The sequence below is a fragment of the Salmo trutta genome, chromosome 23 (assembly GCF_901001165.1).
Source record: "Salmo trutta chromosome 23, fSalTru1.1, whole genome shotgun sequence".
NCBI lineage: Eukaryota > Metazoa > Chordata > Actinopteri > Salmoniformes > Salmonidae > Salmo > Salmo trutta.
In genome coordinates this window covers 4,274,039-4,546,829 of record NC_042979.1, presented here as the reverse complement: position 1 = coordinate 4,546,829, position 272,791 = coordinate 4,274,039, and the positions used below count along the sequence as shown (strand labels likewise).

At 43.0% G+C, this 272,791-nt stretch overlaps 6 protein-coding genes and 3 long non-coding RNA genes across 21 annotated transcripts; 4 read left to right on the top strand and 5 right to left on the bottom strand.

The window, feature by feature from the left end:
- Positions 1-5,749: 5,749 nt before the first annotated feature.
- On the bottom strand, positions 5,750-7,781 carry LOC115160205 (protein ALP1-like). Its single transcript, XM_029710601.1, has 2 exons — positions 7,582-7,781; positions 5,750-6,801 (listed from the first exon to the last, which is right to left on the bottom strand). The coding sequence occupies exon 2, from the start codon at positions 6,688-6,690 to the stop codon at positions 5,914-5,916; it is 777 nt and encodes a 258-aa protein (XP_029566461.1). The 5' UTR covers positions 6,691-6,801; positions 7,582-7,781; the 3' UTR covers positions 5,750-5,913.
- Positions 7,782-46,334: 38,553 nt separating this feature from the next.
- Positions 46,335-133,409, top strand: LOC115159121 (tyrosine-protein kinase JAK2). Of its 3 annotated transcripts, none has more exons than XM_029708558.1 (24): positions 46,335-46,727; positions 62,021-62,261; positions 87,864-87,987; positions 93,808-93,925; positions 105,255-105,400; positions 108,717-109,008; positions 109,282-109,401; positions 116,394-116,551; positions 116,644-116,755; positions 116,989-117,175; positions 118,133-118,254; positions 118,535-118,669; positions 121,038-121,125; positions 124,051-124,178; positions 124,719-124,857; positions 125,351-125,502; positions 125,972-126,122; positions 126,390-126,523; positions 130,503-130,692; positions 130,931-131,055; positions 131,369-131,541; positions 131,858-131,975; positions 132,068-132,181; positions 133,043-133,409. In XM_029708558.1, exons 2-24 carry the CDS (start codon positions 62,045-62,047, stop codon positions 133,193-133,195), a joined length of 3,396 nt encoding a protein of 1,131 aa, XP_029564418.1. In that variant the 5' UTR covers positions 46,335-46,727; positions 62,021-62,044; the 3' UTR covers positions 133,196-133,409. The 3 variants fall into 3 exon arrangements, with proteins under 3 accessions (XP_029564418.1, XP_029564416.1, XP_029564417.1); XM_029708556.1 differs by having other exon boundaries at positions 116,986-117,175; XM_029708557.1 differs by lacking the exon at positions 46,335-46,727 and having other exon boundaries at positions 61,946-62,261; positions 116,986-117,175.
- On the top strand, positions 63,131-67,512 carry LOC115159124 (uncharacterized). Its single transcript, XR_003868848.1, has 2 exons — positions 63,131-63,578; positions 66,020-67,512. It is a non-coding gene; the product is annotated as an uncharacterized LOC115159124 (long non-coding RNA).
- Positions 68,646-69,220, bottom strand: LOC115159125 (uncharacterized). Its single transcript, XR_003868849.1, has 2 exons — positions 69,176-69,220; positions 68,646-68,887 (listed from the first exon to the last, which is right to left on the bottom strand). It is a non-coding gene; the product is annotated as an uncharacterized LOC115159125 (long non-coding RNA).
- LOC115159123 (uncharacterized) lies at positions 69,737-80,558 on the bottom strand. Of its 3 annotated transcripts, none has more exons than XR_003868847.1 (4): positions 80,417-80,558; positions 70,275-70,332; positions 70,023-70,112; positions 69,737-69,900 (listed from the first exon to the last, which is right to left on the bottom strand). It is a non-coding gene; the product is annotated as an uncharacterized LOC115159123 (long non-coding RNA). The 3 variants fall into 3 exon arrangements; XR_003868845.1 differs by having other exon boundaries at positions 69,805-69,897; XR_003868846.1 differs by having other exon boundaries at positions 69,805-69,897; positions 80,422-80,558.
- Positions 133,410-137,374: 3,965 nt separating the features above from the next.
- On the bottom strand, positions 137,375-142,951 carry LOC115159119 (relaxin-3). Its single transcript, XM_029708554.1, has 2 exons — positions 142,599-142,951; positions 137,375-138,197 (listed from the first exon to the last, which is right to left on the bottom strand). Exons 1-2 carry the CDS (start codon positions 142,774-142,776, stop codon positions 137,815-137,817), a joined length of 561 nt encoding a protein of 186 aa, XP_029564414.1. The 5' UTR covers positions 142,777-142,951; the 3' UTR covers positions 137,375-137,814.
- A 606-nt stretch (positions 142,952-143,557) lies between these two features.
- Positions 143,558-171,946, bottom strand: plgrkt (plasminogen receptor, C-terminal lysine transmembrane protein). Its single transcript, XM_029708555.1, has 5 exons — positions 171,855-171,946; positions 171,350-171,434; positions 156,934-157,064; positions 145,018-145,127; positions 143,558-144,242 (listed from the first exon to the last, which is right to left on the bottom strand). The coding sequence occupies exons 2-5, from the start codon at positions 171,428-171,430 to the stop codon at positions 144,115-144,117; spliced, it is 450 nt and encodes a 149-aa protein (XP_029564415.1). The 5' UTR covers positions 171,431-171,434; positions 171,855-171,946; the 3' UTR covers positions 143,558-144,114.
- A 131-nt stretch (positions 171,947-172,077) lies between these two features.
- Positions 172,078-184,833, top strand: LOC115159118 (programmed cell death 1 ligand 1). 9 transcript variants are annotated; one of them, XR_003868841.1, is made up of 7 exons: positions 172,078-172,189; positions 179,234-179,293; positions 179,416-179,766; positions 179,973-180,251; positions 181,035-181,154; positions 181,740-181,840; positions 184,042-184,833. XR_003868841.1 is itself a non-coding variant. In XM_029708549.1 (6 exons), the coding sequence occupies exons 1-6, from the start codon at positions 172,144-172,146 to the stop codon at positions 184,086-184,088; spliced, it is 903 nt and encodes a 300-aa protein (XP_029564409.1). In that variant the 5' UTR covers positions 172,078-172,143; the 3' UTR covers positions 184,089-184,833. The 9 variants fall into 9 exon arrangements, 7 of the variants coding, with proteins under 7 accessions (XP_029564409.1, XP_029564407.1, XP_029564410.1 ...); XR_003868844.1 differs by lacking the exon at positions 184,042-184,833 and having other exon boundaries at positions 179,973-180,557; positions 181,740-181,758; XM_029708549.1 differs by lacking the exon at positions 181,740-181,840.
- A 12,428-nt stretch (positions 184,834-197,261) lies between these two features.
- LOC115159117 (RAB6A-GEF complex partner protein 1) lies at positions 197,262-265,505 on the top strand. The gene is made up of 27 exons (XM_029708546.1): positions 197,262-197,890; positions 223,361-223,468; positions 238,867-238,946; positions 248,578-248,685; positions 250,221-250,363; positions 250,818-250,954; positions 251,259-251,350; positions 252,107-252,195; positions 252,755-252,899; positions 253,170-253,380; positions 253,494-253,715; positions 253,889-253,927; positions 254,156-254,356; positions 254,589-254,749; positions 255,045-255,183; positions 255,697-255,804; positions 257,673-257,801; positions 258,014-258,178; positions 258,436-258,726; positions 258,916-259,059; positions 259,485-259,643; positions 260,307-260,443; positions 260,837-261,132; positions 261,306-261,521; positions 261,710-261,887; positions 262,223-262,411; positions 262,648-265,505. Exons 1-27 carry the CDS (start codon positions 197,750-197,752, stop codon positions 262,943-262,945), a joined length of 4,326 nt encoding a protein of 1,441 aa, XP_029564406.1. The 5' UTR covers positions 197,262-197,749; the 3' UTR covers positions 262,946-265,505.
- The last annotated feature ends 7,286 nt before the right edge of the window (positions 265,506-272,791 follow it).

The following is a 272,791-nucleotide window of genomic DNA, read 5'->3' as shown; positions in this document are numbered from 1 at the left end:
CCCATTTTCCCTCCAAACAGCCTCAATTTGTCGAGACACAGACTCTATAAGGTGTCAAGCGTTCCACAGGGATGCTGGCCCATGTTGACTCCAATGCTTCCCACAGTTGTGTCAAGTAGGCTGGATGTCCTTTGGGTGGTAGACCATTCTTGATACACACAAGAAACTGTTGAGTGTGGAAAAACCCAGCAGCGTTGCAGTTCTTGACACAAACCAGTGCGCCTTCACCCTCGGGATGGCATACATACACAATGTCTCAATTGTCTCAAGGCTTAAAAATCCTTCTAACCAGTCTCCTCCCATTCATCTACATTGATTTATGTTCCAGTTCCCGCCAATATCCATACATTTTTGCACAGCCATTGAAGAGGAGTAGGACAACATTCCACAGGCCACAATCAACAGCCTGATCAACTCTGCAAATTAGATGTGTCTCGCTGCATGAGGCAAATCATGGTCACAGCAGATACTGTCTGCTTTTCTGATCCACGCCCCTACCTTTTTTTAAGGTATCGGTGACCAACAGATGCATATCTCTATTCCCAGTCATGGGAAATCCATAGTTTAGGGCCTAATTAATTACATTTATTTCAATTGACTGATTTCTTTATGTGAACTGTAACTCAGCCAAATCTTTGACATTGTTACATTTATATTTTTGTTCACTGTAGCTTCTTCTTCGACATCTAGGCTATCCGTATCCTTATTCCTGTCCTAGCTAGTGACATCTACTGTAGGCTATCCGTATCCTTATTCCTGTCCTAGCTAGTGACATCTACTGTAGGCTATCCGCATCCTTATTCCTGTCCTAGCTAGTGACATCTACTGTAGGCTATCCGTATCCTTATTCCTGTCCAAGCTAGTGACATCTACTGTAGGCTATCCGTATCCTTATTCCTGTCCTAGCTAGTGACATCTACTGTAGGCTATCCGTATCCTTATTCCTGTCCTAGCTAGTGACATCTACTGTAGACTATCCGTATCCTTATCCCTGTCCTACCTAGTGACATCTACTGTAGGCTATCCGTATCCTTATTCCTGTCCTACCTAGTGACATCTACTGTAGGCTATCCGTATCCTTATTCCTGTCCTAGCTAGTGACATCTACTGTAGGCTATCCGTATCCTTATTCCTGTCCTAGTTAGTGACGTCTACTGTAGGCTATCCGTATCCTTATTCCTGTCCTAGCTAGTGACATCTACTGTAGGCTATCCGTATCCTTATTCCTGTCCTAGCTAGTGACATCTACTGTAGGCTATCCGTATCCTTATTCCTGTCCTAGCTAGTGACATCTACTGTAGGCTATCCGTATCCTTATTCCTGTCCTAGCTAGTGACATCTACTGTAGGCTATCCGTATCCTTATTCCTGTCCTAGCTAGTGACATCTACTGTAGGCTATCCGTATCCTTATTCCTGTCCTAGCTAGTGACATCTACTGTAGGCTATCCGTATCCTTATTCCTGTCCTAGCTAGTGACATCTACTGTAGGCTATCCGTATCCTTATTCCTGTCCTAGCTAGTGACATCTACTGTAGGCTATCCGTATCCTTATTCCTGTCCTAGCTAGTGACATCTACTGTAGGCTATCCGTATCCTTATTCCTGTCCTAGCTAGTGACATCTACTGTAGGCTATCCGTATCCTTATTCCTGTCCTAGCTAGTGACATCTACTGTAGGCTATCCGTATCCTTATCCCTGTCCTAGCTAGTGACATCTACTGTAGGCTATCCGTATCCTTATTCCTGTCCTAGCTAGTGACATCTACTGTAGGCTATCCGTATCCTTATTCCTGTCCTACCTAGTGACATCTACTGTAGGCTATCCGTATCCTTATTCCTGTCCTAGCTAGTGACATCTACTGTAGGCTATCCGTATCCTTATCCCTGTCCTAGCTAGTGACATCTACTGTAGGCTATCCGTATCCTTATTCCTGTCCTACCTAGTGACATCTACTGTAGGCTATCCGTATCCTTATTCCTGTCCTACCTAGTGACATCTACTGTAGGCTATCCGTATCCTTATTCCTGTCCTAGCTAGTGACATCTACTGTAGGCTATCCGTATCCTTATTCCTGTCCTAGCTAGTGACATCTACTGTAGGCTATCCGTATCCTTATTCCTGTCCTAGCTAGTGACATCTACTGTAGGCTATCCGTATCCTTATCCCTGTCCTAGCTAGTGACATCTACTGTAGGCTATCCGTATCCTTATTCCTGTCCTAGCTAGTGACATCTACTGTAGGCTATCCGTATCCTTATTCCTGTCCTACCTAGTGACATCTACTGTAGGCTATCCGTATCCTTATTCCTGTCCTAGCTAGTGACATCTACTGTAGGCTATCCGTATCCTTATCCCTGTCCTAGCTAGTGACATCTACTGTAGGCTATCCGTATCCTTATTCCTGTCCTACCTAGTGACATCTACTGTAGGCTATCCGTATCCTTATTCCTGTCCTACCTAGTGACATCTACTGTAGGCTATCCGTATCCTTATTCCTGTCCTAGCTAGTGACATCTACTGCAGGCTATCCGTATCCTTATTCCTGTCCTAGCTAGTGACATCTACTGTAGGCTATCCGTATCCTTATTCCTGTCCTAGCTAGTGACATCTACTGAAGGCTATCCGTATCCTTATTCCTGTCCTAGCTAGTGACATCTACTGTAGGCTATCCGTATCCTTATCCCTGTCCTAGCTAGTGACATATACTGTAGGCTATCCGTATCCTTATTCCTGTCCTAGCTACTGACATCTACTGTAGACTATCCGTATCCTTATCCCTGTCCTAGCTAGTGACATCTACTGTAGGCTATCCGTATCCTTATTCCTGTCCTACCTAGTGACATCTACTGTAGGCTATCCGTATCCTTATTCCTTATTCCTTTTTGACACAACTGCTGACAGCTACAGGGACATAAACACAAAAAAATGCTGCTTGGAGACAAGTGTCCACGATAGTAGGATTGCCAGGTCAGTTTAGTAGTGAGCTTATGCTAGATGTGGCTAGTTAACGTTAGCTAACCTAGCCAATGAGGTGTGTGTGTGTGAAAGAAATAGTCATATAAATTATGCTAGTTACTACTCCTGATAATCATGTTTGAAAGAGTGTGATTGTGTATGTCAAATAAATAGTAATAGAAATGGTAGATACTACTGTACCCCTGATAATTTGGTCAGATAACCGTGTGTGTGTGAACAGTAGGTGACATGTCCATGATAGCTATCTAATAAGTATAGTTATGCTAGGTAATGGTTTGGCTTATCATGTTCATGTCTGTGTAAAAGAAGACTGTAGGAGGAAGTGGAGAGGACTCAGAGACAGGTATCAAAGAGAGAGAAGGGCAGAGAAAGAGAAGAAGAGGTCTGGGTCAGCAGCTTCAGGCCAGCAGCCTTGGCGCTTCTGCTACAGTCTTTTCTGGATCCATTTATTGTGCCTATGGCAACGAGTGGCAATTTTACAGCCAGATCCTCTACTACGTCATCCACAAGTGTGGGTGCCACCGGTGCATCAAGACCCTCAACGTCATCTACAAGTGCGACCATCGCCTCCACCGGTGCAGCGAGACCCTCTACAACGTCTACATCATCCACAAGTATGACCACCACCGGTGCAGCCATGGAAGAGGATGAAATGGAGGAAGCACCTCTGGATCTAGGACCACCTGAGATTATTATGAACCTCACGGAAGTGACCACTGAGGACCTTGTTGAACAGGATGTGGCCGTGGAGACAAACGAGGAGAGAAACAGAGAGAGAAACGAAGAGGAACAACGTCACACCAGGCGTCATCGGAGGTACCAGCCCCCAGATCCACTCAACTCATTTCAGTAGAGGCTCCTCCAAGCCGTCGAGAGGGATGCAGCCCAAGCTGATGCTCACAGGAAGGAGGATGAAGAGACCCTCTTTGCCATGAGCCTGGTGCCAACACTGAAGAAGCTGCCTCAGCAAAGAAAAGCAGCAGTCAAGGTTAAATTGTATCAGCTGCTTTTCGAAGCCGAGTTCAATGGTACATTTTTTTCTCTTCTCTACATCACAGGTAGTGTCATAAGTATTGCAACAGTGAAGTAGGTAATTCTTTACAGTATACTCATGTAGGCTAATTGGTATTTCAGATCAAAGTATTAATATGAGGCAAATATACAGCTGTTGTTTCTAGGTTAGAAAATATCCCAAAACAACAGTTTACTGTCTAAATATTTGCCTGTCATATTCATCTTTATCTCTGAAATACAAATTCCATGAGTAAACAGCGAGTAATACCAACTTTACCGCACTGTTAGGCTTTATGAGTAGTCCCTGTATCTGTCTGCAGTTCCCCTACTACGTCTAGGCTTTATGAGTAGTCCCTGTATCTGTCTGCAGTTCCTCTACTACGTCTAGGCTTTATGAGTAGTCCCTGTATCTGTCTGCAGTTCCCCTACTACGTCTAGACTTTATGAGTAGTCCCTGTATCTGTCTGCAGTTCCCCTACTACGTCTAGGCTTTATGAGTAGTCCCTGTATCTGTCTGCAGTTCCTCTACTACGTCTAGGCTTTATGAGTAGTCCCTGTATCTGTCTGCAGTTCCCCTACTACGTCTAGGCTTTATGAGTAGTCCCTGTATCTGTCTGCAGTTCCCCTACTACGTCTAGGCTTTATGAGTAGTCCCTGTATCTGTCTGCAGTTCCCCTACTACGTCTAGGCTTTATGAGTAGTCCCTGTATCTGTCTGAAGTTCCCCTACTACGTCTAGGCTTTATGAGTAGTCCCTGTATCTGTCTGCAGTTCCCCTACTACGTCTAGGCTTTATGAGTAGTCCCTGTATCTGTCTGCAGTTCCTCTACTACGTCTAGGCTTTATGAGTAGTCCCTGTATCTGTCTGCAGTTCCCCTACTACGTCTAGGCTTTATGAGTAGTCCCTGTATCTGTCTGAATTTCCCCTACTACGTCTAGGCTTTATGAGTAGTCCCTGTATCTGTCTGCAGTTCCCCTACTACGTCTAGGCTTTATGAGTAGTCCCTGTATCTGTCTGAAGTTCCTCTACTATGTCTAGGCTTTATGAGTAGTCCCTGTATCTGTCTGCAGTTCCCCTACTACGTCTAGGCTTTATGAGTAGTCCCTGTATCTGTCTGCAGTTCCCCTACTACGTCTAGGCTTTATGAGTAGTCCCTGTATCTGTCTGCAGTTCCCCTACTACGTCCAGGCTTTATGAGTAGTCCCTGTATCTGTCTGCAGTTCCTCTACTACGTCTAGGCTTTATGAGTAGTCCATGTATCTGTCTGCAGTTGTGCCAAAAAATACATGCTCTTGTTGTTCTCTTACAGATTACAGGCTAGATATACATTTAAAAAAAAATGTTTACACGCACACACACCTCTTTCAATAGTTGTATTCTTTTAAAAAAATGTACAACACACATACCTGTCATGTTCTTTCCTGTACTTGAATACTTATTAAATTATGTTTTCATTTTCAGTTGTTTATTAATATCTCATTTAGACTTAATCTGCTTATCTCTTCCCTACACCTTTGCAGATCTAAGACAAGATGAAAGTAAAAACACATTCTCTTCCTAATTTGTTTTTTTTCCCACCTGTATTTTGTCAGGCCAGTGAACATGGTGGTAAACTGTACTATTTGTATGGACCCTAGGTTACCCTTTCCCTTAGTTATCATACTAACTGTATGTCGTATAACCTTAATTAGTGCTCCTGCTCACCTGATGTACCATGCCGGGTGTGTATAATACTGACGTTAATGAGAGAGGGAAGGGGTTTTAAGGTGTGGTCTTTACTCCCAAATGTCACTTAAATATAGCTTCCAAATGAAGAGAGACAATGATACATAAAGTAATCTGGGGAAAAAATTCTATTTTATGGACAATGTTGGATGGTTCTTAAAATAACCTTTGCGTTAGGGGGCTCTTAAAAGAGCTGTTTCACTCCACGGCATACTGCCATTGGACTTCACCTGCTGGCGATGAGAAGTAGGTGGTCAGCTTCTCCCTCACCTGGAGTGCCTGTCTGGGGGCGTTGTTGGCACCTGCCCTGGTGACATCAGGTAGGTGACCATTTGGCGTGCCCATCTCCATCCGGAGCGGCTCCTGGAATGACCTCCGCAGGTAGTTGTGGAGAACACATGTGGCCTTCACGCAGGCATCGACATTTGAGGTGCTGAGACCAAGCACTCTCCGATACATTCTCCACCGGGCTGCCAGAATCCCAAAGGCGCATTCAACAACTAACCTTGCCCTGGACAGTCGTTTGTTAAAGATCCTTACAGGCTTTGGCAATGGCAGCTGGCGTCCAGCGTAGGGCCTCAGGAGGTTGGGTCTTAAAGGGAAGGCCTCGTCGCCGACGAAGACGTGGGGAACAGGTCCCAGGTCTTCAGCCCCAGGGAGCGATGCAGGTTGTGGAATCTCCAGGGTGCCATCCTGAAGTGCCTGGCTGAAGGCAGAGTCCCGGAGGGTCCCGCCATCACTTCCCTTGCCGTAAGCACCAACATCGACAACACGGAAACAGTAGAAGGCATCTACAACAGCCAGGAGTACAACTGAATATGTACCCTTGTAGTTGTAGAATTGCGAACCTGAGCACGGTGGAGCCTGGTTAACTACATGTTTCCCGTCAATGGAGCCAAGACAGTTGGGGAAATTCCACCTCTCCAGGAACTCGGCAGCGACGGCCCTCCAGCCTTCCTCCTTGGGGACAGGCATGTATTCACCAACCAGACAGTCCCAAATGGCTTGTGCCACAGAGGGGACAATGCCTGCCACCGTGGACCGTCCAACCGTACGGTCCTGTAGGAGTCCCCTGTCGCCAAGAATCTGTAATATAATTCAAAATAATGGTCAATATTGTGTGTAACTTGAATTCCACCCACATATTCTACCTCATTACAGTTTATTATGCTCTACTAATTATATTGTAATACTCATCAACCATCATTAACAATGCCTTGAAACAGTCCAATTCAGTCTATGGCTATATCATTAAACTGTAGCCCAGGCCAACTCTACTCTTAGAAAGAATGGTACTATCTACTTAAAAGGGTTCTCCGGCTGTCCCCATAGGAGATCTCTTTTGGTTCCAAGTAGAACCCTATTGGGTTCCATGTATAACATTTTCCCCAAAGGGTTATTATACCTGGAACCAAAAATGGTTATCCTATGGGGAAAGCAGAAGGACACTTGGAACCTTTTTCTCTAAGAGTGTATGTGAGTCCAATAAGAATGTAATGAATGAATGAATGACTGACTGTAACTGTCTTGATCAACAATGGGTCCTGGAGAAGACTAGCCTACCTTCATTACATTTACATTTAAGTAATTTAGCAGACGCTCTTATCCAGAGCGACTTATCAGGGCAGAAGGCACCTCATCTTTCTTTTCATTTGGTAACATTGCGTTATTAAAAAAAAGATTATAAACCAACTTTGGGAAAAGTTATAGTCCTAATGAACATTCTGTAAAAGTACATCTGATATCAAATAGGGAATATTAACTAGAGAGCCCTTTAGCTAGCTAGGTTGAACATAAAAACAATGTATCAAATATAAATAAATTATGGTATCAAAGGCTTTAAAAATGTACTAGAATGTAGCTTACCGGAGACACATCGCCAGGCGTTCAACTGGGCTGATGGACTCCCGGTAGTTGGTATCCATCCGAGCGATCCTGGCTTCAGCCATCTGGAGCAGGTGATCGAACTGGCTTCGGCCCAGATGAAAGTAACTTCGGAATTTCTCTCCAAACAGTCGAAGCTCTTGAATGAGACGGTGGAACTCCCCTGCCTGCTTTAACCATCTCTGGATCCACACAGTTATGCGCTTTCAGTGGGGCTGGTCCCCGCCCAACAGCGCGATCAAGACCACCTTCCTCAACGTTGGTCTCATTGTTGAAAGAGCCTACTCTGCTATCTTGACTATTTATTATTGCATTTTGCTCCAAAACTGCATTTTGGAGGTAAATTATATTATAGGCTGTCACAATTAATTTGTGGATGTCATCGAATAAATAATATACTTGGCAAATAAATGAATACAAAATGTAAAGAAATGATACAATTAAACTGTTTTTATTATGTAATCCCACATTGTTATACTGGATATGTGTGCAACAAAAATTCAACATTCACATTCTGCTACTTTCTGTCAAGTCTACGCATACAATTTGATGCATACGTTCAACTGCTCCAATTGGAGCCAGGTCTGCTTATCTGTGCTGCCCCACACGTTGTTGGCTCAGTAACCCATATCTTAAGTCGATAGCAGCAGGGGCGGAAATCCCGGGGGGGATGGGGGGGACACGACCCCCCCATCCTGGGAAAAAATATGATTTGTCCCCCCCAATATATCACTGAAACATAACTATGTAATTTAAATAATATTAATAATACGCAATGAAAGCAATTGTGCTGATTATAGACACTTAATAGTGCGTTTTTAAGTTTCAAAAGATTGCGACCCCCCCCACCCTTTGCCTCACAATGGATGGATCCACTGCCAATTCCTTAGCTTGCTAGGTAACAGAGAGGTCATATCTACTGTCTGAAAGGCACTCAATGCACGTAACTGACGTGAGGTTAATCCAGTCAATCGCGCACACACACTAGCTGAATATGCAGAGCTAGCGCGCAAATATTAACTATTAAGCTAGCTAGTACCTATTCCATTTATGTGGCATCGTCAAAGATGGAATCTTTGCTATCGTCAATTTATTCCAAGATCAGCATGCAGATGATGTAAGTTAGTGCTTCAAAGTCCCTGTGATAAGGTTAGCGATAAACTGAAATCCAAACTGAACAGAACTACACTCTCTTCTACCATTGTCTTAAATATATTTAATGGTCTCGTTGCAAAAGCTAAATTGTCGCAAGGGAACTTTTATTTATTTATTTATTTCACCTTTATTTAACCCGGGTAGCAAAGATTATAGCAAACACCACTGAAACGGAATTGGTGCTCGCTAGCTTTGCAAATTCAGCTATTGTTGGAAGCCAGCCAATATGAAACAAACTATTAAAATTACAAAAGGTTGCAGCATATGTTGTGTAAATGGTGAACTCATACAGCTGTCAACTCTTGTCATTTTAATCCGTTTCACATTTGCTAGCTACCTTTTAGATCGAAGCCCAAATAGAATGATAAAAGATAAGATGATAGAAGCCCATCTCCTACTGTAAATAACCTACACACGGTGTGTGTGTGTAGCCAGCCAGCCAGCCAGGTAGAAAAATGGCAGAAAAATAAAAGACGGACATCAGAGTATTTTTCAATACACCAAAACGCATAGTAAGAACCCTAGTAGCCTAATATCTCAAAGACTAGTTGATAAAATGTTCATAAGAAAGAAATTAAATTCTAATGGAAATGTTTCACAATGATGTCATTAGGCAGAGCAGGCAACAGATGGCACACAGACAGCAGAGTTGGGGACAGATATGCAGGGACAGACTGGCAGAGACAGGGAGTCTCAGGTAAGTTTGTTGAGTCTTTGAGTCTTTGTTTGTTTTTTTGACTTGTAAAATAGGAACATAATTGGAAAATGCCATGGATACCCCCACTCTCAACTTAAACTGGTGACTGAACTAAGATTTGTTAAAGGCAATGGTATTGCTGTTGTGATTAGTTGTGTAGTTTTGGGTACCAGTAGTTAGGAGTACGGCAAACACCTTATTTCTTTGGTTCCTCAATATACATTTACCATATTACAATGTAGGCTATATGTTACAGCACTACTTTTGGTGTCCCCCTCAGGAATTGCTCTTGAGAAAATTTCATGTAATTGTCCCCTCCAAAGTTGATATCAGATTTTCGCCCCTGGATAGCAGTTTATGTGCTGCCACTCCATAAGGGCGGGTAGTAGTGATCTTGACCATTTTCGTCTCATCTACAGGCTTCCATGTCTAGCCAAGATTCTCAAATATTTGGTAAATAAGCAACTTTGCTCTTTTTATCTGAGCATGGTATCTTTAATATAAATCAATCTGGGTTTAGGCCAGGGCAAAGCACTATCACAGCAACCACATTAGTTGTTAATGATATTGTCAATTCTTTGAAGCTAAAATTGACTGTGCTGCCTTGTTTGTGGATGAGTCAAAAGCGTTTGATACTGTTACTCATGCTATTTTATTGAATAAGTTATCCTCGATTGGCCTGGACTCTGACACCTGCTCTTGGTTTCATGATTATCTTAGTTGTCACTGATCTGTTTCACCCGTCTTGTGCTTGTCTCTACCCTCCTCCAGGTGTCACCCATTTTCCCCATTGTCCCCTGTGCATTTATACCTGTGTTTTCTGTTTGTCGTTTGCCAGTTCACCTTGTCTCGTCAAGCTTACTAGTGTTTTTCCCGTACTAGTGTTTTTCTCTCTAGTCCCTGTTTTCTAGTTTTCTTGGTTTTTACCATTCTGCCTGCCCTGACCCTGCCTGGCGTTATGTACATTTCGGACTCTGCTCTGGATTACTGACCTCGGCCTGCCCTTGACCTGTCGTTTTCCTGCCCCCTGTTTTTGTAATAAACTTTTGTTACTTCGAACTGTCTGCATCTGGGTCTTATCCTGAGGTCTGATATTAGTGACAGAACTCAAGCCAAGTCAGAATTTCTTGAACTACAGTACCAGTCAAAAGTTTGGACACACCTTCAAGGGTTTTTCTTTATTTTTTACAATTTTCTACATTGTAGAATAATAGTGAAGACATCAAAACTATTAAATAAATGGTATGGAATTATGTAGTAACCAAAAAAGTGTATTTTATATTTGAGATTCGTCAAAGTAGCCACCCTTAGCCTTGATGACAGCTTTGCACACTCTGCATTCTCTCAACCAGCTTCATGGGGTAGTCACCTGGCAGGTGTGCCTTATTAAAAGTAAATTTGTGGAATTTCTTTCCTTAATTTCTTTGAGCCAATCATTTGTGTTGTGACAAGGTAGGGTGGTATACAGAAGATAGTCCTATTTGGTAAAAGACCAAGTCCATATTATGGCAAGAATAGCTGAAATAAGCAAAGAGAAACCACAGTCCATCATTACTTTAAGACATGAAGGTCAGTCAATATGGAACATTTTAAAGAATTTGAAAGTTTCTTCAACTGCAGTCGCAAAAATCATCAAGCACTATGATGAAACTGGCTCTCACAAGGACCGACACAGGAAAGGAAGACCCAGAGTTACTTCTGCTGCAGAGGATAAGTTCATTAGAGTTACCAGCCGCAGATTGCAGCTCAAGTAACAGACACATCTCAATATCAACTGTTCAGAGGAGTCTGTGTGAATCAGGCATTCATGGTCGAATTGCTGCAAAGAAACCACTACTAAAGGACACCAATAAGAAGAAGAGACTTGCTTGGGCCAAGAAACACTAGCAATGGACATTAGACCGGTGGAAATCTGTCCTTTGGTCTGATGAGTCCAAATTTGAGACACCTCCAACCTCTGTGTCTTTATGAGCTAGGCATGTGTGGTTCCCACCGTGAAGCTTGGAGGAAGATATGTGGGGGTGCTTTGCTGGTGACACTGTCTGTGATTTATTTAGAACTCAAGGCACACTTAACCAGCATGGCTACCACAGCATTGTGCAGCGATACGCAGTCCCACTAAGCGCAAACCAGATGGGATGATCATTTGTTTTTCAACAGGACAATGACTCAAAATACACCTCCAGGCTGTTTAAGGGCTATTTGACCAAGGAAAGTGATGCTGTATCAGATGGCCTGTCCTCCACAATCACCCGACCTCAACCCAATTGAGATGGTTTAGGATGGGTTGAACCGCAGAGTGAAGGAAAAGCAGCCAACAAGTGCTCAGCATATGTGGGAACTCCTTCAAGACTGTTGGAAAAGCATTCCTCATGAAGCTGGTTGAGAGAATGCCAAGAGTGTGCAAAGGGTGGCTACTTTGAATAATCTATAAAATATATTTTGATGTACCACTTTTTTAGTTACTACACAAATCCATATGTGCTAGTTCATAGTTTTGATTTCTTCACTATTATTCTACAATATAGAAAATGGTAAAAAATTAAACTTTCGACTGGTACTGTACATAAAGGTGTTCCTTAAGGGTCGATACTAGGACCTGTTCTTTTTACTATTTATAAACTTAGCAAAAAAAGAAATATTCCTCTTACTGTCAACTGCATTTATTTTCAGCAAACTTAAATAAATATCTGTATGAACAAAACAAGATTCAACAACTGAGACATGAACTGAATAAGTTCCACAAACAAGTAATAAATACAATTGAATAATGTGTCCCTGAACAAAAGGGGGTGGGGGGTCAAAATCAAAAGTAACAGGCAGTATCTGGTGTGGCCACCAGCTGCATTATGTACTGCAGTGCATCTCCTCCTCATGGACTGCATCAGATTTGCCAGTTCTTGCTGTGAGATATTACCCCACTCTTCCACCAAGGCACCTGCAAGTTCCCGGACATTTCTGGGGGGAATGGCCTTAGCCCTCACCCTCCGATCCAACAGGTCCCAGACGCGCTCAATGGGATTGAGATTCGGGCTCTTTGCTGGCCATGGCAGAAGACTGCGATTCCTGTCTTGCAGGAAATCACGCACAGAATGAGCAGTATGGCTGATGACATTGTCATGCTGGAGAGTCATGTCAGGATGAGCCTGCAAGAAGGGTACCACGTAAGGGAGGAGGATGTCTTCCCTGTAATGCACAGCGTTGAGATTGCCTGCAATGACGACAAGCACAGTCCGATGTTGCTGTGACACACCACCCCAGACCAGCGGACGGACCCTCCACCTCCAAATCGATCCCACTCAAGAGTACAGGCCTCGGTGTAATGCTCATTCCTTCGACGATAAACGCGAATCCGACCATCACCCCTGGTGAGAGCCCTTTTTGCCAGTCCTGTCTGTCCAGCGACGGTGGGTTTGTGCCTATAGGTGACGTTGATGCCGGTGATGTCTGGTTAGGACCTGCCTTACAACAGGCCTACAAGCCCTCAGTCCAGCCTCTCTCAGCCTATTGCGGACAGTCTGAGCACTGATGGAGGGATTGTGCGTTCCTGGTGTAACTCGGGCAGTTGTTGTTGCCATCCTGTACCGGTCCTGCAGGTGTGATGTTCGGATGTACCGATCCTATGCAGGTGTTGTTACTCGTGGTCTGCCACTGCGAGGACGATCAGCTGTCCGTCCTGTCTCCCTGTAGCGCTGTCTTAGGCGCCTCACAGTACAGACATTGCAATTTGTTGCCCTGGCCACATCTGCAGTCCTCATGCCTCCTTGCAGCATGCCTAAGGCACGTTCACGCAGATGAGCATGGACCCTGGGCATCTTTCTTTTGGTGTTTTTCAGAGTCCGTAGAAAGGCCTCTTTAGTGTCCTAAGTTTTCATATCTGTGACCTTAATTGCCTACCGTCTGTAAGCTGTTAGTGTCTTAACGACCGTTCCACAGGTTCATTAATTATGGTTCATTGAACAAGCATGGGAGACAGTGTTTAAACCCTTTACAATGAAGATCTGTGAAGTTATTTGGATTTTTACGAATTATCTTTGAAAGACAAGGTCCTGAAAAGGGGATGTTTCTTTTTTTGCTGAGTTTATAAATGCTATTGGTCAATCTGTTAAAAAAAAGTACATTTCGTGATACTATTGTGTACGCAATTGCCCCGACTGTTGACCTTGTTCTGACAAGGCTACAGTCCAATTTAGCAGTTTACTGATTTAAAACTTGTGCTTAATATGAGCAAAACTAAATGCATGTTGTTTTGAAGTTCTCATAAGAATGTCTCATGAATTTACATCACTCATCGGATTATAATCGAACAAGTCCCTGCATACAAGTACCTTGGTATTTGGATTGACAGTGATTGATTGTTTTTACAGAAACAGATCTGGTCTCTCTCTAGTCAGCAGGACGCAGATTGTGCAGTCATCATTTCTACCTGTTTTTGAATATGGTGATACTATTCATCAAAGTGCAGCTGCCTCTCCTCTTAAACACCTGGATGCTGTTTTTCATAGCGCCCTTTGTTTTATTACTCATCACTGTATTCGTTACAAAAGGTTGGCTGGACCTCTTTGAAGTCACGTAGATCAAATCAAATCAAATGTATTTATATAGCCCTTCGTACATCAGCTGAAATCTCAAAGTGCTGTACAGAAACCCAGCCTAAAACCCCAAACAGCAAGCAATGCATGTGAAAGAAGCACGGTGGCTGGGAAAAACTCCCTAGGAAAAACTCCTGAGAAAGGCCAAAAACCTAGGAAGAAACCTAGAGAGGAACCAGGCTATGAGGGGTGGCCAGTCCTCTTCTGGCTGTGCCGGGTGGATATTATAACAGAACATGGTCAAGATGTTAAAATGTTCGTAAATGACCAGCATGGTCAAATAATAATAATCATAGTAATTGTCGAGGGTGCAACAAGCACGTCCGGTGAAACAGGTCAGGGTTCCGTAGCCGCAGGCAGAACAGTTGAAACTGGAGCAGCAGCATGGCCAGGTGGACTGGGGACAGCAAGGAGTCATCATGCCAGGTAGTCCTGAGGCATGGTCCTAGGGCTCAGGTCCTCCGAGAGAAAGAAAGAAAGAGAGAAGAGAGAATTAGAGAGAGCATATTTACATTCACACAGGACACTGGATAAGACAAGAGAATACTCCAGATGTAACAGACTGACCCTAGCCCCCCGACACATAAACTACTGCAGCATAAATACTGGAGGCTGAGACAGGAGGGATCAGAAGACACTGTGGCCCCATCCGATGATACCCCCGGACAGGGCCAAACAGGCAGGATATAACCCCACCCACTTTGCCAAAGCACAGCCCCCACACCACTAGAGGGATATCTACAACCACCAACTTACCGTCCGAAGACAAGGCCGAGTATAGCCCACAAAGATCTCCGCCACGGCACAACCCAAGGGGGGGGCGCCAACCCAGACAGGAAGACCACGTCAGTGGCTCAACCTACTCAAGTGACGCACCCCTCCCATGGACGGCATGGAAGAACACCAGTAAGTCAGTGACTCAGCCCCTGTAAAAGGGTTAGAGGCAGAGAATCCCAGTGGGAAGAGGGGAACCGACAAGGCAGAGACAGCAAGGGCGGTTCGTTGCTCCAGCCTTTCCGTTCACCTTCACACTCCTGGGCCAGACTATACTTAATCATAGGACCTACTGAAGAGATAAGTCTTCAGTAAAGACTTAAAGGTTGAGACTGAGTCTGCGTCTCTCACATGGGTAGGCAGACCATTCCATAAAAATGGAGCTCTATAGGAGAAAGCCCTACCTCCAGCCGTTTGCTTAGAAATTCTAGGGACAATTAGGAGGCCTGCGTCTTGTGACCGTAGCGTACGTGTAGGTATGTACGGCAGGACCAAATCGGAAAGATAGGTAGGAGCAAGCCCATGTAATGCTTTGTAGGTTAGCAGTAAAACCTTGAAATCAGCCCTTGCCTTAACAGGAAGCCAGTGTAGGGAGGCTAGCACTGGAGTAATATGATCAAATTTTTGGGTTCTAGTCAGGATTCTAGCAGCCGTATTTAGCACTAACTGAAGTTTGTTTAGTGCTTTATCCGGGTAGCCGGAAAGTAGAGCATTGCAGTAGTCGAGCCTAGAAGTAACAAAAGCATGGATTAATTTTTCTGCGTCATTTTTGGACAGAAAGTTTCTGATTTTTGCAATGTTACGTAGATGGAAAAAAGCTGTCCTTGAAGCAGTCTTGATATGTTCTTCAAAAGAGAGATCAGGGTCCAGAGTAACGCCGAGGTCCTTCACAGTTTTATTTGAGACGACTGTACAACCATCCAGATTAATTGTCAGATTCAACAGAAGATCTCTTTGTTTCTTGGGACCTAGGACAAGCATCTCTGTTTTGTCCGAGTTTAAAAGTAGAAAATTTGCAGCCATCCACTTCCTTATGTCTGAAACACAGGCTTCTAGCGAGGGCAATTTTGGGGCTTCACCATGTTTCATTGAAATGTACAGCTGTGTGTCGTCCGCATAGCAGTGAAATTTAACATTATGTTTTCGAATAACATCCCCAAGAGGTAAAATATATAGTGAAAACAATAGTGGTCCTAGAACGGAACCTTGAGGAACACCGAAATTTACAATTGATTTGTCAGAGGACGAACCATTCACAGAGACAAACTGATATCTTTCCGACAGATAAGATCTAAACCAAGCCAGAACTTGTCCATGTAGACCAATTTGGGTTTCCAATCTCTCCAAAAGAATGTGGTGATCGATGGTATCAAAAGCGGCACTAAGATCTAGGAGCATGAGGACAGATGCAGAGCCTCGGTCTGACGTCATTAAAAGGTCATTTACCACCTTCACAAGTGCAGTCTCAGTGCTATGATGGGGTCTAAAACCAGACTGAAGCGTTTCGTATACATTGTTTGTCTTCAGGAAGGCAGTGAGTTGCTGCGCAACAACTTTTTCTAAAATTTTTGAGAGGAATGGAAGATTCGATATAGGCCGATAGTTTTTTATAATTTCTGGGTCAAGATTCGGCTTTTTCAAGAGAGGCTTTATTACTGCCACTTTTAGTGAGCTTGGTACACATCCGGTGGATAGAGAGCCGTTTATTATGTTCAACATAGGAGGGCCAAGCACAGGAAGCAGCTCTTTCAGTAGTTTAGTTGGAATAGGGTCCAGTATGCAGCTTGAGGGTTTGGAGGCCATGATTATTTTCATCATTATGTCAAGAGATATAGTACTAAAACACTTTAGTATCTCCCTTGATCCTAGGTCCTGGCAGAGTTGTGCAGACTCAGGACAATGGAGCCCTGGAGGAATACCCAGATTTAAAGAGGAGTCCGTAATTTGCTTTCTAATGATCATGATCTTTTCCTCAAAGAAGTTCATAAATTTATTACTGCTGAAGTGAAAGCCATCCTCCATTTGCGAATGCTGCTTTTTAGTTAGCTTTGCGACAGTGTCAAAAAGAAATTTCGGATTGTTCTTATTTTCCTCAATTAAGTTGGAAAAATAGGATGATCGTGCAGCAGTGAGGGCTCTTCGATACTGCACGGTACTGTCTTTCCAAGCTAGTCGGAAGACTTCCAGTTTAGTGTGGCGCCATTTCCGTTCCAATTTTCTGGAAGCTTGCTTCAGAGCTCGTGTATTTTCTGTATACCAGGGAGCTAGTTTCTTATGACAGATGTTTTTAATTTTTAGGGGTGCAACTGCATCTAGGGTATTGCGCAAGGTTAAATTGAGTTCCTCGGTTAGGTGGTTAACTGATTCTTGTCCTCTGACGTCCTTGGGTAGGCAGAGGGAGTCTGGAAGGGCATCAAGGAATCTTTGGGTTGTCTGAGAATTTATAGCACGACTTTTAATCTTCCTTGGTTGGGGTCTGAGCAGATTATTTGTTGCAATTGTAAACGCAATAAAATGGTGGTCCGATAATCCAGGATTATGAGGAAAAACATTAAGATCCACAACATTTATTCCATGGGACAAAACTAGGTCCAGAGTATGACTGTGGCAGTGAGTAGGTCCAGAGACATGTTGGACAAAACCCACTGAGTCGATGATGGCTCCGAAAGCCTTTTGGAGTGGGTCTGTGGACTTTTCCATGTGAATGTTAAAGTCACCAAAAATTAGAATATTATCTGCTATGACTACAAGATCCGATAGGAATTCAGGGAACTCAGTAAGGAACACTGCATATGGCCCAGGAGGCCTGTAAACAGTAGCTATAAAAAGTGATTGAGTAGGCTGCATAGATTTCATGACTAGAAGCTCAAAAGACGAAAACGTCATTGTTTTTTTTTTTGTAAATTGAAATTTGCTATCGTAAATGTTAGCAACACCTCCGCCTTTGCCGGATGCACGGGGGGTATGGTCACTAGTGTAACCAGGGGGTGAGGCCTCATTTAACACAGTAAATTCATCAGGCTTAAGCCATGTTTCAGTCAGGCCAATCACATCAAGATTATGATCAGTGATTAGTTCATTGACTATAACTGCCTTGGAAGTGAGGGATCTAACATTAAGTAACCCAATTTTGAGATGTGAAGTATCACAATCTCTTTCAATAATGCCAGGAATGGAGGAGGTCTTTATACTAGTAAGATTACTGAAGCGAACACCGCCATTTTTAATTTTGCCCAACCTAGATCGAGGCACAGACACGGTCTCAATGGGGAAAGCTGAGCTGACTACGCTAACTGTGCTAGTGGCAGACTCCACTAAGCTGGCAGGCTGGCTAATACTCCAGATGTAACAGACTGACCCTAGCCCCCCGACACATAAACTACTGCAGCATAAATACTGGAGGCTGAGACAGGAGGGATCAGAAGACACTGTGGCCCCATCCGATGATACCCCCGGACAGGGCCAAACAGGCAGGATATAACCCCACCCACTTTGCCAAAGCACAGCCCCCACACCACTAGAGGGATATCTACAACCACCAACTTACCGTCCGAAGACAAGGCCGAGTATAGCCCACAAAGATCTCCGCCACGGCACAACCCAAGGGGGGGGCGCCAACCCAGACAGGAAGACCACGTCAGTGGCTCAACCTACTCAAGTGACGCACCCCTCCCATGGACGGCATGGAAGAACACCAGTAAGTCAGTGACTCAGCCCCTGTAAAAGGGTTAGAGGCAGAGAATCCCAGTGGGAAGAGGGGAACCGACAAGGCAGAGACAGCAAGGGCGGTTCGTTGCTCCAGCCTTTCCGTTCACCTTCACACTCCTGGGCCAGACTATACTTAATCATAGGACCTACTGAAGAGATAAGTCTTCAGTAAAGACTTAAAGGTTGAGACTGAGTCTGCGTCTCTCACATGGGTAGGCAGACTATTCCATAAAAATGGAGCTCTATAGGAGAAAGCCCTACCTCCAGCCGTTTGCTTAGAAATTCTAGGGACAATTAGGAGGCCTGCGTCTTGTGACCGTAGCGTACGTGTAGGTATGTACGGCAGGACCAAATCGGAAAGATAGGTAGGAGCAAGCCCATGTAATGCTTTGTAGGTTAGCAGTAAAACCTTGAAATCAGCCCTTGCCTTAACAGGAAGCCAGTGTAGGGAGGCTAGCACTGGAGTAATATGATCAAATTTTTGGGTTCTAGTCAGGATTCTAGCAGCCGTATTTAGCACTAACTGAAGTTTGTTTAGTGCTTTATCCGGGTAGCCGGAAAGTAGAGCATTGCAGTAGTCGAGCCTAGAAGTAACAAAAGCATGGATTAATTTTTCTGCGTCATTTTTGGACAGAAAGTTTCTGATTTTTGCAATGTTACGTAGATGGAAAAAAGCTGTCCTTGAAGCAGTCTTGATATGTTCTTCAAAAGAGAGATCAGGGTCCAGAGTAACGCCGAGGTCCTTCACAGTTTTATTTGAGACGACTGTACAACCATCCAGATTAATTGTCAGATTCAACAGAAGATCTCTTTGTTTCTTGGGACCTAGGACAAGCATCTCTGTTTTGTCCGAGTTTAAAAGTAGAAAATTTGCAGCCATCCACTTCCTTATGTCTGAAACACAGGCTTCTAGCGAGGGCAATTTTGGGGCTTCACCATGTTTCATTGAAATGTACAGCTGTGTGTCGTCCGCATAGCAGTGAAATTTAACATTATGTTTTCGAATAACATCCCCAAGAGGTAAAATATATAGTGAAAACAATAGTGGTCCTAGAACGGAACCTTGAGGAACACCGAAATTTACAATTGATTTGTCAGAGGACGAACCATTCACAGAGACAAACTGATATCTTTCCGACAGATAAGATCTAAACCAGGCCAGAACTTGTCCATGTAGACCAATTTGGGTTTCCAATCTCTCCAAAAGAATGTGGTGATCGATGGTATCAAAAGCGGCACTAAGATCTAGGAGCATGAGGACAGATGCAGAGCCTCGGTCTGACGTCATTAAAAGGTCATTTACCACCTTCACAAGTGCAGTCTCAGTGCTATGATGGGGTCTAAAACCAGACTGAAGCGTTTCGTATACATTGTTTGTCTTCAGGAAGGCAGTGAGTTGCTGCGCAACAACTTTTTCTAAAATTTTTGAGAGGAATGGAAGATTCGATATAGGCCGATAGTTTTTTATAATTTCTGGGTCAAGATTCGGCTTTTTCAAGAGAGGCTTTATTACTGCCACTTTTAGTGAGCTTGGTACACATCCGGTGGATAGAGAGCCGTTTATTATGTTCAACATAGGAGGGCCAAGCACAGGAAGCAGCTCTTTCAGTAGTTTAGTTGGAATAGGGTCCAGTATGCAGCTTGAGGGTTTGGAGGCCATGATTATTTTCATCATTATGTCAAGAGATATAGTACTAAAACACTTTAGTATCTCCCTTGATCCTAGGTCCTGGCAGAGTTGTGCAGACTCAGGACAATGGAGCCCTGGAGGAATACCCAGATTTAAAGAGGAGTCCGTAATTTGCTTTCTAATGATCATGATCTTTTCCTCAAAGAAGTTCATAAATTTATTACTGCTGAAGTGAAAGCCATCCTCCATTTGCGAATGCTGCTTTTTAGTTAGCTTTGCGACAGTGTCAAAAAGAAATTTCGGATTGTTCTTATTTTCCTCAATTAAGTTGGAAAAATAGGATGATCGTGCAGCAGTGAGGGCTCTTCGATACTGCACGGTACTGTCTTTCCAAGCTAGTCGGAAGACTTCCAGTTTAGTGTGGCGCCATTTCCGTTCCAATTTTCTGGAAGCTTGCTTCAGAGCTCGTGTATTTTCTGTATACCAGGGAGCTAGTTTCTTATGACAGATGTTTTTAATTTTTAGGGGTGCAACTGCATCTAGGGTATTGCGCAAGGTTAAATTGAGTTCCTCGGTTAGGTGGTTAACTGATTCTTGTCCTCTGACGTCCTTGGGTAGGCAGAGGGAGTCTGGAAGGGCATCAAGGAATCTTTGGGTTGTCTGAGAATTTATAGCACGACTTTTAATCTTCCTTGGTTGGGGTCTGAGCAGATTATTTGTTGCAATTGTAAACGCAATAAAATGGTGGTCCGATAATCCAGGATTATGAGGAAAAACATTAAGATCCACAACATTTATTCCATGGGACAAAACTAGGTCCAGAGTATGACTGTGGCAGTGAGTAGGTCCAGAGACATGTTGGACAAAACCCACTGAGTCGATGATGGCTCCGAAAGCCTTTTGGAGTGGGTCTGTGGACTTTTCCATGTGAATGTTAAAGTCACCAAAAATTAGAATATTATCTGCTATGACTACAAGATCCGATAGGAATTCAGGGAACTCAGTAAGGAACACTGCATATGGCCCAGGAGGCCTGTAAACAGTAGCTATAAAAAGTGATTGAGTAGGCTGCATAGATTTCATGACTAGAAGCTCAAAAGACGAAAACGTCATTGTTTTTTTTTTTGTAAATTGAAATTTGCTATCGTAAATGTTAGCAACACCTCCGCCTTTGCCGGATGCACGGGGGGTATGGTCACTAGTGTAACCAGGGGGTGAGGCCTCATTTAACACAGTAAATTCATCAGGCTTAAGCCATGTTTCAGTCAGGCCAATCACATCAAGATTATGATCAGTGATTAGTTCATTGACTATAACTGCCTTGGAAGTGAGGGATCTAACATTAAGTAACCCAATTTTGAGATGTGAAGTATCACAATCTCTTTCAATAATGCCAGGAATGGAGGAGGTCTTTATACTAGTAAGATTACTGAAGCGAACACCGCCATTTTTAATTTTTCCCAACCTAGATCGAGGCACAGACACGGTCTCAATGGGGAAAGCTGAGCTGACTACGCTAACTGTGCTAGTGGCAGACTCCACTAAGCTGGCAGGCTGGCTAACAGCCTGCTGCCTGGCCAGCACCTTATTTCATTGTGGAGCTAGAGGAGTTAGAGCCCTGTCTATGTTCGTAGATAAGATGAGAGCACCCCTCCAGCTAGGATGGAGTCCGTCACTCCTCAGCAGGCCAGGCTTGGTCCTGTTTGTGGGTGAATCCCAGAAAGAGGGCCAGTTATCTACAAATTCTATCTTTTGGGAGGGGCAGAAAACAGTTTTCATCCAGCGATTGAGTTGTGAGACTCTGCTGTAGAGCTCATCACTCCCCCTAACTGGGAGGGGGCCAGAGACAATTAATCGATGCCGACACATCTTTCTAGCTGATTTACATGCTGAAGCTATGTTGCGCTTGGTGACCTCTGACTGTTTCATCCTAACATCGTTGGTGCCGACGTGGATAACAATATCTCTATACTCTCTACACTCGCCAGTTTTAGCTTTAGCCAGCACCGTCTTTAGATTAGCCTTAACGTCGGTAGCCCTGCCCCCTGGTAAACAGTGTATGATCGCTGGATGATTAGTTTTAAGTCTAATACTGCGGGTAATGGAGTCGCCAATGACTAGGGTTTTCAATTTGTCAGAGCTAATGGTGGGAGCCGTCGGCGTCTCAGACCCCACAACGGGAGGAGCAGAGACCAGAGAAGTCTCGGCCTCCGACTCCGACTCGCTTAACGGGGAGAACCGGTTGAAAGTTTCTGTCGGCTGAATAAGTGACACCGGTTGAGCATTCCTACAGCGTTTCCCTCCAGACGCCATGAGAAAGATGTCCGGCTGCGGGGACCGTGCGAGGGGGTTTATACTAACGTTACTATCTGTACTTGCTGGTGGCACAGACGCTGTTTCATCCTTTCCTACACTGAAATTACCCTTGCCTAACGATTGCGTCTGAAGCTGGGCTTGCAGCACAGCTATCCTTGCCGTAAGGCGATCGTTCTCCTGTATATTATGAGTACAACGACTGCAATTAGAAGGCATCATGTTAATGTTACTTAGCTTCGGCTGTTTGAAGTCCTGACGAACCATGTCCAGATAAAACCTCCGGGGTAGGAAAGTTGAATGAAAAAAAAGTTGAGTGAGGGAAAAAGTAAAAATATACGGTAATGAAAAAGTAAAAACCGTCAGGTAGCAAAGTAAAAAAATAGATCACATCTTTATGCTATTTTTGTTTACAAAGCCTTGGTCCACAAGATTCCAACTTACATAACTTCACTGTTAAGATTTAAAATGATAAAGTTATCGAATGCGTTCACAGGGTTGGTTAACTCTGGAGAATCCCTTGGTGTCTACAGAGTTAGGTAAGTCAGCCTTTAGTTTTCTTGCTTCACATTAGAGGTCGACCGATTATGATTTTTCAACGCCGATACCAATTTATTAGAGGAGCAAAAAAAGCTGATACCGATTAATCGGCCGATTTTTATATATGTGTGTGTGTGTATGTATGTGTATATATATGTGTGTGTGTGTGTGTGTGTGTGTGTGTGTGTGTGTGTGTGTGTGTGTGTGTGTGTGTGTGTGTGTGTGTAATAATGACAATTACAACAATACTGAATGAACAATGAACACATATTTTAACTTAATAAAATACATCAATAAATCTATTTAGTCTCAAATAAATAATGAAGTGTTCATTTTGGTTTAAATAATGCAAAAACAGTGTTGGAGAACAAAGTAAAAGTGCAATATGTGCCATTGTCACGCCCTGACCAGGTGAACTTTTCTATTTTGGGTCAGGGTGTGGCATTTCTATAGTTTATTTTCTATGTTTTTGGTATAGCCTTGCTTTGGGTCGTATTTCTATGTTGGGTTCTGTCGATTCCCAATCAGAGACAGCTGTCGCTAGTTGCCTCTGATTGGGGAATCATATTTAAGTTCCTTTTCCCCCCACGATGTTGGTGGGTTGTTGTCTCTTTTTGTTGGAGCAGTAACGATACGTTTATTCTCTGTTTTGACCGTGTTATTTCAGTCTGTAATAAATAACATGTGTTCGCTCCCAGCTGCGCCTTGGTCCACTTCTTCCTTCCTGCACGACGATCGTTACAGAACAACCCACCAAACCAGGACCAAGCAGCAGAGGAACGAGGAGTTGAGGAAACTCGAGAGGCCTCCCCAAGAATTTTTTTGGGGGGGGCACAAGGGGAGTTTTGCGGGGCAAGTTCGGAGCCCCAGGCCAAATCCCCGGACTGTTTCTCGGAGGCCAGTTAATGGACAGGGCTTATGCTTCGGGGTAATGGGTGTTATGGCGAGGCCAAGTGTTTTTAGGCCAGTACGCGCTATACCAGCGCCCCGCAGTTACCAGGGGGTAGTAGGCATTCAGCCAGAAAGGGCGATGCCAGGGTTAAGCTCGAGACCGCCAGTAAGCCTCCATGGTCCTATATATCCGGTACCAGCACCACGCACCAGGCTTCAAGTGCGTGAACCCAGCCTCGCCAGTCAACAGTCGTCAGAGCTGCCCGCCAGTCAACAGTCGTCGGAGCTGCCCGCCAGTCAACAGTCGCCGGAGTGGCCAGACTGCGCTGAACTGCCGGAGTGGCCAGACTGCGCTGAACTGCCGGAGTGGCCAGACTGCGCTGAACTGCCGGAGTGGCCAGACTGCGCTGAACTGCCGGAGTGGCCAGACTGCGCTGAACTGCCGGAGTGGCCAGACTGCGCTGAACGGCCGGAGGGGCCAGACTGCGCTGAACTGCCGGAGTGGCCAGACTGCCCAGACTGTCCCGAGCTGCCAGACGTCCCCAGTCCAGTCCGGCCCGTCCCTGCTCCCCGCACCAGGTTAGTGGTGTGTGTCCACAGTCCTGTCCGGCCCATCCCTGCTCCCCGCACCAAGCCAGGGGTGCGTGTCCCCAGTCCAGTCCGGCCCGTCCCTGCTCCCCGCACCAAGCCAGTGGTGCGTGTCTCCAGTCCAGTCCGGCCCGTCCCTGCTCCCCGCACCAGGTTAGTGGTGCGTGTCCCCAGTCCTGTCCGGCCCATTCCTGCTCCCCGCACCAAGCCAGTGGTGCGTGTCCCCAGTCCAGTCCGGCCCGTCCCTGCTCCCCGCACCAAGCCAGTGGTGCGTGTCCCCAGTCCAGTCCGGCCCGTCCCTGCTCCCCGCACCAGGTTAGTGGTGCGTGTCCCCAGTCCGGCCCGTCCCTGCTCCCCGCACCAGGTTAGTGGTGCGTGTCCCCAGTCCTGTCCGGCCCATTCCTGCTCCCCGCACCAGGTTAGTGGTGCGTGTCCACAGTCCTGTCCGGCCCATCCCGGCTCCCCGCACCAAGCCGGTGGTGCGTGTCCCCAGTCCGGCCCGTCCCTGCTCCCCGCACCAGGTTAGTGGTGCGTGTCCCCAGTCCTGTCCGGCCCATTCCTGCTCCCCGCACCAGGTTGGTGGTGCGTGTCCCCAGGCCAGTCCGGCCCGTCCCTGCTCCCCGCACCAGGTTGGTGGTGCGTGTCCCCGGTCCTGTCCGGCCCGTCCCTGTTCCCCGCACCAGGCCCACGGCGCGTGTCCACAGTCCGGCACGGCCTGTGTCCGGTTCACCGGTGACCAGTCCTGTTCCGGTCGGCGGCTCCGCTCCGGAGCCTGAGCATGCCGCTCCACCGTGGTCCAGTCCGGGCCAGAGGGGTAAGGCTAGGGTGGAGGCAGGGGGAGAAACACGCCCGGGGCCAGAGCCTCCACCGAGGGTGAGGCGCCCACCCGGGTCCCCCCCCTAATAGACTTTAGGTTGGTGCGCCGGGAGTACGCACCGTTGGAGGGGGGGTACTGTCACGCCCTGACCAGGTGAACTCTTCTATTTTGGGTCAGGGTGTGGCATTTCTATAGTTTATTTTCTATGTTTTTGGTATAGCCTTGCTTTGGGGCGTATTTCTATGTTGGGTTCTGTCGATTCCCAATCAGAGACAGCTGTCGCTAGTTGCCTCTGATTGGGGAATCATATTTAAGTTCCTTTTCCCCCCACGATGTTTGTGGGTTGTTGTCTCTTTTTGTTGGAGCAGTAACGATACGTTTATTCGCTGTTTTGACTGTGTTATTTCAGTCTGTAATAAATAACATGTGTTCGCTCCCAGCTGCGCCTTGGTCCACTTCTTCCTTCATGCACGACGATCGTTACAGCCATGTAAAAAAGCTAACGTTTAAGTGCTCAGAACATGAGAACATATGAAAGCTGGTGGTTCAATATTCCCAGTTAAGAAGTTTTATGTTGTAGTTATTATAGAAATTATGACGCGTCAACTATTTCGCTATACCATTTGTATTTCATATTCCTTTGACTATTGGATGTTCTTATAGGCACTTTAGTGTTGCCAGCCTAATCTCAGGAGTTGATAGGCTTGAAGTCATAAACAGCGCTGTGCATCCAAGCATTGCTAAGAGCTGCTCGCAGACGCGGTCAAGTGCTGTTTCAATGAATGCTTACGAGCCTGCTGCTGCCTACTACCGCTCAGTCAGACTGCTCTATCAAATATCAAATCATAGACTTCATTAAAATAAACACACAGAAATACGAGCCTTTGGTCATTAATATGGTCAAATCCGGAAACGATCATTTCGAAAACAAAACATTTATTCTTTCAGTGAAATACAGAACCATTCTGAATTTTGTCAAACAGGTGGCAACCTTAAGTCTAAATATTGCTGTTACGCTGCACAACCTTCAATGTTATGTCATAATTATGTAAAATTCTGGCAAATTAATTTACTGTCTTTGTTACGAAGAAACACAGTTCGCAACGAGCCATGCAGTCCAAACTGTTGCATATACCCTGACTCTGCTTGCACTGAACGCTTTAAAAGTGACACAATTTCCCTAGTTAATATTGCCTGCTAAGATGCATTTATTTTAACTAAATATGCAGGTTTAAAAAAATATACTTCTGTGTATTGATTTTAAGAAAGGCATTGATGTTTATGGTTAGTTACATTTTGTGCAACGAATGTGCTTTTTTTCCGCGAATGCCCTTTTAAGTCATCACCCGTTTGGTGAAGTTGAATTAGGCTGTGATTCGATGATAAAATAACATGCACCGCATTGATTATTTGCAACGCAGGACAAGATAGTTAACCTAGTAATATCATCAACCATGTGTAGTTAACTAGTGATTATGTGAAGATTGATTGTTTTTTATAAGATAAGTTTAATGCTAGCTAGCAACTTACCTTGGCTCATTGCAGCCACAAGGTCCTTTTGACACTGCACTCGCGTAACAGGTGGTCAGCCTGCCATGCAGTTTCCTCATGGATTGCAATGTAATCGGCCATAATCGGCGTCCAAAAAGGCCGATTACCGATTGTTATGAAAACTTGATATCGGCCCTAATTGATCGGCAATGCCGATTAATCGGTCGACCTCTACTTCACATGTTTGGAATGATCTCCAAAATACATTTTGAATAGATGCGTTAGTGTCCCTTGGGCAGTTCAGGAAGTGGTTATAGGATTTTTATAATGAAGAATGTGTTTGTTTTATTTGACTGTGTGTTGTGGATATTTGTGTCTGTGCAATATTTGTTGTGCTGTATTTGTTTTGATATTTTATTTTTGATGAATTTTATGAAATTATATATGCAGCAGGGCTCCCTTGTAAAATGGCAGCTTTATTAAATAGTACCCGCAAAACACCAGTCTCAACGTCAACAGTGATGGGGCGACTCTGGGGTGCTGGCCTCCTAGGCAGAGTTCCTCTGTCCAGTGTATGTGTTATTTTGCCCATCTTAATCTTCTTTTTATTGGCCAGTTTGAGATATAGCTTTTTCTTTGCAACTTTGCGTAGAAGGCCAGCATCCCATAGTCGCCTCTTCACTGTTGACGTTGAGACTGGTGTTTTGCGGGTACTATTTAATGAAGCTGCCGGTTGAGGACTTGTGAGGCGTCTTTTTCTCGAACTAGACACTAATGTACTTGTCCTCTTGCTCAGTTGTGCACCGGGGCCTCCCACTCCTCTTTCTATTCTGGTTCGAGCCAGCTTGCGCTGTTCTGTGAAGGGAGTAGTACACAGCGCTGTATGAGATCTTCAGTTTCTTGGCAATTTCTTGCATGGAATAGCCTTCATTTCTCAGAACAAGAATAGACTGACGAGTTTCAGAAGAAAGTCTTTGTTTCTGGCCGTTTTGAGCCTGTAATCGAACCCACAAATGCTGATGCTCCAGATTCTCAACGAGTCTAAAGAAGGCCAGTTTTATTGCTTCTTTAAATCAGAACAGTTTTCAGCTGTGCTAACATAATTGCAAAAGGGTTTTCTAATGATCAATTAGCCTTTTAAAATGATAAACTTGGATTAGCGAACACAACGTGCCATTGGAACACAGGAGTGATGGTTGCTGATAATGGGCCTCTGTACACCTATGTTGATATTCCATAAAAAATCTGTCGTTTCCAGCTAACAATAGTCATTTACAACATTAACATTGTCTACACTTTATTTCTAATCAATTTTATATTATTTTAATGGACAATTTTTTTGTGCTTTTTTTTCAAAAACAAGGACATTTCGAAGTGATCCCAAACTTTTTAACAGTAACACTAACAATGGGATTCGTTGTCCACAGAGCAGAATGGCGTGCTGTCAAGCTCCCTTTGGATTGGTGGAAACATCTAGTTATTTTAATACGTTTTTGAATACTCAATGAGGGAGAAAGATGTTATGTTACTAGCCTCATGTCATGAATATGCATAGCCATCTCAAGACAACTCCGATATATAAAGCGTTTTTTTCTCAAAGTTGCCGGGATGTCACATGTCCTACTTAAATTAGTACACTCGTAAAAACCTAAGCATTACAAAAATTATATTAAATCAAATAAACCTCATGTAGCAAATAAGGCATAAAAAATGTTGTTGACCAAAATCGACTCTCTCATTGACCTCTACAAAACCTCCTCGCTTGGTGAGCGAAAGAAACAAAACATCGCAAACTGCTGGAGAATAAACATTTTTGGCCTAGTCTCTGGTAGTACTATCCATGGTACTATCTCTGCTGATCACGTATGCCAATCACGTTATCCGTATCTAAGGTAGTAGACAGCTGGTGACATCTCGAGAGAGATCTCTGTCTGACAAACTGCTTTCAGGTAAAGTCTTTTTTTATTCGTAACTATTTAGTTATAGAAACATGATACCATCAATGCAAGCTGTAAAATGACTCCCAACTTAGAACACAGCAACCTTAGTAATGTAGCTAGCTTGCTAGTTAGCTAGCTAGTTACAACTTTTAGATATGTTGTTAGCTAGCAGCAGCAGATGTCATTGTGGGAAAAATAGCATTTTAGCTATCAGTTTATTCCAAGTAATAATTGAAGACTACAAAAATCAATTGGACAGTGTAAATCCAATAGTCATCAAGGCAGGATTCACTGATTTTATTCAAACACCCACCCGTAGCGTGTTCCAGCAGGTATATTTCACTGGTCATCCCCAAAGCCAACACCTCCTTTGTCCGCATTTCCTTCCAGTTCTCTGCTGCCAATGGCTGGAACGAATTGCAAAAATCACTGAAGCTGGAGACTCATATCTCCCTCACTAACTTTAAGCATCAGCTGTCAGAGCAGCTCACAGATCACAGCACCTGTACACAGCCCATCTGTAAATAGGCCATCCAACTACCTCATCCCCATACTGTTATTTATCTTTTTGCTCTTTTGCACCCCAGTATCTCTACTTGCACATCATCATCTGCACATCCATCACTCCAGTGTTAATGCTAAATTGTAATTATTTCGCCACTATGGCCTATTTATTGCTTTACCTCCCTAACCTTACTACATTTGCACACACTGTACATAGATTTTTCTATTGTGTTTTTGACTGTACGTTTGACTGTAACTGTTGTTTTTGTCGCACTGCTTTGCTTTATCTTGGCCAGGTCGCAGTTGTAAATGAGAACTTGTTCTCAACTGGTCTACCTGGTTAAATAAAAGTGTAATAAATAATAAATAAATAAATAAAATAAAATGCTGACAAATAAGAAATGCCACATTATCCCGGTCAATGGTAGGATGATTGCAGAGTAGCCTGCCTCAGACTGTCAGAATGTTCATTTTCTAGTTCACAAACTACATTCCTTTTTTGTGACGAATAATTTTATTCATTCTTGTCACTCACTTTTGTCTCACAGCTCTCCTGTGTTCTGTATTCACCAAGCATGGGCTGATTCACTCACCTGTGAGGAGAACCATCCTACTGCTCTTTCAACCTGCCCTGCCATTACTATTTAGACCACATATTCATTTGCCTGTTGTCTTTTCTTTGTGGGTTTTGCATTTCAGAGTCAAAGAACACCAACTACAGATACAAGTGCTTGTTTGAGCATCTCAAAGACGAAATTCAATGTAGAATTTGCTTAACAGGTGACAGATTAGTTTGCTTTTCTAACATAGTGGAAAGAATTATATTGTCCCCGTCAGGAGCCAAGGCTTTTGCCATAGATGGTAAAGTTCTCATCTCTGGACCACACAAGCTTTAGATTGCATTCTGCTGAGGCCCTTGTCTCTCTCTACATCAGTCAGCTACATTGGTGACCAGGGTGGGATCCTTTCGATACGCCTGTGGGGCCTGGGCACACACATGCTCCTAGAGAGGAGGGGAAATTCTGAAGCATTTGTTGTTGACAGTTCTACAGTCTCCATCAGAGGCCCAGACTTTTGGCATAGATGGTAAAGCTCTCATTTCTGTACTGTAAGATTGTGCCCTCCACAGCACAAGGTTTTTAGAAATTTTAGCAAATGTATCACATATAAAAAATGGAAATATAACATTTACATATGTATAATGTAAATTACAGCCTCGAGTCTTCTTGGGTATGACGCTACAATATTGGCACACCTGTATTTGGGGAGTTTCTCCCATTTCTTCTCTGCAGATCCTCTCAAGCTCTGTCAGGTTGGATGGGTAGCGTCGCTGCGCTGCACAGGTCTCTCCAAAGATGTTCGATCAGGTTGAAGTCCGGGCTCTGGCTGGGCCACTCATGGACATTCATAGACATGTCCCGAAGCCACTCCTGCGTTATCTTGGCTGTGTGCTTAGGGTCGTTGTCCTTTTGGAAGGTGAACCTTCGCCCCAGTCTGAAGTCCTGAGCACTCTGTACTTTGCTCCGGTCATCTTTCCCTCGATCCTGACTAGTCTCCCAGTTCCTGCCGCTGAAAAATATTCCCACAGCATGATGCTGCCACCACCGCGCTACACCGTAGAGATGGTGCCAAGTTTCCTCCAGACGTGACGCTTGGCATTCAAGCCAAAGAGTTCAAACTTGGTTTCATCAGACCAGAGAATCTTGTTTCTCATGATCTGAGAGTCCTTTAGGTGCCTTTTGGCAAACTCCAAGCGGGCTGTCATGTGCCTTTTACTGAGGAGTGGCTTCTGTCTGGCCACTCTACCATAAAGGCCCTATTGGTGGAGAGATGGTCCTTCTGGAAGGTTCTCCCATCTCCACAGAGGAACTCTGGAGCTCTGTCAGAGTGACCATTGGGTTCTTGGTCACCTCCCTGACCAAGGCCCTACTCCCCCGATTGCTCAGTTTGTCCAGGCAGCCAGGTCTAGAAAGAGACTTGGTGGTTCCAAACTTCTTCCATTTAAGAATGATTGAGGTCACTGTGTTCTTTGGGACCTTCAATTCTGCAGACAGTTTTTGATACCCTTCCCCCTGCCTCGACACAATCCTGTCTCGGAGCTCTACAGACAGTTCCTTTGACTTCATAGCTTGGTTTTTGCTATGACATGCACTGTCAACTGTGGGACCTTATATAGACAGGTGTGTGCCTTTCCAAATCATGTCCAATCAATTGAATTTACCACATGTGTACTCCAATCATGTTGTAGAAATGTCTCAAGGATGATCAATGGAAACAAGTTGCACATGAGCTCAATTTCGAGTCTGATAGCTAAGGGTCTAAAATGCTTATGTAAAATGTAGATAAAGTATCTGTTTTTTAAAATTTTTAATACATTTGCAAAAATGTCAAATGTTTTTCACTTTGTCATTGTGGAGTATTATGTGTAGATTGAGGGAACAATGTATTTAATCCATTTTAAAATAAGGCTGTAACATGAAAGTCAAGGGATCTGAACACTTTCCGAATGCACTGTATAGTCGCATATTAAAACACACTGTTTTGCAATAAAGTTCTACAGTAGCCTTTACAGCACTCTGTAGGGTAGCATCATGGTGTAGCTGGAGGACCGCTAGTTTCCGTCCTGCTCTGGGTATATAAGACTTCAATATAGAAAACCTGGTTCTGTTACGTTCCCCAGTATTAAAAATGTCGCTCAAACAGAAGGGGGAACTAAGCAAAGAAAAACTGACAAACAACTAAAACTAAACAGGTGGGGTTTTAGGAGGGGTTCTGAAAGACTCATGGGGGTGTCCACTGAAAGTTGACTAGCAACAACAACCTTAAGCTAAAAGACACCCACCCTATGTGCCCACAAAATGTTCCCAAGCAGAGGCAAAATAAATATATAAAAAATAAGACAGGAAGCAAACCAGAAAGTGGATCAAAATGGACACAGATTTTAGGGGGTAGATCAGCTTTAATATTGTAGAAAGATTGATTCTTCCATTAATGTAATTGTCTGCATCATTTCCAATACCCCATATATATTTTGGGGTATATATAGTAGCAGTCAAAGTTTGGACACACCTGCTCATTCAAGGGTTTTTCTTTTGTTTTTACTATTTTCTACATTGTAGAGTAATAGCGAAGACATCAAAACCATGAAATAACACATAGCCACCCTTTGCCTTGACGACAGCTTTGCACACTCTTGGTATTCTCTCAACCAGCTTCATGAGGTATTCACCTGGAATGCATTTCAAATAACAGGTGTGTCTTGTTAAAAGTTAATTTGTGGAATTAAAAACGCATAGGCCTACTTTAGGACATAGAGACATGGCCTTATTTATTGGCAATAACGATCTTCAAATTGGACAGAGAAAACAAATGGCCACTTCAATAAAGCAAATGAGACCGGAGCACAAGTCTCTAACCTCCCTCCATAAAATTAAGCCAAGAGATGTGTTTATGAGCCGTCTAAATAGCAACGTGGATATTCCAGTTGTTTTAAAGTGACAAGAAGCAATGGAACTTAACAAATAACAAAAGCCAGTGCGACTTCCTTTTGCTGCAGTTCCGCAGCAGCATAGGTACCGTGGGAACCGAACGGATGCAATTCTGTGTGGTGTTCTTGCTCTTCTCACACGACTCTGGCGTGGAAACCACACCAGTATTGCTTCACTAACCGATCTGTCAGTGATACTCGAACCACCCTGTCTTTTCAAAGTTAAGCAGTTTCGGTTTGTCCACAGGTTCCCACGAACTGTACATTTTGTGCACTTACCCACTGTGATGACTCATTATGTTGTGTTGTGTAAAAGGGGCCTATATCTGATACACAGGCTGGTTTCTCACTACCAGACTCACTCAATGAACATGCACATAGCTTACAAACAATAAACAACTCATAACTTTATTTGCTATGTTAGTAAATATACTGCTCAAAAAAATAAAGGGAACACTTAAACAACACATCCTAGATCTGAATGAAAGAAATAATCTTATTAAATACTTTTTTCTTTACATAGTTGAATGTGCTGACAACAGAATCACACAAAAATAATCAATGGAAATCCAATTTATCAACCCATGGAGGTCTGGATTTGGAGTCACACTCAAAATTAAAGTGGAAAACCACACTACAGGCTGATCCAACTTTGATGTAATGTCCTTAAAACAAGTCAAAATGAGGCTCAGTAGTGTGTGTGGCCTCCACGTGCCTGTATGACCTCCCTACAACGCCTGGGCATGCTCCTGATGAGGTGGCGGATGGTCTCCTGAGGGATCTCCTCCCAGACCTGGACTAAAGCATCCGCCAACTCCTGGACAGTCTGTGGGTGCAACGTGGCGTTGGTGGATGGAGCGAGACATGATGTCCCAGATGTGCTCAATTGGATTCAGGTCTGGGGAACGGGCGGGCCAGTCCATAGCATCAATGCCTTCTTCTTGCAGGAACTGCTGACACACTCCAGCCACATGAGGTCTAGCATTGTCTTGCATTAGGAGGAACCCAGGGCCAACCGCACCAGCATATGGTCTCACAAGGGGTCTGAGGATCTCATCTCGGTACCTAATGGCAGTCAGGCTACCTCTGCCGAGCACATGGAGGGCTGTGCGGCCCCCCAAAGAAATGCCACCCCACACCATGACTGACCCACCGCCAAACCGGTCATGCTGGAGGATGTTGCAGGCAGCAGAATGTTCTCCACGGCGTCTCCAGACTCTGTCACGTCTGTCACGTGCTCAGTGTGAACCTGCTTTCATCTGTGAAGAGCACAGGGCGCCAGTGGCGAATTTGCCAATCTTGGTGTTCTCTGGCAAATACCAAACGTCCTGCGCGGTGTTGGGCTGTAAGCACAACCCCCACCTGTGGACGTCGGGCCCTCATACCACCCTCATGGAGTCTGTTTCTGACCGTTTGAGCAGACACATGCACATTTGTGGCCTGCTGGAGGTCATTTTGCAGGGCTCTGGCAGTGCTTCGCCTGCTCCTCCTTGCACAAAGGCGGAGGTAGCAGTCCTTCTGCTGGGTTGTTGCCCTCCTACGGCCTCCTCCACATCTCCTGATGTACTGGCCTGTCTCCTGGTAGCGCCTCCATGCTCTGGACACTACGCTGACAGACACAGCAGACCTTCTTGCCACAGCTCGCATTGATGTGCCATCCTGGATGAGCTGCACTACCTGAGCCACTTGTGTGGGTTGTAGACTCCGTCTCATGCTACCACTAGAGTGAAAGCACCGCCAGCATTCAAAAGTGACCAAAACATCAGCCAGGAAGCATAGGAACTGAGAAGTGGTCTGTGGTCCCCACCTGCAGAACCACTCCTTTATTGGGGGTGTCTTGCTAATTGCCTATAATTTCCACCTGTTGTCTATTCCATTTGCACAACAGCATGTGAAATGTATTGTCAATCAGTGTTGCTTCCTAAATGGACAGTTTGATTTCACAGAAGTGTGATTGACTTGGAGTTGCATTGTGTTGTTTAAGTGTTCCCTTTATTTTTTTGAGCAGTGTATATGATGTTCTCAGTGGCGACCCGTCATTCGGGGCAGGTGGGCAGAGCGTTATAGCTTTGATTGGACCGTAGCTTTGATTGGACTGATCATGTCAACATCATACTTTCAAAATGTTTGCTAGCAAGCTAGACAAGCAGCCATCATTCTGAATCATGTCGACAATCTACTGGCAAATCCTTTTCAATCCTTGTCATATGAAGAGAAATTATAGATAAAACGTATCGGTGCTCATCGGCCATTGGACATAAACATTCCACAAAAAGTTGGAAATCGCAAATTCAACAATGAGCGGTTTAGAAGGAATCAGTGGCTAACTGCAAGTGCTGCAAAGCAATCACTATTCTGCTTGCCCTGCCTGTTATTCGGTGCAGAGGGTGTGTGGTCCAAGTCTGATTTTAAGGGTCTCTTCTTCAAGCTTAGAAGGATAAACATTCACATGCAAAACCATGTGCCAGAAAAGGTTGAATACATTGGCCATGCTGTCAATCCAGCATGACTTCTGCGGCATTCAAAACAACAGACTTCTAGTGAGTTCAAGACAACTGGCAACTCTGTAAAAAAAATTGCTCAGACTGGGAAAATACGTTTTTGAACGGTCATCCTACTCGGAATTCCAATTCGGGGACTCAGGCTTCTTTCTAGAGCTCTGACCTGAAGATCACTGATGTCATGATTCGACCAGTTGTGCTGTGACAAGGTAGGGGTGGTATACAGAAGATTGCCCTATTTGGTATAAGACCAAGTCCATATTATGGCAAGAACAAGTCAAATAAGCAAAGCGAAACGACAGTCCATCATTGCTGTAAGACATGAAGGTCAGTCAATCCGAAAATCCATACCATTAAAATTATAGACTGATCATTTCTTTGTAAGTGGGCAAACGTACAAAATCAGCAGGGGATAAAATACTTTTTTCCCCCACTGTATGTGGGAACTCCTTCAAGACTGTTGGAAAAGCATTCCAGGTGAAGCTGGTTGAGAGAATTCCATGAGTGTGCAAATATGTCATCAAGGCAAAGGGTGGCTACTTCGAAGAATCTAAAATATATTTAGATTTGTTTCACACTTTTTTGGTTACTACATGATTCCATATGTGTTATTTCATAGTTTTGATGTCTTCACTTTTATTCTACAATGTAGAAAATAGTAAAAATAAAGAAAAACCATTGAATGAGTTAGTGTGTCCAAACTTTTGACCGTGTAGTTTTTTCTTAATTTTCTTCAGTTTAGTCACGTGATTTCTCAATTTTCCGTACATTTGCCAATCAGTTGTGCAGCCAGACTTATTTGCCATTCCTTTTGCCTCATCCCCCTCAACCATACAATGTTTCAATCCCTCATCAATCCATGAGGATTTAAAAGTTTTTACAGTCATGTTCTTAATAGCTGCAAGCCTATTGGTAATTGGGATAAGCAATTTCATAAATGTGTGCAACGTCTGTTTTTTCCTCATAACATACCACAAACCAACAAATTATTCTTTACATCAACAACTTAGGAATCACTACAAAAAGTATTGTATGACACTATATTAGGCCCAGCTTTTGGAACTTTGGTTTTCCTAGATATGGCTACTATATTGTGATCGCTACATCCAATGGATCTGGATACTGCTTTCAAGCTGTTTTCTACAGTATTAGGAAAGATGTGATCAATACATGTTGATTTCACTCCTGTGCTGTCTGTGACTACACTGGTAGGTTGTCTGATAACCCGAACCAGGTTGCAGGCACTAGTTACAGTTTGAAGCTTTTTCTTGAGTGGGCAGCCTGATGAAAGCAAGTCAATATTTAAATTACCCAGAAAATATAACTCTGTTGACTGTAAGCATTTGGTGGTCTATAGCAGCTTCCCACAAGAATGGGCTTTAGGTGAGGCAGATGAACCTGTAGCCATGTTACTTCAACAGTATTTAACATGAGATGCTGTAATCTTTACAGGAATGTGGTTCTGAATATAAACAGCAACACATCCACCACTGGCATTTTTGTATTTTTATCAAATCAAATTTTATTGGTCACATACACATGGTAAGCAGATTTTATTGCAAGTGTAGCGAAATGCTTGTGCTTCTAGTTCCGACAGTGGAGCAATATCTAACAAGTAATCTAACAATTTCAGAACTACCTAATACACATAAATCTAAGTAAAGGGATGGAATAATAATATATACATATAAATATATGGATGAGTAATAACCGTGCGGCATAGGCAAGATGCAATAGATGGAATAAAATACAGTATATACAGTTGAAGTCAGAAGTTTACATACACCTTAGCCAAATACATTTAAACTCAGTTTTTCACAATTTCTGACATTTAATCCTAGTAAAAAATCCCTATTTTAGGTCAGTTAGGATCACCGCTTCATTTTAAGAATGTGAAATGTCAGAATAATAGTAGAGAGAATGATTTATTTCAGCTGTTATTTCTTTCATCACATTCCCAGTGGGTCAGAAGTTTACATACTCTCAATTAGTAATTGGTAGCATTGCCTTTAAATTGTTTAACTTGGGTCAAGCATGATGCTGCCACCCCCCGTGCTTCACGGTTGGGATGGTGTTCTTCGGCTTGCAAGCATACCCCATTTTCCTCCAAACATAACGATGGTCATTATGTAAAACTTATTGGGGACATTGGTGACATTATTGGTGACATCTTCCTGTGACATCGGTTGCTGTAGATGTCCTGGAGGGCAGGTAGTTTGCCCTCCAAGACAGCTAATTTTGTTTCATCAGACCAGAGGACATTTCTCCAAAAAGTACGATCTTTGTCCCCATGTGCAGTTGCAAACCGTAGTCTGGCTTTTTTATGGCGGTTTTGAAGCAGTGGCTTCTTCCTTGACGAGCGGCCTTTCAGGTTATGTCGATATAGGACTCGTTTTACTGTCGGTATAGATACTTTTGTACCCGTTTCCTCCAGCATCTTCACAAGGTCCTTTGCTGTTTTTCTGGGATTGATTTGCACTTTTTCAAAAAAGTACATTCATCTCTAGGAGACAGAACGCGTCTCCTTCCTGAGCGGTATGACAGCTGCGTGGTCCCATGGTGTTTATACTTGCGTACAATTGTTTGTACAGATGAACGTGGAACCTTCAGGCGTTTGGAAATTGCTCCCAAGGATGAACCAGACTTGTGGAGGTCTACAATTTTTTTTCTGAGGTCTTGGCTGATTTCTATTGATTTTCCCATGATGTCAAGCAAAGAGGCACTGAGTTTGAAGGTAGGCCTTGAAATGCATCCACAGGCACACCTCCACAGGCACACTTGGCCACACTCAGAGAAGCACTCTGACTTCTGGTTGCTCCATTCTCCTTCTCTGCTCGTCAGGTCTCTGTCCATCCTCCACCAGTTGGATGACCCTTCTCAAGGTCATGCCCTCCTGCTGAAGACGGCTCCAATCTTCCAGCGTAAGTCCTGGTAAGGCTGGCTGCCCTGCAAGGCTCCGGCATCTCGAATCTATCTGGGATGGCACTTTCTCTGCAGAGTAATCTATAAATGGCACCATACGGCTCTTCATCTTCCACGCCGTCTTCCTCTATTCCCGAGACACGGAGTGTGTTGATCTTTACGTGATCCCTTCGATGGGCTGCTTCCCAAACTTCAGGTGTTACCGCATCCCAATCAGGAGCCTCCTTTGTCCTGGACATCAGTCTTTCCACTCTCTCGTCACACTTCTGAAAATATTCATCATCCGTGGCCGGACATGGAAAGGCCACCAATGTTTGTTTTCCCTGACCTGTATGTTGATGTTGAAGTCATAGATGAAGAGTGCAGACAACCACCTATGCCCTGCAGCATCTAGCTTAGCGGACCTCTTCTACCCGATGCTGCCCCTCATCCCTGATTCTCTAATGGGCACGCAATATCAAGTGCGCCTAGTGTGATCTCAATCAAATGATCCATAGCCTGTACAATAGGCTATAGGCCTAGGCTATACGAAGAGCACGTTCGGAGAAGCTCATGGCAAAGTTATATTTCTAAGATAATATACTTCCTTCCCGAGTTTTTGTGCTGCTGGGATGGTGTATATAAAACTAGGCTACACTGCATTACACACTGCAATGGACAGGCTATCCCAATCATAAGCCCTGGCCTGCCCTGCTCTTGCTGACGTAAACCCTTCTGTGCTGCCTAAGGAGGCGAGTCAAATGCTTCTTCCGAATGTATTTATTTTTTTGTTAAAAGAAAATGCTATATCTGTTCGCAAAGACTATGTCCTGTCCAGTTTTAGAGGGAGAGTGTGAAGATGAGGAGGACCCGGAGGTAAGCTTGCTATTGCTACAATAAAAACAATATGTTTCGTTGCTCATAATTAAGCTATTTATCAGAGTTATTAACCTCACAATAAACCATATTCAAGTGATTGACATAACTTACATTACTAGCAAGCGGCAGCTGCAGAGATGGACAGTAAGCTAATTTTAAAAGGCCTAATTCATATACTACACTATACTTCGCCTGGCATAGAACATTTGCTCTCCCCCCAGTCCACTGTTCAGAAGAGATGGCTAACTACACAACTAACACATTCACTTAAAACTGAAGCTGGAATGACAGCAAACTAGCTGCATTTCCTGATTTTCTATTGACATTTCTTTGTATATACTGTATCCATAAAAATGATACTTTCATGATTTCGACTGGATGACAAAAGCTGCCAGCTTATCTGTCCCGTCCCGACTCTCGAAATGTTCATTACCACAGGACACATGGAGATTGAAATTCAATATTGAAACAATGTTACAAATATCAGCGTGTTTTGAAAACCAAATGCCAAACCAAATCTAAAAGAAATGGGTGATAATGTCTAGATGCTTTTTACAGTGTAGATCTAGTATATAAATTGCTTGACTGAGCTGACGAGATAGTGGATTGAGCAGTCAGATGGAACAGAGTAAATAGCAGTGGCGACTGCTGAGGGGAGGACAGCTCATAATAATGACTGGAACGGAGGAAAATGGAATGGCATCAAACCATGTGTTTGATGTATTTGATACCATTCCATTTATTCCCCTCTAGCCATTACCACGAGTCTGTCTTCCCCAATTAAGGTGCCACCAATCTCCTGTGGTAAATAGGCATTTCAGCGTCATAGATTTAGCCGGCAGTAACTTGTAGACTACACAGGCTGGAATGCGGTTTTAACCAATCAGCATCAAGGATTAGACCCACCCGTTGAATAAAACCTTCCATAGTCTGCATTTTAATATTATATGCCCACGGGGAGCAATTATGGTGCCTGTAAGTGTATTTAGACATAGCCTATTAAAACAAGTTTTTGGCTACGTCCCTTCCGTCTTCAAGAGAGCGAGAGTTGCACCCCTTCTGAAAAAACCTACACTCGATCCCTCCCATGTCAACAACTACAGACCAGTATCCCTTCTTTCTTTTCTCTCCAAAACTCTTGAACGTGCCGTCCTTGGCCAGCTCTCCTGCTATCTCTCTCAGAATTACCTTCTTGATCCTAATCAGTCAGGTTTCAGGACTGGGCATTCAACTGAGACTGCTCTTCTCTGTGTCACGGAGGCTCTCCGCACTGCTAAAGCTAACTCTCTCTCCTCTGCTCTCATCCTTCTAGACCTATCTGCTGCCTTTGATACTGTGAACCATCAGATCCTCCTCTCCACCCTCTCCGAGTTGGGCATCTCCGGCGCGGCCCACGCTTGGATTGCGTCCTACCTGACAGGTCGCTCCTACCAGGTGGCGTGGCGAGAATCTGTCTCCGCACCACGCGCATCCCCCAGGGCTCTGTTCTAGGCCCTCTCCTATTCTCGCTATACACCAAGTCACTTGGCTCTGTCATATCCTCACATGGTCTCTCCTATCATTGCTATGCAGACGACACACAATTAATCTTCTCCTTTCCCCCTTCTGATAACCAGGCGGCGAATCGCATCTCTGCATGTCTGGCAGACATATCAGTGTGGATGACGGATCACCACCTCAAGCTGAACCTCGGCAAGACGGAGCTGCTCTTCCTCCCGGGGAAGGACTGCCCGTTCCATGATCTCGCCATCACGGTTGACAACTCCCTTGTGTCCTCCTCCCAGAGTGCTAAGAACCTTGGCGTGATCCTGGACAACACCCTGTCGTTCTCCACTAACATCAAGGCGGTGACCCGATCCTGTAGGTTCATGCTCTACAACATTCGCAGAGTACGACCCTGCCTCACACAGGAAGCGACGCAGGTCCAAATCCAGGCACTTGTCATCTCCCGTCTGGATTACTGCAACTCGCTGTTGGCTGGGCTCCCTGCCTGTGCCATCAAACCCCTACAACTCATCCAGAACGCCGCAGCCCGTCTGGTGTTCAACCTTCCCAAGTTCTCTCACGTCACCCCGCTCCTCCGCTCTCTCCACTGGCTTCCAGTTGAAGCTCGCATCCGCTACAAGACCATGGTGCTTGCCTACGGAGCTGTGAGGGGAACGGCACCTCCATATCTTCAGGCTCTGATCAGGCCCTACACCCAAACAAGGGCACTGCGTTCATCCACCTCTGGCCTGCTGGCCCCCCTACCTCTGAGGAAGCACGGTTCCCGCTCAGCCCAGTCCAAACTTTTCGCTGCTCTGGCACCCCAATGGTGGAACAAGCTCCCTCACGACGCCAGGACAGCGGAGTCAATCACCACCTTCCGGAGACACCTGAAACCCCACCTCTTTAAGGAATACCTGGGATAGGATAAAGTAATCCTTCTAACCCCCCCCCTTAAAAGATTTAGATGCACTATTGTAAAGTGGTTGTTCCACTGGATATCATAAGGTGAATGCACCAATTTGTAAGTCGCTCTGGATAAGAGCGTCTGCTAAATGAATTACATGTCAAATGTAATGTAAAATGTTTTGTTTAGAATTTGATTTGAATAATTTACTCTCTTTTTAGGCCTTATCAATAATGCATTTAATATTGCTTATTGGCTATGTTTGGCATGTCCATGCTCAGCCATAATGCAATTTACAGTAGGCCTAGCCCCTATATCAGTGTGAATGCTATGTATATATTTCGACATTGAAGCCATGCAATTACTTACAGTACCAGTCAAAAGTTTGGACACACCTACTCATTCCAGGGGTTTTCTTTATTTTTGACTATTTTCTACATTGTAGAATAATAGTGAAGACATCAAAACTATGAAATAACACATATGGAATCATGTAGTAAGCAAACAAGTGTTAAACAAATCAAAATATATTTTATATTTGAGATTCTTCAAAGTAGCCACCCTTTGCCTTGATGACAGCTTTGCACACTCTTGGCATTATCTCAACCAGCTTCATGATGTAGTCACCTGGAATGCATTTCAATTAAAAGGTGGAATTTATTTTCTTCTTAATGCGTTTCAGCCAATCAGTTGTGTTGTGGCAAGGTATGGTTGGTATACAGAAGCCCTATTAAGTAAAAGACCAAGTCCATATTATGGCAAGAATAGCTGAAATAAGCAAAGAGAAACAACAGTCCATCATTACATTAAGACATGAAGGTCAGTCAATTCTGAACATTTCTAGAGCTTTGAATGTTTTTCAAGCGCAGTCACAAAAACCATCAAGTGCTATGATGAAACTGGCTCTCAGGACCGCCACAAGAAAGGAAGACCCAGAGGTACCTCTGCTGCAGAGGATAAGTTCATTAGAGTTACCAGCCTCGGATTGCAGCCCAAATAAATGCTTCACAGAGTTCAAGTAACAGACACATCTCAACAAATCAAATTAAATCACATCAAATTTTATTGGTCACATACACATGGTTAGCAGATGTTAATGCGAGTGTAGCGAAATGCTTTTACTTCTAGTTCCGACCATGCAGTAATATCTAACAAGTGATCTAACAATTTCACAACAACTACTTTATACACACAAGTGTAAAGGAATGAATAAGAATATGTACATATAAATATATGGATGAGAGATGGCCGAACGGCATAGGCAAGATGCAGTAGATGGTATAGAGTACAGTATATACATATGAGTAGTGTAGGGTATGTAAACATTATAGAAAGTGGCATTGTTTAAAGTGACTAGTGATACATTTATTACATCCAATTTTTAATTATTAAAGTGGCTAGAGATTTGAGTCAGTATGTTGGCAGCAGCCACTCAATGTTAGTGATGGCTGTTTAACAGTCTGATGGCCTTGACATAGAAGCTGTTTTTCAGTCTCTCGGTCCCAGCTTTGATGCACTTGTACTGACCTCGCCTTCTGGATGATAGCGGGGTGAACAGGCAGTGGCTCGGGTGGTTGTTATCCTTGATGATCTTTTTGGCCTTCCTGTGACATCGGGTGGTGTAGGTGTCTTGGAGGGCAGGTAGTTTGCCCCCGGTGATGTGTTGTGCAGACCTCACTACCCTCTGGAGAGCCTTGCGGTTGTGGGCGGAGCAGTTGCCGTACCAGGCGGTGATACAACCTGACAGAATGCTCTCGATTGTGCATCTGTAAAAGTTTGTGAGTGTTTTTGGTGACAAGCCAAATTTCTTCAGCCTCCTAAGGTTGAAGAGGCGCTGTTGCGCCTTCTTCACCATGCTGTCTGTGTGGGTGGACCATTTCAGTTTGTCCGTGATGTGCACGCCGAGGAACTTAACTTTCCACCTTCTCCACTACTGTCCCATCGATGTGGATAGGGGGCTGCTCCCTCTGCTGTTTCCTGAAGACCACGATCATCTCCTTTGTTTTGTTGATGTTGAGTGTGAGGTTGTTTTCCTGACACCACACTCCGAGGGCCCTCACCTCCTCCCTGTAGGCCGTCTCGTCATTGTTGGTAATTAAGCCTACCACTGTAGTGTCGTCTGCAAACTTGATGATTGAGTTGGAGGTGAGGGCCCAATGACATGGCCACGCAGTCATGGGTGAACAGGGAGTACAGGAGAGGGCTGAGAACGCACCTTTGTGGGGCCCCAGTGTTGAGGATCAGCGGGGTGGAGATGTTGTTTCCTACCCTCACAACCTGGAGGCGGCCCGACAGAAAGTCCAGAACCCAGTTGCACAGGGCGGGGTCGAGACCCAGGGTCTCGAGCTTAATGATGAGTTTGGAGGGTACTATGGTGTTAAATGCTGAGCTGTAGTCGATGAACAGCATTCTTACATAGGTATTCCTCTTGTCCAGATGGGTTAGGGCAGTGTGATTGCGATTGCGTTGTCTGTGGACCTATTGGGGCGGTAAGCAATTTGGAGTGGGTCTAGGGTGTCAGGTAGGGTGGAGGTGATATGATCCTTGACTAGTCTCTCAAAGCACTTCATGATGACGGAAGTGAGTGCTAGTCGTTTAGCTCAGTTACCTTCGCTTTCTTGGGAACTGGAACAACGGTGGCCCTTTTGAAGCATGTGGGAACAGCAGACTGGATAGGGATTGATTGAATATGTCCGTAAACACACCAGCCAGCTGGTCTGCGCATGCTCTGAGGACGCGGCTAGGGATGCCGTCTGGGCCGGCAGCCTTGCAAGGGTTAACACATTTAAATGTTTTACATTTAGGAGAGTCCGCAGGTTTTGGTAGCGGGCCGTGTTGGTGGCACTGTATTGTCCTCAAAGCGAGTGAAGAAGTTGTTTAGTTTGTCTGGGAGCAAGACATCGGGGTCCGCGACGTGCCTGGATTTCTTTTTGTAGTCCGTGATTGACTGTAGACCCTGCCGCATTCCTCTCGTGTCTGGGCCGTTGAATTGCGACTCTACTTTGTCTCTATACTGACGCTTAGCTTGTTTGATTGCCTTGCAGAGGGAATAGCTACACTGTTTGTATTCGGTCATGGTTCCAGTCGCCTTGCCCTGATTAAAAGCAGTTCAGTTTTGCGCGAATGCTGCCATCAATCCACGGTTTCTGGTTGGGGAAGGTTTTAATAGTCGCTGTTGGTACAACATCACCGATGCACTTGCTAATAAACTCCCTCACCGAATCAGCATATACATCAACATCAACAGTTCAGAGGAGACTGCATGAATCAGGCCTTCGTGGTTGAATTGCTGCAAAGAAACCACTACTAAAGGACACCAATAATAAGAAAACTTGCTTTGGCCAACAAACATGAGCAATGGACATTAGACCTGTTGTGAGATTAGTCCAAATGTGAGGTTTTTGGCTCCAACCGCCGTGTCTTTGTGAGACGCAGAGTAGGTGAATGGATGATCAGACAATATTCTCTGGTCTGATGAAACCAAGATTGAACTCTGGCCTGAATGCCAAGCGTCACGTCTGGAGGAAACCTGGCACCATCCCTATGGTGAAGCATAGCATGGTGGTGGCAGCATCTTGCTGTGGGGATGTTTTTCAGCGGTAGGGACTGGGAGACTAGTCAGGATCGAGGGAAAGATGAACGGCGCAAAGTACAGAAACATCCTTGATGAAAACCTGCTCCAGAGCGCTCAGGACCTTAGACTGGGGTCACTTTCACCCTCCAATAGTACAACAACCCTATGCACACAACCAAGACAACGCAGGAGTGGCTTCGGGACAAGTCTCTGAATGTCCTTGAGTGGCCCAGACAGAGCCCGGACTTGAACCCGATCTAACATCTCTTGAGAGACCTGAAAATAGCTGTGCAGCGATGCTCCCCATCCAATCTGAAAGAGCCTAGGAGTACTGTATCTGCAGAGAAGAATGGGAGAAACTCCCCAAATATAGGGGTGCCAAGCTTGTAGCGTACCCAAAAAGACTTGAGGCTCTAATTTCTGCCTAAGGTGCCTCAACAATGTACTGAGTAAAGGGTCTGAATAATTATGTAAATGTGATTTCGTTTTTTAAAATGTTTATACATTTGGTAAAATGTAAAAAAAAATGTTTTTGCTTTGTCATTATGGGGTATTGTGTGTAGATTGATGAGAAAGAAAAACTATTTAATACATTTTAGAATTAGGCTGTAATGTAACAAAATGTGGAAAAAGTCAAGGTGTCTGAATACTTTCAGAATTATTATTTATAAAGTTACATATAACTAACTTTAGGTTAGTGGCGATTTTAGCATGTAAATCTTAGTGGGGCAAACTCAACAATTGCACTATAACGGTGCCAAACGGTGCCCACAAACTGTTATGGCCTACATAAAGCTGTCCTGACAGATGAGCTTTGCTTTCAGCACCATGGAGTGAATCCTTACCACCGCTACACCTGGCTATCAGTGGAGCCTCGTCTGGCAGCGAAACAGTTCATTCAGCCTCATTTACTGACTTTTTAAAACCTTAGCTGATACGGCTGACTTGCTTAAACAAATGTGGTGTCTACTCACTCCTTGTGGATTTGTGTAAGTCGATAAGAACCTCATTGTCCTTCAATAATAAAGAACACCAACATGAGGTTTGACTTTTGAACCATACACAAACATTATTACATTTATGTTCAGTAAATTCATAATGTTTGTTCTCATATCATTATCTAAGTATAAGCAAGTGCAAGCAAACGAGCTGCAACGAGGTAGGCCTATTCGTTCAGCACTTTCAAAGTGGATACAGACAGAAATTAAGATCGACTGTTTTTAACATTTTCTCTGAAGGGGCATTTAAAAATGTGGAGCTAATGTTGTAAACCGCGATTGACCACACACTCCAGTACAGTAGGTGGCGGCATGCACCTTTAACGTTTGTTTGAGGACTGCCATTACATAATAATAGAAGAAGTCCCCCCAACGACACACACTCCAGCGCTTGTAAAGGAATGGAATCTTTGGAATTTGTACTTTGCTTGGTTTTGTCACGGTCCAGCCATGAGTAATATACTAAAATATATATGTCAACGTTCGCGTACTAATTTATCAGCTATAGAGTGAAAACCTCGTGCAAGATAAAAAGTTTGTTAGAAATATATTTAGATTGCTGTCAAATGTCAAACTAGCGTTCTACAAGAAGTTACCTCGCACCCAGAATGAATTGGAACAAGAACCTTTCACGAAGGAGACGAAATTAATGGGGAAGCACGCGGTTAATGGTTTTGACTTCTGCAACAGTCATAACTGTCATTCGGAAAAATTTACTTCCCGGTAGCTACAACATTCAGAACGGACAACGTCCAGGTAAGTTACTTTATGCTGTCAAAATAGCCATCTTGCTATTTTCCGTTAGACTAAAACCACACTAACTTCAAAATAGTTCAAATTCAAGATGCAGACAACCAAAATATATGTGCACGCCTCGCGCTCTGTCTCTGCCTGTGGGTGTAGAATATGCTGGCACAGATGTGTATTTGTATTTTTATTAGTCAGTTAAGAACAAATTCTTATTTACAATGACGGCCTAGTGGGTCCCAGTGGGTTAACCTGGGTTACCTGCCTTGTTCAGGAGCTCGGGGATTCGACCCAGAAACCTTGCGGTTACTGGCCCAACGCTCTAACCACTAGGCTACCTGCCGCCCCGTTTTACTAACACGGGGTAACGTTAGTCTTTTTTTGCCTAATGAAATTACAGTAGGCTACCGGTAGCCTGTATCGATTACGTTTTTCAGATGGCATGGAATGTTGTCCCGGCTACGGAATGTTTGTTTGCCTGTTAGGGTAGGCTACACTACGGTTTTTAAATCGCTGACTCGAAACCTCCGGTGATATGAACGGACATTTTACTTGTCTGGAAAGGATTGCCGTTTCTGAAACTGGACTAAAATCCATCACAAGGCTATCAAATAATGTCGAGCTGCTGCGGGCAGCCTGCTTGACTGCTGCCTGCTCGCAGACCACTCTCTCCTAAAACGTTACTTTAACGTTTGTTAAATACCGTGATTTCCCAGGACATTTAGTAGAAATAAAACGCATCTAGCTACCATATCATAAAAAACAACACAGCAGGACATCAATCAGCGACGTTTATTGTTGTTAGGGGAAATATATATATATATTTAAAGGCTGAGCATAATATCCAGAGTATTGTTTACCTAACTTTTTAGAGAGTCGACAGGTACAACGGTAAAGTTAGTGTCATATTGGATGTGGATTGTTCTCCATCCTCATTTGATTCAGAATATAACATTTTCATTGTCATGGCATGCTTGGTTCAATAGATAATGACGAGAAAAAAATATCAAATATAAAACTAACATTACCTTGGTGCCTGAATGGAACCATATACCTACCGGCTCTCTTAAAAAGTTGGGTAAACAATATTTAGAACAAATGTGTACCGTTACATCCCTACTATTCAGTAGCCTATATCCCATGTATAGCCCCCGTCTCCCCTAATCTGCATAGCATGTGCTCCTAATCGCCTCTATACTCACAGAAAGGTCAAACAATAATACTGCGCGTACCACACCGCAGGACGAATTCAATCGGGCCGAGACCATCCTTGTTTGAGCTAACCAAGGTGCGTTGTTCAGTGCCCTCCCGAGTGTGGATTGTGTTCACACCATTCCAAATGAACCAAACTAAGGGGGTAAACGCACCAGAGTTTGGAAAAAACGCTCCAAAAAATAATTTGGTGTGAAAGCCCCGAAGGGTGTTTTCAGATAGTCTTCTTTAAAAATAATTCTGTGGTAAAAATAAGCAGTATAACTCTTCTCTTTGTATTCACAATGCCCTTGACTCAAATCTTTAAAACATGTTTTTTTTTTTTGACAGGACAAGGCAACCATAAGTACTGAGGAAAATATACGTAACAATACTCAGACAGACAGATGAACAACACATTTGGACAAGACAGTTGTCAGCAATGCCATAGCCTAATACAAAAATAAGGACAAAACATTGTTAGCTTACATTCCATGGCATTTGGAACATTTATCTGCTTTAATTGATATTGTTCAATAGAACTCTAGACGACTTAGTCAAAAAAATATGCCGAAGGAGTTTCCCAACACCCCCCTTGCTTATATTCTCCCACTTTCTTTGATGCTGTTGAATTTGTATTGCCCTTAAAAAAGGGAACCGGACCACAGACTTCAAGCGAATCGAACTCGCACCACCTCACGAGGGTTCCCTTGGGGGGGCTCTTTTGAGGGGTCTGAGTTCCTTTGGAATGTTCACACTGCACAAAAATGTAAGCGAACTGCACTGAGTTCACAAAAAATGTAATGTTGGGTAAGCAGCATCCTCACAGTAGCTTTACGCAAGGTTTTGCGACTTAGACATCCTCCTCATGAATTCCACTGACCATTGGTAGAACTGTTGTAGAACTCTAGTGTGAATATGCCTCATGCTAGCTGCATGATGTCCCTTTTGACATTGTCAGTGAGAGGTCAGGAGTGTTTTTAGGAGTTGCAGACCCAGTAGAGTAGATGGAGCAAGCCTTGTGACATTAAGGCAGAGTGGACAGTACACAGTCTGCAGGATACAGTCTGGCTGCAGTGATAGTGGTTCGCCCCAGCTTCTCCCAAAGCCCTGATAAGACGGTAACACCATGGACAAACCAGGGGTATGTATGTAGTTGTGTGTGGTTGCGCCAGTGAGGGTGTCTGTGTAATCTAGAGAGTTAGAGGGGTGGCTGAGCAGGGTTTAGGGGATTGTTAGGGAGTGCCCCAGCCCTGCGTGTTTTTAGAGTTTCACCAAAAACAGAGAGCGCTGAAAGAATACTGAGCTCTGCTTATTGATATCAGCATGGAACGAGTCTGGCTGTGTCCCAAATGGCACCCTATCAACAAGCTCTGTCTCATTGCAGAACGAAATGATTATCCACTTTTCTACAAACCAGAGTATGTGAGTGGATTTGAGCTGTTGGTAATCTTGCTCATCGCTCATGGAGCAGTGCTTATGCACCACTCCAGAGCTCCACTTCCTTTCCAACCACTTTGCGCTCACGGGGGGGGGGGGACTTCAGCTCCAAATTTGCTCCGTTCATTAAAATCACAATTTAACCAACATCTATTTTTTTGACAACCGGGACCTACCATTTGGTTTTGAAGTATTGAAACCAAACCATATGATTTGAATGAAAAGTATTTTAATAAACATGAGGCTACATGTCATATTAAACAGCATATACGGTGCATTCAGAAAGTATTCAGACTCCTTGACATTTAACACATTTTGTTTCGTTACAGCCTTATTCTAAAATGTATTCAAATATTTTTACCCCTCAATCTACACACTACCCCATAATGACAAAGCAAAATGTAGCTAATTTATTAGAAATAAAAAAACAAAAATAGTATTCAGACCCTTTGCTATGGCACTTGAAATTGAGCTCAGGTGCATCCTGTTTCCATTTATCATCCTTGAAATGTTTCTACAACTTGATTGGAGTCCACCTGAGGTAAATTCAATTGATTGGACATGATTTGGGAAGGTGCACACCTGTCTATATAAGGTCCCACAGTGCATGTCAGAGAAAAAAACAAGCCATGTGGTCGAAGGAATTGTCCGTAGAGCTCCAAGACAGGATTGTTTTCGAGGCACAGATCTGGGGAAGGGTACCAAACAAATCCTGCAGGGTTGAAGGTCCCAAGAACCCGGTGTCCTCCATCATTCTTAAATGTAAGAAATTTAGAACCACCAAGACTCTAACTAGAGCTGGCCGCTCGGCCAAACTGAGCGATCGGGGGAGAAGGGCTTTGGTCAGGGAGTTGATAAAGAACCCTACGGTCACTCTGACAGAGCTCCAGAGTTCCTCACGGAGATGGGAGAATCTTCCAGAAGGACAATCATCTCTGCAGCACTCCACCAATCAGACCTTTATGGTAGAGTGGCCAGACGGGAGCCACTCTTATGTAAAAACAGCATGCTTGGAGTTTGCCAAAAGGTACCTAAAGGACTCTCAGACCATGAGAAACAAGATTCTCTGGTCTGATGAAACCAAGATTGAACTCTTTGGCCTGAATGCCAAGTGTCACATCTGGAGGAAACCTGGCAACATCCCTACGGTGAAGCATGGTGGTGGTAGCATCATGCTGTGGGGATATTTTTCAGTGGCAGGGATGGGAGACTAGTTAGGATCGAGGGAATGATGAACGGAGCAAAGTACAGAGAAATCCTTGATGAAAACCTGCTCAGGACCTCAAACTGGGGCCAAGGTTTACCTTCCAACAGGATAATGACCCTAAGCACACAACCAAGACAATGCAGGAGTGGCTTCGGGACAAGTCTCTGAATGTCCTTGAGTGGCCCAGCCAGAGCTCCCCATCCAACCTGAAAGAGCTTGGGAGAATCTGCAGAGAAGAATGGTAGAAACTCCCCAAATACAGGTGTGCCAAGCTTGTAGCGTCACCAAGAAGACTCAAGGCTGTAATTGCTGCCAAAGGTTCTTCAACAAAGTACTGAGTAAAGAGCCTGAGTACTTACAGTACCAGTCAAAAGTTTGGACACACTTACTCATTCAAGGGTGTTACTTTATTTTTTTTTTAAATTTACATTGTAGAATAATAGTGAGACATCAAAACTATGAAATAACACACATGGAATCATGTAGTAACCAAAAAAAGTGTTAAATTAAAATGCATTTTAGATTTCTTCAAAGTAGCCACCCGTTTCCTTGATGACAGCTTTGTACACTCTTGGCATTCTCTCAACCAGCTTCGCCTGGAATGCTTTTCCAACAGTCTTGAAGGAGTTTCCACATGCTGAGCACTTGTTGGCTGCTTTTCCTTCATTCTGCGGTCCAACTCAATTGGGTTGAGGTCGGGTCATTGTGGAGGCCAGGTCATCTGATGCAGCACTCCATCACTTTCCTTCTTACACACCCTGGAGGTGCTTTGGGTCATTGTCCTGTTGAAAAACAATTGATAATCTTTCATGGAAATTCAGTACTGAGAGAGACTTGGTCAGTTCTTCAAACAATCATCTTTATTTAATATCGATTAATTATTGCAATAATGAGACCGTCAGCCCAACAGTCTTGTTCTGACTGTTAGGCTGAGAGCCTAGCCTTTACAGACAATGCACAGTTTTTATATTGCTCATACCAAGATTGCTTAGTCATTTCTAACCTTCCCATAAGCCACCTTGGTTATCTACGTAGGATGGTGTTTTACTTAGTTCCCCAGATGCCAGGAATATGAGACAATGAAGTTCTACTCCTCTGTATCCCAGTTACAATCACCCCACATTCTGTCACTGGAATGCCATCTGTAGGTTTTATCACCAGGTCAATCAATTGTCAGCTCCAGCTATCTCTAGTAAAACCTGTCCACGACACCCAGACTAGCTGCAGGAAGCTAGAGTGGACACCATAAAACTCAGCATTAGCAGGACCGAAATATCTTACTCTTTGTTAAGTAAATAATTGTTACATATCCAGCAAATAAGGTGAATACATAATTTTCCCCTCAAGTCCCACTAAGCGCAAACCAGATGGGAGGGTGTATCACTGCAAGATGCTGTGGTAGCCATGCTGGTTAAGTGTGCCTTTAATTCTAAATAAATCAGTGTCACCAGCAAAACACTACCACCTCCATGCTTCACGGTGGGAACCACACATGCGGAGTAAATCTGTTCACTTACTCTGTGTCTCACTAAGACACGGCGGTTGGAACCAAAAATCTCAAATTTGGACTCATCAGACCAAAGGTCAGATTTCCACCGACCTAATGTCCATTGCTCGTGTTTCTTGGCCCAAGCAAGTCTCTAATTTATTATTGATGTCCTTTAATAGTGGTTTCTTTGCAACAATTCGGCCATGAATGCCTGATTCACGCAGTCTCCTCCGAACAATTGATTTTACGATGTCTGTTACTTGAACTCTGAAGAATTTATTTGGGCTGCAATTTCTAAGGCTGGTAATTCTAATGAACTTATCCTCAGCAGCAGAGGTAACTCTGGGTCTTCTTTTCCTGTGGTGCTCCTCATGAGAGTCAGTTTCATCATAGTGCTTGATGATTTTTGCAATTGCACTTGAAGAAACTTTCAAAGTTCTTGAAATTTTCCATATTGATTGACCTTCATGTCTTACATCAATGATGGACTGTTGTTTCTCTTTGTTTATTTGAGCTATTCTTGCCATAATATGGACTTGTTCTTTTACCAAATAGGGCTATCTTCTGTATACCACCCCTACCTTGTCACAACACAACTGATTGATTGATGGGTTCAAATGCATTAAGGAAAGAAATTCCACAAATGAACTTTTAACAAGTCACACCTGTTAATTGAAATGCATTCCAGATGACAAACTCATGAAGCTGGTTGAGAGAATGCCAAGAGGGTGCAAAGCTGTCAAGGCAAAGGGAGGCTACTTTGAAGAATCTAAAATATATTTGTACTTTTTTTTGTTTACTACATGATTCCTTATGTTATTTTATAGTTTTGATGGCTTCACTGTTATTCTACAATGTAGAAAATAGTAAAAATAAAGAAAAAAACCTTAAGAGTAGGTGTGTCCTAACTTTTGACTGGTACTGTATGTAAATGTCATATAATTTAAAAAAAAGTTATTTAATGTTTTTGCTTCATCATTATGGGGTATTGTGTGTAGATTGAGGGGAAAATAAACATTTGAATACATTTTAGAGTAAGGCTATAATGTCACAAGTTTGAAAAAGTCAAGGGGTCTGAATACTTTCCGAATGCACTGTAAACATTCTAAATATTTCTGTAGCTAGACAGGAAGCCTAAGAAGGAACCAAAATGAATTATTTAGGCAATATTATTTCAAGGCTATAGCCTACAAAGAAATACATTGTGAAGCATTTGCGGGTGTGACGGACTAGGCTGGTAAGGAGTCAGGTACATTAGGCGCTCAGCATTTATTATACAACATTTTGTTGTATTGAATCATTATGGTCTATAAATTGCACATATAGGCTGTGGCTTACTTTAAAAAAAATACTTTTTTTATTTGGGTCAGTCTACAGTGCCTTTCAAATAATTTTTAGAGACACAAGTTTGGCCAGAATCTGCTCATGCTATTGTCCCTGGAGAGCAGGCCAGCAGTGGAGAATATCCTCTCTCTGCTTATTGTTTTTGTATTTATTTAACTGACTTGCCTACTTAAATTATGAACAAATTCTTATTTACATTGACGGCCTACCAAAAGGCCTCCTGTGGGGACGGGCTGGGATTAAAAATCTAATCAAAAATATTGGACACATCACGACAAGAGACAACACTACATAAAGAGAGACCTAAGACGACAACATAGCAAGTCAGCAACACATGACAACACAGCATGGTAGCAACACAACATAACAACATGGTGGCACCACAACATTGTAGCAGCACAAAACAGGTACAAACATTATTGGGCACAGACAACAGCACAAAGGGCAAGAAGGTAGGAACAATACATCACGCAAAGCAGCCACAACTGTCAGTAAGAGTGTCCATGATTGAGTCTTTGAATGAAGAGATTGAGATAAAACTGTCCAGTTTGACTGTTGCAGCTCATTCCAGTCGCTAGCTGCAACAAACTGAAAATATGAACGACCCAAAGATGTGTGCACTTTGGGGACCTTTAACAGCATGTGACTGGCAGAACGGGTGTTGTATGTGGAGGATGAGGGCTGCAGTAGATATCTCAGATGGGGGAAGTGAGTCCTAAGAGGGTTATTTTGGTAGGCTTAAAGGTTTTTAGGCAAAATAACCCAATTTTAAAACTGAAAGCTCCTCGAAAGTTGGAATATGCCAGATCTATTTGTCCAAAATCAATTATGGCCTATTGTATAGATAATTTAACAAAAATGAAGGAAACTTCTGTAAGATCAGAATTTTGGTTTATTAATACTTTGCTACAATGACACTTAATTAGCTACCCACCTGTTGCTTTCTTTTAGCTTGTAGTAAGTATCCTACACCATCATGCTTTTGGGATATGTGTCTTTTCAGATTCCAAAATGATTCTTTAGTTGTGGACACTACATCCAGGCATTCCCTCTTGCTCTTGGTCCTCATCTTTGTAAGTCACCTTGATTTTGAAACCGTGTTATCAGTTTCTTTATTAAAATATTTGGCGAACTCCATGGCAGTAGCTAAAGCAAGGGGCTAAAGCAGTACACAAGTCGACCACAAATTCATGCTGGGCCGAGCATGCCCTGAGCTCGTGAAGTGAGCGCTACTGGAGCGTTATTGGAGTGGGCGAGAAGGCCAAAGCTCCAGCCTTTGGGAATCTCGCTCCCCACTCCAGTCAAATCGCTCCGCTCACATACTCTGCTCCAAACTTCAAATTTCAAAGTGTTTTTGATACCCTGGGTTGCTCCTGCTTCTCTGTATCGTTCCATTTCTCAAAATTTCGAAGTTTAGTTCAAGCCCTCATGGGATGCTTTTTTATTTTTGTAATTTCATAAAATGTCCATAATATATCTGCATTAATAGTGGAATGATAGTGTTTCACAGGGAGATATGTTTTGAGTTTAGCCTAATGCATTCAAAACAAATCTTCCCCGCATCCCATTTCCTCTTAACATGGCAGATTCGCGCTTGAGCCTTTTACTTCCAGGTTTGGTCCACCAGCTTCAAACGGCTGTAAATAACATTTATTTTATTTAAAATATTTTGCAGAGATTTAGATGGTGTACACTATTCATTGCTTGTTTTCTCAAACTTAAATTGAGCGAACAGTGTCGAATTTTAGCAACCAGGAAATAACAGAGCAATTTCCACAAGATATCACAGCCACAAAGTCAGAACCGCTTTGACTACGGATGCCACTCCGGCGGGAGAAATCAATAGGCGAGTCACAGCCAGTCACAACACTGGTGGGCAAGTAATACTGTGAAACACTATCATTCCACTATTAATGCATATATATTATGGACATCATCCCTGTCCACAACATCCTAGCAAACCCAATAGTACTAGATGGTAATAACGCTCACTTTTGCACCTAGTGGCCGGTTTTGAAGGCATTTCCCGTGGTCCTCAGGACATCCAATTTTGAAGTCAATCTCCCTGACCCTAGTCTCCTTAGTGCTCTGGTCAAAAAGTAGTGCACTATAAAGGGAATGGGGTGTCATTTGGGATGCACATGTGGCTAACTTCTCCCATCTGTAGGAGTTCAAACAGCTGTAGAAATGAATTTAGCCCATGACAATTGTTAATGTGTGAGACCGAGCAAGTTGACCACAGCTACTTTTGCTTCCCTTGTCATTTTCAGCTCCGCCTGGGCTCCTGTCTACGTGATGGGAGCTGTGAGTGCTGAAAATTCTAGAGAAACGCAAGAATTCTAATAGAGGAAGTGTTGCACATCTAGCAATCTATGTAAATAGTCACAGTTAGGCCGAAGCTATACGTTACGTGTCGACCTACTTTTATGTTCACTTCCTTTTTCCTGCTATCGGTCTGCAGGGACTCCCCTAATGACACATTGAAGAACTGAGGCACAGTAGTAATCCATTGTGTGATGCAATGATGGCTTGAATCATGTTTTGTTTTAACTGCTGGTTAATATGGACCTTGTTTAGCCTACGTTTTGGTTTGCACTACTTTTCATCATTTATTACTGATGAAACGTGATGTACTAGCATAATGGCAGTACCCTAGTGCTTTTCAGCAGTCCGCTACAGTGTAGACTATTCTCACGTCACTAATTCTAGTGCTTCCCATAGGATTTTTGTTCAACAGCGGCGGCAAAGTTAGCTTGGGGTAGTGCGCGTGGCTAATGGCCCCATATTTTCGGCCAACATTTTTAGAGGCTTTCCTTTTGGCCGCAGAGATAATGTTGCTGTATTCCCAGTCATGTGAAATCCATAGATTACGGCGTAAGGCTTCCTCGGGCGGAGATGTCAATAAGGAAAACATTATGAGAGAGATCTGAATATCTGACCAAGGCCAGGGAATGTTTTAGCTACTAAAAATGTAGCCTAATTATGGTGTACTTGTTTTTTTTAACCTCTTGTTTTATATTCTTTATTGATTTCATACATAATGGTATCTGATCAGAAATAGCTCATTATCATCATCTTGATGCCATGTACTGTAGAATGCAAACAATTATCTGCAGGTAGGTAGATACTGCTTAGCTTTGCAGAGTCGGTGACATCTACAGCCACCTACCTCAGGTTCAACCCTGATTCGTAGGGAAGCTGTAGGGCAGGCACAGTAATTGTATAATCGTGTAACCGCCTATTACGTGTGAAGACCGTCATGAAAATAAAATGACAGCTGATGGTCATTTGACTGACATAAGTCACCCAAAAATCCATTACAGTCACAGCCCCAGGAAGCAGTTGTCGGCCCAAAGCTGAGGGTTGGGAAATGACTACCGGATTTCCATCTAGGATGAGTAACAGAACCAGTGGGACAGTCTAATCATGTCAAACGGTAGACTTGTATCTTTTATTCTGATACAGTTGGTGGATCAATAACTCTCTGCCTCATCTCCGCACTCATAAACTGTTATTATGGTTATAGTAAATTATGGTTCTCGTAATTGTTGAGGTGTGTCTGAAATTATGTTTTTGTAACTTTGTTTCATCATGTGAAATATCTCAATGGTCACTGCAACCGTAAAAAGATTTGGAACTTTTTACTCACCTGTTACCTCCTTTTTCACAACAGATACTGTATTGTCACAGGTCTACTCGTTATGACATGGGAATAGAGCTGAGTATACAGTAGGTAATACATTGTAGTTATATACCGTAATAACACATGACCCTTTTCATACGTAAAACACCATTATAGTAATGTTTTGCTACCGACAATTGATAACCATAAGCGATGATAAGTCATACAATGCATTTGGAAAGTATTCAGACCCCTTGACTTTTTCCAAATGTTTTACTTTACAGCCTTATTCTAAAATTGATTCAATTCTTTTTTCCCTCATCAATCTACACACAATACCCCATAATGACAAAACAAAAACAGGTTTTTAGATATTTTAGTAAAGGTAGAAAAAAATGAAATCACATTTACATAAGTATTCAGATCCTTTACTCAGTACTTTGTTGAAGCACTTTTGGCAGCTATAACAGCCTCGAGTCTTCTTGGGTATGACGCTGCAAGCTTGGCACACCTGTATTTGGGGAGTTTCTCCCATTCTTTTCTGCAGATCCTCTCAAGCTCTGTCAGGTTGGATGGGGAGCATTGCTGCACAGCTATTTTCAGGTCTCTCCAGAGTTGTTCAATCGCGTTCAAGTCCGGGCTTTGGCTGGGACAAGTCTCTGAATGTCCTTGAGTGGCCCAGCCAAAGCCACTCCTGTGTTGTCTTAGCTGTGTGCTTAGGGTCGTTGTCCTGTTGGAAGGTGAACCTTCGCCCCAGTCAGAACCTGCTCCAGAGCGGTCAGGACTTCATCAAGGATTTCTCTGTACTTTGCTCCGTTCATCTTTCCCTCGATCGTAACTAGTCTCCCAGTCCCTGCCACTGAAAAAATCCCCACAGGATGATGCTGCCACCACCATGCTTCACCGTAGAGATGGTGCCAGGTTTCGGCCAGACGTGAAGCTTGGCATTCAGGCCAAAGAGTTCAAACTTGGTTTCATCAGACCAGAGAATCTTCTTTCTCATGGTCTGAGAGTCTTTAGGTTACTTTTGGCAAACTCCAAGCGGGCTGTCATGTGCCTTTTACTGATTGGCTACCATCTGGCCCCTCTACCATAAAGGCCAGATTGGTGGAGTGCTGCAGAGATGGTTGTCCTTCTGGAAGGTTCTCCCATCTCCACAGAGGTACTCTGGAAATCTGTCAGAGTGACCATTGGGTTCTTGGTCACTCCCTGACTAAGGCCCTTCTCCCGAGTACTCAGTTTGGCTGGGCGGCCAGCTCTAGAAAGGGTCTTGCTGGTTCTAAATTTCTTCCATTTAAGAATGATGGAGGCCACTGTGTTCTTGGGGACCTTCATTGCCGCAGAAATGTTTTGGTACCCTTCCCCAGATCTTTGCCTCAACAGAATCCTGTCTTGGAGCTCTACGGACAATTCCTTTGACCTCATGGCTTGGTTTTTGCTCTGACATGCACTGTCTACTGTGGGACCTTATATAGACAGGTGTGAGTGTCTTTCCAAATCATATCCAATCAATTGAATTGACAACAGGTGGACTTCAATCAAGTTGTAGAAACATCTCAAGGATGATCAATGGAAACAGGATGCACCTGAGCTCAAGTTTGAGTCTCATAGCAAAGGGTCTAGATACTTCTGTAGATAAGGTATTTATTTTTTATTTATAATAAATTACTAAACCTGTTTTCGCTTTGTCGTTATAGGGTGTTGTGTGTAGATTGAGGCAATTTAAAAAAATCCATTTTAGAATAAGGCTGTAACGTAACAAAATGTGTAAAAAGGGAAGGGGTCTGAATACTTTCCAAATGCACTGTATTCTATAGATTTCTCAAAAGCTCCATGAAACCGAAACAGGGTAATGAATTTCATATGTGAAAACGCCCTTAATTAAATATGGTACATAAACACACTGTACGTGGTTAACCCGTTTCCTTTCCCCCAAGGGAATCCATCTGTCAGCGTCTAGTCTCTTGTGGATACAACGGGATGCGGGAGGTAACGAGCAGCATTAGTTCTGGAGCTTTGTACAAATCACGATTTCGCAGGTGTTCGCATCTCTCGAATTTCGTGAGGGGACATTTGGCACGTTGACTTGCCCGTAACTTGCGAAAAGAGAGGTGGAACTCTTCGTTACTGTTCCGATCCTTGTTCTATCACTTCTCTTAACACATACGGACCCTGAACCTACCGTAAACGAGCAGCTGACCAATTACGCAAGATTTTAGTTCTGGGTTAACTGAGATTAGATTGCGTCTCCACACAGTATGCACATACCACGTTTATTACAAATTAATCCATATCACAGTAAATCAAATACAGGAAAAGTTACTCAAATGATCATTACACAGGTTAACAAAGCAAGTTTCAAATGGCCTTCATTTGAACAAGTGAGGGTTTACTGTCACTTAAAATAAACCGACTTGATTGTGCAATTCAAAGCATCCATTCATTTTAGTTGGGGGATTTTGGTTATACAGCAACAGTATGGTATTCATCTACTGGCCTAGGATTTATATCTAGTGTGCATCCCCTGTTCCCTATATAATGCTCTACTTTTGACCAGAACCCTATACAATGAAAAGGGTGCTTGATTAGGATATACAGTCAGTCAAAGGTCTATATAATAACACTGACATCAACATACCATGGCACATTTTTCCGGGAACGTTGGTGTGATGACTTGTTCCTCATACAGGCTAGTATTTCACTTTCCTGGTCAGTGTGCCTTGTGACATAGTAATCTGATGCTTGCAGACAGTTTCAGAAGTGATATAATAGTACAGCTGAAGTAAGCACAACTCTCACCCTGGACATGAGTCTCAACTTTGACCTTTTTGATCTCTAGCCTCTGACCATTATCGATTCACATGTCAAAAGTATGCAGGCCTAGCACTTGTTTAGACAGTGATTTGCAGCCCTGAGCGTTGGGCTGGGTGGTATACTGTATTTTACGATATACCGGTATTGGTGCGTGGACTGGTGTGGGTTTTTACGTTACCTTTTATAACGGTATTTTAATTATCTTTCTCTCCAACCCATGCCGCTTTCCACAAAGACCTATCCCCGCCCCCTGTCACCGAAGGAGTGCATTTGTTGTTCCTTGACCACAACACACTTTCGTTCAGTCTGCATGGTCAATGCAACGATGCTGTTTTCACTTTGCTTCTTAATATAAAGTACCAGTCAAAAGTGTGCAAAGCTGTCATCAAGTCAAGGGTGGCTACTTTGAAGAATCTCAAATATAAAATAGATTTTCATTTGTTTAACTTTTTTTTGGTTACTACATGATTCCATGTGTTATTTCATAGTTTTGATGTCTTCACTATTATTCTACAATGTAGAAAATACTCCCAAAAAAATAAACCCTGGAATGAGTAGGTGTGTCCAAACTTTTGACTGATACTGTCAATCCACTAGCGTTCTATAATTACACTTAGTTTGTTTTTCTTTCATCTGCAATCGGCTTGTTTGTCTTTTCTTAAGGAGTTGGGCCTAAATCGTGTTAGCCGCTAATGCTATTGTTTAGCTAGCTAGCTAGCTAGCTAATACATGTACTGAATCAGAGCAAACGTAACTAGCAATACAGCCTGATAATACCATTGATAGTGTAGACCTAAATCAGTATGGTGTTTGTGCATCAGTATCTTCTAAATCACAGAGGAATATGCTCGCTACATGAAGTGGCTAAGAGAATATTCAATGTGGCCAAAGATAGTAGGGCCCCCTAGGAAACACTTATATACACTTTGGTCACAATAACTCCTGGAATGTTCAGTTGTTGTCATGTCAAACAACACTATATTTGAAGTGCACACTATCATATTTTAACTATAGAATTAGAAGAATTATCAAATCGCAATTGCAATATTTGGTAAAAAATAAGGCCTTGATTGTTTGCCCTTATCGTGCAGCCCTACTTAGAAGTGTGGAAATGACCTCAAATTATTGCAGGAAATGCAGAATTTGATACATTTTATTTTTGGTTGTAGTTGAATTGAACAGTATAAAACTATCAGAATGGAGAAAAAGTCATTGAAATCACTTGGCATGTATGTGTTGCCACCCTAGGGTCACGCCTACTCATAAATTACATTTAGAACTTTTATTATTCAAAAACATAAAGTAGTGTCTTACTGTAATTTTAGTTTTTTTTTAAATAATGTGATATATTTTGGACATATCGCCCAGCCCTACCTGACAGGCATTCACACTTGGAAGTGTATGGTTAGCTTGGTTAGTTATTCTAATCTCAGAAAAGGCTATTTATTTTAAATGTTTTATTTTACCTTTATTTAACTATGCAGATCAGTTAAGAACAAATTCGTATTTACAATGACAGCCTAGGAACAGTGGGTTAACTGCTTTGTTCAGGAGCAGAACAACAGATTTTTACCTAGTCAGCTCAGGAATTCGATCTTGCAACCTTTCGGTTACTAATATCACTCCAGTGTTAATCTGCTAAATTGTAATTACTTTGCTACTATGGCCTATTTATTGCCTTACCACCTCATGCCATTTGCACACACTGTATATAGACTTTCTTTTTTTTCTATTGTGTGACTGTACGCTTGTTTATTCCATGTGTAACTCTGTGTTGTTTCTGTCGCACTGCTTTGCTTTATCTTGGCCAGGTCGCAGTTGTAAATGAGAACTTGTTCTCAACTAGCTTACCTGGTTAAATAAAGGTGAAAAAAAAAAAAATTCATCTAGTCCAACGCTCTAACCACTAGGCTACCTGCCGCCCCCCTGCTATAGCATAACTGTAAACTAAGCAGAGCAGTTAAAGTTCTGTGTTTCTATCTCACGACATGAGTCAACTGTGCTAACTGACTCCCCTCTGCCCCCTTTCATCTTCCCCTTTCTTACTTTCTTTTGCTCTTTCCCCCCTATTTCTCTCTGCTCTTGCTGTCTCCTCCCCTCTCCCCTCTTCTCTAACTCTCCTCACGCTCTTCTTTCCATCTCCTACACTCTGTCTCCTCTCCCTCTCTTCTTTCTCCTCCAATCTCCCCCTTTAGGTGGATGTATCCGCTGAGCCACACATGGACATGGAGTGTCCAGTATGTCCCTCGTCCAATCAGAACGGCTGTGTCCTAGACCCACTTCATGTCTCCGAGCCCAAACAGGTAGTAGCCCCTCCCTGTCTGAGGGTGCACCTGTACCACCTGGGCAGGGGCAGGGCCAATAGCCCAGACCTCACCTATCCTTCAGGGAACTATGTGGCTGAGGAGCTGTGCATCGATGCGGCCATGGCATGCGGTGAGTGAGACAATGCATAGGAAAAAGGGAATGTCTGCTCAATGTTTTTCTGTTCCCAAAGACGATTATTTGATAAAGCTTAAAGGGAAACTTTGGGATTTTCCCAATGCTTTCCTTTCATCTACTTCCCCACAGTCTGATGAACTCGTGGATACCATTTTTATGTCTCTGTGTCCAGTATGAAGGAAGTTGGGAGTTAGTTTTGCGAGCCGATGCGAACTAGAGATGCCGATATCACAGACTGCCCCCAGCCTCCATCAGAACCTACATGAGCTCCAAACACGGGTCTAGTGTCTGACCCACGGACAGTCGCCTGCCCTACAGGACCTACAGTACATGATGTTTGCTCTTATTGCCCCTAAAACAAGCATTAAAGAGCTACTTTGGGATTTTTGACAATTATGCTCTTTATCTACTTCCCCAGAGGCAGATGTACTCGTCTCTGTGTCCAGTATGAAGGAAGTTGGAGGGAGTTTTGTGAGCCAATGCTAACTAGCGTTAGCGCAATGACCGGCAAGGCCATTAAGATTAAGGGCATCATTACGTGTTCCACAAAAAATGTGATATACCTGATCAAGTGTATTTGTGGTTTATGCTATGTAGGTAACGAAACATGCTCTGGAAACAAGGATAACAGAACACCGGAGTAATATAAGGATATTTGAGAGAAATCCTGTGGCTGCGCATTTCATGGCGGCTCGTCACAACATTAGCTCTCCTGGGATACATTGATATAGAACATGTTACGACTCCTAGGAGGGGGGAGATCTATTATTGACAAGGGAATTGTATTGAATTCACCGTTTGTGTACCATGTCTCCTAAAGGTCTGAACCAAGAGTTTGATATCAGACCATTTCTTGCACAAATATGTCACGTTCATTTGTCCTCCCTTCCAGGTCTCCTACTTGGTCATTTTGTACATATATTAGATTCTGTAACTGGAATTATATCTACAGCCACCGTGCCTAGTGCGCGTAATGGTCATGTAGGCAGGTATTCCAACCACCATGCCTAGTGCGCGTAATGGTCATGTAGGCAGGTATTCCAACCACCATGCCTAGTGCGCGTAATGGTCATGTAGGCAGGTATTCCAACCACCATGCCTAGTGCGCGTAATGGTCATGTAGGCAGGTATTCCAACCACCATGCCTAGTGCGCGTAATGGTCATGTTGGCAGGTATTCCAACCACTATGCCTAGTGCGCGTAATGGTCATGTTGGCAGGTATTCCAACCACCATGCCTAGTGCGTGTAATGGTCATGTAGGCAGGTATTCCAACCACTATGCCTAGTGCGCGTAATGGTCATGTTGGCAGGTATTCCAACCACCATGCCTAGTGCGCATAATGGTCATGTAGGCAGGTATTCCAACCAAATCAAATCAAATCAAATTTATTTATATAGCCCTTCGTACATCAGCTGAAATCTCAAAGTGCTGTACAGAAACCCAGCCTAAAACCCCAAACGGCAAGCAATGCATGTGAAAGAAGCACGGTGGCTGGGAAAAACTCCCTAGGAAAAACTCCTGAGAAAGGCCAAAAACCTAGGAAGAAACCTAGAGAGGAACCAGGCTATGAGGGGTGGCCAGTCCTCTTCTGGCTGTGCCGGGTGGATATTATAACAGAACATGGTCAAGATGTTAAAATGTTCGTAAATGACCAGCATGGTCAAATAATAATAATCATAGTAATTGTCGAGGGTGCAACAAGCACGTCCGGTGAACAGGTCAGGGTTCCGTAGCCGCAGGCAGAACAGTTGAAACTGGAGCAGCAGCATGGCCAGGTGGACTGGGGACAGCAAGGAGTCATCATGCCAGGTAGTCCTGAGGCATGGTCCTAGGGCTCAGGTCCTCCGAGAGAAAGAAAGAAAGAGAGAATTAGAGAGAGCATATTTACATTCACACAGGACACCGGATAAGACAAGAGAATACTCCAGATGTAACAGACTGACCCTAGCCCCCCGACACATAAACTACTGCAGCATAAATACTGGAGGCTGAGACAGGAGGGATCAGAAGACACTGTGGCCCCATCCGATGATACCCCCGGACAGGGCCAAACAGGCAGGATATAACCCCACCCACTTTGCCAAAGCACAGCCCCCACACCACTAGAGGGATATCTACAACCACCAACTTACCGTCCGAAGACAAGGCCGAGTATAGCCCACAAAGATGTCCGCCACGGCACAACCCAAGGGGGGGGCGCCAACCCAGACAGGAAGACCACGTCAGTGGCTCAACCTACTCAAGTGACGCACCCCTCCCATGGACGGCATGGAAGAACACCAGTAAGTCAGTGACTCAGCCCCTGTAAAAGGGTTAGAGGCAGAGAATCCCAGTGGGAAGAGGGGAACCGACAAGGCAGAGACAGCAAGGGCGGTTCGTTGCTCCAGCCTTTCCGTTCACCTTCACACTCCTGGGCCAGACTATACTTAATCATAGGACCTACTGAAGAGATAAGTCTTCAGTAAAGACTTAAAGGTTGAGACTGAGTCTGCGTCTCTCACATGGGTAGGCAGACCATTCCATAAAAATGGAGCTCTATAGGAGAAAGCCCTACCTCCAGCCGTTTGCTTAGAAATTCTAGGGACAATTAGGAGGCCTGCGTCTTGTGACCGTAGCGTACGTGTAGGTATGTACGGCAGGACCAAATCAGAAAGATAGGTAGGAGCAAGCCCATGTAATGCTTTGTAGGTTAGCAGTAAAACCTTGAAATCAGCCCTTGCCTTAACAGGAAGCCAGTGTAGGGAGGCTAGCACTGGAGTAATATGATCACATTTTTTGGTTCTAGTCAGGATTCTAGCAGCCGTATTTAGCACTAACTGAAGTTTGTTTAGTGCTTTATCCGGGTAGCCGGAAAGTAGAGCATTGCAGTAGTCGAGCCTAGAAGTAACAAAAGCATGGATTAATTTTTCTGCGTCATTTTTGGACAGGAAGTTTCTGATTTTTGCAATGTTACGTAAATGGAAAAAAGCTGTCCTTGAAGCAGTCTTGATATGTTCTTCAAAAGAGAGATCAGGGTCCAGAGTAACGCCGTGGTCCTTCACAGTTTTATTTGAGACGACTGTACAACCATCCAGATTAATTGTCAGATTCAACAGAAGATCTCTTTGTTTCTTGGGACCTAGGACAAGCATCTCTGTTTTGTCCGAGTTTAAAAGTAGAACATTTGCAGCCATCCACTTCCTTATGTCTGAAACACAGGCTTCTAGCGAGGGCAATTTTGGGGCTTCACCATGTTTCATTGAAATGTACAGCTGTGTGTCGTCCGCATAGCAGTGAAATTTAACAGTATGTTTTCGAATGACATCCCCAAGAGGTAAAATATATAGTGAAAACAATAGTGGTCCTAGAACGGAACCTTGAGGAACACCGAAATTTACAATTGATTTGTCAGAGGACGAACCATTCACAGAGACAAACTGATATCTTTCCGACAGATAAGATCTAAACCAGGCCAGAACTTGTCCATGTAGACCAATTTGGGTTTCCAATCTCTCCAAAAGAATGTGGTGATCGATGGTATCAAAAGCGGCACTAAGATCTAGGAGCATGAGGACAGATGCAGAGCCTCGGTCTGACGTCATTAAAAGGTCATTTACCACCTTCACAAGTGCAGTCTCAGTGCTATGATGGGGTCTAAAACCAGACTGAAGCGTTTCGTATACATTGTTTGTCTTCAGGAAGGCAGTGAGTTGCTGCGCAACAACTTTTTACGCGCACCATGCCTAGTGCGCGTAATGGTCATGTAGGCAGGTATTCCAACCACCATGCCTAGTGCGCGTAATGGTCATGTAGGCAGGTATTCCAACCACTATGCCTAGTGCGCGTAATGGTCATGTTGGCAGGTATTCCAACCACTATGCCTAGTGCGCGTAATGGTCATGTAGGCAGGTATTCCAACCACTATGCCTAGTGCGCGTAATGGTCATGTAGGCAGGTATTCCAACCACTATGCCTAGTGCGCGTAATGGTCATGTTGGCAGGTATTCCAACCACCATGCCTAGTGCGCGTAATGGTCATGTTGGCAGGTATTCCAACCACTATGCCTAGTGCGCGTAATGGTCATGTTGGCAGGTATTCCAACCACCATGCCTAGTGCGCGTAATGGTCATGTTGGCAGGTATTCCAACCACTATGCCTAGTGCGCGTAATGGTCATGTTGGCAGGTATTCCAACCACCATGCCTAGTGCGCGTAATGGTCATGTTGGCAGGTATTCCAACCACTATGCCTAGTGCGCGTAATGGTCATGTTGGCAGGTATTCCAACCACCATGCCTAGTGCGCGTAATGGTCATGTAGGTAGGTATTCCAACAATCTTTTTTTTTATGGTTGCCTAGGTTTTAACTTGAACCCATTTGTATGTATATAATTCTTTCTGACCATATGTATTTCTGTGATTTAATTATGATTTATGCACAAAAGGGAATTGAATTGTTTCCAACCCCACCATGTGTCATGTGCGTAATGGTCATGCGAGGTGAAATGTGTATATTTTGGGAAGTGAGCACTCAGTTTGTTTGTTTGACCTGACGAAGATCCGTTTCGGATTGAATCGTAGTCAATAAAGGGATGAATTGGGAGATTCGAGTGTGCGGCCCTTATTCTTTATTAGCCCAGCACCTATGTTTTTAAGGATGTACGTATGACCACAAACTTTTCTATGGAAGACTTCCAGTCATTATGCTACCGCTAGTTAGCAATTACTCTAGCGCCAGTTAGCAACTTCCTTCAAACTGCATAGAGAGACATACAAATGGTATCCATGAGTTCATCTGACTGGCGAAGTAGATAATGGGCCTCATTGGCAAAACCCCGAAGTTTCCCTTAATGCTTGTTTTAGGGGCAATAAGAGCAAAGGAGATGTACTGTAGGCCCTGTAGGGCAAGCCCATACCCCTAACAGTTGATGATTAACCTTTGAGCGCAGACAGCAGCAGACAGAACCAGACATCCTCACTGTGAGGAGGGAGTGTAATAAAATGTATATCTATCCACACAAAGCTCTCTGCCATATTTTTCACGAGCACTGAGTCTGACTCCGGTTTACTTTTTCTAAGGGCTTTGTCTAACTATAACTAGTCATTAACTGCAGTTTACCAAGTTCTCATTTGATGTAGGAAGTTATTTTTTTGTATATTGGCCTTTATTTAAACTAACCCCCAGGGTGAACCCAATTCGGACACAAGAACAAAGCGTTGTCTGAAACGTCTGTGTGAAATTTCCCCTGCTGCTGCAAGACAAAAAGATTGAAACATCACTAAAGGAAGACCGTCTGTCTTAACTTCGTGTGGGAACCCACTTCATTAAACCATAAGGACGATGATAATGTATTCGTTATGGTGGTTAAGGTCAGTTAGTTTAAGTATAATGGCACTAACAGCACTGAGGTTGTGTGTTTGATTCTGATATGGGACCATTCCACACCTCCATTTAGTATAAGAATCTGTCAAATCCAGTAGTCGACACGTAGGATTCTGACAATGGGCAAGCTAAGGGTTGATTTGGGATGGGATTAAATCATTAAAACCTTAATCTCCTCCTTGGTATAGACCTGTATTGTGACAGAGGTCATATCTGTGCCTGAATGTAAACACAGATGAATTAATGAAGGAATTATTTCATTAGGCAATTTGATTAGGCGAATGCTGACGCAGCAGTGTTGTGCTTCTTTCCAGTCGTGGTGTGCAATGTGCTTGACTGGCAGTGACAAGTTGTATACATGAGAGTTGGGAAGTGTGGTCTGTTCTTAAAATATAGAGCAGTGTACTTAGACCTAGTGTATCTCTCCTCCTATCACGCTTTATTCTTGGCAGTCTTACAATTACTGTTATTTTAAGCAGCTGTTGTTAAGTGCCGCAGCTGGTGTATTTTTAAAGGGGTACTGGACTTCCTCATTTGGCCTCCTTTTGAACTTTGCTCATTAACCGTTTAGAACCCGAAGTGGCATCTCTTTAAATTACTATAGTGGCAACGAACGGCCTTGTTTTTCTATCAATATTATGTGTCAATTTCACAAAAGTAATTTGCTAACAACCTGTTGTTGTATTTGCGTGGCTGTTGTCATCAACCAGAAACCGGAAACGCGGTATGCTGTTATTTGACTTTTTAAAGTACAAAAATCACTAAGTTACAGAAAATTATTCTTCTGCAGGAAATCCCACAGGATTTTTGTGAATATTTTCCTGTGGGACAACCATCCGGATTCCCGCAGGAATGGGTTTGCTGGACCAATCCTGCAGGATTTTTATAATTCCTGCAGGAAGTACCTCAGAATTTAATTTAGACATTTCCTGCAGGAACGGTCTTGCAGGACCAGTTCTGCAGGGATCTTACTGTTCCAAACAGAAATCCTACTCATACTACCTGCAGTATGATCATTTTTCTTGTAGGACTAACCTACAGGAGCAATACTGCACAATTTTATTTATGCAGGATTCAAACTCAAATGTATCCAGCGTGACTCCTACTTGTAATTCCTGCAGTAGGCCTATATACTTTTATATAGATGGGGGGGAAAAGACAACACTGCATCAAGACTCAACTTTATTAATTCAGCTAATTCAACATGTGTGTATGAGTGCTTGTCCACCAACCATCCAGTAATGTAACGCAGGAATTCCTAGGAGACAAAAAAATAAACTGCATCAGTAAAATGGGATATTGGTTTTGGGTCTTGATCAAATTTAAGTTTTCAAAAATCATCAATTCCTGATTAATCATCCCTTATCTATACTGAACGAAAATATAAATGCAACCTGCAACAATTTTCAAATATTTTACTGAGTTACAGTTCATATAAGGAAACAAGTCAATTGAGAGAAATTCATTAGACCCTAATCTATGGATTTCACATGACTGGGCAGGGGCACAGTCATTGGTGGGCCTGGGAGAGCATAGGCACACCTACTTGGGAGCCAGGCCCACCCACTGGGGAGCCAGGCCCAGCCAATCAGAATGAGTTTTTCCTCAAGTCTTTATTACAGACAGAAACACTTCTCAGTTTCATCAACTGCCCGGGTGGCTGGTCTCCGATCCCGCAGGTGAAGAACCTGAATGTTGAGGTCCTGGTCTGGCGTGGTTACACGTGGTCTGCGGTTGTGAGGCCGGTTGGACGTACTGCCAAATTCTCTAAAGTGATGTTGGAGGCAGCTTAAGGTAGAGAAATTAACATTAAATGATCTGGCAACAGCTCGATTGGGCATTCCTGCAGTCAGCAAGCCAATTGCACGCTCCTTCAACTTGAGACGGCTGTGGCATTGTTGTGTGACACAACTACACATTTTAGTGGCCTTTTATTGTTCCAGCACAAGGTGCACCTATGTAATGATCATGCTGTTTAATCAGCTTCTTGATATGCCACACTTGTCAGGTGGATGGATTATCTTGGCAAAGTAGAAATGCTCACTAACAGGGATGTAAACAAATTTGTGGCCAACATTTTTGAGAAATAAGCCTTTTGTGCGTATGGAAGATTTCTGGGATCTTTTATTTCAGCTCATGAAACATGGGACCAACACTTTATATGTTGCGTTTATATTTTTGCCACGAGTTAATGTTAATGCTTTATCACTTAGCTTTAAGATGCAATGTCCAGACAGATCCTCATGAGTCCTCTGTTATGATGATCTCCTGCTGAAGAAATATAAGATCATTAATTTGTATAAAAAATGTATAGGTCATTCCAAATAGTGTCCATTTTAATAAAAAAAATCTTAATTGGGCAGAGTCATGTTGACAGTTAACGTATTCTGTACCTAGGCTTGAAGTGGGCAGAGCAGTTGTTGATGATGTTGTGGGGGAACCTCATGCATGCCTCTGGTGGTGTTTAGACTCAATGTGTAACACTGTGGGCAAATAAACAATACAACAAAAAAAACCTCCATAAGTCAACTGACAAAAGGAGTTGAGTAGGTTGACTTATGATTTTGAACAGCATTTCAATTTCATCCAAGATTTCACCAACTTTGATCTGAATCCAATCAACCATGACCACAACACACTCTCACCATGAGTGAGGGGTCAGTCCTTTTCCCCCATGTGCTGGGTCTCCATTTTGCCAGAGGTCTGTGAAACAGTTGATGGAGAGCAGAGGGAGTGTGAATGGAATTATATAAGCACATTTGTGTTCTTTTATGGGGATTTTATAAGGCAAAGAGAAGGTCATAAGTGGCACATGTTTGGGACTAGGATAGTGGGAGAGGTGGTTAAAGGCGGGGGAGGGGTGTAACCATTTCTGTATTGACCTCCCTTTGTGCATGGGGCCATTGTCATGCTGAAAGGGCCTTCCCCAAACTGTTGCCACAAAGTTGGAAGCAGAGAATCGTCTATGCTGTATGCTGTAGCATTAAAATGTATCTTCACTGGAACTAAGGGGACCTGCCTGAACCATTATTCCTCCTCCACATAACTTTACAGTTGGCACTATGCTTTCGGCAGGTTCTTCTGGTGTCCGCCATACACAGAGTCGTCCGTCGGACTGCCAGATGGTGAAGCAGGATTCGTAACTCCAGAGAACTCGTTTCCAATGCTCCAGGGTCCAATGGCGGTGACCTTTACACCACTCCAGCCAGTGCTTGGCATTGCGCATGGGGATCTTGTGCTTGTGTGCGGCTGCTCGGCCATGGCAACCCATTTCATAAAGCTCCCGACAAACAGTTATTGTGCTGACTTTGCTTCCAGAGGCAATTTGGAATTCGGTAGTGTGTTGCAACCGATGACAGACCATTTTTACGAGCTTCAGCACTAGGCGCTCCCATTCTGTGAGCTTGTGTGGTCTACCATTTTGCGGCTGAGCCGCTGTTGCTCCTAGACATTTCCACTTACAGTTGACCGGGGTAGCTCTAGCAAGGCAGAAATTTGACCAACTGACTTATTGGAAAGGTGTTATCCTATGACTGTGCCACGTTGAACGTCACTTAGCTCTTCAGTAAGGCCATTCTATTGCCAATATTTGTCTGTGGAGATTGCATGGCTGTGTGCACGATTTGTTTACACCTGTCAGCAATGGGTGTGGCTGAAATAGCAGTATCCACTATATATATATGCTAGAGCTGTATGGAAGTTTACATACACCTTAGCCAAATACATTTAAACTCAGTTTTTCACAATTCCTGACATTTAATCCTAGTAAAAATTCACTGTCTTAGGTCAGTTAGCATCACCACTTTATTTTAAGAATGTGAAATGTGAGAATTATAGTAGAGTGATTTATTTCAGCTTTTATTTCTTTCATCACATTCCCAGTGGGTCAGAAGTTTACATACACTCAATTAGTATTTGGTAAAATTGCCTTTAAATTGTTTAACTTGGGTCAAACTTTTAGGGTAGCCTTCCACAAGCTGGCCCATTCTTCCTGACAGAGCTGGTGTAACTGAGTCAGGTTTGTAGGCCTCCTTGCTCACACATGCTTTTTCAGTTCTGCCCACAAATTTTCTATAAGATTGAGGTCAGGGCTTTTTAAAAAAACAATCAATCTAAACATAATCACTAGTGGTTGACGATATTACTAGTTTATCTAGCTTGTCCTGCGTTGTGTATAATCGATGCGGTGCCCGTTAATTTATCTTTGAATCACAGCCTACTTCGCCAAACGGGTGATTTAACAAGCGCATTCGCGAAAAAAACACTGTCGTTGTACCAATGTCTACCTAACCATAAACATCAACGTCTTTCTTAAAATCAATACACAAGTATATGGGGCGGCAGGTAGCCTAGTGGTTAGACCATTGGACTAGCAATCGAAAGGTTGCAAGATCGAATCCCTGAGCTGACAAGGTAAAAATCTGTCGTTCTGCCCCTGAACAAGGCAGTTAACCCACTGTTCCTAGGCCGTCATTGAAAATAAGAATTTGTTCTTAACTGACTTGCCTAGTTAAATAAAGGTAAAATAAAAATATATATTTTTAAACCTGCATATTTAGTTAATATTGCCTGCTAACATGAATTTCTTTTAACTAGGGAAATTGTCACTTCTCTTGCGTTCTGTGCAACAGTGTCAGGGTATATGGAGCAGTTTGGGCCGCCTGGCTCGTTGCGAACTGTATGAAGACTATTTGTTCCTAACAAAGACAGCCAACTTCGCCAAACGGGGGATGATTTAACAAAATCGCATTTGCGAAAAAATCACAATCGTTGCACGAATGTACCTAACCATAAACATCAATGCCTTTCTTAAAATCAATACACAGAAGTATACTGCTCAAAAAAATAAAGGGAACACTTATACAACACAATGTAACTCCAAGTCAATCACACTTCTGTGAAATCAAACTGTCCACTTAGGAAGCAACACTGATTGACAATACATTTCACATGCTGTTGTGCAAATGGAATAGACAACAGGTGGAAATTATAGGCAATAAGCAAGACACCCCCAATAAAGGAGTGGTTCTGCAGGTGGAAACCACAGACCACTTCTCAGTTCCTATGCTTCCTGGCTGATGTTTTGGTCACTTTTGAATGCTGGCGGTGCTTTCACTCTAGTGGTAGCATAAGACGGAGTCTACAACCCACACAGGTGGCTCAGGTAGTGCAGCTCATCCAGGACAGCACATCAATGCGTGCTGTGGCAAGAAGGTTTGCTGTGTCTGTCAGCGTAGTGTCCAGAGCATGGAGGCGCTACCAGGAGACAGGCCAGTACATCAGGAGACATGGAGGAGGCCGTAGGAGGGCAACAACCCAGCAGCAGGACCGCTACCTCCGCCTTTGTGCAAGGAGGAGCAGGAGGAGCACTGCCAGAGCCCTGCAAAATGACCTCCAGCAGGCCACAAATGTGCATGTGTCTGCTCAAACTGTCAGAAACAGACTCCATGAGGGTGGTATGAGGGCCCGACGTCCACAGGTGGGGGTTGTGCTTACAGCCCAACACTGTGCAGGACGTTTGGCATTAGCCAGAGAACACAAAGATTGGCAAATTCACCACTGGCGCCCTGTGCTCTTCACAGATGAAAGCAGGTTCACACTGAGCACGTGACAGACGTGACAGAGTCTGGAGACGCCGTGGAGAACATTCTGCTGCCTGCAACATCCTCCAGCATGACCGGTTTGGCGGTGGGTCAGTCATGGTGTGGGGTGGCATTTCTTTGGGGGGCCGCACAGCCCTCCATGTGCTCGCCAGGGGTAGCCTGACTGCCATTAGGTACCGAGATGAGATCCTCAGACCCCTTGTGAGACCATATGCTGGTGCGGTTGGCCCTGGGTTCCTCCTAATGCAAGACAATGCTAGACCTCATGTGGCTGGAGTGTGTCAGCAGTTCCTGCAAGAGGAAGGCATTGATGCTATGAACTGGCCCGCCCGTTCCCCAGACCTGAATCCAATTGAGCACATCTGGACATCATGTCTCGCTCCATCCACCAATGCCACGTTGCACAGTAGACTGTCCAGGAGTTGGCGGATGCTTTAGTCCAGGTCTGGGAGGAGATCCCTCAGGAGACCATCCGCCACCTCATCAGGAGCATGCCCACGCGTTGTAGGGAGGTCATACAGACACGTGGAGACCACACACACTACTAAGCCTCATTTTGACTTGTTTTAAGGACATTACATCAAAGTTGGATCAGCCTGTAGTGTGGTTTTCCACTTTAATTTTGAGTGTGACTCCAAATCCAGACCTCCATGGGTTGATAAATTGGATTTCCATTGATTATTTTTGTGTGATTTTGTTGTCAGCACATTCAACTATGTAAAGAAAAAAGTATTTAATAACATTATTCCTTTCATTCAGATCTAGGATGTGTTGTTTAAGTGTTCCCTTTATTTTTTTGAGCAGTGTATATATTTTTTAAACCTGCATATTTAGTTAAAAGAAATCCAGGTTAGCAGGCAATATTAAACTAGGGAAATTGTGTCACTTCTCTTGCGTTCATTGCACGCAGAGTCAGGGTATATGCAACAGTTTGGGCCGCCTGGCTCGTTGCGAACTAATTTTCCAGAATTTTACGTAATTATGACAACATTGAAGGTTGTGCAATGTAACAGGAATATTTAGACTTATGGATGCCACCCGTTAGATAAAATACGGAACGGTTCCGTATTTCACTGAAATAATAAACGTTTTGTTTTCGAAATTAGAGTTTTCGGATTTGACCATATTAATGACCTAAGGCTCGTATTTCTGTTATAACATAATAACTATGATTTGATATTTGTTAGAGCAGTCTGACTGAGCGGTGGTAGGCAGCAGCAGGCTCGTAAGCATTCATTCAAACAGCACTTTCGTGCGTTTGCCAGCAGCTCTTCGCTGTGCTTCAAGCATTGAGCTGTTTATGACTTCAAGCCTATTAACTCCCGAGATTAGGCTGGTGTAACCGGTGTGAAATGGCTAACTAGTTAGCGGGGTGCACGCTAATAGCGTTTCAATCGGTGACATAACTCGCTCTGAGACCTTGAAGTAGTTGTTCCCCTTGCTCTGCAAGGGCTGCGGTTTTTGTGGAGCGATGGGTAACGATGCTTCGAGGATGGCTGTTGTCGATGTGTTCCTGGTTCGAGCCCAGGTAGGGGCGAGGAGAGGGACGGAAGCTATACTGTTACACTGGCAACACTAAAGTGCCTATAAGAACGTCCAATAGTCAAATGTATATGAAATACAAATGGCATAGAGAGAAATAGTCCTATAATTCCTATAATAACTACAACCTAAAACTTCTTACCTGGGAATATTAAAGACTCATGTTAAAAGGAACCACCAGCTTTCATATGTTCTCATGTTCTGAGCAAGGAACTTAAACGTTAGCTTTTTTACATGGCACATATTGCACTTTTACTTTCTTCTCCAACACTTTGTTTTTGCATTATTTAAACCAAATTGAACATGTTTAATTATTTATTTGAGGCATTATATTAAGTTAAAATAAGTGTTCATTCAGTATTGTTGTAATTGTCATTATTACAAATAAAGAAAAAAATCGTCCGATTAATCGGTATCGGCTTATTTGGTCCTCCAAATATCGGTATCGGCGTTGAAAAATCATAATCGGTCGACCTCTAATAATAATAGGCCTTTGTTACATTCACTGCTAAAATAGACTATATTTGTATGTAATTTTTTTTATCTGCGACTCCACAAATGGTAGTCCTCGAGTTTTTGATGATAATTTGGTGGCCCACAGAACGGACAAGGTTGGGAACCGCTCATGTACAGTGCGTTCAGAAAGTATTCCTAACCCTTGATTTATTCCACGTTTTGTTCTTACAGCCTGAATTCAAAATGGATTAACTAGATTTCCTCACTCATCTACACACAATACCCCTCAAGGACATAGTGAAAACAAGTTTGTAGAAATTTTAGCAAAATGATTAAATGAAATACCGATATCTCATTTACTTTCAGAAAGTATTCAGACCCCTTGACATTTTCCACGTTTTGTTAAGTTACAGCCTCATTCTAAAATTGATTAAATATTTATTTTTTCTTAGCAATCTACACACATTACCCCTTAATGACAAATCCCCCCCAAAAATAGTGAAATTTTTGCAAATGTATGAAAAGAAAATTATACCTTATTTACATAAGTATTCAGACCCTTTGCTATGAGACTCAAAATTGGGCTCAAGTGTTTCCATTGATCATCTTTCAGATGTTTCTACAACTTGATTGGAGTCCACCTATGGTAAATTCAATTGATTGGAAAGGCATACACCTGTCTATATAAGGTCCCACAGTAGACAGTGCATCTCAGAGCAAAAACGAAGCCATGAGGTCAAAGGAATTGTCTGTAGGGCTCCAAGACAAGATTGTGTTGAGGCACAGAACTGGGGAAGGGTACCAAAACATTTCTGCAGCATTGAAGGTCCCCAAGAACACAGTGGCCTCCATCATTCTTAAATGGAAGAAGTTTGTAACCACCAAGACTCTTCCTTGCGCTGGCCGCCCGGCCAAACTGAGCAATTGGGGAGAAAGGCCTTGGTCAGGGAGGTGACCAAGAACCTGATGGTCATTCTGACTAGAGCTCTAGAGTTTCTCTGTGGAGATGGGTGAACCTTACAGGACACCCTTCTCTGCAGCACTCCACCAATCAGGCCTTTATGTTAGAGGGGCCAGACGGAAGCCTGAATGCCAAGCGTCACGTCTGGAGGAAACCTGACAGCGTCCCTACGGTGAAGCAGGGTGGTGGCAGCATCATGCTGTGGGGATGTTTTCAGCGGCAGAGACTGGGAGACTAGTTAGGATCGAGGCAAAGATGAACGGAGCAAAGTACAGATATCCTTGATGAAAACCTGCTCCAGAGTGCCCAGGACCTCAGACCGGGCGACGGTTCACCTTTCAACAGGACAATGACCCTAAACACACAGCCAAGACAACGCAGGAGTGACTTCGGGACAAGTCTCTGAATGTCTTTGAGTGGCCCAGCCAGAACCCGGACTTGAGCCCGATAGAAACATCTCTGGAGAGACCTGAAAATAGCTGTGCAGCAACGCTCTCCATCCAACCTGACAGAGCTTGAGAGAATCTGCATAGAAGAATGGGAGAAACTCCCTAAATGTAGGTGTGCCAAGCTTGTAGTGTCATATTCAAGAAGACTCGATGCTGTAATCACTGCCAAAAGTACTTACAAAAGTACTGAGTAAAGGGTCTGAATACTTAGGTAAATGTGATATTTCTGTTTTTTTATTTTATAAATTAGCATTTCTAAACTGTTTTTGCTCTGTCATTATGGGTTATTGTGTGTAGATTGAGGAGAAAAACAATTACAATTTTAGAATAAGGTTGTAACAGCAAAATGTGGAAAAAGTCAAGGGGTCTGAATACTTTCCGAAGGCACTGTAAATATTTACACCGCTGAGTGAATACTTTATAGAAGCACCTTTTGGCAGCAATTAGAGCTGTGAGTCTTTCTGGGTAAGTCTTTTTAAGAGCTGTCCACACCTGGATTGTGTAGCATTTGCCCATTATTATTTTCAAAATGATTCAGGCTCTGTCAAATAGGTTGTTGATTATTGCTAGACAAATATTTTGAGGTCCTGCCATAGATTTTCAAGTAGATTTAAGTCAAAACTGTAACTTCGTCACTGTCTTCTTGGTAAGGAACTCCAGTGTACATTTTGCCTTGTGTTTTGGGTTATTGTCCTGCTGAAAGGTGAATACTCAGTGTCTGGTGGAAAGCAGACTGAACCAGGTTTTCCTCTAGGATTTTCCCTGTGCTTAGCTCCATTCCGTTTATTTTTTTAATCCTGAAAAACTCCCCAGTCCTTAACGATTACAAGCATACCCATAACATGATGCGGCCACCACTATGCTTGAAAATAATACAACAATCTCACTAAAATTACAAAAAGAAGCAACGCATTTTCTACCATAATTCCCCTTGGATCACTAAATTTGGTTAGTATTGTGAAATAACTAGAACGTTGTTCATCCGTCTTCAGTTTTATCCTATCACAGCCATCAAACTCTAACTGTATCAATTGGCCTCATTGTGAAATCCCAGAGCGGTCTCCTTCCACTCCGGCAACTGAGTTAGGAAGGACACCTGTATCCGTGCAGTATCTGGGTGTAACTTCACCGTGCTCAAAGGGTTATATATATGTGTGTGTGTGTCGTGTCGTGTCGTATCGGCATCAAAGTGCCGTGATAATATCGCATCATGAGGTCCCTTGCAATTCCCAGCCCTATGACACGCAGGAGACTACTCACTGCCCCATATGTCTACACTGCAGTATGGAGTAGTTAAACAGATGGAAAAAGAGGAGTGTGCCTTATTTTATTTTATTTTTAAATTTTACCTATCTACCAATAGTTGCCCTTCTTTGCGAGGCATTGGAAAACCTCCCTGGTCTTTGTGGTTGAACCTGTGTTTGAAATTCACTGCTGAAGGACCTTACAGATTGTATATGTGCGATACAGAGATAAGGTAGTCATTAAACAATCGTTAAACTCTATTGCACACAGTCCATGCAGCTTATAATGCAGCTTATTATGCGACTTAAGCACATTTTACTCCTGAAATAAAGCTTGACATAACAAAGGGGTTGAGTACTTATTGACTCAATACATTTCAGCTTTTCATTTAATTATTTTGTAAAAATGTCTAAATACACAAGTCCACTTTGACATGCGATATTGTGTGTAGGCCTGTGACCAAAGATATCAATTTAAAATGTACGCTGAAAAAGTCAATTGGTGTGAATTCTTTCTGAAGGCACTGTAGATTATACCTCAGTCCCGGGTGTACATACACTTTACACCGACCTCGGCAGGCTGTCGACTTGTTGCTTTTGTGTTTTCTATTGCTCTATCTCTCTCAAACACACTCAGAAGGTCTCACACTGATAAGCACCCTGCAGCTCTCTTTCTCGCTCTCTCTATTGCTCTTGCTCTGACTCTCGCTCTCTATCTCTCACTCCTCCTTTTCCTTCTGACGTTTAACTACTCCATACTGCAGTGTAGACAGATATGGGGCAGTGTGTCATAGGGCTGGGAATTGCAAGGGACCTCATGATACGATATTATCACGGTACTTTGATGCCGACATGATGTGTATTGCGATTCGACACTGACATTTTATTGCAATTCAATGTTCCAAACATATTGGTCACCATATTCTCTGCTGCAGAGGGACAAGAGAGACATGATAACTAATTTTGATCAGTCATGGAAATAAGTGCTGAGAGCAAATTGACACTCTATTTAGAAATATGGAGAACAAGCTATGAAGGATCATACTGGAATTTTGCTGAAGGTACATCCAACTAGCGCGAAAATAATGCGGTTTTGATGTTAATCTACACTACCGTTCAAAAGTTTGGGGTCACTTAGAAATGTTCTTGTTTTTGAAAGAAAAGCAAACATTTTTGCCCATTTTTAAAATAACATCAAATTGATCAGAAATACAGTGTGGACATTGTTAATGTTGTAAATGACTTGTAGCTGGAAACGGCAGATAAAAAAATAAAAAAATGGAATATCAACATAGGCGTACCAGAGGCCCATTATCATCAACCATCACTCCTGTGTTCCAATGGCACGTTGTTAGCTAATCCAAGTTTATCATTTTAAAATGCTAATTGATCATTAGAAAACCCTTTTGCAATTATGTTAGCACAGCTAAAAACTGTTCTGATTAAAGAAGCAATGAAACTGGCCTTCTTTAGTCTAGTTGAGTATCTGGAGCATCAGCATTTGTGGGTTCGATTACAGGCTCAAAATGGCCAGAAAGAAAGAACTTTCTTCTGAAACTAGGCAGTCTATTCTTGTTCTGAGAAATGAAGGCTATTCATGTGAGAAATTGCCAAGAAACTGAAGATCTCGTACAACGCTGTGTACTACTCCCTTCGCAGAACAGAGCCAACTGGCTCTAACCAGAATAGAAAGAGTGGGAGGCCCCGGTGCACAACTGAGCAAGAGGACAAGTACATTAGTGTCTAGTTTGAGAAATAGATGCCTCACAGGTCCTCAACTGGCAGCTTCATTAAATAGTACCCGCAAAACACCAGTCTCAACATCAACAGTGAAGAGGCGAATCCGGGATGCTGGTCTCCCAGGCAGAGTTGCAAAGAAAAAGCCATATATCAGACTGGCCAATAAGAAGAAAAGATTAAGATGGGCAAAAGAACACCGACATTGGACAGAGGAACTCTGCCTAGAAGGCCAGCATCCCGGAAAGTACCATCACAGCACACCCATTGACTATACATTAGAATTAGCTTATTACCATTACCGAAATTAAGGTTCTCATTAATAAAATAGGCAATAATTATAGCTCAATATGCAAGTAATCTTAGACAGCCATTGTGAGTCAGTAAACAATTGAACGCATCACTAAAGCCCATTCATGCCTCCATGTTGGTAAGGTAATGGTTTTCTAAGTTTTTCCCAATTTTTAACTTTTTAGTCATTTCGGTAATAAGGTTGGTGTAAAGGGGGTGTTTGAGAATAAGATCCTCATTCTGAAGGAATTAAATGAATTTGTTAAAGGACTACTACTCCTAGATGATGCATCATAGGTGAATAAAACCGTAATTGTGAACTTCAACTAGTATACCATTTTTATGATTTATGGACAAACTACAGCAACATATTTAGTTTTATTCAAAAAAGTTCGATTTTTCAAAAGTACAATTTTTTTATAAAATGTACCCAATTTTATCCAGATGTATTTCAGTAATGAGAATTTGGTTGATAAGTTACATAATTCAAATCAGACACTGTACCTTACACTAGGCATTTTAGTCTTCCGAATGATAGTTGAGTGTTGCCGATGCATCATGGCTTTCTAAATCAGTCTTACTACCTCAATTTGTTACTACCATGGTTAAAACTGTTTTCATGACAATCACCCAACTAACCTCCACCACACAATATGCTCTGCTAGGTTTCTCTTCCTGTTATCACACGGCACTGTACTCTCACTTCCTGTTTCTTTCATCTACTTTCTCTTCTTCCTTATGTGTGTCACACACTTGTCTTATAGAGTTTGTTGTTGTTGTTGTGGGTTGAGCTGCAGAGAAATAGTGTTGCTGAGGCCTGGGCCAGGACATCTGAACTTCATCCATTCTCTGGCTTGTTGTATTCTGTCTTTACTCTGTGACTCAAGCCTCTTCTTGCATTTTCCACTGGCCCCTTGCCCTTAGCTTTGTCCCCTGCACAAGGATGTCATTCATAGACGCATTGAAACCCAAATATATATATATATATATATATACATACATACATGTGCAAAACCATACAGGACATCTATTTACAAGTACAAGTTTCAAGCTGTTGTAACGCCATTTCAGGAGCCTAAAACCCACAAGTCAACAGTTTTTCCACTGTCCATTTTACAAGGCTATTTCCATTCTGAGAAGAGTGACATTTCATCCAGCCAGTAATCAAATCTCACACTCCGACCACAGTAGAACTGACTGAGGCTAAGGCCCACTAATATCACATTTGATTCAGAATCGCATAGACTGATGAACACCGCCTTTAATTTCCCTCTGACCTGACAATGGTATTCAAAAACTAACAGCATTAGGCAGAGACTACAGTGTTTTTTTTTTTTTTAGATAACGATGACATAACCAAGATGGAGTTTACCTTCATGCAGGTTGATAGTCCCGTTACGCCTGTGATCTATTCTGTTAGGTTCTTATTTTTCAGAGTAAATAACTCACGGACACTAGAGAAGCTTTAACCAAGTTTAATTCTTCCCAAAGGTTCTGTACAGCTATAATGAGACAGCCCAACATTTATCCCATCCAGATATTTATACCTCACTTAAGACACTCCTCCTCTCCAATCCTTACATGTTATGGCTCTACAGGAAGCGAATAAAGAGGGGAGCAGGATACCAAACATTTATTACTCTCTTAAGAGATTCTGTCCTCCCCTCCTGACCCAAACCCCTCCTTCATCTAATCCACAGATATCCATCTGTCTTCCTTATATCAACACATCGCTTTCCTCTCCTCCATCAAACACATTCCAAAGCCTTCTGGCTTTCTACAGAGAACCCTTAACTTTCTCCTTTGATTCTTTGCTTATTCTCTATCATTTATTTAATATCTCAATGTTCAAAATGTCGAACCCAACAGGACACTCCTCCTTCTCTCTCCAATCCTTACATCTTATGGTTCAACAGAAAGAAGGTAACCAGATACTAAACCCTGATTACTCCCTTAATAAGGGGAACTGACCTCCCCTCCTGACCTCAACCCCTCCTTCCCCTAGTCCACAGATGTCCATCTGTCTCCCCTATCTCAACTGTTGCTCTCCTCCCTTCCACCCAACACATTCCAAAGCTATCCGTCTTCCCACAGAGAACCATTAACTTCTGACCTAAACCCAGTCTCTCTCACTCTTCTTATTCAAGGCTTCTTCTCTATCATTTATTTAATATCTCAATGTTCAAATTTTAGCCGACTCCAACAATACCCTCCTCAAGAGTCACAAGAAGCTTGACCATCCCCCAGGAAGGCTGTCGTTTTTTTTCTATAGGCTTTGACCGAGGAGATGTAAAAAAAAAAAAAATTCAACCACGTGACTACCCTGCCAGCCTATGTGAGAGATTCCGTGGACATGAGAAGCACATTGAAGTCTATAGGGTCTATTGAGGGAAATGTCATTATGGCTACATTTGATGTTGAGTGCATTCGGAACGTATTCAGGCCCCTTGACTTTTTCCACATTTTGTTACGTTACAGCCTTATTCTTAAATGGATTAAATCATTCCCCCCCCCCCCCCCATCATCAATGGACACACAAAACCCCATGATGACAAAGAAAAAAACGTTTTTAAGACATTTTTTGCTAATTTATAAAAAATTAAATACTATCACGTTTACATAAGTATTCATACCCGTTTCTCAGTACTTTATTGAAGCACCTTTGGCAGCGATTACAACCTCGAGTCTTCTTGGGTATGACGCTACAAGCTTGGTACACCTGTATTTGGGGAGTTTCTACCATTCTTCTCTGCAGATTGGCTCCAGCTCTGTCAGGTTGGATGGGGAGCATTGCTGCACAGCTATTTTCAGGTCTCCAGAGATGTTAGTTTGGGTTCAAGTTCCGGCTCTGGCTGGGCCACTCAAGGACATTTAGAGACTTGTCCCGAAGCCACTCCTGTGTTGTCTTGGCTGTGTGCTTAGGGTCGTTGTCCTGTTGGAAGGTGAACCTTCGCCCCAGTCTGAGAACCTGCTCCAGAGCGGTCAGGACTTCATCATGGATCTCTCTGTACTTTGCTCCCTGCCTCTGAATAACATCCCCACAGCATGATGCTGCCACCACCATGCTTCACCGTAGGGATGGTGCCAGGTTTTCTCCAGACATGACGCTTGGCATTCAGGCCAGAGAATCTTGTTTCTCATGGTCTGGGACTCTTCGTTGGTATGTGGTGGAAGGTGTTATTGGTATAATGTTTTTGAGTATTTTTGGGGGGACTCGTTGTAGAAGCATCTCAAGGATGATTCATGGAAACAGGATGCACCTGAGCTCAATGTCTATGCTCAAAGGGTCTGAATACTTATGTAAATAAGGTATCTGTTTTTATTGATAATACAGTTGCAAAAATGTCAACTGTTTTCATTTTGTCATTGTGGGGTATTGTGTGTAGATTGAGGGGGGGGGGAATTTCATACATTTTAGAATAAGGCTGTAACGTAACATAATGTGGAAAAAGTCAAGGGGCCTGAATACTTTCCCGAATGCACTGTACTTGTATTCCCCACCATAGAAGGCTAGAATCTCTCACCTTCTTTCTGAATCAGTGCTTCCCTGAGGCACACCGATGGGGAGCACCATGGCTCCCAATTATGCCAACCCTTTCATGGGGCTCCTATAACCAGACATCAAGTTTTGCCAAAATAAAACCTTTTTAAGCCGGGTAAAGTTATGACTATGCTATGTGGATGATAATATGGTTATTTGTCATGGGTCTTTTATGACTTTTTAAATCACTGCAACGAATACTATGCATGTACAATTGAAGTCGGAAGTTTACATACACTTATGTTGGAGTCATTAAAACTCGTTTTTCAACCACTCCACAAATTTCTTGTTAACTTCTATGGGCTACGTGGGCCACCTGCGGGACACAGCCAGTGAAATATCAGGGCGGCAAATTCAAAAACAACAAAATGTCATAATTCAACTTTCTCAAACAGAGAACTATTTTACACCATTTTAAAGATACACTTCTCCTTGATGTAACAACATTGTCCAATTTCAAAAAGGCTTTACAGCGAAAGCAAAACATTAGATTATTTTTGTCTATGTACTCTCCTAACATAATCACACAGCCATTTTCCAAGCAAGGACATGTCAATAAAACCCAAAACACAGCTAAATGAAGCACTAACCTTTGACGATCTTCACCAGATGACACTCCTAGGACATTATGTTACACAATACATGTATATTTTGTTCGATAAAGTTCATATTTATATCCAAAAACAGCATTTTACATTGGCGCGTGATGTTCCCACCAAAACCTCCGGTGAATGTGCACATCAATTTACAAAAATACTCATCATAAACGTTGACAGAATATATAACAATTATTTAAAGAATTATAGATGGACTACTCCTGGATGCAACCGCTGTGTCAGATTTTAAAATAGCTTTACGGAGAAAGCACATTTTTCAATATTCTGAGTACATAGCTCGCCATCACAGAAAGCTATACAGACACCTGCCAAGTTCGGGGCAACCTAAACTCAGAATTAGTATTAGAAATATTCTCTTACCTTTGCTGATCTTCGTCAGAATGCACTCACAGGACTGCTACTTCCACAAGAAATTTTGTTTTTGTTCGAAATACTCCATATTTATGTCCAAATACCTCCGTTTAGTTTGTGCGTTCAGAGCACTATCTAAAGGCATAACGTGCGAGCGCGGTACCAGAGACAAAGTCAAAATGTTCCATTACCGTACTTAGAAGCATGTCAAACGCTGTTTAAGATCAATCTTTATGGTATTTAATGTAAAATTGCGATAATATTCCAACCGGACAATAGCGTATTCATTCAAGGAGAAAAAGGAGGGGCGGGATCGAGCATATCCAATCCCTTTGTTGCCAGGCAGTCCACTCAGTGACTGAGCTCCTATTATCTGCCCAGTGACAGGAGAATGCTCAAACCACTTTCAGAAGGCTTTTAACAGCCAATGGAAGCCTTAGGAAGTGCAACGTAACCCCACAGATACTGTAGTTTCGAAAGGGACTAGAAAGAACTACAATTCTCAGATCCTCCACTTCCTGGTTGACTTTTTCTCAGGTTTTTGCCTGCCATATGAGTTCTGTTATACTCACAGACACCATTCAAACTGTTTTAGAAACTTCAGTGTTTTCTATCCAAATCTACTAATAATATGCATATTCTAGTTTATGGGCCAGAGAAGTAACCTGTTAAATTGGGTATGTTTTTCATCCGGGTGTGAAAATACTGCCCCCTAGCCCAGACAGGTTAACAAACTATAGTTTTGGAAAGTCGGTTAGGACATCTACTTCGTGAATGACACAAGTAATTTCTCAAACAATTGTTTACAGACAGATTATTTCACTTATAATTCACTGTATAACAATTCCAATGGGTCAGAAGAACCAAGCCGAAGAACACCATCCCAACCGTGAAGCACGGTGGTGTCAGCATCATGTTCTGGGGGTGCTTTGCTGCAGGAGGGACTTGTGCACTTCACAAAATAGATGGCATCATGAGGAAGAAAATGTATGTGGATATATTGAAGCAACATCTCAAGACATCAGTCAGGAATTTAAAGCTTGGTCGCAAATGGGTCTTCCAAATGGACAATGACCCAAGCATACTTTGAAAGTTGTGGCAAAATGGCTTAAGGACAACAAAGTCAAGGTATTGGAGTGGCCATCAAAGCCCTGACCTCAATCCCATAGAAAATTTGTGGGCAGAACTGAAAAAGCGTGTGTGTGAGCAAGGAGGCCTACAGACCTGACTCAGTTACACCATCTTTCAGGAGGAATGGGCCAAAATTCACCCAATTTATTTTGGGAAGCTTGTGGAAGGCTAGCTGAAACAATTGACCAAAGTTAAACAATTTACAGGCAATGCTACCAAATACTAATTGAGTGTATGTATACTTCTGACCCACTGGGAATGTGATGAAAGAAATAAAAGCTGAAATAAATCATTTTCTCTACTATTATTCTGACATTTCACATTCTTAAAATAAAGTGGTGATCCTAACTGACCTAAGACAGGGCATTTTTACTACGATTAAATGTCAGGAATTGTGAAAAACTGAGTTTAAATGTATTTGTGTAAGGTGTATGTAAACTTCTGACTTCAACTGTATGTATACACACACACTCTCTCTACTGGTCAAAAGTTTAGAACACCTACTCATTCAAATTTTTATTTTTACTATTTTCTACATTGTAAAATAATAGTGAAGACATCAAAACTACCTGCCCCAATGCATAGTGGCAACTGTAAAGTTTGGTGGAGGAGGAATAATGTTCTGGGTCTGTTTTTCATGGTTCGGGCTAGGGCCCTTAGTTCCAGTGAAGGGAAATCTTAACATTACAGCATCCAATAACATTTTAGACGATTCTTTGCTTACATTTTTGTGGCAACAGCTTGTGGAAGCCTGTTTCCTGTTTCAGCATAGAAATTGACTGGCCTTCACAGAGCCCTGACCTCAACCCCATTGAGCACCTTTGGGTTGAATTGGAATGCCGACTGCTAGCCCAGCCCTCATCGCCCAACATCAGTGTCCGACCAACTAATTATTTTGTGGCTGAATGGAAGCAAGTCCCCGCAGCAATGTTCCAACATCTAGTGGAAAGCCTTCCCAGAAGAGTGGAGGCTGTTATAACAGCAAAGGGGGGGACCAACTCCATATGAATGACGATGATTTTGGAATGAGATGTTCAACAAGCACTTTTTGGTGAAATAATCTGACGAAAATCCTTGCAGGATCGAAACGTTGTTTGTTTGTGAATAAAGGTACGTGGTGGAGTTTGAAGGCTCTTTTATACCTACTTTTTTCGGCCTTTTCACCCCACTGAAGGATGTGCGTTTGATCACACTTGACGACTACTGTCACTTTCCACTGGAATGTCTCGTCTCAAGCCTAAAATCCTAAACCCTCACAACCCCAATGCTTTTACAGTGACCATTTGGCCACCGCAACCCTGTTCGTGTAGGAGTGCTGATCTAGAATCAGCTTTGCCTTTAAAGACCCACTACGCTTCTACTCGAGGCTGCGTTGTAAATTATTTAAATCATGCCTGTCAGGCTGCGCAGGCGCCGAAGTTGCACACATACGTTTGTTGCTGTGAAACTTGCCTGTGAGGCAGCGTGCGTGCCAAAAGGACCTTCAAAATCTGCACACTGCCTGCCCCTTGTGGTGAAATTAAGAACTGCCATGAGATACATTTGCACATTTTAATTTTTTTATTTTATTTAATCTTTTATTTAACTAGGCAAGTCAGTTAAGAACACATTCTTATTTACTATGATAGGTCAAACTCTAACCAGGACAACGCTGGGCCAATTGTGCGCCGCGTTATGGAACTCCCAATCAAGGCCGGTTGTGATACAGCCTTGAATCGAACCAGGGTCTGTAGTGATGCCTCTAGCACTGAGATGCCGGGCCTTAGACCGCTGCACCACTCGGGAGCCCCAAATACAGGGCAAATACATGGTCATAGAAGATATTAATTATTCTAATAAAGGAAAAGTTACTTTGACAAAATAGGCATACAAAGACAAATGTAGCAAAGTGTGGAAATGATAGCAATTGAGTTAAGGAAATGCGGAAATTGGTAAAAATGCTGACATTTTTGATTGATTGAAGTTTGATTTGTTTTATACGGTTCAATCAAAAGAAAGCCCCATTAAAACCACACCCTAGGGTCATACACTACTCAAAGCATATTTTGAACTTTTATTATTAAAAAACATAACACACCATCAAAAATGAGACATATATTGTGATATAATATTTTGGCCATATCGCCCAGCCCAACGCTAGTCTATCGCAGGGCCTTCGCCCCAAATCCATCTCCTTAATGCTGTGTGTGCCAAGCAGAGAGGCATCAGGTCCCACTTTTTTAGTGTTTTCGTGTGACTCGACCAGGGATTGATGCCTATGGATATGTTTAGTGTCAATGTTTTTATTATTCTGTTCTCTCCTGTGTCCCAGGCCTGTCACCAATGTACTGCAGCCTATTTGGCCTGATGAGGGAGAGCGACCGCATGTGGTTCCCACCCAATCACATCCTCAAACTGGACGAATCAGCCAATGAAATGCTCCTCTTCAGAGTGAGGTAGGAACTAGGAAGTGGCATGGATTCAGGGGTCTAGCACTATTTATTTCTCTGTTGAAAAGAAAATATTTAGTTGGACTAGATTTATAAAAAAATATATAAAAAAATTGATGACATACAGTGGTAATTAAGTTTAATCAAAGTATCATTGTAATGTGGTATTATACACAATGTTCATTTATCTTCTATGACATCTTACTCTTTTGCTCAATCCCAATAACCCATCCCCTTTAGCCCTCCCCCTCCGTTTTGCGCTATCCCGCAAGTGGTATGTTGTGGGAGTGGTGTCCCAATTCAACTTTGAGCGAGGTGTAGTGCCTTTTCAGTCCTCTAGTTGACCCTCCAAACAATGTGAATCGAGTTGCTGACTTCCTACCGCAATAATGTCCATCTGCGGACTGAGGTTACTACATGGCGCCTACTATGCCTCGCTAAATGCCGCGGCCACTGCCATTGTGGCTGCTAGCGCGGTTTCAGGCCCAGACTGCAGCACAATAATAAGTGGCGGTAATGTACCAAAAACCCACCGAAGGAGGCTGCTAGCTAGCTAGGGGACACCGGTACACAGTGTCCTTCGCCCCCGCCTGCCGAGCACTGATTTCCCACAGTTATTTTAACGTTAAGCCGAGGGAGGTGGTTAGCTTGTGTAGCCAACCCAACTCTCGCGTGGCACTACCCTCGCCATAACATTAAAATAACTGCGGGAAAGCAGTGCTCGTCAGGTGGGGGCGAAGGACACTGTGCTGGTGTCCTAGCTAGCAGCCTCAATGGCATTGGGCGATGCATGTAGTGACGCATAGTGGGCGATGCATGTAGTAACCGCAGTATGCAGATAAACCCTACTCTCCTACGGAGTGGTTCTCAAAACTCCCAATGCTCGAATGTTGCTTCAGGAAAGATGGCTGATTTAAAAATACTAGTGTAATATTCATATGTGACTACATACTGAATTATAATTGGATGAATTTTACCGCCGTATCCTACTGTGCAGTTATTGGTTAAGACCACCCAGACGGTTAGGGCATGGTCAGTTGATCGTGGTTGGAGATAGGCGAACATGTAGTTGTAGCTAGTTAATAAAGAGTTATGTTAAGAAACATCCTGTAGTTCTACGTTTTATTATTTTGTACAAAGCGTACAAAACAAGACATGGCGTCAGAGTAAATGGTCTTAAAAGATGGATTTTTCTGGAGTTCCTTCACCTCGAATGGACTGGGAGTCTACAAACTTACCCGATGCATGGCGTAAGTGCAAACAGCATGTGGAGCTAATGTTCACGGGTCCTCTGAAGGCAAGAGGAGAAGAGGAAAAGTGTAGCTACCTGCTCCTCTGGATCGGTGAAAAAGGGAGAGATATTTACAACACATGTACACTTACCGAGGCTGAATCAAAGGTACTGAAAACATACTACGATCGTTTTGAAGCATATGTTGTGCCGGAGACTAATACAATTTTCGCTAGGTACAAATTCCATGAGAAAGTACAGGGAGCTAGCGAGTCTTTTGAACAGTTTGGGACTGAGCTGCGTCTGCTTGTGAAAGACTGTGATTATGCAAACAAGGATGAGATGGTCAGGGACCGTATTGTATTTGGAATACACTCACCGCGAGTGAGAGAGAAACTTTTGAATATTGGGTCTGAGCTAACGCTGGACAAAGCTATCGACATAGCCAGATCTCACGAGCTTGCACAGGCTCAGATGAAAACCATTTCGCGCGGCAGCACGAGCGCATCACGTGAACAAGCAGTGCACGCAGTCAGGTAGACATCAAAGCACACCTCCGGTGCCCAGAGAGCGCGTTTCAGAACGGAGAGAGACATAACTCCAAAACAGAGCGACACAGACTCAAAACGCCCCAAAACATGTGGATATTGTGGATACAAAGTGCATGGCGAACAAGGAAATTGCCCAGCTAAAGGCATACAGTGTACTAAATGTGGTAAATGGAATCACTTTGCAAAAGTGTGCAGCGCTTACCGTGGAAAAACAGTACACACAGTAAGTGAAGATGAAATGTCAATCAAAGAGTCAGATGATGTACTGTTTATTGATTCAGTGACACAGAAAAGTCACATATCAGAGACAGAGCAAGCCTTTGCTGACATTGAGATAGGAACACAAGGCACAAAGCTAAAGTTCAAACTAGACACTGGTGCACAAGTAAACATTATTCCTCTGAATAAGTACCGCAGCTTGACATCTGAGTGCGAGCTACAGCCCACCATGCGCAGACTGACTGGTTATGGTGGTGAACAGCTCCCAGTAAAAGGCACATGCACTTTCAAATGCAAATACAAGGAAAGTGACATGATGTTGGACTTTTACGTTGTTGACACTAGAGCACCTGCAGTGCTAGGTCTTAAAGCATGTTTAGACATGGACCTCATCAAGCTAGTTTTATCAGTAACAGCACCAGTAGAGACAGAAAATGTACTGGAGGAGTTTGCTGATGTCTTTACAGGAATAGGATTATTCCCAGAAGAATGTACCATTCACCTTGACCCAGACGCAACCCCTGTGGTCTACCCACCGAGAAAGATTCCCCTTGCTCTCCGTGCCCGTCTGAAGAAAGAGTTGGAGAGCATGGAGCAATCTGACATAGTCACCAAGGTTACAGAACCGACTGACTGGGTAAACGCGTTAGTGGTGGTGGAGAAACCACGCACAGGCAAGCTCCGAGTATGCCTCGACCCAAGAGACTTGAACAAGGCTATCAAACGGCCCCATTACCCTTTACCGACGCTAGATGGTATCACACACAAGCTAGCGGGAGCACACTACTTCTGTGTCATGGACGCTAGATCAGGCTACTGGGCTATCAAGCTCACAGAAGAGTCATCTAAGCTCACAACATTCAACACACTGTTTGGACGCTACAGGTTCCGTCGCCTGCCTTTTGGGATTATCTCAGCCCAAGACGAGTTTCAGCGAAAGATCGACGAAGTGTATGAAGGCCTCGACGGAGTTGTGGCAATTGTGGACGACATCCTTGTTTATGGTCGAACCAAAGAGGAGCACGACCGAAACCTCCGCGCGATGCTGCAAAGGTCCCGCGAGAGAGGAGTCCGGCTCAACTCCGAGAAGAGCACAGTCAGCGCTACAGAGGTCAGCTACTTCGGACATCTTCTCACAGCGACTGGAATCAAGCCGGATCCACAGAAGATCTCAGCCATAAAAGAAATGGAGCCACCAAAGAACCGTGCAGAGCTGGAAACAGTGCTTGGCATGGTCAACTACTTAGCCAAGTTCGCACCCAGCCTCTCCAATGCTAATGCACCCCTGCGTCAACTGCTAAAGCAGTCCAGTGAGTTTCTTTGGGACAAGCAACACGACATTGCTTTCCAGAATGTGAAAGACTTGATCACCAGAGAATCCTTGCCTACTACGACCCCAACAAAGAGCTCAGACTCCAAGTGGACGCGTCGAAGTATGGACTAGGTGCAGTGCTACTGCAAGAAGGAAAGCCCATCGGCTACGCTTCCAAATCTCTCACAGACTGTGAAATCAACTACGCTCAAATCGAAAAGGAGCTCTATGCCATTCTGTTCGGATGTAAACGTTTCCATCAGTACGTATATGGACGACAAGTCATTGTGGAATCCGACTACAAGCCCCTTGAGTCAATCATGAGGAAACCACTAGCTGCAGCCCCGCCAAGGCTACAGAGAATGATCCTTCAACTACAAAAATACGACTTCACAGTCACTCACCGTCCAGGCAAAGACATCCCTGTCGCAGACACACTCTCCAGGAAGTTTCTTACCTACAAGGACAGCGGCCTCAGTGAGGGCATGGACATGCAAGTGCACACTGTGTACAGCAACTTACCAGTTAGTGACACAAAACTGAAGGAGATCCAAGCAGAAACAGGAAAGGACTCTCAACTCACACAGCTGAGGGAAGTCATACAGGATGGATGGCCTGAGGAGAGGAGAAAATGCCCTCAGAGCGTCTCAGAATTCTGGAACCATCGTGATGAACTATCACAGATCAACGGAATCATTTTCAAAGGAGAGAAAATCATTATTCCTACCAGTCTCAGAGAAGAGATTTTGACAAAGATCCATGCTGGACACATGGGCATGGAAAAGTGCAAACAGAGAGCACGGGACATTATGTTTTGGCCTGGAATGTGCAAACAAATAGAGGACATTGTTGGTAGATGCGCCATCTGTCTTGAACGACGCCCCTCAAACACCAAAGAGCCAATGTTACCTCACTGTATCCCAGACCGACCCTGGCAGGTCGTGGCAACCGATCTGTTCACCTGGAACAACGAGGACTACATCGTAACAGTGGACTACTACAGCAGATACTTCGAACTTGACAAGCTTCACAGCACCACATCTGCAGCTGTGATACACAAGCTGAAAGCAGCCTTTGCCAGGCATGGCATTGTAGAGACTTTAATATCTGACAATGGGCCCTGTTACAAATCAAATGAGTTTGAATCCTTCACAAAAGCATGGGAGTTCACACGTCACCACAAGCCCACATTACCCTCAAAGTAATGGCCTTGCTGAAAAATCTGTGCAGATTTGCTAAATCACTCATGGACAAAGCAAAAGCAGACAAGAGAGACCCCTACCTCAGTGCTCAAAAAAGCACCTTATAGTTGAAGACTCTTCTTTGAGCCAGAAAAGTGCATTGCGGATAAAAAGACATGTACGTATGGATGTATAGCCGATCTGTGTATGGACCCTAAAACATTTGGTATAAATATTAGTTCAGTAACAGTGGTTTTAATTGTTCTACAATGATTCTACTGGTTAATCGTTAATCCTTAAAAAAATTGCAGAAAATGCCTGTGTGAAGGAAATGTGACTGTTGTAGCGGTATTTATTAGAGAGGGGTAAAGATAAAGATTTTGTTGGGGCGCCAGGCAGGTATTAACCATGCTGAAAGGAAAAGAGTAGAATAGAGAGTACCACTACCAGACCCACACACATCAGCAGAAGAAACTGCCTAGAGTGTAGCCTGTTTACCAGATAGCCAGTGGAGAGAAAAGAGAAGACACACCATATAAAACCCACATCACAGCACAGGGGTAACCCCACCAATAATACCTCATATTATAATAATAATAATAATAATAATGGCAGTGCAATTGAACGGCAACTTCATAGAAACAATCTACAAGAAAGAACCCAGTCATCACTAGAGGATTTGCAATAATCTGTATTACCTTCCAGTGGAGGAGTGCAGAGGGTATGAATGTGGGGGGTTTTCATTGACAAAACAAAGGCCTTAAAAATGCCCACAATCTTCTCGGCCACATGTCAACATGTCACATGTCAAACTGCTATTATGGAATGAAAGTCCTACTCCACATTGAACCACAGCCAGAGGATGTGTCCGGGCACTTTGTTGTTTTGCTGTTCTCATTTGTTGCTGATGCGGTAAATACGTATTTGTTGCATAGGAAATTTAAGGAAAGCTATTACTGCAGCCTGTACAGGCTAGTCATCTTTTGCGTGGTAGGCTATCCATTGGCTGCTTTTAATTTATCGCTCTAACCACTAGTTGCTCCGTTTTCATGTGCCACTCCCCCACCGAGGGACACATGAAAACAAGGTGAGGGAAACTAGTGGTAGAGTGATAAATAACCCTAGGGAATGGGACATCACTTCATCACTCGCGCACATCTGATCGTAGCTTGTTGGGATGGATCCCTTACTGAGCCCGTATTTTTTCCTTTTCTCTTACTACCCTGTTTCTTCTCTCTCTCTCTCTCTCTCTCTCTCTCTCTCTCTCTCTCTCTCTCTCTCTCTCTCTCTCTCTCTCTCTCTCTCTCTCTCTCTCTCTCTATCTCTATCTAGGTACTACTTCCCTGGCTGGTATAACAACAGAGTCTCCTGTGCCCACCGCTATGGGGTCAACAAAGGACTGGAGAGCCCAGTCTTCGACGACACCGTCATGTCCTACCTCTTTGCTCAGGTTAGTCTTCACTTCGGCATTATTTTTGCCTGGTTTGTTTTCAGTCTGGTAGAGTGAAATTCATAAAGAGTCTCAGGGTAGGAGTGCTAATCTAGGATCAGCTTTAAATGAATCGGCTCTTCTACTCAGAGTTGCTTTGTAAATATGGGCTCTGACCAGACCATATAGGCTACATTTGGGGGAATGGTTTCTATAAGCAAAGCACCTGTCAGCGAGGCTGTAGAGCTTGTGTTGTGTAAATCATTGCTTAATGGTGGGTGGGTGGGTGGGTGGGTGGGTGGTAGGGTACTGAAGAAAGGGGAAGTGATATTGGGAGGCAGGGTGAGGCGCACAGTGGTGGAACCTGTGTTTTTTATGTGTTTCTGTGAGAATGTGTGTGCGCTTCCTCACGTTTTTACAATGTCTATGTGAGGATATGTGAACCAGGGGGCCCTTTGACTTTATCTCCGCTTATCCTTTTGACTTTACTATGAGAGAATATGCTGTCATTTAAGGGGCAATACGCATATAAATAATATAATATAAATAAATGATATACACTCATTGATTCTTGAAGAATATAACTTAGAGATGACTCATGAGCTTAGTTAAACTTTCGTACATCAGAATCCAAAATATAAGCTTGTTTTACCCAATGTTTGTAAAAATTGTAAATCTAAATAAACACTAGCTTCAAAATATGCTTAAAACTATAATTCTGATTACCTTGGATAGTCAGTGCTTGCATCAATTACACTGTCTATGAATTTAAGAGTGGTTACATTTCTCCTGGCCTTTTTACCAGAACAGAGGTGGGATGTGCTTTGTTATTGTTTCAACTGCGGATTGCCCCTTAAGTCTGTAGTGTTAGGTTCTACATTTCTGGTACGAATTCCAGTTTTAGTTGATATCATCCACAGAGAATATAGAAAGTGAAACTGGACTGGCCATAGTTCTAATCTGAGTATGTGAACGGAGCTGGAGCAGAGCGGGCCCAATTTGACTGGAGCGCAGAGCGAGATTTCCAAAGGCTGAAGCATTAGCCTTCTCGCCCTATCCAATTTTGCTCAAATAGCGCTCCAGTAGCCCTCACTTCACAAGCTCGGGGCATGCCCAGCATCCATTTGTAGTCTACTTGTGTGCTGCTATAGCCCCTTGCTTTAGCTACTGTCAAGGAGTTCGCTAACAAATGTCATAAAGAAACTAGTAAAACACAGTTGCAAAATCAAGGTGACTTACAAAGATGAGGACCAAGAGAGGCAGTGAAGTGATGTCATGTCCACAACTAAAGAGTCATTCTGGAATCTGAAAAGAGACATATCCCGAGAGCATGATGGTGTACTTACTACCGATGTTCCCTCTAAGCTGCGTGCGTGTGCTTCCGTGCGCCCCCAGGACTGCCGCGCAGAAGAAATGCCATGCCTCACAGAGACGCAAGAGATTGACCTTCACTGAGTTCGCCTCATTAGTTTGCACTATATAGACCCCAATTAGTCGACTGGTTGATTGTTTAGTCATTAGACTGTTGGTCGACAGGTCTTCCCTGTGGCTTAGTTGGTAGAGCATGGTGTTTGCAACGCCAGCATGGTGTGTGCAACGCCAAGGTTGTGGGTTCGATACCCTCGGGGGGCCAGTACAAAAAAATAAAAAAAGTTTTTTTAAATGCATGAAAAGAAATGTATGCATTCACTACTGTAAGTCGCTCTGGATAAGAGCGTCTGCTAAATGACTAAAATGTAAATGTAAAAATGTCGACCTAGATTGTTTTAGTCAAGTGTGTGTGTGTGTGTGTGTGTGTGTGTGTGTGTGTGTGTGTGTGTGTGTGTGTGTGTGTGTGTGTGTGTGTGTGTGTGTACATACACACACACACACCTTAGCCAAATACATTTAAACTCAGTTTTTCACAATTCCTGACATTTAATCCTAGTAAAAATTCCCTGTCTTAGGTCAGTTAGGATCACCACTTCATTTTAAGAATGTGAAATGTCAGAATATTAGTAGAGTGATTTTATTTCGGCTTTTATTTCTTTCATCACATTCCCAGTGGGTCAGAAGTTTACATACACTCAATTAGTATTTGGTAAAATTGCCTTTAAATTGTTTAACTTGGGTCAAACGTTTTGGAAAGCCTTCCACAAGCTTCCCACAATAAGTTGGGGGAATTTTGGCCCATTCCTCCTGACAGCTGGTGTAACTGAGTCAGGTTTGTAGGCCTCCTTGCTCGCACACGCTTTTTCAATTCTGCCCACAAATTTTCTATAGGATTGAGGTCAGGGCTTTGTGATGGCCGCTCCAATACCTTGACTTTGTTGTCCTTAAGCCATTTTGCCACAACTTTGGAAGTATGCTTGGGGTCATTGTCCATTTGGAAGACCCATTTGCGACCAAGCTTTAACTTCCTGACTGATGTCTTGAGATGTTGCTTCAATATATCCACATAATTTTCTCCCTCATGATGCCATCTATTTTGTGAAGTGCACCAGTCCCTCCTGCAGCAAAGCACCCCCACAACATGATGCTGCCACCCCGTGCTTCACGGTTGGGATGGTGTTCTTCGGCTTGCAAGCATCCCCCTTTTTTCTCCAAACATAACAATGGTCATTATGGCCAAACAGTTCTATTTTTGTTTCATCAGACCAGAGGACATTTCTCCAAAAAGTATGGTCTTAGTCCCCATGTGCAGTTGCAAACCGTAGTCTGGCTTTTTTTATGGCGGTTTTGGAGCAGTGGCTTCTTCCTTGCTGAGCAGCCTTTCAGGTTATGTCGATATAGGACTCGTTTTACTGTGGATATAGATACTTTGTACCTGTTTTCTCCAGCATCTTCACAAGGTCCTTTGCTGTTGTTCTGGGATTGATGTGCACTTTTTGCACCAAAGTACGTTCATCTCTAGGAGACAGAACGCGCCTCCTTCCTGAGCGCTATGGCGGCTGCGTGGTCCCATGGTGTTTATACTTGAGTACTATTGTTTGTACAGATGAACGTGGTACATTCAGGTGTTTGGAAATTGCTCCCAAGGATGAACCAGACTTGTGGAGGGCTACAATTTTTTTTCTGAGGTCTTGGCTGATTTCTTTTGATTTTCCCATGAGGTCAAGCAAAGACGCACTGAGTTTGAAGGTAGGCCTTGAAATACATCCACAGGTACACCTCCAATTGACTCAAATGATGTCAATTAGCTATCAGAAGCTTCTAAAGCCATGACATCACTTTCTGGAATTTTCCAAGCTGTTTAAAGGCACAGTCAACTTAGTGTATGTAAACTTCTGACCCACTGGAATTGTGATACAGTGAGTTATAAGTGAAATAATCTGTCTATAAACAATTGTTGGAAAAATTACTTGTGTCATGCACAAAGTAGATGTCCTAACCGACTTGCCAAAACTAAGTTTTAGAACACCTACCCATTCAAGGGTTTTTCTTAGTTTTTACTATTTTCTACTTTGTAGACATTAAAACTATGGAATCATGTAGTAACCAAAAAAGTGTTAAGCAAATAAAATATATTTTTATATTTGAGATTCTTCAAAGTAGCCACCCTTTGCCTTCATTACAGCTTTGCACACTCTTGGCATTCTCTCAACCAGCTTCACGAGATAGTCACCTGGAAGCATGTCAATTAATTAATTTGTGGAATTTCTTTCCTTAATGCATTTGAGCCAATCAATTGTGTTGTGACAAGGTAGGGGTGGTATACAGAAGATAGCCCTATTTGGTAAAAGACCAAGTTCATATTTTGGCAAGAACTGCTCAAATTAGCAAAGAGAAACGACAGTCCGTCATTACTTAAAGACATGGTCAGTCAATACTGAACATTTCAAGAACTTTGAAAGTTTCTTCAAGTGCAGTCGCAAAAACCATCAAACGCTATGATGAAACTGGCTCTCATGAGGACCGCCACAGGAAAGGAAGACCCAGAGTTAAGTTCATTAGAGTTACCAGCCTCAAAAATTGCAGCCCAAATAAAGGCTTCACAGAGTTCTAGTAACAGACACATCTCAACATCAACTGTTCAGAGGAGACTGCATGAATCAGGCCATGGTCGAATTGCTGCAAAGAAACCACTACTAAAGGACACCAATAATAAGAAGAGACTTGCTTGGGCCAAGAAACACGAGCAATGGACATTAGACCTGTGGAAATGTGTCCTTTGGTTTGGAGTCCAAATTTGAGATTTTTGGCTTCAACCGCCGTGTCTTTGTGAGTCTCGGTGTGGGTGAACGGATCATTTCCACATGTGTATTTCCCACCGCAAAACATGGAGGAGGAGGTGTTATGGTGTGGGGGTGCTTTGCTGGTGACACTGATTTATTTAGAATTCAAGGCACACTGCATTCTGCAGCGATACTACAACCCATCTGGTTTGCGCTTAGTGGGACTATCATTTATTTTTCAACAGGACAATGACCCAACACACATCCAGGCTGTGTAAGAGCTATTTGACCATAAAGGAGAGTGATGGAGTGCTGCTTCAGATGACCTGGCCTCCACAACCCCCTGACATCAACCAAATTGAGATGGTTTGGGATGAGTTGGACTGCAGCGTGAAGCAAAAGCAGCCAACAAGTGCTCGGCATATGTGGGAACTCCTTCAAGACTGTTGGAAAATCATTCCAGGTGAAGCTGGTTGAGAGAATGCCAAGAGTGTGCAAAGCTGTCATCAAGGCAAAGGTTGGCTATTTGACAAATCTTTTTTGATTTGTTTAACACTTTTTTTGATTACTACATGATTCCATATGTGTTATTTCATAGTTTTGATGTCTTTACTATTATTCTACAATGTAGAAAATAGTAAAAAATAAAGTACCAGTCAAAAGGCTGGACACACCTACTCATTCAAGGGTTGTTCTTTATTTTTACTATTTTCTACATTGTGGAATAATAGTGAAGACATCCAAACAATGGATGCAGTTTTGAGATAAAGGAAAACCCTTGAATGAGTAGGTGTGTCCAAACTTTTGACTGGTACTGTATATATTTGTGCCCATCTCATTGAGCTAATCCATTGCAGAGGAATAGACTAAAAGCCAATTTATGCTTGATTCGAAAATGTGGTCGGAGTCTCCATATGGAGGGTGCGATGCAATTGCGGAGCCTCCAGAGGCATGCAGAGGCCAAATCGAGCTCTACCGCGTCTTCATGCCCCTCCCAAATGTTGTAACAATGCGGAGAACTCTGTATAGCTCTGCATTGACATGAGTGGTTGATGGTAGGTGGGGGTGGTACATCCTGTATAAACTCAAACTCACTTCCTTGACAACCGCTTTGCACTGCTCCGCGAAGCGCAAGAAGTATGAATATCACCGCAAATGCTGCATGGCCTATACAGACGTCGGATTGACCATGCGCCCAGATGCGCAATGCTCTTTCTTTCCATAATGTTCTCTCTCCAGCACATTCATAATTTCATAACTTCATTGTGTGAATTGTTTGCGTTTGATTGTTAGTGTATATCAATTCTCCATTACATATATCGCCAGTAGTACATTTACCGTTAATTCCAATCATGTGTAGGTAATCCTTTCTAACACAGCTTTTCTGAAAGATGTCATGTAGTAGAACTGCATAAGTGCTGCTCTCCACTTTCTGGAGGACCGAGTTTTGAAATCTGTGGAATTAGAGTATGATAGTTAAGGAGGTGGAGAAAATTCTGCCGTTTGATTACAAATATGCAGACGAGTCGAAAAGAGAACACACAGAAGACTGTATAAAACACCTGGCTCCGGATTACATCTTCAAACTAAGGGCAAACATGACATCTGTGACAGAGAGGGAGAAGCGTCCATCCATGTATAAGGGTAAGATGGTCTAGCTAGCTACATTTTCAGATATTACATGTTTCTAATTTTGTCAGTCGTTTTCATTTCAAGTTGGTGTACTGTTAGCTAGCTAGCTAACATTAGCTGGCTGGCTCGCTAGCTAACGTTACGTGTATGATCTGTGTTGTAATATTTGTATCTCAGTTAGCTTGCTAACATTGAACCTGGTTGGTTAGCTACTTGCAGATTCATACATTATGAGTTTAGATTATGGTTCATTGTTTAGCTAGCTACATGTCTAAACAAAAGACTCTACTATGCAAGTAACCATTTCAATAGAATGGTCATGATGTCACTACAACAACTGTCGATAGACGTAGCTGGTAAATTCGCTCTGGCTATCTACTCCGATTTCAGAGCACTCTTGTCTGAGTGTGCCAGAGAGCAGAATAACTGACACATTTACGAACGCTCAACACCTGTTGAATATGACCGGTGTCGTGCAGCGTGAGGTGCATGGCAGCGGATGCATGGCACCACAATGGGCCTCAGGATCTTGGAACGGTATCTCTGCATTTAAATTGGCATCGATAAAATTCAGTTGTGTTTGTTGTCCGTGGCTTATGCCTGCCCATACCATAACCCCACCGCCACCATTGGGCCCTCTGTTCAAAACGTTGACACCAGCAAACCCCTCGACCACACAACGCCATACATGTGTTCTGCGGTTGTGAGGCCGGCTGGACATAATGCCAAATTCTCTAAAATTATGTTGGAGGCGGCTTATAGTAGAGAAATTAGCTTTACATACTCTGGCAACTGCTCTGGACATTCATGCAGTCAGCATGCCAATTGCACACTCCCTCAAAACTTGAGACATCAAGTTATGTGTGACAAAACTGCACATTTTAGAGTGACCTTCTATTGTCCCCAGCCCAAGGTGCACCTGTGTAATGATCATTCTGTTTTATCAACTTCTTGATATGCCACACCTGTTAGGTGGATGAATTATCTTGGCAAATGAGAAATACTCACTAACAGGGATGTAAACAAATTTGTACACAGAATTTGAGAAAAATATGCTTTTTATGCTTATGGAACATTTCTGAGCTCTTTTATTTCAGCGCATGAAACATGGGATCAACACTTTTCATGTTCCGTTTATATTTTTGTTCAGTGTAATTGGAAGCTTCCTTAACGGCCAGATCCGGGTACCTTTTATACTTTTCAGAACTGCAGAATTTAACTAACTGCTCTACCAAGTCAACGGCCTTCAAAGGGAGAGATGGGTACTATACTAAATCACTATACTTAATCTTAATCAGTAACAAAAAGGTTTTAATTACTGACTAAACAAAACACAACTTCTGTTCACAGGGAGGCCACTCTCCCCTTTTACTTTCACCTTACTGGAAGGTATTGTTTTAATCTACAATTACCAATCTCTGTTGGATATTCACTATTTGCTTCACACTCCTTGTGTATTGTTTTGAGATGAATAGGTTTTGTACCCAAATTATAAAATACATCAGCCAGATACCAGTGTTCACCAAGATACCGCACAAAACAAAAATGTTGAAGGCTAATTTACCCCGTTCTGACAGAGGTTAAACTATTTCAGAATAAGAATGAATAAAGTCTCACAAAATTGAGCGCGTGAGGAGTGTTTGATCATGCCAACAGATTATCCAAACACAAAATCGGTTCTACCCCAGCTACAATAAAGAATAAGCCCGGTAGTGTTACTGGACCTATTGTAAACTGCATGGGTTGTAGTTACATGTCTCTTGACTCCACTGAACGTAATGATGGTACAGAGGCCAAATATCCCTATGCTTTCTTTACCTCCAACTCCGGACATTTTCAGGAGAGTTTGCTGCTGCTCGCTAGTCAGTAAAGAAAATGAATTGGCGCAGAGAGCCCAGGCACCACTGTACATTCTCACCCAATTTGAAACCTGTCACATTCTTTCATTAGCATCAAAATTGCCAGCCAGAGCCACATTCTTGTGCCCCACTGTTTCTCCCATCCTATTGGTCTTTTGGACCCTGAATACATTTTACTGATTTTGTTCACATCTAGTCTGAACAGAATGTTCCCTGCAGTGGTTAAGAATCCTTCCACCGCTACATGTGAGGTTGTTGGATCACATGCCTCGCGGCTGTAAGACCAAGCAGGGTTTTGATGAAGTGCCAGGAGTTGTACCAAAATTGCTCTAGGCAGGAGAGAGCAGACAATGGGATCATAAGCGCCCGCATGGAAACCAAAAATTCAACCCCGTTTTCTAATGAAGCTGACGAATTCCTGACCCAATTTAAATTCTTTCATTATGCAATGCAATTCCCCAGTACTCGTGTTATAGGCTGGCCATCTGGCGGTATGAGGTTTCCTCCCTCTGGGAGTACTTGCCCGGGATAATAAATAATTGCAACTTTATGGGTACGAACCAGGCTCACCTCTCTATGGTTTCCAGTCTGGGACTACTATGTTTGATTTGTATTATTTTCCAGAGTTTTCGAGGTCCTGGTTCTGTTGACTCAAGATCTTTCTCTAGTCGCCTCATACTTGTCAGTCGCCTGCACAAGCTGACTCTCTATATCTTTAATTTGAGCTTTATTGTTTCTACCTTACTGTTGATAAAACAACGCCATCAAAATGCGTGTATATTGAGCTTGCGATTTGTCCTTGACGTCATTGTGCCATACCACCACATCTCTTATTTGATTGGAATTTTCAGTCAGCAGGGAAATGCTGACCAATTGTATCCAATTTGCACAATTTTCCCCATACCGAATTGGTAGATTCTTTGCGTGCTTCTTTCATCACACCCTGTAACGCCCTGGCCATAGAGAGGGGTTTTTGTTCTTTATTTTGGTTAGGCCAGGGTGTTACATTGGGTGGGCGTTCTATGTTCATTTTTCTATGCTTTTGTATTTCTTTGTTTTGGGCCGTGTGTGGCTCCCAATCAGGCACAGCTGTAGTTTGTTGTTGCTGATTGGGAGTCACACATAAGTAGCCTGGTTTTCCTTTAGGGTTTTGTGGGTGATTGTATTCTGTTAAGAGTATTTCCTAACAGTACTGTTTTGCTGTCGTCTTTTGTTAAATTTTGTAGTGTTCTCTTTTGTATTAAAATTAGTTCAAGATGAACACATCCTCCGCTGCACCTTGGTCTTTCTCTAACGATGGCCGTTACACACCCATGAATTTACAAAATGTTTCCTCTTCTATTCCCCCTTTTACAGAAGTGTCAGAACCCACAGATGCCATTTCAATGGTTATTATTTCTCTGCCTCCCGACGGTATCTAAGGTGTTTAGATGTTCTCACCCAGTAGTTACAGTATACGTCCTTAATAAATTTGTCACTGGACCTGATATCTTGTGTTGAGAACGACACTGAAGCGTCTGCAAATTTACAAATGGAGAATCCAGGAGACATAAGGTCTTTATACCAGTGTCACTCCTCAAGTATCACTGTTGTTGACAACACAAGTCATTTTTTTGCTACACAATCGGTCTCTATTATTAGCTCCAATAGACCACAAACCAACCTCCTGACTTACAGTATCTCCACAGCCAATACACACAGATCCCTTACAAATTGGGGGGGGGGGGGGGGGTCGGCAGGGGAGACTCATTCCGGCTTTGAATGTACTCTTGAAAGTTGTAATAGTAGAATGCACAAGGGGACATTTTGAAATTGGGTAGTGCATCATCAGTTCCTCTTGTCATGCTAGTCAATGGCATACCTTACAGAGCTATTTATAACTTGTCAGAAATGTCCAGAACAACTAACCCATGTCAGCTATCATTTATTTATTTTTGTTTTTTTAGCCCATAGATATTGTTGTAATTTATTCACATGAATACACATTAGACATGGCAATGTGTAGAATTGCAATAGAATTTGCTTTAAAGGTGTAAAAATCTCTTTGCCCCCATGACAAAATGTGTAGAATTGCAGGAAATAAGCTTTAAACATGCAAAATTCTCTCCATCAACAAGAAGGGTATGAACAGTTGTGTCATGAACAGAGCTTGTCTCAATAGAAATAGATGTGGTGGTGGGGGGGGGCCCGGGATGTTCCCCAATGCTGGAAGCGGGGCCCCGAGTGGAAAAAGTTTGTGAACACCTGATCTAAGCCTCAGACTTCAAATTACATAGTCATCCAGTAGAGGACGCTCAAATGAAAATAGTCATCTAGGCCACAAACCTAAAAAATGACAATCATCCACGATGTCAAAACAGTGGGACTGCTGAATAAATCCAGGCTTTCGAAGTCCATTTCCAAAAATTCCTATTCTGCCTACGACCCCCCCACAAGATGTCAGAATGAGTGGAACGGTTATAGGCAAAGTTCCTATCTCGATTTTGTGTGCCGGCTCCTCTTCCACTGATTCAGACTCTTTAGTTTAACTGTAAATCGTGGTGAATCCTACCGACAACGCCAATTGTTAGGTTCTAAGTTTCTGGTACAAATTCCAGTCGGACTCCAAAGAAAGCTAGATTTATTAAACCACACTGGGTCATACAGCTGCACAAGACAAGTTACAGAATCTCAGCACATATATTGATCACCTCTGTTTTCCCGGACAAGCCCTCCCCCTCCTGAGTCTAGGATGTACAATGAATCTCTGGCTAGGCAGGTGGTGTCATCATCCCAGCCCGAGTCCAGAACCTTTGGTACTCTTCCACGCATCTCCCGGTCGTCTTATCAGTAGGGAGTATACATTCTTGCACCTTGCCGCAGTCCATTGTTAATTATCCTCTCATACACAGAGGGCTATTTGAGAATAAGCAATATATTCATGGATACCATGATGCAAATCATTGAGAGAGCATGATGATATAAAACAGTGAAGCCATAAGACAGTGTTACAGGGCAGTAGCTCGCAATCTATTATCTCTACCATTTGACTCTTATCTCACCCTTTATGGAAACATTCTGTCTCAGGGCATCTATCAAACCCATAACATGTTATTCACTATTGCTAGGATACTTATATGATTATAAACAGACTATAACATGCTCAAGTCAATTAGTCACTTTCCGACAGTAGTTTAGGACAAGTTAGGCCCTGTGTTGCTGTAAGGAAAGGGGTGTTGACTCTTTAGTACACATTCTGAGAACTGAGGTACTTGGTTTCCACGTAGCTTTGAAAGTTGGGTGATGTTCCTCGATGTTCCGTCTGGTTAATGCATTAGTTATCTAGTCGAGGCCGATGTCTGTTGTGGTTTTAGTTGATGTTATCCACAGAGAATTTAGAAAGTGAAACTGTACTGGCCATGGTTTTAATAACCGTGAGGGCCCTTGGGGACAGAGAGAGGCATGATACTGATAGGGCTGTATAACTACAGATTTGAGGCTTTTAACAACTGCTTTGTGCCTAATCAGATGGTCTGTCTGCCGTTTGTCCTCTCTCATATCATGTTAACGTTATCTCTCCCTTTTTTTTTCTTTCTCTTCTCTCTTTCCCTTATTTCCCTTTTCTGTTTTCACCTTATGCCACCGGTACCCTGTATCTCCCTGCCTATTTACTTCCTCTGCCACTTCTTCCTTTCTTGCTTGTACCTCCCTCCCTCCCTCCCTCAGTGGCGCAGTGACTTTGTGGATGGCTGGGTCAGTATCCCGGTAAACCATGAGGCCCAGGAGGAGTGTCTTGGCATGGCTGTGTTGGATATGATGAGGATGGCTAAGGAGAGCAGCCAGGCTCCTGTGGACATCTTCAACGACACCAGGCGAGTACACCGGAGGAAGACGGAGCATAATGAACCTCAAAGCAAAGAAAAATGTATAGGAAACTGAACTGAAAACGTTTGGTCACAAAGAGGCGTTCACAACGGTCAAACCAGGTGGAATGCGTAGCATCCCCTGTGGTCACTAAAGAAATATGGATGTTAACCCTGTGTCCTGGCTAAAATGCTAACCTGACATTTGTATTTCCTTCCTGGCCACCTAATCATCCCTAAATCCCTAGCTTCCAATTGGCTTATTCAGTTGCACCCCTCTCCCCTGCAACTCTTCCCCTTAGGTGTTGCTGTAAGAGAGGAATGTACTGGGTGAACACTTCACAGTTAGGTTTAAATATAACTTGCATGTTTTGGCACATGGCATATGGTATAATGACGGCGCTCCCTCTCTTCTAGAGGTCTTCGGATCTACCCAATTACCCCGAGATCCGACCAACATTTTGTAGTTAACCCCTTGGATCCCAGGTTGGATCTCGCCCGGTGGCCACATACCTCAGATCTGTGTGAAAATAGGTGAAATACCAACCGGATCTGAAATGATATCTTTGAGTTTTGTTCCTAAACAATATAAATGGTAATTTCAAATATTTGAATTTTATTCTCTTAACACTAGAACCGCCATAGGCCAACGGCCTCTGACGTTTGATTTTGTACTGTATATTAAAAGAAACCCCCCCCCCCCCAAAAAACGCAATGTCCTGTTCCTTGCCTGACTTTTCCTAAATGTTTGTATTTTACACTGCACATTTGTCAGAATTTTGAAATCACAAACAGAAAAGTATTTAGAGCCTTTTTACCAGTTTAAAAAAAAAATATATATATTCAAAAAAAATTCTCACACTTATTCTCAATTCTTTCCGCCAAGACAATGTGCTCTAGGGCGTTGGTACCTAGCCAGGCGCTAATGTGTGTCTCTCTCACTGAATGAATGACAAATTAATGAATGGGCAATAATTGTGCAAGTTACTTCACAATCAAATTTAAATTAGGCCTAACTGAATCATGAGGATGAAGAGGTTGATTTAATTTAGAACAGTGATAGTGTGATGAGTTTATTATGCCTATTTATCAGTGCTGGCTTATGTTAATAATTTGACCACGTACCTTGCAGGTTGATACATTCTCACTTATGTTTTAGTTTGTAAAAATAAGCTGTTATGGTACTGTTTTATTGTACAGGAAATGAAAACATGCTATATGTTGCAGTAGGCCTTTAGAATAATGCAAAACATATCCTTGACTATATCCAAGTTGATGAGCAGGAAACAAACAATGCCAGTCAGCCTGCACAGCCGGCCCATCGAAACTACACCAAAACTAATTTCACACATAATAAGAGTTAGCCTATAGACAATATTAAATTGACAATAATCTGATGAGTGACAATTTTAGGCCTGTCGGTACTCAAATTGTACATGAAGAGATGGGTGCATCTTGTAATTGACAAATGCAGGGAAAGGAGCATTGCATGCAGGTAAAACATTTTGATTTCTACATAGTATCTGAAAGAGCCTATTCTGCAGTTTCTGTGACACTGTCAAATAACTCAAAATTCAAGAGGTGCAGCTAATTTTCCAATTTTCACTTTTTAGAAGAATAACCTTGCTGTCCATGCATTCAGCAAATGACCAAGCGGAATTATGTTTTTACATTTTTACAATTTTTTTTTCAAATGAATTACATATGAAAAGCTGAAATGGATTGAGTCAAGTATTCATCCCCTTTTTTATGGCAAGCCTAAATAAGTTCAGGAGTGAACATTTGCTTAAGTCACATAAGTTGCATGGACTAAATAGTGTTTAACATGATTTTTTTGTGACTACCTCATCTCTGTACTCCACACATACAATTATCTGTACGGTCCCTCAATCAAGCAGTGAATTTCAAACAGAAGCTCCAACCACAAAGACCAGAGAGATATTCCAATGCCTCGCAAAGAAGGGTACCTATTGGTAGATGGGCAAAAATAAAAAAAACAGACATTGAATTTGGTGAAGTTATTAATTACACTTTGGATAGTGTATCAACACACCCAGTCAATATAAAGATAAAGGCGTCCTTCCTAACTCAGTTGCCGACGGAGGAAGGAAACCACTCAGGGATTTCACCATGAGGCCAGTGGTGACTTTAAAACAGTTATTGATAGGAGAAAACTGACGATCGGTCAACAACATTGTAGTCACTCCACAATACTAACCTAAATGACAGAGTGAAAAGAAGGAAGCCTGTACAGAATAAAAATATTCCTAAAGTAAAACTGTGGCAATTTATTAAACTATGTCCTAATGTTTTGGGCAAATCCAACACAACACATCACTGAGTACCACTCTTCATATTTTCAAGCATAGTGGTGGCTGCATCATGTTATGGGCATGCTTGTCATTGGTAAGGGTTGGGACTTTTTGTTGTTGATGAAAAATTAAATAAATGGAGTAGAGCTAAGCACAGGCAAAATCCTATAGGAAAACCTGGTTGACTGCTTTCCAACAGAAATTGGCAGACAAATTAACCTTTCAGCAGGACAGGTACCTAAAACACAAGGCCAAATATACACTGGAGTTGCTTACCAAGATGACCTCCTGAGTGGCAAGACTGTCAAGCAATGATCATCAACCGACTTGACAAAGCTTGAAGAATTTAAAAAATAATAGTGGGCAAATATTGTACAATCCAGGTATGCAAAGCTCTTAGACTTACAGCTGTAATCACTGCCAAAGGTGCTTCTAACAAATTGACTCAGGAGTGTTAATATTTATGTAAATGTAAGAGTTCTGTATTTAATTTTCAATAAATGTGCAAATACTTCTAAAAACATGTTTTCACTTTGTCATTATGGGGTATTGTGTGTAGATGGGTAAGAGAACAAAAATATATTAAATCAATTTTGAATTCAGGCTTTAACACAACAAAATGTGGAATAAGTAAAGTATGAGTATTTTCTGAAGGCACTGGTCCTGCAAATCCATGAACATATAAACTCTTAGCGTGTGTGAGATTATCAGTATTGAAAACGTGTCCATGACATCCTTTACAGAACATAATAAACCCATGTCATTAAATATTTCATGATACACAGTGTCTGTACTCACCCTGGCCTCCTTTTCTCACTTCATCACACCACACCTCCCTCCAATCCAACCCAGCCCATGTATTTAAAATATATATTCATTTCTGTTAGTTGCTAATATGTCCTTTCTTAAATCATGAAATTGTATCACATAATGTGGCTCTTTGCTGTAATTGATACTAGTATGTAATACATCCAATTGTAACTAAACCAATCCCATTCTGTCTCCCCCCACAGCTATAAGTCATTCCTGCCCAAGGACATACGTGCCCGTATCCAGGAGTACCACTTTGTGACCCGGAAGAGGATCCGCCATCGCTTCAAGAAGTTCATCCAGCAGTTCTGCCAGTGTAATGCCACCGCTCGCGACCTCAAGCTCAAATACCTGGCAAATCTGGAGATGCTGCTGCCAGCTCTCTACTCCGAGTGCTTCCGGGTCACAGAGCCCTCGGCTGGAGAGGTCACCATCGTCGTCACGGGTAACAATGGAATTCAGTGGTCCCAGGGGAAGGATATAGAGATAGAAAAGGTAGGGAGAAGTATCATTCACTTTCTCTTCTCGTTTCTTGTCCTCTTATTGTCTTTTCTTTCTCTTCTCTATCCTTCTCTTCTTGGAAACAGCATATGCCGTGCTGAAACGACCACAAAATGGCTATGATTAGTTATGTGTTTCAATTGTCTCATGCAATAGTTTCATAGAGAGTAAGCGGAAGGAACGGCTTTTGAATGTTGTGCATTCAGGATTGCTGCTACTGTATGTGACTTCTCTTTCTCGCCATCTCTCTCTCCCGATCTCTCTCAGGGTTTCCAGACGTACTGTGATTTCCCTGAGGTTATAGACATCAGCATTAAGCAGGCCAACAAGGGCGGCGCTATCGAGAGTCGTATCGTCACCATCAACAGACAGGACCATCAGACTCTGGTACGACCACCCTGCTAACCTAACTCAGAGGGACAAGAACACCTGCTTTATCTGAAATGATAATGGCCCTATTCCCGATATACACTGAGTGTACAAAACATTAAGAACACCTTCCTAATATTGAGTTGCAAACCCCCCCCCCCCTTTGCCCTCAGAACATCTTCAATTCGTTGGGGCATGGACTCTACAAGGTGTCGAAAGCATTCCACAGGGATGATGGCCCATGTTGACTCAAATGATTCCCACAGTTGCCAAGTTGGCAGGATGTCCTTTGGACCATTCTTGATGCACACGGGAAACTGTTGTATGTGGGAAAAACCCAGCAGTGTTGCAGTTCTTGACACAAACTGGTGTGCCTGGCACCTACTACCCTACCCCGTTCAAAGGCACTTTTAATCTTTTGTCTTTTCCATTCACCCTCTAAATGGCACTAATACACAATCCATGTCTCAATTAACTCGAGGCTTAAAAATCCTTCTCTAATCTGTCCCCTCCCTTTCCTATACACTGATTTGAAGTGGATTTAACAAGTGACATCAATAACAGATCATAGTTTTCACGTGGTCGGTCTATGTCATGGAAAGATTTGTACACTCAGGTTATAAACTCAGCAAAAAAAGAAATGTCCCTTTTTCAGGACCCTGTCCTTAAAAGATAATTCGTAAAAATCCAAATAACTTCACAGATCTTCATCGTAAAGGGTTTAAATACTGTTTCCCATGCTTGTTCAATGAACCATAAACAATTAATGAATATGCACCTGTGGAACAGTCGTTAAGACACTAACAGTTTACAGACGGTAGGCAATTAAGGTCACAGTTATGAAAACTTAGGACACTAAAGAGGCCTTTCTACTGACTCTGAAAAACACCAAAAGAAAGATGCCCAGGGTCCCTGCTCATCTGCGTGAACGTGGCTTAGGCATGCTGCAAGGTGGCATGAGGACTGCAGATGTGGCCAGGGCAATAAATTGCAATGTCCATACTGTGAGACGCCTTAGACAGCGCTACAGGGAGACAGGACGGACAGCTGATAGTCCTTGCGGTGGCAGACCACGTTTAACAACACCTACACAGGATCCGAACATCACACCTGCCATCTCTGTTAGTCACATGTCTGTGGAACTGTTCAGGTTGAATCTTGTTATGCTCATACAAATATTTACACATGTTAAGTTTGCTGAAAATAAACGCAGTTGACAGTGAGAGGACGTTTCTTGCTGTTTAGTACCCTACAGCAACTTGTATACCTTGTATGTGTGGAAGAGTTTCTTATGCCACAGAATGTGGAAAAGGCCATCCTTTCTATCCTTAGGTTTTAAGTATTAATGTCACATGCCCAAGTACAGTGAACTGCCTTTCTTGCAAGCACTAAACCCAACAATGCAGTAATCAATAACAATGTAATACTAAAAAATAACAAGGTAGAACAAAAATACACAAGAAATGAAAATAAGAAGAGCACGAGTAAGTAAGCATACTACATACAGGGTCACTCCGTTCCAGTATCATATTTACAATGTGCAGGGATACTGGAGCGATAGAGGTACATACTTTTGTATATATAGTGTATGTGGCCACCCATTCAAATTAGTAGATTTGACTATTTCAGCCACATCCGTTGCTGACAGGTGTATACAATCGTGCACACAGCCATGCAATCTCCATAGACAAACATTGGCGGTATAATGGCCTTATTGAAGAGCTCAGTGACTTTCAACGTGGCACCGTCATAGGATGCCACCTTTCCAACAAGGCAGTTTGTCAAATTTCTGCCCTACTAGAACTGTCTCAGTCAACTAAGTGCTGTTATTGTGAAGTGGAAATGTTTAGGAGCAACAGCGGCTCAGGCGCAAAGTGGTAGACCACACAAGCTCACAGAAATGGACTGCCAAGTGCTGAAGCGTGTAAAAATCGTCTGTCCTCGGTTGCAACACTCACTACCGAGTTCCAAATTGCCTCTGGAAGCAACATCAGCACAATAACTGTTCGTCGGGAGCTTCATGAAATGAGTTTCCATGGCTGAGCAGCTGCACACAAGCCTAAGATCACCATGCGCAAGGCCAAGCGTCTGCTGGAGTGGTGTAAAGCTTGCCACCATTGAACTCTGGAGCAGTGGAAACGCATTCTCTGGAGTGATGAATCACACTTCACCATCTGGCAGTCCGACGGACGAATCTGGGTTTGGTGGATGCCAGGAGAACGCTACCTGCCCGAATGCATAAAATTTGGTGGAGGACGAGTAATGGGCTAGAGCTGTTTTTCATGGTTCGGGCTAGGCCCCTTAGTTCCAGTGAAGATGCATCTTAACGCTACAGCATACAATGACATTCTAGACGGTTCTGTACTTCCAACATGGTGGCAACATTTTGGGGAACGCCCTTTCCTGTTTCAGCATGATAATGCCCCATGCACAAATAGCGAGATCCATACAGAAATTGCTTGTCGAGATTGGTGTGGAAAAACTTGACTGGCCTGCACAGAGCCCTGACCTCAACCCCATCAAACACCTTTGGGATGAATTGGAGCACCGACTGCGAGCCAGGCCTAATCGCCCAACATCAGTGCCCGACGTCACTAATGTTCTTGTGGCTGAATGGAAGCAAGTCCCCGCAGCAATGTTCCAACATCTAGTGGAAAGCCTTCCCAGAATAGTGGAGGCTGTTATAGCAGCTAAGGGGGGGACCACCCCCATATTAATGCCCATGATTTTGGAATGTGATTTTCGACGAGCAGTGGTCCACATACTTTTGGTCATGTGTGGCTCAAAAATATTGAATTTGGTCTTTGCTATTTCAGCCCATAGAAACGCATTGAATAACGCATTCATAAATGGCAGAGACAGTCAATAAATAAATCATTAGTAATAAGGTTTTGAAGTGTCTGTCCTATATAGGAGATGTATAAGAATGCGCAGGATTTTTTATTTTTGACACTTTTACCCCCTTATTGTTGTTGATACAAACCTACCTCCATACTTGGGATACCTTCAGATGATCCCTGTGACACTTGTGGGGGTCGTAGAGTAAAACGGAGATCACCACCGTGTTCGTGAGAGTCTCATATTCCCTTTGAGTGGTCATATTAGTTTGGATGCTACAGACTTTTTTTGTGAGAAGACCGATTTCTGACGAACACTGCTGTGCTTGATCACCTTCCACCGTAGATGCGGAAGGCCCACATAGGGCAAGAAAAATGTATCTCTAGCTTAAACTGACGGATTTTGATGGGATTTTTTTATGTTCCTTAGATTGACGCATGGGTGCGTCAACAGACTCTTAAGGATTATGTGCGTGTGTGAGCAAATGCGTAGAGACAGTGCAAAAATAAAATACATGGGCTAATTCTGTTTAGCCATTTTGTTAGCTATTTAGTTAGCTATTTAGCAGTCTTATAGATTGGGGATAGAAGCTGTTCCAGTAGCCTCTTGGTGTCAGACTTGATGCACCGGTACTACTTGCGGTGCAGAAGCAGAGAAAACGGTCTATGGCTTGGGTGGCCGGAGTCTTTTTTAACGATTTCACACCACCTGATATAGAGGTCCTGGATGGCTGGGAGCTAAGCCCCATCGATGTACTGGGCTGTCCGCACCACCCTCTGTAGTTCCATGTGATCGAGGGCAGTGCTATTGCCATACCAAGCAGTGATGTAGCCAGTCAAGATGCTCTCGATAGTACAGCTGTAGGACTTTTTGAGGATTTGAGGGTCCCTGCCAAACCTTTTCTACCTCATAAGGGGGAAGAGGTGCAGTCGCGCCTTCTTCAGGACTGTGTGCGTGTGTGTGGACCATTTTAAGTCCTTAGTGATTTGGACACAGGAACTTGACGCTCTCGACCTGCTCCACTGCAGCCCCGTCGATGTGGATGGGGGCGTCCTCGCCCCCCTGTTTTCTGTAATCCACAATCAGCTCCTTGGTCTTACTGACGTTGAGGGAGAGGTTGTTGTTCCGGCACCACACTGCCAGGTCACTGACCTCCTCCCTGTCCCACCATCGTGACGTCAGCAAACTTGATGATGGTGTTGGAGTCGTGCGTGGCCACGCAGTCATGGGTGCACAGGAAGTACAGCGGGGACTAAGCACACACCCCTGTGGGGCCCCGGTGTTGAGGGTCAGCATGGCGGAGGTGGCGTTGCCTACCCTCACCACCTGGGATCGGCCCGTCAGGAAGTCCAGGATCCAGTTACAGAGGGAGGTGTTCCAGTGTTCCTGTGTCCTAAGCTTGGTGACGAGCTTGGAAGGGACAATGGTGTTCAACGCAGAGCTGGAGTCAATGAACAGCATTCTCACATGGGTGTTCCTCTTATCTAGGTGGGTTAGGGCCGTGTGAAGTGCAATTGAGATTGTATAGTCTATGGATCCGTTGGGGCGGTCTATGGATCCGTTGGGGCGGTATGTAAATTGGAGTGGCTCTAGGGTGTCTGGGATGAGGGTGTTGATGTGTGCCATAATCAGCCTCTTAAAGCACTTCATGATTACAGATGTGTGTTCTGCATGGCGGTAGTCATTGTGGCATGAAGCCTTAGAGTTCTTGGGACCAGGAATGATGGTGGTCATCTTGAAACATGGGGATTACAGACTGGCACAAGGAGAGGTTGGAAATTACCGTGAAAATCCCTTTCAGCTGTTCTGCGCATGCTCTGAGAATGTGCCCTGGAATACCGTTGGGCCACACAGCCTTGTGGGTGTTGACTAGGACTGTGGTGGTCATTACATTTTGTCAGACAGTTATTATCATGCAAAAAAAACTTCTGATCTTACGGTAATTTACCGTTAATTAACAAACACATTCAGCATTTCCAGGCCTCCATGCATACAAGCTGCTGATCTGCGCACTTGGAACATTTACATATTTAAAACCATTTCTAATAAATCAATGTGATATACACCATCACAATAAATGTATTATTTTAGGCAGGTCTAAAGGAACATAATATGAAGAAAATGTGTTTCAGAAGAACAGAATATGAGTTGGCCTACTGTATGTTATCTTGCTATGCGCCATGCCGTAGGCTTGTTCATTTAGCAGACATGATATGGTTATGTCCCGTGCCAAATCTATGATTTTATAGTAAGAAGAATATAACTGAAGTTGGCTAGATAAAATGTGAAGGATATTTTTCCCATTCCGAAGCGGCCATGTTGAGCATAAAAGTGATCATTTGAAACCGGTCCCATAGGCTAACGACTTTAGTTGTGAATGACACAAGTCTTAGAACGTCTTACAAATCAGAACGTATATGGGCTTCATAGTGCAACTATAGGCTATTGATGATTTTGAGAAAGTAGCCGGAAAAAAGTTGCGCTCTGTTCTTTGTCTCAGGCTGCACACGCTGTGATCGTCAAGTGATCATATTTTCACCCATCGGACTATTCCAGGGCCGGCACCAGAACGAATCAGTTGGGCGGCATTTGATTTCTATAGGAGGGACCGTTTTTTTTCTTAACGGGACCTCCTGTGTGCGTTAATTTTGTTATTGGGTGTTATAATGAAGACCATAAGCAGCGTGTGACTTTCAAGTTTAGGGAAGCTTACAATTTCTCCTAACATTTCTACCTACTGTATCTACGTGCCAGTTATGATTATTTTCATATGTGCATTTTCGTGGAACAATTTCATTTCAATAATATTATTGTTTCCCAAAATTATTGTCACGTGGTTAATCATCATCTGAATTAAAATGATATAAATCTAAAAGTTAAAATTCAGCTAATGCAGGAGCATCAGTCTTTGCCGTATGGACACATTGATACGCGGCTAAAGAAATTAGGTCGTGAAACTCAGGGAGCCTACGATGCAGCGGTAGGCCTATAACAACACACAGCTATTTTGTGTTAAAGAAGATTATGATCCTCTGTGGCTAAGTCAAGCTCTCTGATAAAGTATTTTGAATGATTTTATTTAGACAGGAATAATGATCGAATTTTGGCAAACGTCAATTTACTTTAGAGGAAGTCAGCATCTGAACACTATGCACCCATAAACTGTCCTTTCTAATTCCAAAGTGGCTGAAACCAGAGATCTGTATATAATGATTAAATGCGCATGTCTCCACCCTAGCGATGCGAGTCGTTGTCCCAAAGGCGGAAATGCAGGCGACAATCTTAGGTCTGCATATTATAGTATGCCCATAGAAACGCATTGGGCTTATTCAGAAAAGATTTTTGCAAGAGGGAACCCTCTCGCTTCGCCTCTCTGCTGAAACTTGCGAGCGAAACAGCGCCCCTCTCTTACTATATGTAGCCCATGTATCTGATTCTGTCTGGACAGAAAAAGTATGACATGCTATACTCCTTTTGTCCAGACAGCATCAGATCCATGGTCTACACGTACTGAGACAGAGGGGCACCGTTTCACTCGCTCGGATGCTTTATCTGAGATTTCCGTGTCTTTCTGTGGGCACTCGTCTCGGTCAAATATATGATCAATATTTCAATATTTTATTTGGATGGGCAAGGAGGTACAGCGAGGGGCCTGCCCATAATGCTGGCCCTGGACAATTCTCAATCTAATATTGTATTTACTCGTATGTAAAATTAGTTTTGATTTAGAACGGCCAATTATCGAACGGGTAGAAAAAATACATGTCATCTGTGTGCACTTGAATAGTGAATGGAGGCTGCTTTCCCACATTTTCTTCTTCATTATTTTTTTCTTCAGTCATGCTGGCTACTCCAGTTATTTCACTCCACACATCAACCACTGTTTGAGGAGCATAAAGCCTCACGTTGGGGGACAGTCGATATTTCGCCCAAACGCTGTATGCCACGAGCTCTCCAAACCTGTTCCTGCAGCTACCCAGTGTGGTGGTAATACGGTTACCACAACAGCCCTAGTGTTGACCTGATTTAATTACGTTGGCCTTGTCAGGCTGCTGGTTCATATCTGTCTCAAAGGAACAACAATGCCTTTTCCGTACAAAAGCATGTCAGAGTACTGACCCAACCCTCTTTTCCTCCTTTAACTGTCTCTCTCTCTCTCTCCTACTACACAGGAGCTGGAGTTCCATTCCCTTTCCGAGGCTCTGTCCTTTGTGTCTTTGGTGGATGGCTACTACCGGCTAATAGCAGACGCCCACCACTACCTGTGTAAAGAGACGGCGCCCCCTAAGCTGCTGGAGGCCATTCAGAGCTACTGTCACGGCCCAGTTTCGTAAGTCACGTGTATGTGCGCGCGCACACACACACACACACACACACACGACCATGACTCAACCCATCTGTCCTCTCCATCTCTGTACTCAGGGTGGAGTTTGCTGTCAGTAAGCTGCGACGGTCTGGGAATCATAAGGGTCTGTACATCCTCCGCAGCAGCCCTAAGGACTACAACAAATACTTCCTGACCTTTGTAGTGGGGGTGAGTACAATGCATGATACTGGTGCTGTGTGACCTGATGGATTGAGTGTCCCCAGAGTCCCCTGACCCACTGCTCTAACTTTTAAAACTAGAACTATCCATGTTTAGTCCAGAACAGACTTATGGTAGCTTTTCTCCTCATGTGTACATTATATAACCTTACTGTCAAAAGTGTGTGTCTGTCTCTGTATGTATCTATCTTTAACCTGTTCCACCTTTCTTCTCTGAAGCAGAGTGACAGCCAGGTGGAGTATAAGCACGGCCAGATAGTGAAGACCGACCAGGGAGAGTACATCCTCTCTGGGGCTAAGAAGAGCTTCAGCTCTGTAAGGGAGCTGCTCCACTGCTACCAGAAGGAGGCGCTGCGCTCTGACGGACACATCTTCAAGTTCACCAAGTGCTGCCCGCCAAAGGCTAAAGGTGAGAGGTCAGGGGATAAGGGGCGACAAGGGGTCATAGCTGTGTTTTTGTGTTTATAACAATAACATAAACTGTCCTACTTGATTTCATTGGCCAATGTTAGCAATTTGGGTAAACGTTTGGGCTGGCTCCCCAGCTACACTTGACTCTCGATCTATATTCTCACAGTAGTTTAATAAACAAATAATGCACTATCCTTCAAAAGAAAACATGACACACGGATCGAGGGAAAGATGAATGCAGCAAAGTACAGAGAGATCGTTGATGAAAACCTGCTCCAGAGCACTCAGGACCTCAGACTGGGGCGAAGGTTCACCTTCCAACAGGACAACGACCCTAATACTGAATACTTTCCAAAGTGCGATTTATATGAACAGATTCTAATAAGATTTCATGTTGCTAAAATGCTGTCGGGTCCACTTTGAATGCAACAATGTTTCACACACAGAAGTTATTTTCAAAGAGATGGCTAACAACTGCAAGTGCTGCAATAAAAAACACAGTTCCACTCACCAGATGATGATCATTTGAAACTTCTTGTTGAAAGTTATTCTTGAAAGGAAGAAGCTAACAAATTAGCAACAACATCGTCTTTGATACCTGCTGCAACCGCTGCAAACTAGCCGACAACAAAAGCTAGCTAGACTGTGGGAAAACTACTGCTCGCTATTGCGCCGTGACCTGTTTCCATACGTTTTTGTAAAAAACGGTCCCACCCATTAAGTCAAAATGTGATTGGGGACATTTGGTCTTGAATTGGACTTGCATTTTTCCGGTCTTGGCTCGGTCTCGAACCTCTTGTCCCCCTTCCGGTCTTGACTCACATACAAAAACAAAATGTATGTACCTCACTAGCTGCGTTCTACCCTACATTCACAGGAGTTACGGGGGAGACGAAGACAATCTTTTTATATACCCCTAACTCTACATGTTCATCTCTGTCCCATCTTCCTGCAGACAAGTCTAACCTGTTGGTCTGCAGGGGTAACCAGGGCGCTGAGGTACCTCCCTCCCCCTCCCTCCACAGACACATTAGCCAGATGGTGTTCCACAAGATACGCAAGGAGGACCTTGTCATCGTAAGATACCTCTCTCAATCACTCTTTTTTCTACCCATCTGTATTCCTCCTCACTCATTACTAAAATGAATAGCTCTGGTCAATTAGGTTGAGAGCTGAGGCCACTGGGTTCTGTACACACACACACACACACACACACACACACACACACACACACACACACACACACACACACACACACACACACACACAAAAAATACTTCTGAAGAGGTGATTGGGGGCAGTGACAGACCTGCCACTTAAGCACCAGGGAATTGATTGTGTTCCCTGTGTGTTACAGAAAGATAGTCTGGGTCAGGGAACGTTTACTAAGATCTTCTGTGGCGTGAGGAAGGAGCTTGGGGACTATGGAGAGATTCACCAGATGGACGTCATCGTCAAGATCCTGGACAAGGCCCATCGCAACTATTCCGAGGTTAGTTAAGAAAATGATTCTCACATCAGTAAGATATTAATCCTAACTTGGTCTTTGATTGAAATCAATGCATGAAAAAGGGAAAATTCGATTTAAATCCAAGTTAGGATTTGACCCTAAGAGAGCTGTGGTGTTAAGGAGCTAGTCTTTATTTGACTTGAATACAAGTCTGCATCCGTTTTTGAAAGCAGTGGTGTAAAGTACTTAAGTAAAAATACTTTCAAGTACTACTTACAGTTGAAGTCGGAAGTTTACATACACTTAGGTTGGAGACATTAAAACTCCACAAATGTCTTGTTCACAAACTATAGTTTTGGCAAGTCGGTTAGGACATCTACTTTGTACATGACAGATTATTTCACTTATAATTCACTGTATCACAATTCCAGTATGTCAAACGTTTTCATACACTAAGTTGACTGTGCCTTTAAACAGCTTGGAAAATTCCAGAAAATTATGTAATGGCTTTAGAAGCTTCTGATAGGCTAATTGACATAATTTGAGTCAGTTGGAGGTGTACCTATGGATGTATTTCATTGCTGTGGATGTATCTCTTTGCTTGACATCATGGGAAAATCTAAAGAAATCAGCCAAGACCTCAGCAAAAACTGGTTCATCCATGGGAGCAATTTCCAAACGCCTGAAGGTACCAAGTTCATCTTTACAAATAATGGTACGCAAGTATAAACACCATGGGACCACTCAGCCATTATACCACTCAGGAAGGAGACGCGTTCTTTCTCCTAGAGATGAACGTACTTTGGTGCGAAAAGTGCAAATCAATCCCAGAACAACAGCAAAGGACCTTGTGAAGATGCTGGAGGAAACAGGTACAAAAGTATTTATATCCACAGTAAAACGAGCCCTGTATCGACATAACCTGAAAGACCACTCAGCAAGGAAGAAGCCACTGCTCCATAAAAAAGCTATACTACGGTTTGCAACTGCACATGGGGACAAAGATTGTACTTCTTGGAGAAATGTCCTCTGGTCTGATAAAACCAAAATAGAACTGTTTGGCCATAATGACCATCGTTATGTTTGGAGGAAAAGGGGGGAGGCTTGCAAGCCGAAGAACACTATCCCAACCGTGAAGCACGGGAGTGGCAGCATCATGTTGTGGGGGTGCTTTGCTGCAGGAGGGACTAATGCACTTCACAAAATAGATGGCATCATGAGGCAGAAAATGTATGTGGATATATTGAAGCAACATCTCAAGACGTCAGTCAGGAAGTTAAAGCTTGGTCACAAATGGGTCTTCCAAATGGACAATAACACCAAGCATACTTCCAGAGTTGTGGCAAGATGTCTTAAGGACAACAAAGTCAAGGTATTGGAGTGGCCATCACAAAGCTCTGACCTCAATCCCATAGAGAATGTGTGGGCAGAACTGAAAAACCGTATGCTAGCAAGGAGGACTACAATCCTGACTCAGTTACACCAGCTCTGTCAGGAGGAATGGGCCAAAATTCACCCAACTTATTGTGGGAAGCTTGTGGAAGGCTACCCTAAACGTTTGACCCAAGTTAAACAATTTAAAGGCAATGCTACCAAATACTAATTGAGAGTTTGTAAACTGTTGACCCACTGGAAATGTGATGAAAGAATAAAAGCTGAAATAAATCATTCTCTCTACTATTATTCTGACATTTCTCATTCTTAAAATAAAGTGGTGATCCTAACTGACCTATAACAGGGATTTTTTTTACTAGGATTAAATGTCAGGAATTGTGAAAAACTGAGTTTAAATGTATTTGGCTAAGGTGTATGTAAACTTCAACTGTAAGTCGTTTTTTTTGGTGTCTGTACTTTACTGTTTATATTTTTGCCTACTTTTACTTCACTACATTCTTAAAGAAAATAAAGGACTTTTTACTCAGTGCATTTGCCCTGACACGCAAAAGTACTCGTTACACTTGGACAGGAAAATTGTCCAATTCACACACTTGTCAAGAGAACATCCCTGGTCATCCCTACTGCCTCTGATCTGGTGGACTCACTAACACACACATGCTTCATTTAGCAAATTATGTCTGAGTGTGCCCCTGGCTAAAGAAAAAAAGAATATTGTGCAGACTGGTTTGTCATTTGAAATGATTTTTAATTTTACTTTTGGTACTTAAGTATATTTTAGCAATTCCATTTACATTTGATACTTATGTATATTTAAAACCAAATACTTTTAGACTTTTACTCAAGTTGTATTTTACTGGGCGACTTTCACTTTTACTCAAGTATCTTTACTTTTACTCAAGTATGACAATTGGGTAGTTTTTCCACCACTGTTGAAAGGGACAAGAAAACGTTGTTTTGCCAATGGTATTTGTTCATTTGCTATGTTTGCATTTTCAAATGTGTCTGTCACCAGTCTTTCTTTGAAGCCGCCAGTATGATGAGCCAGCTGTCCCATAAGCACATGCTCCTCAACTATGGCGTGTGTGTCTGCGGGGAGGAAAGTAAGTGACATCCCACAATTCAGTTATACTGTTCCTCCCGCCTTTTCCTCTGATAGCCTACCTCTCCCTCCCAACCATAGCCCCTGAACTCTCCCTACCTCCCTGCCCTCTCTACAACAATGTTGACCTTTGTCTGTCTCTGCAGTCAGTGTCGTCTGTCTGAGGATCAGTGAAGGTGTCTATTATGATGGGATAAGGGTGTTTTTCTAATGGAGTCCTGCTGACGCAGGATTAAACATAACAGGGTCATGTTCATTACGTAACAGAACACAAATGTGTTTCGTATTGGACAAGTCCAGGTAGTCCCTCCCTTTTTTGTCAGTTTTCTTCCATTTGGTGCCTAATGAACATGAGCCTGGCCATATGGCCTGTGTTCTCTGTGGGTTAGCATCAGGGCCAGCATTGGTCACCACACTGTCTGTCTGGACTAAAAGGCTTACAGTAGCTGTGACCTGTGACTACTGAACGGGCTGATGCCCTGGGTTAATCCTATGATGTAATGACTGGAGCAGCCAGCTAGTGCATCAAGTGCTGGCTCAGCATATAAAGCAGGCCTTGCTCTATACAATGAGTGTACAAAACATTAGGAACACTTACCTTCTTTAGTATTACATTGTTATTGATTACTGCATTGTTGGGTTTAGTGCTTGCAAGAAAGGCAGTTCACTGTACTTGGGCATGTGACATTAATACTTAAAACCTAAGGATAGAAAGGATGGCCTTTTCCACATTATGTGGCATAAGAAACTCTTCCACATATACAAGGTGTACAATAAGTGTCTGTAGGCCACTATAAACTGAGTGTACAATCGTGGCCAAAAGTTGAATGACACAAATATTAATTTTCAGTCTGCTGCCTCAGTTTGTATGATGGGAATTGGCATATACTCCAGAATGTTATGAAGAGTGATCAGATGAATTGCAATTAATTGCCAAGTCCCTCTTAGCCATGCAATTGAACTGAATCCCCCAAAAACATTTCCACTGCATTTCAGCCCTGCATTTCAGCCCTGCATTTCAGTGATTCTCTCGTTAACACAGGTGTGAGTGTTGACGAGAACAAGGCTGGATCACTCTGTCATGCTGATTGAGTTCGAATAACAGACTGGAAGCTTCAAAAGGAGGGTGGTGCTTGGAATCATTGTTCTTCCTCTGTCAACCATGGTTACCTGGAAGGAAACACGTGCCGTCATCATTGCTTTGCACAAAAAGGGCTTCACAGGCAAGGATATTGCTGCCAGTAAGAGTGCACCTAAATCAACCATTTATCGGATCATCAAGAACTTCAAGGAGAGTGGTTCAATTGTTGTGAAGAAGGCTTCAGGGCGCCCAAGAAAGTCCAAGTGCCAGGACCGTCTCCTAAAGTTGATTCAGCTGCGGGATCGGGGCACCACCAGTACAGAGCTTGCTCAGGAATGGCAGCAGGCAGGTGTGAGTGCATCTGCAAACACAGTGAGGCGAAGACTTTTGGAGGATGGCCTGGTGTCAAGAAGGGCAGCAAAGAAGCCACTTCTCTCCAGGAAAAACATCAGGGACAGACTGATATTCTGCAAAAGGTACAGGGATTGGACTGCTGAGGACTGGGGTAAAGTCATTTTCTCTGATGAATCCCTTTTCCGATTGTTTGGGGCATCCGGAAAAAAGCTTGTCCGGAGAGGACAAGGTGAGCGCTACCATCAGTCCTGTGTCATGCCAACAGTAAAGCATCCTGAGACCATTCATGTGTGGGGTTGCTTCTCAGCCAAGGGAGTGGGCTCACTCACAATTTTGCCTAAAAACACAGCCATGAATAAAGAATGGTACCAACACATCCTCCGAGAACAACTTCTCCCAACCATCCAGGAACAGTTTGGTGACGAACAATGCCTTTTCCAGCATGATGGAGCACCTTGCCATAAGGCAAAAGTGATAACTAAGTGGGTCGGGGAGCAAAACAGGAAAATCCCCAGACCTTAATCCCATTGAGAACTTGTGGTCAATCCTCAAGAGGCGGGTGGACAAACAAAAACCCACAAATTCTGACAAACTCCAAGTATTGATTATGCAAGAATGGGCTGCCATCAGTCAGGATGTGGTCCAGAAGTTAATTGACAGCATGCCAGGGCGGTTTGCAGAGGTCTTGAAAAAGAAGGGTCAACACTGCAAATATTGACTCTGCATCAACTTCATGTAACCGCCAATAAAAGCCTTTGACACTTATGAAATGCTTGTAATTATACTTCAGTATTCCATAGTAACATCTGGCAAAAATATCTAAAGACATTGAGGCAGCAAACTTTGTGAAAGTTAATATTTGTGTCATTCTCAAAACTTTTGGCCACGACTGTACAAAACATTAAGAACACCTGCTTTTTCCATGACATCGACCGACCAGGTGAAATCTATATCCGTTATTGATGTCGCTTGTTAACTCCACTTCAATCAGTATAGATGAAGGGGAGGAGACAGGTTAAAGAAGGCGTTTTAAGCCTTGAGACATTTGAGACGTGGATTGTGTATGTGTGCAATTCAGAGGGGGAATGGGCAAGACAAAAGATTTAAGTGCCTTTGTATGGTAGTAGGTAACAGGCGCACCGGTTTGAGTCAAGAAGTTTACAGCTGCTAGGTTTTTCACGATTAACAGTTTCCCGTGTGTGTTAATGGTCCACCACCCAAAGGACATCCAACCAACTTGACACAACTGTGGGAAGCATTGGAGTCAACATGGGCCAGCATCCCTGTGGGTAGATAGAGATGGAGATTGGATGCTTTTACCCAACAGTCCTTATTAACCATAGAAGCTTGGAAATGGCTTGCCCTCATCGTGGCAATATGGAGTTCTATGGCAGTTTGAAGTCCCTTTTTTGTGCAATTTGGCACGTATCACTGGTATTGTGCTGCGGTAGTACAGCTGTGATTATTGAATTATAATCCTTTGCTTTTCAGACATGATGGTGCAGGAGTATGTGAAGTTTGGGTCCCTGGATACATACCTGAAGAAGAATAAGAGCTCTGTGAACATCACCTGGAAGCTAGAGGTGGCCAAGCAGCTAGCCTGGGCTATGCATTACCTGGTAAGACCAATCAATCAGTTGTACAGTAACACATTTTAAAAAGTTTCATTGCCACATACACCACATAGGTGCAAACAATGACCTAGTAAGACCCTAATCATCATCTGCTAGAAGGACCTCCGGGGTTCACACACAAAAAATGTATGCAATCACTGTAAATCGCTTCGGCTCAAAGTGTCCGCTATGTGACCTGGGTGGTCTAGCAGTCTGTGCCGCTGCCTACAACACACATACCAGCGTTGACGTGGGTTCGAATCTGACCCACAGTCCACTGTGAAGCTTGACGATTAGTTCACTATTTCAATCAGCTGTGTAGTGCTAGGGCAAAAATTTTACGTGCGCTCCTTGAGGACCGAGTTTAGGAAACCCTGGTCTACTGTATGCACACTCCTATCTTTCCCCCTTTCTCTCTCCTTTCTGTCCAATAAAACATATAAAATACAACTGTGTGTGTGTGTGTGTGTGTATATAGCACCATAATGGTATTACTTTTATTTGCAATCTGCCACAAAACTGTCTGTCATATTCTTTGTGTAACAGGAGGATAAGAACCTGATCCATGGAAACGTGTGTGCCAAGAACGTCCTGTTGATCCGAGAGGAGGACAAGAAGACTGGGAACCCTCCCTTCATCAAACTGAGTGACCCTGGAATCAGCATCACTGTCCTGCCCAAAGATGGTGAGCACCAGCTCTTGTATCAGTTATTACATAGATATACTAAGAAACCAAACAGGTCTTCCTAAGGCAGTGTTGATCCAATGTATTCACCGCGTATAAAATATTTCAATGGAAACAAATACTGCATTGTTAGAGGACACTCCTCTATTCGCCACCCCTCCTCTCTCCTCCACCAAGAGGAGATACTAGGAAATAAATCAAAAAGTGTTAACCATGCAGAAAGCTTGCAAAGGTAGAAACTCCAGACATTTTTCAAAGCACTTTTCTTTAAGTAATGTCGGCTATTTTTGTGGCTATTGCACAGTGGCAATGATAAAAACGAAAGAAAAACATATCCTTGAACATGTACAGTTCTTCTCTCTCCGATGCATTCTCAACCCACTCCTCGCTCCCTCTCAACCCTCACCCGAAGAACAGTAGGGTAAAGCTGACTACTTTATAGTCCATTGTCACAGGGAAACTCATCCTCCTCCTTCTTCTTTATAACCTCTAGTCTTGGTGGAGCGTATCCCCTGGGTGCCTCCAGAGTGTATAGAGGTGCCTAGACACCTGACTCTGGCCACGGATAAGTGGGCCTTCGGCACAACCCTGTGGGAGATCTGTAGTGGAGGAGACAAACCACTCAGCACACTGGACTGCTCCAAGGTAAAGACTGGGGGAGGTGTTGTTGTTGGGCAATTCATATTAATCACAGCAATGATAGTTCATTTAGTTTGAAAGCCATGTCCGAGCCAGAATGGCCCATAGGGCAGGAGCCTATCTCCTGTTTCTGTAGCATTGTTTGTATAGCACACTGTAAATTACACCGAAATATCAAGGTGGTTCACAAGCAGGAAATCAAATAAAAGGTAGGAAATGAAAAGCTTTTGAGCTGTGTAGGGTTTTGTTCCTCTGTTGTGTTATGTTTTGAGGGCCATAGTTTATGTGGTCGTCTGAAAATGTGTATAATGAATAAATCTATTATTGAAACCAACATGTTTTGGCATATATGTCTTCAAGGTATTTTCCTTGCTAGAAATACCTGTTCCATGAGGACAAGGAGAAGGGACATAGCGGATAATATTTAATGCCAACATTGTGTACTCGTTCTGATCTTTATTATCTCCCTCTGTAGAAACGCCTGTTCTATGAGGACCGCCACCAGCTACCTGCTCCGAAGTGGACAGAGCTGGCCAATCTCATCAACAGCTGTATGGACTATGAGCCGTCCATCCGACCTTCCTTCAGAGCTGTCATCAGAGACCTCAACAGCCTCTTCACTCCTGGTCAGTAGCCCTCTTGTCTTTCTACTGCTCTGCCGACAGACAAAGATGTAATTCTGGTCATTTTACTAAAACCTAATGATGTTCCAATGGCTCAGTGTGTTGAACCATGGTGCTGGCAACATTAGGATTGTGGGTTCGATTCTCGCATGGACTACTTATACTGAAAATAGGCGATGGGTCATTTTGGATAGCATATTATTATTTTTGTTTAGTTGATTTACAGAAGGTCTTGGTATTGATTGTGTTCCGTCCTGTCTCCTGTCCCAGACTATGAGTTGCTGGTGGAGAGTGACATGGTGCCCAACAGGACCAGAGGGTTTGGGTTCCCAGGGACTTTTGAGAACCAGGAGCCCGCTCTGTTTGAAGAGAGACATCTCATCTTCCTCAAGCAGCTGGGGAAGGTTAGATGCGCGCAACCACACACACACACTCTCTCTCTCTCTCTTCATTATGCTAGTTTATACACCGTCTGTGGTTGTAGTTTTCCCCCCTCTTTTGCGCCGTTACATTTCATTTTTACCTCGGTTTTCGCTAAATGAATTGATCAATCACTCACTAATCTCTTCTAGACAGACCACGTCAATATAAATGATACTGTAGATCAGGATGCGTGAGATAACTAACATCATTATTTTGGGTTCTTTGGACAAATCACGATTTTGCAGGTGTTAGCAACTTTAGAATTTCGGAAGGGGAGGGGACATTTGGCCCATAGACTTGCCCGTAACTTGCAAAGAGAGAGGGTAGAGCTTCGTCCTTCTGGTTCCCGGTCCTTCTCTTAACCCATATGGACCCAGAACACCTGACCAATTACATCGATCATCTGACCAATTACACAAGACTTAACCCTTGTGTTGTCTGAGTCAAAAATGACCCGCCACCATGTTTAACAGCAGAGAAAACCCCCTAAATTATATTTTTTCAACTTGAAATTTGTTGACTTTTCCTAAGCTGACCTCAACATTAGAAAAAGTGAAACATCGTCTTTGTTCATATTTCCATGAAAGCTGTACACCACCAGGGTACAAAGATTGTCTTAGGGTCATTTTTGACCCGGCAGTTATAAAATCATTTACACACACACACACACACACACACACACACACACACACACACACACACACAATGAGACATTGAGATTGTGTGCTACTGATTAAACAGACAAAACTAAAACTTTCTTGTGCATGTGCAGCAACTCCCCTCCACGACCTCACACATGACTCAAGTTCAGACAAAATAAAAACTATTTCAGACAAAATAATAATTTCTTGAAAGCATTGTTTACTAATGGGGAATGCAGTCAGAGGCTATAAAGGTGCTGCAGATGACAGTCCCCCCAGTTCTCTCTTTGCTGAAGCCATGAGTGCACGTTTCAGTGCCCAACAGGTCATAGATCAGATTTTTTCAGATCTAAGAGAACAGTGATTTAGAAGAGGAGGTATCTGAAGAAGAAGATGGGGAAGAATACAACCCAGAGCACGATGCATCATCTTCAGATGAAGAAGAAATCCCCCAAGCTGAAAGAGAGGCATTTTTTGTCAAAGAACAGCTAAATAACATGGTCTTTGTCACCATATGACAACCAGGGCAGGGTGGCAGCACAAAATGTCATAAGGATGACTCCAGGGCCCACAAGACATGCAGTTGCCCATGCACAGGACATCGCCTCAACAATCTACATGTTCATCACACCAGCCATTGAAAAAATCTTCCTGGAGATGACAAATTTGGAGGGTTTCTGTAAATATCAAGACAACTGGAAAAGGATGAGTTTGACCTACGCGCCTACATAGGGCTGCTAATCTTAGCGGGTGTGTATAGGTCCCGAGGCGAGGCTACATGTAGTCTCTGGGATGCGGAGTGGAAGGGTGATTTTCCGTGCCACGATGGCACTGAAAGTCTTTCACACTTTCTCAAGAAGGCTATGATTTGATAACCGTGAGTCAAGACCTGCAAGACGTGTGAGAGACAAACTGGCGGCCGTAAGAGAGGTCTGGGAGAAGTGGGTGGAGCGTCTGCCAAATGTCTACAACCCTGGGCCTGAAGTAACAGTGGATGAGGCCATACCTCTACAACCCTGGGCCTGAAGTAACAGTGGATGAGGCCATACCTCTACAACCCTGGGCCTGAAGTAACAGTGGATGAGGCCATACCTCTACAACCCTGGGCCTGAAGTAGCAGTGGATGAGGCCATACCTCTACAACCCTGGGCCTGAAGTAACAGTGGATGAGGCCATACCTCTACAACCCTGGGCCTGAAGTAACAGTGGATGAGGCCATACCTCTACAACCCTGGGCCTGAAGTAACAGTGGATGAGGCCATACCTCTACAACCCTGGGCCTGAGGTAACAGTGGATGAGGCCATACCTCTACAACCCTGGGCCTGAAGTAACAGTGGATGAGGCCATACCTCTACAACCCTGGGCCTGAAGTAACAGTGGATGAGGCCATACCTCTACAACCCTGGGCCTGAAGTAACAGTGGATGAGGCCATACCTCTACAACCCTGGGCCTGAAGTAACAGTGGATGAAGCCATACCTCTACAACCCTGGGCCTGAAGTAACAGTGGATGAGCAACTGGTTCCATTCAGAGGTACATTTTTATTTTTATTTCTCTAATGTAAGTGATTTTCACTGTTAATTTTATTATGTATTGCCGTAATATCATTGATTTATGTGATTGTTTTCTGTGACACTGATACAAATTACTGATAGTAATCTTATTTGTGAAAAGGTTGCTGTCCTTTCCGGCAGTATATGCCCAGCAAGCCAGCAAAGTATGGCATCAAGATATGGGTGGCCTGTGACGCACAATCCAGCTACGCTTGGAAGATGCAAGTCTACACAGGGAAGCCGACCAGTGGAGGCCCGGAGAAGAACCAGGGGATGCAGGTTGTGCTTGATGTGACAAATGGACTGAGGGGGCACAATGTCACGTGTGACAATTTCTTCACCTCTCGTGAACTCAGCCAGCAGCTCCTGAAGAGGAAGATCACCATGGCTGGCACAGTTAGAAAGAACAAGCCTGAGCTCCCTCCTGCACTCCTCGCAACAAGGGGGAGAGAGGCCTTCTCATCAAAGTTTGCCTTCACCTCCACCACCACTCAAATTTCTTACCTCCCAAAGAGGAACAAGAATGTGGTCCTCCTGAGCAAACTGCACAAAACGGCTGAGATCAGTGATCGTGAGGACCGGAAGCCAGCCATCATCCTGGACTACAACCACAACAAAGGAGGTGTGGACAACCTGGACAAGGTGATTGGAATTTACAGCTGCTAGAGGATGACTGCCCGCTGTCCCTTGGTCATCTTCCATAACATCATTGATGTGTCCTCATACAATGTCTCCGTGATATAGAACAAGATCAACCCTACCTGGATGGCTGATAAGCGGAACAAGAGGAGGGTGTTTCTGGAGCAGCTGGGAAAGGCACTTGTAACCCCACACATTCAAAGAAGGGAGAGCCTCCCACGCACAGCAGCGCTTGTGAAAGCTGTTCAGGGGGATGAATCGTGTCCTGATCCACCTGAGGCTGCAGCTGGGTCAGGCAAGAGGAGGAGTTGCCAATTCTGCCCCCCAGAGAAGGACTAAAACAAATACTATGTGCTGCACATGTGAGAAATACATCTGAAAAGTCCATTCACACACACTTGCATACTGTCCTACATGTGCTAATTAGAGTTGATTGATTTATGTTCTTCACGTTTTTGTTTTGTATCTATTATCTTATTTTCTTATTTATTGTTGTTGTTTATGCACCTTGTGGGTGGGGGCAATGGTTCAAAATATGGGAGAAGTCTAGTATTTTGTCGTTGAATTCCTCATTGTACAGTATATAAGAATGTATCACTATGTTGCCCCAAAAAGACTGTTATTGTTTCCCTTCAATAAAATGCATTCAAAACTACTTTCTGCACATTTCTGCTACTTTCTTTGGCTATGCAAGTTCTATCTCTTGCTAAAAAATGTATGTTTACACCTATGCAGTACCTTCAGCAATAATAATAATAAAACTCTACTTAGGTAAAGAAAACAATTATGACAGGTGAGTTGTAATAAAAACGAGTGGTGTCCACTGATTAAATGCAGTCTTTCTGCATTGTGAAGAGGGAAACCCCAGATATTCGCAAAGTTTGTGATGAATGACAGGTTATTTCTTCATGCAAGATAGATTTGGGGTTTAAAATTAAATTAAGCTGCTTTATTTTAGGGGTCTAGTGAAGGCGGGTAGTTTTTGACCTTTTGGACAAGTGGAGTATACAGAACGTTAAGACTACACAAGGGTTAAGTTCTGGGTTAACCGAGATGAATAACTCACACTCTCTCTCTCTCTCTCTCCCTCCCTCTCTTTCTGTCTGTCTCTCTCTTTCTCGCTCAGGGTAACTTTGGCAGTGTGGAGATGTGTAGGTACGATCCTCTGCTCGACAACACAGGGGAGGTGGTGGCAGTCAAGAAGCTGCAGCACAGCACAGCAGAACACCTCAGAGACTTTGAACGGGAGATTGAGATCCTCAAGTCCCTCCAGCATGATAACATCGTCAAGTACAAGGGAGTGTGCTACAGCGCTGGTGAGACCAGTATGTTTTTCTGCTGTTGAGCAAAGCGTGATGACCATAATCTTCTCTCGGTCGTTGTTCCTTGAATATGCAACTGTTGAAATGAATCATGCTACTATGTCCCAGCTTTGTACAGTACATGACCATCATAACAGGAACTTTCAATCACTGGAAATTAGTGCAAGCTAAGGTGTTGTAGTGCTATGCATCTGACTGCTGTGCTGTTTATTCAATTCTAACCATATCCTAGGTCGGAGGAACCTGCATCTGATCATGGAGTATCTCCCCCACGGCAGTCTGAGAGACTACCTCGTCAAGAACAAGGACCGATTCGACTACAAGAAGCTCCTGCTCTACGCCTCACAGATCTGCAAGGTACAGGACTGTTACAGCGCAGTACGTTGTAAGACTGTGCAAACACTTGAGAAAGATGATTGACCTTTTTTCAAGTCCTGCCCTCCCTATTTACTGTTGCGATGTCCAACAAACTTTTGCAGCGGAGAGCAATTTTCCATGAAAACCAATGGAGAAGAACCGACAAAAATGTTGTTAAACTCTGTTTTTACTACTTGATTAAGTTGAATGCAGACAGCCCCTTGCTCATCAGGAGATTGGTGTTTGTTACTGTGGACTGTCATTTTAATGACTTCACAGGAACTCACTGAACTCTACCTGTGTGCTCCTGCAGGGCATGGACTACCTGGCGACCAAGCGCTACATCCACAGAGACCTGGCCACCCGTAACATCCTGGTAGAGAGTGAGCTGAGGGTGAAGATAGGAGACTTTGGGCTCACCAAGGTCCTGCCTCAGGACAAGGACTACTACACCGTCAGAGAGCCGGGGGAGAGCCCCATCTTCTGGTGAGAAAAAATACCGCAACTTCTGTAACAGGCAGTGGGAGAATTGTGGTTACTACAGTAATCGAGTGTTACTGTTATTAATGAAGTTAGTCACAAATGAGCTCACTAATTGGCAAGCACCAAAATAGCAATCCTACAATTTGAAAAAAGATGTACTGTTTATTAATGTTGTATAAACTATTTTAACTAATGATTGACTGTATATTTTACTTAGATACCCTTTATAACCCCTTTTAAAGGGTCTCTTTTTAGATCATTGCTGTGTGTACGTTTTTATTTACATTTTGTAGGCTCATTTTGCTTCGTTGTGTTGAAGGTATGCCCCTGAGTCGCTGACTGAGAGCAAGTTCTCAGTGGGCTCTGACGTGTGGAGCTTTGGCGTGGTCTTATACGAGCTGTTCACCCACAGTGACAAGAACTGCAGTCCTCCATCCGTACGTCTCTGCACTCTCTTATTTTCCCTCTTCTACCTCACGCGATCCTTCTTCATCTTTATCACTTTTCTAACTCAACTGTCTCCCCCCAGGTGTTCATGGATAAGATGGGCCGTGACAAGCAGGGCCAGATGATAGTGTACCACCTCATTGATCTCCTGAAGAGAGGATACAGACTCCCTGCTCCCCAGGGCTGTCCTGAGGAGGTGAGGCTGACCGTCTGTTTTTTTTGTCTGTTTGTCTCTGTCTGTTTCTGTATCTTGTGTATATCTGATTGCCATCCAAACTTGAGCCTCCCTCAAAATCGTAAGGCAGCCTAAACAGAGAGCTCAGTAAATGTTTTACATATTTTATGTTTTTAGGTGGGTTTTTTTTAATAGTTTTTTTGAATCATCTTTTTAGTTTTTGATAAGTAATTGAGCTGTTGATTGGATATATCTGGTTGTTTTCACCCACGGAGTTGCAGGACTGATGACAGGATGACTTGTCAGGTTTAGCTAGCTGGCTAATATTTGCATTTTAAAAGATGCATTTCAACACCGGCTGCTTCTTGATCAGTGGTGACCTGACTGCAGTATGGAAATGGCAGCAAGATCGTACTGATGTGTGGTGGGCTTTTCTTGCTCTGTAGCAGCAGCAGAGGCATCACCCGAGTGGGTGACGTTAGTTGTGGTGTAATATACGAAGTCGGGGCTACGGAGAGGCTGAGCTGTGGACCACATCAGCGCCAGCAAGCCAATTGCGTCATTGTATTTCTATGGCGTCAACTGACATCACCATCATCTAACTCAGTTTAGGAGCCAGAGATCGCTGATCTGCTGAGGGAGTCCTGCTCTGTGTCTGTCAATGCCATCCTGTCCTTTGTTTTGTTATGTTATACTGTATGTGTAACCCAATTCTGCCTAGTAGGCTAGGTCTACTGTGTAGCTTACACATACTATGTTACGTTTTTGAACCATTTATTTAAGAGGACTTTTTTGTGTCATCCTCAATGATTTTAAATGCATTGTCCACTGGTGTGCTTGTATTGCGTTTTAAATGGTCAAATCTATCTATTTACCCCTCAGATCCACAACATGATGACAGAGTGCTGGAATGGTGACCCAGGTCTGCGGCCCACCTTCAAGACGTTAGCGCAGAGTGTGGACACGTTCCGGGACACAGTAAAGAGGGCTGAGGAACCCTTCCTGGAGGGCTCTGATGAAGGTGACCTGGCCTAGCCCACATGATCACCTTGTCCAGTAAGAAACGCACATTTTCATTTTCCATTGTAAAACGTTTTGCCACGGTGTGCCCTAATCAACACAACCCTGACGACGCCTTAACTCTCAAAGACTACGACAATGAAGTCACTTGAGCCAACGGTCTTCTGGAGCAGATAGGAGGAGCAAGCGGGGAGGATTACCAATGGCATTCTGGGAGAAATCACAAAAAGACAATATTGAAGTCTGTCTTTGCGTGCGAACCTATCCCTTTTTTCACTGATTTGGGGAAAGAAAATGACCACATGCTGCTGTTACTTTGCTGTCGTCTTTTCTCCATTCTGGGATGTTTTCACTGTGGCTATTATGACTTATTTTGGGCTCTGGCCTCAGACTCCAGCACAGGCAGAACACACTCCGCTGTTGTGTATGTTGATGCTAATGGCAGCACAGAAACACGTCAAGGATAGCAATACAGAAGACGTGCATTTAGTAAAGACATTAAGACTGTTCCACCTGCCTCCCTCCTCAACTCAAGTGGATTACGTCAAACCACTTTTCTCTTTGTCACAGTAATCCATATTGTGTTAATGTGCCATCATCTCACCTGCTGACCTCCATTGGAATATGAATGTGCACTTCTGCCGGATCAGTAGTACGTACAGTGAGGGGGGAAAAAGTATTTGATCCCCTGCTGATTTTGTACGTTTGCCCACTGACAAAGAAAGGATCAGTCTATAATTTTAATGGTAGGTTTATTTGAACAGTGTTTATTTGACAGAATAACAACAAAAAAATCCAGGAAAACGCATGTCAAAAATGTTAAAATTGATTTGCATTTTAATGAGGGAAATAAGTATTTGACCCCCTCTCAATCAGAAAGATTTCTGGCTCCCAGGTGTCTTTTATACAGGTAACGAGCTGAGATTAGGAGCACACACTTAAAGGGAGAAATCTCAGTTTGTGGACAGGTGTCTTTTATACAGGTAACAGAAGCAATCAATCAATCAGATTCCAAACTCTCCACCATGGCCAAGACCAAAGAGCTCTCCAAGGATGTCAGGGACAAGATTGTAGACCTACACAAGGCTGGAATGGGCTACAAGACCATCGCCAAGCAGCTTGGTGAGAAGGTGACAACAGTTGGTGTGATTATTCGCAAATGGAAGAAACACAAAAGAACTGTCAATCTCCATCGGCCTGGGGCTACATGCAAGATCTCACCTCGTGGAGTTGCAATGATCATGAGAACGGTGAGGAATCAGCCCAGAACTACACGGGAGGATCTTGTCAATGATCTCAAGGCAGCTGGGACCATAGTCACCAAGAAAACAATTGGTAACACACTATGCCGTGAAGGACTGAAATCCTGCAGCGCCCGCAAGGTCCCCCTGCTCGAAAGCACATATGCATGCCATCTGAAGTTTGTCAATGAACATCTGAATGACTCAGAGGACAACTGGTGAAAGTGTTGTGGTCAGATGAGACCAAAATGGAGCTCTTTGACATCAACTCGCCGTGTTTGGAGGAGGAGGAATGCTGCCAATAACACCATCCCCACCGTCAAACATGAAGGTGGAAACATTATGCTTTGGGGGTGTTTTTCTGCTAAGGGGACAGGACAACTTCACCGCATTAAAGGGACGATGGACGGGGCCATGTACCGTCAAATCTTGGGTGAGAACCTCCTTCCCTCAGCCAGGGCATTGAAAATGTGTCGTGGATGGGTATTCCAGCATGACACCAAAACACACGGCCAAGGCAACAAAGGAGTGGCTCAAGAAGAAGCACATTAAGGTCCTGGAGTGGCCTAGCCAGTCTCCAGACCTTAATCCCATAGAAAATCTGTGGGGGGAGCTGAAGGTTTGAGTTGCCAAACGTCAGCCTCGAAACCTTAATGACTTGGAGAAGATCTGCAAAGAGGAGTGGGACAAAATCCCTCCTGAGATGTGTGCAAACCTGGTGGCCAACTACAAGAAACGTCTGACCTCTGTGATTGCCAACAAGGGTTTTGCCACCAAGTACTAAGTCATGTTTTGCAGAGGGGTCAAATACTTATTTCCCTCATTATAATGCAAATCATTTTATAACATTTTTGACTTGCGTTTTTCTGGATTTTTGTTGTTGTTATTCTGTCTCTCACTGTTCAAATAAACCTACCATTAAAATTATAGACTGATAATTTCTTTGTCAGTGGGCAAACGTACAAAATCAGGAGGGGATCAAATACTTTTTTCCCCCACTGTATAAGAAAATGGACGAGACTGTTTTGTCTGTCTGTCCTTTTATTTTAGGTTGTTGTTATGGCAGCCGTGCTGAATGTCAAAACTTCGAAGGTTAAAGTGTTTTGAGTGAACATATTTGTTATTTTTCATAAAAAAAGCAATAATCTATGATCATGGCGAGGAAAGGGTTTTTATCATGTATTTATTTAATTGTTTTATACAAGCCAGTATTTACCTGTTTGCGAGTTGAACATAAGAGTTCTGGTTTTACATTTGAGTTATAATGCTTAGGCTAAATTGATTGTAAGATATCAGCTATTTTTCATCAAAGCAGTAATACAGTATTAAAGGGTATGTTATTGCAAAACTGGTCAGAAATTGATTTTGTTGCTTTAGTGGCATGTTTTATTTATTTGTGAGAGACAAAAGTTTAACTGTCATTTTATTTGGTTGTAATCATCCTCTTGAGTGGAAAGTTGGTGACAGTGGCTCTCATCTCCATCCACACCGTCAGCCCTCAAAAAAGGTCACTTGCACATGACAATTTGCACATACACACACGTGCACACCAGACCTCAAATACATGTGTATTTGAGTATCTGTTATTTCAATTACTTTTTTCTATGTATTTGAGAATTTTCTAAATACACAGAACAAAACGATGACTTATTCACAACTTTCCTGGAACACCATTTGAACCCCTTTTCAAATATATTTGCACCAAACATATTTCAAATGCCCTCAAATACTTTGCTGCTCCATGTCCAACGAGCTTTTAGAAACTGTTTTTAAAAAAAAAAAATAATAATTAAATGTAACATGGCATCTTGTCCCTCTATCACGAGACACCAATGTAAAGTATGGGCTTCATATTGCGATTAATAAGTCAAATGAGACCTGCATAGCTTCGATTTCAAACGAAACTTAAGTACATTCACAACTATTTTCAAGTGGACACCAAATAATTCAAATATTTATTGGAAAACACTGTCTTTCAAATGCTTCCAATGATATGTATTTTAAGTAATTGTAAATACATGCAAATCTTTCCAAATAGTATTTTTTAAATACATTCCAATATTCAACTACTTATTCTTTCAAATTAAGATGCTCTAAATACTTGTTTTGAAATGTATTGAAAAGTAATTGCACAAATGCACGCACACACACACCGCAGAGAAACTTGTATCTATTTCATGCGCTGACTGGTGACTTAAAACCATTGTCAAATACTCAGGTATAGTAGGCCTACAGTCAGGAATGGTCTCCCACGGAGAAAACTGTGGTGATTTGTTGTGATTGCTTTGAGGCTAAATGGGGAAGGATCCTCATAAACCAGTGAGTCCCTGTTAAAACGAGCTGTGTGAAATCCCTCTCAAGGTACACCTTGGTAGTGGTGGTGATAGTAAGTGTAACTAATGTTCTGTGGAAGTATGGTAGTCATTGCAATAACCGTTATTGTGTCTGGTGGATCCTCTTGTCCTCATGGCTGACTTAACACAACTGTTACCGTTTCCATGGCAAACCAGGAGAGTATTGAAGAAGAAAAAAAAAAGCTAATAAGGGAAAATAAGAGCTTATTTTTCCTTATTACCTGACTGTTACCATGGCGTCAGCTACAGTAAACATTGAGTAAGGGCTAACAATAATGTGGTTTTACCCCAGGTAGAATGCAGACATGAAATGATTTATTTTTGATGAACCTAATAAATACCAATATGTTCTTTACCATGCATTATTATATAGATAGCACATTTTTTGCTTTTCCATTAAGTGGATGAGACATTTCGACGTAGACAAAATGTGATTTCCAAAATATACTTTATATTGATATTCAACAAGTTTGACATTTACATACACTTAACATATGTTCACAGTATTTCAATGGGGTATTCTTGGTGGGTGTAAGGGGGGGATGCATTTTTCAAGTCATTCAAACAATTGTATTTCTCAGGGAAGTGCATAGGTGCTCTTGCTTCAGTAATTCATTTAATGATGAAACAACATTTGAGCAATACATTTATTTGCAAACTATTTGCCTTACACATTATACAGAAAAACGTACAAAGCCATTTAAACAGCTAGCCCAGCATTTCCCAAACCTGGTCCTCTAGACCCTAAGGGGTGCACATTTAGTTTTTTGGCCTAACACTTCCCAACTGATTTAAATGATCAAAGCTTGATGATTAGTTGAATTAGCTGTGTAGTGCTAGGGCACTCCTTGGGGTCCCGAGGACCGAGTTTGGGAAATCCTGAGCCAGCCTGTGTTGAAATTTCTCCCATCAACAATCTAATTTAACAATGAAAAGAAAACGGCTACCTATCACCCACACTCCAATAACACAGAGAGGAGGTGGTCAGATAAACCCAGGCTAGGGCAGCTCCACCATCCTGTTGCCCACTGCCCCAGTCTCAGCACAGACGCCGAATGTCATTCTTAGTGCAGCCCTGGTTGCAGCACATGCCAGCTACGCCCAAGGAAACGTTCCTCTTTCGCCTGTTGCGGCGTTGCCAATTGATGCTTGGGCTCCTGGCCAGCTCTCCGGCTCCCCCCACTCCTCCCAACACCACTGCATGATTCTGGAGCTCTTCACTGGGGTCGAGGTTGGCCGCTGACCCCCTATGGTCCCCCACTCCACCCAGGAGTGAGAGGAGTTCAGCCAGGGAGGTGGGGGGTGAGGAGGAGAGCTGGAGAGAGTGGTCTGCTACTGCGGCCTGGTCCAGACCATGAGGCCAGTTGAGTCTGCTGTCCTCGCCCTCTCTGACATCACTGTGGGAGCTGGAATGGAGGAGATCTGGAAGAGGTCAGAGCATGGGGGGGGACAGTCAGTAGGGGTGAGAACACCTTGCATTCACATTTGGTTATCATCCGAAGAAGATGAGCCGATAACTATCTGATCAAGTATTGTTGCTTCTACACATGGTTTTAAAATGTCTCCTATCTGCCGACTGCATCTGCATTGTGACCAGATTCTGGTCCCTCCCTGTATGCAAACTAATCCAACTTGCCTTGGATCTTCCCTTATGACACAAGCTGTGTAAATCAACAGGGAAAAAAGCATACTTTATACTCAATAGTTATACTGTCATCATTACGGCCTATTTTTTTTGTTAACCAACAATTTAATACTGGGCTTAATAGTGTCCCGATAATCTCGTCAGCTCATGCGCTTTGTTTTATTCCAAATGATTTGTAATTGCGGAAGTGGCCTCGCTCATGCTTACAGAAAGTTATGCGCCTTTACGAATCAGTTTGGACATCTTCTGCACTTTATTGCTAGCTATTAGTCTGGAAAATGCTTAAAAGATTCACAGAATATAATAGAACAGAATTCAATAAAGATTTTGCGTTAGCCGATACTAGACCTAAACAGTTCTACCAAAGGAACAGAAATGTAACATGCTGGAAGAAGGACTGTGGTTTCTTCCAGATAATTGATCAGTGATAATTCTGAAATGGAGTCACTTTCACTCAGAGGGTTGATAGACTGATATAGGCCTACTACAAATGTGTTGGGGATGATGTGGCGAACTATGATGGAGAAGAGCACAGTGCCTGACAAGTGTATGGCAAGGTACATTACATGACCAAAGGTATGTGGCCACCTGCTCGTCGGACATCCCAAAATCATGGGCATTAATATGGAGTTGCCCCCCCCCCCTTCCTGCGATATCAGCCTCCACTATTCTGGGAAGGCTTTCCACTCAATGTTGGAACATTGCTTCTATTCAGCCACAAGAACATTAGTGAGGTCAGGCACTGATGTTGGGCGATTAGGCCTGGCTCGTAGTCGGTGTTCCAATTCATCCCAAAAGTGTTCAATGGGGTTGAGGTCAGGGCTCTGTGTAGGCCAGTCAAGTTCTTCCACAACGGTCTCGACAAACCATTTCTGTATGGACCTCGCTTTGTGCATGGGGGCATTGTCATGCTGAAACAGGAAAGGGCCTTCCCCAAACTGTTGCCACACAGTTGGAAGCACAGAATCGTCTAGTCTGTCATCATATGCTGTAGCATTAAGATTTCCCTTCACTGGAACTAAGGGTCCTAGCCCGAAACATGAAAAACAGCCCCAGACCATTTTTCCTCCTCCACCAAACTTTACAGTTGGCACTATGCATTCGGGCAGGTATTGTTTTCCTGGCATCCACCAAACCCAGATTCGTCCATCGGACTGCCAGATGGTGAAGCGTGATTCATCAATCCAGAGAAGCATTTCCACTGCTCCAGAGTCCAATAGTGGCGAGCTTCACACCACTCCAGCCGATGCTGGGCATTGCACATGGTGATCTTAGGCTAGTGTGTGGCTGCTCAGCCATGGCAAGCCATTTCATGATGCTCCCGACTAATAGTTATTGTACTGACCTTGCTTGCAAAGGCAGTTTGGAAATTGGTAGTGAGTGCTGCAACTGAGGAAAGACCATTTTTACGCACTTCAGCACTCGGCGGTCCTGTTCTGTGAGCTTGTGTGGCCTACCACTTCACGGCTGAGCCATTGTTGCTCCTAGACATTTCTACTTTACGATAACAGTACCTATTTGACCGGGGCAGCTCTAACACCTGTCAGCAACAGGTGTGGCTGAAATAGCCAAATCCACTAATTTGAAGGGGTGTCCACATATTTTTGTATATATAGTGTATATTTTGTTGGCCTAATTTTCCACCTGTAGGCTACCTTTAGAGCCAGAGTGGATTTTTATACAATTCCCATAGACAAGCCACTGTATTATATACTGGACAAACACAACATGTAGTGTTGGTCCCATGTTTCATGAGCTGAAATAAAAGATCACAGAACCTTTCCATACACACAAAATGATTATTTCTCTCAAATTTTGCACACAAATTTGTTTACATCCCTGTTAGTGAGCGTTTCTCCTTTGCCAAGATAATCCATCCACTTGACAGGTGTGGCATATCAAGAAGCTGATTAAACTGCATGATCATTACACACGTGCACCTTGTGCTGGGTTCAATAAAAGGCCACTCTAAAATGTGCAGTTTTGCCACACAACACAATGCCACAGATGTCTCAAGTTTTGAGGGAGTGCAATTGGCATGCTGACTGCAGGAATGTCCACTAGAACTGTTGCCAGAGAATTGTATGTTCATTTCTCTACCATAAGCCGCCTCCAACATCGTTTTAGAGAATTTGGCAGTACATTCAACCGGCCTCACCACCACCAGACCATGTGTAACCACGCCAGCCCAGGACATCCACATCTGGCTTCTTCACCTGAGACCAGCCACTCGGACAGCTGATGAAACTGAGGAGTATTTCTGTCTGTAATAAAGCCCTTTTGTGTGGGGAAAAACTCATTCTGATTGGCTGGGCCTTGCTCCATGGTGGGTGGGCCTATGATCTCCCTGCCCAGTCATGTGAAATACATCGATTAGGGCCTAATAACTTTATTTCAATGGACTGATACACTTTATTTAAGGAAAACTCAATAAAATCGTTATTTGTTGCATGTTGCGTTTATATTTTCGTTCAGTATAAATACCACTTTTTTTTCATATCTGATAATAGCAACATGAATTAGGGCTCTGTTCAATCTGTAACGATGAAGCGTTACAAGATTCCGCTATAGCCTATAAATGTAAAGGTAATTTCAGAATGAGCCGATATAAGTAGCGTCTACTGCGAATGCAGTTTCAGCTGGAACATTCATTTTACATTTCAACCACGCTGCAAAGCTGCATTTCCGAGATGCGGTTTGAATACAGCCCTTTGACTTTTCTAATTACAAAAATGTTTATAAAACGGTCAGCATTTCATTATCTCCATCATCCACAGCGCTGTCCAGAGTTAACGGTGGGGGTGGGATCATGGGATGGCCACAATACTGCATCCAGCTCCGAATAAAAATGGGCTCTGGGTTAACCCGTTCCCACTCCTGCTATTACAGTCATTGACCTTTAAGATGTTTTCAAATATTTGATGTTGCGCTGGCATTGGACATGTGAACCCTTTTTCATGTATTCGGGACGATATCTTCGTTAACACGTATAGAAATAAAGATATTATCAAATGTCGATTGGACTATGGCATCCGACCACAGTACCAGAAGGCACTTGGTTTCTATTGAAGACCATGATCTTAATTCTGGAGGATTTGTAGAGGTAACCTATCGTTGTCCCTACTTACTGGCCAGTGTGATGTATTTTATGAGGGCGGGACAACCGTGAAATTGGCCAAATTTACAGGCTATGCTTTTGTTGTCAGGATTTGTTTACACTTCAAGAATATCCTTACAAGATGCGTCTTGGCTACCTCCGGAGGTGGTCAGAAAGATCTCAAAATCAGTTCACAATGAATATTTTGATTTGTCTATAGGCCTGCCTGTCGACAAATGTGGGCACACGGAGAATGTGAACAAGATACGTATTTTAGAACCAGGTATAAAAGAGGCTAGTGAGACACTCATTATTTTAAAAAAAAGATCTACACTTTAATGCATTGACTCATGTGAATACCGGTACACAAACTGTAAAAGTGAATACATACAATGAGTGAAAATCCACCAAAATATAACATGCTGGGTTCTTTTTTTAATTCCAACAAGTTCCACCGTGTCAAGACACCCTAACAATTCATTTCAGTAAAAACCAGAGGTTCACTGTTACTGCACGGATAGCTATGACGCTCAGAAACCGTGCAGAGTACATTGCAGGTCCACCGTGCTAATAATCGAGAGCGCTCTGAACAACTTTTACATAGGAAATTACAAAATAATGTTGGGTCGCTTAGGTTGATTGCGTTTCAATTAGTATACTTCTTAGTAATCAGTCCAACAGGGTACCATATTTCTACAGAGGAAAAAGCAGCGCTCCCTATTTTCTAATTCTCTAACCAATAAACTGTCGGTGGTTCTGAAGTAGGCTACCACTATCCATCGTTCTCTGGGACAGAATTGACCAAATGTACCAACATCTTGATTGAATAGATGCGCTTTTCTTTAAAAACCTAGACTGCAACTTTGGATTTTTTGACCATAGCTTGTATCTTTTAAAATAGAAAATAAGACGAGTAGGCCTATCAAAACGATTAAATGCGGTGCCCAAGTCACATGAGATTTACACAATTAATAGGCTATAACAACGTCTTACTGCAGCTGCGGAGAAAAGTACAAGTTTGACCAGTTCAACATCATCGACAAGTGTTTGCACTAAGAACCTTAATGATGTAGCTACTTACCCAAGTCTTCGTCTAAGGACCGTTTCCAACGGGACCCGCCGCACGTGAAGATAACCGCTCTTATAAACTCTCTGCCGCACAGTTTCATCCCATTGTCTCTCGATAGGCTTTGAGTGCTTGCACACATTAACAAAGTACCAACACACACAAGGATGACAAAAGAAAGCTTTGGTAGCATTTTCAGTTAAGTAGAGCTGGTTTCCTTGTGAGAGATTAACTAGTCACCCTATAGTGTGTGTTGTGAGCTTCTTGAGGTGCTATGCTGTTCTGTGAGTCCAAGTTCTCTTGTCAATGTAGACTTCAATAGGTACCTCTCACTATCCCGTGATGCTTCTTGTGGTCTGTTTGCTACTGGTCCTTCTTTTATAGTCACTAACCCCACACCATTACCATCCTGGGTGTGAGTCATATTACTCTACACTCCATCCACCTCTGCCTGATAACAACCCCCAATTGCTCGCATGCACACAGGCATGCAACAGTGTTTAGGAGTGGGGGGTGCTTACATTTTTTGGTGAGCTGCTGATGGCTATGTTTTGTTCCCCCCCAATATTTTTGGTACAATTTGAAATTCGGATTCATCAGGGGGTGCTGCAACATGCTCAGCACCCCTACTTCCCTAGCCACATGTGCATGCTCTCTCTCTCATACAAAGAATGTGTAGAACATGATTCCAGACACATTTTAGATAATTCATGTTTTTTTTATTTTATGTATTCTGGGTATAAATTCATTCATGTAGCAGAATTACAGTGAAATGTCACTGTTCAGATTTGGTGTTTGGAAACAGCTCAGAGCTATACACTCAAGACTGCTTCCAATCAAATCTTCATCTGCAATAATCTGTTTGTAAATGATGACCTGCACTGTGATAGCAGAAAATTAAGAATTTCTGTGGAAATTGATAGATTTTTTTTTCTATTCCAGAAATTAAACTTTGTCATGAAATATCCACATGGTCCTGTGTACAGACAATCATATTTTATTAGTAGTATCATCGGCAGTCGACTTTTCTTTTACAATGGCAATTCATTTTTTTATACAACGTTTACAAACTTTTGACAGTAGTCCAGGGCTGAGTAGTGACTGCTTACCATTAATCTTAGGCATTTGAACTGCAACTGGTGAGCAATTGAAGTCCATTTTAATGTGGCCACAAATTCTAAGGCTTAAATGGAACTAACCCATTTTCCATTAAATATATATCTGAACACCATTGGTGTAGATAATTCTAAAACAAGGCAGATTTTGATCACAACAGTCATTCCTAGGTCAGCTCAATAATGGCTGGCTGTATAATTTCGCATTCATGTGCCATCGGAAACGCTAAAATATCTAACTAGGTACTTGCATTTACTGAGTTTCCGATCATTTCGATAGCATGTGAACACAGCTTAACTCTGTGGTGAAGACCTGATGAACATTGATCTTGGGGATTGAGGAGCATCACTCACTCACTTCCAGGGGTGGAGATCAGAGGGGTGTGACACTGGACAACACACCCACCATGACGGTGTCATTTCTCAAACAGGGAGCCGAGGGCGGCCTTGGCTCTTCTTGCCTTCTCAATGCTCTCGAAGTTGGGCACACCGTGTGGAAGGTCCAATCGGTCGTGTTCTGCGACCATGATGCTCTCCGCCTCCCCTGGGGACCCACGCAGGCAGGAAGTGACATCAATCAAATAGCAAAGGAAACAAGCAAGCAAAGAAGAATACTTTATTGTCCATTTTCTTTTCAGATCACAGAAATTAGTTGATTGCTTTCATCCAAGATACTGATATTAAACTGTGGTGGTCTGCTGTGGGTATTGTTGAAATCACATCTACCCTATAGTGTAGTAACTGACTACAGCAAGAATTTGGTTTACCCACGTTTAATGTATCTTTCAATTTATCTGAGGGAGGATATGCTTTGGAAGGTTTCTGGTTGGCTGAAAGAAAATCAAACCCAAGAATTTTTGTGACGCGGTGACGCATTCGGAAATGACTTTAAAAGCAGCCCATATGCCCCTGAGGTAGCCAATTATTGGAGATTGGTCAGGGTATCCAAATGCCTTTCTCCATACCTAATGAGCATGGAACCAAACAACCAATGTCCCAGGAACTATCTGTAATGTCACAGAATGTTTGACAGAGAGAAGTCACACAAATCAAAGCAAGATGTGTCTTTTTCTTCTTGAGGTGGTTTTTGATCCTGAAATTAGGTGATTGACAACCCTGTCTCGTTCTAAACTTGGTGAAATCACTAACGGATGTGATTGTGAGCTAAAATACCCTTTTCACATTACCGAGCTGAGCTGTACTGCATTGACCTGGTTACGCATCCATGGTGAAAGGACAATGAAAATTAAAATATCTGAGTTTGCAAAATATGTTTTGGGTCAGCTGTCTGTGCACATGGTAGAGAGAGAAGTACTTACCCCTCATTCGGTAGATTAGCGTTCCATACGCCATGTCCATCTGATAGACCAGGACAAAACTGAGAGGCACGACAGGGGCAAAGAGAACAGACTTCTTCTTCTTAATGGCACTGCAAGAGTGGGAGATAGTGGAACATTAGACAGTCACAGAGATAAACTAACAATTAAAAAGGGAACTGGACCCGCTGGGCTACCTTTTTTTGGCTTGCTCTTCAAGAAATGCTGGCAGGCCATGACAGAAGCCAAACGCGAGTTGGCTTAGGGGTGTGGTTTGATATGGGTGTGTCCTTTCCACCACCAAGACACCCATCTGTCAGAACCTTGCCCGCAGCTGTTTCCCCCCACTCAATCAAAACAAATAAACCTCCTGCGGGTTGAGTTCAATAACTACATGATGAGATGCCGGAATAAGCTATGAATAGGTCAGTAGCCCACAGAGTAATATGAGAATGCAATCGCTGAATTTATGTAGATATTCTAAACTGTTTTTTTGATAACTTTCAAATGTCACAGGTTCATGTAGAATAAGCAACCATTTACATAATACCATAGAAGCAGTGTTATGCTAATATAACAATGTGCACCTTTCATTGTTGTTCCTAGCCGATAGACACGGTGCCTATTGGCATTTTGTCTGGTGGTAATGGGGCTGCCTTGGCAAACATGTCAGTGGTCATATCTTCCTGGGTGGAGTCCCATATACAACAGGAGTTCCATGATCCTGGTCCAGAATACACAGGGTTTCTCCCTCCCCATTTTGACTGATACCATTCAATTCAATAATAAAAGAAGACAATACAAGTAAAAGTTGTCTAGTAAAATGTTTATGCCGACTGCCAGGTCTCTCTCCATTCAGAGACATCATTATCAAGTCAGTCTGGACTTCATCACATCATCTTGCAAGTCTCCATGTGTTGGCTCCATACATGTTTCTGTGAACAAACACACAGTCACTGTTCTATCACCAAAGTCGGTTAGGGAGCGGTCGAAATTTACACAATTGTTACCCGGAGGAAAATGGGGGAGGGTTTAGTAGAATTTTTTTATTTAATCCAGGGGAGGGTAATTTAATTTGTAATAGATTAAATGTCATATTGCTCAGTGTTTGAGAATAAGTTGCTTATTATATCTCGATGTGTGCCCGATGCTGACTCTCATCCCTAATTCTCTACTGGGCACGCAATATCAAGTGCACCTAGTGTGATCTCAATCAAATGATCCATAGCCTGTACAATAGGCTATAGGCCTAGGCTATACGAAGAGCATGCTTGGAGAAGCACATGGCAAAGTTATATTTCTAAGATAATATACTTCCTTCTCGAGTTTTTGTGCTGCTGGGATGGTGTATATAAAACTAGGCTACACTGCATTACACACTGCAATGGACAGGCTATCCCAATCATAAGCCCTGGCCTGCCCTGCTCTTGCTGATGTAAACCCTTTTGTGCTGCCTAACCAATGGCTGTGCTGTGTACGGTGGCACTTCAGCAGGCAAGTCAAATGTGTCTTCTGAAAATAATTATGTATTTGTCCCAGAAATGCAATATCTGTGCCCGCGGTCTAGGCCTACTGATGTCCTGTTCAGTTTGAGAGGGCGAAAATGAGGAGGACCGGAGGTAAGCTTGCTACTGCTATAATCGATTTGAATTTTAAAAAAATGTTTCTTTGCCCATAATGAAGCAATTTATCAGTTACTGACCTCACAATAAGCAATAGTTGAGTAACTTACATTACTATGGAGAGGTAGCCGCGAAGCTGGACAGCGCATGTGTGCTGAAAGTTGGCTAATTCGAGGAAGGCCTTAGTTTAAACAGTTCATTTGACTTTAGGCTACTAACAACAATAGGTCTTTGTGTTGGAGCCTATTTCTTTCTATTCATGAAATAAGAGGTAGGCCTACCTGTTTGACAGACAAAATTATAGTCTACTATCCATAGATTCCTTCAGCCACCATGCACTCCTTAAATATCAGTGTCAGTTAAGGGCTTGGTGTGTTAAGTTAAAACCAGGGCTAGAATTGTGAGGGTATTGTGGCTTTTGTTCAAGAAAATGGCTAAAAGCATAGGCCTAACCCTTGTTAGCTTAAAATTTTGAAGAAAAAAATGATGGACCTGATTATATAAAGTGATCTATAACACTTTAGTCCGCAATGCTTTATGCTAGAAGCAAGCTGCAAAACGCCAGACGTGAGTCCGATGCATATGGGATATCTTTGGTTTGACATTCAGAGGCTGCACAGCAACCTTCTATAGCCGAGGAGACAAAAATTGTACTTTGCTTTGGAAGTAATGTGTGATTTTGTCACTATCAATTGATGTTCAACATTTCAACAGGCTATTAAACAACATACTAAACTCTAAATCAGTCAGGAGCAAGCCAGGTAGCCAAATTATTTAGGCTATATTATTATTATTATTTCGAGGCTATAGCCTGCCATTTAAGAAATAAATTGTGAAGCATTTGTGACACGTGTCAAACTCATTCCACGGAGTGGAGTGTCTGCGGGTTTTCGCTCTACTAGGTCACTAATTAGTAAGGAACTCCCCTCACCTGGTTGTCTAAGTCTTAATTCATTGGAAAAAACAAAAACCCGCAGACAGACAGCCCTCGTGGAATGAGTTTGACACCCCTGCACTACAGGTTGGAAGGAACGCTCAGCATTTCGACACCACATCAACAGCAGCACGCCAACAACATGCCTATACGTTTCACATTTAGACTGTATTAAAATACATTTTACAAAATTATTACTTAGAATTAAATAATAATGAAATGAAAAATGCCTTACTAGGCTATACAGTGCCTTTTTGAATTCACTTTTAGAAACACAAGTTTGGCCAGTCTTTGGTTTGAGGATCATGCGGTGATCTATGCATGCCTAGTTTGTTAATTTAGCCTAGCAGATGTTCTTCTATTCCCATGCCCTTATCACAGTCAACACAAATCTATTTTGCAACAACAATATCATGGAATAAAATCGATTATTTAAAAAAAGTATAGTTTCCCAAATGAAAAAAAGTTACAAGCGCATATAGGCCTACCGGATTATATGTGGCCGCTATGTTAAAAAGCAAATGGCTTTTTCGCGAATTCATTGATAATCAGATACTTCAGTTGTAACTGGTTCTGTTACGCTACATTTTTACAATTGATGTACAACTTTAGCACTGTTCCAATCGTAAGACTATCCTCATTTTTAACAATTGCCTGTATAGAAATCTCCAGTGTTGTAGCATGCGCTCATTCATTGTCATGCTCTGTTGTGGTATTAAAAGAAGAGTCTGCTTGCTTCTAGTCACGTAAAATGACCTAGAATTGCATGAAATGCGTTTATAAAATTCATTTTTTTCCTTTGGACTGCAAATAAGAGATTCATGCAGTGCTTTTATTATAATGGAGGTCTTTTCACCTCTGCCTTTGTCCGCGGTGGTCTGCGAATCCACAACCTTCTGGCTACTTGTAATGCTTACTAACCTGCATATCTAAGGCTCTGATCTGTTCTAGGAGTGAGGGTAAACAGTAGGCATGCTCTCGCCCATCCACATTATGTTTTTACAATTATTTTGGGTACAAGGGAGGGTAACTTTTTTTTTTCTTCTTCCAAGCATTTTGGGAGGGTAAGATTCTTCAAATAGCCACCCTTTGCCTTGAACTTTTTGCACACTCTTGGAATTCTCTCAACCAGCTTCACCAACAGTCTTGAAGGAGTTCCCACATCTGCTGAGCAATTGTTGGCTACTTTTCCTAAACTCTGCAGTCCGACTTATCCCAAACCATCTCAATTTGGTTGAGGTCGTGGGATTGTGTAGGCCAGGTCATCTGATGCAGCACTCCATCCCTCTCCTTCTTGGTAAAACAGCCCTAACACAGTCTGGAGGTGTGTTGGGTCATTGTCCTGTTGAAAGACAAATTATAGACTCTCCAAGCGCAAACCACATGGGATGGCGTATCGCTGCAGAATGCTGTGGTAGCCATGCTGGTTAAATGGGCCTTGAATTCTAAATACAGTTAAAGTCGGAAGTTTCATACACCTTAGCTAAATACATTTAACCTCAGTTTTCCCCAATTCCTGACATTTAATCCAAGTAAAAATTCCCTGTTTTAGGTCAGTTAGGATCACCAATTTATTTTAAGAATGTGAAATGTCAGAATAATAGTAGAGAGAATGATTTATTAAAGCTTTTATTTCTTTCATCACATTCCCAGAGGGTCAGAAGGTTACAAACACTCAATTAGTATGTGGTAGCATTGCCTTTAAATTGTTTAACTTGGGTCAAACGTTTAGGGTAGCCTTCCACAAGCTTCCCACAAAAAGTTGGGTGAATTTTGGCCCATTCCTCCTGACAGAGCTGGTGTAACTGAGTCAGGTTTGTAGACCTCCTTGCTCGCACATGCTTGTTCAGTTCTGCCCACACATTTTCTATAGGATTGAGGTCAGGGCTTTGTGATGGCCACTCCAATACCTTGACTTTGTTGTCCTTAAGCCATTTTGCCACAACTTTTGAAGTATGCTTGTGGTCATTGTCAATTTGGAAGACCCATTTGCGACCAAGCTTTAACTTCCTGACTGATGTCTTGAGATGTTGCTTCAATATATCCACACAGTTTTCCTTCCTCATGATGCCATCTACTTTGTGAAGTGCACCAGTCCCTCCTGCAGCAAAGCACCCCCACAACATGATGCTGCCACCCCTGTGCTTCACGGTTGGGATGGTGTTCTTCGCCTTGCAAGCCTCCCCCTTTTTCCTCCAAACATAACGATGGTCATTGTGGCCAAACAGCTCCATATTTGTTTCATCAGACCAGAGGACATTTCTCCAAAAAGTACGATCTTTGTCCCCATGTGCAGTTGCAAACCACGGTCTGGCTTTTTTATGGCGGTTTTGGAGCAGTGGCTTCTTCCTTGCTGAGCGGCCTTTCAGGTTATGTCGATATATATAGGACTCATTTTACTGTGGATATAGATACTTTTGTACCTGTTTCCTCCATCAATCTGGGATTGATTTTCACTTGTGACACCAAAGTACGTTCATCTCTAGGAGAAAGAATGCGTCTCCTTCCTGAGCGGCATGGTGGCTGAGCGGTCCCATGGTGTTTATACTTGCGTACTATTGTTTGTACAGATGAACGTGGTACCTTCAGGCGTGTGGAAATTGCTCCCAAAGATGAACCAGACTTGTGGAGGTCTACAATGTTTTTGTTGTTGAGGTTTTGGCTGATTTCCTTTGATTTTCCCATGATGTCAAGCAAAGAGGCACTGAGTTTGAAGATGGGTCTTGAAATACATCCACAGGTACGCCTCCAACTGAGTCAAATGATGTCAATAAGTCTAACAGAAGCTTCTAAAGCCATGACATAATTTTCTGGAAGTTTCCAAGCTGTTTAAAAGCACAGTCAACTTCGTGTATGTAAACTTCTGACACACTAGAATTGTGATACAGTGAATTAATCTGTCTGTAAACAATTGTTGGAAAAATTACTTGTGTCATGCACAAAGTAAATGTCCTAACCGACTTGCCAAAACTATAGTTTGTTAACAAGAAATTTGTGGAGTGGTTGAAAAACTAGTTTTAATGACTCCAACCTAAGAGTATGTAAACTTCCGACTTCAACTGTAAATCACAGACAGTGTCACCAGCAAAGCACCCCCACACTATAACACCACCTCCATGCTTCACGGTGGGAAATACACATGCGGAAATCATCCGTTCACGCACACCGCGTCTCACAAAGACACGGCGGTTGGAACCAAAAATCTCCAATTTGGACTCCAGACCAAAGGACAAATTTCCACCGGTCTAATGTCCATTGCTCATGTTTCTTGGCCCAAGCAAGTCTCTTCTTCTTATTGGTGTCCTTTAGTAGTGGTTTGTTTGCAGCAATTCAACCATGAACGCCTGATTCATGCAGTCTCCTCTGAACAGTTGATGTTGAGATGTGTCTGTTACTTGAACTCTTTTGAAGCATTTATTTGGGCTGCAATTTCTAGGACTGGTAACTCTAATGAACTTATCCTCTGCAGCAGAGGTAACTCCTCATGAAAGCCAGTTTCATCATAACGCTTGTTGGTTTTTGCGACTGCACTTTTCAGGATTGACTGACCTTCATGTCATAAAGTAAATAGAGCTATCATCTGTATACCTTGTCACAACACAACCGATTGGCTCAAACGCATTAAGAAGGACAGAAATTCCACAAATGTACTTTTAACAAGGCACACCTGTTAATTGAAATGCATTCCAGGTGACTACCCCATGAAGCTGGTTGAGAGAATGCCAAGAGTGTGCAAAGCTGTCATCAAGCAAAGGGTGGCTACTTCGAATAATCTCAAATATACAATTGTCTGGTTACTACATGATTCCATATGTGTTATTTCATAGTTTTGATGTATTCACCAGTAAAAAAGAAATGAAAAACCCTTGAATGAGTAGGTGTTCTAAAACTTTTGACCGGTATTGAAGCTAGCTATCTAGTTAGGGTATCTATCGTCAGCTATGCTAGTGATGACGGTGATAATGATCAAAATATACAGTTGAAGTCGGAAGTTTCATACACTTAGGTTGGAGTCATTAAAACTTGTTTATCAACCACTCCACAAATTTCTTGTTAACAAACAATAGTTTTGGCAAGTCGGTTAGGACATCTACTTTATGCATGACACAATTTTTCCAACAATTGTTTACAGACAGATTATTTCACTTATAATTATCCTATTTACAATTTGTAGTAAATTTTGACTCATATTGATGCCGTTTTCTAAGGGATTAGTTGTTTTTTAGGGATAGTCGCTCTTTAAAACAATCAATATTATGGTTCAAATCAAATTGTATTGGTCACATACACGTGTTTAGCAGATGTTATTGCAAGTGTAGCGAAATGCTTGTGTTTCTGGCTCCAACAGTGCAGTAATATCTAACAATACACACAATCTAAAGTAAAGGAATGGAATTAAGAATATATAAATATTTGGATGAGCGATGTCAGTGCGGCATAGACAGATACGGTAGAATAGAATACAGTATATACATATGAGATGAGTAAGGCAAAATATGTAAACATTAAAGTGGCCAGTGATTTCAAGTTTGTGTATATAGGGCAGCAGCCTCTAATGTGCTAGTGATGGCTATTTAACAGTTTGATGGCCTTGAGATAGAAGCTGTTTTTCAGTCTCTCGGTCCCAGCTTTGATGCACCTGTACTGACTTCGCCTTCTGGATGATAGCGGGGTGAACAGGCAGTGGCTCGGGTGGTTGTTGTCATTGATGATCTTTTTGGCCTTCCTGTGACATACAGTGGGGGAAAAAAGTATTTGATCCCCTGCTGGTTTTGTACGTTTGCCCACTGACAAAGAAAGGATCAGTCTATAATTTTAATGGTAGTTATATTTGAACAGTGAGAGACAGAATAACAACAAAAAAATCCAGAAAAACGCATGTCAAAAATGTTAGAAATTGATTTGCATTTTAATGAGGGAAATAAGTATTTGACCCCCTCTCAATCAGAAAGATTTCTGGCTCCCAGGTGTCTTTTTATACAGGTAACGAGCTGAGATTAGGAGCACACTCTTAAAGGGAGAAATCTCAGTTTGTTACCTATATAAAAGACACCTGTCCACAGAAACAATCAATCAATCAGATTCCAAACTCTCCACCATGGCCAAGACCAAAGAGTTCTCCAAGGATGTCAGGGACAAGATTGTAAACCTACACAAGGCTGGAATGGGCTACAAGACCATCGCCAAGCAGCTTGGTGAGAAGGTGACAACATTTGGTGCGATTATACGCAAATGGAAGAAACACAAAAGAACTGTCAATATCCCTCGGCCTGGGGCTCCATGCAAGATCTCACCTCGTGGAGTTGCAATGATCATGAGAACGGTGAGGAATCAGCCCAGAACTACACGGGAGGATCTTGTCAATGATCTCAAGGCAGCTGGGACCATAGTCACCAAAAAAACAATTGGTAACACACTATGCCGTGAAGGACTGAAATCCTGCAGCGCCCACAAGGTCCCCCTGCTCAAGAAAACATATACAGGCCAGTCTGAAGTCTGCCAATGAACATCTGAATGACTCAGAGGACAACTGGTGAAAGTGTTGTGGTCGGATGAGACCAAAATGGAGCTCTTTGACATCAACTCAACTCGCCGTGTTTGGAGGAGGAGGAATGCTGAATATGACCCCAAGAACACCATCTCCACCGTCAAACATGGAGGTGGAAACATTATGCTTCGGGGGTGTTTTTCTGCTAAGGGGACAGGACAACTTCACCGCATCAAAGGGACGATGGACGGGGCCATGTACCGTCAAATCTTGGGTGAGAACCTCCTTCCCTCAGCCAGGGCATTGAAAATGGGTCGTGGATGGGTATTCCAGCATGACAATGACCCAAAACACACGGCCAAGGCAACAAAGGAGTGGCTCAAGAAGAAGCACATTAAGGTCCTGGAGTGGCCTAGCCAGTCTCCAGACCTTAATCCCATAGAAAATCTGTGGAGGGAGCTGAAGATTCGAGTTGCCAAACGTCCGCCTTGAAACCTTAATGACTTGGAGAAGATCTGCAAAGAGGAGTGGGACAAAATCCCTCCTGAGATGTGTGCAAACCTGGTGGCCAACTACAAGAAACGTCTGACCTCTGATTGCCAACAAGGGTTTTGCCACCAAGTACTAAGTCATGTTTTGCAGAGTCAAATACTTATTTCCCTCATTAAAATGCCATGCCATTTTATAACATTTTTGACATCTGTTTTTCAGGATTTCTTTTGTTATTCTGTCTCTCACTGTTAAAATAAACCTACTATTAAATTTATAGACTGATCATTTCTTTGTAAGTGGGCAAACGTAAAAAATCAGCAGGGGATTAAATACTTTTTTCCCCCACTGTAGGGTGCTGTAGGTGGCCTGGAGGGCAGGTAGTTTGCCCCCGGTGATGCGTTGGGCAGACCACACCAACCTCTGGAGAGCCCTGTGGTTGCGGGCGGTGCAGTTGCCATGCCAGGCGGTGATGTCTGTGCATCTGTAAATGTTTGTGAGGGTTTTGTGCCAAGCCAAATTTCTTCAGCCTGGTTGAAGAGGCGCTGCTGTGCCTTCTTCACCACACTGTCTGTGTGGGTGGACCATTTCAGTTTGTCAGTGATGTGTACGCCGAGGAACTTGAAGCTTTCCACCTTCTCCACTGTGGTCCCGTCAATGTGGATAGGGGGGTGCTCCTCTGCTGTTTCCTGAAGTCCACGATCAGCTCCTTTGCTTTGTTGATGTTGAGTGAGAGGCTATTTTCGTCTGAGAATCGTCTGTGGATCTATTGGGGCGGTAAGCAAATTGAAGTGGGTCTAGGGTGTCAAGTAAGGTTAGAGGTGACATGATCCTTGACTAGTCTCTCAAAGCACTTCATGATGAGAGAAGTGAGTGCTACGGGGCGATAGTCATTTAGTTCAGTTACCTGCTTTCTTGGGTACAGGAACAATGGTGGCCATCTTGAAGCATGTGGGGACAGCAGACTAGGATAGGGAGAGATTGAATATGTCCGTAAACACTCCAGCCAGCTGGTCTGCGCATGCTCTGAGGAAGCGGCTAGGGATGCCGTCTGGGCCGGCAGCCTTGCGAGGGTTAACACGCTTAAATGTCTCACTCACGTCGGACACGGAGAAAGAGAGCCCACAGTCCTTGGCAGCGGGCCGTGTCGGTGGCATTCTGTTATCCTCAAAGCGGGCGAAGGTGTTTAGCTTGTCTGGAAGCAAGACATCAGTGTCTGCGATGTGGCTGGTTTTCCCTTCGTAGTCCATGATTGTCCGTAGACCCTGCCACATACGTCTCGTGTCTGAGCCATTGAATTGCGACTCCACTTTGACTCTATACTGATGTTTTGCGGTTTGATTGCCTTACGGAGGGAATAACTACACTTTTTGTATTCGGCCATATTCCCAGTCACCTTGCCATGGTTAAATGCGGTGGTTCGCGCTTTCAGTTTTGCTCGAATGCTGCCATCTAGCCACAGTTTCTGGTTCGGTTAGGTATTAATAGTCACAGTGGGTACAACATCTCCTATACACTTCCTGATGATATCAGTCACCGTATCAGTGTATTCGTCAATGTTATTCTCGGAGGCTACCCGGAACATTTCTCAGTCCGCGTGATCAAAACAATCATCAAGCATGTATTCCGATTGGTCAGACCAGTGTTGAACAGTCCTTAGCACAGGTACTTCCGGTTTGAGTTTATGCCTATATGAAGGAAGGAGCAAAATGGAGTCGTAATCAGATTTGCGGGGGGGAGGGCCTTGTAGGCATCCCGGAAGATGGAGTAGCAGTGGTCCAATGTTTTCGCAGCGCGAGTACTACAGTCAATGTGTTGATAGAACTTCGGTAGCAATTTGCTTTGTTAAAATCCCCAGCTACAATAAATGTGGCCTCAGAATTTGTGGTTTCCAGTTTGCATAAAGTCCATTGAAGTTCGAAGGCCGTCGTGGTATCGGCTTGAGGGGGAATATACATAGCTGTGACTATAACCAAACTTCTTCGGAGGTGATAAGGTCAGCATTTGATTGTGAGGTATTCTACAGTAGGTTGGGTGCACAAAAGGACTTGACTTCCTGTATGTTATCGCAATCACGAAACATACACCCCCGCCCTTCTTCTTTCCGGAGAGATATTTATTCCTGTCTGCATGATTAACTGAGAACCCAACTGGCTGTACTGACTCTGACAGTATATCCCGAGAGAGTATGTTACAATCCCTGATATCTCTCTGGAAGGAAATCCTCGCCCTGAGCTCGTCAATTTTATTATCCAGAGAACATTAGCGAGTAATATACTCGGAAGCGGGGGATGATGTGTGCACCTCCTGAGTCGGACTGGAAGTCCACTCCTAATACCTCTTCTCCGCCGGCAGTGTTTTGGGTCAGCCTCTGGAATCAGTTAAATTGCCCTGGGGATTACAAACAAAGGATCCGATTCGGGAAAGTCATATTCCTGGTCGTAATGCTGGTGAGTTACCGCCACTCTGATATCCAAAAGTTCTTCCAGGCTGTATGTAATAACACAAAAAAAATTCTGGGCGAATAATGTAAGAAATAATGCATAAAAAAACAAAATACTGCAAAGTTGCCTAGGGGCTAGAAGTACAGCTGCCCTATCACCGCCATTTTCTCAAACCACTAGATGTTCATTTTTGCAACGATGGGGCACACAGTTTAGCTTACATTACCAACACTGGCCAAGGCTTAAAGCCTGTATACACACAAACTCACTTCCTTGACAACAGCTCTGCTCTGTGAAGCGCAAGAAGTATGAATGCACTGACTTCTGCAGTGGCCGCATTGCAATAAATGCTGTACAGCCACTGCAGACGTCAGATTGACGATGCAAAGCCTTTTATGTTGATGATGGCCAAAGACAGGTCAACAAATACTTAGAACAATCGTTGATATGCTCAAACAAATGATATTGCTTTACACACCATTAGGGCGGCATTGTATATGACGCATGTGTTTTGACAAAGAACATATCGCCCCATCTACATCAACCTGCATGTGAATAACAGGTCATGAACGGCATACAACACAGTCACTCAGGTCTGCAAGCTGTGGCAGCAGCAGTGGGCCTTTGTACGTTTCTGAGAATCAAACCATCTGTTAACACTTCATTTGAACTGTACATCATAACAGCGTCATAATACGACATAACAAAAGTAATAAGTCAAGATATCACTTGTCATGTCATGCCAACAGTATGACACTGACGTACAGTACAGTTCAAATAAAGTGTTACCACGTGTTTTTAGCTTTCATGTCAGCTTAATACACATTTTTATGAATCGAAATGGCATCATCCGTGTCCTATCTATAACTATTGAAGAACAGACTTAATGTGAACAAACATGTTGTAGGCCTACTGGCCTAGTTAACACTACGGAGAACCCACCCGATGGTGAGGCCTAGTGCGGCCAGGCTGAAGAAGGCGCCGTAGTATTTGAGGAACTCCCTGGACCAGGCTATCTGCATGGCCATCTGTCTCTCTCTCATCTGATTCTGCATCAGGATCTGTCTCTCCATCTGGGGTCAAGCAGGAAGGTCAGAAACGCACTCCGTCAGAGCTAAGAGCGGGCAAAACTGGTTGCAATGACATCATTATGGCATTACACTCAGTAAAAATACGTTTTGTTAAGCAGCAGAACTGAGCAGACCCACACCTTTCTTTATTCCTTTCATTCATGCACATTCTCCTCTCTTGATACAACAGTTTAAACATAACTCTGAGATCTGTGTTAAAGAGATGTATACATTAGCTATAGTCTATTCATTTACAGGGTCTGTACCTTGAGATCAAAGTTTTGCAGCAGCAGAAAGCCAAATTACAACGCAAAATATGTCTGGTTGCTAAGAATACATATTTTTGGTTGTAATTTGGTATTCTGCTGCTGCAAAACTTAACACTTTCCGAATGCAATGTATGTATCTTGCCCATGATGTAGGCCTATTTACTGTATCAGAGTAATTGACCTCGCAATAAGCCAGATTCGAGTAACACATTGTGGTGCTGAAACTTGATGCAGCAGCCCCGGCACAATCAATTGGAAATGGACAGTTCATGGATATGATAAAGGCTCTGAGACACATTCAGGGTGGATGAGAAAGCTTGCTATTTTGTCTTGTCACCTGTGTGAATATTAAGACAACACATTCTTAAAAAATGGCTGTTAGTATCACAGTTGGCCTTTAAACACATTCTCCTCACATCCTTTGAGGATGGTCAGACTCCTTTGATTCAGTTCTGAGACATACGCACTGATGACGGGATCACTCGACCCCTAGCTCCGTCACACTTTTATTCCAAGGTGAACCCTCTGTTGGGGCTTTTTGTCTATGCTCTTTCCTGTTTTCTGCAAAGACAGTCACAATCCTCTACGGCCGCCATTATCATTAGGAAAAGAGAATACAGAATTAATGGCGTTTTGTATAACAGTTCTTTATTTCCTAAAAGTCATGTGTCAAAAGATGAAACATGCTTTATGAAATATGTAGATACTGCAGAATGTGAGGCTGGTGGTTGATTAGGTTGGAAAATACATTTTTTTTTAAATGGCCTTGAGAAAGTATTCATACTTCTTGACTTACTCCACATTTGGATTAAATTGATTAAATCAATATTTGTTTTTTCTCACCCATCTGCACACAATACCCCATGACAAAGTGAAGACATCTTTTTAGAAATGTTAGCAAATGTATTGAAAATTAAATACAGAAATATGTCATTTAGTTTTCACACCCCTGAGTGAATACATGTTAGAATAACCTTTGGCAGCAATTACAGGGATAAGTCTCTAAGAGCTTTGCACACCTGGATTGTAAAATAGTTGCACATTATTATTTAAAAAATCTTTCAAGCTCTCTGTCAAGTTGGTTGTTGATCATTGCTGCGGATTTAAGACAAAACTGTAACTAGGTCACTCAGGAACATTCAATGTTATCCTGGTAAGCAACTCCATTGTATATTTGGCCTTGTGTTTTAGGTTATTGTCCTGCTGAAAGGTGAATTTGTCTTCCAGTATCTCTTGGAAAGCAGACTGAAGCAGGTTTTACGCTCGGATTTTGCCTGTGGTTAGCTCCAATCCATTTCTTTAAAAAATATAAAACTCCCGAGTCCATGCAGATGACAAGCATACCCATAACATGATGCAACCACCACCATGCTTGAAAATATGAAGAGTGGTACTCAGTGATGTCAGTGTTTGCCCCAAACACACCGCTTTATAGACAAGCACTAGGCGCATGATGGTGCCGGTGGGTAGGGCTGCCGTCTTATCGGCCCTCAACCAATCATGCAATTTAGTTTTTTCCCCCGTGTTGTTCGTAACTTGTTTTGTACATAATGTTGCTGCTACCGTCTTCTATGACCGAAAAGAGCTTCTAAACATCATAACTGGGATTGCTCACCTCAAACTAGACGAAGAGTTTGTCTTCAATGAGTCGGACGAGAGGGATATTCTGTTGACAGCCGACCAGGCCCCAATCCCCGTGATTCGCTGGAGAAGAAAAAGGCGATTCCGAGGCAAAAGATCAGGGTGCCTTGTGAGGACCAGGCGACGAGTGGATAATCTGCCCTTGCCCTCCGTTCTGCTAGCTAACGTTCAATCGCTAGAAAATAAATGGGACGAACTGAAAGCATGTATATCCTACCAACGGGACATTAAAACTGTAATATTTTATGCTTCACCGAGTCGTGGATGAACAACGACATTAAGAACATAGAGCTGGCGGGTTATACACTATCTGCAAGACACGGGGCGGGGACCTATGCATTTTATGTAAACAACAGTTGGTGCACGATATCTGAGGAAGTCTCAGTTTTGCTCGCCTGAGGTGGAGTATGTTATGATAAGCTGCAGACCTCACTATTTTTCTCCCCAATTTCATGGTATCCAATTGGTAGTAGTTACAGTCTTGTCTCATCGCTGCAACTCCCGTACGGACTCGGGAGAGGCAAAGGTCGAAACACAACCCAACCTAGCCGCACTGCTTCTTGACACAATGCACATCCAACCCGAAAGCCAGCCGCACCAATGTGTCGGAGGAAACACCGTACACCTGGCGACCTGGTCAGCGTGCACTGCGCCCGGCCCGCCACAGGAGTCGCTAGTGCGCGATGAGACAAGGATATCCCTGCTGGCCAAACCCTTCCTAACTGGACGATGCTGGGCCAATTGTGCGCCGCCCAAGGGCCTCCCGGTCGCGGCCGGCTGCGACAGAGCCTTGGCTCGAACCCAGAATCTCTGGTGGCACAGCTAGCACTGCGATGCAGTGCCTTAGACCACTGCGCCACCCGGGAGGCCAGACCTCACTATTTACCCAAAGAGTATCTGTTTTTCGTAGCTGTCTATATACTACCACAGAGTGAGGTTGGAACTAAAACTGCACTGAATGAGCTGTATTCCACCATAAGCAAACAGGAAAATGCTCATCCATAGGCAGCGTTCCTAGTGGCCGGTGACTTTAATAAAGGGAAACTTAAATCAGTTTCACCGAATTTCTATCAACATGTTAAATGTGCATCCAGAGGTTAAAAAAAATCTAGACCACATCTACTCCACACACAGGGACGGATTCAAAGCGCTCCCTCGCACTCGATTTGGCAAATCTGACCATAACTCTATCCTCCTGATTCCTGCTTACAAGCCAAAATTAAAGCAGTAAGCACCAGTGACTTGGTCTACACAAAAAGAGGTCAGATGAAGCAGATGCTGAACTACAGGACTGTTTTGCTAGCACAGACTGGAAAATGTTTCGTGATTGGCATTGAGGAGTACACCACATCAGTCACTGGCTTTCTCGATAAGTGCATCGAGGACGTCGTCCCCACAGTGACTGTACGTACATACCCCAAACAGAAGCCATGGATTACAGGCAACATTCGCACTGAGCTAAAGGGTAGAGCTGCCGCTTTCAAGGAACGGGACTCTAACCCGGAAGCTTATAAGAAATCCCGCTATGCCCTCCGACGAACCATCAAACAGGCAAAGCATCAATACAGGACTAAGATCGAATTGTACTACACCGGCTCTAACGCTCGTCGGATGTGGCAGGGCATGCAAACTATTACAGACTACAAAGGGAAGCACAGCCGAGAGCTGCCCAGTGACACAAGCCTAACAGACAAGCTAAATGACTTCTATGCTCGCTTCGAGGAAAGTAACACTGAAACATCCACGAGAGCATCAACTGTTCAGGATGACTGTGTGATCACGCTCTCCGCAGCTGATGTGAGTAAGACCTTTAAACAGGTCAACATTCACAAGGCCGCTGGGCCAGACGGGTTACCAGGACGTGTACTCCGAGCATGCGCTGACCAACTGGCAAGTGTCTTTTCTGACATTTTCAACCTCTCCCTGTCTGAGTCTGTAAAACCAACATGTTTCAAGCAGACCACCATAGTCCCTGTGCCCAAGAACACTAAGGTAACCTGCCTACATGAGTACCGACCTGTAGCACTCACATCTGTAGCCATGAAATGCTTTGAAAGGCTGGTCATGGCTCACATCAACACCATTATCCCAGAAAACCTACACTCACTCCAATTTGCATACTGCCCTAACAGATCCACAGAAGATGCAGTCTCTATTGCACTCCACACTGCCCTTTCCCACCTGGACAAAAGGAACACCTTTGTGAGAATGCTGTTCATTGACTACAGCTCAGCGTTCAACACCATAGTAACCTCAAAACTCGTCACTAAGTTAAGGACCCTGGGACTAAACAACTCCCTCTGCAACTGGATCCCAGACTTCCTGATGGGCTGCCCCCAGGTGGTAAGGGTAGGTAACAACATCTGCCACACTGATCCTCAACAGGGGGCCCCTCAGGGGTGCGTGCTCAGTCACCTCCTGTAATCCCTCCAACACCATCATTAAGTTTGCTGATGACACAACAGTGGTAGGCCTGATCACTTTCTATAGGGAAGTCAGAGACCTGACCATGTGGTGCAAGGACAACAACCTCTTCCTTAACGTGATCAAGACAAAGGAGATGATTGTGGACTACAGGAAAAAGAGGACAGAGCACGCACCCATTCTCATCGATGGGGCTGTAGTGGAGCAGGTTGAGAGCTTCAAGTTCCTTGGCGTCCACATCAACAACAAACTAACCAAGCAAACCAAGTACACCAATAGAGTCGTGAAGAGAGCATGACAAAACCTATTCCCCCTCAGGAGACTAAAAAGATTTGGCATGGGTCCTCAGATCCTCAAAAGATTTTACAGCTGCACAATCGAGAGCATCCTGACGGGTTGCATCCCTGCCTAGTATGGCAACTGCTCGGCTTCCAATCGCAAGGCACTACAGAAGGTAATGAGTATGGCCCAGTACATCACCGGGGCCAAGCTTCCTGCCATCCAGGACCTCTATACCAGGCGGTGTCAGAGGAAGGCCCTAAAAATCATCAGACTCCAGCCACCCTAGTCATAGACTGTTCTTTCTGCTAACGCACGGCAAGCGGTACCGAAGCGCCAAGTCTCGGTCCAAGAGGCTTCTACCCCCAAGCCATAAGACTCCTGAACAGCTAATCAAATGGGTACTCAGACTATTTGCACCCCCCGCCCCACCGCTACTACTCTCTGTTATTATCTATGCAGCCACTTTAACCTGTTTTGGAGACTGGTTATTGTTCGGAATTTCGGATGACTGACGTGCCCAAAGTAAACTGCCTGTTACTCAGGCCCAGAAGCTAGGCTATGCATATACTTGGTAGCATTGGATAGAAAACACTCTGAAGTTTCTAAAACTGTTAAAATAATGTCTGTGAGTATAACAGAACTGATATGGCAGGCAAACACCCGAGGAAAATCCATCCGGAAATATTTTTTTTTTAGGCCATTTCAGTGCTAGCCTATGGGAAATACAAATAGATAGGACCCAGATTGTAGCTCCTATAGCTTCCACTAGATGTCAACAGTCTTTAGAAAGGGTTTCAGGCTTGTTTTTGAAAAATTAACAAGTAGTTGGAAAAACTACAAGGTGTCTCATTAGAAAAGTATTGTTGGCGTGTTAATGAGGTGCGCGCTCTTCGTTATTTATCTTCCCTTTTGAACATACTATTCTTCGTCTTAAATATTATCATTTATTTAGATATTAGAGTACCTAAGGATTAATTACAAACATCGTTTGACTTGTTAGGACGAACTTTACCGGTAACTTTTTGGATTCGTATGTATGCATGTTGAACGATTGGATTACTGAGATCATTGGCGCCAACTAAACTGACTTTTTTGGATATAAAGGACTTTATCGAACAAAACGACCATTCGTTGTGTAGCTGGGACCCTTGGGATTGCAAAGAGAGGAAGATCTTCAAAGGTAAGTGATTTATTTAATCACTATTTGTGATTTTGTGACGTCTGTGCTGGTTGAAAAAGTATTTTGATGTGGGGCGCTGTCCTCAGATAATCGCATGGTATGCTTTCGCCGTAAAGCCTTTTTGAAATCTGACAACGCGGTTGGATTAACGAGAAGTTAAGCTTTTAAATGATGTATGACACTTGTATTTTCATGAATGTTTAATTTTACGATTTTTGTATTTTGAATCTCGCGCTCTGCAATTTCACCGGATGTCATCGTAGGTGTCCCGCTAGCGGTTCATGCACCCAAACAGGATTTATCAAACCTACCTGCATGTACGTAATTATCTCAATTACCTCGACACCGGTGCCCCCGCACATTGTCACTGTACCCCCTGTATATAGCACCGCTATTGTTATTCACTGCTGCTCTTTAATTATTCGTTTTTCTTATCTCTTTTTTCTTAATTTTAATTTTTTTAGGTATTTTCTTAAAACTGCATCCTTGGTTAAGGGCTTGTAAGTAAGCATTTCACTGTAAGGGTCTACACCTGTTGTATTCAGCGCATGTGACAAATCAAATTTGATTTGAGGACAGGTTATTTTTGACACATTTTTTGCAGTTTTACTTAAGTGCCTATGGCAGATGTTTGTGTATATAGCACATTTTATGTTTAAGCTTTCAATTCAACTTATCCCAAAGTGTTTCTGCGTATTTGTTTAGTCTAAGATCTTGTCTCATCTCTAATTAAGCTAATTGATCTTAGACCAAGATCCCTCCCAATGTGTTCTCCATGGGTTGTTCCATCTCATTTCAGCAAGTCATGACACCAACCATCTCAGATAGTGTCTGTAGTTAGAAACAGATAAGATTAGCATTCCTGAACCATTATTTTGTTGATATTTGATCTCAATATTGATCTCAATATTAAGCAAATTGATTACACTGAAATTGGCCATTTTAATTAATATGATCTTTAATAAATATAGTACTTAACATCCGATAAAATGGTCAAAAGCCATCCACAGACCCACCCACACCCCACCCCAACAACCAGTATACAGTCTCAGTTCTCTGTTTGACAAGTAGTATTAATATGTGGTTTTGAATATTGCTCCTTCATCCTTGGTAATGTATTTCCTGTGAATCTGATCATGTTTTTTTATACCCCCTTTTTCTCCCCAATTTCATGATTACGATCGTCTCATAGCTGCAACTCCCCAATGGGCTTGGGAGAGGCAAAGGTCGAGTCATGCGTCCTCCAAAACCTGACCCGCCAAGCTGTGCTTCTTAAAACCCGCGTGCTTAACCCGGAAGCCAGCCGCACCAATGTGCCGGAGGAAACACCCCTCAACTGACGACCGAAGTCAGCCTGCAGGCGCACCAGCATGCCACAAGGAGTCGCTAGAGCGCAATGAGCCAAGAAAAGCCCCCCCCGGCCAAACCCTCCCCTAACCCCAGGCTGTAGTGACGCTGCAACACTGTGATGCAATGCCTTGCGCCACTCGCGAAGCAATCCATAGCTTTCTTTAAAGGGAATAAACCACACACACACAGAGGGTCTGTTTCCTGGACGCAAATTAAACTGAATTGCTTTCATGGAGGATTAGCTTGAATTGTGAGGTTGACAGCACAATTTATTTTTCATCATGAGCAAAAGCTATTGGTTGAAAATAAAATGTTGTGATCTATTTAATAAACACAAGAGACCAGCAAAATGGATAGAAATATCAGGAACAGCGGCATCAAGTGGTCAAAACGTGGTACTTTCACACAAATGTATGGTAAATAATGAAATCGACTTCAATGGCTAATTTCTCTGAACAGCGGAGAAAAAAAATTCACCAGATTCACAGAGAGTACATTACAAAAGGTTTAAGAAGCAATACTCGAAGCAGCAGCTCCATACTACTTGTCAGACATAGAGAACTGATACTGATGCTAATCTTATCTGTTTCTAACTACAGAAACACTTTCAGAACAATCAGATGGTGGGTGTCAAAATCCTCTTGTGCTTGAGGTGGAATGACTCCCAAGTCATAAAATATTTTAGAAAAAGGCTGTGCCATTATCCTCACATGGTGAGGTATTGAAAAACAGGGGTGTCAATCATTTGAAAAAATATATATTAGTTGTTTAACAAAATCTCTCTGAGCAATTGTATTAGCATAAAATAATAGAATTGTAAAACATTTGAGCATACAATAAAGCTCTGTATTAGAATTTTTATGAATTTTTAGTTTTGCTTATTGTTATCAAGGTTGTCAATAATTTCAGACCCCACTGTAAAAAGGACATCAATTATAGTATGTCATGTGACGATGATTTATGACAATTAGATTTTTTGGTCATTTGTGGCAACACATTGAATATTGGAACGGTAAGTGGGTCAGAATTGACGGAGCACTAGACAACATGGTAAAGAACATATAATGAAAAAAGATCACTGACTGATTGTCTGAACATTTAGGCATGGTTAAAAAACAAGCGCAACGGCGATCTCCATTGGAAATTATTTTTAGTGTAGGACTAGGCTTAATCTAGTCCAGACAATTGTTAGATTCCAAGATATCAAACGGAATTTCATAAAAACAAAGCTTTACATTTCTGCAAACAGATGTTTTGTCCACTCTTTCTCATGTGATCTGAATGACTAGAGGTAGAGTGAGGCCGATTGCCTCAATTTGAGACTCATTACTCAATTGATTTTAGAGTCACACAACCCATTGTGAAGAGGGCACATGACCAATCAATCATGAAAGCCATTGTGTCTTCAGGAAGCTGGAAGTATAATGTCTGCCTGATTGCCCGAGTGTCATTAACGCCATTAACTGAGTGCTGTTAACTCGGAGTTTCTGAATAGAGCATGGAGGAGATGGAGGTGTTGTGGCGTGAGAAGAGGGGAGCTCATTGGTTCTAGCCCAAATATATCACCTCCTCCGTCCAGTCAGGCCTCTCACTGGGCCGGGTCAGAGTAGAAAGTGAAGAGTAATCCAGTGAAGGTGTCCCAATGGCATCCTAATAATAAATAGTTGATTGGATTTATATAGCGCTTTTCTACCAACTGAGGTACTCCTAGACCTTTACATAGTAAGGTGGAAACTCACCCAATCCACCACCAATGTGCTGCCCAGTGACCATTTTTGTGCCAGAACGCTCATCACACATCAGCTATCTGGTGGAGAGGTGAGGAGTGATACGCCAATTAGAAATGAGGGGGATGATTAGGTGGCCATGATGGAATGGGGCCAGGTTTAGAATTCTTCCAGGACACCAGGGTTAACCATTAGGCAGGTAGGGAATTCTCATCTGCAGTAATTTAAATGGGCTTGACACTAGACTGTATGGCCACCAGACATCAATTTCAGCATGTTTTGTCATCGAACTGGAGATGGCTAAGGAAGCAGAATCCCACCCCCCCCCAAAAGGAAACACCATAGAGGAAAGATGTACAGTTAAGATAAAGTATAGTGTATTTTAAAGGCTGATTTCAGGCAGTGTGTAATGTATTTTCATTAAGTCCACGTAAGGTAGTGGGTCCACTTAACTGTTTATATACCTCAGAGCGCAAAAGGGGGTCACCAGAGCATTCGAGCAGATAGGAAAGATTTCTTCCTGTGTATACCACATTGATGTCTGAGTAAGGCATTAGGCCAATGTTTTGTAGGACTTTGATTGCATGGGGCTTTACCAAATCCCTGCAGCCAAAACATAGGCCTATGAAGAACCTTTACCTTTGTCAACTCAAGCCTTAACTCAAAGTCATGCTCAAATATAATCGGTTCTGAATAGTCAGATAGGGGTTAGGGATCGGGAGGCAGGGGAAGTCAGGAGGCGTGGGAAAGTCGAGGGAGGAGGAGTATGGAGGTGACGAAGTGGTTATTAATCTGTGGAGGAAGTTCACTGACGTTTCCTAAAGGCCGTGTGGAGGGATGTTCTTGACCGAGCAGTAAAGCAAACGCAAACAATAGAGCCCTTCTCAAATAATCAAGACAAGTTTCTAAAGCAACTTTTATTTTTAGTGTTGAGTATAGTTAGGAGATAACTTTTTGATTGTGATAAGGTTTTATCATCTCACATAGTCATACACAGGGAAACAATTTGAGCTTTGTGAATGACTGTCTTAAAATACTACATTTTGAGAGCAATAATCATCTAGATTGAATGCTGTTCAACCTTCCTCAGAACATCAGGCCACACACACCCCTATAATTTGAGGGCTATTTTTCCCATATTTTGATAATGATGAATAAAAAAAATGTCATAGCCTTCAATCATGCATGACACACTATAAAAACTGACCATTTAATAATCAAATCATAGACAATAACATAACGTTTTTGATATTCCACTACAATGAGCAGTGACGTAGGTTTGACATCTTAATGCAGGAGAGAGGGAGAAGACATGTTAGATACACCAGCTATCCTTTTAAAATTGCCAGGTCGTTTCCATTCATTACCAAGTGTCAGTAATTTATGTCGACAAGGAGATGGATACAGTACAGTAATGTTGTTCTATTTCTAGGTGATTCTGTCCTCACATTACCTTTAAGAATGTAAGAAAATAAATAATCCATAGTTACAGTAATGTTGCCAGAGCATTAAGCACATGATAACACAATGGCGTGTTTTATAGTATGTATTTTTACAACGATGTCTGGCGTTAATAAGTTTCTCACCACTTATGAGCACTTGTCTGATAATGACCTTTTTCTGCTACAAACAAAGATCACAGGTGCTGATTGCCTCACAGGCAAAAATACAACATGTATTGTTCCACAAAATGGAGGGGAAAAAAGCTTTTTAACTTGTTGCAAAAAGCCACCTCTAACGATTGCAATAAAATCGTTGTTTTACAACCTGCTTAAACTAGCCCCGAGAGGATGGAAGGATGGCCTCACTTCATCTTAGAGACTGCGTTGCTGTGATATTCTAGAATCTAGGGGAAACTACTGAGCACAAATAAAATGTGTGCTACTCAGTGGGCAAAACTCGTTTAAATGACGTCTTTACAACCAGAAACCTGGCAAAACTGGTTGAGAAGATGCCATTACAACCGTTGTAATGGCATCATTTCAACCAGTTTTACCCAGTTTTACCCACTGGGTAGGCAGGCACACCTGAAACGTCTATACCTTTCCTCCTCCAAGATACAGAAATAATGGCCACAAATTGTATCGGTTTATATATGAATCTTTGTAATGGCTTTTGCATTCGTGAAGACATAACAGACCAGGGGTGTAAGCACTTTGAGCCATTTACACTTTTCTAATGTCAATAAGGCAGTGGTTCTCAAACTTCTCCGGGGGACCCGCACCTGTTCCATACATTTGATCAATTCTAAAACTAGCCCAGCTGATTCAACTTGTCAACTAATCATCAAGCCCTTGACTAACACCTTGCCCAAACTGGACGCAAATTGATTTTGTCCCCCCACACGAAACGCGATCACGACACGCAGTTTGAAATATCAAAACAAAATCTGAACCAATTATATTAATTTGGGGACATGTTGAAAAGCATTAAACATTTATGGCAATTTAGCTAGCTAGCTTGCCGTTGCTAGCGAATTTGTCCTGGGACCAAAACATTGAGTTGTTATTTTACCTGAAATGCACAAGGTCCTCTACTCTGACAATTAACCCACATATAAAACAGTCAACCAAGTCGTTTCTCATTATCTCTCCTCCTTCCTAGGCTTTTTCTTCTTTGGACTTTATATGGCGATTGGCATCCAACTTTCCTAATAAGGTGTGTTACCACCACCGACTGACCTCAGTTCATCTTTCAATCACCCACGTGGGTATAACCAATGAGATGGCACATGGGTATATGCTTCTAAAAGCCAATAAGGAGATGGGAAAGGCAGGACTTGCATCGCGTTCGGCCTCACAAATAGAAGCAACTTCTATTTTAGCGCTTGGCATTGCAGACGCTCGTTGGCACACGCGAGCAGTGTGGGTGCAATGATTGAATAACGTGTAAATTTATTTTGCAGCACTCGCGACGCATCCGATTTGGGTAGTGTGTAAGTGAATCAGATGAGCTAGTTCAGGGCTACAACAAAATTGTGAGTCTTCTGGGGGTCCAGAGGAGAGGTTTGAGAACCACTGCAATAGGGGGCAATCAGTGGTAAGTGGTTGAGTAGCCCATTACGTCAAATCAATTAAATAAACACTAAATTGATTATAAACTGCTATATCCCTATTTCAGGTAAGTCTAATGTTGAGGCCATGGGAATGTAATCAGACATTTTATATAATTACCTTATTTTGAAAAGCCCACCCCATATTCTATGGCCCTGGTGCTGGAAGCACACTTCTTATAGGCCCCTGCATATCAAATGTTTTTTAATTCATCGGCCTACATAACGGTAACTTCAATCATCTCCTTGGCTTCCAACTGGCGAGATATGAGGTAGTCTAATTCAGGGTTTCTCAAACTTCGGGGGAGAGGGGTAGCGGGAGACACCCAAGCCCCCAGTTTGGGAAACACTGGTCTAATTGACATGTTTAAAAATATACAGTATATCACAAAAGTGAGTACACCTCACATTTTTGTAAATATTTGAGTATATCTTTTCATGTGACAACACTGAAGAAATGACACTTTGCTACAATGTAAAGTAGTGAGTGTACCGCTTGTATAAGTGTAAATTTGCTGTCCCTTCAAAATAACACAACACACAGCCATTAATGTCTAAACCGCTGGCAACAAAAGTGAGTACACCCCTAAGTGAAAATGTCCAAATTGGGCCCAAAGTGTCAATATGTTGTGTGGCCACCATAATTTTCCAGCACTGCCTTAACCCTCTTGGGCATGGAGTTCACCAGAGCTTCACAGGTTGCCACTGGAGTCCTCTTCCACTCCTCCATGACGACATCACGGAGCTGGTGGATGTTAGAGACCTTGCACTCCTCCACCTTCCGTTTGAGGATGTCCCACAGATGCTCAATAGGGTTTAGGTCTGGAGACATGCTTGGCCAGTCCATCACCTTTACCCTCTGCTTCTTTAGCAAGGCAGTGGTCGTCTTGGAGGTGTGTTTGGGGTCGTTATGTTGGAATACTGCCCTGCGGCCCAGTCTCCGAAGGGACGGGATCATGCTCTGCTTCAGTATGTCACAGTAAATGTTGGCATTCATGGTTCCCTCAATGAACTGTAGCTCCCCAGTGCCGGCAGCACTGATGCAGCCCCAGACCATGACACTCCCACCACCATGCTTGACTGTAGGCAAGACACTTGTCTTTGTACTCCTCACCTGGTTGAGGAGTACACACGCTTGACACCATCTGAACCAAATAAGTTTCTTGGTCTCATCAGACCACAGGACATGGTTTTAGTAATCCATGTCCTTAGTCTGCTTTGCTGAAGACAACCGTTTGCGGGCTTCCTTGTGCATCATCTTTAGAAGAGGGTTCCTTCTGGGACGACAGCCATGCAGACCAATTTGATGCAGTGTGCAGCGTATGGTCTGAGCACTGACAGGCTGACCCCCCACCCCTTCAACCTCTGCAGCAATGCTGGCAGCACTCATACATCTATTTCCCAAAGACAACCTCTGGATATGACGCTGAGCACGTGCACTCAACTTCTTTGGTCAACCATGGCGAGGCCTGTTCTGAGTGGAACCTGTCCTGTTAAACCGCTGTATGGTCTTGGCCACCGTGCTGCAGCTCAGTTTCAGGGTCTTGGCAATCTTCTTATAGCCCAGGCCACCTTTATGTAGGGCAACAATTGTTTTTTTTTCAGATGCTCAGAGAGTTCTTTGCCATGAGGTGCCATGTTGTACTTCCAGTGACCAGTCAGTATGAGGGAGTGTGAGAGCGATGACACCAAATTTAACACACCTGCTCCCCATTCACACCTGAAACCTTGTAACACTAACGAGTCACATGACAACGGGGAGGGAAAATATCTAATTGGGCCCAATTTGGACATTTTCACTTAGGGGTGTACTCACTTTTGTTGCCAGCGGTTTAGACATTAATGGCTGTGTGTTGTGTTATTTTGAGGGGACAGTAAATTTACTGTTATACAAGCTGTACACTCACTACTTTACATTGTAGCAAAGTGTCATTTCTTCAGTGTTGTCACATGAAAAGATATACTCATATTTACAAAAATGTGAGGAGTGTACTCACTTGTGATCTACTGTATATATATTGAACCTTTATTTACCTAGGCAAGTCCGTTAAGAACAAAATCTTATTTACAACACAAGTGTGGCATCAGGCTATATTTTTTTGACTGTATTTACTGCTATGTGCGGCACTGCCTCCTAGAAGTAGAAAAATACATAGGGAGACTTAACATCTCAGATAATGTGAATATTCTCTGAATAATCACCATAATTATTTTATAACGTTAACATTTTTATTGGTACGTATGACCGGCATGTCAGTAGAGATGATTCAGACTCCTCTGTATAATCTGTACACGTTTATTATCCCATCCTCTCATAGGGAAATTCATTGGAATCTTTGGTAGGCTATGTATAAGCATCTCACCTGGAGCCGTGCGTTGTGCAGCATGAACTCCTGCTGCTTCTTGAAGTTCTGGTCCATAGATTTAGACAGCATAAAACCCATGGTGCTGGTTTAGATAATAAAATGAAGCCACATGTTATGAGATAAAGCAAGGGTCAGGGCCCTGGTAAGTAAGATGTGCATACTAATGTAGGTAGCTGGGCCGCCAACAAAACAATGAGGATTTATATGGTAGCAACTGCTGCTAGCTAAACAATATGTAGCTATAGAGCACTGCTCAATGAATGACATTCCATGGGTACAAAAATACGTTTGTTAAATTTATAGCTAGCTAAAACTGTTATTAAACGTGTGACACTCGACGCCTGCTAACAGTAAGTGGCTAGCTAGTGGTGCATTGAATCATTATTAGCTAGCTAAGTCAGCTAGCTACTAGTAGTAGTTGGCGCGTTAAGGCAAACATTTGAAATTATTGCACGCTGTATTGAAAAGCCACGTCGATTTGCTGTGGCAGTGAAAAACATACCTTTTATTTTATGTCGCTATTCTATGAATGTATTTATTTAGCTAGTTAGTTATGATTAATGTGTGCTGCTCCGCCAAAGTTTCCTCTTCCCAAGTTCTATGGGCACGTTCACGCAAGCAAGCATGCGCTGCCCACAACACACAGGCGTATCACTCATTGGTCAGAGTTTTGACATTGAGGGATTTATTTTATGCTGTCCGGAATTGAACCGGGCAAAAGCCCGAACGCGGAGAGAGAGAGGAGAAGGCAACATCGTCCATGGCTTTTGCATAAAATATAATTGTTATTGATGAAGATCAGATACAATTTTATGACCAATTTATGCAGAAATCCAGGTAATTCCAAAGGGTTGACGTACTTTTTCTTGCCACTGTATCTGTTTTCGAGTGCACTTGAAATATGCATCATGCAATACGAATTGCTTTGATCGTATGAAGAGGTAACTCCATTTAGCCAATGTATTGAAAGCTAGCCAATGGTAGTTTGACTAGCCTAGCCAGCTATTGTAAATGTCAGTTTTGTATTTAATTAGCAAGCTCTCTCTCTGTCAGTGAATTCACATTTTGAATCATGGTTTGTCTTATTTCAAGTCACTAGCTGCAAACTTAAAGAAACATTGAATGATATACTTTGCATAGAAACACACAAAAAAACATGTAGATAGAACGGTGTGTGTGTGTGTAATGTAGGCTAGAATGGAGGTTTAAAAACGACAGCTGCATATGCGCCAATACATATGGCATATGTACACATTTTTAACCTGGCAAGTCAGTTAGGAACAAATTCTTATTTACAATGACAGCCTACTCCGGCCAAACCCTAACCCGGATGACACTGGGCTAATTGTGCTCAACCCCATGGGATTCCCAATCACGGCCGGTTGTGATACAGCCTGGATCGAACCAGGGTCTGTATTGAAGCCTCTAGCACTGAGATGCAGTGCCTTAGACTGCTGCGCCACTCGGGAGCCCAGAACATAAAGTATACCTTGCAATACAAACTTCTCAGTTGTAGAATTGTACAATGTGCCTTGCAATAAAATAACCAGAGTTTGATTCCTAAACCAGATGAGTTCTCAAATAGCAGCTGCCCAATATGGGGCGGCAGGTAGCCTAGCGAGATCCTATTGGCGGGTTCTAGCATTAATTTGCATATAGGGTTCGCCTACTCTGTGAAGTGCGCGTGTGCAATAATTCAATTCGCCCTTGCACTCCTAAACAACGCAATTTTTAGAAACTTTGGCAAAGGGTAAAGTCTACAAAACGCAGTCCACTCTGTTACAGATTATCGCCAAACAGTTTTCTGTTTCCAAAACTATAAAATGTTTCGTCGTTAGTAAAATTGCAGAATGTCGGCCAAAATCCATCTTTCGCCATATTCTCCCACTGCCGGCCACTGGGCTTCCTCTCATCACCATATATGGAAGTGAGTGGAAACGCCAACCAAATGCTTCACATTTATGCATCCGGTGAAATGTCTGGCTCATTGTTCTGTGCTTGCTATTCAAAATAACTGTTCGTCACTTGTTTGTGTCACTTGCTAGCTAGTTAACCAACTTCAGCTAACTGTCACGTCAAACATTGAACCTGGAATGACAGTACACGAGCTGCATTTTGGTTTGTTTGAACTTTTTTTCTGTTGGCATTTACTTGGATATGTCCATGATAATGACGTTGATGCGAAAAAAGTTGTCACGTCTGGGCACTGTTCACCATATTTATGGTACTACAGAGATTGAAATTGAAACATTGTTTGAGGTCAGAGGAGGGAGACAGCGAGGCCTATATTAACCCCTGCTGTACCGAACAAAATGCTAGGCTATAGAAGCAAGGAGAAATAATGTGCTAGTTGAGATAAATACAAGAGAAGATTCGGACAGCAACATGAACATGATATTCTTATGGAGGTGAAGTGTTAATTTTTAGATGGAACTGTTAGCAGGAATAGGTTTGTCTGTTAAAGCAAGGCTTGGAACAATGCTCATCCAATCAGCATCCAGGATCCAAACAACCTGTTCTATAATGTAAATGTCATGCATATACATTTGAGTAAGGAGTCAAATAGCAAAAGGTGTCTCAGGCAGTATTTTAAGTATCTAAATATTGTGTTACTAGCAATCAAGGTACAGTGCATTCGGAATGTATTCAGAACCCTTTACTTTTTCCACATTTTGTTACATTACAGCCTTATTCTAAAATTGAAAATTGATACTCCACAATGACAAAGCAAAAACAGGTTAAGACAGTTTTGCAAATGTATTACAAATAAAAAACAAATCACATTTTCATAAGTATTCAGACCCTTTACTCAATACTTTGCTGAAGCACCTTTGGCAGCGATTACAGCCTCGAGTCTTCTTGGGTATTACGCTACAAGCTTGGTACACCTGTATTTGGGGAGTTTCTACCATTCTTCAAAGCAGATCCTCTCAAGCTCTGTCAGGTTGGATGGGGAGCAACGCTGCATAGCTATTTTCAGGTCTCTCCAGAGATGTTCGATTGGGTTCAAGTTAGAGGTCGACCGATTATGATTTTTCAACGTCGATACCGATTATTGGAGGACCAAAAAAAGCCGATACCGATTAATCGGACGATTTCAAAAATAAAATAAATTTTAAAAAAGTCAGTTAAGAACAAATTCTTATTTACAATGACAGCCTAGGAACAGTGGGTTAACTGCCTTGTTCAGGGGCAGAACAACAGATTTTTTACCTTGTCAGCTCGGGGATTCGATCTAGCAACCTTTCGGGTTACTGGCCCCACACTCTAACCACTAGGCTACCTGCCGCCCTACAATATTGCCGTCGAGAAATGAGAGCTTTACCATTTATGCCAAAAGCCTGGGCCTCTGATGGAGACTGTAGAACTGTCATCAACACATGCTTCAGTATTCCCCCTTCTCTCTATGTGTGCCCAGGTCCCACAGGCGTATCGAAAGGATCCCACCCTGGTCACCAATGTAGCTGACTGATGTAGAGAGAGACAAGGGCCTCAGCAGAATGCAATCTAAAGCTTGTGTGGTCCAGAGATGAGAACTCTGGGCTCCTGACAGGGAGAATAGAATTCTCCCCACTGCATGTTACAATAGTAAAATAATCTGTTTTGTTATCTGTTAAACTGATTCTACATAGAATTTAGTCTTTGAGATGCTCAAACAAGCATGTGTATCTGTAGTGGGTGTTTTTCAACTCTAAAATGCACTAGACTCTGTAAGACAAAATCCACAAAGAAAAGACAACAGGCAAATGCATATGTGGTCCTAATGCCTAAATAGTGACGGCGGGGCTAGTTCAAACTGCAGTAGGATGGTTCTCCTCACAGGTGAGTGAATCAGCCCATGCTTGGTGAATAGCACTTGGTTGATCTCTGGGAACAGGACACAGGAGAGATGAATAGATGGTGAGAGACAAGAATTGATCAAATAAATCATCAATGTAACTTGTGAGCTAGAAAATGAACATCCTGACAGTCTGAGGCAGGCTGCACTGCATTCATCCTACTATTGATAGGGATAATGTGTAATTTCATATTTGGCAGTATGAGTGAAATTAGTGGGTCACACCTTGATGACTGTATTAGATTTACACTACGTGTCCTATACATGACTAATTTAGGAAAGGGAGAATTTTAGCTAGCTGGCTAGCTAGCCATCGGAGGACAACAACACAACGAGATGCAACTATTAAACGTTTTTCTGTCAATGAGTTTTCTGTCTATCTTCTTACTGTACTGTCTTTGATAGTACCGGGGATAGTAAACGAGTTTTGATTGGTTTACAGGTTAACACTCGGCAGCGTTTGCCTGTCCAGCCACATACAGTACTTTGAAAAAGTGTGCAAGAATTGACAATGCCAACAAACAGAAATGTTTTCAAATAAACATACACAATATATAAATAACAGCTCCTCCCTTGACAGAGATCGATCATCTAAAAACTAAAGCAGATAGCTTGATACGGCCCACCTGAGTTAAAATAAGAACGGGGCCCTCCTGTAGAGGAAGGTTCATAGGGATAGTCTAAAAAATCTATATACAGCTTTGGTTGAGGAAATGGTGCCCACTAGTGAAGATTATATTATATTGTATTCATGATGACGTTTTATTTTTTTTAATTTCACCTTTATTTAACCAGGTAGGTTAGTTGAGAACGTGTTCTCATTTACAACTGCGACCTGGCCAAGATAAAGCACAGCAGTTCGACACATACAACAACACAGAGTTACACATGGAATAAACAAACATACAGTCAATAATACAGTAGAAAAACAAAGTCTATATACAGTGAGTGCAAATGAGGTAAAATAAGGGAGGTAAGGCAATAAATAGGCCATGGTGGTGAAGTAATTACAATATAGCAATTAGACACTGGAATGGTAGATGTGCAAGTAGAGATACTGGGGTGCAAAGGAGCAAGATAAATAAATAAATACAGTATGGGGATGAGGTAGTTGGATGGGCTGTTTACAGATGGGCTATGTGCAGTGATCTGTGAGCTGCTCTGACAGCTGGTGCTTCAAGCTAGTGAGGAAGATATGGGTATCCAGCTTCAGTGATTTTTGCAGTTCGTTCCAGTCATTGGCAGCAGAGAACTGTAAGGAAAGGCAGCCAAAGGAGGAATTGGCTTTGGGGTAGACCAGTGAGATATACCTGCTGGAGCGCGTGCTACGGGTGGGTGCTGCTATGGTGACCAGTGAGTTGAGACGTTACTGTTTTATATAAAGGAAAATGTATCTCCAGTCTCATACAATTAAGATGTATTTGTAAAGGGAGGGTCGGTACGGTTATTGTAGTTTAGGTTAATTAGTAACTTTGGCAATAAACAACTAAATTGTCTGGGTAGGGTGTTCCTTTGTAATCGGTCCTTTTGGCTCACTGCCTGTTCAGGTTATTCATAGTAGACTGCTGGGCTTGTCCCTTCACTGTAAATTCAGAATTCTTCCTTGTAAAGGAAATGAGGTATTTGATCATAGTTGCTACTAGGCTACTCGCAAACTTTGTGTCCAGCCAAAGTGAAGGCATTTCACATGCACAGTCGCTATCAGGAAACTGCATGGTTTGAGGGGGAGGAGAATTACAGTACGGGAAGCAGATAGGAATATAAATACTGCGCTACAAAACAATATATGTTACAGCTGTGATATGATTATGAAAGAGCCTCTGAAGGAACAAGGAATACTTCTATTAAGGTAGAAGACTGCATTTAGTGAGTGCTGAACTTCATGTAGTTTATATGCCAACACATTTGGCTTAATTGCTTTTATTTTAAAACATTGTGATAGATTATGCAGTCTCATGAGATGCTTCTAAAGTTATCTTTAAGTGTATGCAAGTAGGGTAATAATGGTCTAGTATCTTCTTTTTTTTGCCATTATATTTTTTGTTGACTTTTACTCAAAGGCGTTCCCAAATCCACTAATCTCAGGTTAAATACAGAAATGCAATTGTTATGTTTCAATATCCCCTCTGTTCTGCACAGATCTTTTTCATGTTTTTCTACATATATATTTCCCATGGTATATTATTGTGCTGTGATAGAGTCCTCGAATGGACTATATCTCTTATCTAGATTATTTATCTTTTTTTGATCAATTGTTTTATTATATGTTCAAGCAAAAAGCAGAATAAATCATTGGACAAATAACAATTGGAATGTCAGCACACCCCAACAGATTTTTGAACGTGGGTTTATTCTATTGATTAGTGCAATTCACTAAGCTGTACTGAGCCTGATTGTGTTCCATTTGTTTACATCCACTATTCTTGTGTGTGTATGTGTGTGTGTGTGTGTGTGTGTGTGTGTGTGTGTGTGTGTGTGTGTGTGTGTGCGCGCGCGTGCTGACTCATACCAGTATGGTCTAATCATGAGGTTGTCTGTGAAGTTCGAATGATGAATGTGCATGAAATGTTTGCAACATAACAAGAGATTAATATAAATACAGTGCATTCAGAAACTGTTACGTTATAGCCTTATTCTAAAATCCATTAAATACACATTTTCCTCATCAATCTACACACAATACCCCATATTGACAAAGTGAAAACAGGTTTTTAGAAATGTTAAAAAATAAAAACAGAAATACCTTATTTATATTCAGTATCCAGATCATTTACTATGAGACTCGGAATAGAGCTCAGGTGCTTCCTGTTTCCACGAATCATCCTTGAGATGTTTCTACAACTTGATTGGAGTCCACCTGTGGAAAATTCAATTGATTGGATATGATTTGGAAAGGCACACACCAGTCTATATAAGTTCCCAACAGCGCATGTAAGAGCAAAAACCCAAGCCATGAGGTTGAAGGAATTGTGCGTAGAGCTCCGAGACAGGATCGTGTCGAGGTATAGATCTGGGGAAGGGTACCAAAAAATGTCTGCAGCATTGAAGGTCCTGAAGAACAGTGGCCTCCATCATTCTTAAATGGAAGAAGTTTGGAACCATCAAGACTCTTCGTAGAGTTGGCTGCCCTGACGAACTGAGCAAATCGGGGGAGAAGGGCCTTGGTCAGGGAGGTGACTAAGAACCCGATGGTCACTCTGACAGAGCTCCAGAGTTCCTCTGTGGAGATGGGAGAACCTTCCAGATAGACAGCCATCTCTGCAGCACTCCACCAATCAGGCCTTTATGGTAGAGTGGCCAGACGGAAGGCACATGACAGCCCACTTGGAGTTTGCCAAAAGGCACCTAAAGGACGCTCAGACCATGAGAAACAAGATTCTCTGGTCTGATGAAACCAATGTGTCAGGTCTGGAAGGAACCTGGCACCATCCCTACAGTAAAGCATGGTGTTGGCAGCATCATGCTGTGGGGATGTTGGTAATTATGGGATATTGTGTATAGATTGATGGAAAAAACGATTTAATCAATTTTCGAATAAAGCTGTAACGTAACAAAATGTGGAAAAGTCAAGGGGTCTGAATACTTTCCGAATGCATTGTAGGCCCATATTCTTTTTCCTTTGGGTCACCAGTTGCTGACTCGCTAGAGAACAAGCTCAGACCAGCCTTATAAAGATGTAGGATCTTCATTTGATCACTCTTGTTGCTGAGCATTTTCCTGCTCAGCAGGAAATGCAAACTTGTAGTGTATTTCAGTTTTTAAAAGGCTTCTAAAGTTTAATTTCCACTTTGAAATTTCAGACTTTATTTGCCCTAACGAAAAATGTATCAACCCCTACAGAAATGTCCATTCATTACAATCCACATGAAAATTCACATTTCCTGTTGCTGCAGGATTATTTTCCTGCTGTAACAAACTGGCTCCAATTAAGGTCCTACATCTGTACAGTAGTTTTAGTGTGTTCTATTTAAATGGACTGACTCATAATTCCACTTACAAAAGGATGTGGTTGCAACATTTCATATGTTTTCTTTCTTCTCTAGTTAGAATGGAGCAAGCCTTTCTTTTGGTTTTACAAGTAGTCTTATGGCCCACTCTTGCAGGTATGTTATTGATATTTTTAAGTACTCAATGCAGTACAATACAATAGAGACTCAGGGACACATTTAAAAGTTTTGTTTAGTTCATAGAACCCCCCCACCTCTCGTTCTCTCTTTCCACACAGCCTTGTTCACAGTGGAGGTGGACAGTCCATTCCACGTGGCAGAGTTCCACGGTGTTGTCACCATGGGTTGCAGGTTCCAACCTGGGGGCCAGGGCCCAAACTTGTCAGTGATATGGCATCGCATCTGGCCTCCTCCAGTTGTGGAGGTGTACAGGCTGGAGAACAGACAGGAAGACCTCACTTCCCAGAATCCCCAGTACCGTGGCAGGGTACGATTGGTGACGGAGGAGATGGCCAATGGGTGGGCCAAGCTAGAGGTGTCCATGCTGAGGATCAATGACTCTGGGACCTACCAATGCCTCGTGGAAATGTCAGGAGCTGATTACAAACAGACAACTTTGACTGTTAAAGGTCAGTCATGAATCTGTCAGTGTAACAGAACATTACTCTAGGCTAATTCTAATTTCCAGTCTTTCAGTATTGAGTAATAAACTTTAATAAACTTTCAAATAATTGTGGTAACACTTTTAGTTGCTCGTAAAACTGTAGTAATGCTGTAATTACACTTTATATTATCATGTTACATAGTAAAGTTTTTACATTCATCTATCTTTTAGCCTCCTATAAAACTATTGTTAAAAGCATGAAGAGACGTAGGGGAGATGAGGTAGAGCTGGTCTGTGAGTCTGAGGGCTATCCTCTGGCCACTATGACCTGGAAAGACAGGAGTCTCAGGAACATTAAGTCCAATGACACCACTGTTAGAACTCCAGACCAGCTTTTCCAAGTCACCAGCAAGATAACAGTGAAATCCTCTGACAAAAACAACTACACCTGTGCCTTGGTGGAGAAAGGGGAAGTTCCAAAGGGTCCATCAGCCAGGTTTGACATCCCAGGTAGGAAGTGAATTTGATCATGTTTGATAACACTTCATTTGAAGGGTACCTCAATCAGGACTTCATAACACATTCATAACTCATACATTCATATTATTCATAACGCATGAATAAGCTGCTTATGCACTGCTTATAAATGTGTTATGAAGTCCTTATGTAGGTACCCTTCAAAATGTGTTATCCCCTGTTTTTTATTTCCACTTGCAATGTCTGGCCTCACACCTCTTGCTTGACACCGATACCCTAGGAATGAGACTCTGTGACGTTGTACTGACTGCACAAGGTAACGGAAACTAGGAGGTTATGGTGAGGCCTACACTATTTTTTTGCATTGAGTGTAGATATGTTGTTGACTTTAAAAGGTGCTATAAACGGGTGCATTCCTCAACGATCATGGTGTCAAAGCGTAGTATTTACCCTTCCATTCAACAAAACACATTTGTAGGAGTTCTACGTCAACGTGGGAGGAAAAAGGCTTTTAAAGATGGTAATGGAGATGGATGCTCTTTATCTCCACTATCTTTCCATGAAAACCAAATTTCATCCATTTCCGACACGTCTGAACTACTGGTGGTCACTGTCGGTTAAAATTTAGGGAAGTTCTGTTTGCACCGGCCTATCTGGTGTAATATCGGGTTATTTCCAAAATGCTTGTTTGTGTTTTGAACTTCTAACTGAGAACATTTGCAACTTCTTGTTATGTATTATTTGTTACGTCAGCTATATATATATTTGACAATGCAAAATAACATTGTGAGCCTCTCAATCTTTTTTTCTTCACAGATGAAATAGACCTACCAGCAATTCATAGTAAATATAACACCCTTTCTATTGCGTTGGGCACATCACTGACAGTGTCCATGGTCATTGCTGCTGCCATCTTTGGCTGTCGCAGATGGACAGGTAACTTTTCTGCTGTTCTTACTTGATTTGCACACATTTTTGTCTCAGGTTTACTACAAAGAGTTTCCACTTTGTTGGTTGCTGAGATAGAGACTAGATGATGTCCTGTAAACTCTAAAGGTGTAGAGATGCTGTTGAGACCAGAATAATCAATGAGATGGTGTTTTTCGACTCATGATCTTGTGACAATGCACGTTCTTAAACTATCCGAACTGCTACGTGTGAAAACACACCCGCATACACGATTTCTGTTTTTGTGTCAGGGGGATTTTACATGTTGTAAAGTCATGTGGGTGGTTTCTCAATATAGGCCTAGTCATTCCTTATATTTAGAATAGTCCCCTATCAATCTTTTGGTTCAATCTTTACGGTATTACATAGTATTTTAAGACTGCGTGTTAAAATGAGTTAGAAAGAGGAAAGTCCCAAACTGCCTTTGACAGTAAATACTAGACAGTGACGAATGCAGTTACTACTTAGTAAGTAATAACCGTAGTAGGTACAGCAAAATATCTCTTGCAACATGGAGTGGAACGGAGTATAAACTATTGTAAACTATAGCCTGCTTTATCATTCTGCTCACAGGGAGGCCCAGGGATCCCAGCACCCCAAGCACTAACACCCTCCTGGATTAGCAGAGATGGGACCTAGACCCCTTTAGTGTCTAGCAGCTTCAACTGGCCCTGGTAATAAACTGTCAGAGGGTCACACAGATGACCTGTTCCAGGAGGTAATAGAGAAGGAGCTTGTCAGGACTGTGCTGAAGCTCCTCACTGAGACCGAGACTGTAAAACTGTGTGCAAAGGACTGAGAACACAAAAGACTCATGCACACACACGTACACTCACATTGACTCTGTCAGATAAAGTTTAATCATGTTACATTTACTGATACCTCAAGAACATGTTTTACGTTTTTATATTAACAACACATTTCACAATTGTTTTGATAACAACAAACCACTGATAATGTGCTTATACCCAGTGGCGATTTTAGCATGTAAATCTTGGTGGGGCAAATGCCACCATTTTTTTAATGCATGCCAGCAAAGACACAACAATACAATACACAACACTAAACAATACATTAATTGCACTATAACAGTGACAAACGGTGCCTACATAAAGCTGTCCCAACAGCACCATGGAGTGAATCCTTACCACTGCTACACCTGGCTATCAGTGGAGCCTCGCCTGGCAGCGAAACAGTTCATTCAGCCTCATTTACTGACTTTTTAAAAACATACCTGATATGGCTGACTTACTTAAACAAATGTGGTGTCTACTCACTCCTTGTGGATTTGTGTAAGTCGATAAGAACCTCATTGTCCTTCAATAATAAAGAACACCAACATGAGGTTTGAATTTTGAACCATACACAAACATTATTACATTTATGTTCAGTAAATTCATAATGTTTGTTCTTTATCATTAACACTTAATTCTAAAGCGCAAGCAAACAAGCTGCGACAAGGTAGGCCTATTAGTTCAGCACTTTAAAAATGGACACCGACAGAAATTCAGATAGATTCAGATAGTGAGAGAGATGCAGTTAGCCTACCATTTGAAGTATTTTATTTGGCCTATGTGGTCTAAAAAGGAAGGAAAATACAATCATAGACAATATACCGACACACAGACAGTGCAAACAAAACGACCCTTGCAATATATACTGGAAATACATGAACTTTTTGTTGAAAACAAATATTTGAATGGGAAGAGACTGTCACTGGCCAACATGTTTACAGACCGAATAACATTATATAGTATCCCCTCCTCGTGAAGAAAAGCACATGAGCTAATTTATGCAGCAGCATACAAGATGTTTTTGGACTCACCATTGTTGTGCTGTGGTCACTTGAACAGGAAGGTGGTTCCTTCTTGTGGGAAAATGTTGTCTTCAAAGGTGCTTTCAAGACAACTGGGAACGCTGAAAAAAACAAGGTTGAATCATGACGTCAGTGATCTTCAGGTCGGAACTCTAGTTCCCGGCTTGGAATTCTGAGTTGGATGACCGTTCAAAATGTATTTTCCCAATCTCAGCATGTTTTTTTCTACGTTTCCAGTTGTCTTGAACTCACTGAAGTTTGAGATTTCCCAGTTCCGAGCTTCTAGCTGTTTTGAACGCAGCAGAAGTCATGCTGGATTGACAGCATGGCCAATGTATTCAACCTGTTTTAAATCCTTAAACCCAGACTTGGACCACAAACCCTCTCCACCGAATAACAGGCAGGGGAAGCAAAATAGTGATTGCTTTGCAACGCTTGCAGTTAGCCACTGATTCCTTCCAAACCACTCATTGTTGAATTTGCGATTTCCGACTTGTTGTATAATGTTAATGTCCAATGGCCGTTGAGCACCGATACCTTTTTATCTATAATTTATCTTCATATGACAAGAATTGAAAAGGATTTGCCAGTAGATTGTCGAAGTGATTCATAATGATAACTGCTTGTCTAGCAACTAGCTAAGATTTTGAACGTAACATCTGTATCAATCAAAGCTACAGTAGATATAACGTGATTTGACATTTTATCTGTGGCCAATAACCCTGAGCCTTCTTGGATGGGCACTTCTAATGTAAATCTATGGCAGCACCCAAGGGGGCTAGAACTGCCTAGCTCTCCCTGTAGATTCTGCGGTAGATGTAGTGTCCCCATGGGTGACAGAACACTGAGCCAATCACGGCGCAACTAGAGAACATTACCAATGCCTACGCTCTGTATATTCCTCTGGCTGCCCCTCCACCACAGAAAGCACTGAGCTAGGCTGAAACACTTGCATTTTGGAGCTGTCTTACTCAAGAAACAGACCATGTTTGTAGGCTGCTTTATTAACTCTATGTGACATGAATTAATGCCAAAATAATATATTTTTTTGCTTAACAGGTGGGGCTCAAAACAGGTGGGGCTCTGCCCCCTCCTGCCCTGAATGACGGGTCGCCACTGCTTATACCACATTTACTTGCTGTATATGCTGTACCTTTACTATGTATAATACAGAGATAATAACATGTTACATGTTTATACAGAGATGTCCCATGTTGGGGGATGTTATTGAAAAAACAGTTCACCTCCATGCTCACCATGAAACTCCAGAAAGCAAATGGGTGATTTCAGCCACAGTTTTAGTATTGCTCATATTAATGCAGTTATTGACAGTACCTCAAGGATTTTATGCTGTTTGATACTCATTATGAGTCTAACCATTTGCTGACCACAGTTTCATTTTCAGTCCGGTGTACAATTTCCTGTAAAACAAACTGTCTAAAGACAGCTGTGCCGAAGCAAGGAAATACTCTTGACATTCCCACAAAATAAAACATTCAGTCATCAAACAAACTCCAGTCATCAACTCTGCTCTTCTTTCTAATTACCATAATATAACATTGTAAAACAACTGACACATGATGTGCCTTGATAACGGTTTGCTATTTGTGACAGTATGCTTTGTTACACAAGGAAACAGACAATGATTTCCCAGCATCTCCACCCTGTGAGGATCTTTTCCTTATTGATGTTGTCTTACCTCAGATATCAATGCCTTTCTTCTGTTGTCCCCAATTTATCTATTGTTCTACCATGGTGTTAAATAACATAAGCCATTCGTTTGGAAGGGCATTTTTCTTCTGTGCATAATCATAAGGATCACAATTAAAATGATCTCTTTCCTCTGCATTTCAAACAAATGAGTGAATTACTGGCCAACATGCTCTGTTGTTGCATTGAACTAACAACCAAAGTATGATTATCCTACAGAAAAGTCTGGTGGTTTCCAGTGCCTCTGACCTCCATTGTGTAGAGCACCCATTAGTGGTCATTACTCATTATTACAATGCTCAGCTCAAAATGGGAGTCAAGCCTGGGCTTCTGAGGCTAGAATAAATCAAGGGTTATTTGTGTAATGTATGTGGTGTTTGTGAATAAATGCCTAGCATCATCACATAAGAGCTTGGTAGTCAGGAAGCCCATATGCCAACAATGTAACAAATGGATACATGAGTCATCAGATCTAATCTAAAATACATGTATGATCTATTTTATGTTTTGTACACGTCTGTAGCGTCCGAACTGTTTGGGCTACAAACCCCACTATGGAAAGGGGAGACTCTCTCATGAACACAACGGTTTTCTCCATTTTGCTCTAAATCACAAGACTCGTCTGAAAGTAACCTGTTACCATTTTTTTTTAAATTATGGAAGTAGTTGTGTGCCAACAAAAAAAGGGGTTAAATATGTGTCCAAAAAAGTGAAAATATTTCCTGAGCTTTCATATATTTTCTTGATATAGGACAGACATTTCAAAACTTTATTCATTATGATACATTTTTTGACTGTCGGTTTTACCATTTATGTGTTATTCAATGCATTTCACTGCATTTCTATCTATTTTTGGGGATACCTACAGGGGTCAAATAGCTAAGTAGAGCACACTTTTTTATGATGTCATTTCTCAATCAAAGTTTGTACTGATGGATGCAGCCTATTGAATATCATTGTAGAATAGGCCTATGCATAAAATGCATCCTCCAATTGCAATGTTTTCCTATGCCCACACATACAGTTGAAGTCGGAAGTTTACATACACTTAGGTTGGAGTCATTAAAACTCGTTTTTCAACCACTCCACAAATTTCTTGTTAACAAACTACAGTTTTGGCAAGTCGGTTAGGACATCTACTTTGTGCATGAAACAGGTAATTTTTCCAACAATTTGTTTACAGACAGATTATTTCACTTATAATTCACCGTATCACAATTCCAGTGGGTCAGAAGTTTACATACACGAAGTTGACTGTGCCTTTAAACAGTTTGGAAAATCCCAGAAAATAATGTCATGGCTTTAGAAGCTTCTGATAGGCTAATTTGACATCAGTTGAGTTCATTGGAAGGGTACCTGTGGATGTTTTTCAAGGCCTACCTTCAAACTCAGTGCCTCTTTGCTTGACGTCATGGGAAAATCAAAAGAAATCAGCCAGGACCTCAGAAAATAAATTGTAGACCTCCACAAGTCTGGTTCATCCTTGGGAGCAATTTCTAAACGCCTGAAGGTACCACGTTCATCTGTACAAACAAATGTAAACACCATGGGACCATGCAACTGTCATACCGCTCAGGAAGGAGACACGTTCTGTTTCCTAGAGATGAACGTACTTTGGTGCGAAAAGTGCAAATCAATCCCAGAACAACAGCAAAGGACCTTGTGAAGATGCTGGAGGAAACGGGTACAACAGTGTCTATATCCACAGTAAAACGAGTCCTATATCGACATAACCTGAAAGGCCACTCAGCAAGGAAGAAGCCACTGCTCCAAAACCGCCACAAAAAAAGCCAGACTATGGTTTGCAACTGCACATGGGGTCAAAGACTTTTTGGAGAAATGTCCTCTGGTCTGGTGAAACAAAAATGGAACAGTTTGGCCATAATGACCATCGTTATGTTTGGAGGAAAAAGGGGGAGGCTTGCAAGCCGAAGAACACCATCCCAACTGTGAAGCATGGGGGTGACAGCATCATGTTGTGGGGGTGCTTTGCTGCAGGAGGTACTGGTGCACTTCACAAAATAGATGGCATCATGAGGAAGAAAATTATTTGGATATATTGGAGCAACATCTCAAGACATCAGTCAGGAAGTCAAAGCTTGGTCGCAAATTGGTCTTCCAAATGGACAATTACCCCAAGCATACTTCCAAAGTTGTGGCAAAATGGCTTAAGGACAACAAAGTCAAGGTATTGGAGTGGCCAACACAAAGCCCTGACCTCAATCCTATAGAACATTTGTGGGCAGAACTGAACAAGCGTGTGCGAGCAAAGAGGCCTACAAACCTGACTCAGTTACACACTTATTGTGGTAAGCTTGTGGAAGGCTACCCGAAATGTTTGACCCAAGTTAAACAATTTAAAGGCAATGCTACCAAATACTAATTGAGTGTATGTAAACTTCTGACCTACTGGGAATGAGATGAAAGAAATAAAAGCTGAAATAAATCTTTCTCTCAACTATTATTCTGACATTTCACATTCTTAAAATAAAGTGGTGATCCTAACTGACCTAAGACAGGGAATTTTTACTTGGATTAAATGTCAGGAACTGTTTAAATGTAATTGGCCAAGGTGTATGTAAACTTCCGACTTCAACTGTATTGTCAGAAGAAAAATGTATATTTTTAATCCGGAGCTCACGGTCAATCGTGAATTATATTTCTTTACATTTTTTCCGGTGAAATGTCCAAACTGCATGCTAATCATTTGATCTCAGTCAGTTTCATGGGAATAAGCATTTAGATATTTTACTTCAGTTGGCTAAATCAGGGTCACACAGAGTGTTTATGGGTAATCTTAAACATATGTACTTTGAAACAAAAGTATACACCTCACACACGGTTATGAGCTTTAAAAAAGTAGACACATTTACCATGTCAGATATAGAGTTAAAACGTATTCAATTTAGAGTTTGCATCCCAACATTACACTTTATATACTGTGTATTCTGAAAGTATTCAGACCCCTTCCCTTTTTCCACATTTTGTTATGTTATAGTCTTATTCTAAAATGGATGAAATAAAACAAATTCCTCATCAATTTACATACAATACCCAATAATGACAAAGGGGAAAACAGGTTTTAGAATTTTGGGAAAATGTATGAAAACATAAACACATACCTTATTTACATAAGTATTCTCAGACCCTTTACAATGAGACTCGAAATTGAGCTCAGGTGCATCCTGTTTCCATTGATCATCCTTGAGATGTTTCTACAACTTGATTGGAGTCCAGCTGTGGTAAATTCAATTGATTGGACATAATTTGGAAAGGCACACACCTGTCTATATAAAGTCCCACAGCTGACAGTGCATGTCAGAGCAAAAACCAAGCCATGAGGTCAAATGAATTGTCTGTAGAGCGCCGAAACAGGATTGTGTCGAGTCACAAACCTGGCGAAGGGTACCAAACATTTCTGCAGCATTGAAGGTCCCCAAGAACAAAGTGTCCTCCATCATTCTTAAATGGAAGAAGTTTGGAACCACCAATATGGTGCTCACTCCGACAGAGCTCCAGAGTTCCTCCGTGGAGATGGGAGAACCTTCCAGAAGAACAACCAAGGTTCATCTTCCAACAAGACAACGACTCTAAGCACACAGCCAAGACAACACAGGAGTGGCTTCGGGACAAGTTTCTGAATGTCCTTGAGTGGCCAAACCAGAGCCTGGAATTGAACCTGATTGAACATCTCTGGAGAGACCTGAAAATAGCTGTGCAGCGACGCTCCCCATCCAACCTGGCAGAGCTTGAGAGGATCTGCAGAGAAGAATGAGAGAAACTCCCCAAATACAGGTGCACCAAGCTTGTAGCGTCATACCCAAGAAGACTCAAGGCTGTAATCGCTGCCAAAGGTGCTTCAACAAAGTAGTGAGTAAAGGGTCTGACTACTTATGTAAATGTCATTTTGCACGTTTTTTTGTTGATACATTTGCAAAATTTCAAAAAACGTTTTTTGCTTTGTCATTATTGGGTATTGTGTGTAGATTGAGAGAGAAAAAACGATTTAATAAATTTTAGAATAAGGCTGTAACGTAACAAAATATGGAAAAAGTCAAGGAGTCTGAATACTTTCCGAATGCACTCTACATCACAGAAGACTGAAATATAACAAAACCGTTTGATATAGAAACACTGGGCGTCCGGCATTTAATGATTGAATTTTTTTGTAATTATGAAATTCTGAAGAAAACAAATTATAACATTCCACCCATGAGGCCACTAGAGGGCGATTTGGTCACATGACTTCAGGAAAGTGCTACAGCTTATGGTGTTAAACTATTAGCCTTTCTTTTAGGACAGTTTTTGTTTCAATCAAAACATAGGCCTATATCCTGCCTAGTTGGGTAATTTTCCAGAAATATTTTTACCAGCTCCATATGTTCTCAATTAGCCATTTTTTTGGGGAGCGCCGCTCCTCCGCCCTACGGCAAGACTACATCCCTAGTAAATATTTACCATGACTGGCAGAATACCCACTATTTGCCCTTCATCAACACAAAACCACGTCAGCCCATCCTCTTTATATTTACTGTACACCGTGTGCAGTCAAATATCAGAAACTGAGCTACGTTTTTTGTGCAGGTCTTTTGCAGCTCTTACTACATAAATTCTTCGATCCTAGCCAAATTCCCTCATCTGCTTGCATACGCCTCCCCTATATCATGGTGTTTTGGTACTTTATCAACCTGGGGCCTGTTGCACAAAACTAGGATAAGGGATTAAGCCAGGATATGTTGGTGATCCTGGCTCAATTGATCCATAATCCGGTTGCACTAAAGATGGATAGGGGGCAGGAGGATATGTTATGGTATAAATTACCATGGAGATTTATTCTGTGGAGCTAGCCTGCTCCAGACCAGGCTAAATTCCAGGATCTATTTAATCTCATCCCTATTGTCAGTCAGCAGTCACCACAAATGGAAACCAATAGTTATTTCACTGCTCACTATACATTGTTATCACATATAACTAGACCCACTGTCATTATTTAAACGTTTGTGATCATTAATTTCAATGATTTTGGATAAAAAATAATTTTTAGATTATGTTGCTATCATTAGATAATTTACAGTTTCCCATAGACTATAAGGCTATATATAAAATGATAGAATATTAGGGCCACAGAGGGGGAAAAAAACACAAGTAATAATATTGTAACCGGTTGTTTTAAAGGAGGACAGTTGTTAAAATGACAGATGTGGGGCATTTCGTGAAATTGTACTTCAGTATGGTTTCATAAACAAAGACATGCTGATGTGCCAGAATATTAAGTATCACATTGTCATAAGTATCAAAACTGTAAAAACAATATGTAGCTTTTCTGCAGAAAGAACCAGCCTCATAAATTTATGACTTTATCCTTTTTCTTCAGTGTGGCCCTAGTACTCTGTCATATAAACAAATACACATTCCATATGAATATAAAAACACAATGTGTAACATTATGTTCCTTTATTGAATAAGGACAAAACAAAGCAGGTAAACCATCAGCTCCTTTCGAAACTGAAGTCACAGTGACTACAAGATGGAAAGCACAGAATCCAAGCATATTATACAAAATGATACATACACATTCAAAGGTCTGTATATAACACACCCTGCATGTCTGCACACTAAAATAAATGCAGGACAAATCCATACACATCAACTGAACAGACAAATGAATGGATGCAGTAGCCTCCCTGCAGCCTTGTATTACACACAGTATACCGCACAAACATCATAAGAGGCCAAATTCGTAAAAAAACGAACCCAAAAAAAACCAAATTCCTCTGCCACCGCAGGACATATTTAACCAAAATTGAAAGCACACATACTAACAAAAATAATTCAACACATATTGGTCCCTCAGCAGCCGACCACTGTCGTCATCAGGGAAGATTGCCGGATTGTCCCAGTCCATGGCTGGTGGCACTCTGGGGGCCCTCTCCTTCCTCAGGCAGGCCACATTGTGGAGGACAGCACAAGCCACAGTAATATCACATGCCCTAACAGGGCTGACAATTTGTGAAGGCAGTGAAAGCGTGCCTTCAGGAGGCCAAAGGTCATTTCAACTCTGGCCCTGGCATGGGCATGGTTGTAGGCCTGCTGTGCTTCCTGGGGGTCTGTGAAAGGTGTCAGGAGAAAAGGCTGGCAGCCATACCCCCTGTCTCCCAGCAACACACCAGAGAATTCACCTGTCAACACAAAATCTCATCATTACTACCTCATAAACACAGTGATATTCTTGACACAGCCATGATGGTTATAAATAGGGGTTGTGTGGCTTACCTTGTGATAGGCACTGATAGATTTCAGAGGCCCGAAAGATTCTGGAGTCATGGACTGAGCCAGGCCATTTTGCCACAACATTGCTGATCACACAGTCAGCATTGCAGACCATCTGAAATCATAAGATGAGGAATATTACACCAATCAATGCACATCACTGGCAATGCAGAGTGTTCGTCAATGGACAATATCAAAAAGTTATGTTCACCTGAACATTAATGCTGTGAAAGGATTTCCTATTCACAAAATCGGCCTCATGGGCACCTGAGGGGGCTTTTATCCTTATGTGTGTGCAGTCCACTGCACCAATGACATTGGGGAAACCTGTCACACAAAGTAATGAGTATCCTACTATGTGTTAACAGTTGTCCTGTAATTTGTAGATCCTCTTACCTGCAATCCTATAGAACTCCTCTTTGATGTCACAGAGTCTTCTGTGGCCAGGGAAGGAGATGAAGACATCTGCTAATGCTTTGATAGCCAGACACACACTCCTTATTGTGCGGCAAATTGTGGCCTTGTTCAGCTGTTCTGCATCCCCCACTGAGTACAGGAAGGCTCCACTAGCAAAAAAGCGCAAGGCCACACAAACCATTTGCTCCACACTCAGTGCATGGCTCCGTGCAGTGCGGTGCTTAATCCTGGGACCCAGTAGTCTGCATAGATACCTGATGCCATCTGCAGAAAACCTGTATCTTTCATATAGATGGTCATCAGGGAAGGCCAGTGGGTCCAACCGGTCCCTGAAGACCCTTTCTCGCCTGAAGGCTCTCCTCAGCACAAGTGCTTCTTCATCCACCACATCTCGCACGAATGGGCATGCCATTGTCAGAGCAGAAAGGAACACACAATTTTGGGCCTTCATATAGGCTAGTGGCCACACCTGGTGCTGGGGGGGTGGGCAAAAGAGGGCGATGCCTTATAACGATGACTTGGTTGTACTGATTGCTGGGAAAATTAAAAAAACCTTAGAAAGATGCCACCGTCCTGTGTGCTCACAATAAGAGCTCATATGTCATGGCTCACTTGACTTTACGAGAATATACCTAATTTTTATTTTGAGCTGTGTCATCTTCTTGGAGCTGGGGGAGGAAAGAAAAATAATGATTAATACATTTGTGTTACAGTTAGCATACAGTGTACATTGAAGGCATATCTCACCTCCCTCTCAAGTTTTTTTATTTCAAGGTCCAGTTTCCTAATTGTCCTCTTTTTTATTTCGGACTCCAGTGCAAGATTTTCCATCTTTTTCTTCTTGTACTGAATGTCTATGTCTGCCAGTTCTATTTGGCGCCGGAGGTGGTTGCCATACAACTTTCTGATAGCTTGTGAGCTCTGTGAACACAATACAATTAGCGCAGCTGGAATTTGGCAGGATGTGGTGTCCTTTTATTAATACGCACTATGTTGCCAGGCTGGTTTTCCCACTGTATAGCATCTGGGTCCTGTAAAAGAAATTAGATTTTTTGATTTTGATGAGGACTCCTCACCATTGTAGAGTAAATAGTACTTTCACAGTCTTAACATGATACCTCATGCCTTCTGGAATCCAGAGAGATGGTCTCCTCCTCATCATCGTCTCCATCATGTGCTGTTGCTGCTGCACTGGGGCCTTCACCCTATCACATTTAATCGGATTCATATTGAAGCTAGTAGACAAGACATGCCAGGCCTACAGTATGCCTTTGATGGAGTACTCACTGGATCAGCATCGTCTGGTGCTTGTGCTGGTGGCTCTAACAGGAACACAGTGCTGCCAGACACTGCAAGGCAATAGGTAAACCAAAGTCAGACAGTCCAAATTGATTCAATATGAATGTGGTTGTATCCCATGTAGAGATGGAAGGACATACCTTGAATGAAGCGGGTGGCATCTTGGGAGGAACCTATGCTCGTCTCTTTCCCCCCAGGGATCCCCTCTAAGACGGGCCTGCCTTTATTTAGCTCCAAGGCCATGTCCTCTGCTGGGGTAAGGTCAGCCTTTGGTGACCCACCACCCGTGCCTTGTCTGTGGGTATTCTTTTTCACTGCTAAAACAGTACAGACAATGTGTGAGCAGGCACCTTCTGGGTACAATATATGCTTGTGCTTTGTTAAATATTAGTCAGGGACCATACCATTCTGCAGAATGTTCTTGTATTTGATTTTGACCTGCTGCCATGTCCGTTTTGGCCCGTTCATGTTTAATCTACACACACACACACACACACACACACACACACACACACACACACACACACACACATACATTTAATGGAGTCACACTGCAAAAAATTACTTGGTATTTTTGTCTTGTTTTCAGTAAAAATATCAAAAAATCTATCATAGCTTTATACAGTGTGATGGAGTTACTTTACACAATTTCACTCATATCTGCAGTGCATTTCAATTAAAAATTTAACCGTTTCATAATTACAGTACAACTGCATTTTTGGAGATGTGAATTAAATATTTGAATTGTAATTGTGATGTTTCAGCGGAGCGGTGACTGTGTAATTGTGCACTACTTACGCATTCAGGCGGTCTGCAATACTTTGCCACGCTTTTTCTCTTTGCTTTATCACTGTGGCGGTGTTGCCTTTCTTCTTAATTATATCTTTTACCTCCTCGTATGCCTCCATGAGGATTTGTGCTTCCGACGGGGAAAAGTACGCGGCTCTAGTTGCCATTTGTGCAACCAATTAAGCCTGGACGCACATGTTTTGGCTTCATTGAGCTCAGCTGAGTCATTTATCCCGGATGTCTTAATTCTACTTTTGTGCAACAGGCCCCTGGTCTCAGAGCATTTCGTATTATTCTGTACATAAATCGAGGCACTCCATTTAATGTGATATATTATGTTTGGTGTGGTTACATATGACAGATGGTGACTAAAAACAAAAGCAGGGTGTTTTTTTTTGTTTCGCCGTCCAAGCAAGGAGTTTTTGCATGGAGGTCAATGAGAGTGTCGATTTTGGTCAACAACAAAAATGTATGGCTTATTTTCTACTTACTTGATCAAATAGACGTTTTGTGGTGCTTAACTTTTTTCAGTGTACTGATATACAGTAAGTAGGACACGTGACATCCCGGCATCTTTCAGAAAATTTGCGGTGCAAGTCCTGCCTCTCCCATCTTCTCATTGGTTTATAGAAGCAGGTATGCACGTGCCATCTTCTCAATGGTTATACCCACGTGGGTGACTGAAGACGAACGAGGTCGGTGGCATAATGCATCTAATTTATGAAAGTTGCCAATCGCAATATAAAGTCCAGAGAAGAAAAAGCCTGGAAGGAGGAGAGATGACCTAGAAACGATTTGGTTGACCGTTTTATGTGTGGATTCATTGTCAGAGTAGAGGACCTTGTGCATTTCAGGTAAAATAACTCAATGTTTATATCCCACGACAAATTAGCTAGCAAGTGCAAGCTAGCTAGCTAAATTGCCATAAATGTTTCATGCTTTTCGACCTGTCCCCAAATTAATGTAATTGGTTCAGAGTTTGTTTTGATATTTTAACCTGCGTGTCATGGGGGGACAAAATAAAGTATGCACGATGGCGCATGCGCGCAGCCGGTTTGGCATCCGTGTTTGCAATCTCCACATATTACCATCAGAGAGCAGCAATGAGCCATTCAAATTTGAAGTTCACGAGAAAATGAAGTCAGATGTCAACATCTCGTTCCACGCAAACTTCACACCGGGCGGGGGAACCTATGTGAAGTAGCCACAATAAGGATTAGCCACAATAGTGGAATTTACGGTTGACTTCAAAATAAAAGTGATGCAAATGGCTACAAATGGTGCAATCGTGTCATTTGGACTAGATAATCCTAAACAAGTTTAGAACGTTGTTCCAAATATATATATTCAACAAAAGACAATAGATAATTTGAAAATGTTATTTGACAAAATATTTAAAATCGCACTGGGTGTATCAGACTGCAGAATTGCATTGGGGGCAAACTTATTCCACTATACAGCCTTACCTATGGATTGTTGATCAATGAAATGGGGTATCAGTGAACTCGGTGACACCCACAGAACACAACTGTGAAGAATTTACACCAATATTTGCATTGTAGCTCAAAGTGCGGGACTCTGAAAGCACTGAAGTTCAGTTTTAGCTTATTAATTTGACCATTTAAAAAAAACAAGCACACAACTTGAAAAAGTCATACATGCACATGAGTAAATTCATCGAGGATTTCACACAAAGTCTGGGATTTATTTCCATTGTGGTCCTCTTGAGACAAGATGTCTAGGCAAGATCAAGCACGGTTGAACACAGTTTGACAGCGAGATGATGATAATAAAACATAAAAACAAAGAGAGAAATCTATTTCATCATTGCAGTTACATCATAGGGTACATGCATATGGGCACAGCAGACATCCAACATTTTTTTTTTAACAATTTTTTTTTTTTTTTAAAGCTGCCCAGCGCGGACGTCGTTTTTATTTCATTCCACTCTGATGCTCCAGTATACAAGAAAGTACCATTCCCAACATTACTCCTGAACCTGTATAAGCGCACATTAGCAACACCTGATCTGGGAGCTGTGATTGTGTGCATCCCTAATATGGGGAAATGAATCAGTTAGATATCTGGGCGCAGAACCATAAATACTCCTGTAAACCAATCTAATCTGAAACACCCTAGCCTCAACAGGCAGCCAGTTGAGTTCCTGAAAGCAGCCCCTGTCTATGTGAGTACGTAGACTTACCTTCAATACTACCCTGATCAGCTTATTCTGGGCTATCTGGAGCTTCCCCTTCAGAAGCTTAGATAAGCCCCCAAACGAGGAAGCTTCCATCAAGGATGCGTCCCTGGTAGCTAATAGTTTTTTTTTGTAGTGAGCCACATTAAGCTTCCCAGTCAACCTACTATGTGTATTGGGCATGCATATTGCACTGTACAGCCTAACCTATGGATTGTGGATCAATCAAATTGGGTATCAGTCTACTGTGACACCCACAGAACAAGCGTGAAGAGTTTAAACAAATATTAGTGTCATAAGGCTGTACAGTGGTTTCAGAGTCCCGCGATAAGAGCTACAACACTAATATTTGTTTAAACTCTTGACAGTTGTGTTCTGTGTGTCACTGAGTAGACTGATACCCCATTTGCGTCATCCACAATCCATAGGTAAGGCTGTACAGTGCAATAGGCTAACTGGGGAGGTTATTTCCTACAGCCAAAGTTCCACAATAAGAGCTATGACACTAATATACTAAACAAAAATATAAACGCAACGTGTAAAGTGTTGGTTTCATGAGCTGAAATAAAAGATCCCAGAAATGTTCCATATGCACAAAAAGCTTCTTGCTCTCAAATTTTGTGCACAAATTTGTTTACATCCCTGTTAGTGAGCATTCCTCCTTTGCCAAGATAATCCATCCACCTGACAGGTGTGGCATATCAAGAAGTTGATTAAACAGCATGATCATTACACAGGTGCATCTTGTGCTGTGGACAATAAAAGGCCACTCTAAGATGTCTCCAGTAGTGAGAGAGCATGCAATTGGTTTGCTGACTGCAGGAATGTCCCTGTTGCCAGAGAATTTCATGTTAATTTCTTATGGTAAGCATCGTTTTATAGAATTTGGCAGTACATCCAACCGGCCTCACAACCGCAGACCACGTGTAACCACACCAGCCCAGGACCTCCACATCTGGCTTCTTCACCTGAGACCAGCCACCCGGACAGCTGATGAAACTGAGGAGTATTTCTGTCTGTATTAAAGCCCTTTTGTGTGGAAAAACTCATTCTGATTGGCTGGGCCTGGCTCCCAAGTGGGTGAGCCTGGCTCCCAAGTGGGTGGGCCTAAGCCCACCCATGGCTGTGTCCCTGCCCAGTCATTTGAAATCCATAATCCTAATTCATTTATTTCAATTGACAGATTTCCTTTAAAGGATCTGTAACTCAGTAAAATCATTGAAATTGTTGCATTTATTTTTGTTCAGTATATATGTGTAAACACTTCACAGTTGTGTTCTGTGGGTGTCACTGAGTAGACTGATACCCCATTTCAGTAATCCATAGGTAAGGCTGTACAATGAAATAAATATTCCCCCAACGCAATTCTGAAGTGTAATACATCCATGGTGCAATTTCAACAGATTTTTAAAATATTATTTTCCATCAATTTAACTCATTGTCTTTTGAATTTATATATCAAATCTCCAACGTTGTTTAACATGATTCAGTCCAAATATGATATGATTCCGCTATTTTTAACCATTTGCATTAATTTCAGTGAGGGACTTTTATTTAGAAGGCAAGCCGTAAATTCCAATATTGTGGCTAATCCGTATTGTGGCTAGCTTCACGTAGGTGGGCAGAGATACATGGGATAGCGAATCGGATCGAGGATAGCTAGCTGAATCGATAAAGATGGCGACAGCGAGAGACGCCGAAGATAAAATTATTATCGCTAATAAAAATAAGACATGTTTTTTCAGATAGGTGCAGAAAGGATACCTTTATTACAAAAATAAATTCGCTCATACTGTTGCATTTTGTTTAGTCCCGTGTGCGCAAGCGATTTGTTTTCAGAGGAGCTCCACAGTTCTATTTCAAGTTAGCAGTGTTGGCTAGCTAGCCTGATTGGATCTCAATCGCTTATGGATTTCTAGGATCAGGACGAATGTCGTTTGACTGAAAATCGACTTTACGCGGGATTGAATTTGCTACAAATTGTTCATGAACCGATTGGACAACATCGTTTATTTTACGTTGGGAATATAGCCATTCCACTGGCCCGGTGACACGGAGAGTGTCGAGTCGGAGTGCCTGACCGTCATGTATTTTTTAACTGGCTGGCCCCGGAGGCTACTTTGTCCACTGAAAAGTGAAGAGGAACCGTTTCATATTCAGCCCAACTCACAGAGGTTTTACTTCGCTGTGTTGTCAGAGACTCAACTAAGCATCTGGTTTAGTCGGGTAAGCAACGACTTAATCGCCGACGAGCTGGATAACCGCTACCTAGCAGTTGTTAGCCAGTTAGCTAGAAGCGAGCAAGCTAAGTTTTGTCTGTGCACACTGGTTGCCTCGTCACCGACTTTATCATGGCATGGTATATTTAGCTAGCTAACTGTCATGGCTAGCATTGCATACAGGGACTTGGAAGAATGCTAGTAGCTGGCGCAACAAGCATCAGCTGTTTGACAAAAGTACTAGCTAGCTAAGCTAACGTTGCACAACTCATGTATTCAGTCCAGTATTATAATAAAGTATGTACCAAACTAACGTTGCAGTAGCTAGCTAGATAGTTAAGTACATGGCAAATCACAACTAATATTTAATACATTTAATGTAGTTTAATGAGGATTATGTAAGAACGATATTTAATGAAATCGCTACTGTCCAAGGTATTTAGCTAGGCCGGCTATTGTAAGAGCTGCAAATCAGAGCTATAATTTGGTGTACTCAATTCAGCATTAAAAGCGATGTTTAGTTTACTCCCTTAACACCCTGCCATAGCTCTGGTGCGAATTCCTTCACCGTCACTGGGTACCCCATGCAACTATCTCGAATGAAAGGAGATAATTGTTATGCATTTAGCTATAACAATGTGTCAATTACAGAGTTCCAGTGAATTGGAATACCTCCATGTGCGTCATTCTTCTTCCCATTTCTCTCATATCATCATGCTACTACAAATATCGCAATATCCGATATGATCGTTTAACGTCGTTAATGACTAAATCATTCCAGACTCTGCGATATCTGTGCATATTTACGATATTATAGTCGCGTTCACATTCAATTATTTTAGTATGGAGAAAGTAAGGCTTGGTTAATGATTTTAGACTTCATTTTCAACATTGATACCGCCTACCTGATAAAACTGCATAGTTTTGATTTGTAACGCTCAAATATAATAATCATGTACATCACAATATATCTTCTTGCACTTCACAGTATTCCGTCAATGTCAACATCTGCAAATACAGTTATGTCAGCCCAGGTGTGAAATTAGCTCTGCCTCCATGACTAGGCTGCACAAGAGTGTAGAAGCAAGAGTGCTGCATATATATCAGCAGTAAAATAGAATTAGATGGTTCTGCATTACATCATTTGTATATAGTGCAAATCTAGGCCGGTATTTATTTCCCTGTCTTTACAGGAAGTATCCTGATGAGCTTCCCAGTTTCTTATTTTCTCCAGTGGCCTGCACATAAACTGGGAGAAACGGTAGAGAATGGACAGGATGTCCAGGAAAGGTCCACACAGGACAGGAATGTGGGTGCTGCTATAACCCTAACTTAGTGGCCGGTCCAGGCCCCCCTTGCCTTCTGTCTGCTCTGCGTGCCTTTTTAGTGTTTTAAAGCTGCCAGGCATGTCCAGTCCAAGACTCAAGGCTTCTTTGAAGGTCAGCCAGCCTGCCTGAACTAGGCACCAAAGCACAGATCTATGGCTATCTGATCTATAAGTCATGTCAACCTCAACAGCTGGACATGAACTGATCCCATAACGGATAGTATGTTATAAATGAATGTTATCTATAGTTTATAGCTCAGACGGTCCCTTTCCCCCAGAAGTTATCAGGTCTGAGCTTGGGACTTTCCTAGTCTCCGAGTTGGATTTCTGCCCCTGGCACCATAAAGGGAACACCTCTTGCACACTTCAGTACTAGTTTCCTTCCTCCTCCATGGGAGCAGTTTCCCTCCATGGTAAACTCTCCTACTGCCTGCTCCTCCTCTGTCCTCTTGCCAGTTCCTTCCCTCTCCGATCTCTCTGTTTATCAGCCATCTCCTATGACCCCCCATGACTCCTCTAAAGCCCATGGGTCTAATCCCATCTCTCATCAGCTTGGCCTGCCTGGCCCAAGCAGAAATCCATGTATGGGAGCAGCTTAGTCATGTAGTCTTGCTGTCACCCTGCCCTGCGCCTTGGATTTTGCACGGGCCAATATGTGCGGGAATGAACTAACTGTGAAACTCTAGGAAAATATGGAAGAGGTGGCGGTTGACAGGCAGGACCAGGTTTGGGAAACACTGTTCTAGACTCTGGGACCTAGTAGAATGTGTTGTTATAAAGCATATTATATGGGAGGTTTTGTCTGAGTGGCCTTGGTGTTTGGTGTGCAATCGCACAATCGTAATTTGGATTTTGAGAACAGCACTTGGTATCAGTTGACATGAAAAGACAGTTTAGCATAAGGGCATTGGCTGAGTGAGGGTTGTTTATTGGTTCAGCAGAGGGAGGCTTGTTGGGGTTGATTGAGATGTTCTCTATCATGCAATAATGCATCATTCCCTCAGTAAAGAGGGCAGTGATTGACCCTGGTATCCAATTGGTAGTTAGTCTTGTCTCATCGCTGCAACTCGCGTACGGACTCGGGAGAGGCGAAGGTTGAGAGTCGTGCGTCCTCCGAAACCCAACCAAGCCACACTGCTTCTTGACACAATGCCCACTTAACTCGGAAGCCAGCCACGCCAATGTGTCGGAGGAAACACTGTACACCTGGCGACCATGTCAGCCTGCATGCGCCCGGCCCGCCACAGGAGTCGCTAGAGCGCGATGGGACAAGGACATCCCTGCCGGGCCAAACCCTCCCCTAACCCGGAAGACGCTAGGCCAATTTTGCGCCACCCCGTGGGTCTCCCGGGTCATGGTCGGCAGCGACTGGACTCAAACCCAGACTCTCTAGTGGCACAGCTAGCACTGCAGTGCCTTAGACCGCTGTGCCACTCAGGAGGCCACGAAGGAGCAACTCTACCTTCCCACAGAGAAGAGAGGTCCACTAAGGTCTCAGTAGTCTGGCTCAGGCATTCCTTTCATATCAGGCAGAATACAGTTAGCCGATTTTTGAGGTGTCCTGGATGGCAGTCTACTAACCCCTTCCCCCTAAGCTTAAAGATGTCCTCCAGCAATTTTTGAACTACTACTGTTGAAAAGCGATATCTCAAGTATAAAAACAGTAATGTACTCCCACTAAAGAAAAAAAAAAAGGTTTCAACGGTTTTTAAATTTTTGTTTTATAAGACTGCAAACTTCGGGGAGTAGGGAATTGAAGGAGTTGGTCTGATGGTGATTTGTGATGTCATCGGCCCTCTCCTATTGCTTAAAGAAATTCTTCTGTACTTTTGTATACTTTTTAGCCAGTAGTTCTGAAAGTAGCACTTACGAGCCATACGTGCTCCCCAGAAATTGCATACTATGTTACATATATGCACCGCGTCATTGCTCTCTCTCTGAGGGGTTGGGTTAAATGCGGAAGACACATTTTCGGTTGAACGCATTCAGTTGTGCATCCCCTTCCCCCCCTCTCTCTGCTGTGTCCATTGAGCTGTTGCACCCACCCTGCAACCTCATTGGAGAACGCTGGGTAGGCCTTTTGCTAGCTGTCACTCAAATACGAGGGGCTGGAACCTTTTTGCTGGGACTCGACTTGCTTGAGGGCTGGCCCGCGTGGGGGGAAATGTAGGGATAATGGCCTGGCACAGCTTCTAGAAAGCAATCGCTTCAAACTATGGATTTTGTGGGAGATTTGAGGTAAAACAGCAATTCTGCTCATAGATTATGCATACACGAACTAGGCATTGACTAATCCAACCCAAAGCAGGAGGTTTAAAAAATAAAAAAATAAAAAAATCCTTAGTCACCAAAGTACCGGAGCATGTCTTTAAGGAACGCTAGAGGAGCAATAGAGAACAAAAGAGGAAAGCTGGAAAGGAGACTAGAGTAGGACTTCTAAGCCTAACAAATGTCAATACCTATGCCTTTTCATCTGCCTGCTAGTTGAATATCCTCTTCCATCATATTATTCTCAGGACCTATCTGTGTGATTCCGATGGGATTAGGAATCCTTACTGCAGCAAGGTCATCTGAGACCTTTGTAATATGGTTACTGTATGAAAATGTCTGTTTGAAGTCGGGCCCTTGGGGTTATTCTAGCTAATTAGCGTTAGTGCTAGGCTAGCTGGGGTTGTGCTTGACTGAATTAATTGGGTTGTGGGGGAGGTTTGGTTTAGAGTTACCCCTCCCCCACATGCGAAGAGTTCCACTGGGGCAGTTACAGTATAGGCTAACTACAGTCCCTGCCTACATCCCACCCCCACCCTATCTATGTGGAGTATATACACTGAGTGTGCAAAACATGTCAGACTGACCAGGTGAATCCAGGTGAAAGCTATGATCCCTTATTGATTTCACCTGTTAAATCCACTTCAATCAGTGTAGATGAAGGGAAGGAGACGGGTTAGATAATGATTTTTAAGCCTTGAGACAACTGAGATATGGATTGTGCATGTATGCCATTCAGAGGGTGAACGGGCAAGAGAAAATATTTAAGTGCCTATGAACGAGGTGTGGTAGTAGGTGCCAGACGCACTGGTTTGAGTGGGTCGAACTGCAACGCTGCTGGGTTTTTCACGCTCAACAGTTTCCCATGTGTATCAAGAATGGTCCACCACCCAAAGGACATACAGCCAACTTGACACCACTGTGGAAGGCATTGGAATCAACATGGGCCAGCTTCCCTGTGGAACATTTTTGACACCTTGTACCCCAATGAATTGAGGCTGTTCTGAGCACAAAAATGGGAGAAACTCAATATCAGGATGGTGTTCCTAATGTTTTGTTCACTCAGTGTATATCAGCCAGTAACCAAGTTTCCATCGACCCTTTTTATGCGAGTGAAGTACGTTGGATAAATAAAAGGAAACAGAAAATGTGTCGGTTAACTTTCCACATGTCGACAAAACAAAAAACCGCTAGGCAAGGTGTGATCTTTTTGTGTCGGTAAAGTTAGGCGAGAAATGTCGGTGGAAACGCTTTTATGTGCAAATATTGATATAATAACCATTATATCGAAGTAAACTTGGAGTCACATGATGACATGTCGTAAGACCCTCCCTCTACAACTCGTTGGGAAAGCATGCCGTTTATTAGGGTACAGATGAAATAAGTTGTTAACTTCCCAGGCTGGTGAAAGTGCAAGGTGACGAGCTCGATGCTCCTTTCCAATAAATATCGAGGGTCTTATTCTGGTGACACGATCATCAATGAATGGCTGCCGTTTGACAATCTCTTTTGTCCATGAATGTCATCGTGTATGCGGGCTACAACCGAACTGTATCTGTGAGCTGTTTGCTTGAGCGCACATGCCGATATCAGTGGCACCGCTCGCTATATAACGCACATTTTTTGGGGGGGTGATAAAACCATCAGTGGAGTTGAAAATGTGATTGAAACCCATTTAACTTCTATATTTTTTTTATTTGGTACATGGGAATTTAACTGCAAAAGGTATCTTTATGTGCACTACATATTTATGCACAGACTTTTATCTGCAACAAGTCAATTTGATGGAAAAGCATATCTGGTGGGGAAAAATGCACATATTGTTTTTATGCAGATTTTAGAATATTTGCATGGAAATCTGTCGCCAATTGGAGGGAAACCTTGCTATTGTTATAGTAATTGTGCGTGACAGGCTGTCCAACCTAGTTGACATTCACGTTGGCATTCCGTGTTGCTGAAGCTGCAACATAATTACAGCCATTTCTGACTGAAAAGTTCTGTTATCAAAATCCCCATTTTGTTTAGGAAAAACGTGTATGCATCGCATGCACATGATCAATGGGGCCTGACCTATATCATAATTACATCAATAAATTGGTTCTAACAAACTCTGAACACCGTAACGCGTGACAGCTAAATGGATGCAGAGGACGTGATAAATAAACTTGACAAAAATTTGACTAGTTGTGGAAAATACTGGACATTAAGATAAAGAAGGTAAGGCGAAAGCGCTGCATGCATATTATGTGTACAGTATATCTTTTCTGACCGGTTGGAACAGTGTCAACAACACCAAATAAATGATAAACATTTATTACAGCAACAACTAAATACAGACGCATTCATTTGTGAATGCAATTGCCTAAATGAAGCAGTTTATTATTTATGCTAATTATTCAAGGGTCAATTTATTTTATTTAAAATCTAAAATGCTTGATTGCGTTTCAAATCATGAATGACTCGTATGCTGTGTGATGACATGACCTAATTATTGATTGATGCAAAGCCTATATAAATATTGAAATACAGGGCTAAGTAAGTTACAGTATTGATTAAACAGGATGCACTCTTAGGCCTATGGTTAGATGGTGGTTAAACAAGGCTGCTATGCTAAGCCTACTAATGATAATGACATTATTACTATTATGATCCTCATAATAATAAGTAATAACAATAAGGAGATCAAGAAAAAGTAGTTTAAAAAAAAAAAATGTATCTGACAATTTGTTAGTGTAAACGGCACTAAATAAATTATAATATCAGAGAGGCTGTTTTAACGAAAACAAGTGTAAAGCCTATTACAACATAGAGAATATTAAAAACAGCCAAATTTGAAATTGTTTATCCGACATGTGGTTGCATGAGGCTTGGTGTTCACGCAATCAGTAGGCTATTAAGCAAACACACTAACAGGCAACAGAAACAGGATCTGTCTTATTTGTGTAGATATACAGTACCAGTCAAAAGTTTGGACACACCTACTCATTCCTGTTTTTCTTTATTTTTTACTTTTTTCTACATTGTAGGATAATAGTGAAGACATCAAAACTATGAAAAAACACATGGAATCATGTAGTAACCAAAAAAGTCCAAATATATTTTATTTGAGTTTCTTCAAAGTAGCCACCCTTTGCCTTGATGACCGCTTTGCACACTCTTGGCATTCTCTCAACCAGCTTCATGAGGTAGTCACCTGGAATGCATTTCCATTAACAGATGTGCATTAAGTTCATTTGTGGAATTTCTTTCCTCAATACGTTTGAGCCAGTCCATTGTGTTGTGACAAGATAGGGCCGTCTTCTGTATACCACTCCTATTTGGTAAAAGACCTCACGAGGACCTCCACAGGCAAGGAAGACCCAGAGTTACCTCTGCCTCAGAGGATACGTTCATTAGAGTAACCAGCCAATGAAATTGCAGCAAATAAATGCTTCACATAGTTCAAGTAACAGACACATCTCAACATCAACTGTTCAGAGGAGACTGCATGAATCAGGCCTTAATGGTTGAATTGCTGCAAAGAAACCACACTAAGAAGAAGAGACGTGCTTGGGCCAAGAAACACGAGCAATGGACATTAGACCAGTGGAAATCTGTCCTTTGGTCTGATGAGTCCAAATTTGAGATTTTTGGTTTCAACTGCTGTGTCTTTGTGACGCAGACTAGGTGAACGGATTATCTCCGCATGTGGTTTCCACCATGAAGCATGGAGGTGTGATGATGTGGGGGTGCTTTGCTGGTGACAGTGTCTGATTTTATTTAGAATTCAAGGCACTTAACCAGCATGGCTACCACAGCATTCTGCAGCGATATGCCATCTGGTTTGCGCTTAGTGGGATTATCATTTGTTTTTCAACAGGACAATGACTCAAAACACACCTCCAGGCTGTGTAAGGGCTATTTGACCAAGGAGAGTGATGGAGTGCTGCATCAGATGAGCTGGCCTCCACAATCACCTGACCTCAACCCGTTTGGGATGATTTGGACCGCAGAGTGAAGGAAAAGCAGCTAACAAGTGCTCAACATATGTGGGAACTCCTTCAAGACTGTTGGAAAAGCATTCGTCATGGTTGAGAGAATGCCAAGAGTGTGCAAAGCGGTCATCAAGGCAAAGGGTGGCTACTTTGAAGATTCTAAAATATATTTTGATTTAACACTTTTTGCTTACTACATGATTCCATATGTGTTATTTCATAGTTTTGATGTCTTCACTATTATTCACAAACTTTTGACTGGTACTGTGTATATATGGATGATTGATAAAGCCAGGCACATTTAACAGTTAGGCTATTGATTATAGACCTAATTAAGTTGTGGTTTCCTCTCCTCACTTTTCTTAGACAATTACGGCAAGGGCTATTTTTCTCTTAACTATTATTACCGTTCTATCAACACACTTGTCAAAGCATCTCAGTGCTAGAGGCGTCACTACAGACTTTGGTTCGATTTCAGGCTGTATCACAACCAGCCGTGATTGGGAGTCCGATTAGGGTGGCGCACAATTTGCCCAGCGTCGTTAGTTGGCCCGGGGTAGGCCGTCATTGTAAATAAGAATTTGTTCTTAACTGACTTGCCTGGTTCAATAAACTCGTCACTCCCGTTCTACAACTTATCACTTTGGCACAGTAGGCATCAAGTCACTTGCAGTTAATGTTGCGTAAATCATGTATCATTTTCACCGAACGCTATCAGTCAGCATACAGTAGGCCCTAGATGTTTCAATTGCTGAACTTATAGGCATGCCCAAAAAGAACACAATTTTTATAATATTACAGTTCATCAAAACGCTCGTAATTCCCATTCAACAACTAAATCGCTTAGGCATGCGCTCCATAGGGATAACTTCAAATAAGATGATATACAGTGCCTTCGGAAAGTATTCACACCCCTTGACCTTTTTCCCATTTTGTTATGTTACAGCCTTATTCTAAAATGGATTAAATAAAAACAATTCCTCAGCAATCTACACACAATACCCCATAATGACAAAGTGAAAACCGTTTTTTAGAAATGTTTGCAAGTGTATTAAAATAAACAGGAATACCTTATGTATTATTGACTACCTGGCCTGATGACTCCTTGCTGTCCCCAGTCCACCTGGCTGTGCTGCTGCTCCAGTTTCAACTGTTCACCGGACATGCTACCTGTCCCAGACCTGCTCTTTTCAACTCTAGAGACAGGAGGAGCGGTAGAGATGCTATGAAAAGCCAACTGACATTTACTCCTGAGGTGCTGACCTGTTGCACCCTTGACCACCAGTGTGATTATTATTATTTGACCCTGCTGGTCATCTATAAACATTTGAACATCTTGGCCATGTTCTGTTATAATCTCCACCCAGCCAGAAGAGGACTGGCCACCCCTCATAGCCTGGTTCCTCTCTAGGTTTCTTCCTAAGTTCTGGCCTTTCTAGGGAGTTTTTCCTAGCCACGTGCTTCTACACCTGCATTGCTTGCTGTTTGGGGTTTTAGGCTGGGTTTCAGCACGTTGACATTAGCTGATGTAAGAAATGCCTTATAAATACATTTTATTTATGTAAATAAGTATTCAGACCCTTTTCTATGAGACTCGAAATTGAGCTCAGGTGCATCCTGTTTCCATTGATCATCCGTGAGATGTTTCTTCAACTTGATTGGAGTTCACTTGTGGTAAATTCAATTGATTGGACGTGATTTGGAAAGGCACACACCTGTCTATATAAGTTCCCATAGTTGACAGTGCATGTCAGAGCAAAAACTAAGTCATGAGGTTGAAGGAATTGTCCGTAGATTTTTTCGAGCTACAGATCTGGGGAAGTGTACCAAAATATTTCTGCAGCATTGAAGGACCCCAAGAACACAGTGGCCTCATCATTCTTAAATGGAAGATGTTTGGAACAACCAAGACTCTTCCTAGAGCTGGCCGCCTGGCCAAACAGAGCAATCGGGGGAGAAGGGCCTTGGTCAGGGAGGTGACCAAGAACTTGATGGTCACTCTGACAGACTTCCTATGTGGAGTTGGGAGAACCTTCCAGAAGGACAACCATCTCTGCAGCATTCCACCAATCAGGCCTTTATGGTAGAGGGGCCAGATGGAAGCCACTCCTCAGTAAAAGAGTCATGAAAGCCCACTTGGAGTTTGCCAAAAGGCACATAAAGATTATGAGAAACATAAGATTCTCAAAATTGAACTCTTTAGCCTGAATGGTCACGTCTGGAGGAAACCTGGCACCATCCCTACGGTGAAGCATGGTGGTAGGAGCATCATGCTGTGGGGAGGTTTATCAGCAGCAGGGACTGGGAGACTAGTCAACATCGAGGCAAAGATGAATGGCGCAAAGTACAGAGATCATTGATGGAATCCTGCTCCAGAGCGCTCAGGACTGCAGACTAGGGCGAAGGTTCACCTAACAGGACAATGACCCTAAGCACACAGCTAAGACAACACAGGAGTGGCTTCGGGACAAGTCTCTGAATGTCCTTGAGTGGCCCAGCCAGAACCTGGATTGTAGAACCTTTTGAGGATCTCAGGACCCATGCCAAATCTTTTTAGTTTCCTGAGGGGGAATAGGCTTTGTCGTGCCCTCTACACGACTGTCTTGGTGTGTTTGGACCATTCTAGTTTGTTGGTGATGTGGACACCAAGGAACTTGAAGCTCTCAACCTGCTCCACTACAGCCTCGTCGATGAGAAGGGGGCGTGCTCGGTCCTCCTTTTCCTGTAGTCCACAATCATCTCCTTAGTCTTGGTTACATTGAGGGAGAGGTTGTTATTCTGGCACCACCCGGCCAAGTCTCTGACCATCTCCCTATAGGCTGTCTCGTTGTATGTGATCAGGCCTACCACTGTCGTCTGCAAACTTAATGATGGTGTTGGAGTCGTGCCTGGCCATGCAGTCGTGGGTGAACGTGGAGTACAGGAGGGGACTGAGCACGCACACCCTTGGGGGCTCCAGGGCAGATGTGTTGCTAACTACCCTCACCACCTGGGGGCGGCATGTCAGGAAGTCCAGGATCCAGTTGCAGTGGGAGGTGTTTTAATCCCAGGATCCTTAGCTTAGTGATGAGCTTTGAGGTTACTATGGTGTTGAACGTTGAGGTGTAGTCAATGAATAGCATTCTCACGTAGGTGTTCCTTTTGTCCAGGTGGGAAAGGGCACTGTGGAGTGCAATAGAGATTGCATCATCTGTGGATCTGTTTGGGTGGTATGCAAATTGGAGTGGGTCTAGGGTTTCTGGGATAATGGTATTGATGTGAGCCATTACCAGCAGTTTTACGGGAGCCCAACCAATTGTGCTATCTGTTATTTGTAACTTATTTTGTACATAATGTTTCTGCAACCGTATCTTACGGCAAAAAAGAGCTTCTGGATATCAGGACAGCGACCACTCACCTCGGATTAGACTAAGATTTTTTTCTTCAACAAGCAGGACGCACAGGACGTTCTCCGAACGCCCGACAAGGAGGACAACACAGTTATTTGCACGAGGAAGAGACGCAGGTACAGAGAACACAGAGCGGGATGCCTCGTGAGGATCCGCAGAAGGCGAGTGGGAAAGCTGCCGTTACCGTCATTACTCGCCAACGTGCAATCATTGGACAATAAATTAGACAAGGTACAATCACGAATATCCTACTAACGGGGCATCAAAAACTGTAAAATCTTGTGTTTCATGGAATCGTGGCTGAATGATGACATGGATATTCAGCTAGCGGGATATACGCTGCACCAGCAAGATAGAACAGCACGATCCGGTAAGACGAGGGGAGGCGGTCTGTGCATATTTGTAAACAGCTGGTGCACGAAATCTAAGGAAGTCTCTAGATTTTACTCTACTTCAGTCCAGCAAAATCTAGAGATCTTGTGATAAATTGCAGGCCACACTACTTGCCTAGAGAGTTTTCAGCTATACTTTTTGTGGTTGTTTATTTACCACCACAGACGGATGCTGGCACTAAGACCGCACTCAGTCAGCTGTATAAGGACATAAGCAAACAGGAAACCACTCACCCAGAGGCAGCGCTCCTAGTGACCGGAGACTTTAATGCAGGGAAACTTAAATCAGTTCTACCTCATTTCTATCAACATGTTAAATGTGCAACCAGAGGGAAAAAATTCTAGATCACCTGTACTCCACACACAGAGACGCGTACAAAGCTCTCCCTGACTTTATCAATAAGTGCATCGAGGACGTCGTCCCCACAGTGACTATACGTACATACCCCAACCAGAAGCCATCGATTACAGGCAACATTCGCACTGCGCTAAAGGGTGGAGCCGCCGCTTTCAAGGACTCTAACCCGGAAGCTTATAAGAAATCCTGCTATGCCCTGCGACGAACCATCAAACAGCCAAAGCGTGTCAATACAGGGCTAAGATTGAATCGTACTACACCGGCTCCGACGCTCGTTGGATGTGGCTTGCAAACTATTAGACTACAAAGGGAAGCACAGCCGCGAGCTGCCCAGTGACACGAGCCTACCAGACGAGCTAAATCACTTCTATGCTCGCTTCGAGGCAAGCAACACTGAGGCATGCATGAGAGCATCAGCTGTTCCGGACGAGTGTGTGATCACACTCTCTGTAGTTGATGTGAGTAAGACCTTTTAAACAGGTTAACATTCACAAGGCTGCAGGGCCAGACAGATTACCAGGACGTGTACTCCGGGCATGTGCTGACCAACTGGCAGGTGTCTTCACTGACATTTTCAACATGTCCCTTACTGAGTCTGTAATATCAGCATGTTTCAAGCAGACCACCGTAGTCCCTGTGCCCAAAAACACGAAGGCAACCTGCCTAAATGACTATAGACCCGTAGCACTCACGTCCGTAGCCAAGAAGTGCTTTGAAAGGAATACACTGTATATAGTGTATATCACCAGTAGTAGCCTACATTTAACATTAATTCCCATTAATATCTCATCTGCAATGTTTGTAAATTAATATTATTTATTATAGTGGTTTACCATTCTCATTGTCTGAGTGGACACATTGTTTGCAAAACTCACAACCTATGCTACATTCTTGAGAAAAGTTCTTGTTTATTTCATTCCATTTACAAGTTTTGTCATTTCAGTCATCGTCTTTTGTTTGAAATGCTCCTGACAATGTTGAGTAACGTTGACCTGATTACGCATAGAAGCAGAACTAGTCTACCTGGCCTGCATGCAAATTAGGCCTATAAATGTTCCCTTTTGGGGATGTCTGATTTTAGTATTTCTGATTTGTCTTATCTCACCACCACTAATGAGCTGAGGAGTTTTTCTTCGCCTCATACAGCAAGGTAACTAAGTCTGCTTTTGGAATCAGTGGAGAATGATAAATGTTCCTCAAAGAATTAGAAAAATATTTCCAGCTCTCTGCCTTTCGATAACTACTCGGTAGTAAAGGGAAAAATGCTCTGATCCAGTGGAAATGTCATAACATTACTTCTTATCCCTTGTACAAGTAGCCTAGGGTTGTGCCACTGGTGCGGGAATTTTGTTATGCAAGTTTGCAAGCACGAGTTTCGGGCTGACCCAGTTGATAGTTGATACGTTTCAAGTATCAACAATGCGATGTTCTTATTTGTTTGCTTTATGTAGGTTATTTTTATATAGATGGCAATAAGTTAATTATTTTTGATATAGACAATGATTTTGAGATACAAAGACTGTTATAAATGAAACCGTTACACGGAACCCAAACCGGCTGCGCGCGTGCTCCATCGTGCATAAATGTATTTTGTCCCCCCACACCAAACGCGATCACGAGCTTTAGCTAATTTGTCCTATTTAGCTAGCTTTCTGTTGCTAGCTAATTTGTCCTGGGATATAAACATTGAGATGTTATTTTACCTGAAATGAACAAGGTCCTCTACTCCGCCAATTAATCCACACATAAAACGGTCAACCGAATCGTTTCTAGTCATCTCTCCTCCTTCCAGGCCTTTTCTTCTCTTGACTTTATATTGCAATTGGCAACTTTCATAAATTAGGTGCTTTACCGCCACTGACCTCGTTCGTCTTCAGTCACCCGAAGGGTATAACCAATGATGAGATGGCACGTGGGTATCTGCTTCTATAAACCAATGAGGAGATGGGAGAGGCAGGACTTGCAGCGTGATCTGCGTCACCAATAGAACTGACTTCCATTTTAGCCCTTGGCAACGCAGACGCTCGTTGGCACGCAATAATTGAATAATATAGATTCCTAAATTTATTTTGCACGTAGCACACTTCGGTCTATAGTCAGCCTGTTACATGAAAATGTGCAAATGAAAATCATAACTGGCACACAGATTGGTAGAAATGGTAAGATAAATTGGCACTCCAGATGCAAAAGGTTGCCGACCGCTGGTGTAGCCTATTACTGGCAACTTAAGGAGCATAACGGAAGAATCTGCGAAGGCCAGCAGCAGCTGGAGGAAGAGACTCTGGTTAGGCTTTCTTGATCTCTGGCTACCTCTTGAGTCATTTGTGTGTCTTATTTAACCAAACAGCGTGTTTGAGCATCAGACAAATTCAGTACATGTAGTTGATTTTATTAAAACACATAGGGTGTGTCATAAACGTCCTCTCACTGTCAAATGTTTATTTTCAGCAAAATTAACATGTGTAGATATTTGTATGAACATAAGATTCAACAACTGGGACATAAACTGAACAAGTTCCACAGACGTGACTAACAGAAATGGAATAATGTGTCCCTGAACAAAGGGGGGTCAAAATCAAAAGTAACAGTCAGTATCTGGTGTGGCCACCAGCTTCATTAAGTACTGCAGTGCATCTCCTCCTCATAGACTGCACCAGATTTGCCAGTTCTTGTTGTGAGATGTTACCCCACTCTTCCACCAAGGCACCTGCAAGTTCCCGGACATTTCTGGGGGGGAATGGCCCTAGCCCTCACCCTCCGATCCAACAGGTCCCAGATGTGCTCAATGGGATTGATCAGGGCTCTTCGCTGGCCATTGTAGAACACTGACATTCCTGTCTTGCAGGAAATCGCACACAGAACGAGCAGTATCGCTGGTGGCATTGTCATGCTGGAGGGTCATGTCAGGACGAGCCAGCAGGAAGGGTACCACATGAGGGAGGAGGTCTTCCCTCTAACGCACAGCGTTGATTGTCTGCAATGACGACAAGCTCAGTCCGATGATTCTGTGACACACCGCCCCAGACCATGACGGACTCTCCACCTCCAAATCGATCCCGCTCCAGAGTACAGGCCTCGGTGTAACGCTCATTCCTTCAACGATAAACGCGAATACGACCATCACCCCTGGTGAGACAAAACCGCGACTCGTCAGTGAAGAGCACTTTTTGCCAGTCCTGTCTGGTCCAGCGACGGTTTGTTTGTGCCTGTAGGTGACGTTGTTGCCGGTGATGTCTGATGAGGACCTGCCTTACAACAGGCCTACGAGCCCTCAGTCCAGCCTCTCTCAGCCTATTGCGGACAGTCTGAGCACTGATGAAGGGATTGTGCGTTCCTGATGTAACTCGGGCAGTTGTTGTTGCCATCCTGTACCTGTCCCGCAGGTGTGATGTTCAGATGTACCGATCCTTTGCAGGTGTTGTTACACGTGGTCTGCCACTGCGAGGACGATCAGCTGTCCGTCCTGTCTCCCTGTAGTGCTGTCGAAGGCGTCTCACAGTACAGACATTGCAATTTATTGCCCTGGCCACATCTGCAGTCCTCATGCTTCCTTGCATACTTCTTGCAGATGAGCAGGGACCCTGGGCATCTTTCCTTTTGGTGTTTTTCAGAGTCAGTAGAAAGGCCTCTTTAGTGTCCTAAGTTTTCATAACTATGACCTGAATTGCCTACCGTCTGTAAGATGTTAGTGTCTTAACGACCATTCCACAGGTGCATGTTCGTTGTTTATGGTTCATTGAACAAGCATGGGAAACGGTGTTTAAACCCTTTACAGTGAAAATCTGAAGTTATTTGGATTTTTACTAATTATCTTTGAAAGACAGGGTCCTGAAAAAGGGACGTTTATTTTTTTGCTGTGTGTGTGTTTTTTAAAAAGTTTTTAAAACAATCTATTGATCGAAAGAAAAGACTACTCTTGGTCAACCAAGATTTGTTTTTGTCTGGGACAGCCCTAGTAAGGATACTCCTTTCTTTTTGTCTCTTTTCTGTATCTTTCTCCCTCCTTTCTGCTCTGAAGCATGTAGAATTGAACATCTGGTCCCATTTATGGAAACACTGGTGTTGGCAGAGGCAGCTGATTGTGTGAGAATGGGATTACATGGTGCAGTGTGGTGCTGATGAATAGTCTCCTGTTGGGCCGAAGAGTACTTGTGACACAGAGGGTGAGAGGGTTTTCTTCACATTACCGTCTCTGGTAAACACGCACTCTATCAAATAAAATAAAAGTTGATTTGTCACATGACCAGGATACAGAACTTGTAAGCATTTTTTTTTTTTTTTACGTGTAGCTAGGTAAATAATGAACCATAATCCCAACTCATAGCGTTACTACCCTGCATGGATCTACAGGTAGCTAGCTAACCAAGTAAGTTCAATGTTAGCTAGCTAGCTAACATTAGACTATAACTAGCAATGCAAGTGGCTCTGAGATACGAATAAAATTACTGCACAGATCATGCATGTAACAATAGCTAGCGAACCAGGCTTGCTCGCTAACAGTATGCTTTAACTTGCAATGAAAACGACTTTCTGACAAAATTAGAAAGGTATACTAACTGAAAATGTAGCTAGGTAGACTCCACCTGGATACATGGATGTACGCTTCTCCCTCTGTCATGGATGCCATGGTTGACCTTAGTTTGAAGATGTAATCCGGTGACAGGTGTTTTATATAACAGCCTTCTGTGTTCTCTTTTCGACACCCTCTGCATTTGCAATCAAACACCTGAATTTTCTCCATCTCCTTAGCTATCATATTCTGCTTCCACCGGGCATTACACTGATTTCAAAACTCAGCCATCTAGAAAGTGGAGCACCTTAGCAACACTTGTGCAGTTTTCATGATATCTTTAAAAAAAGCTGCTGCATTAAAAAGGATTACCGACACATACTGACCAGCTCGTGTTCTAGACCGAAGCGTGCTACGTGGCAGACCAATCTGAACTCATATCTCGACATGTCCAGCCCATCCATTATCTCAGCCAATCATTGTTAGCAGGAAAGTTCCTGCCTTTTTCCGTGGCTAAACCAACTAGGCTCGTAATTTAACAATTTTATTCGTATATACAGATTGAATACACATTTGTTATTAAGGAACATGAAAGTTCACATGTTCTAATAGGCATTTCTGTGAAAAAAAATTACGTTCAAATTAGGGATGCATGATATATCGGTGAACATATCGGAATCGGCTGATGATGGCTATAAATGCCAACATCGGTATCGGCCGATGTCTATTTTAACGCAGATGTGCAAAACCGATGTCAAAGCTGACGTGCATACCTATACAACGTATTCCGTAATGACGCCACATAATTTGTTGCGCTACACGTGCAACACAGCATTCATAACCTTGCCCACAATGTCTGCTGTGTGGATCAAGCAGTCGTTTGAAAGAGTAACAACATTTCAGCGAGACAACTCCAAGGCGAAATTAAATCCAAGGTAATGGAATTCATTGCCCTTTAAAATCAACCAGTCTCTGTCGTGGGTGATGTTGGCTTTCGCTGACTGTTCGAACACTGGTACACACTACCCAAGTGCGCTATTTTTCACATTGCCTTATCGGAGTTACACAGTAATAGCGTCACTGCTATTAGCTTCAAGACCTACATACTATGGAATGCCATTTGGGTCTTTGCGTGTTAAAAAATATACACTAGCACTGTCAAAGCTGTACAAAAAAGTCTGCAAAAACTGGCCACGAACAAAGTGTTTATAATACTGCGTTGGTAATAAAGCATAATTTGTTCGACCGCAACTTCTGGGGTATCTAGCTTTAGCTTGGTACCTAGCTAGCACCAATACAAACAGCCTGAAAACAATGACCAGTAAACTGCAGTCATTTTCATTATTCTTGGCAATGATTTAGGAGTCCTTGTAAGTATTAGCTAGGTTGCCACTTGTTTGCCTTTTGAAATAGTTCATGAAAATAAATAGCTAGCCAGCTACTTAACCCTATTGCCCAAAGCTAACGTTATAAGCAGCCAGCTAGCTTCATCTGGCTAGTGAGGCTGGACCGGACTCGGTTATGTGTTGTGAAGCTAGCCACAATAAGGATTAGACACAATAGTGGAGTTTGCGTTTTGCCTTCAAAATAAAAGTATGTAATTGACAGTGATGCAAATGAATACAAATAGTATAATTATGCCATACTTTTATTTTGAAGGCTAACCGCAAAGTCCACTATTGTGGCTAATCCTTATTGTGGCTAGCTTCACATAGATGGGTCCGACCACCATTAATCAAATAAAAATTGTCATATAAATTAGGGTTATTTTAGATGACACCTAGCTATATAGTTAGCTAGCTAACTATAGCTACAGAAACAGATTGTTGTTTCTCTATGTTTTTGGGGAAGAACATCGTTTGCATCCATGAGCTAGCTAGCTTTTTTTTATGGCCTTCACGGTCGGTGCTTGGGACAACTTTACCAGCATCGATGAATCGTTGTGACATGAAATACAAGTAATGGTATAATCAATGTGTAATAACTATGTAAAAATGTATGAATGCGTTAAATTATGTGACGTGCAGTCAGACGTCATATTCAGGTCCTGATTGGTCAACAAGCTTATTTGACACGTCAAATAGTGTTATCTACTGGTCATTGTTTTTATTTTTTGACACGCAAAGACCCAAACGGCGTTCCAAAGAAATCCTGGTTGAGAACGAAACGTCTGAACAACAGCAAGTACGTGAAAGAAATAGGTTTTGATTTTATTTCTGGTTGGGACATGCGTAAATGCCAACAAAATAACTTTTTGGTCAGTGCGGTGTGTGTGTGTGTGTGTGTTTGTGACCTTTATTTAACTAGGCAAGTCATTAAGAACAAATTCTTATTTAAAATGATGGCCAAACCCGGATGACGCTGGGCCAATTGTGTGCCGCCCTATGGGACTCCCAATCACGGCCGGATGTGATACAGGCTGGATTCGAACCAGGGTCCGTAGTGACGCCTCTTGCACTGAGATGCCGTGCCTGAGACCGCTGCGTATTTAACTGTACTAGAATGCTTTAAAGGCAGCTAAAATTTCATATCTGTAATGTTTTTTTGGGGCAAGGAAAATATCGGTATCGGCCAAAAAATGTCATATTGGTGCATCACTAGTTCAAATGCCTCTCCTGTGAAGTTGTGACGCGCGACATGTGCCTAGTTTACTGAAACGAGTGACATAGTACGCTCTTTTTCGTGGATAACTTTTGGCTCTTAAGTGCTACTTTCAGAACTACTGGCTAAAAAGTGTACAGAAGAATCTCTGTTTATTATTTTCATTGAATGACCGGTCAAATGCTGTAACTTTTTAATTAATGGGGGCTGATGGAAGAAAAAGGGTTTGGGAAGCGCCTGTCTATTCATACCAGGGGGAGAGTTATACTGCTCCTGGGGTGTCTGTTTTGGACCTAGATTTGTGAGGTTCAATTCTAGAGAATTTAGTTTGTAAAGGGTTTGTTTAGATTGCTGTTAGTGGGCTGGAATACGCTACCCGTTCAAGTGTGCCTCACCAAACCGACTATACGTGATCTCGCAAAGGCTTCCAGAGTTTTTTTTTTTTTTTTTTTTTTTTTTACAATTGAAGGTAATCGGTTCAAAGGGGATCACATACCTCACAGTGAGATCAATCTTTTTTCCTTGGTATTTTGTTGCCACTCCAATATTTTGTTACGTTTTAAAACTGAAGTTATTTTTTGTTGGATTAAAAAACCACTGAGTGTTGCGCTCTTGCCTCCTTGTTACTGACAGATCAGATTACTGTTGGACTGAGTTGCGTGTCCAATAGCATGCGGTCTCAACTGATAAAATAGTAACTTTCTGAGCACTTTTACCATGGGCAAATACAGTGCCTACAGAAAGTATTTAGGCACCTTGACTTTTTCAACATTTTGTTATGTTAAAACCTTATTCTAAAATGGATTAAATTGTTTTTATCCCTCATCAATCTACACACAATACCCCATAATAACAAAGAAAAAACAAATGTTTGCTAATTTATTAAAAAATAAAAAACTGATAACATTTACATAAGTATTCAGACCCTTTACTCAGTATTTTGTTGAAGCACCTTTGGCAGCGATTACAGCATTGAGTCTTCTTGGATATGATGCTACATGCTTTGCACACCTGTATTTGGGAGTTCTTCTCTGCAGATCCTCTCAAGCTCAATCAGGTTAGATGGGGAGCGTTGCTGCACAGCTATTGTCAGATCTCTCCAGAGATGTTCGATCGGGTTCAAGTCCAGGATCTGGCTGGGCCACTCAAGGCTGTGTGCTTGTCCTGTCGGAAGGTGAACCTTAACCTGCTCCAGAGCGCTCAGGACCTCAGACTGGTTTTTTCTTCAATGATCTCTCTGTACTTTGATACGTTCAACTTTCCCCATCAATCCTGACTAGTCTCCCAGTCCCTGCCACTGAAAAACATCCCCACAGCATGATGCTGCCACCCAGGCTTCACCGTAGGGATGGTTCCAGGTTTCCTCCAGATGTGACGCTTGGCATTCAGGCCAAAGAATTTAATCTTAGTTTCATCAGACCAGAGAATCTTGTCCTTTAGGTGCATTTTGGCAAATTCCAAGTGGGCTGTCATGTGCCTTTTTACCGAGGAGTGGCTTCCGTCTGGTCACTCTACCATAAATGCCTGATTGGTGAAATGCTGCAGAGATGGTTGTCCTTCTGGAAGGTTCTCCCATCTCCACAGAGGAGCTCTGGAGCTCTGTCAGTGACCATCTGGTTTTTGGTCACCTCCCTGACCAAGGCCCTTCTCCCCCGATTGCTTAGTTTGGCCGGGTGGCCAGCTCTAGGAAGAGTCTTGGTTGTTCCAAACATTTTCCATTTAACAATGGAGGCCACTGTGTTCTTGGACCTTCAATACTGCAGAAATGTTTTGGTACCCTTCCCCAGATCTGTGCCTCGAAACAATCCTGTCTCGGGCTCTATGGACAATTCCTTTGACCTCATGGCTTGGTTTTTGCTCTGACGTGCACTGTCAATTATGGGACCTTATATAGACAGGTGTGTGCCTTTCCAAATTATGTCCAATCAATTGAATTTACCACATGTGGACTCCAATGAAGTTGTAGAAACATGAAATTCAAGTTCCATAGCAAAGTGGCTGAATACTTACGTAAATAAGGTATTTCTGTTTTGTTTGTTTTTTATTTTAAAAAAAAATACATTTTCGCTTTGTCATTATGAGGTATTGTGTGTAGATTGCTGAGGAATCTATTTCATTGTATCCATTTTAGAATAAGGTTGTAACAAAAGGTGTAAAAAGTCAAGGGGTTTGAATACTTTCCGTAGTGCGAAAAGTGCAAATCAATCCCAGAACAACAGCAAAGGACCTTGTGAATATGCTGGAGGAAACGGGTACAAAAGTATTTATATCCACAGTAAAACGAGTCCTATATCTACATAACCTGAACGGCCGCTCAGCAAGGAAGAAGCCACTGCTCCAAAACCGCCATAAAAAAGCCAGACTACGCTTTGCAACTGCACATGGGGACAAAGATCGTAATTTTTGGCGAAATGTCCTCTGGTCTGATGAAACAAAAATAGAACTGTTTGGCCATAATGACCATCGTTATGTCTGGAGGAAAAAGGGGGAGGCTTGCAAGCCGAAGGACACTATCCCAACCGTGCAGCACGGGAGTGGCAGCATCATGTTGTGGGGGTGCTTTTCATTCATGCTTTGAGACCAGAATTGGGTAGGCTTAGTCTGACTTGTTCAAACTTCAACCAGGTATATGTTTGTTTGTCAGATATGACCTATCCTTCCTGCCATCGGTAATAGAACATTGACTGTATGTGATCACAGAAACATGTATGTAGCCAGCACATGGAGACTTGCAAGATGTTCAGACTGATATCTGTAAATGGAGAGACCTGGCACTCGGCATTAATGTTACCGGATGCAACTTTTACTTGTAATGTATTTTTTTTATTATTGAATTACATGGTATCAGTCAATATGGGGAGGGAGAAACCTTGTGTAGCACCAGGATTAGGGAACTGCTGTTGTATACGGGACACCATACAGGAAGGTATGACCTTTGCCAAGGTAGCCCAGTTACCACCAGACAAAATGAAGATATGCGCAGTATCTGTATCAGCTTGGAATGGAAGGTGGACATTGTTATATTAGCATAACATCGATTCTATGGTATTATGTAAAGGGTTGTTTATTCTACATGGACCTGTGACTACATTTGAAAGTTATCAAAACACTTAGTTTAGAATATCTACATATATTCAACAATTGCATTCTTATGCTACTCTGTAGGCTACTTACCTACTCAAAGCTTCCTCTGGCATCTCACCATACATCTGCCTGTAGTTATTGAACTCAACCTGCAGGAGATTTGCTTGTTGTGATTGAGTGGTGGGGAAACAGCTTCGGGCAAGGTTCTGACAGATGGGAGTATCTCGGTAGTGAGGACACGCCCAAGAAACACCCATATCAAACTACAACCCCAAGCCAACTCACTTTTGGCTTCTGTCATGGCCTGCCAGCATTTCTTGAGGAGCAAGCCAAAAAAGGAGTCCAAATCAGCCGGTGCAGTTCCTCTTTAATGGCGTGATATGCGGAAACCGCTCCCCCAGTTCCTGGTTGTTAAAATTCTAATAGTTTACCTTATTTCAGTTTGTGACAAAACAAGCAAGGTGTAGTGTAGAGAATTATTGTACCATCTAAACATCCGTGAAATATATTTTCAATAACCAAAAATATTGTATTTTCAGCTGTTTTTGAAGCTGGTGTACAAAACCGAAAGTAAAATATGCAAAAGCAAAACTTAAAATTGGGACGCACAGAAATATCCTACATAGAAAAGGTCTACTGCTTCTTAGACTTGCTTTCATTGAGAATGACAGATCTATAACTCACATTTCTATGTGTATTTGGTCGGGTCGCCCAAAAAGTTACATATTGTAAAATGTGTTCGCATATAAAAATGGGTTTTTACTGTAATTCTGTAACCAAACTGCACAGTTCATCCAGTAAATGTGTTTTGTGAAATTCTGTGTAAATTGTTATAAGTAGTCCATTACTGTGGAATTGCCCTTCCCCATAGTCGAATGAGCTGTCTCTGCATTCAGGTTGGAAGTTTTCGCAAATCATTGCTAACTAACATTAGCTCAATGACAGACTTCCAGTCATTGCGCTAGCAGTAGATCTTAATTGCACTAACGCCAGTTACCAACTTCCTTCAAACTGCACACAGATATATATCCACGAGTTAATCTGGCTCTGGGGAAGTAGATAAAGGGCTTCATTGGCAAATCCCAAAGTATCCCTTTAAAGACAAACTTTACTAAGCATCTTGAGCTAGTGTCAGAACTCGTTAAGTTCTGCCCTGAGAGGCATGGTATGCATCCCCGCGTTCAGCCAGGGTAAAATGCTGTTTCATAAAGAAAGTACAAATATTTCCCTTTTTTTTTTTTTTCACACCGCCGCCTCGCTATTAAATCTAGTTAAGGAGCAAATCGAAGGCTCTGCAGCCTGAATGGACAATGTTTTATGTGGACAGCAGTAGAGCTGACTCCATTTAGTCGACTGGTCGATTGTTTGGTCAATAGGCTGTTGGTCGACCGAGTTTATATTAGTCTAGCAGTCGAATTCCTTTTTTTTTTCATTTTTTTTTCATGGTGCACAAGACACCTGTCTCATTCGCCCGTCTGTGGTCTAATCCATTGTGGACACCACGAGGATGGCACAGTCCATCACTCTAAGACGTGTGTTACCAAAATTGCATATGGTTATATTATGTAAAAATAATGGTGCAACACTAATAAATACATTTTATAGCGAATGTGCTTTCTCCCGCGATGGATACGGTCGCCGTCCACAGCTCTGAAACAAAATCTTCAGTGCGTCCCCCATGTTGCTATGTCCATAATGGCATGGTGGGATTGAGAACAAAGCGGCGGAGGCAGCGGCAGCAGCAGCTGAGACGAGGACACAGCCATTGTCTTAGCCTAATTGTCCACGAAAATTGAGGAGAGGAAACCCCAACTTAATTAGGTCTATAATCAATAGCCTAACTGTTAAATGTGCCCGGCTTTCTAAATCATCCATATACATCTACAGAAATAAGACAGATCTTGATTCTGTTGCCTGTTTGAGTGTTTGTTTAATAGCCTACTTATTCCGTGAGCACCAAACCTCATGCAATGGCCAAATGTCAGATATAGCAATTTCACAGATTCAGTTGTTTTTAATCTTTGCTATGCTGTAATAAAGGCTTCTTTTTTTTTTTTTACAGACTGGTATTACTTTGAATTTATTTAGTGTTCCAAACAGGCAGAACATTTTTATTGTAATCTAACAGCACCTGTTTGTCACACATAATATGCACGCAGCTCTTGCTCCTATACCCTCCATTTTCTTGATGTCCTTATTGTTATTACAATTATTATTATGATCATAATAATGTAATTATCATTAGTACCCTTGTATAACCACCATTGCGCTGTAAGCCTAAGAGCGCATCCTGTTTAGTCTTAATATTGTAACTTACTTAGGCCTATATTTCAATATACAGGCTACTGTATCAATTATTCGTTCATGCCATCACACAGCGTAAGAGGCATTCATGCTTTGAAATCAAGCATTTTAGTTTTAAAATTAAATAACTAACTTTTAATTAGCCTAAACAATAAATAGACCACAATTCACGAATGCATGCAACTTTTTTTTAGTCTGCTGTAATAAAGGCTTTACACATCTTATTTTGTTAGAACAGATTCTCTGGAACACTTATTTAGTGTGTACACTGTTCTAAATGGTCAGAAAAAGTAATCTAACAGCAACACATACTACTCATATAACGCTTGCTCCTATACCCTCCTTATCTCCAGTAGCTTCCACAACTAAGTCAGTCTTCCACAGATCGGAGTTCCCCTTTCCCTTCTGAGCAACCGATAAACATTAGCCTGTTTTTAGTTTCTTTTTCACGCCCTCCACATCCGTTTTGCTGTCACGTGTTACTGTGTTCGTAGTTTGTTATAACCAATTTATTGACGTGATTATGATAGACTATTGGTCACATTCATGCGACGCTTACATGTTTCGGGTAAGGAGAGCTAGGGTTGAGGGGAATAGGGAATGTTTTTCCTAAGCAAATTTAGGGATTTCGGGAGGAGAACTTTTCAGTCAAACAAGTAAGAAACACTTTCTGTGCTGTGGTGCCTTTATCATGAAGTAGGGAGGAGAGCAAGAACGTGCGTCAGTCACACAGGCACTCGCTGTCCTTTTTCTATTTTTAACACAGTGTGACCATTGGGTCATTTGAGTCATTTTGTGTCTTAATTATTTAATCAAACTGTGTGCTTAAAGCATCAGCCAAGCTCAGTGCATATGTAGAGTATTTTATTCGAACATAAAGGGTGTGTGTCTATATATGGAAAAATGTGTTTTAAACAGTTCGACCTGTCGATTTAAACAGGGACGACTCTCGGTCGACCAAGATTTTTTTGCTGTTGTTGGGGACTGCCCTAGACAGCAGTGTATTACTGGCTGGCCACGTCAAGCCCAGACTATAGTGGAGACCCATAAAGCCCACTAGTGGCTGCCCAGGCTAATGTTACTTGTGATGTACGCCACATAGTGTGATATTTCAGGGGTTGTACTATTTTGTGCAAGTTTCCGGCAACCATGTTGCCTGCATTCTTCAGAGCCTGCTTCATGGGACACTGACTACTTCTAAAGTATCCTAGGATAATCTCACAAACAGTCTCTCTGTCTCTCACGCTCTGTTTTTCTCTGTCTCTTTCAGCCCAGTGTTCTGATAGTGAGCTACGTCGAGTCAGTGAAGGCAGCAGCCCAGTTTGGCTTCTATCAGCAGGCCGAATGGAAGCCGGACGATTCCATGATAGCAGTGGCGGTGAGTAATGCAACTTCTCTCATCTTAGTAATAGTCTCCTCCCCTCTCTCTTGCTCACACGTCCCTTTTGCCGGCCCCCATCATTTGTGTTGTGTGTGTGGTTTGGCCCCCAACGAAGGGTTCATTGGGTTCAGTTGGGTCATTAGTGTGTGTTCACATCCCTTCAACCCAAACGCCCGCTCACTTCCCCTGCAGTGAAATTCCAGGGGGAATTTCAGCTCCACCGCGCCAAGTCCACTTAGAACCTTTTCACACTGCTGAGATGAGCAGTGCTTTACGTGTTCGCCACAGTTGCTGTAACCGTGCTGGAAACGATCATGTGAAAAAGAAAATATCTGAGCCAGTACAGCAGGATAGTGTAGAAAGGGTCAAACTGAGAGAGCGAGGCTCAGACCTTCAGTCAGTCTTGCTTGTGAGCCCATCTCCCTAGCCTTGAGACTGCCTGTCTGAACAGAGCTGCCTATAAGGCCTACTATAGCGTCAGTGGCGATAACAATCATTGCCTATTGCTCAGAGAGGGTTGCAAGTCACAACAGTGTTGTTATTGCCTAGCCAGGCTCTGACCTTCTGCCTGCAGGCGCAACTAACAGCTTGTGTGCCGTATTAGCTAGTAGCTATAGTAGGTGGGGATTAAAGGATCCAGAAACCGCAGCTATTCTGAGAGGCTGTGGAGACGCACACACAGAGTGTGTAGGATAGGATTCCAGCTGTTTTCATGTAAACCTTCTCTCTGACTCTGTCCCCTATGTGTTTCTTTCATATCATTATGATGACTGAAGCTCTGGATTTATTTGGCAGTTCTAACAGAGCAGAATAGTGAACAAAGTGGCTGGCCCGGTGCAAATGGGAGCCCAGTTCAGGTCATTCTGTTCTTCCTATTGGCTCTGGCCTGTCAAGCTGACCTTCCTACTGGGGCATGTATTTGTATATGCCCGGTTCAGACGAGGGCACTGGCAGACACACAGGAAGGTACTGCAGTCAAGGGTCACAAGGCCTATTGGGCCATTACTCATAAAGGTATTTTTAATGTGGTTAAGTCTAATCTTGTCTCGCTCAACGCTGCCAGGATGAGAGCAAAGCTTATTGGGGGAATATAAAAAGCAACTTTTTGTTTTGGTTCTTTTTTTGTGCCTGAGGCATGTTTGCATATTTGTTTGATTTTTATGATGGATTACTGTGAATATTTAAAATGATCAGCCAAATGTGGTTGTGAAATTGTATTAAGATTTTAAGGCGAAAATAAGTTACAAATTGCCTCTAAGGATCACTCTCTTGATACTTCCTTGGCCAAAATGTGAATCCCCCCCCCCCAACAGGGAAATTAGATAACCACGACTAATGTTATTTTTGATATATATTTTGTTCTTTGCATATTACATTTTCGGACCTCATTAAAGTCTTTCAAAGCTAAGTTTGTAATCATAAGGCTTGAACAAGAATTCGGTTCTTATTCATTTAGTCAGCTGAACTTCTTACCAATTTACTTTTAGTTCTACTGCTGAAAACTCACATCTTGGTTGTTGAGGGAAACCGGTCATAGCGCAGAACACTCATGGCGCAGATCTAGGTGTGCTGCTCACCGGGGTGGTTTATTCTGTCCCTTTGTTTCCATTGTTGCTCAGCTTCTAGTTCCATCACAGCTACGTTATTTACTTTGTAGTAGGTAAGCCTAGACACTGTCGCTGAATGAATGACCTTAACAGAACGGAATGTCCTTGTTTCCTATGAAACATTTTAAAAGATATGTTACGTAAGGACAAAAATACTTAATACATCTGTTCAAATACCAATGTGAGAACCTTTTTTATGTTGTCCTCACTCAGTCTAGGACATACTCCAGAGACCCGGACTGTGACGGCTGTTGTTTTTGTATGCCAGTGACACCGGCTGACCCTGGTCGATCTGTTGATCGGCACAGCGGCTTTAAGAAAGGAACTGGAGCTCTGAGTTTCCGTTCAGGCTGTCGTCAAGGCAACGGGCGTCTGGAGTTTCACAAGTGGCGCGTATGTTTAAGGTCGGCATGGGGGACCTGCGTTGGTACATGTCACTCACACAGTCACAACAAAACTGCCAGGGAGGGGGGGGGGGGGGGTTGGAGGAATGTTCTTGGCCTTGCCCCCGCTCAGTCTGCCTTTGCATCCCAAATGGCACTCGACTCCCTATCTAGTGCACTACTTTTGACCTAAGCCCGGGCTCTGGTCAAAAGGAGTGCACTATGTAGGGAATAGAGTGCCATTTAGGGCTTTTAGGACACAGCCTGTCTGCTTGCTATCTTGTTTACTCACCCCTTGCTCTGAGACGACGACTACCACATGGTCAGTTATTGAGATGTTTTTATTTGTGATGGAATATTAGTTACACAGCATCCTAATTGCAGCTAATCCTCTAAATCCCCAGTGTGACCGCAAATGTGTGTGTTACTGACTGGAGCTTAATTACACCAAGACGGTCTGGCCAGAACTAACTTCCACTCTAACATAATTGCCTCAGACAGATGGTTTCAATTCAGGCAGAAATGAAAGATGGAAGTAGCTGATGTGGTTGAATTCCTTCTGACGTTTGATTTCTGACTGCAGTGACTTTTGGCCTCGCATTGAGTAAGTGACAGAAGTCGCGAGTAGACTCAAGTCCCCACCTAAACTCTGGTGCTGAGCTACAGGGCTGCATTCTTGGAGACAGGAGTGTGTATGAAAGCACACAGGCAGTAGACTCAAGTCCCCACCTAAACTCTGGTGCTGAGCTACAGGGCTGCATTCTTGGAGACAGGAGTGTGTATGAAAGCACACAGGCAGTATACTCAAGTCCCCACTTGACCCTCTGGTCATGGGCTGGGGGCTTAAAGACAGGAGCATGTGTGTGAAGCTATGAAGCTTTTAGGTAACTGACCCAGTCCCCCCCTCTGTTGCTATTTTTAACCTCTGCATCTGCTCCTTCTGTTGTGTTTGGCTCGTTGGGCCTGATGGTTTTCGCACATTCATAGCGTTCATCGATGAGGGATCTGGCTCTTGTGGAAGTTGAAACGGACAGTCCTGGCCAGGAGGACATATTAGTTAGAGGCTCTCTCGTAAAAGCCTCCACCTTCCTGGTAGTGAAAATATTTAGACGCTCCGACTGAACATTCCGTTTCAGTTTGGATGAGAGAAAGTTTCCTTGGGTTGGCTTGGCGTTGGTTTCACCTGACTCTCCTGTCTGTATATTGCGAGTCCATGACCCTGAATCACACTCTGTTGCAGATGCATTCACAGTATCTTGTCTTCAAGGTTGGACATTGTTTTGGGACAAACAGACCATCGCTGAACCTTTGTTTGAGTCAAGCGAGTAAGGCGTGATGACCGAAGCTTTGAGACCAGTGAGGCATGAATACCCCAAGCCAAAGGTTATCTAAATACACAGATCCCTGTACATCATAAAATAGATTTTAATGCAGTCTTTATCTACCTAAAATTTCACTCAGAACTTTCAGTGAAAAAGTTCGGACTCCTCGTCCAGAGAATAAACGTCTGCTGAACTGAAGTAAAGTCTTCATGCTCAAGTAATCTCTTTAGTCGCTGTCGATTACTTGCTTTAATACAGTAGATATATTTGATGATCCTTGATTTTCCTCGGCGCGTTTCTGCTTTCTTGACAGCTGAATTATTTTCCTCGTGGTCGTGACCTTGCAAATCTTATTCCCCCTCCCCCAACCCTGAGGTAAAGTTCAGGATGAAAACATCCAAAGAGGTGTGTTTTTCAAGCTGAAAAAAATCATCTTGCAGAAAGAATACAGGCCAAATGTTTTTAAATCGTCTCTCTTGCTGTTTCCTCTCTCGCTGTCTTATCTAGAGTAACTAGGCCAATATGAGCGAACTCGAAGCTCTGTTACATAATGAATTCTCAATTTGTTTTTCGACTGTCTCTTGTATTAATTAATTCGGCACAGAAAAGAAGCTGACTCAAACAGATACCGCCAATGCAGTCACTATATCCTAATTGTGTGCAAACTTCTACTTTTTCCTTCAAGCTGTATTGACAGTGAAGACCGAGCTGGCTGGCTGAGCTTTAAAGTACATTTTTTTATCTGTAACATGAGAGATAAAAACAGCTGACTTGATGTTTTGTCTGAAAACCCTGTGCCGTTTACATTCCAGGCGCACAGAGCATGAGAGGGCTGGTCACAACCTCTTATCTCCCACACTCTCTCTCTCTCCCACCCTTCTTCCCTACTCTCCCACTCTCTCTACCCCAGACTGTCTCGCCCAGATCCACCTTCCCTAGTCAGTCTCGGAGGTAGTCCTATACTTTCAGTGAAGTATTTCTGAAGTAGCCTTCAGAAAGTATTCTCACCCCTTGACTTTTTCTGTATTTTGTTATCTTACAACCGGAATTTAAAATGGATTAAATTAAAACATTTTGTCACTAGCCTATGCACAATACCCCATAACGCCAGTGGAATTACGTTTTTAGACATTTTTACAAATGAATAAAAAATGAAAAGCTGAAATGTTTTGACAATAAATATTCAACCCCTTTGTTATGACAAGCCTTTATAAGTTGATGAGTAAAAATGTGCTTAAAAAGTCACGTAAGTTGTATGGACTCACTCTGTGTAGTAATAGTCAGAATTTTTTTTTTTCTACAACTTCCTCGTCTCTGTACCCCACACATTCAATTATTTGTAAGGTCTCTCAGTCGAGCAGTGAATTTTAAACACCGATTCATCCACAAGGAGGTTTTCCAATGCCTCGCAAAGAAGGGCACTTATTGGTAGATAAGAAAACAATAAGTTGACATTTTGATATCTGTTTGAGCATGGTGAAGTCATTAATTACACTTTGGGTGGTGTAGCAATACGCCCAGTCACTACAAAGATACAGGCGTCCTTCCTAACTCAGTTCCCGTAGAGGAAGGAAACCACTCAGGGATTTCACCATGAGGCCAAGGGTGACTTTAAAACAGTTAAGGAGTTCCATGGCTGTGACGGGAGAAAAATTGAGGATGGATCAATAACATGGTAGATACGCCACACGACTAACCTAATTGAGTGACAGTGAAAAGAAGGAACTCTCTACAGGAAAAAAAGGTAATACTGCAAAATGTGGCAAGGAAATTAACTTTTTGTTCAAAGCGTTATGCTTGGGGCAAATCCAAAACAACACATCACTGAGTACTACTCTTCATATTTTCAAGCATAGTGGTGGCTGCATCATGTTATGGATATGCTTGTCATCAGCAAGGACTAAAAATTAAAAAAAAATGTATAAAGCACAAGGCCAAATCTGCACTGGAGTTGCTTACCAAGACATTGAATGTTCCTAAATGGACTAGTTAGTTTTGACTTAAGTCAGCTTGAGAATTAAAAAAAAAGAATAATGCGTAAATATTGTATAATCCAGGTGTGCAAAGCTCTTAGACTTACCCAGAAACACTCACTGCTGCAATTGCCGCCAAAGGTGCTTTTAGATAGTATTGACTCAGTGGTGTCAATACTTATGTAAATGTGATTTTCTGTATTTCATTTTCAATAAATGTACTAACATTTCTAAAAACATGTTTTCATTGTCATTATGGGGTATTGTGTGTAGATGGATGTGTGAGAACCCAAATCTATTTCATCCATTTTGAATTCAGGCTGAATAAGTCAAGGGGTATGAATACTTTCTGAAAGCACTGTAAACCCCTGCTTGTCTGGCCATATCGACAAATTCACCGGACTAGGAACCTTGGTCTTACCTGGGTCTTTTTAGGGAAATAGAAAGTCAGTTGCACAACTGAATGTATTCAAACGAAATGTGTCTTCCGCATTTAACCCAGCCTTGATCAACGTCCACGTCATCGGCGCCGGCGCCGGGGGAGCAGTTGTCGTGATGGTTAACTGCCTTGCTCAAGGGCAGAACGGCAACATTTTTCACCTTGCACACTCGGGGATTCAAACAAGCAACCTTCCGGTTATTGTCCCAATGCTCTAACCGCTTGGCTACCTACCTAATCATCACCGCTTGTCTCTGGCTATTCGTCTAACTATAACGCCCGGTTAAAGTACAGCCATGGTCTGTCTTTTTACCCTGAGGAGTGTTTTTCTCAGAGAAGGGCTGGAAGTAAAACTCCAACTGAACTCCCTGCCCCCCTCGGTTATGGAGTGTTGAGACTCAGGGACACATAGCCCTGCTGGAAACCCCAAATTGGAGGAGAGCAGACCACAGCTCCCAGGAGGAACAGCTGTATTCCATATGTGTTTGTACCATGATTCCGGCTGGGTAAACGTAATCACACCAGACCCAGGCAAAGTTTATCTTTAGGAGAGGGAGAAAGGAGAAAGAAAGCTGTGTGGAGAGAGGGGGAGGAGTTGTTGTCGCCATTTCATAATTTTCTGCGTTTTTGTTTTTTATTTTTTCTGTGTTCAGTGTGCTTCTGTTAATCTTAACTGTCTGACCACAATTTGGCTCATAAAACAGGAGTTTGAAGTAGACCGGTAGAGATGCTTAAAGTTGCAGCACCAATGTTATTTCATTCACGAAATAGTAGTCGCACACTATATGCTGGGTAGACCATTTCATTATTAGGTTTAGGCCCTAACGACTGAATTGTTGAGATTATGTGTATATATATATGTGTGTGTGCTTCCTCCTTTTTATACAGTTTAGTACTCTCCGTTAGTCAACACTTCAACAAACATCTTTCGGTGTGCGTCAGCTCATGTTTTTTACCATTGAAGAAATAATTAAGCAATAAGGCACGAGGGGGTGTGGTGTATGTCCAATATACCACGGCTAAGGGCTGTTCTTATTAGAGGTCGACCGATTTTATGATTTTTCAACGCCGATACCAATTTTATTGGAGGACCAAAAAAAAGCCGACACCGATTAATCGGCCATATATATATATATATATATATATGAGGACAATTGCAACAATACTGAATTAACACTTATTTTAACTTAATATAATACATAAATAAATCAATTTAGAGAAGTGACACAATTTCCCTAGTTAAAAGAAATTCATGTTAGCAGGAAATATTAACTAAATATGCAGGTTAAAAAAAAACAAAAAAAACTTGTGTATTGATTTTAAGAAAGGCATTGATGTTTATGGTTAGGTACACATTGGTGCAACGACGGTGCTTTTTTTGCAAATGCGCTTGTTAAATCATCACCCGTTTGGCGAAGTAGGCTGTGATTCGATGATAAATTAACAAGCACCGCATTGATTATATGCAACGCAGGACAAGCTAGATAAACTAGTAATATCATCAACCATGTGTAGTTAACTAGTGATTATGTTAAGATTGATTGTTTTTTATTAGATAAGTTTAATGCTAGCTAGCAACTTACCTTGGCTCCTTGCTGCACTCGCGTAACAGGTGGTCAGCCTGCCACGCAGTCTACTCGTGGAGTACAATGTAATCGGCCATAAATGCAGATTACCGATTGTTATGAAACTTGAAATCGGCCCTAATTAATCGGCCATGCCGATTAATCAGTCAACCTCTAGTTCTTATGCACGACGCAAAGCGGAGTGCCTGGATACAGCCCTTAGCCGTGGTATACTGGCCATATTCCACGACCCCCAAGGTGCCTTATTGCTATTGTGAACTGTGTACCAATGTAATTAGAGCAGTAAAAATACATGTTTTGTCATACCCATGGTATACGGTCTGATATACCACGGCTGTCAGCCAAATTAGCATGCAGGACTCGAACCACCCAGTTTCTAATCAACATTAGAGAATAGACTACAGAGATGAGAATTGACAACATTCTGATTCTAGAGTTCTGCTGTGATCTGTATAAATATGTCACTTAAGTGATGTACTAATTAGCCTGCTGTCACTATCTTTGAGGAGGGGGGGGAATGCAATATTAGGAATGTGTTTGTAATGTTTGGTATGCTCATTCTATATGCCATTTAGCAGAATTTTTATGCAAAGCAACTTAGTCATGCGTGCATTCACTCAAGTCCTGGGAATGGAACCCACTATCATGGTGTTGCGAACACCATGCTCTACCAACTGAGCTACAGAGGACTCTGCTGTCTTCATGTCTTCATGTCTCTCCAACAGTCAAGAGGTTCAGTTGGTTCCAATGCGTCAGCGTAGCTAAGAAGTAGCTGAGGCTGTGCTAGTCCTGCATGTCCACTGTCAATGCCTATACATTTTAGGAGATCTGATCGTGTTATTTAATAAGGTTCAAAGAAAAGAAAGGCTGGTAGCTGCAGGTCTCTGCGATAGAAGCCGTGGAGACGAGTAGGTGGCCTTCCTCACAGCACACACAAACACACACCGAGCTCGCTGCCATCCAGGACCTCTATACCAAGCGGTTTCAGACGAGTTCATTGTTAGTGTACACCTGGTGTTTACGAAACGTGCCAAATAAAATGTGACTTTGATTTGACGCACGCGCCACATAATCGCACAAACACGCACTGTTATCTACCCGGTGGGAGGAAGAACAACACCCCCTCTTTATGCTTCATTGAGGATCCTGTACCCACTTAGCAATTGCGGACTGCACCTTTTAGCCCACTGCATCGTGCCCTCGGCTGAGTCACAACACCAAGAAGGGTAGATGTTGCATGGCCTTTCAGTTCTGTTTTCTTAACAATGTAGCCTGTCAGCTTGATAAAATAACAAAACAGAAAGCAAGCCGTTTGCCAGATCCAGATATATTCTTTGTGGTAGGCTAGTTAAAGCTGCAATATAACTTCTTGGACTACCCGACCAAATTCCCATAGAAATGTGTTTATAGATCTGTCATTCTCATTTGAAAGCAGGTCTAAGAAGCGGTAGTTATGTTATATGTGCGCTATTTCTATGCTTTCCATTCTTAAGTTATGTTTTTGCGTCTTTTACTATTGGTTTTGTACAATAGTTGAAAATACAGTATATTTTCAAAAACAATATTGTATTTCACAGCGGTTTAGATGGTACAGTGATTCTCTACACTCGTTTTGTCACAAACTGAAATTACGCAAACTATTTGAATTTTAGCAACCAGGAAATGGTGGAGGCGGAGCAATTTCTCCATATTGCACCTTTAACAGCTGCTGCCAAAATACCATCGTTGTCTTGGTAGAATTATTATTATCTATGTTTAACATGCATTTCCAAGGTAGCTGTTTAGAGGCTAGCTACTATTGTAAAATATGTTAATTGTTTGAAGGGGGACCTTTGATGCTCAAGATTAGGATCATCACAGGTGCTGCTGTCCATTTTTTTTGTATCTGTGCATTTGAAACATCAGTAGTATTCCTGTTTATAACATGCTCAAGCTCTTTGACATACGAGTTTATTGAGAGAGCTCATTTTGGCTCCCAATAAGCAGTAAGACTGACAGTTAAATGAATGAACACATTGAACGTTCTTACAAGGAGCCAACAATCAGTTGTGTGTTTGAATGAAATGTGTAAATGCAACAAAGTCAAACATATGTAAAAATATATATTTTCCACAGTAAGTTTTTTTTTTTTTTTATAACTTTTTTTGGTTTGTTGCCTAGTTAGATTGCGTCGGTTTAGTTTCACACAGTCCACCATATCTCAGCTCAGCTGCAGTGTTGGCTGGTTAGCTCAGACGGTGCTGAAATATCTGCACTGCGTTTTCAATCAGAGGAAATGCTTATCATCATAACTAGGCCATCTGATGAGACTGAGGAGCCTGCTGTGAGCATTCACGCTATATTTATATACTCCCCCCTTTTGAATGTGATGAAGTGCTTTTCTTAAGTAATAACTAACTGGAAGTGTTGGGCCTGCTTTTCTGTATGCAGAATATTTATCTGACGAGGAGTCGCAGTTAAAGGTTTGAGTGCGCATGTGCAAGTTGGAGTCTATCCACTTACTCCAATGTAGGTAATGAAATGTAAATTGTTTTCTATGGCAACAACTCTCTTTTCAACAGAGTTTTTAATAGATGTTTTCTCTTCCATCTCCTCTCCTGTAGAACTAATAAACTCAGCAAAAAAAGAAACGTCCTCTCACTGTCAACTGCGTTTATTTTCAGCAAACTGTGTAGATATTTTTATGAACATAACACGATTCAACAACTGAGACAAAGTGAACAAGTTCCACAGACATGTGACTAACAAATTGAATAATGTGTCCCTGAACAAAGGGGGGGTCAAAATCAAAAGTAAGTCAGTATCTGATGTGGCCACCAGCTACATTAAGTGCTGCAGTGCATGTCCTCCTCATAGACTGCACCAGATTTGCCAGTTCTTGCTGTGAGATGTTACCCCACTCTTCCACCAAGGCACCTGCAAGTTCCCATTTCTGGGGGGAATGGCCCTAGCCCTCACCCTCCGATCCAACAGACGTGCTCAATGGGATTGAGATCCGGGCTCTTCGCTGGCCATGGCAGAACACAGGAAAATCATTGCAGGAAATTGCAGGAAATCAAGCACAGAACAAGCAGTATGGCTGGTGGCATTGTCATGCTGGAGGGTCATGTCTGGATGATCCTGCAGGAAGGGTACCACATGAGGGAGGAGGATGTCTTCCCTGTAACGCACAGCATTGAGATTGCCTGCAATGACGACAAGCTCAGTCCGATGATGCTGTGACACACTGCCCCAGACCATGACGGACTCTCCACCTCCAAATCGATCCCGCTCCAGAGTACAGGCCTCGGTGTAACGCTCATTCCTTCACCGATAAACGCGAATCCGACCATCACCCCTGGTGAGACACAACTGCGACTCGTTAGTGAAGAGCACTTTTTGCCAGTCCTGTCTGGTCCAGCGACGGTGGGTTTGTGCCCATAGGCGACGTTGTTGCCGGTGATGTCTGGTGAGGACCTGCCTTACAACAGGCCTACAAGCCCTCACTCCAGCCTCTCTCAGTCTATTGCGGACAGTCTGAGCACTGATGGAGGGATTGTGCTTTCCTGGTGTAACTCGGTAGTTGTTGTTGCCATCCTGTACCTGTCCCACAGGTGTGATGTTCGGGTGTGCCGATCCTGTGCAGGTGTTGTTACACGTGGTCTGCCACTGCGAGGACTATCAGCTGTCCGTCCTGTCTACCTGTAGTGCTGTCTTAGGTGTCTCACTGTACGGACATTGCAATTTATTGCCCTGGCCACATCTGCAGTCCTCATGCCTCCTTGCAGCATGCCTAAGCCACGTTCACGCAGATGAGCAGGGACCCTGGGCATCTTTCTTTTGGTGTTTTTCAGAGTCAGTAGAAGGGCCTCTTTAGTGTCCTAAGTTTTCATAACTGACCTTAATTGCCTACCGACTGTAAGCTGTTAGTGTCTTAACAGGTGCATGTTCATTAATTGTTCACGGTTCATTGGACAAGCATGGGAAACGGTGTTTAAACCCTTTACGATGAAGATCTGTGAAGTTATTTGGATTTTTACGAATTATCTTTTAAGGACAGGGTCCTGAAAAAGGGCCGTTTTCTTCTTTTTTGCTGAGTTTAGATATTCAATCCGAGATATAAAAATGAACCGTTCAGAACTCCATGTTCTAGAAGTGTCAACATATAAAAAATTTAAAAAAACGTCTGATAGGATAGCCTACATGTAGCTAGAGTAAGTCTTTCTGTCGGGCCCTTTTTGCCTGCTTTCCTGTCACCCAGGCAACCACATCCATCCCTGCGGTTTAGCTCATCATGAATGTTTCTTGAAGGTGGTCCGGTAACTGTATAGATTTAATTTAACCACCGCTCTATATCCAACACAGTCCTTTTCCCTGCCCTGCTATGTTCTCATAAAAAAAATGGTCCTCTTCAACGGTCATGTGGAGGAGTCCGACAGATCAACATGGCAAGGAGATGTTTGGCTTGGCGCTTCACACACTCACTCTCATCGTTTTCATCATTTTCATATGCAAAATCATTCCTACGTAATATCCATGAAGTAATGTCCCAGCCATGTTTTTAGCGTCTGTATTTAGACTGCGTGTCATCGTGCAGCAGGAGCCTACAGCCTCTGTAGGGTTGGGGTCAATTCCATTTATATTCCAGTCAATTCAGAAAGCAAACCCAATTCCACATGTTCCTAATTGAAAAGTATGGAATTTCAGTGTATGGAATTGACCACCAACCCTGCTATAGAGGGACAGAGTAGAAGCGACTGCCACTAACATAATACCGTTTTAACACTACAGAGCAGAGCCAAACCAAGCCGAGAGGCACTGTACTGGGCTGGTTACACATCCGCCAAAGTTGTTGGAACGTCCAACAAATATTAATGCCGGCATAGTATGGTTCAGGTTGGCGCAATAGTGTTAAGAAGGAGTCTATCACTAGCAGGCTTGATTCTGCTCCCATCCCGACCTCGCTGCCAGCCAGCTGTCACTCACTGAGGCAGCATGTATTCTTCCCTCATCAGCACAGAGTCGCAGGGTGAACTCTGAGAAAGTTCAGACACATTGCTCTTCCAAAAATATGTCCCGTCTTACTTTGCATGTCCAAAAGTATGTGGACACCTGCTCGTCAAACATATCATTCCAAAATCATGGGCATTCATATGGAGTTGGTCTCCCCTTTTGCTGCTATAACAGCCCTCCACTCTCTGGGAAGGCTTTCCACATGTTGGAACATTTGCTGCGAGGACTTGCTTCCATTCAGCCACGAGCATTAGTGAGGTCGGGTAACGATGTTGGGCGATTAGGCCTGGCTCGCAGTCAATGTTACAATTAATCTCAAAGGTGTTCCATGGGGTTGAGGTCAGGGCTCTGTGAAGGCCAATCAAGTTCTTCCACACCGATCTCGACAAACCATTTCTGTATGGTCCGCTCTTTGTGCACGGGGGCATTGTCATACAGGAAAGGTCCATCCCCAAACTGTTGCCACAAAGTTGGGAGCACAGAGTCGTCTAGAACGTCGTTGTATGATGTAGCGTTAAGATTTCCCTTCACTGGATCTAAAGGGCCTGAACCATGAAAAACTCCCCAGAGCATTATTCCTCTTCCACCAAACTTGACAGTTGGCATTATGCATTCGGGCAGGTAGCGTTCTCCTGGCATCTGTCAAACCCAGATCTGTCCGTCGGACTGCCAGATGGTGAAGTGTGATTCAGCACTTCAGAGAACGCTTTTCCACTGCTCCAGAGTCCAATGGCGGTGAGCTTTACAGCATACCAGCCAACGCTTAGCATTGCCCATGGTGCTCTTAGGCTTGTGTGCGGCTGCTCGGCCATGGAAACCCATTTCATGAAGCCCCCGACGAACAGTTCTTGTGCTGATGTTGCTTCCAGAGGCAGTTTAGAACTCGCTAGTAAGTGTTGCAACAATTTTTACGTTCTTCATCACTTGGCGGTCCTGTTCTGTGAGCTTGTGTGGCCTACCACTTCGCGGCTGAGCCTTTGTTGCTCCTATATTTTTCCACTTCATAATATGAGCATTTACAGTTGACCGGGGCCGCTCTAGCAGGGCAAAAATTTGACTAACTTGAAAGGTGAGAAGGTGGAAGGTGGAAAGGTGGCTTCCTAGGACGGTGCCACATTGAATTCACTGAGCTCTTCAGTAAGGCTATTCTACTGACAATGCTTGTCTATGGAGATTGCATGGCTGTGGTCAATGTATATACACCTGTCAGCAACGGGTGTGGCTGAAATAGCCAAATCCACTCATTTGAAGGGATGTGCACATACTTTTGGCCATGTAGTGTGTAGCTATCTCTTTCTCTCTCTTCTATACGTTCTCTCGCGCTCTCCTTTCTCCAGCCCAGACTCTATTTTCAGTCTCTTATTGCTCTGCTCTCTGAGTAATGCTTGGCTTTGTTTCTGCCGCACACCAGATCAAAGCTGCATGGACTGGCTGTGTTTGTTGTCCTTGACAGTTCTTTTCTTCTCAACAGTTATTTTTCAGAAGAATTTCTCTAGCTTTTCTTTCATAACAGCTTTGCCTCTGGCATTGCTAGTGTCACTAAATCACTTACTCCCACCAGGCTTTTACTGAAATGTCATGTTTAGTTATGGAACTAGCTTAACTTCCTGAGTTTTACTTCCTCCCCCACATCTCCATGGAGACCTCTGTGTAATTGTATGGTTCTGTTGCTCTTTGGGTTATTCTTTATTGGATGCTGCTTCGTCTGGTCCCAGATCTATGTTGTCCTGCCGACAGTCGTAACAATGATGACTATAGGAGTTGGCAAAATGGCACGAACAGATCTGAGACCAAGCTAGATACTCCCTAGTCTAAGTTAAGCTGTTTTTGGCCGTGAAAAAAAAAAAAAAAGAATTCCTCTAAGTTGTTTTTGTCAAATGTATACACGGAAAAGCTTCAGCAAGACTAACATTAGACAATTTGGTATCTGTACGCTGCTGTGGTAAGCTGTACATGAAATATGGTCCTTCATTTAGATCATAAATAGTTTTTTTAGTCATAAACGGCTGTTCCTTTTCAGTTCTAGAGGTTGACACATTGACTGACCGACAGTCTGTGATATGAGTGTTGGATTGAAGCGTTGTTTGTTTTTTAAAGAGTAGGCCCAGACCATGTGTCTGCTACTCCAGCCTTAATGACTATAACAGAGCCCAGTTTGGCTACAGATCTCTTTCTCTCTCTCTCTTCCTCTCTCTGGTTTTATAGTACTCTAGCCTACTTATTGCTCCAGCTGGTGTTGCCTGTGGGGAATGAGTCAAATTTCTCACCTCGTTATGTTTCGTTGGTGCGTGGCACTCCTTTTGGTTGCCACGCTGTGTGGAAATGTCGGGGTACTCCAGGTATCCTTTGACTGTTTGGGGGTTACTTGAGGTTAGGCTACAACGTTAGTTCAGTGAGTGCTGTGCACTGCGAAACCGCGCAAATGATATGCCGTTCACTGACTGACTGTATCACGTGTCGCTGAAGTCTCAGGCTTCAGGCTCAAGTTTACTGTGAGCGTCTTTGAACTTGTGGTATGCAAATAAAGTTGATGTTCAACAGGAAAGTCAGGAACTGGCCAACTGTTAACATGAAATTTAAAAGTGTGTGCATTTAGGCTAGTATAGGCATATCTATTTACTGTGCCCCTTGATGCCCCGAAGCTTGTAGAAAAACTCCCCTTTATTCTAGGTAAAACTTTCTCTAGCCTGAAGTATTCTCCTGTCTCGACTGCCCTTGCAAGGCCAGACGGGCTGAAAAGGAGCGCTCTCTCTCCTAACTGATAATAATGACACGTCTGAACAGTAGTGGCTGGGGATGGAGAGAGAGGTTCTCTGTATACTGTAAATGTATACAGCAGGCTGGATGTAATAACACACCAAACCACAGTCGCTCTCTGATGGATCAGAGTTGATCTCAAGCATGACCAAGGCCACACCTTACTCATGAATATTGTGTATCTCTCTCTCTTTCTCTCTCTCTTTCTTTCTCTTTCTTTCTCTTTCTCTTTCTTTTCTCTTTCTTTTTCTCTCTTTCTTTCTCTCTCTCTCTCTCTTTCTCTCTCTCTTTCTCTCTCTCTTCTCTCTCTCTTCTCTCTCTCTTCTCTCTCTGTAGGCTGCCAATGGCTACATCCTCATGTTTGACGTGGTGGGAGGAGGAGAGGACAAGTATCTTTATGAGCCAGTCTATCCCAAGTGAGTACTCAATTCTTTCCTTCCTGTTCTCTCCACCCACTTCCATCTCTCCCCCCCTCCCCCAGAGTCAAATGTTGAAGTTCAAAGTACAACAACAAAGGTCAACTGCAGCAGGCAAAGGACCTGCTGGGGAAGGAAGGGGTTAAATGTGGATGTTCAAAGCTAGCAACAAAGACCAACAATGCTCAGTCACTCATGGCTTAGGACAAACCCCACTGTGTGTCTACACATGGCATGTTATCACAATTCATTTACCAGTGGGTCTGAGCAATAGGCTGTAGTTTAGGACTGGACTAGAGTTCAAAGTTAGCCACAAAGGTCAGTGTTGTGCTCTAGCAGGCAATGCTCAGTCACTCAGTGTTAAACACAAACCCAACTGTGTGTGCTGTCTACACAATGTAATAATGAGTGTATCAGTCAGTGGGCCTGAAGAAAAGGCTGTAGTTCAGGACATCATTGCATATCGAAGGCCTTGGTAAATGTCAGGACTAATTAGATGAACAATTATTGCTGTGGATGACTGTACAATGTGTTCTTCACCAGTCATATGCTCCCACTGTTATAACACAGGGCACAGGGATGTGTGCATGGGTGTGTCATTACCACAGCCAGGTCTCTCAGTGAGGGACAACTCTGAGCTCCACAGTGAGCCCAGTCGTTTAAATTGATGGCCTATTTTATACAGAGAGATTGGCACCGTAGGCAATGAAACCAATCATAGCCCTCCTTTTACTTGTATTATTGCACATCCTGCAAATCACCAGCAGAGGGCGACCATTTTGAATCCATTTTCACATTCACTCTGTTGGTAATGCTTACAAATTGGATCATAACTCAAAACGTAGCAGAGATCCCACTCTGGAACTTTGATATGCACATAGTGTATTATGTTCAACTGTGTGTGTGTGTGTACAGTTTATATATATATATATATATATATATATATACTGCTCAAAAAAATTAAGGGAACACTTAAACAACACAATGTAACTCGAAGTCAATCACACTTCTGTGAAATCAAACTGTCCACTTAGGAAGCAACACTGATTGACAATAAATGTCACATGCTGTTGTGCAAATGGAATAGACAACAGGTGGAAATTATAGGCAAGTAGCAAGACACCCTCAATAAAGGAGTGGTTCTGCAGGTGGGGACTACAGACCACTTCTCAGTTCCTATGCTTCCTGGCTGATGTTTTGGTCACTTTTGAATGCTGGCGGTGCTTTCACTCTAGTGGTAGCATGAGACGGAGTCTACAACCCACACAAGTGGCTCAGGTAGTGCAGCTCATCCAGGATGGCACATCAATGCGAGCTGTGGCAAGAAGGTTTGCTGTGTCTGTCAGCGTAATGTCCAGAGCATGGAGGCGCTACCAGGAGACAGGCCAGTACATCAGGAGAAGTGGAGGAGGCCGTAGGAGGGCAACAACCCAGCAGCAGGACTGCTACCTCCGCCTTTGTGCAAGGAGGAGCAGGAGAAGCACTGCCAGAGCCCTGCAAAATGACCTCCAGCAGGCCACAAATGTGCATGTGTCTGCTCAAACGGTCAGAAACAGACTCCATGAGGGTGGTATGAGGGCCCAACGTCCACAGGTGGGGGTTGTGCTTACAGCCCAACACCGTGCAGGACGTTTGGCATTTGCCAGAGAACACCAAGATTGGCAAATTGGCCACTGGCGCCCTGTGCTCTTCACAGATGAAAGCAGGTTCACACTGAGCACGTGACAGACGTGACAGAGTCTGGAGACGCCGGGGAGAACGGGCATTTCTTTGGGGGGCCGCACAGCCCTCCATATGCTCGCCAGAGGTAGCCTGACTGCCATTAGGTACCGAGATGAGATCCTCAGACCCCTTGTGAGACCATATGCTGGTGCGGTTGGCCCTGGGTTCCTCCTAATGCAAGACAATGCTAGACCTCATGTGGCTGGAGTGTGTCAGCAGTTCCTGCAAGAGGAAGGCATTGATGCTATGGACTGGCCCGCCCGTTCCCCAGACCTGAATCCAATTGAGCACATCTGGGACATCATGTCTCGCTCCATCCACCAACGCCACGTTACACCACAGACTGTCCAGGAGTTGGCGGATGCTTTAGTCCAGGTCTGGGAGGAGATCCCTCAGGAGACCATCCGCCACTTCATCAGGAGCATGCCCAGGCGTTGTAGGGAGGCTTATTCGGGCACGTGGAGGCCACACACACTACTGAGCCTCATTTTGACTTGTTTTAAGGACATTACATCAAAGTTGGATCAGCCTGTAGTGTGGTTTTCCACTTTAATTTTGAGTGTGACTCCAAATCCAGACCTCCATGGGTTGATAAATTGGATTTCCATTGATTATTTTTGTGTGATTTTGTTGTCAGCACATTCAACTATGTAAAGAAAAAAGTATTCAATAAGATTATTTCTTTCATTCAGATCTAGGATGTTGTTTAAGTGTTCCCTTTATTTTTTTGAGCAATATATATATATATATATATATATATATATGCAAAAGGGCGGCAGGTAGCCCAGCGTTTAAGAGGTTGGGCCATCTGTCGCTCCTGTAAGTTGCTTTGGATAAGAGAGTCTAAATGACTAAAATGTCAATGTACACACATATACAGTATATACAGTGCATTCGGAAAGTATTCAGACCGCTTGGTTTTTTTCCTCATGTTGTTACATTACAGCCTTATTCTAAAATGTATGACATAATTTTTTCCCCTCATCAATCTACACACAATACCCCATAATAGACAAACTAAAAACAGGTTTTTAGAAAAAACAGAAATACCTTATTTACATAAGTATTCAGACCCTTTGCTATGAGACTCAAAATTGAGGTCAGGTGCATCCTGTTTCCATTGATCATCCTTGCCATGTTTCTACAACTTGATTGGAGTCCACCTGTGGTAAATTCAATTGATTGGACATGATTTGGAAAGGCACACACCTGTCTATATAAGGTCCCACAGTTGACAGTGCATGCAGAGAAAAAGCCAAACCATGTGATTGAAAGAATTGTCTGTAGCACTCTGAGACATGATTGTGTCAAGGCACAGAGCTGGGGAAGAGTACCAAAACATTTCTGCAGCATTGAAGGTCCCCAAGAACACATTAGCTTCCATTAGCAAGATGGCACCTGACGGAGATGGTCGCCTCGCTTCGAGTCCTTAGAAACTATGCAGTATTTTTTTATTGAATTTAATGATTTTTTTAAATGTATTTCTTACATTGTTACCCCAGGAAAAAGTGTTATTACATACAGTCGGGAAGAACTATTGGAAATAAGAGCGACGTCAACTTACCAACATTACGACCAGGAATACGACTTTCCCGAAGCGGATACTTTGTTCGGACCACCACCCAGGACAGTGGATCTAATCCCAGAAGCCGACCCAAAACAACGTTGCCGCAGAAGAGGCAGACTGAGTGGCCTCCTGGTCAGGCTCCGTCTTCATACGTCGCGCAAACAGAGATAAACACCTCTGGGAAGAATGGCGGGGGTATACGTTTTATGATTAACGACTCATGGTGTAATCATAACATACAGGAACTCAAAGTTATTCTGCTCACCCGACCTAGAATTCCTTACAATCAAATGCCGGCCATATTATCTCACACGTGAATTCTCGTCAATTATCGTCACAGCTGTGTATAAACCCCCTCAAGCAGACACCACGACGGCCCTCATGGAACTGCACTGGACTCTATGTAAACTGGAAACCATATGTCCTGAGGCTGCATTTATTGTAGCTGGGGATTTTAACAAAGCAAATTTGAGAACAAGGATACCTAAATTCTATTAACATATTGATTGTGATCACTGCTACTCTAACTTCAGCAATCCTTACAAGGCCCTCCCTTGCCCTCCCTTCAGCAAATCCAACCACGACTCCATCTTTCTCCTACTATCTTATAGGCAGAAACTCAAACAGGATGTACCTGTGACTAGAACATTTAACGCTGGTCTGACCAATCGGAATCCATGCTTCAAGATTTTGATCACGCGGACTGGAATATGTTCCGGTCAGCCTCAGAGAACAACATTGACCGATACGCTGACTCGGTGAGTGCGTTTATAAAGAAGTGCTTTGGAGATGTTGTATCCACTGTGACTATTAAAACCTACGCTAACCAGAAACCGTGGATGGATGGCAGCATTTGCGCAAAACTGAAAGCGCAAACCACCGCATTAAGGACTGGGGATATGGCCGAATATAAACAGTGTAGTTATTCTCTCCACAAGGCAAACAAACAAGTGAAATACAGGGACAAAGTGGAGTCGCAATTCAACGGCTCAAACACTAGACTTAAGTGGCAGGGTCTACTGGAAATCACGGGCTACAAAAAGAAAACCAGCCACGTCATGGACACCGACGTCTTGCTTCCAGACAAAATAAACACCTTTGCCTGCTTTGAGGATAATACAGTGCCACCATCGCGGCCCACTAACAAGGACTGTTGTTCACTGTCTACAACTTAACATTCAACACCATAGTACCATCCAAGCTCATCATTAAGCTGGAGGCCCTGGGTCCCAACCCCACCCTGTGTGATTTGGGTCCTGTACTTTGACTGGCCGCCCCCAGGTGGTGAAGGTAGGAAACATCTCCGCTGACCCTCAACACTGGGGCCCCACAAGGGTGCGTGCTCAGCCCCCTCCTGTACTCGCTGTTCACCCATGACTGCGTGGCCATGCACACCTCCAACTCAGTCATCAAGTTTGCAGATGACCCAACAGTAGTGGACTTCATTACCAACAACAACGAGGCAGCCTACACGGAGGAGGTGAGGGCTCTCTGAGTGTAGTGTCAGGAAAACAACCTCTCACTCAATGTCAACAAAACAAAGGAGATCGTGGACTTCAGGAAACAGCAGAGGGAGCACCCCCCTATCTACATTGAAGGGACAGTAGTGAAGAAGGTGTAAAGTTTCAAGTACCTTGGCGTACACATCAGACAAACTCAAATGGGCCACCCACACAGACAGTGTGGTGAATAAGGCGCAACAGCGCCTCTTCAACCTCAGGAGGCCGAAGAAATTTGACTTCTCACCTAAAACCTTCACAAACATTTATAGATGCACAGTTGAGAGCATCTTGCCGGGCTGTATCACTGCCTGGTACTGCACCGCCCTTAACTGCAAGGCTCTCCAGAGGGTGGTGCGGTCTGCCCAACGCATCACTGGGGGCAAACTACCTGCCCTTCAAGACACTGTTGTTGTTGACGATCATTAAATGTGAAGACTGTATATTATCAAATCAATTCTCTGTGTAATTTTAATTGAGCGATCAAACTAATCCTGTAACTTTAACTAGGAAGTCAGGGCACCATGGGAACATGTTTATAGAGTTTTAATTTCACAAATATAACTCATATCTTATCAAAACAGTCGCGTATTAACGAATTTTACCTCATCAGTCTTATTACTGGACGTCGCAAACCCTTGGATATCTTTACGAACCCTAGCATAGAATCATGAATCAGCGATATACAAATGGTCTTAGATAATAAATAAATAACTTAATTAATCACAGAATTACGTACACACACATTGGTCATGCATTGGTTACTACATGATACAAAGAAAAAGTTCCTAGTGGACGAAACCGATATGACTGCTTGGTAGACAAAGGAAAGGGGGTGGGGTCCACTCGAGCGGGAAACTCATAGAGGATAACTACACTCATTGCTAATACTTTGAACATGAACAACCGCTCATTCGAAAATAAATTCCAATTGACATATTTACGCGTCTGCCTTTTGTTGTCCTTCTGCTGGATAGTCAGTCGACAGAGAACCTCTGGTTTGTCCACCAGAGATCAAAGTTGTAGGTTGTTAGAATGGTTACTTCAGAGTACCATTCGGAAATGTTCTTAGATTGGATGCGTTTATCAGACTAAAGTATTTAAACAGCTGCAGTCTGAATAATTGTTCTTTACGTGGGAATGCTCTCCACGTTCTCTGGTCTTGTCCTTTTGTAGTTCTTAACCATTTCAACATGTAGCATCAGCTCCATGTTTTCTAGTCTTAACCATTCGAGACGTCTGGCTTACCATGAGTCTCTTTGGCACAATTGCCAACAGTTTCAACATGTAGCTACCGCTTCATGTTTTCTGATCTAATGTAAATTTAGTTGGAAGTGATTTTATACTCTGGTGAAGAAGGGGCGGTTCTATGATGCCTAATGTGATGTCAGGGCTCACGGGGGTGTAGCCACTGACTAGTTAAAACGTTATATGTGAACAAGTATCTTGTTGAGAAGGCCAACATCACATCTTCTCACAAATAGTTTCATATTCAATCATATATTTTACACAACCATCAGATGCAAATCCCATAATTGAGAAGTGTATACAGACGAAGAAACAGTAATGTGTGTCTGCTGTCCTTCATGAGGTCACCAAATGAAACAAACTCGACATGACTGTTCCTTGATTTCCCACCGACCGGTTCCACATTCTCAAAAATATAAATATTGTTTAATTCTCAAATAATTTTGGGAATGTAGGCGTTTGTGGGATCAGCCTCTTTGTTCCACTGTGAAATCCTCTCCTCTTACTGCATGTCCAAAGGGGGAGAGGGTCTCTTCCAAGAATTTACGACCTGTCGTTAAGTAATAAGACTGTGGAGGGAGGGGGGGGGCTGCTATGATCCTCACCCAAAAAGGGCGAGTTGTGACAGCACCCGATGTCACAGGAAGGCCAAAAAGTTCATCAAGGACAACAACCACCCAAGCCACTGCCTGTTCACCCCACTACCATCCAGAAGGCGAGGTCAGTACAGGTTAATCAAAGCTGGGACCGCAAGACTGAAAAACAGCTTCTATCTCAAGGCCATTAGACTGCTAAACACCAATCAATAACTCAGAGAGGCTGCTGCCTACAGAGACTCATCACTGGCCACTTTAATACATGGATCACTGGTCACTTTAAACAATGCCACTTTAATAATGTTAACATATCTTACATTACTCATCTCATATGTATATAATGTACCTTATACCATCTATTGCACCTTGCCTACGCCGCTCGGCCATCGCTCATCCATATATTTATATGTACCTATTCTCATTCCATCCCTTTAGATTTGTGTGTAGCAGGTAGTTGTTGGGGAATTGTTTCATATTGCTGCACTGTCGGAACTAGAAGCGCAAGCATTTCGCTACACTCACATTAACATCTGCTAACTATGTGTATGTGACCAATAAAATTGGATTTGGATTTGATTTGACCTTTAAATGGAACAAGTTTGGAACAACCAAGACACTTTGTGGAGCTGGCCGCCCGGCCAAACTGAGCAATCGGGGGAGAAGGGCCTTGGTCAGGGAGATGGGAGAACCTTCCAGAAGGACAACCATCTCTGCAGCACTCAACCAATCAGGCCTTTATGGTAGAATAGCCAGACGGAAGCCACTCCTCAGTAAAAGGCACATGACAGCCAGCTTGGCGTTTGCTGAAGGACTCTCAGACCATTAAAAAAAATTGTCTGGTCTGATGAAACCAAGATTGAAATCTTTGGCCTGAATGCCAAGCATCACGTCTGGAGGAAACCTTGCACCATATCTATGGTGAAGCATGGTGGTGGCAGCATCATGCTGTGGGGATGTTTTTCAGCGGCAGGGACTTGGAGACTAGTCAGTATCGAGGAAAAGATGAACGGAGCAAAGTACAGAGAGATCCTTGATGAAAACCTGCTCCAGAGCGAAGGTTCACCTTACAACAGGAAAACGACCCTAAGCACACAGCCAAGACAAATCAGGAGTGGCTTTGGGACAAGTCTCTGAATGTCCTTGAGTGACCCAGGCAGAGCCCAGACAGTAACCCAATCGAACATCTCTGGAGAGACCTGAAAATAGCTGTGCAGAAATGCTCCCTATCCAACCTGACAGAGCTTGAGAGGATCTGCAGAGAAGAATGGGAGAAACTCCCCAAATACAGGTGTGCCAAGCTTGTAGCATCATACCCAAGACTCGAGGCTGTAATCGCCGCTAAAGGTGCTTCAACAAAGTACTGAGTAAAAGGTCTGAATGTGTAGTTCCTTTTTATTTCTATGCCTTCTACAGGATTGTATGGTATGTAACAACGTGTCCTGAGAGAATCTGATGAACAATAGGAAATGGGCTGGAACTGAAAAGAAAAACATTATTTTCATGTGCGGTGTAAATGTGATATTTTCTTTTTTATTAGCAAAAATTTCAATAACTGTTTTTGCCACGTCATTATGGGGTATTATGTGTAGATTGATGAGGGAAAATTAATTTAATCAATTTTAGAAATAGGCTGTAACATAACAAAATGTGTAAAAAGTCAAGGGGTCTAAATACTTCCCGAATGCGCTGTATATAAACACTTACCCAAATCAAAAATAGTTTAAATATTCATGTTTTATATTTTCAACTATTAATTTTTTTAAAAATATATGAAATCAGTACTACTCTTATTACAGTGCAAGTGGTAAAGCTTCATATAACACCAATTTTTGCTTTGTAGTGCCTACAGATGAAACATGGAGTCTTAACCCTCCTGTTGTGTTCGTTTCATGGTAATTTTGTGTTCCCGGTCCAAAATGACCGCCCCCTTATAGCTGATTCATAAATCCATAATAATCCATATATTATCACCTGATGTTGTGTTAGATCTTTTTATCAACTTAATTCTTGTGAACGTTACAAGTTTTGAACTTCTATTAGCTATTTATGGCCTGTAGGCCTCATTGACCTGAGCTCATACAACTCATTGTTGAGTAAATAAAGCATAATGTATGGATTATTTTGACTAACAAATACTCAGATGAAACATTATTGTGCTATTTATCACAGACTACTTTGTGTCAATGTTTAACAAGGACTCTCTCCTCCTCACCAGTGTCATGATCAAAGATATGAAAAAAAAAAAAGAATCAAGATCCTCACATACAGTATATCATTTGGTCATTGTGCTGCCACAGAATGAGTTGTGAGCAAGGCCTTTAAAAAAAATCTTCATGTCCCAGAGCTGCTAGAAAAGTTCTATATATTATTGAAACAATGTTGCGATTGTTTGTGAGAATGCCAACAGGTGTGGTTCCCGAGGTGTGTGTGCTCAAACACACATGCACGTGTGTCCATCTGATGAATGGGCATGTGCTTGAACTCAATTTTCTACACTAATTGTAGTCTCACCCATTCATTTCTAATGACAGGTTATTTTTGACCGGGAACACCACAGGTGTACAAAAGTTAAACAAAACACCCAAAATGTAATGAAAATCATCCAAATGTATTTTGTGTGTTCAGATGCCCTGTGTGGACAAAGTCATGGAACCTTGTGACAATCAGATTAAATGAACTACGTTTTTCAGAGAGAACTTGTAAATAGGTCCAATTCGACCGGAACACAGCAGGGGTGTTAAAGGAGGACTGGGATACAATTTTGTGAAAATCACCGAAATCATGGTATTTTGTAGTTTTTTTTTTTTTGTCCTGGTGTCTTATGGAATCACTCTAGTCTGGAAGGATGCACTAGACCCAACCTGTTCTCTGACTGCTGTTGTTAAGCATCATTATTACCTAGATCCTAGAACGACGTTGACTAACCCAGGCTTTTTTGCCTTTTGATTTAGACTTGATAAGGTACTGTGAATTTGATCTGTGTGTGTGTGTGTGTTTAGAGGGAGTCCACGTGTCAAGGTCACCCCAGGTTATAAAGAGGAGCAGTGTGCCCCTGCTCTCAGCCTGGAGATGAAGAGACCCATAGATCTGGAGGCTCCCATCACCAGGTACTACAGTGTGTCTCACACACACACACACACACACACACACACGGTATACACACACACACACACACACACACACACACACACACACACACGGTATACAAACCCCAACACACACACACACACACACACACACACACACACACGGTATACAAACCCCAACACATGCACACAGTATGCAAACCTAAACACGGAAACATACATGCATGCATGCATGCATACATACATACATACATACATACATACATACATACATGCATGCATACATACATACATACATACATACATACATACATACATACATACATACATACATACATACATACATACATACATACATGCATGCATACTGGAACTCCTACTGGACACTGAAGTGTGTTTTAAGTATGCAAGTAAACAAAAATGTTGTTTTACATTCTGGACTGGTGCATGGTCCGTACTTCAGCCACTGTGTACATTTTGTGCTGAAGAGATTTCCTCTTCTTCCCAAACCAATTTGTCAATTTGACTGCGGCAAATGATTTAACTGCGTATGGCTTCGCACATTCTTCCTCTAGTCCCTGTGGACTTCAGTAGGACATTAAAGATCTATCATCCTTGCGTTTTCTTTGTGTGGGGGTGTGTCTCTGTCTGTGTGTGGGGGTGTGTCACTGTCTGTGTGGGGGTGTGTCTGTGTGTGGGGGTGTGTCTCGCTCTCTCTGTGTGGGGGTGTGTCTCGCTCTCTCTGTGTGGGGGTGTGTGTGTGTGTGTGTGTGTGTGTGCACCCATCCTCCCAGTAGCCTGGCTTTAGAGCCGCATGCCTGGGGTGAACTGAGCAGAGCAGCTAAGCTCCAGTATTGTCCTTTTTGCTTGAGAAGGCCCATTCTCCAGAGAGTCCTGGTGGTTGTTGGCTCTAGAATGCCCCATTCTGCTCTGGAGAGATGAAGCCAAACCACAGTCAGATTACTGAGGCTAGGCTATCGGGTAGTCCTCAGTACTCACAGACCATCTGAGTACACTGGGACCACACGTTCCAGCCCGGTCCCTCTGCATCTCCCCAGGAGAATGACACTTATCTTTCTCTTCATCTGTCTCTCTTCTATTATCTGTCACTCTTCCTTTTATCCAACGTCTTCAATTTTCTGTCGCATACTCTCTTGCTCGCTCTTCATTTTCTACTCATTTCTGTTGCGCGAGCCCTCTCCCTCTGAATTTGACAGTCGCTTTGTTACATACTCGCTCTCTCACTTGTTCTTTCTCTCACTATGTCTTTCTAGCTGCGCTCCAGGCATGACAATGAGCGGGAGCGTTTATTTGAAGGACGGCGTTAAGGGGTCCGAGTGACTGTAGGAGAGGTGCTGGGTGCTTCTGATCTGCTGCCGTAAATCATTGTTTCGGGGCCTTCCTCTCAGATCCTCTATGGGGCTGCTTTAACATCCCCAGTGCATTCTCTCTCGCTCTCTTTCTTGTTGTTGTGTGGGAGACATTAAGGCCTGGTACTAGGAATAGATGTGCTCACAGCCGGGCGTCCTCTCTCTCTCTCTCTCTCTCTCCCCCAGTATTAAGTCTCTTCAGGAGGACTTGTTGGTGTCTACAGCTGATGGCTACCTCCACATCCTCCACTGGGACGGAGTCAGCAACGGCCGGAAGGCTATCAGTCTCTGCACCGTCCCCTTCTCCCTGGACCTTCAGTCAGCACGCGGTCAGTCACACTCACTGTATACCATCGTCTCCTCGCCACCCTCTTCCTACCTCGCCTACCAGTACCCACCCCGCCCGATCGCTCTCAACTAACCTGAACCTCTACCCATGTGTACATTTTGCAGTCGGGCTCAATCTACACCGTCCTCTCCCCACTACATCTATACATGTTTACATAAAAATGCAGCCATAGAGATTGTATCTTAACTGTCAGCCCAATTCAGATCTTTTTTCACACTCATTGGTCTTTTCACCCATGCCGTCAAATCGTTGCATATCAGATCTTTTTCAGAGCTGATCTGATTGACCGATTGGCAACAAACAAATCAAAGATCTGATTTGGGCTGCCTGTGTAAACGCAGCCGAAGTGTGGTCCCTACGTAGGCCGGAAGTCATATATGTGCGTAGTGTTTCTAGATGGATGTGTTTCTTCATGCGTTTTATTGCTTGTGCAGGTGGTCCGTCCCTGGATCTGGAGGGGCTGTACGTCAGAGACATGGAGTACTGTGTGACTCTGGATGGCTTTGCTGTGGTGCTTGACGACGGGAGGCTGGGATTCATCAGTCCTGTAGCCAGCAGGTTTACTGCGGAAGTAAGAGAAAGAAGTGTGTGTGTGTGTGTGTGTGTGTGTGTGTGTGTGTGTGTGAGATGCTTGACGATTGGCAGGCTAGAATTCATAAGAACGGTGGGAGAAGTGTTGTGTCGGGGCGTGTGCGTTTTTTTGCTGCGGGTCGCACACAGCCGTGTTCTGTAGGTCATGTTAAGCGTGTCTGTCAAGGGTTGAAGAAAAATGGGGGTGTGGGGGAAACAGGAAGTGAACGGTGGATGCGAGTGTTTGCCTGCGGTGTCGGGAGTGAAGTACAGTGATCTATCGGACTGTCTCTTGTCTCCTCCAGCAGCTGCAGGGCGTCTGGGCAGCAGATGTAACAGACGGCACGTGTGTGGCGGTCAACAATAAGTACAGGCTGATGGCGTTCGGTTGTGCCAGGTACGTGTGTCCTGCCAACATCAGTACAGGCCTGTGTAGCCACTTCCTCTATGCTGTTTAACTGGAATGCAAATGACAAAATCAGGAGATCCATGGTCCCACTGTTCAGTCAGTCAGTTAAGCAGGAGGTGTGTGTGTGTGTGTGTGTGTGTGTGTGTGTGTGTGTGTGTGTGTGTGAGAACGCACACAAGCTGGCAGATTGCACAAACCGTGAGAACCGCTTGTCAAACACACACCAATCACAAAGACAGACAGCAGATTATTTTGCTCACACACTGGCCTGCAGTGATGAGTTCAGCAGAGAGACCCGGAGTTCAGCAGAGAGACCCGGAGTTCAGCAGAGAGACCCGGAGTTCAGCAGAGAGACCCGGAGTTCAGCAGAGCGATAATGAGTCAATTACTGGCTGTGGGATTTGCAGCCTTTCTGTTCATTAAATACCTGCTCATTATTTCAGCGTTTTGTTTTTCATTTAGGAAACGTCGGCTAATTAATTGCTGGTACTCGGTATTAAACAAGATTGACATGAACTTGACTGCACAAGCGGCTGTTATGTGATATGCCTACTTCTGATGGGTCAGCATTATTCATTCATGTGTTGAATCCACTGACTGTGTTTGTGAATTTCAATTAGCTTTATTGGCGTTGGTACATATTGCCAAAGCACAATGTTACCTTAGAATGAAGAGGAATGAGTAATTATTAACATTTGTCTGTCTTTTAATTTGTCTGTCTCTCTCTCTCTCCCTCTGTTCCAGTGGCTCAGTATTGGTGTACATGATTGACACCACTACAGGATCCATGCAGCTCTCCCACAAGCTGGAGCTCACCCCAAAACACTTCCCCGGTATGTCTGTCTCTGACTGACCACCAGCTCATTTAGTGTTGACAGGTGAAAGTACACTTTTTATACAAACTAGTACTACCCGTCGGGTTTTAACACCGAATGATATCACATGATGTCTCTTTACGGTGCTGGTTTTTGACTCGAAAGTGCAAGTGATTCTATGTAGTAGTTCCCCCTCAACACATCAGCCATGAGGAACCATTGGTTTGTTTATGGTACACTCCTACCCCCTAGTGGTAGTGTGTGGTATGAAAGTACTGTGTAAAATCCTATTGACATTTTAAATGACCCTGAGCTAGATTACATCACAGGGATGTTTATTTTACACGGTACTGTATTATCTCTGTTGTCAAACAAGAGCACTGTTAAACCAAATAAACCATACTACTGTAAAAGCAGAGTTGTGGTCACTTCCACTTCAATTCAGGAAGTAAACCACCATCCTATTCTAGTTTTCCTCATTTGAAATGAATTGACTGAATGGAATTGACTCGACTGTATCACTGAAAGGATTTCTGTCTGACCCGTCGCCGTGTCCGTATCGAATCTCCCTCCTCAGACGTGTGGAACAAGACGGGCGCGGTGACGCTGATCCGCTGGTCCCCCGACTACAGCGTTGCCATGGTGACCTGGGAGTGCGGCGGGCTGTCTTTGTGGAGCGTGTTCGGAGCGCACCTCATCTGTACGCTCGGGGAGGACTTTGCGTGAGTGACGAGACAACGGTCTTCTTTATTCTTCCTCTGTTGGCCTTCGTTTTCCTCCTTCCCCCTCAAGGACTCCGCAGCCGTAGTACAATTCACGTCGCTGTCGTCTTGTCAGCTACGCTCTATGATGCAGGCTCTCATACAGTATAGATTTGAGCAGGCATCATCCCGAATGGGACAACAACAAAAAACGGCGCAAAATCGTATCTTTTTCTCCTTGCGGTTGTGTTTCTTATAAACCCTTCTCTCTGACTACGGTCTCAACCCCAGGTATCGGTCAGACGGCACTAAAAAGGATCCTATAAAGATCAGCTCTATGTGCTGGGGAGCAGAAGGCTACCACCTGTGGGTCATCACCAGTAAAGAGGAAGCGGAGCTTGTAGAGAACATGGAGGAGGCTCCACCTCCTACCCAGACCAAGCAGGCGGGAATACTGCAGTTCCACTTCATCAAAAGCGCCCTCACCGTTAATCCCTGCACGGTGAGTTTATAGACAATGCACACATTCCTGACACCAACCAATTTCATGTAAAATACTGATATGTTGCAAACATATTGATTATTCGTTGATTCCCTGTTGCCTGTCCCTCCCAGAGTAACCAGGAGCAGGTTTTACTACATGGGGAAGACCGTCTGTACCTGACGTGTGGTGACCCCACCCAAGTCCCATCCAGCAGCTCAGATGGCCCTCACCCCCATAACCTCGCCCATGGCCTGGAGGGCAGCCCCCTTCACCACCGCTCCGCCCCCTCACCCAACTCCATCTCTCAGGGACTCAGCACTTTACTGGGACACAAGCACTGGCACGTGGTCCAGGTACAAGCTCATAAACGTCTTCATTCATTTCCAATTCAAAAAGCGTTATTGTCCGTTAGCTGGCTATCTAATTCAAATGTTGCGTCGATATGTTAAATGTGAAGCTTAACAAGTTAGAAATGATGTTTAGTATCCTGTCAGTCAAACTATCCTGTGTTTTTCCTCTGTCGTAGATTCACTGCACATACCTAGAGAGCAATTGGCCTATACGGGTGAGTCGGTGTGTGAAATACTTCTACGTCTGTCCTTAGGGATAAGTATTCAGTGTGTGTGTGTGTGTGTGTGTGGCTACATAAAACCATGTTAACCTGAGTTGTCAAATGAATGCAGTTTTTCCAGATACCCAATGTCGTCATGTGCACTTAGCCTGCTATATCTATAGCTTCTAATGTGTGTGTGTGTGTGTGTGTGTGTGTGTGTGTGTGTGTGTGTGTCTCTAGTTTGCAGCCATAGACACAGCGGGCCAGTGCATAGCGGTGGCAGGGAGACGTGGATTTGCACATTACTCCATGTCCTCCAGGAAATGGAAGCTGTTTGGGAACATCACTCAGGAGCAGAACATGACCGTGACCGGGGGGCTGGCCTGGTGGAAGGACTTTGTTGTTGTTGCGTGTTACAATTTCATCGACCAGCAAGAAGAGGTAAGACGGCATAACACAGATGGATAACGTTCAGGAACAATACTACTTTAAAAAAATACATTTTACACCACCCTATTCTGAACACGTATGGGTCAAATTTGCATGGACAAATTGATTGAGAACGTGCGATTGTTTGCTCACGAGCTCAGTTCAACTGGCCGATTTGATGGATTGACAAAGTGAACAGCTGTACTTTCTCTCCTCCTCCGTCGTTTCTCCCCTCCCGGTGTAGCTGCGTCTGTACCTCCGGTCGTCCAACCTGGACAATGCCTTCGCCTCCGTCGCCAAGCTGCACTCGGACACTCTGCTGCTCAATGTGTTCAGAGACCTGATCGTCCTGTTCAGAGCAGACTGCTCCATCTGCCTCTACAGCATCGAGAGGAGACACGACGGGTAGGGAGAGACGAACACGCTTAGGACAGGCGCAGGCATCATACAACAAGAAAGAAAACTCTCACACACAACATTTATTAGCAGGCAGGACGAGACCGGTAGGGAAGATCACCTGACAGAGGTCTCGGATGATAATCAATAGTGTTGTGAAAAGAAATTGACATGAGAACTTTAGAAAAATCCAATAATACTTATCACATGCCATTGGTTGGGGCTTTAACTGGGGGGGGGGGGGGGGGGGGCTTTACAAAGGTCCTATCCAATGCTATTAGTAGCATGTTGTCTTTCTCTGAAGGCCCAACCCGTCAGCCTGTGTTGAGCTGCTTCAGGAGGTGTCCATGTCCCGCTACATCCCCCATCCTGCCCTGGTGGTGTCCGTCACCCTCACCTCGGTACGCACAGAGACCGGCATCGCGCTCAAAGCCCCACAGCAGGTACTGCTTCAATACACACGTGAAATCCCATCAAAAGCCCGTCTCTTCAGACATCGGCGTGGCTCTTCCTACCACTGCCCTCCCTGCTCCTAGCGCTTTTCTTTCACCAGTGTTGATTTAGCAGAGGGGTCTCCGACCCCTGTTCCCGGAGAGCTACCGTCCTGTAGGTTTTCACTCCAACCCTAATCTAGCACCACTGATTCTAATAATCAGCTGGTTGATAAGCTGAGTCAGGTTAGTTAGAGCTGGGGTTGGAGCGAAGAAACCTACAGGAGGGTAGCTCTCCAGGAACAGGGTTGGAGCGAAGAAACCTACAGGAGGGTAGCTCTCCAGGAACAGGGTTGGAAGAGCCCTGATTTAGCAGCTATTTTGAACAGAGTTTTAATTTGCGCTGGTTGTGATGTCTTTTAAACCTACTTTAGTGAATGCACTGATTTGTGAATCACTCTGGATAAATGTGCTAAGTTGTTCAAATGTGAAGAGTACTAATTTGTGTCTCTGTCGCTGTAATAGGCCTGTATGGCAGAGAGCATCATGCTGAACCTGGCTGGCCAACTCATCATGCTACAGAGAGACCGTTCTGGACCACAGGTACGAGAGAAGGAAGACCAGAAGAAACTGGTGAGTCACTCTCTCGCTCGCGCACACACACACACACACACACACACACACACACACACACACACACACACACACAGTATCAGTCAAAAGTTTGGACACCTACTCATTCAAGGGTTTTTCTTTATTTTGACTATTTTCTACATTGTAGAATAATAGTGAGTGCATCAAAACTATTAAATAACACGTATGGAATCATGTAGTAACCAAAAAAGTGATAAACAAATCAAAATATATTTGAGATTCTTCAAAGTAGCCACCTTTTGCCTTGATGACCGTTTTGCACACTCTTGGCATTCTCTCAACCAGCTTCATGAGGTAGTTACATGGAATGCATTTCAATTAACAGGTGTGCCTTGTTAAAAGTTAATTTGTGGAATTTCTTTCCTTAATGCGTCTGAGCCAATCAGTTGTTGTGACAAGATAGGGGTGGTAAACCGAAGATAGCCCTATTTGGTAAAAGACCAAGCCCATATTACGGCAAGAACAGCTCAAATAAGCAAATAGAAACTACAGTCTGTTACTTTAAGACATGAAGGTCAGTCAATCAGGAACATTTCAAGAACTTTGAAAGTTTCTTCAAGTGCAGTCGCAAAAACCATGAAGCGCTATGATGAAACTGGCTCTCATGAGGACCGCCACAGGAAAGGAAGACCCAGAGTTACCTCTGCTGCAGTTACCAGCCTAAATAAATGTTTCAGAGTTCAAGTAACAGACACATCTCAACATCAACTGTTCAGAGGAGACTGCGTGAATCAGGCCTTCATGGTCGAATTGCTGCATATAAACCACTACTCAAGGACACCAATAATAAGAAGAGACTTGCTTGGGCCAAGAAACATGAGCAATGGACATTAGACCGGTGGAAATCTGTCCTTTGGTCTGATGAGTCCAAATATGAGATTTTTGGTTCCAACTGCCACGTCTTTGTGAGACGCAGAGTAGGTGAACGGATGATCCCCGCATGTGTGGTTCCCACCGTGAAGCATGGAGGAGGTGGTGTGATGGTGCTTTGCTGGTGACACTATCTGTGAATTATTTAGAATTCAAGGCACACTTAACCAGCATGGTCACCACAGCATTCTGCAGCGATACGCCATCCCATCTGGTTTGCGCATAGTGGGACTATCATTTGATTTCAACAGGACAATGATCCAGCACACCTCCAGGCTGTGTAAGGGCTATTTGACCAAGAAGGAGAGTGATGGAGTGCTACATCAATTGACCTGGCCTCCACAATCACCTGACCTCAACCCAATTGAGATGGTTTGGGATGAGTTGGACTGAAAAGTGAAGGAAACGCAGCCAACAAGTGCTCAGCATATGTGGGAACTCCTTCAAGACTGTTGGAAAAGCATTCCTCATGAAGCTGGTTGAGAGAGTGCCAAGTGTGTGCAAAGCTGTCAAGGCAAACGGTGACTACTTTGAAGAATCTGAAATATAAAATATACTTTGATTTGTTTAACACATTTTTGGTTACTACATGATTCCATATGTGTTATTTCATAGTTTTGTCTTTACTATTATTCTACAATGTAGAAAATCCCTTGAATGTGTCTAAACATTTGACTGGTACTGTACACACCTACTTTACCTACATACTCTACCTACCTACTTTTCGGGCTGTATAGCCTACTCCTACATTCATTGTCATGCTATACAGCACAACCAGATCTGGGACCGGGACTAAGTCACCCCCCACCCCCTTGTAATAGTTGTCTTTGTCTCGTCATAATACATATATTGATAGCTTTAATTTGTCATACTTGATACTGTCATTGTCCATGTAGATCTATAGCATCTTACCCGCCGGCCACAGTATGCACTGTGGTGCGTGTATGCTAACCTGGTGTGTCGCTCTCTGTTTCTAGCTGCCGTTCTGTCCTCCCGTGGTTCTGGCTCAGTGTGTAGAGAACGTGTGGACGACCTGTCGCAGCAACAAGAAGAAGCGCCACCTGCTGGAGGCTCTGTGGCTGTCCTGTGGCGAGGCCGGAATGAAGGTGTGGCTGCCGCTTCTGTTTATTGAAATGAAACACTTGTTGTTGTTATTCAAATCTGCACATCCTTCAACAACAAAAAAAACACATGTATGGTTACATTGGAAGGAATTTGAAGGGTTATGTATGTCGGTGTGTTTCATGATCTACTTGTTAGTCCCGAGCATATTATTCAATGCTGCAACGCGATTGTTTTAATTGTACCTTTTCAAAAGGTGTGGCTGCCCCTGTTCCCGCGGGACCACCGTAAGCCCCACTCGTTCCTGTCCCGGCGCATCATGCTCCCCTTCCACATCAACATCTACCCCCTGGCCGTGCTGTTTGAAGACGCCCTGGTGCTGGGGGCATCTAATGAGACCGTGCTCTACGACGGCCTGCAGGTACTGTAGTAGGAGTATTATAGTACTATTATATTGGAGTTATTACAGTAATAGTATTATCTGGTGCTGAGGGTTGGCAATGAGAACCTGATCTCCGACGGCCTGCAAGTAACCGAGGGGGGGCTGATATCAAATCCTAGATACCATCTCTTGACGTTGTGCCAAGGCTCTTAACGCCTACAAACTGCTCATGCGCTCTACAACTTTACAAATCACTGTCTCTGTGCGAATAAAGTAATCATTGTGTTCTTCTGCAGGGTCCCAGAGAGGGCCGGGAGCCTCTTGAGGTGATGTTCCCTTACTGCACGGTGGAGAGGACCTCCCAGATCTACCTCCACCACATCCTGCGTCAGCTACTAGTGCGGAACCTGGGAGAGCAGGCCCTGCTCCTGGCCCAGTCCTGCGCAGGGCTCCCCTACTTCCCCCACGTCATGGAGCTCATGGTCCACGTGGTGCTGGAGGAGGAGGCCACATCCCGGGAGCCCATCCCCGACCCGCTGCTGCCCACCGTGGCCAAGTTCATCACCGAGTTCCCCCTGTTCCTCCAGGTAAGAGAGCGATGTTGATGGAGGAGTAGTTAATGAACGAAACCTAGGCTGTGTGTGAAATGGCATCCCAGCTTTGTGTTTGAATCCTCCGTGATTTTTAATGCGTATATTGTCGTACTCCGCTGAGGCAACGCTTATGTATTTTCAACTGAATTAATTCCTTTATTCATTCATGTTTTCTTCCTCCAGACCATCGTGCACTGCGCCAGGAAGACGGAGTACGCCCTGTGGAACTACCTGTTTGCTGCCGTGGGCAACCCCAAGGATCTGTTTGAGGAATGTCTGATGGCTCAGGACCTGGATACAGCAGCATCCTATCTCATCATACTGCAGGTATCTACATATACTCCCCTATCTCATCATACTGCAGGTATCTACATATACTCCCCTATCTCATCATACTGCAGGTATCTACATATACTCCCCTATCTCATCATACTGCAGGTATCTACATATACTCCCCTATCTCATCATACTGCAGGTATCTACATATACTCCCCTATCTCATCATACTGCAGGTATCTACATATACTCCCCTATCTCATCATACTGCAGGTATCTACATATATTCCCCTATCTCATGGTACTGTAAGATTTCTATCCCGTAAGCCAGAGGCACATTATTTAGTAATGTGACTGGTATCAGGTATAGGGCGAGGGTTGGGGCTCCGGTTAGGATTGGAGCTACTGTATTGTGAGGGTTGGAGCCAGGGTATGTCGTAAATGTTTTGTATTGATAATGTAACTGTGTTGTCTAGAACATGGAGGTTCCAGCGGTGAGCAGGCAGCACGCTACACTGCTCTTCAACACGGCTCTGGAGCAGGGCAAGTGGGACCTCTGTCGTCACATGATCCGATTCCTCAAGGCCATTGGCTCTGGGGAGATGGAGACCCCGCCTCCAACACCAACCACTCAGGTATCGGAGAGAACTAATTCAAACTCGCTACTTCTGCTCTGTCTTCTACCTCTGTCTCTTTTTCTCGCTCTCACTTACCTCTCCTTTTCTAGCTTTCTGTGAGTCAGAGGGCTTCTTTGGAATTGTGGTGGAGCTAAATCTCTAAGCGGCTAGACTAATCTATGGGGATGATATTAAAGATGGCCTAAGAATACTGTAGAACGACTGCTATTAAGGCTACTGCCTCACATCCACCTCTCTCTGTTTAAGCAATAAGGCCCGACGGGGGTGTGATATATGGCCAGTATACCACGGCTAAGGCCTGGATTCAGCCCTTAGCCGGGGTTTATGGGCCATATACCACAAACCCCCGAGGTGCCTTATTGCTATTATGAACTGGTTACCAACGTAATTAGACCAGTACATTTATAAAAAAATATATATTTTTTTGTATGGTATATGATCTGGTATACCATGGCCTTCAGCATTCAGGGCTCGAACCACCCGGTTTATAATTGGATATAAACTGGCTATACTGTATATTTGTCTTTTGAGTATACGCCTGCTGTTTCAGTGGCTTACTGGATGAGTTTTCCCTCCTGATTATGAGCACATTGTTGGAAAAGTAGATTGGAATTTGAAGGCTTTCCATATAGTGATCGGTTGATGTATTCCTCTCAACAGGAACCCAGTTCCACGGGAGGCTTCGAGTTCTTCAGGAACCGCAGCATCAGTCTGTCCCAGTCAGCGGACAGCATCCCCGCTGGGAAGTTTAACCTACAGAAGACCTTCAGCATGCCCTCTGGGCCCTCCACTAAAGGGTACGGATACTGTTATTCTAATAAAATATTCAATTCAACAGATTTTAGTCAAAGAGACTTAAAGTACAGCGAGTGCGTACATTTTTAGCATATCTGTGTATGTGTGATCCTCGCAGGAGTTAAACACACGACCTTGGCGTTGATAGCCCTTCTCTTCTATCCACTGAGCCAGACAGGCCAACTACTGCTGGGCTCCAGTTCTCAAGTTCAAATGAACAATGATGATGATGATAACATAACATGTAGTAATTATATAAAGGATTAGTAGGCTGTTATCTATTTTGCTTAATTAATTGGATGGAGTTGAGACCAGCTTCGTGGTATTCGTGCTACTGGCCTTTCCCATCATACCTGTAATAGCTCTTCCATCTCTTCCGTGTGTCCTCTCTCTAGGTCCGAGCGCTGGAGTAAGGACAGTGACTGTGCTGAGAACATGTACATAGACATGATGTTATGGCGTCACGCCCGGCACCTCCTGGAGCAGGTCCGCCTCAAAGACCTGGGCTGCTTCTCCGCCCAGCTGGGCTTCGAGCTGATTGGCTGGCTGTGCCGGGAGCGCACTCGGGTGGCGCGGGTCGATGACTTTGTCATGGCGCTGAAGTGTCTCCACAAGGACTTCCTGTGGCCGTTTCCTGTCATCCCAGCATGCTCGATCAGCTCGCCCTTCAAGAACGGACACCGCAAGACGGGTGAGGGTCTGGTGCGGGGGGGGGGGGTGTGTGTGTGTGTGTGCCCTCAGCTGTGGTTGTCGGTCTCCCCAGTCAACTTCCCCTAACCCATTTCTTTGTAAGTGTGTTCAGTGTGCCAACCTTGATGAGTTAGTATGACGAAGTTCCTGTATGTGTGTTTCTCCCTCCTCCAGTGCTGAGCCAGCGGCTGCTAAAGTCCCAGTCAGCAGACAGCCTGTTGAACAGCGACATGGACACAGCGCCCCCGCAGGCCTCAGCACGCAACAGCAACCACACCTGGCTGGACGGTCTAGGGGCACTGGGGCCGGAGCCTAAAGAGATGAACACAACCTCTTCCCACGGGGGGCCACAGACACAGGAGGCCTTCCTCTCTCCACTCACTAACAAAAGTTAGTGGCCCTCCTCTTCAGGATTCACTTGTCATCTCTCTCCCCCTCTCTCTCTCCACATCTGCTTCTCGCTTTCTCTCTACCAGGCTCTCTCATTTTCTGTCTTCTTATCCCTTTACCTCTTCTTCTAAATTCTCTCCGGTCATCTCTCCCTCCCTTATTCTCACTCCATTCCTCTCCCCCCCCAGCGGAGGAGTGCAGTATCGGTTCGGCCACAGACCTGACAGAGACCAGCAGCATGGTGGATGGAGACTGGACCATGGTGGATGAGAACTTCTCCACTCTGAGTCTGACCCAGTCTGAGCTGGAACACATCTCCATGGAGCTGGCTAACAAGGGGCCTCACAAGTCCCAGGTCCAGCTACGGTAAGACGGTTATCCTCTCCGGTCTTCTCTATTAGGTGCTACAAAATACTCCTAAATACTCACCCCACCTACCATCCCAACCTAGCTGGATTTATGGCTGTGGTGACCTATTCTGCTTGTTGGTTTCGTATGTAGGTTTGTGTATATCTTGTGTGATTTTGTTACCCTTTGTTTGTGTGTCCTTGGGTAGGTTTCTCAGACACAGATTAAGCCTATTCTGGACTAAAATGTTCTAAATGGAGAATCTCCAATGAACGTGATTCTTAATGTAGGACTAGGTGTAATCTGTCTAATCTGCCCCTTCTGTACCATTCCTGATCTCGTTCTGTCCTCAGCTACCTGCTGCATGTGTTCATGGAGGCGGGCTGTCTGGAGTGGTGTGTTGTGATTGGTCTGATCCTGAGAGAGGTCACGGTCATCAAGCAGGTGGTCAACTTCCTGGACAGCCCAGAGGTTCCTCCTGAGACCGTCAAAAGTATCCGCTCCGGCCTGCTGGGAGTCGATGCGTGGGCCTCCACAGACTGGTTAGTCTATCGCTCTTTCTTTACTTTCTATCTCTGTCGATCTCGCTCTTTTGCTCTCGCTCTGTCTCTCTCTGTCTCTCTCTCTCTCTCTCTTACTTAGCTAGGAGAACTGTTGCTGCACATGTGTGCCCATGTCTATGACAAAAATTCAATGAATGCTTGAAATGGCTATGAATATTATTATGACTACTGACTCCCTCGCTCTCCTCTCCTCCTCCTCCTCCTCCTCCCTGTAGCCTGGGCTATAAACCCTTCCTGAACCTGATCCGGCCCCAGCTGCAGAAGCTAATAGAGACTGCTGTGGAGCAGGTCCAGCCTGAAGCCTTCCAACCAGGGGCTTCCAACCCCAACTCCAAGCTGACTGAGCCCCAGCCCGGATGCCCCAGGGCAGAGGACAGTAGAGGGCCTGCTCCCTTGGGCCTGGCCCTGCCCTTGGAGCCCTCTGGAGGGTTAGTGACAGAGGACGGAGGAGCTCCAGAGGAGCAGGAGGAGCAGGCGGCAGACGAGGGGGCATATGACTGCACCCTATCCTGACGTGCCCTGTCCTGACCTGGGTCGTGTTCATTAGCCACCAAACGGAAGAAAATGGGCTGAAACAGGGAGGGACTACATAAACCGTTTTTGCTACGGTGTGTGCCCTAATGACTACAGCCCTGTCCTAACCTCTGACCTTGCTGGGCAGGTGAAGGGGTGTGGTGCGGGTGTGTGTGATGGGACACAGGATGAGAAGGAGGAGGAGGAAGGGATCCTCAAAGACTGAATACTCTGCATTGTGGGTCTAGAACCAGTTTGTTGGCTGATGTGGACCCAGATATGTTACATCGACCGTGTGTGTGTGTGTGTGTGTGTGTGTGTGTGTGTGTGTGTGAGAGTATATGCTTGTCCATGTGAGGCTTTTGTGTATTACCATACTTTGGGTGTAAAACACAAGGAAGCTCTCCATTTGTTTCTCTCCTGTCCGCATACTCATCCATCCCAGTGCTGGAACCGGTTCTGAGTGAGCGGAGTGGAGTGGGCTGCTCCTGTGGTTTGAGTGTCAGTATTATTCACTTGATTATGGACGTGAGTCACTGCAAACAACGCTTGCCAGGACACAGCCAATTCATAGCACCCAAACAAAAACAGAGGCTTACCGAAGATAGCCATACTGTACGACAGGTGGTTTAAACCTCTACATTCATTCTACTTCCCATGTATTCTTTTTAAAGAATTTGATCACAGACCAAGTTTTTGCAGATTATGAGTTTGGGCTAGTCAGGCTTTATTCTGGAATGAAGTGTTCGAGCACAAAGCAGGCAGTTTGTTGCAATTTAGCTTTTTACCAAAATGTGCTTTTCAGATCAGAGAATTGCTCGCTGTCAGTGTTGTGGTCTCGGCTAGGCTTTAGTGTCTGTCTAGGTATAAATGTATGCTGCTCGGCTGGCTTTTCTGTGGGATGTGAGCGAATTCCCAGTCAGATCACCGTGACGACTTGTTAGCGAGAGCACAATGAACAAAAAGCATCCGTAATATTCTCCGACAGACCTGTCACACATGAACCTTTATTGGCAGCCATTCCGCAGAACTGAACAGTTAAACCTTTCTATTCTTTTCACAGTTTGTACAAACGTCTAGTGTACTTTTGCTGTGGAGTAAGTTCAAGTATAACTTTGGTACTTTTGGCAAGAAACCGCCCCTGAAACCAACGAACTGTGTGCTGGACATTTTACGAGATGCATGTTGTGCAAGGGGAGGTGTCTCATATTTTCATACCTCATAGTGTACAGTGGATTTTAAGATATTTTATGATACCTTTGTCAATAATGTGATGGTATTCTTCTACATCTATAGTATTCATTTAGGAAATGATGTCCCCTTATTACAATGCTAGACTGTGGCGTGAGAATTCTCTTGGTCGAGAGCGAAGACGTGTGTGTGTGTGTGTGTGTGATGATCTGGATTGGTCATGTATGTTGTTGACGAGGGCCTAATAAGCCCTCAACCGGGGGAAGGCAGGTAGCCTCGAGGTTAGAGCGTTGGGCCAGTAAGCGAAAGGTTGCTGGTTTAAATACCGGAAACCGACAAGGTGATAAAAATCTGTTGCTGTGCCCTTGAGCAAGGCACTTAACCATAATTACTCCTGTTGCGCTGTACGATGGTGACCCTGGCTGTGACCCCCGAGGGGAGTTCGGATATGCCAAAAAAAACAAAAAAACATTTCCATTACAAACGTGTGCAACAGAACAAATATAAGCGCCCCTCAAATGAATTAAACCAAACCATGACTGACTCCTGAAGGGAGAATCTAACCATATCTGACGACAAACCAAATTATTATGATGATCCTGACCCGCATCTTCACACACACACACACTTGGCTCGAGAATTTAAACATTACTGCTCAATTAATTGGCTTCGGTCCTGTGGGGGATCCAATGGGAAGCAAACCATAGGAGAAACAAAACTGTATTCATTCACTTTATATTGATATGCCAGAGTTCACTTTTATTCGCCCCTTTTGTAAAGACAAGAAAACAATTTGTGTTAACTTAACGTCATATATCATTATCGCTTTTTAAGGTAGGATTGTGTTCATCTCCCATCAGTGATCTTTGTCTTGCCTTGGGAATTGCTGTGGAGTTGAAGAGGTCCTGGACTCTTTAATGTATTCAGAATGAATATTCCCATAGTTTCTATAAGGACGTCGGTCTATAGCGTCTTGGTCGTTATCACCGTGGTAACGTACCAAAACCTTGATCACAAGCGGTGATACTGATAACAGTGACTTTAAGAGAGCCTCCAACACAGAAGCGGCTGTGTGTGTACGATGTAAAACTGCAAAGACCAAGTGTTATTGCATCTGTTAATGATTTATATTGTTGACTTAAGTACAGTATCCTCACATGGAATCAAGCTTTTATGATGCCGAGTGTTATTCTTATTTATTGGTTGTGTTATTACTATTCTAAATAGTCATTTTTTATTATTCAAATGGTTTTTATTTTGGCTATATCAAAGCAGCTAATCAAGAACTATTTAATTGCGTTTGCCTCAACATACTGTAGTCATCGGAGTCTTTAGACCCGGGCCCATATCCCACCGCCTGACACGAAAAGAGCTCTCCACCTAAAACGGGGCGTCAGTTCATTTACGCGTCTGAGTAGGAGTGCTAGGTTCAGTTTTGCGTTTCGGATCATAATGTATAAGATTACATGGACAAGGCGGATCCGAGTTGAATCTGGTGTGTTTGTCCAGGGCTACAGCAAAAATGCTGTTTGGGGGTACTTGAGGAGTTGAGGAACGTGTATCAAATCAAATTTCATTTGTCACATGCGCTGAATGCAACAGGTGTAGACCTTACAGTGAAATGCTTACTTACAAGCCCTTAACCAACAAGGCAGTTTTAAGAAATAAAGTAAGAAATAATTAAAGAGCAGCAGTAAAATAACAATAGCGAGGCTATATACAGGGGGTACTGGTACGGCATCAATGTGTGGGGGGGCACCAATAGTCTGGGCAGCCATTTCATTAGATGTTCAGGAGTCTTATGGCTTGGTGGTAGAAGCTGTTCAGAAGCCTCTTGGATCTAGACTTGGCGCTCCGGTACCTCTTTCCGTGCAGTAGGAGAGAAAACAGTCTATGACTAGGGTGGCTGGAGTCTTTTTGACAATTTTTAGGGCTTTCCTCTGACACCGCCTGGTATAGAGGTCCTGGATGGCAATAAGCTTGGCCCCAGTGATATACTGGGCTGTACACATTACCCTCTGTAGTGCCTCGCGGTCAGAGGCCAAGCAGTTGCCATACCAGGCAGTTATGCAACCCGTCAGGATGCTCTCGATGGTGCAGCTGTAGAACATTTTGAGCATCTGAGGACCCATGCCAAATCTTTTCAGTCTCCTGAGGGGGAATAGGTTTTGTCATGCCCTCTTCACGACTGTCTTGGTGTGCTTGTTAATTTGTTCGTAACGTGGACGCTCTCAAGATGCTCCACTACATCCCCGTCGATGAGAATGGGGGGGGGTGCACTCGGTCCTCCTTTTCCTGTTGTCCACATTCATCTCCTTTGTCTTGATCATGTTGAGGGAGAAGTTGTTGTCCTTGCACCACACGGTCAGGTCTCTGACCACCTCCCTATAGGCTGTCTCGTCGTTGTCTGATCTAGGATCAGATCCCCCTTGTCCATTATACATTATGATCTGAGAAGCAAAATGGATCCTAGCACTCCTACTCTGAGACGCTTTATGAATAGGGGCCCAGGGATACTCGAGGACTGGAATTTGGAAAACACTGCTCTAGACAACTGTTAGTGCTCCGAACACAGCGGTTCTGTTTAACTTACTGTGCATGTAGGCTATGTTCCTCTATTATATTAGGTCCCTACAACTACAGAAAGTACAGCAATGGTGTCCACTTACTTACAGTAAGTACATCAGTATTAAATTGTGCAATTCTGAAATGTTACTTTGTTTCAGCTTTATCATGTTTTTTAATTTTTTTCTATTTTAATCCTTTTATTTTCACTTTTCAGCCTTTATTTGCATTCTCTGCTCCTGCTTTTTTCTGTCACTCATACAGACCAAAATATTTGTATTTTAATCATTATTTTGCTGTAGCTTACTGTGTTTGTAGTGTACATGGTTGATTGCAGTTTTTTTGTTTAGTCTCTTTTCTGATTGTCATTTATTGTTCTGCTGCATTACGAAAATCCCTTTGTACAGTCACGACGACTGTGCACAGCATTGACGTGCTTAGCTATATTCCATCTCTGCTTTCAGCACGGTATAGTATATGCAGTCAGTGGCTTACTTTGCTGCCTGCTCTCAAACTTTGAAGTTTACCTAACGTACAGTACTTGGCTAACCAAAGACAAATGTTCAGAGGCTTTCGGTTCGGTGTGTGCAGGTTGTTGAGAAGATGAGTGCTTGTGGAGAGGTGCAAAGATGTACAACGAATCCCCCCACCCTCCCTCCGTGATGAGAAAGATGACCAACCATTGACACTCAAACCAATTTTTCAGTTAGTTCTCAAGACTGTTTTTCTGTATCATATAGAAATGGCTATTATGATTATACACTTCATGTTTCTGTTTAATCTGAGGATGAGAAGCCTATTGTTTTGTTCTTCTGTCTTTGCTGCTGGGAGAAGCACAGTCCTACATGATAGTGGTACTGTGTTCAAACAAAGCCGGTGTCAAGGACATTATAAGAACATCTGTGGTTCATACACACACTATATAGGTGATCAAAGACATACTGAGTGGAAGAGGACTCTTACTTCATATTGTACTTTAAAGTATTGCCTATCTATGCCACATTACCTGGGTCATGCAGACAGTTGGACATCTTCAATGCAGTGTACAGTATATAGTGTTTCTTGTACAATTAGCCTTTTCTACTAATTGTTTTGTTTTCTATTTTATTTTTTTCCTGTACATAAAGAACAATAAATTATTTTTAAAAACAAAAAATGACTTTTTTTTCCCCCCAATTGCAATTGATATTTTCAAGACGACGACTACCAAAAATAACGGTTAAATCATGTATTAAGCACTTTGCTGCTCTACACGGAGGTATCTTCATTTGAACACGTGTTCATTTCAAGCTTATTTTTTGCATAAAAAAATAAACAGCGGTTCTGTTTCACTTACTGTGCTTGACACATTCCCATAAATGATACCAACCATGTTAATCCTGTTGTCATGTTAATCCTGATACCAACCATGTTAATCCTTTAAATCAGTTAATCCTATAATAACTGATTTAAAGGTATGGTTAGGGGGTAACTCCAGTTGATGAATATCTAAAAGTGTAATAAAAGGATTTCTTTAAAAATAATCATTAAAATGTTATACAAAACTGCACTTTATTCAGTGGCTCTGAAATACACTGCAACTAAGTCAAATGTAAATAATAAAAAAAGGGATAAGTGAGTTAAATTTGAACAAAACATGGCAAGATAAAACTTTTACTTCAACAGGTCCCCAGAAAAGTCATTCAGCAAAGACGATCAATGTACATTTGAGTTCCCATTTTTCTAACTCAAGTTAAATGATATCAGCAATATGAATTACTCAATTTTTCATTCCAAAAAATTAAAGGACATTTAAGTGAAATTTGAGGCCCATATCAATGGATTCGATTAACATTTTGACCAAATATTGACCCAGATTAAATTAGCGCGTTGGAATTAACACTGTTTAATAGGGTATGACTATTTGTAGGCCTTTGCAAGCTCCTTTTGAATAATGTTTAGTTTGTTTGAACTTGACATGTGCTTTGGTGAACATGGAAACGAGTGCACTATCAAGACACTAGTGATTGCGTTGTGTTAGCAATGCACCATATAAAGGAAATTTCCAATTGAGATCGGATTGAATCCCCGCCTTAGTGCTGGATTTAATCCCCATCGAGGAAGATCTGTTCTAACTCACGTTTGCGGTGACTGCATTCACGGTAAGGGCTGCAAATGTCGGCTCAATGAGACATTTTCTTTAAATGGCGTTTATTTTTTAAAAACCTTTCTCTTGTCAAATCCTATTTTACATTAACATTTTAGTCATTTAGCAGACGCTCTTATCCAGAGCGATTTACAGTGCATTCATCTTAAAATAGCTAGGTGGGACAACCACATCACAGGCATAGTAAATACACATTTCCTCAGAGTAGCTATCAGCAAAGTCTGAGCTGGGGGGGGGGGGGGGGGGGGGGGTCAAGTGCAAGTGTTGGTGCAGGATTATTATTGGGGGGGTTCGAGGTGAGGAGGGGGATTATTTAAGATACTTTTTGAAGAGGTAGGGTTTCAGGTGCTTTCGGAAGATGGGCAGGGACTTGCTGTCCTAGCTTCGAGGGAAGCTGGTTCCACCATTGGGGTGCCAGGACAGAGAAGAGCTTGGACTGGGCTGAGTGGGAGCCAAGAGACCAGAGGTGGCAGAGCATAGGGTTTGAGCATAGCCTGAAGGTAGTGAGGGGCAGTTCCTCTTGCTGCTCCGTAGACAAGCACCATAATCTTGTAGTGGATGCGAGCGTCGATTGGAAGGCCTTGGATTGTGCAGAGGAGCAGCGTGACTTTAAAAAAAAAAAAAAAACCATTATTTAACTAGGCAAGTCGGTTAAGAACAAATTCTTATTTACAATGATGGCCCGAGAGAACTTGCAAACACAGATCCATCCTAACAAAACTGAGTCACAGGTTTCTTGAAAGTTTACCATAGTCTGAACTGCCCACACTATCTCTGCTACTCTCACCCTGATCTGGGTCTGTGTAACGTTCAATTTAACTTCCCTATATTGTGCACAGTTAGCTGTCCTCCCTCTCCTACGAGCTATCCCCTGTAACAATATACCTAGTCTCTGGGAATGGTACCCCTCTATCACCACGACCTTAATTTATGAGCCCCCACAGATCTCCACCGCAGTCACATTCCATCCCACTTAACAGCCCGACGTAAACATTCTGTCTCAACCACAGGCCTCGTGTACCTCGCCTCCTGCTACAGATACATTTGCACATATATCATTCCATGTAACCCATAACACACTAGTCACTACTCCTAATGCACTTCTACAGTTATAAACATACTAAAACATTCTCAAATCAATCAGTCCCTCTGGAACAATGATCACTCTTATGTTCCACAAAACCTAAAAACATATTGACTTGAAAAGGAAAGAGAAAAAAAGTACATGTTTAATAACTTCACACCACCCTTGATGCGACTAAAACTGGGGAAAGAACCGTCCATCCGTTACATTCTATACCCATGTAATGCTGGTCTCCATGGTCTCTCCTTCATTTTCCTCCTTGGGTGTTATCGCAAAACACAGAATTTGAGCCTCGTATGCAATTAATTGTACCGTATCATCCAGCAATCTTTATGTATCGATGCGATTTAACATAAAAATTCTGATGACATGGTAAAACAAAAGAGAACAATAAAAAAAACTTCATGGTTGACCCAAGCGATCATCCAGTGAGTTCTCTAACAACCTCCCTGTCGGAGGATACTTAAAGATAAGGTTTCTAGAGCCTCCCTAGGCCTAATAAATTTGAGCAGTGCCCCCACCTCTCACCATTTGAAATCAACTCTCTCTCGCTGTATCCGAATCATAACTAAAACATGTTATAAATTATCCAACCCAAATTCCGAATGACAGTCCTTAGTGCTTACTTTGAGTCTATGACTCAAATTCACGCCTCTCAACCTAGCACACATCATCCTGGTTAGAATGTGCATTTATAAACAGAACTTTTTATTGCCGGTAATAACTCTTCTCATTTACAACCCTCCTTTGTCCCCGTTTTCCTGTCGCAAGTGGCCTGGTAATGAAAGATCGGTATCTCAATGCATACTTAGTCTAAATTGCTTGCAGTGTGTAGACCACCCCCACCCTTTCTCCCGGTACATCATTCTAGCGTGTCTTCTTCAGATAGCGTTACTGTTAATCTTCCCAACGGCACATGTAACTCTTGCCTGTCACATTTGATGGCCCTTGATAATGTCCAGATTTCCAAATAAATACATCCGTGTCTCTCACCTGAGCTGCTATTACCATCCTTTCTGGTCTATTTCTCCCACCAGCACTCCAGGAACATGAGAAAAATGTGTATGTTATCTCTCTCCACATGCACGGTCTCAGGACTCTGGTGCACTCCTGCCGCGTACCCAGGTTAATGGCTCAGACTCAGATAGAGGTGTTAAAAGTCAGTTTTGAGGTTCACACAAACTGTTTGTGGCCAAATTATTCCTACATGCATTAAGACACCATCTGACGTCACCTTCCATGATAACATCAAGAGAGGACAGATCAGAACAACAGTTTAGTTCAAGTCATTTCTGTTTCAAGAAATCCAGACAAGCATTGACTATGTGACAAATGATTACATTCCCAATTTCTTAATATCATTATCTCTACGACAAATGTCAAAGAGCATAACAACATACTGTTACTGTTGAAAGCATTTTCAAAATGTGTTCATACTTCCTTATTTTACTGGCAACCTCTTGGAAGAGTTACCAGATCAGGAAGTTAGTACCCTAACCCATCGGGGAATCTCACACTCCAATCCAGCAGTCCCAATCTGGTGAAATTTATATGGAAACAAAAAATGAAATCAGCAATTCACATATCACAATCCATTTGGTGTAACTGTCATCCCTTATTAACATAGAAATAAAAATATATCTGCAGACTGAACAAAGTACATTTGTATATTTGCCCAAAGACCAGGACCCCAGGGAACTGGTCATTTTCCCTTCGAACACATGATTCAAGTCGTGATTCAAATTCGAATAACCAATCAACTTAGAATTACAACTCTTGATAACTCCATAAGGAAATAATAGCATCTCATTAAGCAATGGTAAAATAGAATAGAAACAAGTGTTTCTCATTCATTTTATAATTAAATCCCACCTGTTTTGATCATTTCTAGTGAGATTGATCAGGCCTCACCAGAAAGTCAGGATACAGGGCATTCGACATCATTAAATATTTCCTCTTCCTTTTCTTTCCCTGTCCTTCAGAAAGATTTGAAACCTTTCCATCCTTCTGCATACCCAATTTAAAACTGAATTGAAAAGACCCCATCCAAAATAAATCCCACAGTATTAACACCACTACTATTCATAACTGGTAAGTTGTGTGTGAGTGCTGGTGTGTGTGTGGTAAACCGTAGGTCCAAAAACACACATGAACAGGCTTTACTTATCTGGGAACTCCATTGAACCCCCTCTACTGGAAAAGAAAGTGTACATTTCATTACCATTCACTATGCTACATTTTAATCAGCAATCCAAAAGTATTAGTTATAAACCAAACATGATAATGGTAAATACACTGCCCTTACTCCAATCATTAAACATTTGTTTCAATCCACCCCGACGTTTATGTATCTTTTATTTAGGATGTACTACCCTTAGACACAGCGACTTTATCTCGCCACCGAGTCCAACGATTCACTATTCTCCTTTCCCTCTCTGATTCTCCATAACCACAACAATGTTGATGAACTAAAAAAAATTACAATTCATTTTAGGTTTAGTAACCCCTTTGCTAATTCCTCGTTACCCCCGCCACCCTTTCGTCCATTCTAGAAATCTATTTCAGAATAAGACGACATAAAATGTAAATCTATTTCAGAATAAAACCACATAAAATGTCATGAGATTAAGTTGGGTAAGACTATCTCCCTACGCTTTGAGTTTTTTCACGTTTCTTTGTCTTACTTTGGCCATTGAAACCACTTTTAGTGACTTTCACTGTGGCCGTATTAACCCCTTGCACGTCTGCAAAGTGAGGGGAGTTATATTCCACTCTCAAAACATCTTGCTCTATTTCATCCACAACCCCCGCAATTGTCGTTTTGATCAGTTTTCAAACCTGCCATCAAAGCCGAAGTACA

What these genes read in the sequence shown, in the direction of transcription:
- LOC115159121 (XM_029708556.1), top strand. Translation starts at nt 62,045, where the DNA reads ATGGACATGGAGTGTCCAGTATGTCCCTCGTCCAATCAGAACGGCTGT. An exon ending in CGATGCGGCCATGGCATGCG is followed by an intron (nt 62,262 to 87,863) that starts GTGAGTGAGACA and finishes CCTGTGTCCCAG; the next exon opens with GCCTGTCACCAATGTACTGC. An exon ending in CTGCCCGCCAAAGGCTAAAG is followed by an intron (nt 117,176 to 118,132) that starts GTGAGAGGTCAG and finishes ATCTTCCTGCAG; the next exon opens with ACAAGTCTAACCTGTTGGTC.
- LOC115159117 (XM_029708546.1), top strand. Translation starts at nt 197,750, where the DNA reads ATGTATTTTTTAACTGGCTGGCCCCGGAGGCTACTTTGTCCACTGAAA. An exon ending in TGCTCTACGACGGCCTGCAG is followed by an intron (nt 258,179 to 258,435) that starts GTACTGTAGTAG and finishes GTTCTTCTGCAG; the next exon opens with GGTCCCAGAGAGGGCCGGGA. An exon ending in CTCTCCACTCACTAACAAAA is followed by an intron (nt 261,522 to 261,709) that starts GTTAGTGGCCCT and finishes CTCCCCCCCCAG; the next exon opens with CGGAGGAGTGCAGTATCGGT.
- LOC115160205 (XM_029710601.1), bottom strand. Translation starts at nt 6,690, where the DNA reads ATGCCTGTCCCCAAGGAGGAAGGCTGGAGGGCCGTCGCTGCCGAGTTC.
- LOC115159118 (XM_029708547.1), top strand. Translation starts at nt 172,144, where the DNA reads ATGAAGATCAGATACAATTTTATGACCAATTTATGCAGAAATCCAG. An exon ending in GACAACTTTGACTGTTAAAG is followed by an intron (nt 179,767 to 179,972) that starts GTCAGTCATGAA and finishes TCTATCTTTTAG; the next exon opens with CCTCCTATAAAACTATTGTT. An exon ending in AGCCAGGTTTGACATCCCAG is followed by an intron (nt 180,252 to 181,034) that starts GTAGGAAGTGAA and finishes TTTTCTTCACAG; the next exon opens with ATGAAATAGACCTACCAGCA.
- LOC115159119 (XM_029708554.1), bottom strand. Translation starts at nt 142,776, where the DNA reads ATGCTACCAAAGCTTTCTTTTGTCATCCTTGTGTGTGTTGGTACTTTG. An exon ending in GTCCTTAGACGAAGACTTGG is followed by an intron (nt 138,198 to 142,598) that starts GTAAGTAGCTAC and finishes GACCTCTTCCAG; the next exon opens with ATCTCCTCCATTCCAGCTCC.
- plgrkt (XM_029708555.1), bottom strand. Translation starts at nt 171,430, where the DNA reads ATGGGTTTTATGCTGTCTAAATCTATGGACCAGAACTTCAAGAAGCAG. An exon ending in TGCACAACGCACGGCTCCAG is followed by an intron (nt 157,065 to 171,349) that starts GTGAGATGCTTA and finishes GCTTGACCCCAG; the next exon opens with ATGGAGAGACAGATCCTGAT. An exon ending in GCTAATCTACCGAATGAGGG is followed by an intron (nt 144,243 to 145,017) that starts GTAAGTACTTCT and finishes GTGGGTCCCCAG; the next exon opens with GGGAGGCGGAGAGCATCATG.